Raw genomic sequence first — 243,793 nt, 5'->3', positions numbered from 1 at the left:
AAAAAACCCAGCGTATGCAAATAGCAGCGGCTACGGCGGCCGCCATTTGCGTTCCCTATTTTTCGCCGTTCTATTACGGTGAAAAAACGGGGAATGCAAATAGCGTAGTGGGCGCTATTTGCGTTCCTTTTTTTCCGCCGTAATAGCTTATGTAAATATTTACGTAGGCTAGAATGGCCCAAAATAGGGAACGCAAATGGCGGCTGCCGTAGCCGCCGCCATTTGCATACGCTGTTTTTTTTGGTTGCTGGGATAGGCTACGTAAATACTTACGTAGCCTATCACGGCAGCCTGGCTGAATGCAAATGGCGGCCGCTATGGCAGCCGCCATTTGCGTCCGCAGCAGCCTGTCTGCGGCTGGAAATCCGGGGTGGGATTTGGCTGGGCAGGATTCTAGGGGGGAGGACCAGATCGCCTCCCCCCCGTCGAGGATTCCAGGGGGAGGGACGGAGTGCCTCCCCCCCACCGCGAAAAATTCCGTGAAAAGGTGAGTTTCGTACATCCCTAGTTATGAGCCAATGTGATGTGGCTGCAAAAAAGCAAATGCTATTTTGGGTTGCATTAATAGAAGTATAACTTCCAAATCACATGAAGTACTAGTTCCCCTCTACTCAGCACTGGTTAGGCCTCATCTGGAGTACTGTCTCCAGTTCTGGGCACCACACTTTAAGATGGATGCAGACAAACTGGAGAGGGCTCAGAGGAGGGCAACAAAAATGATCAGGGGACTGGAAACAAAGTCCTATGAGGAGAGACTGAAAGACAGATCAGAGTAGCTAAGATATCCTCCCATGTTTAGCCTTGAGAAGAGAAGGGAGATATGATAGCGCTGTTCAAGTACTTGAAAGGCTGTCACTGAGAGGAAGGCCAGGAACTCTTCTTGATCATCCCGGAATGCAGGACACAGAATAATGGGCGCAAGTTACAGGAAGCCAGATTCCAGCTAAACATCAGGAAAAGCTTCCTGACTGTTAGAGCAATACGACAATGGAACCAATTACCTAAGGAGGTGGTGGGCTCTCCCACACTGGAGGCCTTCAAGACGAGGCTGGACAGCCATCTGTCAGGGATGCTCTGACTTGGATTCCTGCATTGAGCAGGGGGCTGGACTTGATGGCCTTATAGGCCCCTTCCAACCCTACTATTCTCTGATTCTAAGGTAATCATTACTGTCTGTCTTTTTCTCTCTTTTTTGCATGTCAGTTCCCACCCGACAGGACAGTTCACCTCTCTTCCCCACTTCACGATTATATACATCACTTCATGCGTCCGATGAAATGGGCAGCGTCCACGAAAGCTTATGCCAGAACAAACGCGTTAGTCTTGAAGGTACCGCAAGGCTCTTCGCTGGATCTGCTGCAACAGACGAAACGCCGCTCCCCCGCTGGAAACTGATAGAGTGCTTGTAGCGCCAGGCGAGGCCACCGCGGGACGTGCGTGTGATGCCTGCGTGACTCCTGCTGCCGCTCCTCGCGCCAGCCAGGGAGAGCGCAGCGTCTTGCATGCTAGTTAACCCCGCTCGGTTCCCGAAGATCAGAGTAGCTAAGATATCGCCCCGTTTAACCTGCGCGTTTAGAAGCGCATCTTAAAAGAGCTGACCCCGCCCTCTCTCATCGCAGCCTCGCGACCGCCTTCCCCAGGTCTTCCCCCGCCCCTCCGTATGCATCCTTACGTCCGCTCCCTCCTGGCGGGGATCTCTTATGTAGGGTGGCGGTTGCCCGGCGGACCGCTTTCGCTGCAACACCAAGGCTTTTCGCTCTCTGGGGCGCTGCAGCGCTTTCGGCTGCTGCGGGGCGCAGGTGGGTGATCCCGGCTTGTGCCTGGGCCTAAGCGCGCTCGCCTTTTTTGCCTCCCCGCTGCAAGTACTGAGATACGAGTGAGGCACTTCAGGGTTCTCCATGCAGAGACTTACCCCTCACGTTGCAAGAACCTTGCAGGGAAAAGCGGCTTCTAATTCGGGCATTGTTCATATGCCTGCTGGCTTCCTTCCCCAGTGTCTCTCGTAATTCAGTTCTTCCTCTTTCTTGTCTTCCTCCTTGTATTAATCATAACGCAGTGCGTAATTATTAAGGCTGCAATCCTATAACACTTACCTGAGCGTAAGCCTCACTGAAATCAATAGGGGTTACCTCTGAGTAGACATATATAGGATTGCGCTGTTAGCCAGTAAACTGTTCCTAGTGGGGAAAGGGAAGTAATGGGACTCTGTGACCCAGAAGGGAGTGTGGGTTCAGTGTGGTTCCATTTAGCTTCTTTGCGCATCATGGCATTCTACGTGGAAGTCGATTATGTAGCAAGTTTGTGCTAATCCTGTATATAAACCATCAGGTTGGCAGGGAATGGTATTCTGTATATGCTCGTAGGAATCTTTCTGGGAATTAGCCATGGCTGCAATGAAGCTCTGATTTGGGGGCTTTAGTCTTTCCCTTATGCTCCTTCTCATTCTGTAATCTTGGTTTGGGCCCCCCCCCCCATTACATTTTCATGAATGAAATCTCAAAAGTAAAGGAGGTTATGGAGTTCAGGATCTGTAAGGTTCTGAGATACAGGTTGTGATCCTAAATGTACTTGCTTTGGGGTGACACCTATTGAATTCAGTGTGACTTACTGTCAATCATGCTTAGGACTGAAAGTGTATTAATTATATCACGGTCTCATAGATTTTTCTTGGTCTAGATGTGCATGTTTACTTGGAAGTCTCATTGACACAGTAGAAGAACTTAATTGGAAGTAAGTATGGTTAGGATTGCATCATACTTTCCCCCTGCTTCCTCAGCATCTCTTAACTCCCCCCCCCCTTCTATTAGTTTAAAGGTAATTAAAGTTGATGGTACAAAAATTGGTTTCCTTCAAGCATATCCTGAGGCCGTTACACAAATCTCTCTCCCTAAAGCTTAAGTGTGAAGATTTGACAGTGAAATGTCAGCATGAAGTGTGCACAGAATTCTAATTGCTGGTGGGCAAGAAATTCCCATTTGAATTTTATTACCAAACTGACTGCCAGTTTAATTCATACAGCATTGATTATTTCTAAATGTGCTATACTATGAATGCTTGTTTGCTCTTCTTAACCCATCACAACTTGGAAAGCAGCTATGTTTGTAAATATCTTGGGTGGGGAGGTAGAGGGGCAGCTGTTTTAGGCAAAAAATATTCAAAAGCAGATAATTATCTATCTATCTCTTTCACACACAGAGATTTATATCTGCTTCCTATTGGGATAAGGTTGTTTACCATTCACTGCAGCTGTTGAATGAGCTGTCTACATACAGAGATTTAACTCTTTTAAGAAATGTGATTTTTCTGAATTGGTACATGGCCTCACCCTACAGCTGTCTATTCACAACTGTTTTCTAACTTCAAGTGGACAGGGTGTTCTTTGGTCTCAGTCTAAGGCATTTTTGCAGAGTATGTATGTTCTTACTAGAATATTATTTTCAAAAGTTTTGAGCTGTCATGTTGGCAATCATGTGAAGAGATATCCAAAACACTAAAGCATGGGGGTGGGGAGCAAATAAACAAAGCCTTTTTTTCCTTTCAGTTTTCACATTTCATGACTTACAAGATCATGACCCAGAGATGCTAGAGTATATGCCCTAAGTTCAGAAATTAGCATGTGATGTGGCATGGAGATGGTGGCTATGGTTTAAAAAAGTCACTTACTAAAAAAGGTTGCTGAATTTGCTCAGCTCTACATTATAGGACTATGTTGATTCATAACAAACTGTGGGGTCTCTTTCTGGGGCTATCTGCATCTAACGGTGGCAGATATTGGGTTAATTAACCCAGAATTTGCTGCAGCCCTTGCTGGGAACTGTCTGTGGCCATTTTGAATATTCAGCCACATTGGACTAATTAGGGGTTGCTACATGATGCCCAAACATGGACACTATAGGTGAACCATAGGTTAAACAGTTCACAGTTAACCTACAATTGGTAGTTAGGAAGAGAACCCATGGTTTGCTATTGGGTTGTGACCTCTGACCTGGTTTGCACGTAACAACAATCCAGAGTGCAGGTTGAGTATGAGTTGTTGTTGAATTTTGGAGTAATGTGACTCATGAGCTGTAGTTACATGTGAGTCCTGCACTATGGTTTAACTGTGTTGTTAACCACAAACATCCCAGAGTTCACAACCCAACAACAAACCATGGGTTCTCTTACTGGGTTCTTCGTGGTTAAGAACCCATAGTTAAACCATAATGCAGGCTTCATACACAATGACAGCCCACGATTCAACAACAACCCCTACTCAACACATCTGGGTTGCCATTATGTGTGAACCATGTCTCTGGTTAATAACCCATTGTTAAACCATAGTGCAGGGTTTGCAGATAACGGCAACCCACAATTCAACAACAATGCATGATTTAACAACAACCCATATTCAACCCATATTCTGGGTTGTCATTATGTGCAAACTAGGCCATAGAATGTGCATGCATAGGTAAGACTTGGCTGTGGTCCTTTGCATTATGACCTATTTTTGATGTATGTTGGTGAACAGGCTTAGACTGTTCCTGTTCTTTGGTAAAATTAAGGTAAATACTGTTTTAAAACATTGATTATCACTATTGTCAAAACCATCATCCTAAATAATTACTTATCATGTAACCTGCTCTCTTTCATTTTGAATACTCAGTGGATGTTTAATATAAACTGGAGACCCTTTGAAGAGAAGTGCTTTGATAAAGGTTTGATAAGTCTGTATTTTGTATACATTTCAAATCCACTTAGGAAACGAAAAGCCCTTGAATATATATGAAGTACAAAAGTTATTAAAATTTATAAACATAATCATGTATTTGTTATTGAGTGCCATCAGCATGCATGGCGCTTTATGAAGGACAAAAGGCACAGGCTACCTGAAGAACTACTTTACCAGTTGTGGGGGGGAACTGTTCCTAAACATTGGTGGTGCAGGGTGGGGGTGGAGGGTAGAAAACAATTTATGTTTTCCCTAGTTTCTCATAATGTACTTTTCTATCTGTTTCTCCTGATGGACATTGGTGGGCTCTAGTATCTCTGAATAGACTATCTTGCAAGATCATTGGCTTATTCTTTTTCTCAAAAGGGGCATCTGTTTCAACTTTGGAAATGGACATAAAAGTGTCATATGTATTTAGTGTGTGAAGACAAAGAAAAAAACTGCTTAAATCTGAGTGTTTCTGAGAAGTCTCAAGGGCTGTTATGTCACTGCAAGCTAGTTGGCATCTGGTGGTCTGTGATGGCTTGGCATTTGCAGTGTGAACCCTTTGTTCAAGTGCTTCATTCCATCCTTTTCTTTGTCCTCTTCTTCTATAGTCTATGGAGGTGGACAATGAGGTTTACATGGCAGTACTGATGGTGTCCATGTTTTGCTGGGCTGGTGTAATGAATAAGGTTGTTAGGTTGCAACTTGGTGGATCTTCACTGTACCTCTAAATCCTCTGATGTGTCAAGACATGAGGTGGCTATGACTTCTCCTGCCATTCTTGCCCTTGTTATTTAATCTGCCCCTTCTCTTTTGCTTCCTGTAATGAGCAGGAGCCCAGGTGTGTCATGCAGCAAGGTAGAAGGAGTGGATGACATGACCAAGGGAGCAATGTGTGCGGGAGAAGCAGGGCTGCCTTCGTGATATATCCTAGTGGGGCTGCCAACTTTAGAACCACCTTTTAAGAGCAGCTTGATGTGTAGGCAATGGACCCTAACAGACTTCCTCTGCACATTCAATGAATGTGCATGGAGAGGGTTTCATTGCAGTGGCAGATTCCACCCAGAGCTGTGCACATGCATCAGAATGTCTGTAGAATGGGAAAAGAGTGATTAAGAACTCTGCTTATCCAACTTGCCCTTGCAGTGCTGAACATCCCCTCTCCCCCCGCCCCCCGTGCACACACTCATTATATGCATGTGGCACAGACCTGCCACCCCAGCGCCTGTCCAACAGCAACCGCAGCCCTATGGCTAGCCTCCATCTTTCCAAGGTGATCTACATATGTACTTTCTGCCTTGACAGAGATCCCCATTCAGTGTTGTAGTGGAGCCAGGGCTTGCAGGGGACATCTTGATGAGCAGGGATGCTGTGGTCATTTGGCAGCCCCCCGCCCCTTATGATTCCCTGTTCCTTCTGAGCTTAGCTGAAATCCTCACAGTAGCTAGGGGGAAATGGATTTTTCCAGCAACAGTATATAATTCCCTGTTGTAATGCAGGGTGGCTTGGTTTTGAGTGAGCAATTAAGGCCCATTAGCTTTACCAAAGACCTGCTCCTGGTGGAGATGAAAACTGCTAGAACTGGTTTGTTGATATGGATCAAGACAGTTGCTTACATTTTTGGACTCTCCTTGAGTGGATGTGGCTGTAGGGACTGTTGTGATAAGTGCCTGCACTTCAAAATTGCCACTACACTGCTGCTGCCCCCCTCCTTTTGATATGAGAAGTCTGCCACCAGTAGGTAGAGCAATCTCCTTTTTAAGTAACACCTTTCTAGCCACATCTCGAGCCCCAAAAGGTGGGCAGAGGGTCTTCCTGCCTACGTACATCTTATCTGATTGGTGTACACATGCTGGGCACTCACCCCTAACCCCCCTGGCAAACCACAATAAAAATGGATTAAGATCCCCCTATTCCAGGGATGGGCAACTGGTGGCCCTCCAGATGTTTTGGCCTACAACCCCCCATCAGCCCTCACCTTATTCCTTGTAACATCTTTTGACCATCCATGGATGCCGTGCGATAAAATTGACCCAAGTGTACCCTCTGCGTTGTGAGTATTTTTCTCTGATAATTTAGCATAGGTTAGCAAGCTTTTTAATGTCTGGTTTATTTGCCTGCATGCAGTTCATGATCACCTATGGTAATCAGGCTGGTGCTTAAATACAAGCCTGGTCTAAGTTGTGGACTAGAGAAACTGTGTGTGGGTGGGTTGTTAATGGAGGTGGTGAGCCCACACAAGGGAAGACTGCACAACCCCCCATGCAAAATGGAACTTCTCTCCTCCCTCCTTTCCCTGCTCAGGTACTATTCCCTGTGTTTTAAATATTGTACTAAGCTAAGATGAATTGGGAAACTTTTGTGAGCAAGCAGGATCCCAGCAAAGAGTTAAGAGAGACGTCTGATTTGGGCCATGGGCGTAATATTTCCTATCTGTACTTGAGGTCTTAAGGTCAATATGCCTGTCCATTAGGCCTTTCATGATGACATCTCCAGAACATGCATAATCTGGAGCTATCAAGCTTAAGTTCTGTTAGGAATATGCCACCTTCTTGTGAATCTAAATCTTGTTTTGTAATTGGCTTCTGTGGCTGGCTGATCTTACTGGTGTGACTGCATAGTAGGGGCAATGCAATGTTTTACTATTTGCCATAAGCTCATCTGTAGTTTAAAATGTGCATCCGCTGCTGGCCTGGTTTAGAGAGAAGCTGATTTTGCCTTGTAGGTTAACAGTAGTAGCATATTCCTACAACGGTGCTTTGAGCAGATATTCTTTCCAGGCAAGTGGGCTACACTGCCAGTTGCATTCTGTGGACTTCAGTTCCTACACTTCTGCCTTCCATCGCACTCTGTAGCATGCAGCAGTTGGCTGCATATAAGGTAAAAGTGAAAACACATTTAGGGCGCAATCCTATCCAGATAGGCGGCCGCCTCCGAACTCAGAAGCGACCGCCTATCCAAAGCAGGGCAGGAGAAGCACGGAGGGGATCATTCCCCCTGTGCTTCTCCTGCCCTTCCCTGCAATGTGGAAGTGGGGGGAGGTCGGGTCAGTTCCTGGAAAACAAGGTATCCTATGTCCGTCTAGCGGCCATAGGATTGCTCCCTTATTCTTTAAAAATACTCTTTGAAAACTTGTCAGAAGTCTTAGCTGGAATAACCTCTTGGAAATTGTCTAAAAGCTTTCAATTTTGCTGACTTGGGACCAGGATTAAAAGGTGGGATATAAATCTCTGTTATGATTTTAGCTTCTGCTTTGGATTGTATTGAATTTTAGATGAGATATTTTGTGTGTATCTGTTTTTAAACCTGTTGTCTGTCACCCAGCTCCATCTTTTCCAATGAACTCAAAAGTTATTTTTAGCTAGGCTTACAGTTCTGGAAGGAAGGTGGTTAGTGTTGTTGCTGAAGAATAGATTATTTTTTCAGCTGAATTGCTTGGGGTTGTGGGGGAGGTTGGAAGGGATGCTGCCGCTCTGCTGCCTCTCAAGCAATCTCTATTCTCGCCGCAAAGGAAGCTAGGATACCTGCCTGGCTGGGCGGGGTAGACTACAGGAGGAGGAGGGTTGTGTGTACGTACGTGTGTGTGTGTGTGTGTGTGTGTGAGAGAGAGAGAGAGAGAGAGAGAGGGAGAGAGATTGGTGTAGCTTGTTTGCCTGATTGTCTGATGGGAGCACAGTAGGTTGTTTGCATAACTACCTACCCAGTGTAGCTTGCTACCCATCATGGGTTACCGTGACATGTGAACAGCTCCAACGTATAAATAAATGTTAGCAGGTAAAAAGTACATTTGTATTCATTTGAAAGAGCCTGCATGTATTGGTGCTGTTGACATATTGGTGCTGTTAGCAGCCCTAATAGAGATAGTTTTAGAGAGAGATTGTTAATTTGGCTTCAGCCTTTATTTAACGGGAGCTACCACCACCATATAAACAAAATCTGAGGCTGCAATACTATGCCCTCTTAGCTGAAAGTAAGCCTCATTGAACTCTGTGGAACTTACTTCAGCGTAAACATGAATATTCTGTTTCTAACAGATCTTAAAATTAGACCATGGTGTGTGTGTGTAAATGTGTACTATATGTAAATGTATACAATTGGCTATCTTTAGCCAGTTGAAAAGCACCAACCTTCCTCAACCTGATGCCTTCCAGATGTGTAGGACTACAGCTTCCATCAGCCAGAAGGGTATGATGGAAGTTTTAGTTCAACACATCTAGAGGGCACCAAGTTGTGGAAGGCTTGTCTGCATGGAGCATAAAAAAGACAAAACAAATGAATTCAATGTAAATTGGAAAACACTTGATTTGCCATCCAAAAAATTGAACTCTTCAATAGAGACAATGTTTGGGGAAAAAATGAAATAAGATGAAGTTAGGGTAGAAGAAAGGAGAAACAAAGAGCACAGATGTAATTCTGGTAATGCATACTGCCTTCCCTCCTTTTTTCTCATTTAGTTTAGGTGAAGCGTTCAGAGGTAAAATGGAATGATAAAAATTGCCTTTGCCCATTCTACTTTTTATTTGTCTAAAAGCTGAGGCATTTTCTTTTAGTTATTACCATAGGGAATTGAGAGCCAGTGTTTTGCTAGGTTCTAATGTAATCTCTGTTAATAACAATAAAAAAGTTGATAGCTTCAAGTAATATATCTTGCAGTGATGTATTAACTTTGCCAGGTATTAACTTAGGATGCTTCATATCTGTGAAACAGAGTGACATTCACCCAGTTCTCAAGAGAAGGCAAGCGTGCATGCTGGTTCCTGCAGGTTCACCCACTCTGATAAACAAGCAAGGACATTTTGTCCCTGGGTTGTTTTATTGTGACGTGTGAACCAGAACTCTGGGTTGTTGGGGGACGAACAACCCGGAGTTTGAACCCCTGGTTAAGTCAGCAGTCCGGGATTTTATGAGGTATTGTCCAAAGCATATGGAGGGCACCAGGTTGTCTAGCACTACTTTAAAGATACGTGTGTAATGGGGATCTTCCCCTGGCAACTTTCTTCCATCTACCTGCCTGGGTTTGTATGGCTTTGTTCCCTATAGAATCCAAGAATCCTGACAGATGCACACGAAATGGGGCAGAAGGTGTAGAACTTGTGGCCCTCCAGATGTTGCTGGACTCCAACTCCATCATTCCTGACCATTGGCCATATTGGCCGGGGCTGATGGGAATTAGAGTACAGCAACTTCTAGAGGACCTCAGGCTGCCTGGCCGGGATAGATGAATCATTCCTTAAACTGGGGAAATAACTAGGAGGAATGTGAGTATTTAAATAATTTTTGCACAGCTCTTAAAATGTATTCATCTGTTTTTATTGTTCATTTATTTATACAATCCCTACCCCACCCTTTAATAGAAAAGCCCTGCTCCTCTCACAACAGTGTTCAGTCAGTAGAAGCGATTTAAAACAGTAAACAACAAATCAAATTCCCAGACAACAATAGGTTCATAGAATTGGGAGGGATCTCAAAGGTCATCTAGCTTAACCCGCTGCTGATCCAGGAACTCCATTACTACAGCATCACTGATGGGTGGCCATCCAGTCATTGCTTTAAAACCTCTAATTGATTGAGAGTCCATGACCTTCTGAGGCAGTCTGCTTCACTGTTGAACAGCTCGTGCCATCAAGAAGTTTAGTTGAAATCCCCTTTCTTGTAATTTTAAACCCATTGGTTCAGGTGCTAGTCCCTGGAGCAGCAGAAAACGAATTTACTCCATCATCTAAGTGACCGCAAAATTCAAGAGGAACCATTCATAAGTTTTAGAGGCAGGGCTTATTGGGTAACAGTGGCAGTGCAGTTTTGTTTTTTTCAAAGGGGATAAAAAGGTGCTGCTGCTATCCAGTAAGCCCTGAACTTATGAAAAATTCTCTGTGCAAAGAAAACCGCCAAAATGCTCCTCCCATCCAAATTCACTGCCTATGATTGGGGTGACAAATGGGGGGAGAGCATTTTTGCTCAACCTTGCGAGCAGAGAAATCCAATACCTTTATTAGGATTGACTTAGAAGAACACAAAGAGACTTCCACGTTAATAAAAAAATACTCCCTCAGGCTGAAGTAAAATAATTTTTTTAAGGGGGGGGGAGCAGAAAACCCTGTTGCTGAGCAAGATGAGAAAGCCCTGGCCTGCAAATTAATGATCTTAAAATGGAATGTGGGGTGTGTGCAGCTGAATTAGGTTATTAGGCTGTGCTGGGTGCAAAAATGTCTTTAGGTTGCAGCAAAGGCAACCTAAATGTTGATGACTTACTTCTCCTATCATCCCTCCATATTGGGCAGGTTGGCTGGGGCTCATGGGAATTGGAGTGCAACAACATTTGGAGGGCCACTGGTTCTCAGCTCTGGGCTACCAGGGCAGAGGCAAGGTTGGTCCCCCTCTGCATGGTTTGCATGCAATTACCACTCAGAGTATGTGTTGTCATTCAATCATGGGTTGTTGTTATTTGTGAACCTTGCACTATGGTTTAACTATGGGTTGTTAACCATGAACAACCCACGAAGAGAACCCATGATTTGTTGTTGGATTGTGAACTCTGGGTTGTTCATGGTTAACAGTCCACAGTTAAACCATAATAAGGGTTTGAATGTAGCAACAACCTGCGATTTAACAACAACCCATGAGTCATTTTATGCAAACCAGGTCACAATCAGCAGCAGTTATTTCTTCCTATGTCCAGCACTAATTGGACAAAATTGGTCCCGTGTGTGGTGCAGGGCAAAAGTAAAGCACAATGTGGTAGTCCTTATACTAGAAAATCTATAGATTATTTTTAGGTGATCTACTAATTATAAAGTTGATAGAAGCCGCTTGGGTCGTGATATCTAGTATTAGACTTGGACCTAGGATCTTTCCTAAATGCGCTGAGTTTTTTTTTGAACAAATTGCAGTCTTTCAATCTCACCTTCATCCCTTCTTTGCAAAATGGGAAGCTTAATGGCCCTAGTTCACAGGGTTGTTGGGAGGATAAACAGGATGATCTTTGTAAAGAACATTGTGCATTGGGGACTGGGGAGGCAGGCCTTGGGGATGGGTTACTAACTGGGTATTATACTTACGTTTTGCAAGACCTAGGTCAACATTTTCAAGTGCTGACTTAGAACTTCAAAATATGTTTGGTTGGCTTAGTATGAAACAAAATTAACCTGTCAAGGAGTGTGTGTGTATAAGCATGCGCGTGCTAATTAGCTATTTATGTTACCCAACCTGTAAAATCAAATGTCAGCCATTCTGTAAATTGAATGCTTCATTCTCAACCAAATGTTAATATATTTTAAATTAAAATAAAATGAGAGCTCATAAAAACTCCCTTTGGTAGGAAAGAGCACGAATTTCAAAATCATGCTTGCACACAGAAATTGCATTTTTCAGATCAAGCAATTAGAAATATTGTAATCTCTCATTTCCTTTAGTGCTTGAGTCAAATCATGGTGTACAATGACTAGTGTGATAGAAAAGAGTAAAAAAAAGTAATGTTGTGATAAGACCTTGTCTTGCGCGACTTGCTCACCACGACTCTGGTTGTAATGTCCAATTTGTTGCCTTTTCACTTCCTGTGGTAAAATTACCATATTGATTCTGTTTAAAAGCCTGGTAATATTTGTGTGTGTGTGCGCGCGCGCATGCTTTGAGGTAAACAGACCTTTCACCCTTTTGTCTCACAATCGAGCTATGAGGAGTTGAGGGAATTCTGTCTTGGATCTTGAATTCCATGAATAGGTTCCATAAATGGAACGGATGCTCTTGGATTTGGCTGTCCCTGCAGGGCCCCCCCGCCATCTGCTGCAGGGTTGCGGATCTTGTAGGACCTTCTGGATCAATGTGGGAGGTGGCAGAGAGCACTTCAGGGGGCATTGATACAAATGCCTCCTTCACTTCTGTTCACAGAAAAAAAACCCAGGTGACAGGTGTCACTCCTGCTATGATGCTTGAGCACAATGTACTTTTGCTCTTACTCCTTGGGACCAGGATACTGGTCCAGATAGCATAGGCCCCGCTGTTGTTGTTGTTATTACTACTATTTGCATTTACATCTCATCTTTCCTCCGAGGGGCTCTGGGTGACATAGATGGTCCTCCATAGTTTTCCCCGCAACAACCCTGCAAGGTAAGTTAGGCTGAGAGAGAGACAGAGAGAGTAACTGGCCCAGGGTCACCCAGTGAGCTTCATTGCTGAGTGGGGATTTCAACATGGGTCTCCCCAGTCATAGTCTCAATACTATAAGACTGCATCACACTGGCTGTCTACTTGGCAGAAGTCCTCTGTGAGCAGGACATGAGGCTCCCCACACTTACTTTTTCTTTATTCTTAATTCATTTTTGTATGAAATTTCAACAACAACAACAAAAACAGAAAGAGAGAAAAAAGAGAGAGAATTACATACAGTCAGGGCCAGAAATATTGGAACAAGGATAACTGTTTTGGCAGTTGGCCTCCGTACACCACCACATTGAAGTTGAAAGCAAACACACCCAGATGGGAGTGAAGTCAGGACTTTCAGCTGTAATTCAAGGGCTTTGACAAAAGTGGGGCACTAACCATTCAGGAAGGACAGCCAGTGGCATACACACACACCCATCGTTGGTGGCTCATAAGTAATGGAACAAACCAACATCATTGCAAACTTAAGGACTGCCTTTAATACCTGGATGAAAATCCTTTGCAGCCAATGACTGTCTGAAGTCTGGAACCCATGGACATGACCAAATGCTGAGTTTCCTCCCTCGAGATGCTTTGCCAGGCCTTTACTGCAGCTGCCTTCAGCTGCTGCTTGTTTGTGGGTCTTTAGGAAGCATTACTAACAGCAAAGCTAGCGGAGATGACAGTATTCCAGTTGAGCTATTTAGAATCCTAAAAGATTATGATGTTAAAGTGCTGCACTCAATATGCCAACAAATTTGGAACATTCAACAGTGGCCACAAGACTGGAAAAGGTCAGTATACATTCCAGTTCCAAAGAAGGGCAATGCCAAAGAGTGTTCAAACTACTGTACAATTGCACTCATTTCACATGCCAGCAAGGTGATGCTCAAAATCCTACAAGCTAGGCTTCAGCAGTATGTGAACCGAGAACTACCGGAAGTACAAGCTGGGTTTCGAAGAGGCAGAGGAACTAGAGATCAAATCGCCAACATTTGCTGGATCATGGGGAAAGCGAGAGAATTCCAGAAAAACGTGTATTTCTGCTTCATTGACTACACTAAAGCCTTTGATTGTGTGGATCACAACAAACTGTGGCAAATTCTTAAAGTGATGGGAGTACCAGACCACCTTACCTGGCTCCTGAGAAACCTGTACGAGGGTCAAGAAGCAACAGTAAGAACCAGACATGGAACAACCGATTGGTTCAGAATTGGGAAAGGAGTATGACAAGGCTGCACATTGTCACCCTGCTTATTTAATTTATATGCAGAGTACATCATGAGAAACACCGGGTTGGATGAATCACAGGTTGGAATTAAGATTGCCGGGAGAATTATCAACAATCTCAGATACGCAGACGATACCACCCTAATGGCAGAAAGCGAAGAGGATCTAAAGAGCCTCTTGTTGAGGGTGAAAGTGGAGAGTGTAAAAGCTGGTTTGAAACTCAACATTCAAAAAACGAAGATCATGGCATCTGGCCCCATCACTTCCTGGCATCTAGAAGAGGAAGAAATGGAAGCAGTGACAGATTTTATTTTCTTGGGCTCCAAGATCAACGCGGATGGTGACTGTAGCCATGAAATTAAAAGACGCTTGCTCCTTGGGAGGAAAGCTATGGCACACCTAGACAGCATAGTAAGAAGCAGAGACATTACCTTGCCGACAAAGGTCCATATAATCAAAGCTATGGTTTTCCCAGTAGCAACGTATGGTGAGAGCTGGACTATAAGGAAGGCTGAGCACCGAAGAATCGATGCTTTGGAACTGTGGTGCTGGAGAAGACTCTTACGAGTCCCCTGGACTGCAAGGAGGTCAAATCAGTCAATCTTAAAGGAAATCAACCCTGAGTGCTCATTGGAAGGACAGATACTGAAGATGAAGCGCAAATATTTTGGCCACCTAATGCGAAGAGAAAACTCCCTGGAAAAGACCCTGATGCTGGGAAAGATTGAAGGCAAAAGGAGAAGTGGACGGCAGAGGATGAGATGGCTAGATAGCATCACCGATGCAATGAATATGAAAGTGAGCACACTCCAGAAGAGAGCGGAGAACAGGAAGGCCTGGCGTGCTATGGTCCATGGGGTCACGAAGAGTCGGACATGACTTAACGACTGAACAACAACAAGAGCATTTAAAAACATGCTTTTAGGTAAACATATAATCCCCAAATCACAACAGTGGCCTCTTATTCTCTTCTGCCAAAATCCAAGTTTGCTCCAGCTGCTTGCTCATGCAAACATGTTTATTCCCGACCCTCTACCTCTTACACAGCAGGGTCCATGTCTCTTCCCTAATCAGCTCCAGTTCTTAGCTAGTACATCTCTCATATTTGTCTATTCATCTGAGTCAGTGGCTCTTTTGTGACTATTAAGTTGAATCAGGTACTTGATGATCTGGGTGGAGTAGAGAACTTTGGTCTTAAGGTAGGTTTCAAAAAGAAAACACCAGAGACATAGGCCTGGATTGAGTTTTGCTGTTTGTTCCTTTCCAGAAATGACCATTTTATTATGGAAGATTTTTCATCGGATTACTAATGGCAGGTTGTTGCTGCTGCAAAGAACTATGTCTCTCTATAACCATAACCATGGATTTCAGGAGGATGAAATAAAGAAAATGCTTCAGCAGTTTACTGGTGGATCTGTCGACCTTTCTAAAGATGATGGCATTGGGACACTTACATTGAACAACCCAAGGTTTATGAATGCATTTACAGGTATTAGCAATGTTAATGTATTTACTTCCTCTCAAGTATACCCAAAGACAAAATGACACCATAACATGCCCCATTAGCGGTGAGAACATTTAGCTTTTAATCGCAGAGGTGCTAAATGGGTCTTGTTCGTCACAGGGCCTCTGTAATAACACAAGCTACTTTGGACCCTGGAAAAGCCACTTGTCAAAACTGTTGGGGGAGTCACATTCATATTAATTAAATAATTCATTCGATTTTTAATCTGCCCAATAATAAATGTTCTCTGGGTGGATTACAAACATTTAAAATAATACAATACAATACAAAACAAAACAACAAACAGGAGAGGAATAGATAAATATAGAGATATATAAGAACAGCTATAGAATTTAAAAATGAAGCCTATATAATGCCTGGGAGAAAAGAAAGGTCTTTGCCTGGTGCTGAAAAAGATAACAGTATAAGTACCAGGTGATCCTCCTTGGGGAGGGCAGTCCATAAATGTATGTCCCAATTCCTTGATCTTTGTTGTTTACATCTGTCTTCATATTCTAAGGTCCAACAGCTTGAATCCAGACATAGCCATATATAGACTAGACTAACTTGCGTACCATTGATTCTAATGGTTCTATTCTAAGTAGGGATGTACGAAAGTCACTTACCTTTTTGAAGGGTGACATTCGTGATGGTGGGGAGGCGCTCCGTCCCTCCCCCAGCAATTCTCTCCAGCTGGCTCTGCTCCGCGGACATTCCGCAAGCCGCCGGCCGGTGGCTGACTGCAGCCAGACATCTGGCCGCTGGGCAGCCTGTGGGGACGCAAATGCCGGTGGCTGTAGCCGCCGCCATTTGCATCCCTTTTTTTTGCCATGATAGGCTACATAAATATTTACGTAGGCTGTTACGGAAAAAAAAAAGGGAACGCAAATGGCGTAGTGGCCACCATTTGCCTTCCCCTTTTTTTTTGCCGTAATAGCCTACGTAAATATTTACGTAGGCTAAAACAGCCAAAAAAAAAAAGGGAATGCAAATGGCAGCCACTGTAGCCCCACCATTTGATTTCCCTTAGTTAAGCCGTGATAGGCTATGTAAATACTTAAGTAGCCTATCACGGCTTCCGCAGGGATGCAAATGGCGTCCCTGCGTTAGCCGTGATATACTAAGTATTTACATAGCCTATCACGGCTACATGGAAGAAGCGAATGGTGGCCGCAAATGCGGCCGCCATTTGCAAGTCAGCACGGACGCCAGCAGGTAGGTGCTCCGTTCCGGGCCCATTTCTCGGGGTAGGGGGGCTTGGTTCCGCCACGGATTTTGGGGGGGCCAAATGCCAGTGCACCGAGATCCGTGGCAGGATTCTCTGACATCCCTAATTCTAAGTATGACTAAGTTAGGAGTCAGCCCATTATATATTTCTTGGTTAATTTAAATTCATAACCTGGTCTTTCCCTAAGTCTCCAGGTGTGCAGCAATATTTATAAGGTTTCCAGTATATAAATGCGGCTAGACTAACCTAGTAATTATCCCATGATTGCCATTGAATGCCAGGCTAAATAAAAAAATGGCTTGCGTTGCTTCTCAAAGGTGCTTTAATTCTCAGACCTGCAGAGGAAGGGCATAACAGTTAGCACGAACACCTCTCTGTACCAGATGTACCAGTCTCCCAATGGGCCATCATTGGCAGGAGTTGAGTCACTGGGAGAAATAAAACCTCACACAAGCGGGACTTCCTCCTCCTCCCCGCAGCTTCACACATCCACCCAAATCTGGTCCAGAGCAAATTTTGAGGTGGGAGGAAGAATTGCCCCCTAGCCGTTTTGTTGATGGAAGCAGGTTGTTGTTGCGGTTAATTGGATGCGGCCCATTGTGTTTTGCATGACACTATTGTTTGGCTAGAATACTTAAATTATTTAAATCACAAGGAAAACAATATCCATGATCCAAAAACATAATCCTGTATTACTAGAATAGTCAAGCTGTAAAGCTTGAATTATGATTGTTGCATCAAAATCTATGGGGAAAGTGACTCAACATATTTTTTAAACTAGGGAGTATTGGTGGAAACCACATCTAGTACTAAATAGGACAAAGTGATATGTACAGCAGCTAACATCCAACATATTTAGAGTTTGTAGAGAAGCTATGAATGTCTTGCTACTATTTTGCTTTTTCCTCTCTCTCCATGGAACCATTCCAGACACATCACTGCAGGATTGCTGAGCACTCTTCTCCCACCACCATCATCTTACCAAGGAGGAACAGATGGGGCTAAGTCAGCCTAATAGGAACTCCATTGCTCGCATGAACAGCGTTTGAATTGGGTATTTTAAAGTAGCATTTGTGTGTTTCATACTCTCCAGAGCCCCTGTCTTTCATAGACACCACCTAAAAAGAGTTGCTTGCTATGGGAAGCAAGTACAGTCTGCATTGCTTGATGTGGGGGTGTCACTAACAGTTATGTTGGCCTAAAACTCTCTGACCTTTCCCAGGCCGTTGATATAAATCAGCTATCCCCAACATGGTGTCCTCCAGATATTTTGGACTTCAACTCCCATCAACCCCAGCCTGCATGGCCAGTGGTTAGGAATGCTGGGAGTTTTAGTCCAAAACATTTGGAGGGCACCAGGTTGGGGAAGGCTGATAAACCTTCTATTGCAACTTTGCTGCATGCGAGTCATAAGCTGGATTTTTAAAAAAGATATCAATAGAGTAGCCTCTTCTATGCTCTTTTCTTTATTATTAGGCAATATGCTGAAGATATTCCCCAGCACTTTTTTCTTTTAATGGCAGGAACGATGATGATAGAACTACAAGAAAAGGTTTTTGAACTGGAAAACTGGAAGGATGGGAAAGGGCTTATCGTCCATGGCGCAGAAAATACATTTTGCTCAGGATCCGATCTGAATGCAGTCAGGGCATTGTCCAGTCCACAGGCAAGTGATGGCAGAATTTGATTTTCCATGCATGCTTTAAAGTTCTGAAGCATTTATACCTCTAAGAAAGATGATCCTAAAACCACAGTGTTGCAAAAAATAATAGTAGTAATAATAATATATAGAAATTATTCTGTTTTATGTCTGGGTGCTGAGCGTGCTGTCAACATTCCAGAAACGAATGACAAATTACAAGCGTGGTGGTGCGCTTGATTTATTACCCAGATCTCTGAGTTGCAATTTCTTCCATCAGCTTATTCCATTTCGGTTCTTAAAAACTTAAAAAAAAAAAATCTCTCAGGCTGTTTGGAAGACTAAGACGGTTTGCAGATAGGACGATAAGCATGATTACTTTCCCAAGCTGTAAAGAGGGTCGTTTTCCTTCATATGCAGTTCAGTTAATGGGAAAGAAATCAAAGTGGCGTGATGCTCCTGTTGCAAAGAGGCTGTTTAGACTGCAAGCCTGTACCTGCATACCTTGAAGTAAGCCCCATTGAACTGAATGGAACTCAGCTTCTGAGTAGACATGTATGAGATTGGACTTTTAGTTTATTTCTAAAGCTGCACTTGGAAGTAAGTTTCACAGTGGGATAGGTTTCTGAGTAAATCTACTAGGATCAGGCAGAAATTACCAGTACTGAGCTGGCTGGTGCCCTTGGCCCCAGTAGGTATTTGTTAGTTTTCTTTGACAAATAGAAATGGTTTTCAAACCAGTGCTGAAACATACTTTCACTTTTCTGGGGAGTAGTAAATTTGGACTGAGGGTGAAAGAGATGGCTGGTTTTTTCACTATTATATCCGGTTCAGGACCTTGCTCTCGTAATTGACTTCAGTATGTTTCTGTCCCTACTTTTGCAAGTCCAGTTTGCAAAATATGAGAAATAAAATAAATGTACTGCTTGGCTTGAGTCATAAACTTGTGCAATTATTGTCATCTAAATGTGATCCAATAACAGAATTTGGTTCTGAATGTGTTGATGCCTCAAATGTCCACACATTGTATTTTCCCCACAATACAGAGTGGGGAAGTCTTGACATTTAACGTGATTAGGTCAAAGCCCTTCCTCAGCAGCAGATTCGTTCTGGCATTTTGAAATAATTTCTTTTTGGTCTTAGTATTGTTGAATTCCATTTTCCAAAAACATACATCAAACTTCCAAAATCATTTTGGTAGGCATGTAAAAATTATGGGCCTAATCCAGCCAACGTAAGCACTTCTACAACCCATTGATTACAGTGGGAGAGTTAACTATGTGCGTAACTCTTTCCCTTTTGAAATAATTTGGACTTCAAAGTCCATAGCTTTGGCTGAATTGTTCCCTAGGTTTTGAACTACAGTGATGGGTGGTTCTTCCTCTTCGCGTCTTGGTATCTGAATGTTAGGAGAGCGGTTTCTAAATAGTAGCTCAGAAACCCCAGTGGCCAGATTTGCACGATTGGGGAAGGAAAATAAGCTTATTGCAGCTTATTTTCTTGCCGTGAACCCTGCGTCGTTACCGTAATTACCCTTGCTGGGCAGAGTTTGTTGCGTCGTCCAAACCCAGCGAGGGTGTGCGGTGGGTGGGTTTACAAACCACCCCATAACCTATGGCTTGTTCTAGGGTTGGAGTGGTTTGCAGGAAAATAATCTACAATGGCTTATTTTCCTTCCCCAATTGTGCAAACCCAGTCCATGTGTCTCAAAGTCCTTGAGAGCGAGTCTTCAGGTTCTCTCTTGCCTTAGTTTTTTTCTGTTATGAAAGAGGGTAATTGATAAAATTAATTCATTTTATTTTGTCTCTTCTGTGGTGCTCCTCCCAGTTTGTTTTGAGAATAATGTAACATATTGAAAGATCTGGAACAGGTTCTCTTGTGAGGGAATAGTGTTGTCCTGCAGACTCTGAAGAAATATGAAAATGCCACTGGTATTTTCTGTTGGTTGGATCTTATGTGTGTTCATTGTAGAAGGAACACACAGATTAAGGACTATTTCCTAACTGAAAATGCCAAAGAAGTTTTGTTTTTTATTGAAGCATAATTCTGCATAATGCATGCTGGAGCATCATAAATATGACATCCATCATGTTGGCATATTGGAATCTCAGCAAGCTGTTTTGAAGCTGACTCCAAAGAACCCACGATTAAACTTTGCTTAAAAGGGAGAAGAGGAGATTATGGCAGTTATGTTGCAGTAGGATGAAAACAAGTGTGAAAAGGTCAGTCATCTGATGAATTGGCTACTTGGTATGGCCTCTTGGGAAACTATTCCAAAGTCAAAAGTAATTTTAGCAGTACTAAGACAGAATGGACAGCAAGAACTGGAGGAATATCACTCCATTGACTTGAACAGAGGTTGGGGAAAGGGTGCCTTGCCCCACAAATGGCTGGAAGAGTAGAGGAAGCCCATCTACCACAAAGGACCCTGTTGCCCCAAGGGTCCTCGATGGGGGGTAGGCTTCTTTCCCCCTCAAGTCATTTTTTGGCAGGGGATATTTTTCCTCACCATGTCAATGCCTTCCTTAACCTCCTCTGCCCTTCCCAGCCCTTGCCTGGGATTCCCTAACTCCCAGATGCATTCCCCAAGTCAGCAGATTGGGAGATGAAGGGGCAATGGTGGTGAGTGTGGAGGGAAAGGGGCCTGGCAGGCACACTCAGGGGGGTCTTGGCAGGCTCCATTGTGCCTGCAGGCGCTGTGCTGCTGACCTTTCGTGTACTGAATGCTCTTCTCAGAAAGATGAACTTAGCAGCACAAACTATAGTTCGAAACTGATAGTTTTGATATCCTGTCAGAGAATCACTGCTTCATTTGTCACAACTTTGCTCTGTCACCAAGAAGTATGGCCTCATGTGTATCTCTTAAAGTAAACCTTCTCCTGGTAGGCAACCTGGTGTCCTCCAGATGTTTGGGACTACACTTCCTATAATCCCCAACCATTGGCCATGCAGACTGTGGCTTATGGGAGTTGTAGTCCACTACTTCTGGAGAGCATGAGATTGCCTACTCTGTCCCAGGAGATCAGTGTGTGTGTTATAGGGGACCACTTATCTGGGAGGCTCCATTTTACACAGAATCATGTGCAAATCTCATAATTCACTGAAGTTTACTGAAAAGCTTCATCTCTCTTTTTAAGAGAAAACTAAAAAAAAACCCCAAACCAAAATAAAACCACAAAGACCTATATTTCAGTAATAGCCAACTTTGTATGGAGGGAAAGGCTATTGATGGCTACTAGTAGCAATGGCCACGTGTGACCTCCAGTTTCAGAGGCAGTATGCATCTGTATACAGGTGGCTGGGGAGCAACTATAGGAAGGGACTAGTGCTCATACCTTGCTTGTGGGCTTCACAAGAGGCACCTGGTTGGCCATGAGGAAAGAGGATACAGGGCTAGATACACCTTTTGTCTGATCAAGCAGAGCTTTTGCTTTGCTTAATTTATGGGGCTCATTTCACTGAAGTCAGTAACCTTCAGTTTTGTCCAAGCCTATTCAGTTTATGCCATCCTTGGCATTTAATTCATATGGTATTAATAATGGTCCACACTCCACAGTCAATGGTTCTGGTGGTCAGTCAGGAGTGGACATCAGGTGACAGGATCACTGTGTAGAAACAGATGTTCTAGGATCATTAATGTGGTTATGTATCCAAAATAGCAACATAAGAAGAGCCCTGCTGGATCAGACCAAGGGTCCATCTAGTCCAGCATTCTCTTCACACAGTGGCCAAACAGCTGTCAACCAGGAACCCACAAGCAAGGCATGAGTACAGTGGCACCTTCCCACCCATGTTCCCTAGCAACAGCACATAGGCTCACTGCCTCTGGTACAGGAGGTAGCACATTGCCATCGGGACTAGTAGCCACTGATAGCCTTTTCCTCCAAGAATTTGTCCAACCCCCTTTTAAAGCCATCCAAATTGGTGGCCATCGCTACATTCTGTGGTAGCAAATTCCATAGTTTAACTGTGTGAAGTACTTTTATCTGTTTTGAATCTCCTACCAATCAGCTTCATAGTTGCTGGGTTCTAGTATTTTGAGAGGAGAAAAATGTCTCCCTAACCACATTCTCCACACCATGCATAATTTTGTAGACCTCTGTTATGTCTCCCCTTACCCTCCTTTTTTCCAAGCTAAACAATCCCAGCTGTTGGAACCTTCTCTCATAGGGTAGATGCTCTAGCCACTTGATCATTTTAGCTGCCCTTTTCTGCACTTTTTCCATCCCTACAATATCTTTTTTTAGGTGTGGTGACCAGAACTGTACATAGTATTCCAAGTGTGGCTGCACCATAGATTTGTATAGGAGCAGTATGATATTGGCAGTTTTATTCTCAATTCCTTTTCTAATTATGCCTAACATGGAGTTTGCCTTTTTTACAGCGGCTGTTCACTGGGTTGACATCTCCATTGAGCTGTCCACCACATCTCCAAGATCTCTTTCCTGGTCAGTCACTGCTAGCTCAGATCCCATCAGGCTGTACTTGAAATTGGGATTTTTTTGCCCCAGTGTGCATCATTTTACACTTGCTTACATTGAACCGCATTTGCCATTTAGATGCCCATTGTCCCAGTTTGGAGAGATCCATTTGGAGCTTTTCACAATCCCTTTTTGTTTTAACTGCCCTAAATAATTTGGTGTCATCCGCAAACTTGGCCACTTCATTGCTTACTTGATTGGTCCTAATACAAATCCCTCTGGGACCCCGCTATTTACTTCATTGGGAGAATTTACCATTTATTCCTACTCTCTGTTCTTCAACTAGTTACTGATCCATAAGAGGACCTGTCCTCTTATTTCATTACTGCTAAGTTTGCTCATTGGTAAGGGACTTTGGTCAAGGTCAAAAGCCTTTTGGAAGTCCAAATAAAGTGTCTAACGGATCACCCTGTCTACCTGTTTACTGACACTCTCAAACAACTCTAAAAGGTTAGAGTAATTTACCGGATCCCCTCTGGACCCTGTTTTGAAAATTGGTGTTACATTGGCCATCTCCCTGTCCTCTGGTGTAGAGGCTAATCTTAGGGACATGTTGCATATTTTAGTTAGATGATCATCAATTTCATATTTGAGTTCTTTGAGAACGCTAGGATGGATACCTTCTGGGCCTGGTGATTTGTTTGCTTTCAGGTTCTCAGTAAGGTTGAGAACTTCATCTTTTGTCACCTCTATTTACCTGAATTCCTCAGACTTCCTTCCTGAAACCATCAGTTCAGGTACAGGTATCTGTCCTATATCTTCTGCAGTGAAGACGGATGAAAAGAATTCATTCAGCTTCTCTGCAATCTACTTGTCCTCCTTCAGTACTCCTTTAACTCCATTGTCATCCAGTGGTCCAACTGCCTCCCTAGCTGGTTTTCTGCTTCTGATATATTTAAATAATTCTTTACTGTTGGCCTTGATGTTGTTAGCGATATGCTCTTCAAAATGCTTTTTTTGCATCTCTTATTGTCTGCTTGCATCGCCTTTGTGCAAGCTTGTGCTCCTTTTTGTTTTCCTCACTTGGGCAAGACTTCCATTTTCCAAAGGAAGCTCTTTTTTCTCTAATATCTTCCTTAACCCTGCTTGTTAACCATGCCAGTGACGTCTTGGACTTGGTGCTACCTTTCCTAATTGTGGTATACATTTTAGCTGGGCTTCTATTATTGTGGTTTTGAGTAATCTCCAAGCATTCTGAAGGGATTTAATCCTCTTGACTCCCCCTTTTAACTTCATTTTCACCAGTTCCCCATTTTAGAGAAGTTTCCTCATTTGAAGTGAAATGTGACTGTGTTGGATTTCCTAAGCATTTTTCCATTTAAATATAGATCAAATCTGATAGCACTGTGATCACTGTTTCCTATTATTATCATCATCATCATCTTTACTATACCTCCCCATAGCGGAAGCTGGGTAGTTTACAAAAGTTAAAACATTAAAATACAATAACTTTAAAGCATACGGACAGTATATACAAACAACATATAACTAAAAACAACTTTGAACTAAAACAGTTTTTTAAAAATTCAACAATAAAACAACACAGCTTAAAAACAGTATACAACAGTCAGCAAAAGGAACAAGAGTTCTAAAGAGGGAAGGCCTGCCGGAATAATAGTCTTTAATCCCTGCTTAAAAGCCTTCAAAGAGGTCAACAGGTGCATTTCAACCGGCAGGTCAATGCACAACTGAAGGGTGGCAAAGGAAAGGTCCTCTTCCGTGTGGCTGCCAATCTCACATTTGGCAGCCACAGCAGATAGCCCTCAGAGGGCCGTATGTGGTGGACTGGGACGTAGGGGAGAAGGCACCCCCGAAGGGACCTTGGTCCTAGACCATATAAGGCTTTAAAGGTAAGACCCAACACTTTATATTTAGTCTGAAACAAATTGGCAGCCAGTATAAAGATTTTAAAACTGGTGTAATATGGTCTCCATGGGATGTCCCAGAGACCAACCTGGCTGCCATATTTTGTACCAGTTGAAGTTTCTGAAGTAAATATACAGGCAGCCCCAAGTACAGTGCATTACAGAATCAAGCCTAGAGGTTACCAGCGCTTGTACCACCATTACCAGGTCCACATGTTCCAGGAATGGGCATAGCTGGCATATCAGCTGAAGTTGATAACAGGCACTTCTCATTGTTGCCTCCATCTGGGGTGCCAGCAGCAGGGTTGGGTCAAGAAGCACCCCCAAACTATGAATTTGCTCCTTCAGGGGGAGTGCAACCCCATCCAGAACTGACTGATATACCTCAATATCTGAATTAGGACCCTTCACGATGAGCACCTCTGTCTTGCCTGGATTCAACTTCAGCTTGTTCTCTCTCATCCAGCCCATTACTGACTTCAGGCAGCCATTTAGAGGAGTCATACCTCCCTTAGATAAAGATGTTAAGGAGAAATAGATTTGGGTGTCATCAGCATACTGATAGCACTCAGTCCCAAACCGCCCTGATTATCTTTCCCAGTGGTTTCATGTAAATATTGAACAGAATCAGGGATAGAATGGAGCCCTGAGGGACTGCACATAGTAGTTTCTTTTTCGAGGGACAACTATCCCAGAGCGACACCATCTGGAACAGTCCTGAGAGAAAGGAGCAGAACCACTGCACAGCAGTGCCCCCAACTCCCTCAGGCAATCTGGAAGGATACCATGATCGATGGTATTGAATGCCACTGAGATATCCAAAAGCATCAACAGGGATGCATTCTCCCTATCGTTTTCCAGGTAAAGATCCTCCACGGAGGTGACCATGGCAGTCTCAACTCCATATCCTGCTCTGAAGCCAGGTTGAAACTGGTTCAACATTTAGATCTCATACTAGGTCCTGGGTGACACCATTAAGATTAAGTCCAAGGTCGCCTCCCCTCTGGTCAGTTCCATCACCAACCGTTCTGAGGCAGAATTGTTTGGGGCACCAAGAAATTTGACCTGTTTTTTGTGGCTGGAACATGCATTTATCCAATCAATGTGGGGGTAATTGAAGTTGCCCATTATTACAACATTTCCTTGTTCGGAGGCCTCCCTGATTTTGTTTTCCATCTCCAGGTCACTCTGAGCATTCTGGTCTGGTGGACGATAGCACGTTCCTAGCACTAAATTAGTTTTGGAGCCTGGTATTGTCACACACAGTGCTTCTGTGGAAGAACCTACACCTTTTAGGTGTTCTAGTCTGCTCTCGACACTATGCCCTCTTCAACGTACAGGGCAACACCTCCCCCAATATGCCCTTCTCTGTCCTTTAGATAGAGTTTATATCCAGAGATGACTGTATCCCACTGGTTCTCTCTGCTCCACCAGGTTTCTGTAATGCCCACTATATCCAGGTTGTTCTTTAAAATCAAGCACTCCAGTTCTCCAGTTTTGGCCCATAGGCTTCTAGCATTTGCATAAAAACGCGTATACACAGTATCTTTTCCCAGATGCCTCTGGCGTGTGCATCTTTTGCTATGGGACATTGGCCCCTTTGATTGGCTATTATGTTCTACCCTGTGCTCCTGGCCTATTTCCTCCCCTTCTACATTTGGGCAATCAAAAACATTTTCATCTTCATCTCTTTGGGATGATTTAACCCGAACCGGATGCTTCCCAGCTCCTATCAGCTTTCCCCAGAATTTAGTTTTAAAGCTGCTCTGCCACCCTTTTTATGTTTAGTGCCAGCAGTCTGGTTCCATTTTGGTTCAAGTGCAACCCATCCCTCTTGTACAGGCCCAGTTTGTCCCAAAACATTCCCCAGTACCTAACAAATCTGAACCCCTCCTCCCTGCATCACTGTCTCATCCATGCATTGAGACTCCTCAGCTTTGCCTGTCTAGCTGGCCTTGCATGTAGAACAGGTAGCATTTCAGAGAAAGCCACCTTGGTGGTCCTGGATTTCAACCTCCTACCTAGCAACCTAAATTTGGCTTCCAGGACCTCATGATTACATTTCCCCACATCGTTGGTACCAACATGGACTACGACCACTGACTCCACCCCAGCACTATCTACTAGGCTATTTAGATGGTGCATGATATCTGCAACCTTCGCACCAGGCAGGCAATTCACCATGTAGTCTATACGGCCATCACAAAGCCAGCTGTCTATGTGTCTAATGATCGAATCTCCCACTACCACAAGCCCCCCTCCCCCCAGAGGCACATCCTTGGTGCAAGAGGATATTTGTTTGTCTTCCAAGGAATGGGTCCCTTCTAAGGGGTCATTTCCCTCTTCCTCAGAATGATGCCCTCCTTCCCCAAGACCCGCATTCTCCATGACAACAGAGGAGCTGTCACCCTGGGAGTGAGACACAGCTAATAGGTCCCTGAAGGTCTCATCCAACAACTTCTCTGCTTCTCTTAGCTTCTCCAGGTCAGCATCCTTGGCCTCAAGGGAACACACTTCTTTCCTGAGAGCCAGGAGCTCATTAAACCGAGCACATACCCACAACTTCGGTCCAGCAGGTAGATAGTCATACATGGGGTGCTTAATGCAATACACTGGATAGCCCCTGCCCCTCTGCTGGCTTTCTACCTTCATAATTGTTTTTTTATTTGGGTGTGTTTTCCCTGGAAAACTTAGGTGTTTACTATGAGAAGTTGGGGAAATCATAGTTATTTATTTACAGTTAATTACTGTGAGTATGGAATACGGAGGAAAGCATCAACTGCCCTGGCTTCTTTGCCCTGTTGCTAAACTCACACAGTTGCTTAACTCGTTTGTTTGCTGACACTTTGTCACTGGGGCTGAGATGCTTCATCACTGGGGCTCCTCACACTCGGAGAGCTGGCTCCCTCACAAGCATGCCTCTTTATATAGTTAGGCCCAACTGCTGCTGCAGTGAATCTGATGGGAGGGCTTCTTTTGAATAGCAAGGGAGGCTATGTGAAAATTCCTGATCAGCACTGGTTTCCAGTGGCTGGGAATGTAGGTCAGTTGGCCCCCCAGGGAATGGTGATTCCTATTTAGGAAGGAGGACTATTAACAATAGTGAATGGGAGACCTATTGAGGGGAGATCCTCTATTTAATTGGTCACTGGAGGGGACAGCAGACAAAGGGTAAGTGATTTGAGAAGGCTGTGGCTTGCAAGGTCTGGATCCTTTTTCTGCGTACTTTTTGAAACTTAAATGATATGCTGAACCTTTAAACTTGCTTTATTTAGTGAATTGCTCTTTAAGGCCTAAACTGAGCCCAATCTGAAACTAGCCCGCACTTTTTCCTGCTTTAAGCAGACTCTTCCACTGCTTTATGTCCACTATGAATAGTCCTTGGTTTTTATTGTCGCCTCAGTAAATACATGCATCTTTTGTAATCATTGGCAGTTCAAACCTCTATTCTGGCTTCCTTTGGGCACTCTTTAAAGTTTAAAAAAAATAAATACTGAAAACATTACCGTATGTCAACATGCTTTTGTTCTCCAATTCTCTGAAAACCACTTTATTTCCAGAGCAACAAATTTTTATTTTTTCCTATTTTATTTATATGTGGAATTTGTATCCTGTCTTTCATGATGAACTGTCCCAAGGTGGCGTACAAGAGTAAAAAAATTAATTAAAACAAGCAATAATACAATGACAAAAAAACCAGTTAAAATCACAGAGAAATCCTCAATCATTCTGTCTCCCTCTGGGCAGAAGAGAGGGGCAAAAGTATTATTAAAACAAATAAATATAAAGAAAAACACCAGTGTAGCAGATTGGACACCCCCCCCCCCCGCTGCCCATGTCAGGATCTCAAATATTTGCAAAATGTTGTATAGGACAGATGTTAGGAATTGGCAACAAGGTGCTTTGGGGCCAAATCTTGTCTCTGTTGACGGAAAGAAAGGTGTGGTGGCAAATTTGGCAGTGCAGTGGTGGGGGCAAGGATGTGACCCCTGGTGGGTTCTGGGGGAGCAGTGCAGACCCAAACCCTCCAAAGTTGCCCACCATGGTGTATTGCAGCCTTGGTATCTGAATTTTTTTCTGATATCAAAAGCAGAAGTTAGTCAATGGATAAGATCCAGCATAAGTCCTACTTAGAGTAGATGCATTGAAATGAATGAGACTTAAGTTAGCCATAACTGTCTAAATCCCACTCATTTCAATCAGTCTACTCTAAGTAGAACTTACGTTGGATTTTATCCAATGAATCTACTGGCTGGGTTCTGCCTCAATGCCCTCCGTCTGTCTGTCTGTCTGTCTGTCTGTCTGCTTTATTTTACAGAGACGTTTTTCAGGAAACTCCCGTTTATATACATGAACTTGACAAGCAAATTACTAATAGATTGACACTTTTCCATATGCTTGTAGACCTTGATATTATTTTTTAACCACTATATGCATTGTGGTGTATTTTTCACATGTAGTTTAAGAGCACATAATCTAGGCAAATTGGTGTACAGGGAATGTACCCCGTGCAAGTTCAATTGAAATCCAGAGGACCTGAGCTATAAACATTCCATCTGGATTATTTCCTTTGCCATTAACATACTTCAGGTTAATTTAATCTGTTTTTCTTCTTCTTTCTAGGATGGGATGAACATGTGTATGTTCATGCAAAACACCTTAACCAGACTCATGAGGTAGTGTGTCTTGTTTCTGTGTTTTGTGTGTCTCTCTTTTAAAATGTATAAGGCTAAAACAGAAGTTCCAGCAAAATGTTCAAATGGCACATGACTTGTAAATATGGAAAGTTTGGGAAAATGAACACTTGTTTTTTCTGAACAGACCAGATATGTAATAACTCTTTGAGTTACAGATTTTAGCAAAACGGCAAAAATCCTTGGTGGGAATAAAATCCCAGAAACTAAAAAGTGTTGAAGACTTTTGGAGATGTGCGAACCCTCTTCTTCTTCCCAGTCACCCTGTCCTCCTGCTATAGAGGTCAGTCATCTGGCAAGCAGTCTCTACAACCTACTTACAGTCAGGGTCAGAAATATTGGAGCAAGGATAACTGTTTTGGCAGTTGGCCTCTGTACACCACCACATCGAAGCTGAAAGGAAACACACCCAGATGGGAGCGACGTCAGGACTTTCAGCTGTAATTCAAGGGGTGTGACAAAAGTGGGGCACTAACCATTCAGGAAGGACAGCCAGTGGCATACCCCCCCCATCGTTGGTGGCTCATAAGTAATGGAACGAATGGCTGACAAGCAGCTGTATGGCCAGGGGTGGCCTGTTTCCTGGGTACCCCATGACCAAGCAAGCAGATAAAAGGCCTGGAGCTGGTTCTGTTACATTTGCATTTGGTAGCTGTTCACTGGAACCCCCAACATGAGGTCCAAAGAGGTGTCCATGCAAGTGAAGGAGGCCATCATTAGGCAGAGGAAACAAAATAAACCCATCAGAGAGATAGCAAAAACAGTGGGAGTGGCCAATACAACAGTTTGGAACAACCTGAAAAAGAAGGAAATAACTGGTAAGCTCAGCAACAGCAAAAGGCCTGGAAGACCACAGAAGACAACTAAAGTGGATGACCGCAGAATTCTGCTCATGGTGAAGAGGAACCCTTTCACAACGTCTAGTCAGGTCAAGAACGCTCTTGAGGAGGTAGGCATGTCATTGTCAATATCTACAGTCAAGGGACGGCTTTATGAATGTAAATACAGAGGCTTCACAACAAGGTGCAAACCACTGGTAACGCTCAAGAACAGAAAGGCCAGATTAGCCTTTGCCAGCAAACACCTAAAAAAGCCTGCCCAGTTCTGGAATAAGATTTTTGGATTGATGAGACCAAGATTAACTTGTACCCGAATGATGAGAAGAGAAAAGTATGGAGAAGGAAAGGAACAGCTCATGATCCAAAGCATACCACATCATCTGTCAAACATGGTGGAGGCAGTGTTATGGCATGGGCATGTATGGCTGCCAATGGAACCGGGTCACTGGTGTTTATTGACGACCTGTCTGCTGATAAAAGCAGCAGGATGAATTCTGAAGTGTATAGGGCTATACTTTCTGCTCAGATTCAGCCGAATGCTGCCAAACTGATAGGACGCCACTTCATATTGCAGATGGATCATGGCCCAAAACATATAGCAAAAGCTACCGAAGAGTTTCTGAAGGCAAAGAAGTGGGATGTTCTTCAATGGCGAAGTCAGTCACCTGATCTCCACCCAATAGAGCATGCTTTTCACTTACTGAAGACAACACTGAAGGCAGAAAGACCCACAAACAAGCAGCAGCTGAAGGCAGCTGCAGTCAAGGCCTGGCAAAGCATCTCGAGGGAGGAAACTCAGCATTTGGTCACATCCATGGGTTCCAGACTTCAAGCAGTCATTGACTGCAAAGGGTTTTCATCCAGGTATTAAAGGCGATCCTTAAGTTTGCAGTGATGTTGGTTTGTTCCATTACTTATGAGCCACCAACGATGGGTGTGTGTGTATGCCACTGGCTGTCCTTCCTGAATGGTTAGTGCCCCACTTTTGTCAAAGCCCTTGAATTACAGCTGAAAGTCTTGACTTCGCTCCCATCTGGGTGTGTTTCCTTTCAACTTCAGTGTGGTGGTGTACAGAGGTCAATTGCCAAAACAGTTATCCTCGCTCCAATATTTCTGGCCCTGACTGTAGGTACCCGGAAGAAACATGTGCAGAAGAGGAGAATGTTAATTTAATCCACCATCTGTTCCTCCTCGCACCCGCCTCGCCATCCTACAAATTCCTTTCTCTTCAGTATCAGTTAGTATCTCCTCATTTATTAGGAATCATATTTTTCTTACACCTAATACTGTGGATTATTTCTGACCTTCACTTCTGTGAGGATTTTTTTGTAAAATATCTGACCTGAGGATATGGAGTTGAGAGAAATTTCTGTATGCTTCTGGCATTTAATCCTGTTCCCTATTATTTCAAGACATTTCTCTAGCATACTGTAGATTTATTGCTCTCATGGACTCGGTCAGAGGTGTGGAGTAATCGCTGTTCAAGGTCACACAAGAATAATGAGACTGAGCATGATAGGCTGTGAGGTGAACTGGAAAAAAGGACTTAGAAAATGAATTTTGCAGCAACCCCCGTGAGGACTACATAATCTCTGTATTATTAATTTTGGAGGAGTTTTTTTTTAAGTTCTCCACAAAACTTCCTGTGGTTTTTAGCAAGACACATTTAAAGGAACAACTAAAAATCTACTATACCCTTCATATTTTCCCCCAATTTGGGCCCCAGTGGATTCAGAATGGCTGGAAGAGATGTACGATGTAAACTGAAATAATTTGCGGGAGCATCACGGACAAGATGTGCAATAGACCATGCAAAGTGTGTATAAATGCTTTTTTACCTCCAAATTTTGCTTTTAAAAAATAAGCTCCTATGGTAAATAGTTTTCTAAAAGCAGCATTTGCACATGAATAAATACCGTTGTATCACATTCCTCATGATCAAAATGTAAACCATTAATAATTCTGTCTGTGACTGAACCATCCTAAACACTTGGGCAGTCGCATCATGCTCCTGGGCTAACTCCAGTGGTTGGTGTAAGTGGAAGAATTGTGAGAACAATGAGAAAATATTATCTAATCCTTCAGTTGAGACTAGAGATACCTGATGAAAGTTGACTTTGAATAGTATGTTATGATTTTGAAAGTGAGAATGTGAAAGTGAGAAATTCAAACAATTTTCTTTTAGAAAATATTTACGAAAATGTGAACTAAAATGTAAAGAGTTATAAACATTGCAAGGATAGTATTTCCCTGCATAATTTTCCTCACTAAAGGCATTGATACCCACCTTGTTAAATAAAATGAACATGTCCAGTTGTCTTCATAGAATCCTGGAAGGCACCTCAAAAGGTAGCTCATTTAATCCAACCCTCTGCCAATGCAGAACATTGACCACTGCAGCATCCCTAATAGGTGGTCTTCAAAACTTCAAAATCTCTAATGAAGGAAAGTCTACAACCTGGTCCACTGCTGAACAGCTCATACTGTGAGAAGGTCTTCCTAATGTTTAGTAAAAACAACAGCAGCCTTGCAATTTGAATCTGTTGATTTGGGTTTTGTTCTCTGGAATAACAAACAACATCTGTGCTCCATCTGTGTGACAAATCTTGAAATATTTGAAGATGTTTATCATATTGCCCTTTAATCATCTCTTTTCCAGCTAAACATACCCAAGTCCCTCAACGTTTCCTTAAAGGAATCTCCCAGCTCAGTCTTTGTTACTCTCCTATCAACACAGTCCAGTTTGTTGATATCCTTACACTATGGTGCCCAAAACTGTACACAGTACTGAACAAAGCAGAAGAGAATGGTACTATTACCTCTTGTGATCTGGACACTATACTTCTTTGGATGCAGGCTAGAATTGCATCAGCTTTTTAGTTGCTGTATCACACTGCTGACTCATGGTCTACTAAAAGTAACCCCTAGAGTTGTTTCACACACACTGCTGTCAAGCCAGGTGTCATCCATCCTGTATTTTTGCATCTGAATTTGCCTACCTAAATGCAGGACTTCACATGTATCTTTGTGGATTTTTTTTTTATAGTTTTGGCCCTGTTCTCCATCCTATGAAGATTATTTTGCATCCTGTTTGTCTCCTAAACTGTTAGCTACTCCTCTGAGTTTGATATCACTGAAAGATGTAGTGAGTTTGACACCGGAAGAACTGGCAAAGAGTCAGCTGTTGAAGTGACACAGTGTCCTATATGCTGTTTGAATGCATAGAGACATGTTTGGCCTAACTGGTAGCTTTATAGTTAATTAGGAAGGCCTCTCACACAGGCCAGTAATTTACAGCTTTACCTTGAAGCTTTTTGGCCAGCTGTATGATCTCATTTCTGTGACAAGAGATAAGGCATCTTTTCCAGGATAGTCCCACAAGCTATTTCCATATGTTGTGGATCACTTTCTATTGAACCCTCTGGGGCCCAGATTGGGCCAAAAGGATGAATGTTACAGCCCTGGACTCTTCACACTGGCTGGGTACAAAATTCAGTATTAGGGCTGTTCCTTTTAAAAACAAAACCCAAACCTACAGGAGATTTTGTGAACTTTTAACCCAGTTTAGGGCTGGGGGAGTGGGTTATTGCCTACCACAGAATGCAGGAACTATGCATTCCCCTGGGGGTTGCCCTGAAATGACACAGTAATGACTTTTGCCTCATGGCCTATCAAAGTGGAGATGCTCTCTGAATTCAGAGTGGGTGGGGAAGGTAGGGGAGTTCTCGGTGCTAGTAGTAGTGAGTCTTTAGCATTTTCTCAATCCCCCTCTTCAAAGGTATGTTTCACATTCTGCATCATGCACATAGTTGTGCACTTTCCACAGCCAACTCAGTGTGAGGTGATGTAAAACAAAAAAGATATATGCCTGCCTTTGTGTTACATAAGACTGAAAAACATTTCAAACTCCTTGATGTCAGCATCAAATTTCTAGCTGACTTTTTTTCTTTGAAATTTCTTCACAATGTATGTGCTCTTAATAGTGTGCTTGTTTACTTTCCCAAAGCTGTTATTTGAGTAGTCCAACTTCTCATTAACACTTTAACTGTCCTTGCACGTGTAGTTTTTGAAATGTTTCTTTCTGGCTTTTCCCTTTGTGTAGGTTACCCCTAATTACAGTTGCATTAGTTCAAGGGAAAGCTCTGGGAGGAGGAGCAGAACTGACCACTGCATGTGACTTCAGGTAAGATTAAAAGCGTCACTGAACAGATGTGGGCCCTGTTCAGACTTTATTTGCAGCCAAGGATTGTACCAGAAGAAGCGTGACTTGAATATTGTCCTATCCACTTCTTCCTTTCTCTTCTCACCTTTCTTTTGTGCTATGGTATATTGTATTTTTTTGTTTCAATGACGTTTTAATTTGTGCTGTTTGCATTCAGCTAAAATTTCAACCTTGCCTTGGGTGCATGTTGCTAGATAGACAATTTTTTAAAATAAATAAAAGTGGGGAAAAAACCCTGTGAAACCCTGTGTCTGTTTGAATCTTGCACGGCTCTGATCCTGCTATGCAATTTATGCCCTTCAGATATTTTCTCCCTATGTTGTAAAAAGGTTGAATAAGAAGAACTCTAACTTCCACAAGAAGAGTATTTACGATCTTTTCTCTTAGTTATAAATCTGATACAGACCAGCAGTGAAACACACACACACCTTTGTATTTGAGCAAGTCATTGTGGGGAAAGTCCTGAGGATAACATGCTTGCCTCTAAGCAAAACAAAACAAAAAATCAATGCATCTGGCATAACAGCCTAGCTTTGCCACAAGCATCCCTCAGGTACACAGGCTGTAATCTTCCATAGGTCCTGTCTACCAGGAATAAATAGGAAATCTCTCCCTGTTTACTTCTAGCTACTTGGGTTGTTGAAAATGCTGTGGCTCATCTCCCCAGGTGCTACTTGCCCACATATTGGACTTTTATTTATTATTACTCAAAGGGAGATTAGAGTGAGAGACCGCTGAGTTAGAATTAAACCTGCTTATGAATTCTATTACTAGGGGCTTGAATTGGGATAAGGGATTTTTATCACACTACTTGTGTTAACTGGTTTACCTTCTGCCAGGATGTTTGTGTTATCCACAACAACTGCACTATGAATAACCACTGTTAATAATGTGATTATCAGTGTTTGCATTTAATTTCCTTCTGACCCTGCTGTTTACAATTCTTCCCCCTACCCTTCCCCCAGTATGTGTACTGTCAATAAACCTGAAACTCTCTATAATACTCCATGCATGTGGTGAAGTGGGCTATAATCCACAAAAGCTTATGCCAGAATACCTTCATTAGTCTTTGATGTGCAACAAGACTCTTCGTTGTTTTAGCCAAAATAAAAACATCTTACAATGCTTCCTAAAGGTATTCAGATTTCCTAGAGTTTCACAAATATGGGGTAGCCACTAAGAATATCTCTTGACATGCCTTTCTATCTGCTGTTGGCACCTGGAAAATTATTAAAACATGGCTGTAAGGGCCATGATGGAATGTCATCTACAAGCAGAGCGGTAGGGTGGAATGTCTGACTGAGTTGAAAGGCAAGATGCCTGGGCCAGTCAAAGTATTTCCAATGGATTCTCACATTATCATCTGCAACCGTAGTGGATTTATAGATTGACAGCAGTCTAAAGTCTACATATGTTGTATTGCTCCATATGTATGTATTTTATCCCCTTTTAGTATCATCATGTATTAATTAAGTATCTGTTGATTCTGCTGGTATTCATGTCAATTGCATATTTCATTGTATTTTTAATTGCTGATGTTAGGCTGACAATACAGTATACATGTGGGTGTTTACAATAGTGATTTCTATCATGTTATTTATTTATTACATTTACATCCCCCCTTCCAGTGTGGAACTCAAGGGGGCTACACGTGGTTCCCAGGTGGTCTCCCCTCCAAGCACTGACCAGACCCAGACCTGCTTAGCTTCAGCACGGTGGCTGCCTCATGTGCCTTCAGACCATGCCTTGAAACTATGCAATACAGGATACAAATTTATAATGATCTGTTTCTTTGCTTATTGTTTGGATCACTTCCCCCTACCCCACCCCTCTTGTGTGTGCTGCATTTGGCTCATGACCCAATGACCGGAGCTTAGAACACAAGACTTGGATGTCAGTTCCTTGTATTAGAATCTATGTAATTAGGTAGCTGACGTAATATAATTTTGGCAGCAAGTCCTAACTGGGATATTTGGCACTGAACAAGATGAAGTCAGAATAGCCTGGTGAAGAAGCAATTTTTCAGCTTCCTAAAAAAACATTTAAAATAGGTTTGCTTTAGCCACACAGTTTGGATATTACTGTATAATTACAAGCATGGAACACTGTATAATTACAAGCTTGCCTGAGGTGAGAAGCTTTAGTTTGATATGCCAAGTTTAATTATTCTCCTAGCTGAAGATCTAGCTTAAGTTTCACTCACTTAAAAACTCCACCCAGTGCTACTAGCTGTAATGTAGAAATGGAAGGAATAGGGCTGTAGCATAGGCCTGACTGTTAGATTCCTGAAGTATTTAGTTTTTAAATTTTTATTTATTTATTTGTTTCTGTACCTCCCAATAGCTGAAGCTCTTGGCACAGAACTGACACAGTTGCCTCTTTTAGAGAGCAATCCTATGGCCACTAGACAGTGTCTAGAGGGCCATAGGATTTCTTGTTTTCTGGGAACTGAGGTCAGAGCCAGTGCTCTCTCCCCTGTCCCCCACCTCCTTGTAGGGGCTGTGGTTCTTGCTGGTCTCCGTGCTTGGAAATGGAGTGCAGACTGGGTGAATAGGGGGCATTCCTGGGGGCAGGGAGGAGGGGGGCAGACTGTGGAAGCTATTTACACGGCTTCCTATGTGCCATGCGACCTCTCCCCCCCCCCCCGCTTGCTCTGATGTGCCCCAGTGTGGTGTAGTGGCTAGAGTGCTGAACTGGGAGTCAGGAGATCTGGGTTCTAGTCCCCACTTGGCCTTGGAAGCTCACTGGGTGACTTTGGGCCAGTCACAAACTCTCAACCCAACCAACCTCACAGGGTTGTTGTGAGGATAAAATGGAGGAGGAGGATTATGTACGCTGCCTTGAGTTCCTTGGAGGAAAAAAGGCAGGATATAAATGTAATAAATAAAAATAAAATGAAACCAGATGCCTCTGGGAAGTCCATGGGTAGGACATGAGCGCAATAGTCACCTCCTGCTCATGTTCCTCTGGTGTTCAGAGTCATACTGCATCTAATACTGGAGGAAATATGGAGCCTAGCAGCCACTGATAGCTTTATCTTCCACACTCATTTTGGCTCCATCCCACCATTTCCTGGTAATATAAGAATAAAGAAAACATGGAGCAAGCGGTCTCAGATGACACCAAGGCTGGATGTGGGTCAGTGTTAGCATGATTCTGTCACAGAATTGTAGAGGTGGAGCTAGTGGTGCAACAAGGTAATTTTAGTTCCTGGACTTAATGGTTTGTAGAAGTCCCCTTTAGACAGCCATGTCTATTACTTCCAGTTGTGAAGCACACAATTAGCATTTCTTTACTCCCCGCCACCACTGCCAATCCATCCTTCACAACTGCTTCTACATTCCTGATATGTTAGAATAAAATAACAAAAATGCTTACCAACCCTGATAAAAGTAAGAAATACCCCCATCAGCTGCTTTCTTAGTGGCCATTTGGGTGCACCCAGAGCTGCAGGGCCCTGGACTTTGCTCTCATTTTTTTGATCAAGTAACCTCCCTTGTGGACTGTGGGAATGCTGTAGACATAATATACTTCGACTTCAGCAAAGTTTTCGACAGAGTGCCCCATGATCTCCTGATGAGCAAACTAGCTCAAAGTGGGCTATATGAAACAACGATCCGGTGGATCCACAGTTGGCTACAGAATCAGACTTAAAGAATGCTTATCAATGGGATCTTCTCAAACTGGGGAGAGGTAATGAGCGGGGTACCGCAGGGCTCAGTCCTGGGCCCAGTGCTCTTCAACATTTGTATTAATGACTTGGAGGAGGAGGTGCAGGGAATGCTGATCAAATTTGCAGATGACACAAAATTGTGTGGGATAGGTAATACTTTGGAAGACAGAAACAAAATTCAAAGTGATCTTGACAGACTGGAGCGCTGGGCAGAAAGCAACAGAATGAAATTTACTAGGGATAAATGCTAAGTTCTGCACCTAGGAAAAAGAAACCAAATGCACTGTTACAAGATGGGGGATGCTTGGCCCAACAATTCTACTAGTGAGCAGGATCTTGGAATTGTTGTAGATCACAGGCTGAATATGAGCCAACAATGTGATGTGGCTGCAAAAAAGGCAAATGCTCTTTTGGGCTGCATTAATAGAAGCATAGCTTCCAAATCCCGGGAAGTACTAGTTCCCCTCTACTCAGCACTGGTTAGGCCTCATCTGGAGTACTGTGTCCACTTCTGGGCACCACACTTTAGGAAGGATGCAGACAAACTGGAGAGGGTTCAGAGGAGGGCAACAAAGATGATCAGGGGACTGGAAACAAAGCCCTATGAAGAGAGACTGAAAGAACTGGGCATGTTTAGCCTTGAGAAGAGAAGACTGAGGGGAGACATGCTAGCACTCTTCAAGTACTTGAAAGGTGGTCACAGAGTGGAAGGCCAGGATCTCTTCTCGATCATTCCAGAGTGCTCAAGTTACAGGAAGCCAGATTGCGGCTGAACATCAGGAAAAACTTCCTGACTGTTAGAGCAATACGACAATGGAACCAATTCCCTAGGGAGGTGGTGGGCTCTCCTACACTGGAGGCATTCAAGATGAGGCTGGACAGCCACCTGTCAGGGATGCTCTGACTTGGATTCCTACATTGAGCAGGGGGTTGGACTCGATGGCCTTGTAGGCCCCTTCCAACCCTACTATTCTGTGATTCTGTGAATCCAGCCCCCACTCCTTGATGCAGAGAATGCAGAGCTCCAGCATCCCCAGAAGTGACTGTCCAGCCTCTGCTTGAAGACGTCCAGCAAGAAAGAGTCCACTACCTCTTTAGGTGGTTGGTTCCATTGTCAAATACTTTTATCAAGAAGTCCTAATGCTCAACTAAAATCTACTCTCTTGTGGCTTAAGCCCACTAAATCTAGTCCTGCTCTCTGGAGTTGTAGAGGCCAAATCTTTGCTGCTTTCAATGTGACAACCCTTCCAGTATTTGAAGAGGGCTATCTTGTCCCCACTCCCCTCACTCTTCTCTAGGCTAAACATACTAAGGTCCTTTCACTTTTCAACATAGGACTTGTTTTCTGTATCCCTGATCATCTTTGTTGTCCTCCATTGAACCTGTTCTAATTTGTCTGTACCCTTTTTAAAGCGCAGCACCCAGAAAGGGATACAGTACTCCAGATAAGCTCGGATTAGTGCAGAATAAAGTGGAACTCCCACTTCCTGTGACTTGAAAGTATTGTTCTATAAATGCAGCCTAAAATCGTATTAGCCTTTTTGTTTTGTTTTTTGCTGCTGCTGCATCACGCTGTTGACCTATGCTCAGTTTGTGATCAAGTACACCCCCGAGATCATTTTCTCATGTACTGTTACTAAGCCAGTTATCTCCCTTTCTATGCTTTTGCACTTTTTTTGCCTACATGCAGAACTTTGCATTTTTCTATTGCTTTTCAGTCTGTTAGTTTCAGCCCAGCTTTCCATTCTATCAAAATCATTTTTTGAATTTTATTCCCATCTTCCGAGATGTTAGCTATTCCTTCCAGGTTATTAATCTAATTTAATTAGCATTTCGTCCACTCCTCATCTAAGTTATTGATAAAAATATTGAAGAGTATCAGGCCCAGGACAGAGCCGTGCAGCACCCCACTCAAAACCTCCCTCCAGTTTGATGAAGAACCACTGATGAATGCTCTTTCAGTATGGTTTTCCAACAACCTGTGAATCAGTCATCTACCCTGCATTTAACCAGTTTGCTAATGAAAATGTCATGGGGAACTGTCGGATGCTTTGCTGAAATCAAGATAAATTACATCCGCAGCATCTCCACAATCCACTAAATTAATAACCTCATCAAAAAAGAAGATAGGATTAATCTGGGAGGATTTATTCTTGACATATCCATACTGGCTCCTACTTTTCACTGCATCATTATCAAGATGATTACAGACTGACTGCTTTATAATCTGTTCTAGCATCTTCCCTATTATCGAAGCTAGACTGACTGGTCTGTAGTAGTTTCTTGGAACCTCTTTTTTCCCCTTTTTGAAGATTGGGGCATTTCCTCATCTCTAGTCCTGTGATGCCTCACCCCTTCTCCAGTATTTCTCAAAGATGATAGAGATTCAGCAAGTTCCTTTAGTACCCTAGGATGTAATTCATCTGGTCCTGGAGACTTGAGCTCATTTAAGGTGGACAGATAATTCCTAACAAACACCTTCTCAATCTTGAACTGCAATCCTGACTCCTCACCAGTTGCACTACTTATGTGAGATTGCATACAGTTCCTCTTTTGGGACAAGACAGAGGTAAAATTGGAGTTGAGTAGTTCCGCCTTCTTTTTGTCATCCATTAAGATTTCATGATCCTTACTAAGCAGTGGTCCTATAATTTCTGTCTTCCTCTTGAACATACCTTAAAAAAACCCCTTTTTGTTAGCATCACTCACCAGCCTTAACTCGTCTGGAGCTTTAGCTTTCCTGTCACTGTCCTATAAATCTGTGCTATGTGACTGTACTTGTCCTTGGTTGCCAGTGCTTCCTTCCATTTTTTTTTTATACATGTCCTTTTATTTTCAGCTCCTCACTAAGTTTTTTGTGCAGCCAGATTGGGTTTTTTAGATGCTTTGCTCTTCTCTTTTTCAATGGAATGGTTTGATTGCACCTCTAGTAATTCTTTCCACAAAAACTCCCACCCATCTTGGGCTCCTTTCCCCATTAGTATAGAAAGCCATGGAATCCCACCTAGCATTGCTGAGCTCATTAAAATCAGCTTTCTAAAACCCAAGGTACATATTTGACTGCTGACAGAGAATAAATGTCAGCATTACACAGTCACTCTCCCCACCTAAATTCCCACTGCTTTAATCTCACTGACTAACTTTTCCCTATTGCTTAAGGTTGAGAGCTGATCATTCCTTTCTTCACCTTCAGCAAGGCATGTTAAGAATGTGTTGGAGATTCAACACATTCCTAACATGCATGTGTCATGCAGCATTTCTCCCAACAGCTATCAGGGTAGCTGAAGTCCTTCATTACTATTAATTATTGCTTCCCTGAAACATCTTTGCTCGTGGTCCTGTCTCTCATGCATGGTTCGCCACATTCTTAGCTTACTAGAGCGTTGAGAGGTGGAGCCATGGGGTTGTGACAACCACCCCACTTCATAGTGTCACAACTGGGCCTGATAGAAGAAAGCATGCTTTCATGAGTGAGGTCCTCAGGTCAATCCTTCTTTATGTTCAGAGGATTGGGAAATACATGGACGTGACTTTGGTTTGAGTTCTGCTGCTGGTCAGTAGATCACCCTCCCCTAGATGGACTGTTGTTGTGACTTGGTATAAGGCAACATTTACAGTAGGCTAGAAAAGGCTGGGTGAGTTTTTATGCTGAACAAGCCATCTGTGCCTGTCTGGATGGAGGAGGCAAGGCCTGGAGCTGACAGACATTTTAGGGGAGAGGTCGCGTGCGTGTGCGTGACTTAAACAGCATTCCAAGTTAAAACGGCACTGAGGTTGCCTTTTTTTTCTAAAGCCTAGCATACTACTTGGGCTTGGGGGTTGGTTGGAATGTTGAAATTTGCCCACTCTGTCCTTTGACTGAGAATTGTTGCTGGAAGTACCATCCAGGGGCAGGGTAAATTGGTGCAAGTCCTTCCCCCAGTTTTTCTGATCGTGCTTCAGGCATGCTGTTGTCTGGTTCTAGATGCTAAATATTGTGCCCCTTCCCAACCTGAAATGGTCCCATTTCTGCTTGTTGAACCCACAGCAGAGATCTGCAAGCCTTTGGCACAGCCCCCAGTGCTTTAAGCCTGGGTATGTGCAATCCCACAATAGCGAATGCCCTTTTCTTGCTGCCTGCCGAGTTCCTTTTTTAAATTCTTTGTAACTTATCCTTCCCCTTCCCCATCACATAAAAGGAGATCTGTATTTCCAAATTTGGAGGATTTTAAGAAATCATAATGCTGGAACCTGGCCAAACACAACAAGCAGTGCCTTGGCATGAACAGAAGGAAAGAAGGCACCGTACAGGGGTGTGTGCACATGCTTATCTATATGCCAGTCAGTGTGTATCCATACCAACTGTGGAAGCGCTGCTCTGCATACCAGTGGTTTCTTGTCCTGTTCTAGACAGGCTGTATGCTCACAGGATGCTGAGCAAGGCTGGGAGGCAACCGACAGGAGTGTGAGTTGTCTAGCAGCCAGAGGAAGGCAGCAAGTACAGATTCCAGGTAACTGGGGCTGAGTCAGGGAATGGATGTCCTGGGACATCTTTCATGGGAGTTTGCATTCAACAGAGCACTGAAATAGCAAAGGAGGCACCCCTAAGTACACAATTGCCATCCCTTAGTGGAGAGCCAGGATAAAAGTGTCACGGTGCAGAGCCATGGCAGGAGCCATTTAGACTGATAGTATCACTCAGACAGTTCTAGATGTGCCTTCTCTGGGAGTTCACAGCAGTGCAAAGGCTCTCGGGGGAGTTGAGGTGATTTTGGTTCTTCTCTTGAGGGGCCTGACCTCCCCACGTATTGTAGCCAGAGTCAGACTTTGCATCCTTTTCTTTTGGGGTCTCCTTTGGATTAGACTCCCATCTCACTTGGGGGTCTTCAACATTCCTGAAGCAGCCTCCTGTTCACCCACATATGTACCCCTGCTCCTCCCATCCCACCAGTTTGGTATTACTCTCTGAAGTGTCTGGAATATCTTCTGAGACTTCAGCAGGGTTGAAATGTGTGGGAGCAGGGCCTATCTATCTCCACACAGCTAGTAACTGATGCTGAATTCTGTGTCTGCAAAGCAAAACTGCAGATGTGTAGAATATGCACAGTTCTGCGTGTGTGTGTGTGTGTGTGTGTGTGTGAGAGAGAGAGAGAGAGAGAGAGAGGATTTTGAAACATGTGACTCCAAATGGTTTCATAATACTGTCCCCCTTCTCTCCCAGCAATTCCCTGTTTGCCCACCAACAAAGCTACCTAGCTGTGGTAGACTACTCTTATGTGCTTCTTAAGCTTTCTGAAGAGAGAAGTATAAGCTGCCTATCAAATCATTAGTGTTTCTGAATATTTGAATCACAAGTTTTCATAACATTATAAAGAAGAAAACACACATGTGTTATGTTGTAATGATTATAGTCTTTTTATTTCTTCTTTTAAAACCCAGAGCAGCATTTAGGTAAACAAGATGGGTTTTAATTTGAAATGTCGTTGCCTCATTTCACAATAGCCCTTTCTTACCAGGCAGCATTTGGCCTAAATTTCACACAGCATTCGCATATTCATGAGTTGTTCTTGAGAACTGCAAGCTGACAAAACACTGCTGCAGCTTGGCACAGTGTGTTTGTGTGAGCAAGTGATGTCACGGTACAGGTTAAGAAATGGAGGGATTCCTCTATGCTTGGAGCTTGGTGGGTGCTTGTTTTTAGACTTCCACTGGCCAGTTGATTTGTCTTAACTAAATCTGTGTTGCCCTATAAAAACATGAATGTGCCATTTTAAATATTTGCATTTTAAACGCATTTTTAAAACTGTTAGAGATGCAAGAGTAAAAATTTCAAGATATAGTTCATAAGTCTTCATGGCTAAGCTCTAAAATAGTGGTAGGTTTTTCTTCTTCAAGGTTCAGAGGAGACTAACCTCCAAAATTATATTCTTTAATCAGGCAGTTTAGTCAGTTGTGTGAAAGGGATTTTATTTTTACAAGTACCTGCATTGAGTTGGATCCAGACTACCCATGGGACTCTCCTACTAGAGGAAGGGGGGGGGAGGCAACTTTTGCCAGTTCCCTCTGCAGCCCCATGAAATGTTGCTCTGGAGGATTGGGAAACAGTAAGGAAAGTGGCACTGGGGGCTGCAGGGGGAGTGAGGAATTGGCAAAAATCCACTGGATCTCAGTCCCTTTGTGGAAGAGTGTGTTTGCATCTGACCCATTGGCCATGTTCAGATGATCGGAGGGGAAGAGAAGCCCCTGTGGCTTCTTTTCTCCGCCCCGTGTGTGCTGCATGTGTGAACGCTATTTGCATAATGGTCCACAACATTGCTTGGGTTGCTCTGTCATCCAAACCCAGTGCAGTGCACGGTGGGGGTGGCTTCTTACAAGCCCTACTACAAGCCATGGGTTGTGGGGTGGGTAAGAAGCCATCCCTGCTGCACACCATGCCGGGTTTGGATGATATGGCAACCCCTTGTGACATCACAGGTAATTATGCAAATGGCGGTTGCATGTACAGCACACATGGGGGCAGAAGTCAGAGTGGCGTCTTGTCCCCCCATGATCGACCGAACCTGGTCATCAGGTTTAACTTAATTGCAAGTAGGTAGAGTTCCACCTGCCTCAGTCAATGCAAGGAAAGTTACTGTTTCTCCAACAGCAGCGCTGAGCAATGTGTACTGCAGTATTTTGAATTATTGTCTTAATTGCTGCCATTTTCCTGTCTCTTAGAGGTACCTCTCAAGAGCAGTAATCCAGATAAATTTGTGTGTATCTCAAAACAGATTTACACCAATATCACAGGCACATGATAAATAAGCTATCCTGAAGGCAACTTTAAAACCCATTTTCAGTGCCAAAGATAATTTGTCTGCATGGCTGAATTCTATGTAGTATGCATGATATATTAGTTTGCATCCCCATAATGCTCTTCTGTAGATCTCAGTGGGGAAACCTGGAGGGTGGATTGGACATTAGTTTCAGTTTTTCTACCTCTTCCGCGGACTCAAAAATAAATAAATGCCCTCCTCTTTCAAGTTGTCATAAAATCCTTTCATTTTCTCTTTAATTACGATCTAAGGGAGAGGCTCTTCTAGGAGTTCTGCCTACTTAGCAGATAATAACCTGGTTTGCACGATCACCGTGGCTTAAATAAGCTACGGTGGGTTGCAGTGCTGGGCAGCCATTTTGAATATTCAAGCCTCAACCACAGCTTACTGTATCGTCTGAACCTCTGGTGGGGGAGGGTAGTGCGAGGGTTAAACAACCCTTGCGTAATCCATGGCCTGTTTTAGGGTTACATGAGAGTTGTTTAATCCTCGCACAACCCTCCCCCCGCTGGATTCAGATGACACAACAAGCTGTGGTTGTGACTTGAATATTCAAAATGGCTGCCTGTGCCACAACTGTTTGATCATGTAAACAGGCCTGATCCATGCAACAAAGAGAGCCTTTTCATTGGTAGACCTACAACTGCAGAACTCACTCTTTGATCAAATCAAACCCTAACCCTGTTCGCTTCATCAGACCATGGCAGAATCTCCTAATCTCCATGTTGCCTGCCTTCTGCATGATCCTGAGCTCAAGTCCATTCTTCCTCCCTCCCTCCTTCCTGCCAGCCACACAATTTCCTGTAGATTCCTGCCCACCCCACTTCTCTCCTTTCCCTCAAGCCGTTTCTTTCCTTTTTCCTGACCCATGAGCTGCTGTCTCTCTTTCCTCCATGATGTACACACTATCTGTGGCAAAGTTTAGTTTCCACAAGCAGAATACAAGATAAAATAGATTCAGAAATGTTGGAGAGATATAAACGGTGAAGACCAGTAGCTGCCATCAAACCATTTTCTGGGGCTTGCCTATTCAAGTCATTGGCCCTATTTCAGCAAACTGTAAAGATGTCATTATCTTCCTAGTAACTGTGCTAGTTTTCTCCTGGAGTGTGGCATTGACTTCAGTATTGTGCTTTTTGTTAAGTGCTATAAAGAATGAGAGTATTCACATGACATACAACAAAAGGCAAGATCCTGACTACTGTAGCTTTTAATCATTCCCCGCTACCTTGCTGGATACAGGACAGTATCCCTGTGCATTATTACTGTTGGCCAAATCTCCTTTTTCTCTGCCGCATCCCACTTCCAAATACTGCAAATTGCCAGTTTTTTTCTCCAAAATCCTGTTCCTTTGATCTTGTCTAAATTACAAGTCTGCCTTTGACCTTCTCTTTTCTGATAAAATGCATGAAAAATTAGCTGCCCTTTTAGTTTGCTAATGATTATTATGTGGACCAATTTCAAGCTGACTTGGGCCAAAAAAGCTGTTCTTTTGATGATCAGTGTGTGTGTGTGTGTGTGTGTGTGTGTGTAATATACACCACTTATTTTACTTCACTGTGGTTTTTTTCTATGTACTTACTATACTGTTCTGGATTTTTCACAATACTGTCCAAATATTTCTCCTGCTTATCAAACTCCACCATTTCTAGTTGCACTCTCCTCTATCCACACACATGTTGTTGCTTTTTTAAAAAAATGCCCCTTGGTCACTGAAACATTGTACCCTTTTATTTTGCTACCAAAAGCCTTTGAAACTTCTTTGCTTGATTATAGTAGACAGTGGGTTGGATCCAGATTTAGTCATATTTGGGGTAGACCCATTGAAATCAATGAGATTTAAACATGTCATGGTCTTCATTTCCTTTGGAAATGTGCATTTCTAATTTTTGAAGGGTAGAGAGATTTCCTTCTCCCACTTTTGCCTCTTCCCATTCCGCTCCTCTCAAGCAAGCTAGCCAGGTTGCATCCAACAAAATCTTGTTTATTCTGACTCCTTCTAACCCAGCTGGAATTTGCACCTGTCTGTGTGGGGTCTGTTGTCCTCCCCACTCCTTATTTGGCATTACAGTTCTCTGTCCTCACTTTTCCTCCTGGCATTAACCCCATAGCTATCTGTCCTATCTAAATTTTATGTAATCCTCATATTTTGTTCTGTTACCTTGCTCTTGTCTTGTTGCCAATTCCCTATCTTAAGAGAGCTCAACTTTAGATCTATTGCTTTTCCCACCTGGGCACTCCATGCCTCTATGTAGGCTAAAGACCCAAACGCATCTCCAGTGGCATATTTGTAAATAAGGACATGTGCAACAACCCAGTGTTAAAACAAGGCTCAGACTGTTCCTCTGGCTCTGGAAGGGAAGGTTGGGGCTGGCCAGTTTGGTGATGGCTAGCTATAAGGTGCTTAGAATATCTTGGCCAGCTGGCACCAGAAGCCACTGCTGGCCTTCATCAGTTCCAAAGGTTTGGAGCTGGAGAAGAGAAGAGGGTTTTGTCCCTAATCACATGGAGGTGCAGCATGATGCCAGGGATTAGGGCTGCAGTCTGGTTCACACCTACTTGGGCCTAAACTCCATTTAACCCAATGGGACTTGTTTCTGACCAAAACAGAAGAGTGGTGTGGTGCTGATGACCACAAGTTTTGGTTTGACTATAAAGGCCAGCAAAACCTTTGGATCAGGAGACAGCCACTCCTTCCCTGTTTGTATTCAACTTGAATTTTGTCCTTCCACTTGATGGAGATGAGTAAGAGAGCATACAATCCTGCCATTTTCCCCTAGCTCCATCCCTTAATCTAATCGCAGCCCCATACACTCCGGGAGAAAGCGGAGGACAGGAAGGCCTGGTGTGCTAAGGTCCATGGGGTCACGAAGAGTCGGACATGACTTAATGACTGAACAACAACAACAACCCATAGGGCTTTGTGTATGTTTCCAGATGAGTAGCTGTATTAGTCTGTGACAGCAGAAAGAATGAAGAGTCTTGTCGCACCATAAAGACAAACAAAATTATTATGGTATAAGCTTTTGTAGAGTACAACCCACTTCAGCTGCTACAATCAGAGGCGTGTGTGTGTGTGTGTGTAGTTCTAAACATGAATGTTTGAACATTCTAGAGGTGTTTTTTTTTTAAAAAAAGCGATCCATTTGTTTTGCATTACTTTGGATAAAATCACTTCCCTGATGCTTGGTTAGCCTGCTTAGCCTTAGAAAATGCTTACAGTCTGCAAGTCCTGTCCTGCTGGATGGAACTGTGCTTTGCATAGAAATGAAGCAAAGTACTTAGATAGCATGCCTGCTAAGCTTCAGTATAAATTAACAACAGAATACTTATTTCTTATTGACAGGTTAATGATCCCAGAGAGTGAAATAAGATTTGTCCACAAGCAGATGGGCTTAGTACCAGGCTGGGGGGGAGCTACCAGGCTCATACAAATCCTTGGCAGCAGCTCTGCCCTCAAGTTGCTGAGTGGTGCTGTGAAACTGGACCCAGAGAGCGCCGTTCGTATTGGTCTGGCAGAAGCCATGTTGCCCTCATCAGATGAACGTGAATCTCTAGAAGAAGCACACACATGGCTCAAGCCATACACAAAGGGGCCTGCTGAAGTAATTCAGGCGGTGAAGAAAGTTGTTTCAGCAGGAAGAGAACTGCAGTTAGAAGTTGCCTTGAGGACAGAAAAGGAAATATTTGGAACTGTTTGGGGTGGGCCTGCCAATTTGCAGGCCTTGGCTCAGAGAACAAAACATAAATGAGTAATAATGCATCAAAGAAATGGGTTTTATCTTTCTTCTGAAAATGAACTGCTGCCACCAACTAGGAATTTGTGGGAAAATTCAAACTTTTATCAGTTTAATGTGCATTGACATTCCGGAGCATTTGATTATAAATCCCTATATTCTTATCATAGCTAAAGTGGATATTAAGGGAGTTAAATCAACTTTATCATCATATAGACCTGAGACAACTGTGAGAAGTTGACCTCGCAGATGGGCTTGGTTGATGATGATGTCTCCAACTCCAGACTCTTGGAGATGATGATGAACAAGTTTTGATAACCTAAAGGCAGGAGTTTTGGAGCTGTGTACATGTCCCAGCACCCTAAGGTCAAATAAATCAAATATGAGAAATGTTTTTTCTTGAATTGCATGTAGGTGGTTCTCAGTGAGGTGGTTCTATATATGTACAATCCCAAAGTTCCTGCCTTCAGGTTATTAAACTTCATCAAACTTGTTCTTGATGGTCTCCAAGCGACGATCTTGGAGACATTCAATATCAAGTGAATCCACCAGCAAGAAAGTTCTACCTTCATCCTAGTTATTTATGCATATAATTCTTGTTAAATTTGAAAGGGATGTTCACCATATGCCATGTCTGTGAAAATGTCATCAGTGATGGCATCAAGCCTGTGCATCAAAGGTATAGCCCAAGTTTGATAAGTCTTTACCATAAGGATGCAATTCTATACAAATGGACTTGTGAGTGGGTCCCAGTTACCTCAACTGACCTGACCTGTTCCAGCTAGGCTGTGTGAGGGAACAGCTCCAGTGTGACTTGCAGACTGCCATATACATACAACTTTCACCTGCAATATACAGCTAATAGCTAAAGCATATTTTTATACTCCTGCATGATTGAGCTCTAGTTCTTAAGATATTTAAGATACACTGATGATGACTTTTTGTTATCAAAAGTATTTTGGAAATGAAAGCTGCTAGTTTCCATTTGTCAGAAAAAGGCACCTGCTCAGGCCTGAATTGGGTTCTGTCAAAGATGAATGTGCTGCTTCAACTCAAAAATTGGGAATAAGGAAATCAAGGTGTGATTTTGATACAATATGCATGATGCATTCTAAGCTACAGATGATACTTCTCTTATCAGCCTAAAAGTGCTTCAGGCTAGATGTCAGTCATTGCTTCTGTTAATTCTTTTTGTTTCTTTGTTTACAGTTCTGTCATTTGAGTTTCTTGGTTTTCAGTGATGACCTTGCCAATTTTCTATTATTATAGTATCTTATCTTAGGAAATAAGGGTTTATCATAACCAATAATAACAGTTGTTGGTTTTGCAAACAAGACCATAGGTTTTCTTTCTTTTTGACAATTCTGTGTGTGTCTACTTAAAAGTAAATGTCACCAATTTCAATGGACTTACTCCCATATAAGTGGTTATAGGATTGTATCCTCAGTGCACAAAATGAAAACAATGGCAAAGCAAGAGGAACCTGACATCAAGGAGACATTTGCAGCTGTAGATAAAATGTGCTTTGAAAAACCACATCAAGTTAGGTTGTTTTAGTGGAACTGTTTTGTTCACTTATTAAGAAAACTAGTTCTTCTGTTGAGGATAAGGGTCCACAGATGAGCTCACCATGGACAAGAACATCTTTTAACCTGGTGAATGCAGTGGTGGGGAGAATTCCTGTATGTCTCCTGAGAATGGAAAACAGCATGAACACTCCCCAAATAGCGTGCTAAAACACATAGAAAGCAGCAGTTTTTTGTGTCCCAGCAAAACAGGTATAAGGTCTCACTTTCCTGCTTCTGAGTTCAAGCATGGTGTGACAGACCCTGACCCCTCCCTTGGGGTGGAAGAGGGTGAGATGTCAAGCACAAATTTTGACCTGTTACCAAGGCCAGCCAAGTTTTGTGAACCTCTGGTTGAGGGTAGAAGAGACAATCCAAAATGTCTACAACTAGGTTCTCTGAATTCACTTTATTTATAGACTTAGTCCTGTTGAAAGTGCTGTTAGAGCTGGCATGCAAGTTTGGTCGGTGTTGCTGTAGCCTAGTTGAATCTGTTGAAATACAGGCATATTACCATGTTGTAAGCCCAATATGTTAGAGGCCTGTATATGCATAAAACATTTTGTTAGCTGAAAATGGATGTGGGGGAGAAAGAGGGGTGTTAATAGTGTGTCACAGCTAAGAACATCAAAAAGATATTTTTTTCTTGACTGGGATTATAGCTTTTTATGTTGTTGTATATATTTGGGGTACCTATACTTTTTTTGGGAGCCCTATATGTCTCTGGTCTACAACCCTACGCTATTGTTTATGAAATTATTTCAAGTTTTGTGCATGGGCTAAATTATTTAAATTTGCATAAATTAACTTTTTATAAAAATAGTTATATTATTGCTTGTTTTTCAGTTCCTATGGGGATAAACAGTTTGTTGAGTCTATAAAATAGATCCATGTTGCGAAACAGGCAGATGAACAGGTTTGTAGTAGACTGATATGGATGAAAATATATCTATCCAGGCCCCTTTTGTCCTGGGCAAGTAGAACAGAATTATTTCTACTTTGGTATTTTAGTATAAGCCAAATTAACTGCTACTTCTGAAATGAGTAGGGGTGCACGAAAGCCACTTACCTGGTCTCGCAGCTTGCTTCGCGGTGGGGGGGAGGCGCTTCGCTGCTCCCCACGAAGTTCAGGCTGGGGGGGGGAGGCTTCCCTCCTCGCCCGGCCGAAATTCAGGCCGGGGAGGAGGCGCCTCGCCCGGCCGCGAAATAAAAAGTTTAAAAAAAAATGCCCCCATGATAGGCTACGTGACAATTAACATAGCCTATCACGGCTAGATCTGCAAAGTCAGCCGTGATAGGCTACGTTAATCGTCACGTAGCCTATCACGGGGGCGTTTTTTTTTTACTTTTATTGGAATGGCGGCGGCAGCAGCCGGTCAAAAGACTGGCTGCCGCCTCTGCCCCTGTCGAAGACCTGCCGAACCGCCGCCGGGATCCGCCGCCGGGAGGGACATTCGGGAAAGGTAAGTCCCAACCTGGGGGGGGGGGGGGCGCGGGGTGGAGAATTTCTCCCCGAAACTACTTCGGGGGGCCGAATACGTTGGCACTCGGCCCCCCGAAGTTTCGGGGAGAAATTCTCCCCCATCCCTAGAAATGAGATTCATTTGGGCTCTAGCTTGAGAACTGATAGCTTCGCAAATGCAAAACTTTCCTTAGGTTTGTTAGTACAAAATGATCTTACTAGGAATGCTCAACACTTTACTGGGCATCATTTGGTAAAGTCTGTCACTTACAGATATGCTTAACGGAAGGGATTTTGATTTAGTGCAGTAACCATTCAGGAGAGTTTAATGGAAACTCCTATCAGTAATGCAAATTATCCGCTGCCATGACTTGTGATCATACTGAGCATGGCTTTAGCACGGAAGGCTGTTTCACATAATAATTGTGTCAACACTGTTGCATGAATAGCACGTACCTGACATTCACCTCATGTACAATGGGACCTAGTTCATGTGGTTCAATGAAACACTTGCAAAAGCTTTATGCCATAAAGTGCAGACTCATGCTGGGTTTTGGCAATGAAAGCATTTGTGCTCAGTGTCGGCAACCAAGACTTAAGAGCACATGCAGTGACTGCCATAAAGAATATAGCTGTTCACAGACTATCATTCAATTTTCAGATAATGAACACTAACTGTGTTTAACTACATATTACGTTCAAAGGAGTTATCCATTAAGACATCTGCGTTGAAACCACTGATTGGTCACAGAAGTACCATTTTTATACATTTAACAGTCTTCTGCCAACCTAGCAGTTCGAAAGCAAGAAATTGCAAGTAGATAAATAGATACCGCTTCGGCGGGAAAGGTAACAGCGTTCCGTGCACCTCGGAGTTCAGTCATGCCGGCCACATGACCATGGAAGCGTCTTCGGACAGCGCTGGCTCTTCAGCTTAGAAATGGAGATGAGCACCACACCCTAGAGTCGGACACGACTGGTTGGGGACACCTTTACCTTTTAACAGTCTTAACGCACAAAAAAAGGCCTCTATAAAAGGGCTATCAGTGCAAGGTGTCTATCGCTTTCCTATACAGTCGAGGATGTCTTGCTGGGGAGAGCAATCCTACTGCTCCGTGAGGGAAACCACCAACACACCCTCCCAGGAAGTATAGAATTCCCTTAACTATGGTTATGTTTGCTACAAGATCAACGCAGAGAAAAGGAGGATCACTTAAGTGTTTTTGCAACACCATGCATAAGCATTTTCTGATGTAAGTTATTTAAATACGAGATATAATTGGGAAAAGTATATTCTGACAGATGGTGCTGTGGCAGAAAACCAAGCCACAGGTCGCTATTTTGACAATTTTCTGCTGACTTAGTATCAATCCTGTCAGAATAGACAAGGAAAGAAAAGTGAATGAATGTTAATAGTACCATAGCCAATGCCATCTCCTTGCAAGCAGTAAAACCCTTCTACCCTAATGTGCAAGAGTTTTGTTTTATTTTTCTCATAGACATATGTTTTAACTCTGGTCATCTTGGTCACAGAATATGGTTCTTGCTGATTTTCAGTGCACTTGCTCCTACAATTAACAAAAGGCAGTGTCCATACTTCCTTTGAGAGCTGCCTTCAATATAACATGGGGACAGCCCTATGTGGAAACCGGGTCAGATTGTTGATAAAATGTAGTTTATTAAATTATAAATTTTGTAACAAAAACAAGACAGAACAAGAGACACAAACAAGCTATAGGGACTAGACAGGAGAGCCAATGAAGACACCATGAAGTGTTTACATGTAAAAACTCTGCAACAGAAGTTATTTTACATTTCATTGAGGAAGATGATTCATCTTTGTTTTAGTAAAACATCTGAACTTCAGAAGTCACACCTACTTTATGTTAAAATTAAGCATCCTGCTGAAACCCAAACTCATTCATTTCCAGTTTTAATAGTCCTTCCATACATCAATCCATGCAGATATTAAAGATACTTAATGCAACAAACAATGACAGTTCCAAGTTGTACAGTGAATATACATTGGTCAAAAAAGGGAATAGGGTTTTACTGGGGAAGAGGAATATACTACAAAATAAAATATGAGACATTTACAAAACTGGGTATTGCTAAGTAGCTGTCAAACCATTAACATGTGCCCAGTTTTTTTTAAAACATTGAGTCTTCCAGCCAAGACATGTTGAGAGACTGGTTTTAAAGTTAGATGACCAAGTCTGCCTTCCCCTTTCCCCTCCTCCCACACTGAAACACTTTAAATACACTGCTAGGCTGGAATGCAATGCCAATACAGACAAAATGTACAGGTACAAGACCGAGTTTTAAAAACATGGCTCTAGATTTAAACTTCAGTTATTGTGCACTGTCCATCAGGCCTTCTAGATCTTACACTGGTGCTTCCCACCCCACTCCCTGCCACTGGTCTATCCAAGGCTGGCTGATTTGCATTCAGATGTCTCTGCTGAGCAGAGGATACAGGCAGCTGAAGTTGGGCAGACACATCCTCACTATCGCTGCTAGCATCCGATTCTGTTTCCTCAATGGAGGTGTCAAGGACTGGCACCCTACTAGAAGACGATGATTCATGGTCTTCCTCTCCCTCACCCCTATTGCTCCTTTCAACCATACTGTTTCCATTTATTTGCAAGTTGGCAAAAGAGTTCTCTAGGGTGCTTGCATCAGGTGATGGCGTTGCAGGACTTGTCAGCTGACCATCTAGTGAAGGTAGGGGTCTAACAGAAACAGTTGCTAGAGGCTGCCCAGCAGCAGCTCCTAGAGCTGGTACACTGTCTGCACCATCAGCAGAACTCTCTCGTGCTAGATTGATAGCATTAGAGTCACAGTCCAACCTAAGCCCAGCCACTCCCTTCTTTGGAATATCTATTATGTCCCGTTTTATTTTCCTGCGACGTCCATGCTCATTTCTCCTATACTGAACCATGTTCTCAAGATCTGCCACATACAAGTACCCAGCAATTAACATTTCAGTGCTCTTTTTACCTTTAGAAAAGGCATCTTCCAGCTCCCTACTGGTACGTTCATCATATTGCCACCAACCATTTCTGCCTTCATAGTACCAAGCATATTCCCCATTTCCTCTGCTGGCTGCTTTGAGTTCCTCAGGTGACAGTAAAGTTGGCTTATCAAGAAAGTCCTCTGGGATCTCTTGCCGACAGAGTGCACATCGCTTTCCCAGCCAGGAAGCTCCTTTCACACACAGATAGCAGAAGACATGTTTACAAGGCAGACTCACAGGGTGGACACATGTTTGCAGACAGATAGCACATTCAGGGACCATAAGAGATGGTGCTGCGTTGGAACACGATTCATTTGTCTTCCTGTTCGTGGGAAGCATACTGATTGAGTGATCAATCTCACCGCAACCAGCCATCCTAGAGAGAATTGAAAATATCATATAACTTGGCATGGTGTTCTCTTATTCTGCTTTGCTTAATCACAAGATTTCAACCTCACTGTTTATAATAGCTGAATATTTTAAAGTTACAAAAAATGACATAAACACAACATTCAGAAGGCTTTGATAAACCAACAAAACTGATTATGGCTGCAACATATCAATCAGCGATGAGAACTAGTGTGCTTTTGTGAATGGATGTGGATTGGGAAACATGGATTCAAATTTCTGCTTGGTCATGAAGCTCACTTTTTCATAGGGCTGCTATGAGGATAAAATGAAGCAACCTAATATATGCTGCCCAGAGCTTCTTCAAGGGCAGGATGTAAATATGATAGAATTTAATACCACACTAGAGAAGGTGAAATATACTGGTGCCCAAGGTAGCTCTCTTTCAGAATTCTTTTTCCTCTGACCACCAACAATGGTGCCCTGTAAGCATTAGACACTTTCTTTTGTTTTTTGCAGGTAGGCTTTTGTGTGTGCGCATGCAGATTCTTAACTTTCCCAAGCTCAAGGATTCCAACTCTTTCCACATCCCTACATAGGCTGTTTCAAAATGTTTGCCAGCTTTACAGCACTAGGGTTCAGAGTGCAGGAATAATTTCCTCACATCCTGAATCTTTTTAATTTCCAGGAAAAAAAAATCAATTTCATTCAGTACTGTCTTAAGAGAGTCAACTGAGCAAGCACACAACACCATGTCAAGCTAAATTTGGTATAACTAACCTTAAGGAAAGTTGTTTCATTTAGCACTGGGCTTCTGGAGCTAGAGTGCTCCATCTTCCACTACTGGGATTAAAGAGCTCGGCCAGAATCAGGAACACCATGAGATAACATTTCCTAGATTTTTGTGATTTACAAGGAGAACAAAAGGCCAAATTCCTGTGTCCCAGGAAGGTTACACCATTTTAGGATTCTGTTCTGTAGTACTGAGATCCTTTAGATTTATATACTGTTCAGTGAAAATAGGCAATGGGTGATTGCCATGCAATTCTAGTCTCTCTGGGATGCAACTGATAATCTTGGATCTATTTTCAGGCCTGCCTTTGTCTTCACTCTGATGGATGACTTATGCTGGGAGATGGTCAGGGAGAATAGGAACCTGCTATTTCTTCTGGACCTCTCAGTGGCTTTTGATACTATTGGCAACAGTCTCCTTCTGGGTAGGTTGTCTGAGTTGGGAATTGGGGACATCATGTTTCAGTAGTTGCATTATCTTGAGGCTTGATTCTAGAAGGTTACCCTGGGGACTAGTGCTCCACCCTTTTGAGATTTATGCTACAGGGTCAAGCAGGATTTCATCTTGTCCTGCATGTTTTTTTAACATCTACATAAAACTTCAGTGTGAGGTCATCTGGGGTCTTGGAGGAGAGTATCATCAATATATGCTGATAACATTAATCTCTCACACACATCTGATTCAGGTGAGGTGCTAAAAGTTTTAAACTGGTTCTTGTGAACACTGATGGACTGGATGGGTGCCAATAAACTGAAGCTCAATCGTGACAAGAGTCAAGTACTGTTGGTGTGTGGTTCATATATTAGGCGAGGTGCTGCTCAATTTGTTCTAGATGGGGGATCAGCTACCTTTAAAGAATTTGAAGGTGCTCACAGATCCAGCTTTGTCAATAGAGGGCCGTATGGCAAGGTGTACCTTTCATCAGTTAGGGCTAAGTGCAGCAGCTGCAGCTCCCCCTAGACAAAGGTAGCCTGGCCATAGTTGTCCATACTGTGGTAACCTCCAGGTTAAACTACTACAATGCGCTGTATGTGGGGCTTCCTTTCAAGACTTCTTGGAAACTATGGTTTGTGCTTGCTTCTAAAAACCTACGCAGCTTGGAACCTGGGTGCTTGACGGAATTTCTACTTCTACATTAACCCGCCTGTGAACTGAGAGATGCTTCAGGCACCCACACCGTCTGGGGTGATGTGGATAACAGCCAGAGTAAGGGGCCTCTTTGGCTATGGCATCCTGTAGGTTAAATTCTTTCCCTAGGGAGACAAGCCAAACTCCTAGTTTAATGTCTTTTCAGTGTTATAAGCAAAGAGCTTTTTTTTTTTCCCAAGCTCCTAACAGTTTTGAACATCTGACTTCTATTGCTTTTTATTCTGTAGTTTTATTGATATTTACATTTTATTGAATTTTAATATTTTGTTTTTATTCTATCAACTGCCCTGGTCCTTATATATTAAAGGACAGGATAAAAAATTAAGATAAATAAAAGTTATATCATGCACCTTGTAACTGCTGAGGTGACTATTAAAGTGAACAGGTGCCATGACTTTTTAAGAACCTACTTTATGTCAAAGAAGTAATAAATCCCTCGCATCTTTCCCAAAAAGAATTTGTGGCCATGGTCAATATTGTCCTGGTTCACATGTCACAATGACAATTCCTGGATTGTTTAACCCAGGAATGGCAGTGATGAACCCAGCTCCTGGGTTGCTTTATGACATCCAAAACTGGGTAAAACCACAAAGAGTTAACCCAACAACAAATCATGGGCAATTGCTGGTCTAACTCTGGGTTGTTTAAGCCCTAAACAATCCAGAGTTTCTGGGTTCATTGACTCCCTATTTGCTTTTTGCCCGTGGGAGTTTAATAGAGAGCAATTTCACACATTAAAATATTAGACACATTTAAGTCCAGAGATTCCAAGCCCCACAGTGGACTTCCTGATGCATGCATTTGGCAAACACAAGGAAGGGTGATCAAGTATTAAGTAGTTTTTGAATTCAACTAAGACTTCTGCCAATTTAGATCAGCCTTCTCCAACCTGGTGCCCTCCAAATGTAGTTTTAGACCACAACTCCCAGCATTCCTGACCATTGGCCATGCTGGCAGGGACTGATGGGAGTTGAAGTCCCAAAAACATCTGGAATGCACCAGGTTGGGGAAGACTGATTTAACCCATGTCCAGTGAATTCAGGTCACAAAACTCAGGCAGAAGTTCCTATACTTTTATATATAGAGCCCTATATGACCTAACAAAGCCTTATACGGCTTGGGACCAGGCTACCTGAAAGATCACCTTCTCCCATACAAGCCTGTTCAGGTCTTAAGGTCTTTGCAAGAGGCCCTTCTTTTGAGACCGCCACTTTCAGAGGCACATTTGGTGGTGACACAAAAGAGGGTCTTCTTGGTGGCCGCTCCCAGACTGTGGAACTCCCTGCCAAGGGAGGCTAGGTTCACTCCCTCTCTGCTGTCCTTCCGCTGGCAAGCAAATACCTTTTTAATCAAGCAGGCCTTTGGTGTGTAAAGCGCATCTGTTGGGTTGGATGCTACTTTTATTCCTTTACTGTGTTTTTAATTGTGAATGCATTTGTTTTTGTTGTTTTATAATTAAGTTCTATTTATGATTGTAAGCCGCCTTGCCATTTTTCTTGGTAGAATGGTGGGGTGCCAATCAAAATAAATAAATAAACAAACAAACAAATAAATAAATGCTTGATCTATCTAGGGAAAAAATCAGCAGGTGAACATATATCCATCAAGGCTGCAAAACCTTTATCTGCTTATGGTTCTGGGTGAGTGTCAAGGTGAGATTCTGCATATAGTTCTGTGTAGGGAACAAAGTGTTGTGTGATTACTAAGGTCTCCACTTTCATCAAGCAAAAGTCGGGTGCCCCTCTAGAGATCCCACTAATAAAAATTGGAGTAGAATTTTCAATACATGTATTTATCTTCTAATTACCATAGGGTCAATTTCACTGTAGTCTTTATCCCACGTTTTTGCGCTGCTACTCCAACATTTTGGAGCTGATTTGGAGGGTGGGGGGAGAGAAGGGGCTTTTCCTCCACCTACTTATTCCAAGCTCCTCAACATCCCACCACCAAGAGCCAGCCCCAACCTTTCCGTGTGGTGGTGGAGGGAAAGGCCGGGGTTTATTCTGATGGTGGGCAGCCAAGTTGCTCCAAGTGCCTCAACAATCTACTGGCAAAAACAGCCAGTTCTTTTTCTAGTTAGAGCTGCAAAGGGGGCAAGAGATCACTGTCACTGCACTGAGCCTTCTAAAGCTCAGCATAACTGTGAGGATCCCTGCCCCAGCTCAAGCTAGAGAAAGTCTGGTCATTTTCATCGGAGAGTGATGAAACACTCTCCATGATACAGGTGGAAAGTGGAAATCCAGAGTCCTGAAACACACTTCTGCTGCCATAACCAAGACAAATAATGGAACCCTAGTTTGGGTGCAATAATCCAGTTAACACTGACTTAATTGAGACAAAGAGGGCTTTTCCATTGATAGTTTTCATTTTTCTGGAAGCACTCTAAGAGTCTGAAGCCCTAATATAATGATTATCAAAAGTTAGATTTGCTCTAGATTGCCCCTCGCTTTTGGCTTAGGTACTGTCTGGCACACTGATCCCAAGACTGGGTAAAACTTGTGCCAGTGTAGCCGAAGTATGATCCTCTGCTTGTGAATGCCAATGCAGATTCTCATGAAAGTGCTAATTTTGGATGTTGTGTTCCTGTGCTGGCCTTGATTGTGCCAATGAGACATCCAAAGCAATACAATTAAGCTTCTGTTGCACAGTTATACAGAAAGTGGTGGTGGTGGTAGACACGCACTACTGGAGAGAGGTTGTATCACTGCTAGTATTTTTACCTGTGTCTCAGCCAGTTGTTCACACAATCAAGTTTAAGTTACATCAGAACTTTAAATTCACAGTACTTCATCACATACAGTGATGTGGATTTTCCAAATTTTCTGGAAATGTTTCCAATGCAAATAAGGTTAATTTGCATAGGGTCATTTGCATAGGAAGAATTTCAGTTTTTATCAGAAAATTTCCAATGCAAAGTAGGTTAATGCACTTAAGATGAATATTATATCTCAAATTGTTTGTGTTACACGTAGGATTCCTTTACTTATATCTGACAAATATTTCCAAAAGCTTAATGCATTTTGCAAATTTTGGGGAGGTTCCAAGAATATCTCTGAAAAGGATGCAATTCCCAATTAAAAAAGGTGGGTTTGGTTTTCCAGATCTTGCTATATATCATCGGGCTTAGCTGCTGACCTGTACTAAATTTTGGTGTTTTCCACTTAGATGTGATTCTCCACCTTGGTCAGTTTTGAAATCTTCCTATCTGGAGCCTCTCTCCAAATGGATGGCATTAGGTTCTTGGCATGTTAGAGTGGACAGGGCTCCTCTCACAATTTTGGCAGTCAGAGACATGTGGTGTATAATTTCACGCCAATTACAGTTTAATCAATTTTCCCATGCCAAATTGACTCTATGGGGGAAATCCCGATATAAAAATTGGAAAGAAAACATTACTGTGGCAGACCTGGATGGATAAGATTATTTTTACCTTGGATTAATTATTGGATGCTGATGAGTTTTTGCCAATTGTAGCTTTATGAGTTAAATTTGATTTGCTAAATGCCAATACTTGCAACTGCAACATTTGTTAGAACCTAGATTAGGTCTTTTCCTCCCTTTTTTAGAATGTTGTAATAACTGAAACTAAGATCTTTAAAGCATGTAACTATATTAGTGATTTTTAAAAGATTTCTGTTGCCCTTTTGTAAAATTTATTTTGTTGAAACTCACAATAAAAATTTGATTTAAAAAATTTACATAGGAAACGTTTCAGTTTGCATTAGAAAATGTTCTGATGCCCTAGAGCAGGGATGGGAAACTTGTGGCCCCTTCAGATGTTTTGGCCTACAACTCCCACCATTGGCTATGATAGCTGTAGGCCAAAACATCTGGAGGGCCACAAGTTGCCCATCGTTGCCTTAGAGTGATGTAGGCGGACAATCCTATGGGGACAGGCAGCTGCCTATCCAATGCAGGGCAGGAGAAGCACGGAGGGGATCATTCCCGCTGCGTTTTGCCTGCCCTGCATTTGCAGCTAGACAGCCAATTTCCACTGTCTAGCCATGGGAAGGCGGAGCAGAGGAGGAGGCTGCTGGGCGACACGTAGGATGTGTTGTACTGGCATTTCTGCTTTCCCCGCCTCGGAATGTCCTGTTTTGGCTGCTCTGCACTCCTCTTCTGAGCATGGAGCTTGGGGCTGTTCCACGCTGCCTGTAAGGCAGCGCAGGAGCAGGAGGAAGGTCAGTTCTCCAGAAGCCAACCTTGAAGCGTGGGCTCCGAGGTCGGTTCCCAGAAAACCACATATCCTATGGCTGTCTAGCAGCCATAGGATTGCTCCCTCCATTTAGTATGTTTAATACATTTTTATTTAGTAAAAAAGCTTTAAAAAAATACCCTGTGTTAATTTTTTGCCCCAATAAACCACATGGATTTAGCCTGAAGTATCTGAGGGGGAAAATTAAATCACATTAAATTACATTTAATGTAATTTAAATGTTATATTATGTTGAAATATTTATTGGAATATTTGTAAAAATTTAAAGACAAGAGCACATACTTTCCTTACATTGTCTAAATTTAAGAAAAAAACAAAGGTACTGAAAACTGCCAACACACTAATTAATTTTAACAACCCAAAGAAATGTGCATGAAATGCTGACAACCACTCATTTCATCTATTTCAACTGAGTTCAACTCTCTTTCACGGAGGGAGCAATCCTATGGCCGCTAGTCAGCGTCTAGATGGCCACAGGATATGTGGTTTTCAGGGAACTGACCTTCCCTCCCCTTCCGCGCTGCCTTGCAGGCAGCACAGAACAGCCCCATGCTCCGTGCTTGCAAGAGGAGTGTGGAGTGGCCAAAACAGGGTGTCGGGGGGGGGGGGGGCGTTCCAGGGCGAAGAAGGCGGAAATGCCAGTACGACACATCCTATGTGTCGTTCAGCAGCCTCCTCCCCCACTCCGCCTTCCCACGCTAGACAGCCAAAATTGTCTGTCTAGCTGCAAATGCAGGGCAGGAGAAACGCGGAGGGAACTATCCCCTCCATGCTTCTCCTGCCCTGCACTGGATAGGCAAGTTCGGAAGCGACAGCCTATCTCCATAGGACTGCGCCCTAACTTTGCTGGGGCAACTTCAGTTTCACTGTCAATCCTTATTAGTTCCATTCCACTCTGAGAATATATTTGAAATATTATATATTTCAATAACATCAATGTATTCTCTCACAGAAATAATCACCTGAAAAACATTAATTACAACTTTGAAACTGTCAAGCTTGCCTAATATTGTATTTGCAATTGGTATACATTCATTTTTACTAATGAACTTATGAAAACGAAATTTTCCTGTGGAAAAATAAAGCACTGCAAACATTTCTGTTTTGGAAATTTTTCATGAAAAATTTTCTGCGTCACATTACTGGACACCTACAAGATCTACTTCACATTGATAACCTTACCTTTTCTTCTTATTGCTCTTCTTGGAACATATTGCAAAATTAATAGGTCATCGTTAAATCTATTCAGAACCAAGTGCCCCGTTTTCAACTGATAAGCTTATTCCTCTTGCATGCTGCTTGCTTGTAAGCGTCAGAGTTCCACTGCAAGTTAAGGGGAAAATAAAGTACTATCAAACTTAGTAACTACTTTTCTGTATCACCATTCCGACCAAGTATACATGATAGTTTGTATTTTACAACAATGGCTTACACTAGAACAGATACTATACAAAAAGGAAAATAACCAAATTCAGTTACCAACTATGTCAATACAATTACATAATGACCAGGTGAAATAGTCAATGAGACAGTTCTGAGAGGGAGGAGCCAAATGGGGCCACACTGTTTTGCTTCTTCCTCTGCTGCTGCCATGTGGAACAGCTGCCGATGTAGGTGGTTATGGGAGTGGGGGAGGCAAGCATCAGTTAGTTCCAAAGCCAATGGCCTTCCAATTGGAAGTCTTTAATTAGGAATTCAGTGACAAGATTAAGGGTTGGGATTCCCAACATGGTGCCCATAGGCACCAAACCACTTGCAGACACTTCTTTTGGTGCCCAAGAGGCTCCTTGCCTCTTCTGATTTTAAATTTTTTAAATGATGTTTTTAACTTTTAAAAGTTTGTTTAATTGGGAGGCATGCTGCAAAGTGTAGTGCTGGCTCCAGCACCATCTTTATTTCCAAAAATGCAACCCCTACAACCCACCCAACCATATGAAATGTGTTCCTTCACAATTTTACCAGTTCTGTGCAGTTCTAGTTTCTAAAACACAATACTACATGTCTAGACAACCAAGAAACACTGAAAGGCACTTTTTATTGAATTTGAGGATGCACTTTCAATTACCTACGCAGATGTATTTAAGTGAAATTTTACTGCATATAATAGATTCATCTCATATGCATGCAACAGAGTGAAGTTAAGAAATTGACTGGTCCAGCTGAGAGGTTAATGGTAACATATATAATTGAAAAGTGCTTTGGGCAAAAGTTTAGCTTATCTTCCAATTAAAACTTTTGAGTATTGACCTCCACACTTAAGTTTTGTGTGTGTTATAATTGTTTTACAGGTTTTTTTTTCTTTTAAAGAACTACCACAAGGTGAATAGGTGTCATCTGATTTTTCTTTAACTATTCTTTGAGGGCGGAGATGCACAACTCAAATTACTGAGTGCCACTTTACATGACTCATGAGGACCAGACTGCTATAACAGTGAAAGAAGCTTCTACATTAAAAGTATAACTACACATGTTTTATGTAACCTGTCCTTTAACAATTCCCTTCTTGTTCTCCTTTTCTCTCTCTACTGCATAGTGCACTCTCTCACCTTTCAACCACCAATCTGCACTCCCATCTAGTATCCCCTTTTCTTCTGGACCCTCCTCCTTACCTGCAGCGTCACAGGTCTCTCTGCAATCCCATCCCTGTAACACTCAGCACTTCCTCACCAAGGGCCATATTCCACTAGAGTTCTTTCTGTACTCCTAATCTCTTTGTCCCATCCTTATTCTTCCTTCACTGTCTTATTTTGCTCTATTTCTCTACACTCTACTCTTCCTTGCTGATTTCAGCATAAGAAACACACATAGTTTCACTCTCCCAGAAATTCATTTAGTGAATTGAGTCTCAGGCTGCAATCCTATACACACTTCCTTGGGAATAAGTCCCGCTGAATTCTACAAGGTTTATTTTTGAGGAAAGATTTATAGAATTGCACTATAAACACACAGGTGGGCCATGCAATGTGCCTAGTGATTGTATGAGGCTGGCAAAACTGGCACAACTCCATAACTTTACTCTGAATCCAGGAAGAAGAGAAACCAGGTGTACACAGTGATGTAGCCATTCTCCCATCCACACTTTTGATTGGCTTAGTCAGGCCTTAGATGTTTCCACAAAGAGGTAGGAAAAGGGCTCAAACAATATGTGTAATTCTCCTAGGTGAGTCACAGTCCGCCTATGGGCCTTATGTTGCAAATAAGAGTGATGTAATTCTATCAACTGTCCAGCTCCTCCAGGAAATTTACCTATTGGACAGGACCAAATTTGTTAAGAAATACAGCCACCTTCAAATCTTCAGTGTATGCAACTTTGAAAGTCACAATGTACTCCACCTGCAAGAGTGAACCATTCTCCACTCCACTGGACAGAAGGAAAATGAGGAAGATAAACCCCTAAATGTAAAAGGAGAACTCCAATTTTAAACTTTAAATTTAAAACACATTATGCCTTTAACCAAAATAAATAAGCATGTAATTATCTTCAGGAGACTGATCACAGCATAATTATAAGATTATGGCAAGGAAGCTTTTTTAATGGCTATAGGTTTGCCACAGGTTTTAAAAGAAAATTTAGAAAATGATTTCAGTTAACCTCCACATCTAATCTGCAATACACTGAACACTCAGTACTTATATGTCTCTTAGGGAGCAATCCAATGCCCGCTAGACAGCCATATGATATGCTGTTTCCCGAGAACCGATCTCGGGAAACAGCCTGCGCTCCAAGGTCGGTTCCTGGAAAACTGACCTCCCCACACTTCCATGCTGCCTTGCAGGCAGCGTGGAACAACCCCGTCCTATGCACTCGCAAGAGGAGTGCGGAGCAGCTGGAAAAGGGCGTAGCTGGGTGTGTTCTGGGGCGGGGAGTTTGGATGTGTCGTACAGCAGCCTCCTTCCCCGCTCCATGCTCCTGCAGCTAGACAACTACAATCAGCTGTCTAGCAGAAAAAGCAGGGCAGGAGATGCACGGAGGGAACAATCTCCTCTGTGCTTCTCCTGCCCTGCTTTGGATAGGCAGTCACCTCTGAGTTCAGAGGCGGCCGCCTATCTAGATAGGGCTGTGCCCTTAGCTAGCACTACACTTTCATCTACCTTCATATAAAAATGTTGACTGCTTTATTCTGTGCACTCTCACTTACTACCGCTTCACTCATGAAACACTGGTTCAAACAGAAAAGTCTTATAGCACCTCTGAACGTCCTTAGGCTTGGGGACCATCAGGACAAATTTGAGAGGCAGAGATTCACCACTGCCCAAAATTCACCACTGCCGATGTGCTAACTTGTACTGGCAATATGCTGAAGCGCACACTCTAGCTTAAGATCAGTGCAGGACACAGGAAAAAAGGTGGTGTAAGATATGCAATTCCCAGGTCACTAGGCAATGAATATACTCAGAAGAAGTGTGATGTCTACCAATTAAAGTAGGAAAGAGGCACAAACGAGCAACAGAATAGTCAGGATGGAACAAATAAACCCAGATAGCTGGTGAAGGCTACAGATAACCGGGGATAAGATGCTATACAAATGCAGCTAGAACTGCTTGACAATTCAGTAAAAATTGAGAGTGGGATTCTTGATGGTAAGTGATCACACAAATTGTTCCTGCAAAGGCAATTCTTTACATTTTCCTTCCCCAGTGAACATACAGAAAGGCCAAGTCTCACTGTGGCTCATTTGAAGTTCTGGAAAAACCCTTTTCAAAATAAACTTTGACGCAAGTAATACTGTCAGACCTAAGATCAACGGATTGTAGCGAAGGAAGACCACTGGAAACAGGCTGGAGGGAAGAAAAAGACAATATCCTGTCTAGGAAACACCATCACAGATAGGCTTGGAACAACCCTATTAATTTACTATTTGGCCACAACCATTTATAGAAGAATTGCTACTTAGAAGGATGGCCCTGCCACTTCTACTGAATATAGAATGCTGTATCCATGGGAGCACAACTACTTGTACCCCAAGTAGCTGTAGTCAACAATATCCATCAGACTATAGTGCTTGGCTCTCTTTTCATTGCCACTTTCTAATGTCATTGGCCATTAAATTTCCCGAAGTGCAGCAGTGTACTCAGACAAAGGTGATACGTTTTCCTCTGAGAGAACCATATGTTGCAATCTAAGCCATAAGGTTCCTGCATTTGGGAGGCATTTTTTTAAAAAAACATCAACATTTGCTAAATGAATGTTTTTTTTCCGTATCTAATAGGCTATAGTATAAATGAACTATCTTTTATAACAATATTTGTGTGAATCTTTTTACAAATATTGGAAAACAGACTTGAGACAGGAAACTGATTTGCTCATATTTTAAACTGATATTCCATGATGCCTTTCTGTATGCAGTAGCTACAGCTCTAAAGCTGAATGTAGTTGCCTACCTCATCCTAAATTTAAGAGATTAAGGGTACAATCCTATGCATGTTTAGACGGAGAAAAGGCCTACAACTCCCAGGATGCCCCAGCCAGCATAGGATTGTGCCCTTAGTGAAAAATATTTTGCACTATTTTTTTAGACTGTTGACTAACTGGATGGAATATCTAGAACTGAAAGGACAAGTAGCCATTAATAAAACTATGCTATGGCTTTTCTCAGGAAACAGAATACATTTCAACATTCACAGTCAAACCCATTTAATACTTAGTAAGCACAAAAATGATCTGCTCACTCATTTCAGCTGAAACTGAAATGATTTCAGTCCTAGAATTTTCAGTTCTAAATATGCACAGAGACAGCAACATCTTAAGTTGAGATCTATACCAGGGGAAAAAGGCTGCTTCTATTTCAGCTATCTTTATGCCACTACTTATAGAAAGCTATATATTATGTTTTGTTCTGATCGTATGTTTGTTCTTCAGTGCTGCCATGCCTATATACTTTGCTTCATAGAAACAGATCAAATAAGAACACATATTAGATATATATCAAATATGAACACAACTTAATGAAAACATTGATGGTCATCTTCTGGTGACAAAATGTGAAACTTGCAAGAACACTCTCAAAAACGCACCTAACGTGCACACTGCAGAATAATTGTGTTTCTGACATAGGTTACCCAATTTCCTATTCTTGAAATGTAAGTTCTATCTACCAACTATTCCCATTATTTTTTTATTACATTTCTATACCGCCCAATAGCCAAAGCTCTCTGGGCAGTTTACAAAGATTAAAAATACAGTATACAGAGATTAAAATTCATTAACATAAAAAACACATGAACAGACCATATACACAAAAGAACGTATCTAAAACAACTTCAAACAAGCAATCTCAAAGAAAACAACCGTAATCATAACACATTCCAGGATCAATTAAAACTTATCATATGCTGCCAAATGCTTGGGAGAAGAGAAAGGTCTTAGCCTGGTGCCAAAAAGATAACAATGTTGGTGCCAGGCAGGCCTTGTTGAGATCATTTCATAATTTGGGGGCCACCGCCCTCTCCCTTGTTGCCGTATTCTGAGCTTTCCTTGGGGTAGGCAGCTGGAGGAGGGTCTTAGATGTTAAGCGTAGTGTATGGGTAGTCTCATGTCAGGAGAGGCGCTCCAACAAGTATTGTAGTCCCAAGCCGTATAAGGCTTTATAGGTTAAAAACCAGCACCTTGAATCAGGGTCGGAAACGTACAGGCAGCCAGTGCAAGCGGGCCAGAGTCGGTCTTATATGTTCAGACCTTCTGGTCCCCCTTATCAATCTAGCCACTGCATTTTGCAAAAGCTGCAGCTTCTGAACCATTTTCAAAGGCAGCCCCACATAGAGTGCATTGTTGTTCAGTCGTTCAGTCGTGTCCGACTCTTCGTGACCCCATGGACCATAGCACGCCAGGCCTTCCTGTCCTGCGCTCTCTCCCGGAGCGTGCTCAAGTTCATATTCATTGCATCCGTGACGCTATCTAGCCATCTCATCCTCTGCCGTCCCCTTCTCCTTTTGCCTTCAGTCTTTCCCAGCATCAGGGTCTTTTCCAGGGAGTTTTCTCTTCACATTAGGTGGCCAAAATATTTGAGCTTCAGCTTCAGTATCTGTCCTTCCAATGAGCACTCAGGGTTGATTTCCTTTAGGATGGACTGATTTGACCTCCTTGCAGTCCAGGGGACTCGTAAGAGTCTTCTCCAGCACCACAGTTCGAAAGCATCAATTCTTCGGCGCTCAGCCTTCCTTATAGTCCAGCTCTCACAGCCATACATTACTACTGGGAAAACCATAGCTTTGATTAGACGGACCTTTGTCGGCAAGGTGATGTCTCTGCTTCTCACTATGCTGTCTAGGTTTGCCATAGCTTTCCTCCCAAGGAGCAAGCGTCTTTTAATTTCATGGCTACAGTCACCGTCTGCAGTGATCTTGGAGCCCAAGAAAGTAAAATCTGTCACTGCTTCCATTTCTTCCCCTTCTATATGCCAGGAAGTGATAGGGCCAGATGCCATGATCTTAGTTTTTTTAATGTTGAGTTTCAAACCAGCTTTTGCACTCTCCTCTTTCACCCTCAACAAGAGGCTCTTGAGATCCTCTTCGCTTTCTGCCATTAGGGTGGTATCGTCTGCATATCGGAGGTTGTTGATAATTCTCCCGGCAATCTTAATTCCGACCTCTGATTCATCCAACCCGGCATTTCTCATGATGTACTCTGCATATAAGTTAAATAAGCAGGGTGACAATATGCAGCCTTGTCGTACTCCTTTCCCAATTTTGAACCAATCGGTTGTTCCATGTCTGGTTCTTACTGTTGCTTCTTGACCCTCGTACAGGTTTCTCAGCAGACAGGTAAGGTGGTCTGGTACTCCCATCACTTTAAGAATTTGCCACAGTTTGTTGTGATCCACACAATCAAAGGCTTTAGCGTAGTCAATGAAGCAGAAATAGACATTTTTCTGGAATAGAGTGCATTGCAGTAATCTAATTTAGAGATTACCAGAGCATAGACAACTGAAGCCAGGTTATCCCTGTCCAGATAGGGGCGTACCTGGGCCACCAACTGAAGCTGGTAGAAGGCACTCCGTGCCGCTGAGGCCACCTGAGCCTCAAGTGACAAAGAGGGCTCAAGGACAACCCCCAAGCTACAAACCTTCTCCTTCAGGGGAAGCGCAACCCCATCCAGAACAGGTTGAGCACCCTCCATCCGGTCAAAAGAACCACCTGCCAACAGCATCTCAGTCTTGTCTGGATTGAGTTTCAGTTTATTAGTCTTTTAGATTTAGCACAGAAGCAATCTTGTGTACATTTATCAAAAACTAGACCACAAACTAATTTTCATCTCCCATATATAAACAAAACACAGTGAGGAAAACCCAAGGCTCAAAGAACAGCTAGAAGAACAGAGGTACTATCATTAAAAACACTTAGTTGCAACCTTTCAAAATTCTGAATCATCTAGTACTTCTGTGTACTTTACTTTCTATCCCTGTATCTCAGTACAGGATAAATTTAGGTAAAGATGAAACTTTGAAAATATAACCAGGAATACACAAAACAGTTGGATAAAATCAAAATCATAGGTACTCATCTTACCTATATTTTGAGGGATAAGGGCAGCCTTCCTCAACCTGGTGTCCTCCAGATGTGTTGTAGTCCAAAACATCTCGAGGTCACCAGGTTGGGGAAGGCTGAATTAGGGAATAATAAAAAACAAACTGGGCACCCCTAACCCGAACTTCAGCAAATGATCAGAAACATTTTTAGCCATATTTTTACCATTACTATTGGAACCAATAATCCCCCCTTTCAATCCAGTGATAGTGTACTGAGCTGCCATTAGCAGGTTTCTTGTACTGCTAAGCTAAGATGAAGGGGAGATGGCCTACATTTAGTGATAGGGCAACATGGAGCTGCGTTTCATGTAGACCAAATGTCAGCAGTGGGCATTCAGGCAACTTGATGTACCTGCAGTTCCCTGGATCAGGATGCCTACATCTAATCATTGCTCACATTGGCTACAATGAACTACATCCAATGGCTTTCTGGCCACAGGATAGCTGCCTTGTCATGCTGTGTTTAATACTAACACTCGTCAACCACCTTTACCGACCCACATTGTCAATGAGTCTACATCTCCTGTTACAACCATAAATATTTGAGAAGTTATGGCCTGATTTGTTCAGTAAACTGCTGTATCATTTCACATTTCTGCCTCCAAAACCTTTCCTCCAAATGCTGAGTGAACTGAAGAACAATAAGAACATGGGTTCTCCACATTACACATATTTTGAACTATCTGAAGCAACTCCTCCAGATTCTAGCTTTACTTGACTTCAGGGCATCTGGTAAAGAAAAAATGCAGTTGTGACAAAGCTGGCTGGGAGTTGTAGTCCAACATACCTAGAGTGTGCCAGGTCGGGGAAGGCTGATATATATAATAAAGTGTTCTGTCAACTATATGTCAGTTTTATCCAAAGCTTACTGCTTAAGCCTCATGTATTTTTCTAGATGCAGTTCTACCAAATTACTTAGCAGAATTACCAAAAGGCCCCATGACCAAAGATTTAAGAAGCCTAGCCTCTCAGTTTCTCTTAATCTGAGATATTTACAAAAAAATTAAATTAAGAGCATCCAAATTACATGCCAGTAGTTATTTAAAATGTGTATGCTGCTTTTCAGCCACACTGGTTCTCAAAGCAATTCACAACAATTTGTGGATGATAATGCCCTCACGATGACAGATTTGGCATACCAGGTGCCATCAAATGGTTTCATGTGGCTCTTTGTTCTGTTCCCCACAAAGGTGGTGCAAGTGGCAAAGGAAGATCCAAGACCTTTCCTATCCATTTTTTTCCACATATTCTCCACTGTACAGTTACCATATGAAGGGAGCAGCACAAGTGAAACCAACCAGAACATTTTAAAATTCTGGTTAAATTATGAACAGTAACCAGCCCAAGAAAGAGTCATCTCACTTTTTAATTATATGCAGCTATTAAAACGCTAAAGACAAGACAGTTTCTCTCCCAGTTCCGCCTCCTCCCCAATCTCTAACGACTGGAGGGAAGAGAGCTGCGATTATTCTACGTTTCCTCTGGATTAGGAAAATAAAGAAGAGAAAACGCATCAGAGAGAAAGAGAGAGAGAAAACAAACAAACAAACGAACAGGAGGAAAAGCAACTGAGAGAGACATCGTGACAACAAGGATGGTCACAAGGGAGAACATCCCCGCTGCCCACCAGTAGCCCCCCCCCCCGCGAGGGCGCGTGTTAGGTGGGAGGATGGGTGGGCTGGAGGAAGAGGAGCAGCAGCAGGACCAGAAGGAAGAATGTGGCAGCTAATGGCCATTTCCAACAAGTGACCGCACAAGCCTGGGCGAGGGGAGGGGGCGCGGCGGGCCAGAGGCCGGACCCACTGCACGGCCCGAAGAGCTCGCTCGGGGCGACGGCGGACGACGACGACGCGGGGCCTTTGTTCGGTTCTCCGCTGCCCGGAAGGAGAAAGGCGAAGCGGGGGGAGGGGTGGGCAGGGGAGGGGGTGTCGGCTTTCTGCGAGGGAGAGCGCGAAGGAGGCCTCGGCCGCCGCCGGAGTCCCTCGCTGGGTGCCGAGCGAGGAGGAGGAAGACCCCATCCCCAAATGGCAGGCTTCGGGACGGAGAGCGTTGGCGGCGCCACTCCGCTCGCTCAGTCCGCGCACTCACCTCCCTCGCGGGGCCCGCCTCGCCGCTGCCTAATTCCTCTGCAAGCGGCTACCGCCGAACAACAACCGTCTCGGCCCGTCCCCGCCGCCGCCGCTCTCTCCCGCCGCCGCCGTCGCCTCCTCCGCTGGGCGATTACGCCGCGCCACCCTCCCCCCTCCCGCCGCGTGAGGCCGCGAGCGAGGGCGCTCGAGCTCCGGCGACGTCAGCACGCAAGGAGGGCGGGGCGACGCGCTGGAGCCGGAGTGGGGGGGGTCGCGGTCGAAGCGCCCCCAGAACGGAAGGAGAGCGGCGGCCCACGGAAGTGCCCCGTGGTGCCGCTCCGCGCGCGTCCCTGGGCCGGGCGCTGCTTCGTTTTGCCCCGGGTAAGCGCACGAGGCGGTCGTCGTCGTGACGACGTCCCGCCAGCGGGGGAAGCACGAACGTCTTCCAAGCCGCACCGAGTTGAATGCGGCCGGCTCCCAAGGGAGCGCGCTCAGATCGCAGCTTTGTTTTACAAGTTAATGAACTAGGCTTCTTAGCGTAATCGTGGGCAAGTCCAATGCTTCGTGGTGTTGCCTCCCAGAAATATTCTTAAGAGTGCCGTCTTGAACGGGGGGGTGTGACTTTGTTTTTTAAAAAAAACCCTCAAAAACCTTCCGGTGCACAATAACAAAACAGACCGCAGGCGTAACCGTATACTGTCTTGGAAATACATATATACACAGCCGCGCACACGCAAGGCTTAAGGAAGTTAGGTTTCAAAGGCCGTGTTTCCCTGCAGCCTGGTTCATTTTCATAGTTAAGCAAAGGGAGGAATACATGTTTTAAAAATTACCACACAATGGCAAAAATTGTAACATTTTCATAACTACGCAGTTCAGTACACATTAGCGAGTTTGATCCAGAGTTCAGATAAAACACGGCAGCTATTCAGGGGTAGGGCTGTCACTCCAATAGCTAACTCAGATGGAGAGTGCCGACAGAATGGAGCCAAAAGGGCGCCGCCAAGAAACAAGAGGGAGGTATCGGCATGCTTTGGGGAACCCCAAGATTTACAGAAGTACAGAAAAGTTTTCTTTAAAAGACCTAAGGGTGAAAATATCCCCACAAAGGGCCCAGTGAAGACTGAGGATTCTCAGTGCCCATGAATGTTGAGTGTTAGAACAGAAAAATGGAAAACTGTCCAGGGGGAATGGAATGGCTTGCTTAAGCCCCTGATAGCTTATGAGGAAGGCATGACAGGCTTGCTAGAATCCTGAACATCTGCTAGGAGGTGAGGGTAGACCACAACGTTTTGTTCCATATTCCCCTTGCCAGATGTTCCGGAGAAGCAACAGGAGACTGCTCTTGTGAACCACTCAGAGCGCTTCGATTATTGGGCAGTATAGGAATGTAATAAAAACTTAAAGAAAACATCTCCATCTTGCTCAGTTTGTGAGCTTTCCAGAGTCATCTGGTTGGCCACTATTGGGAACACAATGCTGAACCCGTGGTCTGATCCTGCATAAGCTGTTCTAGCATTCTAATATTAGTACATGACTGTACAATAGATGGGTTCAGTCCTGGAATACAGTGAACAGGTTATTGGATAAGCTAGCATCCATCTTTTCAGGCCGACCTCTCTACCCATATTTCCCCTTGTGCCTCACAGCTGCCATAGTTACACGTAGAATTAACTTTTGCACAACTTTTGATTCAGTGCCAAAGCTGGTTGCGCCAAGGAAAAAGACCTGAATGTGGTCCTGTCCCGGTCATTCAGCCCTTAGTGCAAGATACGATTGTACTTTTAAGAGAACGAGCATTTAAAAGCTAGCATAATTACAAACGTAATTCCTTTACTAAGCTTACTTCTCTTTGGCCTAAAGGCAATAGAAGCATTGTCTTTTAAGTGGTCTTCATTAATAAATGCAAAGTCAAAAGCTCCATAATATTTCTAAAAGGAACTCTCAGAAGACAACAGCATAAAAATCAATGCTTTAAGTCTTCTCATGCAAAGCAGTTATAAGTATGGTTATGCAGTACTTACATAACCAAAAGTGTAATGAGCAAATTTGACCAGTTTGCTATGGTGTACAGGAAATAGTAGCATTGATTAAAAAAAAAAGAGTACTGTGATATCAGTTATTTAGATTGACGGAATTCTGTATGCCACTGCAACAACGCCAACGAAAAGGTTTTGACAATGCTGTTTATAGCCTTCTCAGAACTAAACATATTCCTGGGGAAAACCCTCTAAGTGAACCGAGCTGTATGTTAATACAATCCATAGCCTGTTTTTGTGTTCACAGTGATTTTTTTTTTTTACAAGCTCCACGATAATGGAAATGGCTGCTGGCTAGTATGACCTGGATCTCTGTGAACACAAGGAGATTTCTCCATTTGATCCCATTCACAGGAAAGGTCAAATGGGGGTGGGGGTGGTAAGAAAGTGAAATGGGGGCAGGGGAAATAAGCAGCAATAGGCATCTTGGGTTGCAGTGAACCCATGGGCTGTTGTAGGGTTATGGGTGATTTGTTACCCATTGCATGTTGTGTCATGCCCCATGGCATGACATGGCAAGCCATGCTGACGAGGGTAATTATGGAAATCCCCCCGGCATACAACTGGCACAAACGTGGGGGTGTGGGGATAAGCCACTGTGGCTTATTTCCCCCCTCCCATGATTGTGTGAACCAGAGTATCACTGAGGTGGCTCTGAGACTGAAGCAAGGTGAGTGCTCCAGCAGAGAGAAAACTGTTTTGTCTGTAGCCACATCTAAATGTTTTACTCAGAGCTTGCTTAATCAGGATCCTTTTTCAGCACTAAGGTCATAGGATGGTTGTTATTTATGGAATTTCTTAGCCATCTTTCTCTTAAAATAGACCCAAGGTGACTTACGACAAAATTATTAAAACATACAAAATATAAAATAGCTAAAACCAATTTCCATTAAAAATATCAAAACATATTAAAACAAATAAAACATTAGTATGGTCCATAACCAAAACAACTGATACATAAAAAGCCCATCATATGCCTGGGAGTAGAGGAAAGTCTTGACCTGACACCAAAAAGTTGACAGTGTTGGTGCCAGGTAGGCCTCACTGGGGAGAGCCTTCCACAGTCATGGGGCCACCACTGAAAAGGCCCTCTCTGTTGTTCCCATTGTCCGCACTTCTCTTGGAGGAGGCACTCAGATGTTGATTGCAATGTATGGGTAGGTTCATACCAAGAAAGGCACTAAGTATTACAAGACAGGATTGTCCTTTTGGACTAGTTACTCATTTATTTGGTGTAAGCTTAAGGCCTTCTTAAATGAACAATGCAAAGAAATCGAAGAAAACAATAGAATGGGAAAGACTAGAGATCTCTTCAAGAAAACTGGAGATCTCAAGGGAACGTTTTGTGCAAAGATGGGCATGATAAAGGACAAAGAAGGCAGGGACCTAACAGAAGCAGATGAGATTAAGAAGAGTTGGAAAGAATACACAGAAGAACTATACAGGAAAGATATTAATGTCCCTGATAGCCATGATAGTGCGGTCACTGAACTTGAGCAGGACATCCTAGAGAGTGAAGTCAAGCGGGCCTTAGGAAGCATTACTAACAACAAAGCTAGCGGAGATGACAGCTATTTAAGATCCTAAAAGATGATGCTGTTAAAGTGCTGCACTCAATATGCCAACAAATTTGGAACACTCAACAATGGCGATAAGACTGGAAAAGGTCAGTTTACATTCCAATTCCAAAGAAGGGCAATGCCAAAGAGTGTTCAAACTACTGTACCATTGCGCTCATTTCACATGCCAGCAAGGTTATGCTCAAAACCCTACAAGCTAGGCTTCAGCAGTATGTGAACCGAGAACTACCGGAAGTACAAGCTGGGTTTCGAAGAGGCAGAGGAACTGCCTCTCCTCTATCAAATCCTTTGATCGCGATTTGGCGATCAAATCGCCAACATTTGCTGGATTATGGAGAAAGCAAGAGAATTCCAGAAAACCATGTATTTCTGCTTCATTGACTATGCTAAAGCCTTTGATTGTGTGGATCACAACAAACTGTGGCAAATTCTTAAAGAGATGGGAGTACCAGACCACCTTACCTGTCTCCTGAGAAACCTATGAGGGTCAAGAAGCAACAGTAAGAACCGGACATGGAACAACTGATTGGTTCAAAATTGGGAAAGGGGTACGACAAGGCTGTATATTGTCGCCCTGCTTATTTAATTTATATGCAGAGTACATCATGAGAAACGCCGGGTTGGATGAATCACAGGTCGGAATTAAGATTGCCGGGAGAATTATCAACAACCTCAGATACGCAGATGATACCACCCTAATGGCAGAAAGTGAAGAGGATCTAAAGAGCCTCTTGTTGAGGGTGAAAGTGGAGAGTGCAAAAGCTGGTTTGAAACTCGACATTAAAAAAACTAAGATCATGGCATCTGGCCCCATCACTTCCTGGCATATAGAAGGGGAAGAAATGGAAGCAGTGACAGATTTTATTTTCTTGGGCTCCAAGATCACCGCAGACGGTGACTGTAGCCATGAAATTCAAAGACGCTTGCTCCTTGGGAGGAAAGCTATGGCAAACCTAGACAGCATAGTAAGAAGCAGAGACATCACCTTGCTGACATAGGTTCGTATAATCAAAGCTATGGTTTTCCCAGTAGCAACGTATGGCTGTGAGAGCTGGACTATAAGGAAGGCTGAGTGCCGAAGAATCGATACTTTTGAACTGTGGTGCTGGAGAAGACTCTTACGAGTCCCCTGGACTGCAAGGAGGTCAAATCAGTCCATCCTAAAGGAAATCAACCCTCAGTGCTCATTGGAAGGACAGATACTGAAGCTGAAGCTCAAATATTTTGGCCACCTAATGTGAAGAGAAAACTCCCTGGAAAAGACCCTGATGCTGGGAAAGATTGAAGGCAAAAGGAGAAGGGGACGGCAGAGGATGAGATGGCTAGATAGCATCACCGATGCAATGAATATGGACTTGAGCACACTCCGGGAGAGAGTGGAGGACAGGAAGGCCTGGTGTGCTATGGTCCATGGGGTCACGAAGAGTCGGACACGACTGAACGACTGAACAACAATTATTTTTGTCTCGTATATGCTAGCTTCCTTCACAGCTGCATACGAAAATCACTCATTTGTATTTGTCTCTCTCAAGTGTCTTTTGCAGTTCAGATAGCAAATATTCTCAGGTATTAATGTCATCTACATATTTACTCAGCTTGGGATTCATCATCCTGGGGTGTACAACCAAATTATTAATGAGCATACTATATTGGAAAATAAAGACACACAAGAATGATCACTGAAGGACACCCTGGGTTTTGATGTCACTTGTCTAAATTTAGATTTATGTTGTGGCTCATGTTGTGGCTGATAGTCTGCTGACAAATCAGTCAATTTACTGTAGTGTTTCTATGGGTACAGATTTTTTGCTCCTGCAGTTAGTGGGACTGTTCACAGGATATTATTTGAACCGATGCACCTCTTCACAGGATATTATTTGAACCAATGGGTAAACTCCCCTTAATATAAATGCACTTGCAGGTCTAACTTGGACAATTGCTAAGTTCCATGGCCTGTTTTGCTCATAAACTTGGTCCCCTCAGAACCTCTCCATTTGTACTGAAGAGGAATTTTCCCATAACAAAAGGAGGTAATATAGCAAAACATAGAATGTTCTATTCATGTAACCAACAGATGGTATAAAATCTTCCAATAAGATTCAACTGTCACCATCTTGAGGATATTCTTATATTGGATCCGACCAAGGGTAATTTCTAGTCCAGCCCTCTACCTTCAACAGTGGCCAGCTAGATGCCACTTGGGAGTTCATAAGCAAAGCATGGAGCATTACCCGCTGTTGCTTATCCAGACTGTTTGGTAATCAGAACTATATAGCCTCATGCCTTAACTTGGCCGAGGGGGGTGACACCAAAGACCTTCTGTCCAGCACTAGTCCTGCTTGGAAATCTGCATGGCATGTGGCTAAGGTTTCTAATCATGGACTTTCAAATAGGCCTGAATATTTCCTCCCAAAGGCCTCAATTGGCTTCCATCAAGCACTCACCTCTGCTGCCACTCCTGTATTGTCTTGTTTCTCAACCGCTCTACCACCTCTGTCTCCTGTCTTATATTGAATTGTTTGACCTGATTTGACTTCTTCCAGGGTGCTTCAAGGGGGGGGGGGACTCCTAGTGCTAACACTCAAAAGACAATGTGCAGCTATTCCATCTCTCCCCGCCCCCTCTCGCCTTAACAGATTTTTTTCTGGTAAGAAAAAAGACAGAAGAAGCAGTTGAAAAACACAGGAGGGCTGCAAATGGAAGATGATGTCATCTGGTCCTCCCATAAGTTCCATGAATGAGGCAGTGTGATTGCATTGTGAAAGCCTGATCTGGAAACAACCCAGTCACCACGTCTCCTTGCTCTTTCCCTTCTCTGAAGAGTTTTCCCTCTGCAGTGCTGTGACTTTCTCTCTCTCTTCCTCTCTGTGTCCTTTCTCTGCACTTAAGTCACACCTCATTTCCTCTTCTTTGTCTGTGCCCCTGCTGTCCACAGCAGTGGTGTAGTGGCACTAGGGCTCATAGGGATGCAGTGCTAGTACTCCTTTATTAGCATGGATGCTGATGTCTTCTGCCACCCCCACCCCCCGAATTCCATGTTTCATAGATCATAGAATTATAGGGTTGGAAGGGGCCTACAAGACCACTGAGTCCAACCCCCTGCTCAATGCAGGAAGCCTAATTCCCAGGCAGTCTCCCATCCAAGTACTAACCAGGGCTGACCCTGCTTAGCTTCCAAGATCAGGCACATCCAGCCCTTTGCTCGTCCTCTGAGCTTAGCTGCAGTCTTCACAGTAGCTGGGAGGAAATGAATTTTTCCAGCAACAATGACCTGGTTTGCATGTAACCGTGGCAAATCATGGGTTAATGAATCCATTATTTGCCACAGTGCATGCCAGGTGCATGCTGCTGTCTCTTTAAATGGCCTCAGATTGGCCCGATCAGAGGTTGCTCCATGACATCCAAACCTAGACCCTATGGGTTAATTGTGGGTTAATCAACCCAAACTTAACCTACAATTAGTAATTAGGTTAACTTTGGGTTGTTTAACCCATGCCTAACCCATAGTATCTGGGTTTGGACGTCATGGAGCAATCTCCAATAGGCCTGATTGGAGGTTCATTATTTAAAATGGTGGCAGCATGCATACAACACATGTGGCATACACGGCAGCAAATTGTGGGTTAGTTAACCCATGATTTGCCACCATTACGTCTGAATAGGCCCAATATATTGTTCATTGTTGCATTGTATGGGGTGGCTTGGTCTTGAATGGGCGATTACAATCCATTATCATAAAAGACCTGCTCCTAGCAAATGATATGGATCAACACTGCTGCCTGAATTTTTGAACTCACCTTTGGGGTGTGGCTATGGGGACAGTCATGATACGCGCCTGCACTTCAAAATTTAGTACACCACTGGTCCCTGGCCTTTTAATGTGATCACTCCCTTGTGGTTCCACTTCTCATCTCCAGCCAGCCAGCTGTTCCATATCATGCTGCAGATCATTGGGCTGCATATGAGCTCCCAGCGCCCACATGGATTTGATGTCATTAGCAAGCATGAATTTGTCTAATCAATTTTTTAAAGCCATGTACATAACTGGAAGGTAAGATTCATTTTAAAGACTCAAATAAACAAGCAACTATATTAAGCTGTTAAAAACATATTTGTATTCTTCAAAGAAAGCTATGACTGAATATTTCTTTAAAACGAACTTGAACGGAAACCTCAGTTATATATATATAAAAAATCTTGGAAGTCCTGGCTGGAAATATCAGAGTGCTATTTCAGAGTACTCTGAAGTGCTAGTTAACACTTTGTGTCTCTCTGGTGACCTGAAACATGGTGTGTTGTGCAGGAGGGGCAATCAAAGCATGTTAGCAAGGAGCAAAGCAGCTGAGTATGCATCTGAGCTCCCCCCCCCCCCACAAATCACCATTTGGAGCTATTATTTTATAAAGCCAGAATCCAAGGCAATTTAGGATACTCCACTTGTTGAATATTCCAGTGGCTCTTATTTTTTAAAAGTAATAGTGCGGCATGTAACCATGACAATGATGTTTTGCCAGCTAGAAGGGTTATAATTAAAAATGGAAAACATCTGTGGCTGCTCCTGAGATTGCTTTCAGGGAGGACTCAAGCCCTCTGTCTCTGTGTTATACTGACTTCAGTGGGACTAATTAGGGTGCATCCATGCATATGCAATAGGTGGCACAATGGGACTCCAAACTTCAATTAGTCCCCCCACCCTGCACATACTATAGCAAATTAATGTATCATAAATAATGCACACTTGGCATGGACAGGAATGGACTGGTGTCAATTAGCAATATCTTTTCTGGGGTGCAGCCATTTTGTCTTGTATCCCTAGCCTATTCGTATGCGAAGCCAGGGTAATGATGCAGGATTCTGGTTATGGCACTAAAGTATTGTTCCAAGGGCATAAAGTCACAGTAGACTCATCTCCACACTCATGCATCCATGAGACACATGTCAAGGGGACAGTGAACACAGGATGCTGTCTGGAAGCCTGCCATGTTTAGGATTTACCTTTGTTTACTTGACACCGCAGGCTGCTTTTGGTTCCTGTGGCTTTTGCAGCTGAGATAAATGAATAAAGCAACAATCTTCAAGCCACACCAGGAATGGACCAGAATCACAAAGAGCCTATGATAGCATTTTCTGACATAATGTGGTTTCATCCCTTTGGTAAACAATAATGTGGGAAGACTGAGGACCAGCTGACATGGTTATTTCTGAGGCAGGAAGGTCCTCACAATGTGATTTTACCATCTCATTTTCATGTGGATCCATTATCTGATGATGTGGAAAGCTACAAATTTCCTGCTTGAAGTCTTTTATGTGGGGGCTGGCTCACACAAATGACTCCCCATGTGTAAAGCGTGTGACAAAATAACTATATATGTGTTAACATGCAAATCAGCCTTGTGATTGAATCAACCTTGTGATTGAATCAACTTGGATGCACTTTGTATGTGGATGTACTTTCTTCATGCTAATGTTTCTCATCATATAGCAATGCTGCTTGCTTCCATATTCACTCCCCCCGTTTTCCTTTGATACCTTTTGTCTCTCTGAATCCTCCTTTTCCTTCCCTGTCTTGGTTGTCTCCATCATTGTCAGAATTTAGATTTCAAGCTTCTTGGGATCAGGAACATTCCTTTTTTGCTTATATTCTGTAAACTTCCACATACATTGATGCTGCCAGTAGGGATATTAGAGAAATCTGCAATGGAACCATATGAGTTCAGATTTTTATGAATCTGACCAGTGGATTCCACAGTGGACTGGCTTTCCCCCTGTCGGGCAGATTCCACAGACTTGCAAACCATTTTTCTAACCTTTGGAAATCTTGCATAAATTTCATTGTAGAAAAATAAGCAATTTTTAAAAAAAAAACCCAGCCAAAAATGTGCTGGTCTCCCATAGGCTAAAGCATGAAAATGCTCATTTTGGGGGGGATTTGCACATTATTGCATGTGCGAATTTGCACAAATTCAGAAACTAAAAAAAAAATCCAATTCTATTGATGGGCGGACAATGGAACGAAAGGTGCCCGACAATCCACAAAGCACGGATGGAACATTTTTTACATAATCCATACATCCCTAGCTGTCAAATAACTAATATAATGCCTGACCCTAACTTTTAATCACAGGATGATAGTTTAGAATGACCTTAGCTATAAAACATCCCATGGAAGGTGTAACTTATAGGGGGTATCTTCAGACTCTATTAGAACCTGATTGCCCTGGAGAGCGGAGAATTTCAGATGGAGTCATTTGATTCTAAAATGCTCTCATGGAGAATTTGCAGTTGATAGATTAGGTCTGTATATCTCCAGATTAACCTGGGATTGTTTCTGTGTGCTTGGCCTCTGTACTGATACTTGGGTATGCATCTGGTAGTATAAATAATTACTTCCTCTTGCTCCCAGTCATCTGTATAGTACTTTGGAAGTGGAGCAGAACTGTTAATATAGGGAGACAGATACCAATCCACTTTTACTGATCTTTCCACAGTTGAAATCCATGAACATCCAAGCTCTTACGTTGTGCAGCTCATACAAGGAGACCACTGAAGTGGGTTAACATACGTAATGTTTCAGAATTATAAACAGTTGCCACTCAATATAAACTGCGTAATCCTATAAAATCCAATAAAAAGTGAAATTTTCCAGCTTAAAATTGAGCTTTTAATATATGTTTCTAATAAAATAAATTCTCTTTTTATGTCAGTTTTAAAATCACAAGCATTCCAGATGGTGCTGCTCTGAGGTGCAGAATGATGAACTCTTTGGTAACAACAACTCCAATGATAACAGGATTTTTTCTACACACCTGAGGCATGCATTAATCAGCAGTGTTCTGCCTTCTGTTATATCTTACTACTTAATTAACAAGTTCAGCCATGGGCAATGACAATGTGATAGTCGACGTAGCTTGCAAAGGAATGTTTTTGCACTTTATTTCAAAAATTGTTAATGTTAATCATTATAGTTTCACACCAAGGCAACCGCTTCTTCACCTAGCTACCATTCCAAATGTGGGCAGTATAATCACATGCTGAAAATGACGTTCTATGATGGTTCATTCAAGCTTGCCATTTTAGGGAGAGAGCGCAAGATAACACCAAGTGCTTGTCATCACTGTGAGTTCACGAAATGTCAGTGCTAAGTTAATATGGCAAGCAGTGGATGTAGGTGCCAAAGACTTGGTGATTGTAGAAGCCACATTGACCTGTATAGAAGACAGGCAAATGTTTCACTAAAACCGAGTAAGAAAGAAACATGTGGATATGAACAACAGCTTATCTGTTATGGTTGCCAGCAACATAGCCACTGCAGCAAGGTAGTTTGCAGTCAATGGAAATGATCTCTAGGCTAGAAGCAGGTGGTAGTTTTTTTGGAGAGCTGAAGGTGGCTGGATAAAGAAACTGCTATTGACCATTATTCAACAACCCTCACAATCTGTTTGACCAGAGGTGATAGACAAAATGCAACAACAACACAGTAAACCTTTGCTCTATTATATTGCCTTCAGCTTGGTATGCTTAGAAACTATTGTCTGCCTCTTGCTTTAGCAAAAGGTTGGATTTAGCTTGCGATGAAAACTGAAACAAAGGCTGCCTTTCACAATGTGAAATAGAATTAAGGTGTGATGGCTGTTCAGTATTCTGTGGAGCTAAAGCTGAAATTGATTTTCCCAGTTTGGGGTGGCCTTACTCTGGGGATTTTTCCACCCGTAGCTCACTTTGTCATCATTGGTCCTGGTGGAATTACAGCAAGTGAGAGAAACAGAATGAGTTCTACCACAGCGCTCGTTTTTGTGAGTCATGTAGATTGAGTTGTACAAATGATTTTCCCTAACCCTGCAACTTGATTTACTAGATTGGATGAATGAAGCATTGGCCTATTGGAGTCTGAACTAGGGTTGCCAACATATGAAGTGTCCCCGTAGCTATGCTTTTAAAAACATCTTGATCTACAGAAATTCACAGGTAATAAATTTATCTCTGTGCTGTGAGAAGCTTTGCCTGCTATCTGCTGCAGATCAAGACCTTGTTGAAGGAACAGCTGTAGGGCTGGTTTAAATATTGCTTGTAAAGCTGTATCACCCCATCTCCAGTAGCTGGTTAGTCCCCTTTCTATCATGAATGAAGATGCCTGTCACTCCAAAATTCTCTCTGGAAGTACCCTTTAGTTTCATTTGGTTTCATGGACTCCATTCACAAGTGTGTGTGTGTGTGTGTGTGTGTGTGTATGGTGGCTTTAGTTTACAAAGCTGAAGGTGACAGTGTTTAATTCAAAGAGAGAAAAAATCAGCAGTGCAAATGACACTATATTTCTGTGGTCTATCTTCTCTGTTCTTTATTCACTCAGTGTTTGTTTTCTACAAATACGATTTGTCAGTCAACTGGAAGATTTGAAATGTAGATTTAAGTTACACAGAGTTACAAAAGGTATAGAACAGCACACACTGTATATTTATGGTTTAGACCAGAAAATATTGTGCTGTCCTGCAGATAAGACCGCTGCATAGCTAAGCGCCATTGCTTGTCCTTCAGAATAAGAGCCTCCAATGTGTTTACTGTTATTTCTACTTCCTTTCCCCCCTTTTGCTTTCAGAGCCCTGGAGCTATTCCGTCTGGAGTTTCTCACATGAATCTGGGACAAAACCCAGGGAACCACCAGGTACTTCTGATAGACCGTGGGGTATCAGACCTCAGATTCCCACCACGTCTTAAGAGATTTCCACTTTCTCTTGATTCATATGTAACATATATACTTTTTGCACATAGGAATACTGCATCTTTACTTAGATATCTCTTGCTTCATAAACAATAGATTGAAAAATATTTTACAAAGGAAAAAGAGAGTGAGTTCCAGATGTTGTTCAATATATTGCTATACCTTATACCATATTGATAATTATATACAAAACCTTTAAATTGCCTCTTAGAGATGCATGGAAGCATATAATATAACAGTTTGAAAGTATCCCATTTAAAGTTTTTTTTTAAAAAAATCTTGGCTCATGTCAGTTTCTTGAATAAACTATGACTGCATGAACAATATAATAGCAATTATTTGGAATGTTGTTTAAGATTTAAGTATAACTGGTAATATTGTCCATTTGTGGCATAATTGGGGAGCTCTGGCCCCAGGAATCTGGTGGAGATAGCAGCAGCAAAAGTCTTAAACATTGGTGTTAGGTGATTAGTGTGCAGTGCTGATGGATACTGGTTTCTGCTGTTTATCCTGTGCTCTTCTTTTCTTCGGTTGCGTTTTACTTTTGTTTTCTCGTTCTTGGTTTTGCCTTCTGGATTCTCGGCCTCTGTGTTCCTGACTGGTTTCCTTGCTTTCTTCTCTTTTGGGCTTTTTTCTTCTTTCCTTCCTTGGTCCTGCAATAAACAGCTATAATACATTACCAGGTGTATTACCATTTCCTTAGGAGTTGTTGTTGCTATGTTCTCCCTTTAACCACCAGGTGTCCTTAAATTTTGCATTCCTAAATCAAGAAAAAGAAACCCCTCTGACAAGAGCTTCTTCCAAGGGGAAGATGCAACAAGATGCATTAAGGCTGAAAATAGCAACTGGAAGGACACAGAACTTCAGTCCTTTGTCCCAGTCATGACAAGTTACTCAAATAGGCAAATTATACTCATTTCATTTTTTAAAAGTCTCAAAAAGACATTGCCTTCCCTCCCTCCATTTTACCATACCCAGAACAACCTTTATGATAATCGTTCATATAAAAATGAATGTCTGTGATTGTTCCAGTTGCTTGCCTTATGATTTTTGCTATGGTCAACAGCCATCAATAAAAATAAAGGACGCATATTAAATGGCATTATCATAGCATATATACATAGTTGGCTTTGTTGCATATATTTTAACCGCTGGCAATACCCCACGCTTTGTTAGCAAAATCTTTTCTATACGGACCTTGTATATCTTCTGATAAGAGAATGATAAACACAATTCAGCTAATGACAATCTGAATTTAAAGTTGTGGGCATGTTTGGAGCTTGAGTCACCTACATCTACAAATTGTGAGGAAAGAAGAATGTGTTAATGAAACAAAGTTGACTTTAGAAGTTGAAAGAATTTTGTACAATGCAGTTGTTAAAGTGGATAATGCAGCTGGAGAAAATGTGATCACTACAATACAGACTTCTCCGCTGAGATATGAAACGAATCATGGGAAATGCACAACTGCTCTGTTTCTGAATCTCTGTCTTACAGATTGCATTGCTTTAGGTGACCTAGCAATACAAATCCACTAAGGGGCACCATTGAGCTTTCCAAACCCATCTTTTGCAATGCACTCAGATAAATCAGGGTTCTTCACAAGAGAATGGTAAAATATCATCGTCTTCTGGAGATGTGTAGGGTTGAAATGAGGAGGGCAGTGAAGAGCAGCTTTGTTGGTCATGACCTACACTTATTCTGCATACAGCCATTCTATATACATTTCCCTCCTTTTGCAGTGCTGTTACTCTGCGGGCCAATCTGGTTTACCACACTGAAAGGTTACAAGGAGGGACCCATACAAGGCTATCACTTATACAATCAGTTGTAGCATTCAGTTACAGAAATGCCAGTACAAAACAATTTACTGTGTCATGTTGCTTAAACCAACAGAAAGAAACAAAAATGAGAATACACAAATGTAGTATCAAAATCTGTGAACCAGGGATGCAGGGGGGCAGTGGGAGAGATGTGATGGATAAAATTACTGATCCAATGTTTTAGGTTTTCACAGATAGGAGAATGTTGTGCAACAGTTGTTCAGCTGTTACTATTAACAATCTAAAGCATATGCTAAGGAAAGCATTGCATTTATAAATAAGGTCTATTATCTCACCTGCTAATCTGCACATACTGAATTTCTTATCAGAATACAAAGGAAAGATATAATAAAGCAAGGGATATGAGATTTAAAGACTTATAAGCTTCCTCCCCCACCCCCAGCTAAGCTTCCTCCCTAACCTTCCCGTCTCATTGAATGACTGGTCTGCAGTTTAATCATGACATGGAATAAAGGGCCGTGTGGGGAATGCTTAGGTGGGCTACATACAGCTTACAGCCCCCTCATCAAACCCATTCAATATGGCACCAAAAAGGAAGAAAATATATGTTATTCCATTAACAATCCATGATGGAGAAAACACACTGGAAGAGCCAACTTCTCAAAAACCACTGATGTAATTCTTGTTTACTCCTGGGTCAGCTTCAAGCCACCTATAGTCCATTAATGCAATGTTACATAAATTCTCAACTTCTTTCTCATTTCCAAGAAGCATGACCAATTTTTTGGAGAAGGGCCAACTTTCAAATACACTCAGACTGAACTCTACAAATGTCTGCCAAAAACACAATTTTAAGGACCCCTGTCCCAAGGCTCGTATCGAGCGCAAAAGAGATTGCATTTTCATTTGCCAACCTTTTTGCTTTTCACTGAATAGCACTATCCTCCGATATTTCAGGTACACAATCGCCTGTGCCACTTCTGAAGGAGCAGGGCAATGCCAGACTCTCTACCTCTAAGAAACTTTGCCTTGGTGAGATGGGGTATAGGTTGGGTGAAAATGATCTACCCAAACAGTCCCACTCAGGGCTGGTGTCAAGGGTAGCCATAGTTGGGCTCTTGCCAGGGGCCCACACCCCAGCAGGGGCCCACTGACAAGAGCCTCCTGGAGTCGCTCCTCCTCTTCACCATGGCAACCTGTTTGTTCACCTGCCTCCCACGCTGGCCCAGACAACAGTGGTGGAGAGAAGGAGGAACAGTAGATGCCACTGCCTGCTTGCTCACTGGCTCTCTGCCTGTTAAGCAAGCAAGTGGTAGCAATGATGAGAAAGAGGATGAGGAGCAATAGCAGCTGGTGACAATGGTGGTGAGAAGGGAAACCCCACTGAGGGAGAGGGCCCATTAAAGTGCCTTCTCCAAGGGCCCTCAAAAACCTGAAGCCAGCAGTGATCCCACCGGCAGAGGGAGCAGAATATAGAGCTCTATAGATCCTGGCATTAGAACATACAGCTTCCATGTTATTAAGTATATTTTACAGTTATTAATTACATGCTCCCTTTGTTCACAATAACCCTGTGAGGTAGGTTAGGCTGAGAGGTAGGTTAGGCCCAAGGTCACCCAGTGAGTTTCACAGCCATGTAAGGAGTTGAACGCATGATTCCCTGATCCTAGTTGAACCACTACACCACACTTCCCCTCTCCTGGGCTGGAGCACACAGCCATACCATTTTTAAAAATGGTGTGAGCAGCAACAGTCTATGCTTTCACTCCGTCCTACAGCAAGGCATCCCTACAGCAACATTATTCACACACAATCACAATTTATAAAGTATGGACTGGAAATCATGCTATTATCTCTATGAGGAATAATAACACTAAGGGAAAATGCTGTTGGGATGTGTATTAAATGATAACTAAATTATTTTAAAGGCCTTTAAATGTTTATGAAATTTGTTCCTTAAACTAACGTTTTTTGGGGGCTGGGAGATGTAATTGGAGACTTGACTTATATGTCAAGAATTCCATCCCAAAGAGATTTCGGGCTATTAGTAGAAATACCTGTATTGGAAAAGCTTATTCTTGGCCTTCAAGAATATAATCCTTCCCATTAGATTCCCTTGAGGTCATGGACGTTGCTCTTTTTAGATACATTAGTTCAGATGGTGGAGGCATTTGAGCAAACCAGAAATACAAATGTGATGCTGTATTATGTCAGAACTGCATGTTTAGTCTGCCTTTCGAGAAATAATCAGGAAAAGTTATACATGATAAGAGACAGATGCTTCTACCCCAGCAGATATCTGAACTCTTTCTAGTACAGTATTACAACAATGGGAAAGCAACCACAGGAATTATTTGATTTCATGTTAAAAGGATTTGCAATCCAACCACTTTGAAATGAACAATGTTAACATTTCTTTTTAAATATTATCTCACTTAAAATTCTCTCACTTAAAAATAATTTCAGGAAGGCAACATGTAATACACAAATCTGAGATGGTATGTAATGTAATAAAGGTTTTTCTTATGCCAGTGGTAATTTATTTCCTTTGTTCCCAAAAATCATAGGGCTACAACAGACAAGAAGATAAAAGTCCAGTACCCCTGCCCCCAAATAGAGTCAATTCATGTAGCATTCATCCTGTCTTCCCTCCCTCTCTGCAACTTAACCCATAATGCAGAGCACAGTATATCAGCAGAAGAGAACAGAAACAGACAACCTGCAATGTACCAAACCACATGCAACAGAGCAGTGGAGGACAGAAATGTATATTTTTTCTAACTGAGGGAAAATGCTTCATTTATTTATTTATTTCATTTCTATACCGCCCAATAGCCGAAGCTCTCTGGGCGGTTCACAAAAATTAAAACCAAACAACACACAATACCCAATACTTCATGATACCCAGTACAGAAACAAAAGCAGAGTAGAAACAAAATGCACCCTGTTAGGTCAGCTAAGGATGGCCATTGTGACCTACTTTACAGAAGACAGTCCTCTATTTGAAGGGCTGCCCAGCCCAAGTCTGGTTTAAAGACGGAGAACCATAACAAGAAAGAGCAGGAGCCTTGAAGTTGCCCATCAACAGTTAAAACCTACACAGAAGGCTTAGCAGGCACACAGATCACCTGGTCCAGATCTACACCTCATGTCATATCGATATGATCCCATAATGGTGACACTATATCCCTCTTGCGGATTTATACCTCGTAGCACACACAATGACATCTGTTGCAGTATTTTGGATAAAACGGAATAAAAAGCAGGAAATAATGCCAGAAAAGCGGTAGACAGAACGCATCATGTGCCCCAACAGTTATCAGGGCACTTCAATACCAATCAAAAGCGCTAGTGTAGATATAGCCCTGGTCATTGTCTTCCCTACTATGGCGAGTTGTATTAAATTTTCTATTTAAATTATAGTAATAATTTATTAATTTGTATCTATACATATACAAAATTAATGCAAATATGTGTCCTCTTTTGTCCGGGGGTGAGGGGTGATGGATTAGTGGCCACTCTAGGTCAGGTCCAAATGTTACTAGCCCACATGAGCACCACCAAAAACCTCAACCATGTGGAAGGTATTACATGTGGAAAGCACAACTTCTGAAAGCTTCTTACTTTCTTACCGTATGTTTCTCTGGCCAGAAGCATTTATTTATTTTATTTATTTCAAGATTTATATACTGCATTCACTGCCAACAGAGCGGCACTCGAAGCTGAATACAAGAAGAATAAGACAACAATAAAACACAATAATGAAAAAAATTAAAACACAATTTAAAAGTCAAACTATAAAAAATAAAAAGTATCAAAGCAAGTCATTTTTATTAAAACTCCACATGCAGCACCCTACAGAAGCGCACACTTCCTTGGGGTCTATTGGTTCTGACTTGCAGATACGACATGTGTTTGAGCATCCCTGCTGTGGAGAAGAGTGTATTGTCAGTAGTGTTTCAACTGGCCTGAATCTCCACACATTATTTTCTGGGATGTAGAAGTCTTCAGGTCTTATTCTGTGAGATGCTTGCTGCGACTGACCCCAGAAATACTAGCAGAGAGATCATTCACTTAGCACGTTAATAGGATCTGTTTTAGCGCTTGATATGATAGGGTGTGTTTATGTTATGATTCAATTGATGCCTTCAAAAAATAGTAGACCCCCAAATGCTGGCATGGAGTAATTTGAAAGAGGCAAGAGATGCCAAACTGGATGTGAAGCAGCCTAATAAGCATACATGTCAGGGACACTTATGTTTTCAGTTGCAGGCATTGAGGAAATGGAAGGGCAGCCTGGTACGATTGTTAAGACTAGATGTGATATAAGCGGCATAGCTTTGCTCTGGTTATCAGTATGTTTTGCTGCCACTTCTTATCCTAGCTTCAATATTAATATAAATATGTCACAAATATTGTTTTAAAATATGCCTTATTTTAAAGCAGAAATGTTTTTTCCCCCCTGCCAAATTGCTGTCAAAATTTGGATGTGATTTCAGTGGTGGGGTGTGTGGCCCTGGTGAGTTCCAGGGGTTGAAACTGGCCAGCAGACCCTCGAAAGGTGCCCACCTCTTCTGTAAAGAAAACTTGTGGTCACTATGGGCCTCTGTTCCATTGCGTTCTATATGATGTGAAGTGGCCCTTAATAATTTCTGCTTCATGGATTTTACCACTATCTGTTGTTTTACAATATGCTCCACGCATACAGTTCTGTTGCTCTACATTTGCTTTTTTGCTTCTCCTCAAAATTGCAGATGTTGTTAAACATGAGCAAAACCATGCACAGCCATCTTCCTTCCATATTGATTTCATTCTGCATTATGCCAGCAGCAGTCTTTCAGTAATAAAAATCATGCACCAGTGAATTAGGTCTGTTTGCTCTAATGAAAGTCTGACTAAATAAAACCTTCATGTGAATCTTCCAAATGTAGGTTCTATCCTGTTCGACTTTTGTAAGAACGTAATAAGTGTTGTTGTTTTAAATCCCCAAAAGCATGAGCAGTGAATTTACGGTTGTTTGTATTACCGTAACTTTTACATTAGCTGAAATTTGCAGACAGCTTTTTTTATAAAACAACCAGAATGTGAAGGATTAATGATCTGATTCATCCATGTAATGATGGAGGCAATCTCTTAATTTTATTTGATAGGTACCAGTGTATGAGGTTTTAACAAGTGCTGTGCCAAAACTTTCTTCCACATTTTTTTACCATTCTCATTCCATTTGACAGAAAAGAAATTGCTTTTGAAAAAATGTTCAAAGGAGAAGAAAATTTCAGAGAAATTCTCATAGGTTGGGTTTGGAGTTCTTGTACTTCCCTTACTTATGTCCCAACTTCCCACACTTCAGTTAAAATCGAGGGGAAGACATCATGAGATAACTCCTCCCATGGGGCTTTTCCAGATCAAGAAGTGCAGGGAGCCAGGGAGGCTACAGAGCAATGGAGGGATGTATAAAAGAAAAAGCACAGAGCACCCTCAGCCACCTCAAAACGATAAGGTAAGCTCACAAACACCACCAAAAGAAATTCTAAACTGCCCTGACAACAAGGCAGAAAAATGAAAGCCTCTTTCATGGGGGGAAGAAAACGTTCGGGAAATTGGAAGACAGATTTTGGCATTGCACTAGCTCCACCTTTTCTCTGGAGCAGTACACAACACTGTCCCCTTTGCACCCGCTACCGGGCTTTCAGGAAAGTGACAGTAGTATAAGAATTTGCTTGTGACACAAGATGTATCCGCAATCACCCCTCAGAAATTTAACATTTGTGAAACCCTGGGGAAGGTGCGGAACCCTGAAGAATGACAACTAGAGCTGAGCCCAATTTTCTCAGGAGACATTTTCTCAGAGAAAGGTTCTGAGATTTTTCTTTCTGTAAGAAATAGAAGGCCAGTTCACAGAATTTTCTGCAACATTTCTTCATATTTTTTTGGTGGTAGCTGCCCCCCCCACACACACAGAATGCTCCAGAATGAAGCTTGGTTTGTGGCATTGTGGAGGATAGAAAATGGTGGCCAGGCTATCAACAGTTGCTGCTGTGGCCACTTGCAGTGGAAGTACAGAAAACAAGAACCCTGAGGAAAAAAGAAGTGGTGCTACAACCACTGCTAATGATGAGGCCCACCTCTGAGAAACAGCTGGAGAATTCTCCTCCCCCTGGAGAAATTCAGTGAAATGGTCCCCACCCCCAATTTCTCTGCCCACAAATAAGGAGGAGAATTTCAAAAGGGCATTTCTGTACAGCTAAAATTTTACCAATATGTTTTCCAGCTTATCTAGTCTTAAAGCCTCAACATGTCTTAGGGAGCAATCCTATGGCCACTAGATGCTGTCTAGAGGGCCATAGGATATGCTCTTTTCCGGGAACCGACCTTGGAGCCTGTGCTCCGAGGTTGGTTCCCGGAAATCTGACCTCGTCCCTCGTCCACACTGCCTCTGAGAAGACGAGTGTGGAGCTCAGAAGACAAGCGCAGAGTGACTGAAAAGGGGCATTCTGGAGGGTGTTCTGAGGTGGGGAGAGCAGAGCTGCGTGCACGACACATCCAATGTGTCGTATGGCAGCTTCCTTTCCTGGTCAGCTATCCCCTCCCCGCTGCTAGACAGCTGAAAACAGCTGTCTAGTGAAAAAAAGCAAGGCAGGAGAGACGCAGAGGGAATGACTCCCCCCCCCCCCGGTGCCTCTCCTGCCTTGCTTAGGATAGGCGGTCACCTCTGAGTTCAGTGGCAGCTGCCTATCTAGTTAGGATTGCACCCTTAATGACTAATATTTTCATTTCATATTTTAATAGTGCATTTGGTTCTGAATCACTCTATCCACAGAACTCATTATGGGCTGGAATGTTCATCTCTTGGTGACTGGAGATTCAGGACACACAAAAGGAAGTACTTCACGTGGCACACAGATAATCCATTACTACAAGATGTGATGATGGCCAACAACCTGGATGCTTTAAAAAGGAGATTAGACATATTCATAGATAAGGCTTTCAATGGCTACCAGTCATGATGGCTATCTCTCTAGGATCAGATGCAGCACTGCCTCTGAATACCAGCTGTTGGAGAACTATAGAAAGAGAAGAATATTACCTTTATGGTCTACTTGTGGACTTCTTATAAACATCTGCTTTTCAAATAATCTATTAATACTTTTTAGTGAGAAGATGGCTGCCTTCAGGGCATTGCCTTCAGTCTTGCATTCTCTCTCTCCCTCCCTCCCTGAATCCTGTGATCTACAGATATGTTTTAAATCAGCTTTCCCTGATCTGGTCCCTTCCAGATGTTTTGGACTACAGCTCTTAGCATTCCTGACCATTGGCCATGCTTGCTGGAACCGATGGGAGTTGGTCTAAACTATTTGGAGGGCACCAGGTTGGTGAAGGCTGTTTTAAATTTGATTTGGCCGTCGTAGTGTAGTTGTTAGAGTAGAGAGTCGGACTAGGAGTTGGGTGGTAACCCAGGTTCAAATCTTCACTTAGCCATAAAGCTCTTTGAGTGATCTTGGGCCACTCATTATCTCTTACCTTAACCTACCTCATAGGGTTGTTATGATAAAAGGGGAGGGGACAGAACTATATACCCCATCTTGAGCTTCTTGAAGGAAGGCAGAATATAAATGTAATACCTGTAATCTATCCATCCATCCATGCATCCGGCATTGGACTGAAAAGACAAGAGGCCTGAATTCCACTAGCATATTATCTGCCAGTCCCATGGAATGTCACTGTGGGCATCTCTACACCAGCCTAAAATCCTGCATGTAAAACAGGGCTTTCTGCTTCGGTTTTAAATGTAGGATCACAACAACTCCCTTTTTCACCTGCTTCCTTTCCCCCCTCCTTCTCCCCATTTCTGAGTCTTCCATTATCTTTCATTGATCTCACTCCTCTTCTTGCAGTGTTTCCTCTGTTCATGGGAGGGAACTCAAGCAGAACACAATGGGCTAATTTTATAGCTCATTATCTGCGATCTATTTAAAAAATGAACAAAGGGCACTTAGTGCAGGAGACGCCCTAGAGGGACATGGTGTCATGTAAAGAGCCCGCAAACTTCTGTGAAGGAGCAATCTCAATCACAGGATAAAAGCTCCATGTGAAGAAAGCCTGTATGTGTACCACACCTGTGAAACAGGTGTAAAAACTGAAAGTAAAATACTACCATTATTACAGCTGCTTCTGCAGAAGTTTAAATCCTTTAGCTAACAACACTGTATCAAGGCTTCAATAAATAGATAGATGGTGCCATATGATGAAAGCATAATAAAAGCAGGTGGAGCACCTTTTCTGAATTGTATTGCATTGTACATATTTTGGTGTTCCAGCGCTTGGATCCCCCATTGGCAAATCCCCCCAGTCTCCAATCATTTGCCCAGCTAATGAAGTCAATTCCTTGACTTTAAACTAAATCTTTCTGGTTTTGCAATGCACATTTCTGCTTAGGCAATAAACATCCGACATCTGCCATTCATTAATATTAATTATAAATGGTTACTAGCTCAGAGGATCCAAGTCCAGCAGCTGAGATTTTTCTGCAGTCTGACCTTGTTAGAGTTTGTATAGAAAGGGTTCTGTTAAGAAGGAGCCTTATACTCCAAGCCAACAATAAGTGGAGTTTTCAGAACACAGCATGAATTCAGTGTAATCAGTAAGAGAGCTAGAAAGGAAGGGGAGGTGGGAAGAGAATTAAGCCTGGCAGGAGGTTTATTTAAATGTTTAGCATTCTTAGCCTTTTGTACTGGCTTAAAACCAAGAACAGCACTGCTCATAATGATAGCATGCCATCCATTACGTGGTATACCATCAATAAAAGCTGTGTGAATTAAAGATTGTTCATCTTATGTTTCAAGAATGTAGTAGTGTTTCAAGTTGGAAGCCTGCTTTTGTTTTAAATTGAATCCTTAAATGATGAAAAGTGGTGGAGACAATTACAAAGCTAACTAGCTGATGTAATTGTAAGCTGAAGACCAAAGCACAGGCAATATAGGTGTAAATCTTTCTATTGGGGCTACTGTTTTCCATAGACATAAGCTTAGGAGGATTACAATTATGGATATATTGATGTATTTTTTTCCTTTTCTAAGTGAGAGAGGTTCTTTGGTTGATAATTTAATATGCTAAGAAGGAAAATGGAATCATATAATATGAATGGATGACAGAACATCACTATGTTGTATCATTATAACAATAATTATGATTAAAATATTTTCCCCAGGTTTCTGTAACTTTGAGATAGTTGCTAGTTGTGGGGTTGTGATTTATGCAGCCTGATCCTATGCATGTTAATTTCCATGGAAGGTGAAGGCACACGTAACATTTTTAGAGCGGCGCACCCACTCTGGAAAGTATCCTTATCACAGCTTTCCCTAGCCTGGTGCCTTCCTGGTGTTTTAGACTACATCTCCCAGAATTCAAACAGCTCCTTGATGTATGACTATGATCCCTCAAATCAGTTTCAGGTCTAAATTTGTCCTGAGACAAATATTTATTCTATGCAACTGTTAGTTGTTGCAGGGACACACACACACACTCCAGTTAGTGTGTCTGTTGTGGAGAAATGGTAGGTTCTCACCATTTCAGGAGAAATATTTTGCTGCTAGAAATATGTGAATTCCTCCATAGTTTTGTGTCCCATTACATCTCATGGAATGTGGCTATGGGCCATCTCAAGCACATGTAAACTAGCGCCCGTTGCATCAGTGTTTACGCACATCTTCGCTTTTCACACTCACCCTCTGCTCTGCAAAATCTTTAATTATGTTTTCAAAATAATTTAATTTTGAAATATATTTCTGTGCTTCTGTAGAAGTTGAATCCTTCCCCCCAGCCCCATTTATAACTGTCCAGGAGAGGAGAGCCCACCAAAAAGAGAACTATTTTTTAAAAAAAGAAACAGAGAAACGTTACCTCTATATAAAATGAGGGTTTATTTCTACATTAATTCAGTATTAGAAAACGCACAAAGCAAAAGCTAAACAACAATTTATTTTAATCCTAGTTGGCTTTTAAAAAGTCATGCTTTAGCTGAAAATAGTGCCACAATTGCCTGATAAATATGGTTTGTATTAGGGAAGAGTCTAGACTAGATGATGATTTAATAGTCCATTTTGGACCAGATGTCGATACATTTCTGAAACTGTAATCATTTCTCTATGCCTACCCTGACTTGGACACTTTCTAAACCACTTCCTAATAAGTGGAACTGACTGTGCCTTGCAGGCCTTCTCTTTATAAAAACATTGGTAAAGGTGATGCTTTGAATAGTTTGCCTGAGGAGAGGCAATGCCAGTGATTCAGTACCACTTTGAGATCAGCACATAAAAACGCTGGCTAATACAATAGTAAGTAAATACTACTGAGCTCTGTGGTTAACAGTGTCATAACTGTGTTGCTATACATGGAAGTAGTCCATGGAAAAATAATTAAACGCTACTAAATTTTGCCATCATTATATTTTAAAACGTCTACTCCTCTGTGGCGGACATTTCCAAAATGTTATGCATACTTTGGCCATGTTTATTAGAACAATTATAATTATTTGTTCTCCTCCTCCTCCTCATTGCCCTTCTTTCCCCTCCTTTCACTATATTTCTACCATTCAAGGACTGGAGTGCTAGATCCAAAAAGAGTATGTGCCAGCAGGATCCCCACCTAGTTTGTCTAATTCCCTTCCTCTCCACTATGTGTCAGTATTCTCTAGGACGGTGAGTAGGTTAGAGAACAGGGAAAGTAGGTTGCTTGTTTCTGTTGCTGTAGCAGGATAACCTGCTTGCTAAGGGTACAGTCTTGGGAAAGGTGCCAGGTAAATAGAGTTGGGATGCATGAAGAGTTTGGCAGAGAAAACTGGTTGTTGGTGTAAATGTGATATGTGAATGTATGGTTTGTTTTGCCTCACTTAACTAAAATCCACACAGTGTGGTCTATATGACACTAAAGGAGCAATCCTATGGCTGCTAGTCAGAGAGCTTCCTTTATTGGGAGGTATGGAAATGAAATAAATGAATAAAATAAACAAAATATCTTGTTATCCGGGAACCGACCTTGAAACTCTGAGGTTGGCTCCCGGAGAACTGACCTTCCCTCCCTTCTGTGCTGCCTGCTATTCAGATGGCTGTCTCTCGGAAGTTTGCGGGCTCTTTAGATGATGCCGTTACCCTCCAGGGTGTCCCTTATTCATTTCCTCCAGCCTATTTCATGTTTTCCCCAAATGCAAAAGATGTGATATTTTTTTCCAGCCCACGGAACAGGAGCACCATGACCTCCCTGTGAAATTCTCCAATAGTGGAAGAAACCACTGTGTCTGCCTGCTGCGGGAGTTTGTTTTCAGTTGTTGGAGGCGTAGTCAGGATGAGATTTGATAAGGGCGAGGGCAAGAATTGCCTGTCAATTGTGTCTCCTGCCTCCACATTTCTCGGTTGGAGGGAGAAGAGGGTAAAATGCCTTCCTGCAACAAAGGGAGACACATCTGATCCCCCACCCCACCAAGCTCAGAAGAAACGTCCTCTGTTGTTTCAGAGCACTCTATTAAGTTCAGTGGGGCTTACTCCCAAGTAAGCATGCCAAGGGTTGCAGACTTACAGCACAATCTTACATGTCTATTCAGAAGTAAGTCAGAGGTTTCCTGGGGGCTGTGAGAAAACAGTACAGCAGAAGTTAAGCTACGAAAACAAGACTCCCCCCCCCTTTGCACACATGCCAGGGCGGGAGGAAGGCACTCCCTCAGTTCAAACCATGTGGCTGCCGTGTAAAGAAGCCCTTCCTAATCCCGCAAAGAAACCGAAAGCAGGAAGCTCTGAAAGGATGTGTGGGTTTTGCGGGGGTTTTGCTTACTGGAGAAACACCCATCGGTAGACACAAAAGAGGGACAGTGTTGACAAGCAAAGCCATGGTCTCAAGGAATTGAACAACAAGCTGTTTGGGATGCTGCTTTACCCTCAGTAGCTTATCCTATGGTCTCACACTTTGACACTGCTGCATGGTTGCTGCCCCCAAAACTGAAGATTAGCCAGTACTGGGTCCAGGTTCTCAAGAGCCTTTCCTTAGGCAAAATGTCCTTGTCGCCCTTTGGTGCATCCCACTTGCATAGTGCTCCACAGCTTCTCCTCTTCCTCAACATTGCTATTGCTTAATTGTTTACTCAGAGACATGGGCATCTTCAGGGGAGCAAGGGGTCAATAACCCCCTTGGATGAGCCACAACCCCCAGATTCCCCACTTTCATTTTAGAGAACAAGTCTCTAGCTGTTGTAGAACCCAAGGCAAAATGTGTAGCCAGTAATCTGTCCATTCATATTTTAAGGAATTAGCCTGTTCCTGCCTTTCACTATTTTTAGCTAATGAATGAATGCAATGGTAGACACACTCAAGAGTCTGGAGAACTTCCTGGTCCATTTTCAAGCCATTTCTTCCCTATTGGGAAGTGATCATTGCCCCATATTCAGAAATCTAAGGTTTTTTGCTTAGCTGTGATTGGGCAGTAGTGTGTTTACCCCCAAAGAAAAGGTAGCAGCATATACAGGGGTTTGTGGTCTTCTAACTCAGGTCTTATTACAATTTTTTCTGAGTTTGTAAACATTTTAAAATTTTATCTGCCAATACATGCAATCCATCTTTACTATACCTATATTGCAGGAAGCAGGGTTGTGGCTGAGAGATGTAAGGTACACCAGCCCTGCAAAGTATCTCAGTGTTGTTATACCCACTTTGCTAGGGTGTCTGTCTCCTTCATGGATTACTGCCTTGTTGTGTGGCAAAGGGGCTTGCGTAACTCAGTGAAGCCATAAACTATGCCGTGCAGGGCCACCCAAGATGGACAGGTCATGGCGGAGAGTTCTGACAAAATGTGGTCCACTGGAGAAGGAAATGGCAACCCACTCCAGTATTCTTGCCAAGAAAACCCCATGGAACGTATCACAAGGCTAAAAGATATGATGCTGGAAGATGAGCCCCTCAGGTCGGAAGGTGTCCAATATACTACTGGGGAAGAGCAGAGGGAATTTCCAAGTAGCGCCAGAAAGAGTGAAGCGGCTGGGCCAAAGCCGAAAGGACACTCAGCTGTGGATGTGTCTGGTGGTGAAAAGAAAATCTGATGCTGTAAAGAACAATATTGTTTAGGAACCTGGAATGTAAGATCAGTGAATCAAGGTAAGCTGGAGGTGGTCAAACATGAGATGGCAAGATTGAACATGGACATCTTGGGAATCAGCGAACTAAAATGGACAAGCATGGGTGAATTTAATTCAGGTGACCATCATATGTACTACTGTGGGCAAGAATCCCTTAGAAGAAATGGAGTAGCACTCATAGTCAATAAAAGGGTGGGAAAAGCAGTACTAGGGTACAATCTCAAAAATGATAAAATGATCTCAGTACGAATTCAAGGCAAACCATTCAACATCACAGTAATTCAAGTCTATGCCCCAACCACTGAGGCCGAAGAAGCTGAGGTTGATCGGTTCTATGAAGACCTACAACACCTTCTAGAACTAACACCAAACAAAGATGTCCTTTTCATCATAGGGGATTGGAATGCTAAAGTAGGAAGTCAATAACTGTGATAACAGGCAAGCGTGACCTTGGTGTACAAAATGAAGCAGGACAAAGGCTAATAGAGTTTTGCCAAGAGAACACGCTGATCATAGCAAACACTCTTTTCCAACAGCACAAGAGACGACTCTACACATGGACATCACCAGATGGTCAATATCGAAATCAGATTGATTATGTCCTTCGCAGCCAAAGATGGAGAAGCTCTATATAGTCAGTAAAAACAAGACCTGGAGCTGACTGTGGCTCAGATCATGAGCTTCTTATTGCAAAATTTCGGCTTAAATTGAAGAATGTAGGGAAAACCACTAAACCATTCAGGTATGACCTAAATCATATTCCTTATGAATATACAGTGGAGGTGAGGAATAGATTTAAGGGATTAGACCTGATAGACAGAGTGCCTGAGGAACTATGGACAGAGGGCTGTAACATTGTTCAGGAGGCAGCAACTCAATCCATCCCAAAGAAAAAGAAATGCAAGAAAGCCAAGTGGCGGTCTGATGAGGCTTTACAAGTAGCTGAGGAAAGAAGGGAAGCGAAAAGCAAGGGAGAAAGGGGAAGATATATCCAACTGAATGCAGAGTTCCAGAGAATAGCAAGGAGAGACAAGAAGGCCTTCTTAAATGAACAATGCAAAGAAATCGAGGAAAACAACAGAATGGGAAAGACTAGAGATCTTTTCAAGAAAATCGGAGATCTCAAGGGAACGTTTTGTGCAAAGACGGGCATGATAAAGGACAAAGAAGGCAGGGACCTAACAGAAGCAGATGAGATTAAGAAGAGGTGGAAAGAATACACAAAAGAACTATACAGGAAAGATATTAATATCCCTGATAGCCATGATAGTGCAGTCACTGAACTTGAGCTGGACATCCTCGAGAGTGAAGTCAAGTGGGCCTTAGGAAGCATTCCTAACAACAAAGCTAGCGGAGATGACAGTATTCCAGCTGAGCTATTTAAAATCCTAAAAGATGATGCTGTTAAAGTGCTGCACTCAATATGCCAACAAATTTGGAACACTCAACAGCGGCCACAAGATTGGAAAAGGTCAGTTTACATTCCAATGCCAAAGAGTGCTCAAACTACCGTACAATTGTGCTCATTTCACATGCTAGCAAGGTGATGCTCAAAATCCTACAAGCTAGGCTTCAGCAGTATGTGAACCAAGAACTACCAGAAGTACAAGCTGGGGTTTGAAGAGGCAGAGGAACTAGAGATCAAATCGCCAACATTCGCTGGATCATGGAGAAAGCAAGAGAATTCCAGAAAAATGTCTATTTCTGCTTCATTGACTACGCTAAAGCCTTTGATTGTGTGGATCACAACAAACTGTGGCAAATTCTGAAAGAGATGGGAGTATCAGACCACCTTACCTGTCTGCTGAGAAACCTGTACGAGGGTCAAGAAGCAACAGTAAGAACCGGACATGGAACAACCGATTGGTTCCAAATTGGGAAAGGAGTACAACAAGGCTGCATATTGTCGCCCTGCTTATTTAACTTATATGCAGAGTACATCATGAGAAACGCCGGGTTGGATGAATCACAGGTTGGAATTAAAATTGCCAGGAGAATTATCAACAACCTCAGATACGCAGACGATACCACCCTAATGGCAGAAAGCGAAGAGGATCTAAAGAGCCTCTTGTTGAGGTTGAAAGTGGAGAGTGCAAAAGCTGGTTTGAAACTCGACATTAAAAAAACTAAGATCATGGCATCTGGCCCCATCACTTCCTGGCACATAGAAGGGGAAGAAGTAGAAGCAGTGACAGATTTTATTTTCTTGGGCTCCAAGATCACCGCAGACGGTGACTGTCACCATGAAATCAAAAGACACTTGCTCCTTGGGAGGAAAGTTATGGCAAACCTAGACAGCATAGTAAGAAGCAGAGACACCTTGCCGACAAAGGTCCGTCTAATCAAAGCTATGGTTTTCCCAGTAGTAATGTATGGCTGTGAGAGCTGGACTATAAGGAAGGCTGAGCGCCGAATAATTGATTCTTTCGAACTGTGGTGCTGGAGAAGACTCTTACGAGTCCCCTGGAGGTCAAATCAGTCCATCTGACCTGGAGGTCAAATCAGTCCATCCTAAAGGAAATCAACCCTCAGTGCTCATTGGAAGGACAGATACTGAAGCTGAAGCTCAAATATTTTGGCCACCTAATGCGAAGAGAAGACTCCTTGGAAAAGACCCTGATGTTGGAGAAATTGAAGGCAAAAGGAGAAAGGGATGGCAGAGGATGAGATGGCTAGATAGCATCACCGATGCAATGAATATGAACTTGAGCACACTCCGGGAGAGGGCGGAGGACAGGAAGGCCTGGCGTGCTATGGTCCATGGGGTCACGAAGAGTCGGATACGACTTAACGACTGAACAACAACAACAAGGGTGTCTGTGTGTTAGAATGGTATATGACAACCCTGCAGTGTATTCCAGTTGTTATCCAGGGCCGATGTACATTGCACCCGTCATCGGTGAATTCGGTGTCCTGTCGGGTTAAATGCTCTCGCATTAAAACAATTATCCACACTCACCCATTTTCCCCGTTGCGGTGCTTCATCGAATGTGCGAGCTCGGTTCACACTCAAGCTCTGTGCTGTTTTCCTGCTCTTAAAGATGGAGGTTCTCATTGGAGGATCAGAAACTCTTCCTGTTTCTGCTGATTCCACACCCACCATGCTAACAGCTCTCGACGGCCCCATGTCATCTTCTGGCTACTGATCACATAGCTTCCTCAGCACTCAATGTTTCCTCAGCAACAAGCAAAGGGTTGGATGATTTGAAGCTTCAAATTTTTGAATCTTCAAAGATCATGCCTGAATTAGAAAAAAAAAATCATGGAGAAGCCACGATTCTTCAAAGATAACGCCTTAATTTAAAAAAAAAAAAAGCCGAAAGGGGTAAAACTTAGTCTCATTTGAAGGGACAGAACAACCCCCTGCTCAATGCAGGAAGCCTGATTCCCAGGTGGTTGCCCATCCCACTACTGACCGGGGCTGACCCTGATTAGCTTCAGAGATCAGACAAGCGCACGCACATCCAGCCCTTTGCTTGTTGCTGAGGAAACATTGAGTGCTGAGGAAGCTACGCAGTCAGTAGCTGGAAGACGACATGGGGCCGTTGAGAGCTGTGATCAGACAGGAGAGAAATACAAACACTGCTGTATATGGACAGGCCGGGGAAGGGACTACGACCAGATACGGTAGCAAAGGTGGAAAATCAGAGCACATTAAGGGGAAATACCGGGATATCAGGGTATTGAAAGCGGAAGCATGGAAGCGGGAAATTCCAGTTCCAATTTGAGGTGGGTACTGCATAGTGTGAAAGACAGGCAGTGAAACCTCATTGGAAGCGAAAAACCCATAAATGAAGATCAGCCCCCAGACCCAGTCTCCTGGTGTGTTGGGGCTTTTTAGGAAAATGTGGAGTGGGGGGCATTGCAAAATTGATTGTAGAAGCAGTGCAAATTATTAAGGGATACATGGGATTGAGATATATTTATGAGCACATATAGCTTTAAGAGAAGCTGCAAGTTTTAATTTTTCTTCCCTCCTGCAGGCTTTGGTGAGGCATCTCCCTTCCTTTCTCTTAGTGCAGGCTTTAGAGCTGAAAGCATTGTCCCATGTGGCTCCTTAGAAGTTAGTGTTTTCTCACTGTGACAACCACAACCTTCCTGCCCTCTTCTAGAAACATCTCTGAACAAATAAAGAGACATCTATAGACACCAAAAATCTGCATTACTCTACATCTCAGGCTTGACCACTCCCTTTAGGCCTCAGCCTTATTTTAAATAGGTATATGCAGGAATCACCTGGAGGACACATGACCAGGTCATCCCCTCCACTTACTGGTCAGTTTGAATTTCCCTCTCTTTCTTTGTCTGAGTGGCTGGCAAAGAGTCAAGACAAGACTAAGCCACACTGCAGAGTCCCAGGTGGTCCTTGTCATCCACTACTCACTAGCTGGTTTGGTGAGCTAAGTAAGTTAGTTAGCTAATTCTATGTTTCATTTTATTTTAACAGCATCTGACAATTTCTGAACTTCTCTCTGCTTGGTTTTTTAAAATAAATTTACTGGATTGGATGCTGGAGATGATTTAGTTCTTTTTGCCTAGTCTGAAGGGTGACTTACCCCAGCGTGCCTAGACCACTTATCATACACGCTAACCTGGTTTTAAGGAGCAGAAAGCAAATTCTGGAAATGGGGCCTATTTTTCACCATAAATAGAACCCCAAAGCCTGGATTTCCATGTGTCCAGGCTATAAGAGTATTATTAATCACATGAGTGGTGGCAGTCTATATCTGAAAGATACAACAAAGGGTGTCTTGCAGCCTGTCTTATCTCGCAGGGTTGGAGGTGCAGACTTCTGTTGGTCACACACATGTTGTGCTAAGAACCCTGTTGTGAAGGTACCTGAGTCTTTTGTGTGTTGCCTGGAGAGTAGAACCCAGGGGAGGTAGACTACAAGCTGAATGGGTAAACTCATCCCCTGAGCCCATGAATTTATTAACCATGCCCAAGGGTGATTATAGGAGTGAAAGGAGCCAGGGAAAGAATTTAGGGTTCTTTCGTAGTAATTCAGAAACAATTAAAAAAAATACTTATGATATTTGTAAGCCCTGTATATAATCTAATAGTGCAAATTAAATCACCCCCACATTGCTCCTAAGTAAATGTTATTATAACAAATAAAGCAGACACATGATAGGACACTACTTTCTGCCTCATTTAAGTTTGACACCTTGGATTGTGAATTTCTAGAATATCCTAAACCAGTCTTTTATTACTAAAATATTTATTTATAAAATCTAATCCATTCATCAGCTTCTGAGGTGAAAAAACGTATATAGTGAGAATCCTGAAATAGGGAGGCCAGTCACACATAAGGGTACCAATGCTCCACCTATGAAACCTTTGTTGGTTTTCTTGTATTATCTTTTCTTGTTTTTTCTCTGCACTAGCAGCTGCCCATTGGCAGTGGATTACACATGTGGAGTTCCTTGGTTTGCTAGGCTCAATTTTCACATTATTGGCGTGGCACCAAGATCCCAAACCATGTGAGAATCTATTTGTGGGAAGCATTTTCCTTGTGGGTTGGGACTGATTTTAGGCCACATCAATGGAACCACCTGAAAATGAGCAGTACCACAAACAGGGTTAAAATTGTACTGATCCACATGACAGCTACTTCACACAAACAGCTTCCCATATGGCTTGAAAATGATGCCATTCAGGCAATATGAGAACTGGGCCTATCTCCCAAGCGTATGCGTTTCAGAATAACAGTAATGCAGAAAAAAGTAACATGCTCACTAATTAGAGTCTGATGTGATAGTTATGCAAATTGGTAATTAAAATACCTAAATTAACTGCAGTACTCCAGCTCATTACATTTTCCCTATGTGACCCTCAGTGCTTAACAAGCTGCCCATCCTTGATGAAGGGCTTTATTTAGGATGTGGAAATCAGAGCTTTGAACAACAAAAGTCACTGAATGGGTTAACTTGCATTGTTTAGCAGTTTGGGGAAAGACTGTAAGGTATGATCAGTTCTTCATGTAAAAGAATAAAGTAACTGTTTTCTCCTGTAGTAGAGCACCAGAGTGTTCAACATACGTTTTAAAGATTCAAAATGATTTAGAATCTCATTAATAAAGTTGTTTACTTGTGTTATGTCCCTGACATATTTAGGGAAAATTTCAGAAGAGATAAAGGCTGCCAAGTGACCCTTCAGTTACATCTTAGTTTGTCTGAAGAGTGAAGAAGCAGAGAGAACAACTGGAGGAGGAAGAGGTAAGCAATGCACCAAAAAGTGCTGATACAATGACTAGCCAAACCTTGGGCATTTGTCTTTTGCTCATATACAGATGTGAAGTTAATGCAGAATGTGAAATGGAAGCTGGTGCAGAAACACTACGGAAGGAGATCTTTTAGCTCTGCCTTCTGCTTGGCCTCCGGCATTCACCATCAGCAGACTGGTACCTCACCCCAGTAAAAAATGACTGGATCACTCTACATTTGGGTATCAGCGACTCAAGTTTAAAGTAACTTCACCCAATTTACGGGTGCTGTGTTGCAAATTTGTCAGGCACTTTTCATTTGGTACACAATCTAAGCTGGGGAAGGGGCCATTGCTCAGTGGTAGAGTACATGTTTTGCACAGAAAAAAGTCCTGGGTTCAATTCCTGGTAACCCCAATTAAGACATCTCATCAGGCACTGGCAGCTGTTGAGGTAGTTTGCCATTCAACACTGCCAGAAGCCAGTGGCCATGTTCACGTGAACATGGTGGGGGAAATAAGCCATGGTGGCTTATTTCCCAAGCTGCACATGCTGGGGCGATTAGCATAATTACCCCTGGCAGTGCGACTTCCCGTGTTGTGCCAACCTGGCTAGGGTGGCTTGTTGCCATGGTTAACAAGCCAACCCAGAACCCTACAACAGCCCATGGGTTCTGGGTGGCTTGTTAACCATGGGAATAACCCACCCTGGCTGGGTTCACATGACATGGGAAGCTGCGCTGCCAAGGGTAATTATGTGAATCCCCTGGTACACAACTGGCATGCGCGGCGTGGGTAACAAGCCACCATGGCTTATTAATCATCCTGTGATCATGCAAATACAGGGTCACTGTGTGGTAATTGAGAGAAAGTCCTACCTATACCTTGAAGCACTGGGAGGTGGTGGTGGAGGCAGAAGCAGCCTGCATCTGCACTGGGGCGTCCATCAAAGTCAGCAACCATGTATGGTAACAGAAAGGGCTATAAATCAATAATAATAAAAGTCATGGAGAGGGATTACCCATGCAATAGCTACTGGCAGTTTCACCAGTCACCTTGCTAGCTGCTGCTGCTAGTGGGACTAAGAAAGGCACTGACCTGGTTCGCAAGTAATAGCAAGCCACCATGGGTAAATTTCTCAGCAGGGCTTACTGTTTTGCATTTTAAAAATTCAAGCTGTAGCAGGGGCGCACTGCAGCTTGTTGTTACATGTGAACCTGGTCAGGGTGGGTTGTTGGTGTGCTTAACATGCTACTCAGAACCCATGGCCTGTTTCAGGGTTGTGGGTGGCTTGTTAACCATCCCCCAAACCCACCCTCGCCAGGTTCGCACATAATGACAAGCTGTGGCGTACCCCCGCCATGGCTTGAATTTTCAAAATGGCAGCCAGTGCCACGACGAGAAGCTCCATGGGGAAATTCACCCACAGTGGCTTCTCATTATGTGCAAACTGGCTCACTGTCTACAAGATTAGATGGATCAGTCCTCAGACTCAGTTGGCACCAATTCAAGTTTCCCTCTTGATGCAAATAGCAGTGTGTGTGTGGGGGGGATTTTTGTTGAGATCATGTCAGGAGGAAGGGTGTTAAACTCTCCAGTCCTCTACAGTCCTGCTTCTGTTTGGGCCTCTCTATGGCTGCTATTTACTTTTTTATTAACATACCCTTTAATCACATTCACACAATTAATGACACATCTATTTTGACCTTAAGGCAGTTTTTTTTTATGTTTCATGGTATCCTGGAAGATCTATAGATGGATGAGGAGGATTGCCTCTCATTCTTCCCCTCTTTTGGTTCTGTTGAACTCATCATCGCAACCACCTAGCTGAAGCCAATCTGCTACAACAATAGGGTTATATTGGTAACCTGCAACTAATTTCTTAACTCTCAACAACACTCCAGATGAATCAGAAATGTGCTTTGCTATCTTTGTAAAAAAAAAACACCCACAAACCCTGCACGGAAAAGAATAAAAAATAAAAGAGGATTTGCTGGCAGAAAAAAACCATTAAAAATGAACAGCCAAACTCTTCAGAAGATTTTCGTAATTATAGTAGTAGCTTGGAGTCACACAATCCAAGTTATGATGACCCAGCAGCGTATGAAAAATGTCAACACTGAGATATAGTAATTAGCTTCATGTTAATTTTGAAGCCTTAGCAGCCTGGGGAATAACCACAAAGAAAGGGCATTAACCGTAGCCACACTAGTGTCATTCACATACTGTTACTAGAGAATCATGCTGGCGTGATATGTCTCAGCTGCAAGCAACTTAGAGCTTGCCCCAAGTTCCCCAAGGCAATATGTTTTTGATGTGGGGTGGAGAAAAGAAAGACAGGAAGTGAAATACTTCACCTTCCACTGTGCATATGGTTTATATTTGAAGGTTAGAAGCAGACTTATCCTCCATTACAAGTCAGCAATCTTTCTACAGGTCAGTGAGGATGGAAAGTAGCTTTGCAGCCCTGAGCTGTATTAACCCCTTTGCTGTCATAGGCTCTTCCTGCTGCATTATATACCTCCTCAGTTGCTGAAGTATCCAGTGCAATGTGTCCTCCCATCCACTTCCCCTTCTCCAATTTTGGGAATACTGAGCAAAGTATTGACTGAGGTTATTGCTAATATAAAATGTGTAATATATTAGCTAAGGCTATCATAATTCAAATATTAAAATCCTTATTGTCTAATGTTTTAAAAAATACTTTAAATTCCAGGAAATGAGTCTTGTTGAAAAGATTTTGCACCACCCCTTTTATGTTTGACATCTTGGACAGCAGCAGTGGGTCATATCCAGTTTTGTCCTGGGCTTATGCTGGTTTTGGTTACATCCTCTGAATCTATTCTAACAGAGAAGACTGTCACTTATAGAGAGATGACAGCTGCGCTAGGTATAGTTTTGCATGAGGATTATCAACAAAAACTAGGATTTTCAGATGTGGAAGCATATTTGAAGTACAGCAACCCAGGATGCCTATGCTGTTGTTTCATCATACAGCATTCAGCTGGCAAGGGCAGGGCAGAGAAAGAAGCAGGGGGCATAGCTGCTTGGGGCCTGGCATTGCACAGACGAAGTGTGTGTGTGTGTACATGGATATATGGAACTGGAGGCAGTTGGAGCCCTGCTTCTTACTATGAGGAGCACAAGAAAGGCTGTGAATATCCAAAGATAAGATAAATACGTACACTCTGTCACATGCTCCATAGCTTGAGGACTGACGCTGAAAATAGATTCCAGGCTGAGCTCACATTCTCTGGAACTGAGCAGGTCCTGGAAGGGCTTCTGGGATATCTTTCACCCATTCTTTCTAGAAATTTCTATAGTGCCCTTCAGTAGAAGTTCCCAGAGAAGCTTATATAAAAGGAAAAATTAAAAAAAAATCAAGAACACAAAACACAAAGACTAAAAAGGCTTAAGCAAGACCTAAAGACCTGGGAAAATAAGGCCTTTGCCTAGCACCGAAAGGTCAACAAGGTAGGCACCAGGCAGACCTCTTTGGGGAGAGCATTTGGTAATTGACAAGACCTTTTCCCAGGTTGTCATTGGCCTTGCCTTGGACAGTGAAGGCAGCTGCCAAAGGCCCTCAGCATGGCCTATGACCATCACCTACCAACATCTACCTGAGACATTTGACACTAAGACTGTGGGCAGGATCAATATATATCCAAGGTAGAATGTGGCACATGTCTCATCTCTTTCATATGCAGCCTGATCCTATGCAAACATTTTTTCAGAAGTAGATCTAACTGCGAACAAGGGGGCTTACTCCCCAGGACATGTGCATCAGATTGCAGGCTTTCTGCAGTCCTGTCCACATGGACCCTATTATGCTGTTTCTGTTGGTTTTCTCTGGTGCAATTTTACTGAATGTTAATGAAATATATGCTCATAAACAAAGAGAAATGTACAGAGATGAAGTACAGAGATGAAGTACACAACAATGCCTCCTGCGGAAACGATCATTAAGTAGCCTATTTTTCTTTGCAACCCATTGCATTTCACTGATGTCTGCATCTGTGTGATGTGTGAGTGAGTGTAAATAAGAGGAATTCAATCACTTAATAGTTTAAGCCGGCTGGTATTGTGTTACATTGTCTTCTACTAAAACCACAGCTATCCTAGCACTGACAAATGGCTTTGGGAATTTTATTTCAACAGTGTTCTGGGAAATCTACTGAAAGTCCAACAGGACATCCGACTGGACTCTGTATACACAAGAATCAACTGCATATTTATCAAATCCGGTCTACAAATATGTTGGATGCACTACATGGACATGTTTACTAATTAGGGATGGATGAACTGATTTGAACAAATAAATAAAACTATTAGATGTGGCCAGAATTTTAGACTCCTGCTCTTCAAAAACCAAAAGAAATCGTTAGATAGATTCAAATGCGTAATATAAACCTAAAGGAGCAATCCTAACCTCCTCAGATGGCTGTCTAGGGGTGGGTTGTGGGAGGTGGATGAGGCAGAAGTGGCCCTTTGCCAGTTGAAAGAAACTTTGCCAGTGGGGTGGGATGTCCACTGCAGAGGCCCCTAGAACATCTGTGGAAAGTTCTGTGGTCACAGCAATTCTGCTGATGGTAGGGGCTGGTTCAGGAAGGCCCAGGGGAATGTTGGGTGCAGCCATAGATTCACTAGATCCAAAGTCCTCTTGCTTCCCTGACATGACCCCAAATTGGGCCCCTATCTATGTCAGTCTGGGGCTGCAGTAGATATTTTCCCTCTCATTGTAACCAAGGGGAGGGGACCAACAGAACTGCTAGGAGGAAAAGAGGGAAAAGCTGTCCCACACCTCTTGTCCTGGCTGACACAAGTTGGCAGGGCTTTGGAAGTGGTGGGTCATCTACCACAAAACTCTCCATCCTACCCCTTTTAGGATTGCTCCACCTGGCATTAAAGAAAAATCTACCTTGCTTCATCACAATGCTCAGATCAATGGTTCTCACTGTGTCCCTTGGGTTCCTTTGAAACATATTTGCAGTTCTTCAGTGAGAAAGTCAGGAATGGTAGACAAGCTTCCCTGAAAGAAGACAGCTTGCTCACCACTACCGTACTTTGACCACAGTCGCGTGACAGCATTTTGTATGTTCTTGGCTGCATTCCCAGATTCAATTCCCATGAGGTAAGGGTGAGACCTGGCTGACCAGTGCAATGCATGCACCCTAAAATATGATCTAGAACCATGTGCAATGTATAAAGAACTCTTGTCAGACAAGTTTATGTGGAAAGGATTCCCAAAGGTAGAAAGACTGAAAAGCTTTGACTTAAAATAAAGCCTCTTCTGATTAGAAATGGTCTAACTGACCTGTGGTGTTCTCATTCCAGAGATAATCCATATATATATGCACATGTAATTTGAGGCAGCTAGGCACTGACTTCTAGATCCAGCTACAGCTAACCTTTCACAGCCAGTGGAAATCGACAAAAGTGATCCACTCTCTGATTTGTCTTAGTTGCCTTTTTTGTCCATACGCAGAAACATTCTGTGCCTCAGAAGCCAATGTGCTGGACTTGCTCAAGAAGTACCTGGGTTCATATTCTTGCCCAAACCTGGGAGGCCTCGTGCAAGGGACTGCCTGTTATCCGAATCTACTTTTTAGGGATGTTGTACTGCCTGTAAGGATATACATGTGATAAATATATAATAAAGTTCTTCATCAGTCCTTCCCTATCATGCATAATGGGATCCAGTGTAGGTTTGTGCATGTGAACCAGGCATTCTACAGTGTCTCTTCCATGCATGCAAGCTAACTGCTGGAGAGCACTGACTGCTTTCAGACTACTCCTGGAACTATCCTGAACTGCTGGATTCTATAGTAGGAACAGCCAAGTGAAAAAAATCATTGCAGGAAATTATACTTTACAGTTTTATTGTGTTCTCTTATATATCTCCAATAATAACTAACCAAATGGTATGGATTGTAATTGGATGTGCAGGCACATCCCATAAGATAACTTCCTTGTTCATATCATAATCTGTGTGAACACTTAACATTCATTTCCTGCAAATATTCAGTGCAAACAACTTTGAAAATTGCATTCTAGCCAGTAAAAACCAAGACTATTTGCAGAAGGTAACCGCAAAAGGGACATGAAAATTGCTAAAGTGCATTTATTTAAAAAAAAGAAAAAGAAAAAATGGGTGGAAAGTTTGTGGAGTCTTTAAATAGCAAATGATGCTGCTTTCCCAGCATATCCTGCACACCTCTGGAAATCACATCAATATGTTGAGCTGTTGAGAGCCGTTTAACATTGTGCATATCAAACTAATTTGCCACATAAAAGTCACTTAGTGGGACTTTCATTAAAATCAAAGAAGATCTAGCAAAAAGAAATCAATTACAACAACTATTGTGGTTTAGCAGAAAAGAGACTGGAAGAATAGGAAGGCACATAAACTTTTACAGGGTGTGGTCTACAAATTAGCTCACTGCCCAGCAGAGCATTCTGCTGATGACCCCCTCCCTTTATAACCGGGCATACCAGGGATCCCAATACCACATGGCCCAGCATCCATAAAAACAACTTGCAACACTAGTGGAAATGGTTGCAATGACTCCTGGCAGGAGTTGCAAGCCCCAGGCCCTATTCCTGTCTGCATGCTTTTGCAATTACTCTGATGAGTCTCAAACATCATTCATTGTATCATAGCTGTTGGGCCATGCTGTGTCTCCCCACCTCCCCAGCTATGCTTGGAGTTTTCTGGGACTTAGCGCACTGCTAATGCTGGAGAGACTGGAGTGAGCACAGTTCAACCAGGATGTGGATCAAAACCACAGAAAGGTCAGAAGAATGAGACTTATGACATGAGCCTTTTAGTAGCCCTTATGCAGGACCAGAGTAACTGGATACAGAGGTCATCCACATTGCTCTTGTGGGATGCTTAGTTCTCTTTTTGCTGTCCTTCCACCATCATGAAAAGACTTTAGCCCTACTCAGGCATTCTCCTCGGTACAGTAAATGTGTGAGGAGAGGGAATGCACTAATCCCACTGCCTTCTCATGCATTTCCTTCACCTTCTACTCACGGAGGGTGACTTTCTTTAGAGGAGAGCCTCCTGTATCTGTGGAGGCACTCCATATGATTCAGAATGCTGCAAAATAAGTGTTCAAAATCTTGAACACTAATCTTGTGGAGAGTCTCCATGGATACAGGAGGCTCTCCTCTTCAGAAAATTGCCCATGAGTAGAGGGAGCTGGAAACACATAAGGAGGGGTCAGGGTTAGGGCAATTCCCTCTCCTCATGCATTTACTGCACTGAGATGTGGAACACCTGAATAGGGCTTTTGTTATTTAGACAGGCCTTTGGCCTGCAGAGCTGATTTGTCTTTTTAATTTCTGGCTCATCTTAAATGTTTTAATGTGGCCTCTTTTGGTGTTTTTGATTGATTATTGTTAGCCACCTTGGATGCTTATGAAGAAAGGTGGGATATAAATGGAAGCAAATGAACAAACAAATAAGTAAATAAGGATTAAGAGTAAAGCAATAGAGAAGGCAAAAATTAAGCAGTAGTGTCAGGAGCGCCCTTGCTGCCTTCTGAAATCCTCAAGTAGCCAGAATCAACATGCAGACGATGGGGCTCTTTTCTAAGGCTTTATTTCCATTCAACCTAATGACTCTTACAGATGCTAATTGCCTGAGCCTAATGAGGGAAACTTAAGAGAGCTGCCTACCAGGGGTTTCTAGCCTTAATGAATCAGTTGGTGTCCGTTTGGAGGGAAAAGGCGGAAGCCTCTGAACTTAAGGGCTAGGAGGCGATGCCCTTTCCCATGGGGCATCGAGGTGCAGCTGTTGACATTGCGCCAAGCGGACTGAGCGCCTCCTCTCGGCACCCTCCATCTCCTGCTTGTCCCTGCACCAGTGCCTAGCATCCCAAAGCTCCAGTTGTCCCTCCGGCAGCGCCTCTGAACAGCGCACGGGTTCCTCTCTCATGGTTTCTATCTCTTCCTCAGAATCAGAACTGTTTTGGGGCTCTATGGGCTCCGATCCAACCCTGAGAAGTAGTAAGATGCTACAGCAAGGTTGTATAACAAGACAAACATGTCCAACTTGTTTCACTATCTACGTTATATTTATTAGGTTGCAATCCTATGCAAGTTTAGACAGAAGAAAGTCCCACAACTCCGAGCATTCCCCAGCCAGCTACTGTAGGACTTTCTTCTGGCTAAACATGCATAGGATTGTACCCTTAGTTATGAAAACATTCTGATTATATCCTTTATATAAGGAGAGCAGAAGCAGCATAAACATTTAGAACAGAGCAGTTTACATCCATTTCTGCTCTTTTGCCCACAGTCAAGAGGAAGGCATGGCAGTACCAAAGATGAACAGATAAGGAATTGCATGTGAATAAACTTACATGATGTGTAGTACATCTCGTTATAGTTTATTGTCATATTTGTGAAATAAAATTAAAAGTCTACTATATTAATATCACATTTCAGAAGAATAAATTTTACCAAGACCATTGTTTTAAAAAGCCAACATATGTTTTAAACCACCCCACATTGGATATTTTCTTAGAAGTACCATTTCACCAAATTACCATACTGCATATCCAGAAGACTTATACAGGCAGTGGTCAGTTGTCAATGGGTCATAGCCAGTGACTCCACATTTTTCAATGCATACAATCCAGGACTGAAAAAGGGAGCAATCCTTGACTGAAGATATGCTGGCTGATAGGCTATAGGCTGTAGGATATGGCGGTAGTCCTGGTATACCAGTAGAACTGGTATATGCCTCTGCTGCTGGAGATATGCCAGTGCAACTGCGCAAATACACTGTGGCAATGCTACACCAGGATATCTGTTCCATCAGTGTAGCAGCCAAACTGGTGGAGGACATGTGGGTGGGACAGGAGAGGGGCAGGACTAGACTTGCACCAGATCATGCACTCCTCCAGACCCTGAACACACTCTTAATGATGGTGAGACTTTATGCTTCCTCAGAGCTGTCATAACTATAATTCCACCCATAGAACTTAATGGAGAGGGGAGGCGAATTACCCCTCACTCACTCCTGTTGCACCCATATTGCTATGACAGATGATAGGACATGATTTAACTCTTTACCCAATTACAGCACACCAACACCTGTATATCAAATGCCAACAGAGAGGCCATCACTTAGATGAAGGGGCATGCAGCATCGGGCTATATCACTGTAGCCTCATATTGTGCACACTTAGAACACACAAGGGAGAACCAACTCTGGCAATGCGAATCATGGAGAAAGGGCACTTCGTACAAAAAGGAGTACTTTGCCCAAAACAGCCTCCAGCTGAACACACACAAGAAAGAACACATTGCTGACACTTGTCTTCCTAGGAGCCTTGTGGGTAACCTACCTCAAGACTCCAGACATGGATGCCCACCATTCATAGGCTGGCGCAATGCTGTTGCAGTGTTGTCATGGAGATGATATGGGGATGTTGTGGAGATGACATGGCAATCCCAAACCCCAACCCACTCCTGTGACTCAAAAGGGAATGAGAGAGCATCAGTAAGCAAGGGAAGGGGAGCAACCATACCACAAAGTATAACTACAACAAATGTATCCCATGTCTCCTCACCATCCTTGCTATGCTGTGGTGACTGGTTGGCAACTCCGTACATTTTTCTTTTTTTTACTTTCAGACTTTGCTCCATCCCTAATGCTGCTCAGTAAAGGCTTTCACTTTGCCACACATGATGTTCCTTTGTTGTTAGGGATGCCTTTTCCACCCCCTGGTTCAGTCTGGCTTCAGCTGGCCTCCAGATGAGATTCTGATGGGTGGGTGGCAGGACAGGGAGCCCTGTTTCTACCAGATCTCAGGCCCAATAGGTTGAAAGCAGGCAAGTCTCTCAGAGTGCACAGCTGGGGTGGGTGCTACTGCCATGATGTATGGGGCTGTCAGTTGGCAAGAGGGAAAGGGAAGGGATGGATGTTGAGGTCTGATGTGATGCTAACCAGCAGCTTGGGGGTGGGGGGGTGTTGGTCACAGGGGTTGCCAGAGGGAGGGGTGGGCCAAAAGAGCTACTTGGCCAATGCAGAAGCCAGGCTATTCACCCATGCAGCTCCTCCCTGACTGGCTCACATAGCACACTTTCTCAGGTGGATTGGAACCTGAGACCACACTGCATGTCAGAGCTGGGCTGTTCCACAGGGCTAGGGCTTCTCCTGCAACCAGTGTAGTCCTGGTGTATATGACTGATTCCTTGACTGGGTCTATCGGAGATGATAAATGATTGCTGCTATGTTTGAGTGGACAGGGAGCTTCTCTGTGCTGTGTGCAGTGCAGGTTCAAGTCTGGGTACTTCTTCTCTTTTGCTTCTGACATGACTGTTGCTGGCCAGGTATGAAGAAGATGAGTGGGAGGCTTCTTGGCATTTGCTATGGCGGGGCTTGAACTCATACCCTACTTCCTCACCCCATGTTCTATAAGCAGTGAGCTATTGGAGACTGCTCCACTGAGTGTGTGGTTGAGACTACCATTATTGAATGTCTCAATCCCTCTTTTTTGCTGCCTGGCAAAAGTATCCTTTTCACTCTCAGTGGGTTGTGAATGTTTGCCTCAAGAAGACCTCTGCTCTGCACTGTTTTTGCAAGCCTCCACCCAAGAGAGCTATCTGGGTGATGTGCTCTATGCATCCTCCTTTTTTTCCCCTTTGTGTTGTGTGACTGAAAAGTGAGCAGTGTATATGGGTGATTGAACCTCTCCTTGCAGGGCTTTTGGGGGACTGACAGCATCTGACTGTGCAGTGAGAACTCAAGCAGTGTGTGTGTGGTGGGGGGGGCGGTGCACTGCTGCTGTGGAATTGCTGAGCATGGGATGGGGCAGGAAGCTGTCTCTGGGGCATGCCCTCATTACTGTAAGTGCACTGGTTCTTTCCATGTCTGTCTGTCAAGGGGATGTTGCCACATCATTGCCACATAATCTCCATGACATCAGCATGTTATCTCTGCGACATGTGCCAGTGTAGCAGTGATATCTCTCTCTCCCTGGCATAATTGGAGTATAGGATTGCTAGGTAAATCATATTCAGCTATTCATAACTTGTAAACAATGCAATTAATGTTAAATTCACAATGTAGCTATTCTCTAGTCCTCCTCCTCCTCCAGACTGCTTAAGAGGTGATTTCACCAAAACTAGTGTCATGTTTGGGCAGTGGCATAAAGAGAATAAACGATTCTTATGGTTTTGGGACACTGCTCAAAATATTTTGTTTAAAGAAGCAAAAGATATGAGTCAAAATTCCAAACATGCCACATGGATTTTTAGGTTCTTTTATCAAAGCAAAACCACCATTAATGTCCAACAGAAGTTCTAACGAAATAAGCCTTTATAAGGAATTGGTATTCATCACTTCAAAAATATTGAATAATAATAATCTTAAGTACCTTTTTCTCTTCCTGGACATCTCTTTTTTTGTACAACACATTTTCTTGTCTCACTTGTATGTGGGCATAGTTTGCCCTTTGTAGAAGGAAGCTGTAGGATTTCTCTGGACCTTGTTTCATTCCCCCTTTTGAAACCACATGATTTCCCTTTCTTTGTGCAAGGGCTCCACTGGCTCCATTCATTAACTTTGCAATGCACTGTAACAAAGACATGACACAAATAAGTCTGGCCAAATAATTGTATATACATGCAGAAACTACATGGTATATTCTTTCCACATATTGCACATCATATATTTGCAGGAGGAAGGGAAAATCCATTCTACCAGTGGTTTCTAGTCTGCTGGCAGATGGCCAGCATCAGATGGCCATCTGCCAACTTTTTAATTTTCTTCTGTTCCTATGCCTTTAACAGCATTTGATATGTAGACATTAGCAGGGAATAATGTTGATTTTTATGCTGTGAAAAGCATCAACTGCTGATACAGATGAAGTTGCTGTTAATGGCACAAGAGTGGTTCATTCATTTCTGGTCAGCTGGCAACCATGACATGGCATCACTCTGAGCTTTCAGTGCTGTAAGTTAGAGGAGACCATGACCACTTTGGGATATACTCACCTGCCAAACAATTATATCATGTATTTCAAATATAAATAGGATATAGCAACATAAGCCCTACTACTTGCAATAGTTTCCTTTTGGGAAAATTTTAGTGTAGTGCATGGAGTTGATTAGAGGGAATTTCAGATGTCCTGTATTCTTTCAGACATATTAACATCAGCTTGCAGAGGTGTCATTCTGTTAACTTAGTGAGAGACCCACCTGCTTGCAATGGAAAGCCAAAGCCACTGAATCCACTTGCTAAGCAGGTAATCTAACAAGCACAACTTCTAACAAGTACGGTTTAGTTTAAAGGAATGCTATTTTCTTGGAAGGAGCATTTGCTGAATTGAACCCTAGGCATTTACTTCATTCAGCCATTGATGAGTTGGTCTAGTAAACATTGTTCTTGCAGAATGAGGCCATTTCACAGTTTCAGTTTGTGACCCTTCACTTCTGACAACACTCTTGTAATGCCTTAAAGATAATGCAATCCATGTGACAAATCCTTCAGACATGAAAACACACATGTTGAATATATATCTCCATCTAATTCCATGTCACTGAGAGAATCCTATGTAATACAGCTAAGCAATGGGTCCATAGCTAAGAAACTATATGCCCAGGATGATAACAGCATGTGTGAAATAACCCATAGTGTTGGCATGATCAGCTATACTCATACCTTTTGATGGAAGCTTGAGAAGAATTCTTTGAGCAAACAATTCATTTTACAGCTCTCAGTGTGGTTGTTCTGCCTCATACAATCGTGAAAACAGAAACAGCCAGGAAGTTTTTTCCCCAAAATATCTTAAACATAAAGAGAAAGAAAACACTTTTCTGAAGTGTGCACATTTAATTTTGTGCATGGCCTCCCTTTGCTAGCTTTAAATTGCATGCCTTAACAGGTATGGCCAACCAATATGGCCAAAAGGAATTCTCACAGAAGAGGTTTACTGGGTATATCACTTACGATAGATAATTTACTTACCGATATCGCTGCACTCCATAGTGTTGTTGTTGGCTTCCAGCCAATCAGGGCAGTTTTCAAGGCACTTTCCAATGCGTAAGTAAAACCCATTTTTACACTTTGTGCAGAAATTTTTATTGAAGCAGGCTTCACAGTCAGCTTTACATTCTGAAGCACAAGAAATAAGCAATTACTTCCTGTCATATTCTTCCACATTACATATATAATCTACTCAAATCAGTGTGAGATCATATGTAAGACAGGGTTATATACATTAGAGATCAGTAGCTGAAGATGTCAGGGCCAAATCTGGCTTTCTGAGGACTACAATCTAATTACCAACTCAGATACAAGAAAGCTGTGTAGAAGGAGTGACAACTGTGGCACTGGACTGCTGACAGCTCACTTTGGAGATTAAAGATGGGGTCTAACTTACTGCAATCTATCTGCTCCAAAGTATGGCTCTCCTATAAAGGTTAGATGCATACAGACATAATTGTTTGAGTAGCTGAACTTTAGAAACCCACTCACCCTACTGTATCCCAATGTACAATTTTCTATCCAGGTTCAAGCACTGGATGGAAACCAGTTCTGTCACTTTGTAACAGAAGCTGGATGTGCATAGCACTGATTGGCCAGTACTTGTAACTTTGCAAAACCTACCTCCTGCCCATACCCATAGTGGTTTTTTATCTCTTTTAAAATTAATTTTCCTTTAAGATGATGATGATGATGATGCAGTAAACAAACCCTGAAAAGAATAAAGGGTCATGATATGCTTTATAAAAATAGAGCAGATAGCCTACCAACAGATTGGGAAGGAACAAGCAGACAACAGAACAGATAGATTAGTATTTCTGTCAAATGTGTTGTGAAAGTGGTGGGAAGGCTGGGCTCATTGCACGGGAGAAAGAGATGCAGTGAATCTTGTTTAAGGGTACATCTGCACACCTTTCATTGCTGACCCCATACATCGGGTGCTATTCTTGTACCTTAAGTCATGACTAACTTAAGTCTCATTAATTTCAATGGATCTACACTAAGTAGGACTTATGCTGGATTATACCCATTATTAGCAAGAACATAAACAGCAATAATTATAAGTGGTTTCTGCCTGGGTAATTAGCTCTGTCTAAAATGGGGCTTAGGACCAGTTGATGATATAACCCTTGAGGCATAGCTATTGATGTAATCATGGATTCCCTAGGAGGAACTCTACATTCACAGCTGTGTTTTAAACATATATGGAACTTACTATAAAGTGAGCCTGAAATGAACACCAGTAACTTCTATGAATGTCTGAACAATCCCCAATAATTTAATGGCTCTTGTGTGATTTCAAAAGTCCAAGGGTTTTCAGATATCAAATACCAAGGCATTAACAAAGGCTAGTTGCAACTTTCTCCTCAACTTACTTATACACTCATTTCTTTCTGGGGATCGTTGTCCAAAATAGCCACTGGGACAGGATGAAAGACACAGCCCTATCTGTTTCATGCCATTCCTCTCCAGAAAAAAAAAGAGTCGAGGTTTACATGACATGCATCCATTGTATTCGGAACATGTTGCACATCCTCCTTGGCAAGCTTGGCTCATATTGCGATGCACTAAGAAGAAAAGTCACCAAAAAAGGGAGGGATTAGCTAAATCACTAATGATATCTCTCCAGTCCTTAAATCTTGTACTGAAACCTCATTAATTTTTCTGCAGCTTGAAACCCAACATTTCACAGTGAGTTTGTTTCTTTACTGTTATTTATAATAACTATTTTATTGCAAAACAGCTTTACAGTCCTTACATGTGTGCATCCTGATCCTATGCTTGTTCACTTGGAAGAACACCACACTCTAGAAATGGGGCTTACTCTCAAATAAATGCACATAGGATTGAAGCCTCAGTTCATGCAGCACAATTCTGTGCATGTTTACACATGAGTAATGGCGCTTCTAGATGAGGCTTTTATCGTGCCATCGCTTTGCCTCATTCATGGAACTTTATGCAGGGTCCAGATGTCGTCATGTTCTACTCATTTTCCCATCACTTCTTCAGTCTTTTTTCTTAGTGCAGAAAATCTGTTAAGCAGAAAAAGATGAAATACCTGCACAATGCCTTCTAATTGGTAGCACCAGCCGGTGCCCTCCATCTGGAAGCACCCAATGTCCCACTAAGGTAAACAGAGCTTCTGCTCAAATAAGTGCATTATAGGAATGCAGTCTTAATCTTTATCTACTACTCCAGTCATTTTTAAACTGTGTTGCAGGGAACCTTGGGTTACTCAAAACCATCCTAGTGAAAAGATCGATAATGGCAAATTAACATTCCTTAAATACAGTGACCCAGTTTACATGTCTCAACAACCCACGGTTTGTTAAATCATGGGTTGCGAATGAAGCAGGAGCGAGTGAGTGTACTAGCTCTCGCTGCCTGATTACTCCCTCTACACCTGGGTGGAGCTAAACAACCCAGCACCACTACCAATCTTCTTCTACAGTATGTCAATATAGCAGAGCATTGGGTATATTGTAGGCTGCAGTTTTAATTCCCAAAGGGTAATAGCATGGTCTGACCAGTGCCTTGTGTATGTGTCCTAAAAAATGCTGGAGTTCTGTGGCAGACATGCAGAGGGGTTCCTTGGTATAAGAGGCACTTTGGAAAGCAAAGACAGGCATGGTATAGAAAAAGTAGTTATATTTGCATTGGGAACTGAGAAATCAAGGCAACATTATATAAATATTCATATAGTAGATTGTTTTTCTAAGAATATTCAATTTCAATTAAATTGTTTTGAATATAGATTTGTAATTTGTTGTGTTTTGTCATTTTATTCTATGTACCTACCTGGTTTTTGCATTCTTGCAAAAGTAAGTAAACAATAAACAAACAAACTTTGAATTAGAATGGGGAAAGGAGTTCCTCAAGGTAGTCTGAAACCTGCACTACTCTATCCTAATCTTGCCTGGGATTAGTATTTTCACGTATCTTGCAATCAGTTCTAAATACTTGCTCAACCCACATAGGAAGAATATCACAAGCCATAAAAACACAGAGAAGTCAATAAAGATAATCTTTGTCTCCTCTGTACTTGCCATGTGTCGTCCTTTACAGAGGATCATCCTCTGTTTGAAGGCATCCTTCATTTCAAGGACTGTCCTGTCCAATTCCAGTTTAAATGATAAGAACTATTGCCCATCAACAGTTTAGCACCTGGACAGCAGGCTGAGTAGGCAGGCACACAGGTCACCTAGTTACAGTCTTCCCCGCTATGGTGAGATGTACTGTATTTCTCTTTAAATTATAATTATTTCTAATTTTGTATGTACACATAAATTAGCATATTTTGTAGGCCTTGTAAAATATTATTACAAAATATTAGCATATTTTGATGGCCTTGTAGGCCCCTTCCAACCCTACTATTCTATGATATGCAAATTTATGCAAATCACTCCCGTCTTTTGTCCTCTTATTTGGTGATTCATAAATGGCAACTCTACTGTGCACACAATCATGACCACTGAGAGCTAAAAATAAAAATGTTTGTAAACTTTTTTGTTTTTTTCTTTGTCCTTCTGAGTTCTAGTAGCAGGGCAAAAATGTGCATAGACTCTGAGGACCATATCAGTGAAGATGAACTTACAGACTTTCATGATTAAAAATTTCTCCAAGAGCTTAAAAGAAATGAGCAAAACTGAATTCTATCACTGAAGATGTTTTACTGACCAATCACCAAAACGGATGTTCTAGGAGGGGCACCACATCATTGCAACCCTCCTCTGCTTCAGACCACATGTGATTATTCCTCAGAAGCACCTATATCTTCAATTATTATGAATTTTTTTTAAAGAAGCACAACAAATACTTTTGATATGTGCTGGTTTTTATTCTGTAATTTAAATCCTGCAATTTAGTCCTGAATGCATCTAAGGGCAGGCTTTTGAACTTTGATGTGAATATTGCCCTCTCCTCTCCTGAAACCTCATGCCCATGCTAGGACTAGAAACTTGTAGCTAGGTCAAGAAATACACCTTTTGATAACAGATTTACAATGTCATTCTATACAAGTCTACTCAGAAATAAGCCCCACTGAATTTAATGGGACTTCCTTCCAGTTATGCAAGTATAGGATTGCAGCTTTAGTGCAATATAAAGGCTGTGTGAGGCAGCATGTTCATAACTGTGGGAAAGGATTTTCACCACTTCAGTTTCAGAAATTAATGTCTGTATCAGCCCTAATTCACTCAAACAAATCATTTCAAATTTGTGCCATTGACCATAGCAAAAAGGAAGAGTCGAAACGTCATTCACACAGTTCTGTGCAAGCATGTTTCATCACTTTGAATCAAGTCTTTAAGGTTGACTTGATTAGGACTTTCAACATATCTACACACCACAGGCTTAGTCCATTTAATAGGCATACTCTCTTCCCAGGGAATACTGGAAATTGCTTTAGGGTTTGTGTGTGTCTAAGAATTTTAGTACCAAACTACAATTTCCACAGCTCTTTGGAGCACCCATTACAGTTAAACTGGTATAAAATCAATATAAGTTTATGATGTGGATATCCCTTGACAAGACAGAGGAGCAATGGAGTTAAGGCGGTCTAGGTCCTGCCTGGATAATGAGCAGTATGGTCTTTCTTATTGCCCTCTTTTTAATCATCATGACCCTTGTCCTAGGAAGGTGGTCACATTATTCAAACTACAAATTAAATAAGGTAAAGATTGAAATGTCCTGCTTGCTCTTAGGGGTTTATTTTTTTTTCTTCTTTAAACGAAACAAGAATCAAAGCAACCAGTGTCAGTTCCAGACTTTGGGACCTCCAAATGGGAACATTATTATGTACTGTATATATAAATTGGTTTAATAAACCTATTAGTTACCAAAACCAGCACGGAGCCTGAATTAATAGTCAATTTTCAACCGACAACACAAGAAGCAAATTCCCTTAATTTTGGTCACCGTTGAGATCTCCTGAGTCCATAAATCACTCACGCTAAGGTGGCATCTGCATGGAACAATTCTGAGAGGTTAGATACTGAAAAAGATGTCCTCTTTCAGTATGTAAAAACACAGTCGTATGAATTGGTCCTAATTGATCTGTTAGGGTACAATCCTATGCATGTAAAGACAGAAACAAGTCCTACAAGTCTCAGCATTCCCCAGCCAGCATGGATGGCTGGGGTATGCTGGGAGTTGTAGGACTTTTTTTTCTGTCTAAACATGCGTTGGATCAGACCCTTAGGCAGTGAACAATGGATAAATTGTTTATTCTTCTAACTAATAATTACCAACCAGAAATCAATGAACCTGGTATATTGTAAGCGGACTTCTTTTACCCTGCAAGCGAAATCCTATCAGGGTTAGTCTGAACGACATTTCAGGGGCTACTTGCAGCCCAGAGCCCATGATTACAAAGAGATTCAGGATCCCTTCTATGTAATCATTGAATCTAAAGTTTTTTGTAAGTAGAACAATCAATGTCGTAAGTCTCTAGTGACCTTCTAAAGAAATGGAATCCTGGGTAAGCTCTGGAACCTCTGAAACTTCTCACCACTTGGAAGCGGGGTGCACACACATAGCAATACTAATATGGTATGTCCTAAATTACGAGTCCCAAGGTAGACCAGTCTTACCATTATACTGTCTTGCAACTGGCAGTGTCTTATTTCCCATTAGTGTTATTGTCATGTTCATGGATTAACTGGTTTCTTATTTCTCCATTATAAATCAGAGGAAGAATCCATTGAGTATATTGCTGGCTCCAGAAAGAAAACCCTCCAAATCCTGAGGGAGTATTTTCTAATATCTGCATGGTGATATACCACACTTTCCCCTTGACATCTGAACACAAGAAATTTAAACCACAGCTCAACAAAGAGAAGTCTAAAAAAAACCACACGACAGAAAGATGTGCATCATGAACACACAGGAATTCAGTCACAGTACTCAGATAATACAAATAAAGTAATATTGAGCTTCATAATTAATTTTGAGAAAAATAAAATAAAATATTGCATTTGTTGAGAAATTGTTCCAAGGCTAAGAGAAAACCACCAGGGAATGATGCAGAATTTATTCAGTCTGTTCATTTCTTTAGCACAACAGAAATAACCTCTAGATCAGCCACACAAACCACAACTGGTTTGCTCTTCATCCAGTTTTTTTATATATATATATATAAATAAGCTGAAAAGAATTCTTTTCATAGAGAGTGAGAGGAAGATTTTTTCCTTCCCCATGCACTCCACCTAGTTCCTCCAAAATTTATAGGAGGTCCATTTGGGCAAGGACACAAACAAAACCCACAGGATAAAGGTATTTTAACTAAGTCAATGTACCTTGAGGTTGTTTTGAATGGGAAAATCTCAAGACATAGCAATACTCCTCACCAACGACAATAATAGATACTTCTAGCAAGGCATCACAATTATCACTGGCAGAGGCAAGTTATTTTCCCCCTCAGTCCAATCTGACTTTGTCCAAGTCAGAGGACAAGAGGTCTATAAAACTGAATCCTTCTGATAATTGAGAAGTACAGACTGTATTATTATTTTTCATCCAGAAAAAGAGAACTTACATCTGGAGTCTCCAGTGTGTTGCCCATGGGTTCCAATATGCTTGTAGATACCTCTCAACATGCACCAGGCTCCCTGCCCTTCCTGCTTTTTATTTTATTTCTTAAGATTTTTAAAAAATATGTTATTATTTAACTGGGAGGCTGGCATACCGCAGAGCAAAGGGGTGCCCTCCAGTGCCATCTTAATTTGGGTTGAAAAGAGTGGTTTTATGTTTTGGAGTTCCCACACCCATCTTGTACTTAGGTTCTTTAGCAAGTCACTTTTCTTTTAGTCTCCCTAGCTTGCTTTCCAGAAAATGAGTGTTTTGTGACCAGTCACGCCCACTGTGGCAACCATTTTATAAACAGCCAAGTCCTCGTGGCAGCCATTTTGTGAAAATGCCCATGACATGTTCTCAAAATCCCAAATATGCTCACCAGCCCAAAAAGGTTAGGGACCCCTAGCTTACACTAATAAAAGCACCTATGGAATCAACAATGAAGTCATAAATACTAAGATTTCTCTGCCACTAAAAAGGTTAGTTCAGACAATCTTGCCAGTTATACCGGGGGCAGAATATTGATTTTGCAGTTTTTCCCTATGTACACTGGATTTTTTGTACACACATAGATGCTACTCAGACATGATATCCATGTGTGTACATCTGATAGGCCCAGAGGTGAGACAGTGCTGCCAACGGGTGGGGTGAGAGGCTGCGATTGTATTCTCCACCACATATTGCTGGTAAGATAACTGAAACTGGCTACACCCAAATATCCAGTTTTCAGGGGCGTTGATATTATTTAGTTCCAGCTTCTTCTGCTGGTGCCTCCTTTACAATGTGAACATTCAAGATGGCCTTGTGAGGATCCCTAATTGTCCTGATTTATAAAGCAAATCACCTACCTTTTGTTGCCATACAAGAGACCTAGTTTAATTAACATCTGATTCCTGCACAAATTGTCCAGGATTTAAATGTATGCCCAAGAGCTTGTACACACACTATGACATTTTTGACATATTATTTTCCCTGAGCTAACAGCCATATCATAAACTACTTTTGAGATTCCAGTTTCATAAACAGTTTTCCATGTGGAATGAGGAGTTGTTGCTCATGGAACAGAAGTCTAAATCCCCATAAGATGTGAAACTAGCTGGTCCAGCCGTTCTTTGGATATTGGCCAGATGAATGTCTATGATGCAGAGCAGGGGTGAGCAGAAGGTAGCTCTCCAGATGTTTTGTACTTCAACTCTCCAGACCCTCTGCCAGTATGGCCAATGGTAAGGAATGCTGGGAGTTGGTTCCAAACATCTGGATTTCTACGTTCTGTCCACACCTGATATAGAGTCCTCTTTTTAGAGGAAAATGTATTTTGGACCCACATGAACACATCCCATCACTCACTCATTTAGGCATGGCACTGCCACTGTTTGAGCCTGGTTTATTCTCACCAACCATATTTTTAAAAAAATTACACTTCCCCAAGTTAGTACTTTATGGGGAACTGTGGTTAGCTTAAAGACCAGAAGTGGATGCTTCAGATCTTCTCTTCTGGTGCATGAAAAGGGAAGGGAAGTACCTGAGCCCGATGCTCATGATAGCTCATTCATGTTGTGCCAAACCACAGTTTCCTGTTAGATCTGAACTGGGTCTTTGTATCACACATTAGAGTATGGGTTTGAGTAGGGCTCCACATGCATAATCTGGACGCAATGCAAAGGAAAATCACATTTTGATAGAACTACTCTACAGATAGGCCTAAATCTATTGTTGTTATTTATAATAATCCCTTGCGATCAGGAGTTACAGCTGCCACTGATATTTTGTACAATACCAAAGAATTCAGTTCGAGGAAAGTACTGAGAAGCCACTGAGTGTGCACTAATGTAACCAAAAGCTGAGTTTAACTATTTGGCTAGTAACTTAATGAGTTCCATTGTTAAATGTTGGATATTTGATCATCAGCATCCACACTGTACAGGGATCACTGAGTTCATACCACCATCATTACACAACTACAGTAGCAACTTTCCCTTAGCTTTTGTCACGCAGGTGGCTTTTTTTTAAAATAGAAACCACAGAAGGAACAGCAGTCCTCCTTCCTGTCCCAGAGCATATAAACTACAAAAAGCCTGTAATCCTATCTTAGAAGTTATACTGTGGCCTGCCATATTAAGTAGCAAGACTTAAGTAGCAAGACTATTAAGCAGCAAGTCTTAATAAGACTTAACTTAGCTGCAGGCCCACCAAACTGAACACAGCCTACCAGCCATATGCTATGGCCTTTCAGGTGTCTGTTGACATGCCTATTTGTTTTTGAAGTAGCAGACAAGTACACCAAACAAGGACCTTTAGTGAACTGCTGCGATCCACCATATATGGCTATGTTTGGCTTCGTGGGTCCAAGTAGAAGCCTGGCTTATTGGCTTGTTCAATATACTTTGGCAGTAATTTCAACATATTTTCCCAGTCTTATGAAAATAAATATGTACTCTATATTAAAACAGCATAACAGTATGCATGTTTACTCAGTTGTAAGTCCTACTGAATTATTCCCATGAAAGTCTGTATAGGAATGCAGTCTGAAAAACAAAATTCTGCACCATGGAACCCCAAATTCTGTGACCTGTATAAATTATGCAAAGTAAGCTATGTTGCATAGTTTCCCAGAACTAAGCATGATTTATTTGCTTTTGCTAGCAATAAGAAAAGAGCAGAAGCTGAATGGGGCACCAAAGCCGCACCCTGGCCCTGACAAGTGGAAATGTAGTGATTGTCGTAATTTAGAGACATTTCCTTACAAGAAACATTGGGATGGGAATTTGGAGACGATCCCTGGAGAGTGGGGTGAGAGGGTGGAGCCTGGACTGGCTGGGATAGCTCCAGTAAAGAACTGTTTGTTGTTACAACTCTGTTTAATAAAAACCACCATGTTATCTTCTTAAGATATGGACCCAAACTTATTACATGGTGTCAGAAGTGGAGGCCACAAGGCTTCTGAAGCTGTGTAGCTTTCTTCGGCCTTGGACCAGCTGAGTGCTGTGGGCAAGAAGGGCCCTACACAAAGGCCTGTGGCCTGGCCTCGATTTAGCAGCGGAACCACCAGCTTCTACAGCACAAAGGTAACTATGGAACTGTTACAACCCCCATCCAGCCTGCAAATGTCTGGGAATGTTGCAGAAAACTGGAGAAAATTGAAGCAAAGATTTGAACTCTATTTGGCAGCCATGAAAGTAAAATCATCAATACTGCTTCATGTGGTGGGGGAGGAAGCATTAGAGATTGACAATAACTTCCAGTTTGTGGAAGAGGAAAACATGAATTTCAGTGCAGTAATGTTAAAATTTGAGGATTACTATATACCCAGAAAGAATGAGACCTTTGAAAGGCATATTTTTTTTTACATGCATGCAGAAAATGGATGAGAGCATAGAGCAATATCCTACGGAGTTCAAAACTCTTAGCAAGACCTGTGCCTTTGGGACCCTAACAGACTCTCTGATCAGAGATAGGATTCTTTGTGGTATTAGGGAGAATGCAATATGAGAAAGGCTGTTGCATAGATCTCACACTAGAAAAAACTCTCAAGATATGTAGGGCAGCAGAGGTAGTGAGGGCCCAAGCAAAACAACTCAGGCCAGCTGAAGAGACTATCCATGCATTAAGCAAGCAACAACAAGGTCAGCAAAAGCTAAATGAGAGAGTGCAGCAGCCACCTTAACAAAGCTCCTGGGAAAGGAAACAGAGCGTTGAGCGAAGCTTGCAGAAACTGTGGCAGGCAGCATGGGCAAAAATGGTATGTTGCGTTTGGGAAGGTCTGTTATAACTGTGGCAAGCACAACCACTTCGTAAAATAATGCAGGTCAAAAGTACTCAGATCATAAGTACATGCCGTTGATCAGGAGAAGCAGTTTTTTGTGGATGTCGTGGCATCAGAGAGAGAGAATGGGAAGGACTGGAATCTGCCTGTGGAAGTACAAGGAACAATGGTGTCCTATAAGCTAGACACAGGTGCTCAGGTTAATGTGTTGCCTGAAGAAGATTATGAAAGACTCCAAGTAAGGCCAAAAATACATCCCACAGGTATTCAACTAACTGGGTATTCTGGAGTAAAGATGCCAGTAAAGGGGCGCTGTATTGCCAGCGTCAGATACAAAGACACTGTGCATAACTTGGCATTTATTATAGTTCCTAAACAGGTGACTCCAATTTTAGGTTTGGCAGCATGTGATAAGCTGAACCTGGTTAAACGGGTACTGGCCATACAAACCAATGGGGGAAAAGAGTATGAGACCCTGCATTTGCATTATCAAGATATATTTGAAGGACTTGGCTGTTTACCAGGTGAACATACCATCCAAATAAATAAATCATTTTCCCCAGTTATCCATCCATGCAGAAGAGTGCCTTTTGCACTCCGTGACAAACTCAGAGAGGAGCTCTTGGGGATGGAGGCTTTAAAGGTCATAGAGAAGATTGAGGAACCCACAGAATGGGTGAGCTCTCTAGTCATTGTAGAGAAACCTTATGGCACATTATGGGTATGTCTTGAACCCAGAAGCCTCAACAAGGCTATCAAGAGAGAGCATTTCAAACTTCCCACTAGGGAGGAAATCATGGCACAATTTGCGAATGCCTGTTTTTTCAGTAAACGTGGTGCGTCCTCCGGCTTTTGGCAGTTAAAACTCACAGAGGAGAGCTCCAAACTCTGCATATTTAATACCCCCTTTGGCAGATATCGTTTTCTGTGGCTCCCATTTGGTGTGGCTTCAGCATCTGACATGTACCATAGAACTATACACATGATAGATGAGCACATTGATGGAGTGGACACCTCAATGGATGATATCATTGTGTGGGGTTCTACCAAAGCTGAACGTGATCTGAGGCTTCGTCAGGTCTTAGATGCAACAAGAGCAGCAAATCTGAAATTAAATAAAGAAAAATGTGTATTTGGGTCACTGAGCTGATATTTTTGGAAGATGTGATCTCTACTGAGGGGTAAAACCTGACAAGAGAAATGTTGAGGCCATTGAATTATGCCACGGCCCCAGTCCGAAAAAGATGTACAATGATTCCTAGGGATGGTTAATTACCTTGGGAAATTTATACCAAGTTTGTCATCTAAAGCAACACCCCTCCAGGCACTTCTTGAAAACAAACATGAGTGGTTCTGGGATGCACCACAGGAGGAAGCATGGACAATCTTGAAACAGGAACTTATCAAAGCCCCTGTGTTAAAATTCTATGACCCTGGCAAGCCACTCAAGATTTCTTCTGATGCCTCACAGTCAGAGCTGGGTGCAGTGATTATGCAGGACCGTGGTGGTTGTTGGCAACCAATGGCATATGCATCCAAGGCATTGACAGAGGCAGAAACCAGGTATGCCAGATCGAAAAAGAGCTGTTGGGCATCCTGTTTGCTTGCCAGAGATTTCACCAGTTTATCTATGGACAGAAACTGCAAGTAGAAACTGACCATAAACCTCTGATAGCATTGTTTGAGAAGCCATTAAATGACTGCACTTTGAGAATCCAAAGGATGATGCTCAAACTACAAAAATGACTTGACTGTGTTTTACACACTAGGAAAATTGATGTCCACAGCAGATGCACTGTCCAGGGCCATACAACCTTCATTACACCCAAAGCATATTTCTGACACAGAAGTGCAGGCATACGTAGATCTGATAGTACAGTCACTTCCCATATCTGATAGAAAATTCCAGCAAATCAAAGTGGAAACAGAACGATGAAGCCATGGGCCTCCTAAAAAAAGTATCCTTGAAGGGTGGCCACAGGACTGCTGCAGCTGTGATCCAAGCCTATGGGAGTACTGGAACTGCAGGCATGACCTCTCAGTAATAGATGGGGTGATATTCGAAGGCAGCAAGGTAGTGATTCCAAGGATCCTCCAGCACAAAATGCTCAGAAAGATCCACGAAGGTCATCTAGGAATTGAAAAATGTAGGAAGAGGGCATGGGAGGTCATGTGTTGGCCACGGATCAACCAGGATATTACTAACACAGTAGCAAGCTGTTTCAGTTGTTTAAAGTTCCAGCCATCCCAGCAGGCAGAGCCTCTGCATCTATACCCTGTCCCACTGAGGGCATACACAAAGGTAGACACTGACCTCTTCAGTTGGAATTCACGAACATACTTGATTGTTACTGATTATTACTCTCTGCATCCAGAGATCTGCAGTCTGAATGGTACAAGCAGTGTGTCAGTGACAGCCAGCCTGAAGGCAGTGTTTGCAAGGCACGGAATTCCATGTGAACTATTTAGTGACAATGCGTCTCAGTTTTCCAGTTCAGAGTTTAAGTAGTTTGCAAAGGACTGGAACTTCTATCACAGTACATCCAGTTCCCATTACCCCCAATCCAATGGTCTTGTGGAAAGGTCCATCCAAATTGTTAAAAACCTGATGAAAAGGCAGCTGACAGCGGAGGGGATTTATATAAAGCACTATTGGCTTACCGCAGTACACCACTGGACAATGGCTGGTCCCCTGCACAGTTACTGATGAGAAGACGAATACGCTCTACACTACCCATAACTGGAAATTACTGACAAGGCATGACCATGTAGATGTACAAAGAAAGAAAGAAGTTCTGAAGCAACTGCAAAAACATCATTTTGACAAAAGAACAAAAGAGCTCCCTGGTCTGCAACCAGGTGACAAAGTGTGCATGAGAAGTTACAGCTCCAATATCTGGGATCAAAGGGGCACTGTCCAGCAGCTAGTGCATCCACGATCATATTTGGTTCAGACAGATCAGGGAGAGACTTTTTGGTGTAATAGTTGGGATGTCCAGGCACTCCCCCAAATTATATAGTTGCTCCAGCAGGTGAGAACAGAGCAGACCGTACATCAGCAGCACTTGCATGGTTGCAGGAGCAAGATGAAAAAGGGGTTGTTCCTCAGCATGACATTATGGAAGACAAAGTGAAGGAAAGTGAGATGCCCCGGCGGTCAGGAAGGGTGGTGAAAGCTCCACAGAGACTTATAGAAACTGTCAGGGTGGACACTGAGCCCATAGAATCCCAGAGTAGTTCTGATTCGGAGGAAGAGCAGTCGCTCCTGGGAGAGGAGCGTGCCCCTTTTTCCCAGGGCCCGCAGCTGACAGAGTTTCCTCCCACCCACATTCCTAGATTAGAAAGCAGTCCAGGGAGTGACCCAGCACCGATAGCAGACTGGTTGGATGCGCGGCGCAGACGCAGAGAGCGGCGCCAAATGGAGAGCGCGGAAAGGAGGCGTAGCGCCCGGTTGGTGCTCAAAGAACGGTTGCGCCCAGAGGATCCAAGGGAAAGGGGGAGGGATTCTCCCTTGTCCTTATATTCAGGGGTCTGCCAGTAATTGCCTTTCAAACGGGGACCATCTGTTCCAACTTAGGGCATAGGGATGCTGCTGCTCAGATCTAGTTGCTACCTGTAGAGTTGTAAGTTGTAAAAGAAGAATAAAGCTTTGAAAAGAATCCCTTTGTCTGCATCTGGACTTGGCTACTGGATTAGACTCAAGGGAAAAGGGGAGGGATTCTCCTTAGTCCTTATATTCAGGGGTCTGCCAGTAATTGCCTTTCAAACGGGGACCATCTGTTCCAACTTAGGGCATAGGGATGCTGCTGCTCAGATCTAGTTGCTACCTGTAGAGTTGTAAGTTGTAAAAGAAGAATAAAGCTTTGAAAAGAATCCCTTTGTCTGTTTCTGGACTTGGCTACTGGATTAGACTGAGAGAGCCCTCCAAGGAGCCCTTGACAGCTTGGTCCCCGTTGCTCTTTTTTTTTCTCTCCTCCTTTTCTCCTACTGCCTTATGGAGGGTGCCGGGAACCCAACGGTGCAAGCTCTGGCACAAGAGAACCAGGTGCTCCATGATCAGATGGCTCAACTGACGGCTGCCGTGCAGAATCTACAGGCAACGTTTCAACCCCCCCCCCTCCGATTCCCCCACGCCGCAAGTGCCCGGTGGCGTTGCCAGAGAAGTTTTCTGGTGAGAGGGGACTTTTTCAGATTTTCAGGGCCCAGTCAGAGCTGTACATGCGTCTTAGACCTGAGGATTTCCAGACGGAACAGGTTCATGTGGGTTTTGTTATTAACCTGCTGTCGGGCATGGCCGCTAAATGGGCTTCGGGACTTCTTCTCACTAATGACCCCCTGCTCGGGGACTGTCAAGGTTTCATGACAGCCATGGCACGTTTTTTCAGTGACCCCCTGCGCACGCAGACGGCTTCTCGGGAGATTCGCCGCCTCCGGCAGGGCAAGGACTCAGTTTCCAGCTACGCGACAACCTTTCGCTTGCTGTTGCAGGATTTACAATGGAATGATGCCGCGCTACTGGCTCAGTTTTTGGATGGTTTGAACGACGAGATCTTAGATAAGTTGGCACGCACGCCCTGCCCGCCTACTTTGGAGGAGCTCATCCAGACCTGCCTTCAGATAGATAGTCGGCTGGAGGGGCGCTGCCAGACCCGGCGGGGCGCCGGGAACCGGGATTTCCCTCCTCCCATTCCCCCACGTTTCCTGCCTCCTTCCCCACCCCCCGCTCCGGTGCTGGGGGTGGAGGAGACCCCGATGCAGCTGGGGGCTACCCGAGCCTCACTGCCGCCAGAGGAGCTTCAGCGCCGGCGAGTTGAGCGCCGATGTTTTTGATGTGGAAGTCTGGGGCATTTCGCCAAGACCTGCCCAGTTAAATCCACGTCTCTGCTTCCTCCTCCTCCTCTCCTTCCCCCTCCTCCTCCTCCTCGTCCCCAGGCTTGACTAGACTGCCCCGCAAGCTTGTTGGGGGCCTCCAGTGTGGGGGTCAGCTCCCCACCGGCTGGGTGCCTTCCCCAACCCCCCCCCACCCTCCCATCTGCGGTTGCATGTTCACCTCTCCCCACAGTGGGGTGGGGTGGAGGCACTAGCTTTAGTGGACTTGGGGACTACAACCAGTTTCATGGATGAGACCTTCGCCCTCTTACACGGGATTCCTACCCTGCCCCTTCCTGCCCCCTTTGCAGTGCAGACCATTGATGGGCGTCCTCTCTCTTCGGGCGAGGTGACCCGTATTACAGTTCCAATCACTCTATGCACCCAGTCCCACGTTGAGCAGATTCAATTTCACTTAGCCAAGGTTCCCTTATACCCAATTGTGCTGGGTTTTTCCTGGCTCTCTAAGCACAACCCTCAGATTTCTTGGGGGTTTCGGCAAATGGAGTTTGCATCTCCCTACTGCCGGGAGCATTGCCTCAAGGAGGAGGCGCCAGTCCTTGCCCAGGCTTTCACCCTTTCCCCCCTCCTTCTCTGCTTCTGGCAGTCCTTCAGCTATCGTCATCCTCCCAGAGAAGTATGCAGCTTTTTGGCATGTGTTTGACAAGAAGGAGACCGACCGGCTTCCCCCCCAAGGCCTGGCGGCAGCTGTGGTCCCTCACTCTTGGGAAGAGCTCCTTCACTCTGCACAGGCTCAGGATGATTTAGTTCACACAAAGGTGCAGGAATTGGGGCTAGCCTCTCCCCCCCCAACCCCTTTTCTTTGCAAAATGGCCTGCTTTACCTTTCCGGCCGGGTCTATGTGCCTTCTAGACCCCTCCGCGAGAGGGTCCTCCATCAGTGCCACAACTCCCCCACAGTGGGGCATTTTGGCGTCGCCAAGACCCTGCATGGAGTAGGGTTGGCGGAGAATTTCTCCCCGAAACTTCGGGGGGCTGAGCGCCAACATGTTCAGCCCCCCGAACAAGTTTCGGGGAGAAATCCTCCGCACCCCCCCGCCCCCCCCACACCCCCTCGGGACGGGACTTACCTTCGCCGAATGTCCCTCCCAGCGGCGGGTCCAGCCGGCGGTTCGGCGGGTGTTCGAGTGGGGCGGGAGCGGCAGCCGGTCTTTCGACCGGCTGCCGCCGCCGCCATTGCAATAAAAGAAAAAAAGAAAAAACGCCCCCTGATAGGCTGCGTGACGATTCACGTAGCCTATCACGGCTAGATTTGCAAAGTCAGCCGTGATAGGCTACGTCAATCGTCACGTAGCCTATCACGGGTGACTTAAAAAAAAAAAAGTGTGTACGGATAATGGCGGCCCCCATAGGGAGCCGCCATTCCCGTTCCTTATTTGGTCACTGTAGTCTACGTAAAAGTTTACGTAGACTATGGCGAAAATAAGAGCAACGCTATTTGCGTTGCCCTTATTTTCGCCGTAGTCTACGTAAACATTTACGTAGACTACAGCGACTAAATAAGGAACGCGAATGGCGGCTCCCTATGGGGGCCGCCATTAGCGTACGCGCTTTTTTTTGTTTTTTAAGTCACCCGTGATAGGCTACGTGACGATTGACGTAGCCTATCATGGCTGACTTTGCAGATCTAGCCGTGATAGGCTACGTGAATCGTCATGTAGCCTATCGGGGGGTGTTTGTTTTTTTTTTAAACTTTCGCGTTCGCGGCCGGGTGAGGTGGGAAGCCTCCTCCCCGACCTGAATTTCGGCCGGGCTGAGGCGGGAAGCCTCCCCCCTGGCCGGAACTTAGCGGGGGGACCAGCGAAGCACCTCCCCCCCATCGCGAACGTCCTTCGAGGACAGGTAAGGGACTTTCATCCACCCCTAGCATGGAGTGACGAGGGATTTTTGGTGGCCTCGTGTGTGTCAGGATGTCAAGTCCTATGTCGCCTCCTGCCCAACCTGCCAGTGAGCGAAGGCCCCCTCAGGCAAGCCCACAGGCTTGCTTCACCCCCTGCCTACCCCCTCAGGACCTTGGAAGCTGCTCTGCCTTGACTTCATCACTGACTTGCCTCGCTCACACGGTAAGACCACTATTCTGGTGGTGGTGGATTTGTTTTCTAAGATGGCCCATTTCATCCCCTGCTTGGGGTTGCCCACAGCCAGGGAGACGGCGGAGCTGTTCGTGACGCATGTTTTCCGCCTCCACGGATGGCCCGAGGGCCTCATTTCCGATAGGGGGGCCAAATTCACTGCCCATTTCTGGAGGGAGCTACTGGCGTTGCTCCATGTGATGCTCCGTCTTTCCTCTGCCCACCATCCACAGACGGACGGTCAGACCGAGCGCACCAATGCTACTCTGGAACAATATCTGCGCTGTTATGTCAATTACCAGCAAGATGACTGGGTTTCCTTGCTGCCTCTCACAGAATTTGCTTATAACAATGCCTGCCATGCTTCCACCCACCAAACTCCATTTTTTGCCAATTTTGGTTACCACCCCAAGGCCTTCCCGTCCACCCTAGCTCCCTCTTTGGTGCCAGCGGCCCAGGACTTTTTAGAGGAGTTGCGAGCGGTACACCACCTCTTACGGGACTCCCTCGAGCAAGCCAAGACAGCCTACAAGGCCTCGGCAGACGGGCGGCGCCAGCCGGGTCCGTCTCTGCAACCGGGGGACTGGGTTTGGTTGTCCACCCAATACCTCCCCTCTCACTCGCCCGCAAGGAAGCTCGCGCCTCGCCGCACGGGGCCTTTCCAGGTTACGGCCCAGATTAACCCCGTTGCTTTTCGCCTGGCTCTCCCCCCCTCCATGAAGATCCATCCCGTTTTTCACCGGTCCTTGCTGTCCCCCCTGGTTTCTGGCAACCCTCATCGCTCAGTCGGCTCCCCCCCACCGCCAGTGCTGGTGGAGAGGGAGGAGGAGTTTGAGGTCGCGGAGATTCTGGACTCCCGCCTTTCTCGTGGCCGCTTGCAATATCTGGTTGACTGGAAGGTGTACAGGCCTGATGAGCGATCCTGGGAACCCGCAGAAAATGTGCATGCTCCGTTGCTGCTGCGGCGCTTCCACCAGCTGTACCCCCACAAGCCCGGGGCCCCAGGGGAGGAGCAGGATGGGGGGCCTCATGGGAGCAGGGATGATGTCAGGGTGGACACTGAGCCCATAGAGTCCCAGAGTAGTTCTGATTCGGAGGAAGAGCAGTCGCTCCTGGGAGAGGAGCGCGCCCCTTTTTCCCAGGGCCCGCAGCTGACAGAGATTCCTCCCACCAACATTCCTAGATTAGAAAGCAGTCCAGGGAGTGACCCAGCACCGATAGCAGACTGGTTGGATGTGCGGCGCAGGCGCAGACACAGAGAGCGGTGCCAAATGGAGAGCGCGGAAAGGAGGCGTAGCGCCCGGTTGGCGCTCAAAGAACGATTGCGCCCAGAGGATCCAAGGGAAAAGGGGAGGGATTCTCCCTAGTCCTTATATTCAGGGGTCTGCCAGTAATTGCCTTTCAAACGGGGACCATCTGTTCCAACTTAGGGCATAGGGATGCTGCTGCTCAGATCTAGTTGCTACCTGTAGAGTTGTAAGTTGTAAAAGAAGAATAAAGCTTTGAAAACAATCCCTTTGTCTGTGTCTGGACTTGGCTACTGGATTAGACTGAGAGAGCCCTCCAAGGAGCCCTTGACAGAAACTTGCTGAGCAGCCTGGTATAGAGCAGACAAGTGAGTGATAAAGACTCACTCTAGAGTGATGTGGTCGTAGCCTCTCCTCTACAGAATTTAGTTCAGTTGACTTTTGGTGTTTGTTACTGTTGGTTGAGAAAAAAAGAGATGTAGTGATTGTAGTAATTTAGAGACATTTCCTTACAAGAAACATTGGGATGGGAATTTGGAGACAGTCCCTGGAGAGTGGGGTGAGAGGGTGGAGCCTGGACTGGCTGGGAGAGCTCCAGTAAAGAGCTGCTTGTTGTTACAACTGGTGGTTTAATAAAAACCACCATGTTATCGTCTTAAGATATGGAACCAAACTTACTACACCTGACAAGTGGAAATGTTGATCAGGAATTCTTCTTGCTTGATTTTACCAGGCATAACAAGTCTACTTTATATAGCTCAACAGCGTCCCCTAGAGCATCTGGTGAGTTGGCACCATGCCAGGATGCCTGAATAGGCTAGAACTCACTTTTTGTTCTCCAATACCCGCCCAGAACTTAAGCTTATTCACACAATGGTTTGCCCAGTTAGAACTTTCAAAATTCAGGTGTAGGGTTCCTATGAAGGTGGTTCAGCCTCTAAGTGATTTTCGGATTTGCTGGCTGCACCACTCAGATTTGGAGAGTACCATAGGATTGAACAAAGGAATGGTCAGTCTCTACTAAGGGGGCAGCTTTTACTGAACTCAGATTCCCATAAAAGTGAAAGGTTTGCTCACTTTGTGTTGTCTTCCTATTAACATCTAATTGGAGGACAAGATGCACTCTCTCATACCATCCTCTCTGCAATGAACTCTGCATATACTATCAAACCCAAGACTCTACTCATGTAGGTAACATGTAACAATGATGTTATTGATTTTATTTGGAATCCTGTGTTTGTGACTGTTGCCTTCCCTTCCCCCCCCCCGCCACCCCAACCCCCTGTTTTAAATTTGGAAATGTGTCTGCATTGTTTTAAAAGGGAATTTCTGCCCTGTGTGAAGGACTGCACAGTTGCAAACTACCCCTTGTGTCCTTAGGATTTTCAAAGGTTTTCGTTAGGATCTGTATGTCTGGGGTTTGGGCAAGAAAATCCAAAATGCCTTTTTATTTTTTCCTAGAGGTGGGTTGAAGGGAGGAGTCCTTGGCAATAGGGCTCAGAAAATCCTCTTGCAGCTGGAGAGACCAGAGTGAGTTAGGAGGTTCATCTCAGGCCCTCTCAGAGGTCGAGAGAGGCCCGGGCCACTTCTATTTTTTGATGCTCCCGCCCGGTATATTAAAAAAAATGAAGAAAAGCCAAAACAGGGTTACAAAAATTGTGGTATATTTTAAATGTTTACATTTAACAAATTAATGCTTTTAACACAAAATACAATGCAGTAATTTATAATAAATGTTCCTTTTTATTTAACAAGTACTTTTCTAGCTTTTTCTGTGCAAAGTCACTAATTATTCTGGAAAAATTAGTTTTATTGCCATGTCACAGTTTATATTATGCAAAGCAAAGCCATTCAAACAATCTTATCCCATAGTTGAATGGTATGAATTCTTGACCTGCTTCAGCACATTGAAAGACCATTCACCTGAGGCTACTGATGCAGGTAGACTGAGAGAAATCCTCAATGCAATGGTGACATTAGGAAACACACCAGCAAGTCCAAGTTGGAGTATTTCTTGAAGCAATTCCTTTGGCTTACAATCCAGTTCAAAATTCACGGAATGTATTCACTTGAGGAAAATGACCTTGCCACACATTTCTGTTGATGTTTCTTTGGTGTACTTCCTTTGGAATTGTTTGCTGATGTATGTAGATCTTCACTACTCAGTCTATTAAATTGCCAGAGAAACCCAAACTGGTTACAAACTACATTAAGAGATTCAAACCACCTTCTACGACCCAATATAATGGAGTCAACAATAACAAAGAAGACATTGATTCTATAACGTTGTTCAACATCACGAACCTTGCAATTGCAGGTAAACTCAGATGAAATGCCAATACCCTGACTGAGCTACTAATTTGGCCTCACTTAAGATTGCATCCCATTGTTCACAAACTTGCTGAATGTCAGCAGTGAGACTTTCCATGTTACCCCTCTCAACATCAACGATAGCGTTATGTGCTTCAAAATTAGTCTGGTGGATCACAGTAAGTAACTTAACCCACAAAGATGACATTAGAACAAATTCAAGTTTGGACATGTATTTCTGGATAGAATTAAGTTCATTTTGAGCCTGTGCAGTAAGGTTGAGAGATCTGAGTTCACTTAAGGCCTTTCTTACTTGATCCAAATGATGTACAACTGGTTGTACACCATCAATCTGTACAGACCACCTAGTTTTGGACATCCCATGCAGTGAAATGGAAGATGTTCCTTCAGTATATCCCACCTTTGTGGACTGCTATTGTATAAGTTGTACATTTGCGGTATAGTTCCAAAGTAAGGGATTGATTCTTTGCACAATGCAGCAGTCAACACCTACAAGATTTAATGTGTGGTTTCCACAGCTGGAGAAAATGAACTTTGAATTATGCTCAAGGAGAACTGATTGTATGCTGCTATACTTGCCAGTCATGTTAGATCCATTATCGTAGGCTTGACCAATGCAGAGCTGAAAATCTAACCGATACGCCTTCAAATTTGTTAAAACTTGAGCAGCTGTTTCCCTTCCAGTTTTTTTAGTGAAATTATCAACACACACAAACCTTTCTACGATTGAAAATGGTGAATAATAGCTATGTGTCACTCATAATCTATAGACTTAATTCATTTTAAATGTTCCACCACAGATGGCAGTGTCCTACAATATTTACAAGATACAGGATTTATAAAAAATATTAATTCATAGTGCGCTACAGACAGTGTAGCCCAGTAATGGGACACACGTTTAAAGCTATATGATGAACACTCCTTTCAGTCCTGTAAGTTTATATCTGTCTGTACAGTATGTATAACCTCATCTGGAGATAACATCAAGTCTAAATTTGAGGCCCTCAATTAATGTGACGCCTGGACACCCCTGTGATAGGCCATGGTCCATCCTGATTGGTGGCAGCCTATCTGTAATTCTTTTTTTGGGAAGCCTTGTAAAGAAAGGGGTCCCACCAGTAGGGACAGTCAACCCACCCCCAGCCATAACAAATTGACTGGCAGTGTGTTAGGATATGTTTTGAAGTGTTTTGAGAAATTTCAAGTAAGAAAACCATGTAAAGCAATACCAAAAAGTGGTTTTTAAACTGGAAATGCCAGTGCACTCACAGGAAGTTATGTTTGTTTCTTTCTGTAGGCTTTAGTCAGGGCTAGATGCAAAGATGCAAGTGGGGGATGGCTCTATCATGGTCCAACTTCCAGAATTAGAACAGGAACAGAACCCTACTCAGGATTCCAGTTGTGACAGTGACAATGAAGGGCTAGAGAGGCAAGAGAGGAAAAAGTGGGAGGGGGCGGGGAGAGGGAGAGAGAGAGAAGAAAGCATATGGAAAGGATGCTTGGATGATCGAGATCCTGGCCTTTCTCTCTGTGACAACCTTTCACGTACTTAAAGAGTGCTATCATATCTCCCCTCAGTCTTCTCAAGGCTAAACATGCCCAGTTCTTTCAGTCTCTCTTCATAGGGCTTTGTTTCCAGTCCCCTGATCATCTTAGTTGCCCTCCTCTGAACACTCTCCAGCTTGTCTGCATCTTTCTTAAATTGCAGTGCCCAGAACTGGACACAGTACTCCAGATGAGGCCTAACCAGTGCTGAGTAGAGGGGAACTAGTACTTCCCGGGATTTGGAAGCTATGCTTATATGAATGTAGCCCAAAAGAGCATTTGCCTTTTTTGCAGCCATATCACATTGTTGCCTCATATTCACCTTGTGATCTACAACAATTAGCTTCAAAGAATAACCATTATGATCTTTAAAGAAGCTGGGTCAGAACCTGCTTTGGATTAACAGCTGAACAGAGCTGGAGAAACATCAGGATTCTAAAAATGTCCCTCTGAGACTTTCTGTCAGTTGGGAGCAGGGTAGTTTGGAACAGCTTTTGATGCAACAGTGGGAAGTCAAAGAAGTGTTATTTTCCAGTGCTGATGGCTGGCAACTTTATCAGCTTATAGGAGTGGAACAATTAGTCTTATCCCACCTTCCGGATCCGTATGAGAAAGCAGCCAAGCAGAGCCCACAAACCATTGCCAAGACTGCAGATCAAGTGATGCTTTGCAGGAAGCCCTGCAGGGGCTGTAGCTCAGTGGTAGAGCATAGGCTTTGCATGCTAAAGGTTCTAGGTTCAATTCTTGGCTTTTCCAGGTAGTGCTAGGAGAGAATCCTGCCTGAAACCCTGGAGAACTGCAGCCAGTCACTGTTGGCAATGCTATGCTCGATTGGCCAATTACTTAATGTAAGGCAGCTTACTATGTTTGAAAGGCCAAGAAAGGAAACTTTTAGGAAGAGACGAGAGTCTCAAAAAGCAATGAAAACCACCAGAACCTTTTGAAGGACCATCCTGCAACTTGGATTCCAAACCTCAACAGCCCAGCACCACAGTCCCTGCCAATAGATCAGGGCCATGGATGGGTGAGATTACTGGTTTTCATTGTGGAGAGAAGGGACATTATAAAACTGACCGTCCTAAATGACAGAATCATGCTGTCTCTCAATCCCAGCCTTCCAGGGTGTATGTAATAGAAAAAGTTGCTCCCAAGATTCCAAACCCTCTTACTGCGCTGGTCAACCCCACTATGGTTCCAGCTCCCCAAGGTCTGAACTTCCAGCCACAGCCAACCTGGGAGGGAGTTTGTTTATCTGATCCTGAGCTATTCCAGCCAGCCATTAGGAAGAAATTATTGTCAAAGGGGAGATACAAAAGGGATAGAGAAACACAAGTTCAAATATAACTAGTGTACATGAGGACATTATTGCTCCAGCCATATGAGTGCTGGAGTAACATGGCCTACTAAGCCCTTTGAGAGTGCACCTAGCCTATCAGAAATAGGAAGGGACTTGGAAAGTAGCCATCCACAAGGAGCTACAAATGCTATCCCACATTGGGAATGATCTGGCGCAGCATGTGGCTTCAACTGCAAGCATCAATGCTGTCAAAGATGGCCAGATCCACTGCTTTGAGGCTGTTCCAACCACAGCAACGGCCAAGAACCCTGTTATTCAATCACATCTCGCTGTAGACTAGTAGCTTGCACCACTCCCTAATTGCAGTGTCACCAGCACAGAGATTCCAGCCAGAGATCCTGTGGAACTCCCTGCTTCAGAGGCCCAAGCAGGGTTGATTTGAAGCTATGATGGGTCATGGGATTAGCCATCTGTAGTGGGCCCCCTACTTTGTCCCCAGTACCGAACTCACACACAACATTTGTGCCTACACACACAGAGTCAGCAATGTACAATAATAATGCAAAAACATTTTTTACTACATACTTTAGTGGAAAGCATCTTCCATGCTTTCCTGGAAGCAAAATACTATAATCTCTTCCATGACAGAGAACTCAAATACGAATTCAAGCTTCTACTTTTACAGCATACTGTACACAGAGAAAACATGAATACACATCGAAGTGCGCGCTCTCTCTCCCCCCCCCCATACCCACCCACCCTTTCTCAAGAAAGAGACATAGACCTGGTTCACATGTCACTGTGAATTAACTCACAATTTGGGGAGATGCACAGAGTGTCTAAGCTGTTTCCGGTTTTCATAAACAAATTATGAATGCTCTGTTTGTAGGTTGTTAGTGTGATGTGTGAACCTGGACTCTCTGGGTTGTTTATGGGTTAAACAATTCAGCGTTAACTTACGATTTGTTGTTGGGTTAACTTTGAGTTGTTTAACCCAGAGTGTCCAGGTTCAGATGTCAGGCTAATGACCTATGAACGAGGCACTTGCAAGATGTTTGTTGCATGTCACAGCAGATTTGCTGCTGTGACATGCAAACTGGCCCATAGACCATGCAAACTGCCTTAGACTCAACAGCTAAACACAACATATGCAGTCAGGAGACCAGCAAATATCCCATTTCTTATTGGATGATCTGGACCAGTCACTACCTCTCAGCCTAACTTAAAAAAAAAGGGGGGGGGTTCAAAATGAACCAGGAGGCCCCTTCTGCAGACAGATTGTCACTCTATACTTGTATCTTTGGTTGAATGTTGATCATAGCTGAGACTTCACTCATTGGCTAAACATTGAAAAATGGTGGCAGCAGGCTCATTTATCACAAAACAATTGGACAAAACATTTTGCCTCGTATCTCAGGTTCTACAATGGCTAGAGACTTGCTGGGAATTTGGGTTAGCTAGTGACCCCTGTCAGATTGTGGGCTGGGGGTACAGCTTCTTAGCCCTGTGGTTAATCCAGCTATGGGTCCAAGGACCAGAACTGTCCTGAGGCAAGGATTCCGCTAAGTGGATCTGTAACACCAGGCACCATCCAAACATTTTAAATCTTTTTTTCCCCCATAAGTACCAGAAACTTGCTTAAAAATACTAAACTCCTGAGATTCTTAGGAAGCTGAGTTGTGTACCTAATACCACATTTTGTTTGCTTCCATGGAATTTCAGCAGACATATAAACATAATCATATATCCATATTTATAAAAGCTGTGCATGTTCAGTACTTAAGAGAAATACAGGAATTTTAATTTTCCCTCATGTGTAAGAAGAACTGCTTTTTGCCAGTAGATTTTTAAGGCTGCTGCCGAGGGCAGTCATTTATAAGGAGAAGCCCTTTTGGTACACGTGCTTCTGATGCTTAGTGGGATTGCAGGGTGAAGGAATCTCAGTGGGAAATGTCACTTGATAAGCAGAAACCTGATAATGCCGTCCCCCACCCCAATGCACATTGAGAGTGTGGAGGGGAAGACTGAGTTCAGGACCCAAACAGGGTTGACAGGATGTGTGAAGGAACACTATTAGTATTGTCATAGACTGTGATGGACACATAAAAAAGAATAGCCGCACCAGAAGATGAAGTTCTAGGAGCTGATACGAAAATGCCAAGTCCATACGGTATGTCAACTAGCATGGCTGGAACAACTGCACAATGCCTTCTGATTGCTAGCACTGGGGAGCCTCCATCTGGAAGCATCCTTTGAGAGGGTTGTGGGAAGCCTATTCCTTGATGTTTTAAACAACTGGGAATCAGAAACCTTTGTTGCTCCACTGCAGATCACCCAGATATCTCCCAGTGGATCCCAATCCATCTTCTGCCCAGCTCTAGTGTGCACACTTTGCATGCAGAAAGCTGCTGAATGGGTCGGGGTCGGGGGGGCGTTGAGTGACTGACAAGTCCACCTTCTAACCATAGGGCATGTTTTACCAGGGGCCCTCCAATCACTCTGCTTCGGGGGCGGGGGCAAGGATGGGACTGTGAGATGGACATTCTTCCAATGCTATCAAGCTTCACTGTGAAAAAAGCTTTAAACTGGTTTTCAGACATCATAACTCCCTAGCCCCTACACCTATTCTTCTGAAACTTTGTAGGGGCTTTTTTTAGAGGCAAATGTGGAGCAAGCAAACTTACTTTAGAATAAATCCAGACCAAAATTTACATATATTCAAACACTTAAAGAAAACAAAAGAACATAGGAACGCAGACGTTCAAGTAAAAGGGTGGGGGGTCCTGAGCACTTTAGTTGGATACTACTGAATGTTTAAAAATGGACTTACTGTTACTCAGGGTGCCTTGTAATTAGAATTGACTTCTTGGTACGATAAAAGCATGAATCCTATTTCAAAGCCTACCAAAATAATTGAATATTGGGGCTAAAGCACCCAGATTGTCGGGCTCTCTGTTGTAGCAAATTCCATACAGAGCCTTCTACATTGAAGAAACCATAGCTTCTACTACTATCTATAAATAGAATGTACAGCCTTGCTCTATTATATTATAGCTAAATAACTTGTTCATTTTATAAGAAAAGTAGAGGAAAGTAAATGTGTGCATGTCTGGAAGAAAGCAAGGCAGAGAGAAATCTCACTGCTGAAAAGTGTTCTGCCAAGATAAACCTTGGCATGTTTTATAAATTAATTCTGCTCCACGTGTTTATTTTTCTTTTGGAAATTCTAAAAGGAGACCGTCCAAATCATCTTATTGGCAGCAGAATATTTTTAAAGGGGTGAAAAAAGAAAACAGAGAGTTAGAGCTCTGTTCCTGGAAGGTGGTTGCTATTTTTTCAGTGAAAGTATTCTTCCCTTCTGACCTGGCATATTAGATAAGATTTATACTTTTGACCTGACATTAGGTAGTTAAGATTTATTCATATATATTAATGTTATGGTGCTTGCAAGCTATTTATTTACAGCATGGGGAATATATTTATGACAGAAGAAAAAGAGATTGTACTTTACAAAACAGTAAAAATATGTTAGGGAGAGTCCCATGGTTTGGTGAAAATAGCAGATGCCCCTGCAGCTGCTTCCCTCCGGCTCTTGGGGTATTTCCTTTGTTGTTTCAGCATTAATATTAGACAATTTGAAGTCATTTCAATGGAAATTAAATGTTCTAGCGTATCCAAATATTTACTGAATTGAACGATTAAATAGACCACTTTTTAGGTTCTACCAGCAATTGGTCACTAACACGGGGAACAATCCAGTCAAAATGAAGCTCACTCATTTCATTGGTAGGGTTACTTCTCTCGTATTAAAATCAAAGGGACTTAAATGAGCTTAATTTTGGTTGTACTGTACCCAACCAGTCTAGCGCTGGTTTCACTTACGCTGCCATTTTAAAGTAAGGGTAACTTTACTTAGGGCTGATTTACACATTTGATGTCTCACAATTCAGTTGCTCAACACTGAATAATTTACACCTGAATGCATGAGCTACCACCTCCACTGTAAAGCATTGTGTTTCCTAGTTTTGTAATGTGCCTTCACACATGCAAGTCATCACTTAACATTGGCTTCATCACGTGATGAACATTCATCTTTAAATGTACTTTTAACATGCTAAATCATGGTTTGCAAGACTTAACTGTGCTTTGTTTCAATGTTGAAAAATAGACAAACCATGGTTTGAAGCAGGTTCACAAACTATAGTTAGTCATTACCTTCAAACTGACAAATTATGGCTACATTATTTGTTGTTTTACCTCCACAGGTTGCTGTGCAATAGAAATTGATGTTCAGAGTGGTGGCAAATAAAGGTTAAGTACCATTGGGTGGCCACATGTCCTACTTTACAGAGGGCTGACAGCCCTATTTGAAGGGCTGTCAGAGGACAGTCCTTTGTTTAGAAAGTGTCCTTTTTGAAGGGCTGTCCAGTTCAAGTCCAGTTTAAATACAAAGAAGTCTAAGAAGGGAGAGCAGGGGCCTTGAAATTCCCCATCAACAGTTGATAGCACCTGGATAGCAGACTGAGCAGGCAGGCACACAGGTGACCTGGTCTCAATCTTCTCCACTATGGAGAGATTATATTTTTATTTAAATTATAGTAATTATTTCCAAATCTGCAGCTATATATATAAAAATAATCATATGCAATTTTAATGAAAATCTCTTTTCTTTTTTTTGATGTTGCATTTCCTCTTTTTGCTAATGTGCTAGTAGCTTTTGCTGGAGGTTCATGAAATAAATGCTCAGCCTAATTCTAGGTATCCCACAACCTTGGTTTCTCTGCCCATCTCCCCTGCACTTGCACTTTACACTGTGTATCACAGCTTTTTAAGCAGTTTTCATTGTAGAATACAAGGTTACCAAAGCAGTTGGTGCCAAACTAGATGAGAAGGCAGGAGATCTTAGATTGAATCTTCATCTGTGGTGTTCCTCCCCCCAACCCACACACACACACACACACACACAATAAAAGCAGCTAGAGGGGTGCAAACTGGATTAGGGCTTTAGTGGTGGGAGTGATGTGTACCCCACCTTTCTATAAATTATCCAAGGAATCCACCTTTCCCTCAAAGGTTTTGGCACAACGCCCGAGGTATCATTCCCTACTGCAAGGGTGAGCAACTTCGGGAGGTCTAGGAGTCATTTTTGCCTCCTGGACATCCCGCACCCCATGGGCCATAGAACTATGGCCCATGGGGTGCAGGAGGTCCAGGATGACCCCAAAAACATTTTAAAATAAATTTGGTGTCCAGAACATAACGGAGCACCAAGAAGGTCAGATGCAGCTTGCTTGCAAGCTTAATTTGACCCTTTCACAACTCTGGACTAGAAGGCTTACCTTTTTGGCACTCTGTAGTACTCCGGACATCATTTTTTCTGTTCATTTTTAAAAACATTTTTTGGGGGTGCAGGGGACAGTTGGGGTGATGGGGGCCACACTGGGGAACCACATGTTGCCCACCCCTGCTCTGTTGTAACTTAGCCTGTACATAAGCTTAAGCACATCTAACTGAAATGACCACAATTATATTTCCATACCCTCTCCTCCAATATTTCTTTAAAAATAAAACTCCAGCTCTTTACTTCTTATATAAATAACAGTGCAATCCTAGACACGTTTACTCAGAAGTAAGTCTCACTGGTTCAATTGGGGCTTATTCTGAAATATGTTTGTATAGGATTACATCACACTTGTCTGAGAGTATGCCCCATCAAAAATAATGATGACCTGCTTTGCATGACATGGCAGGTTATTGTGGGTTAATTAATTAACCCATGATTAGCTGCAGGGCATGTAAAGCCACCATTTTGAATATAATTGGGCTGATTGGGGTGGTGCCATGTTGTCTAAACACTGTCATCGTAGGTTATTCGAAGATTAAACAACTCTTGCTTAACCCACGATTTGCAGTAGGGGTTAAGCCCCATTGAACATAATGACCCAGTTTGCATGACGTGGTGGGTCATCATGGGTGAATTAACCCACGATGAGCTGCGGTGCATGCGGCAGCCATTTTTATTGCACAACGCCCAATTGCACCAATCGCAGTTTGCATCATGCCATCTGAATTTAGTCATCCTGGGTTATTGGAGGGTTAAACAACCTTCACTTAACCTGTACTGCCAATCGTGGTTTAAGCAAGGGTTCTTTTGTGAACCGTCCAGAGAGCTTCAGCTATGGGGCGGTATAGCAATATAATAAATGAAATGAAATGATGACTGGATTTGGATGACACAGTTAAATAACCATGATGAGCTGGCCATGTTGTGCAGCCCAGATAAAGATGCATAAAATTGCACTGTAAGTTTTCAATCCTGTACACACTTACCTGGGAGTAAGCTCCCTTGAGCTCAGTGGGGCTTACTTCTGAGAAGTCATGTATGGGATTGGGCTGTATTAATCAGCCCACTGAAGCCAACTGAACCATTTGTAAGTAGTTTTAGGATTAGGGTAGCCACTTACTCATCCCCCAAAAAGAGAGGAAATGCATTCCTCCAGACACAGAAGGTACAGATTTGCATAAAATTTGTATATGCTGATTTATACATATAAATGCCAATTCAGAAAAATTTCTAGAAATACTATACATTTCACCGTAGTGGGGATGACTGTGACCAGGTTACCTATGGGCCTGCTCAGTCTATTGTCCAGGTCTATTGTCCAGGTGCTAACTGCTGATGGAGAGCTTCAAGGTTCCTGCTCTTCCTTCTTATGGCTCTTTATCTTTAAACCAACTTGGAATGGACAATCATTTGAACAGAGGACTTTCCTCTGGCAGCCCTTGAAATAGAGGAATGTCCTCTGTAATGCAGGACACATGGCCACACTATGAGTATGTTGGGGTTTTAATGCCTTTAATTAGGAATAGGAGAAACGTTCATCCAGAGTTATGACAATGTCAAAAAGGAGATGTAATAAAGTACTTGCAGATGCTAGTACTTGTAGCTTTGGTAAACAAGCACTGGAGTAATGTTTACTGTTGTTAAGACTGTCTGTGGGAGATCTGTTGCAGAAAACCTGGATGGTTTCCTTCTGTCTGACCCATAGAGCTGATAGGAATCAAATACCATGTTCTTAAAGTTCCCTTCAATAAATTCTGTTGGATCATTGAATGTGCTGATAACAAACATAAATTTTTAAAAATACATTAAAGTGCCATGTTTTTGCAGTTTAGATTTGTGCATGGGGATCCAGGGATGCAATGCAGGTGTTCCTACATCAGTTAGTTATTACTACATTTGTGATTTACATTTGGATTCAGTTCAAACTTCAAATACACTCCAAAGTAAAATAGAACCTGATGTTGCCAGGTAACCCTAGATAGGTAAATATATCTGAACCTGCCTAAACTACACATTGTTGACATAGTTTCTATTCTCGGTAAAGTGAAGACCTCCCACTACAAGATGGCTTTTTGACAGTCACAGTGCAGAGGAATCAGTGCATCTTGATGAATGGAAAGTAGGGATGGATGGACGGACCCATCTCTGTTCAGGGTGGGGGAAGCTCGACGAACTGTCTCCCCAGCTCGCCCAGCCCAGCCCCACTCAGTGAGCCTCCCTGCTTGCCCCGCCTGCCAAGCCGCGTGAACCGCCCCTCCTCTCTGAGCCAAGGACTCTGGCAGTCAACAGTGAAGCCCTTGTGCACATAAAGCACAAGGGCTTCACTGCCAAGTCCTCGTCATGGCCAACACCCAGGTCTCTCACCCTGGCATCTTCAAGAGGAGGCTAGGTCGAGAACTCTGGGATGCCACAGCACTCCCAGCCATTCACCGAGCTCCAGCTGGCAGCTGGGTCCATCAGTGCCCTGGGGCTCAGCAAGCAGGATCTGGGAGGCCGGATGGGGGGGGGGAGTCCATTGGACTCCATCCCCTTTTCGGATTCTCACGCCAGCCCTAGGGGAAAGGCACATCTGTTTGCATGAGACAGCCTCTCCGATTTATCCCAACTTCTCCATCCCACTGCAGCTCCCCATGCCTCATCATATGCCATTCAAAAGGTCTCTTGATCTCAGGAGTGCCTTTTGGGGCTCAGGGGGATGGAGGAGAAGCCAGGAATGTCTTGTTGTGCAATTGGAGCTCTATTCTATTACTGTATATGCTTATTCTAGGAGTTCTGCTACCCAGTTATCAGTGTTAGGTGAAGAGCAGTATTTCCAAGTCCGTAAAACCAGTTACTTAGGAATTAAGGCAGCACATTGAATGCAAAGTACATACGTCTTATTTAGGTCCTGTTGGTCCAGAATGGAACAAAACACCAAGTAAATGAATAAGAATTCACAGGATCTGCCTAGTGTGAGGTTGATTCTTTGTTTTACACCAGACATTATCTTATAGTTCCAATACATGTGTATAATAAAAGTGGTCTCTAAGTTTCCATGTGTCCAGAAATAGAGCTACCAGGATAGTTTAGTTTGATCAGCACAGAAGGGGACCAGCTACTTTTCAGTAATACTTTTCATTGCACTTGTCTAAGTCTGAGATTAAGTATGAAGTCAACTAGGCACCTAAAGCACTGGGAGTAGAGTGTGGTCTGATTTACGCTTATGAGATTCAAATCAGGTTTGATGTGAGATCCAAATCAGGTGTCCCCACTCTTCCTTTTTTACACATATTTGGGTACCACACTCTAACATGCGTGCAGTTAGAGTGCAGCATAGCATAAACATAAGTAAACTAGTGACACGCAAATGGGCAACATAATCCTGATGGAGGTGTTGCCACAACCACTAGGAGTGGCACTGAATACAATGAAGGAGAAAGACACCTAAGGCTGCATCCCTATACATGCTTACCTGGAAGTAACTCAGTTGGGTTTACATCTGAATAGACTTGTATAGGATTGCACAGTAAGGCAGTTTTACATCCAGGTTAGGTTGGGAACTAACATGATTCCTGAATAAAAACAAATTTCCTTGGTGGGTCCCTTGCAGATTTGGAGACATTAAATTAAATCCTCACACTTGCATTATCCTGTCTTTCTGTCCTGACTAAGAATCATATGTATGTTATGAGTTCATTCAAGCATAACACATGTTTCCCATGTGTGCTCCTTCCTCCCCTTTCTCTGCATACAAAGAGAAAAGATTAGAAGGTTTTGGTGTTGGTTTATGGCAGACCGTACTTTGATATTTCATCCAATCCTGGAAAACTGCACTTCATGTAAATCAGTTTGCCTACAACCCACGATGCCAAACCATTGTTTGGTTCTAATTTGGGATCCTGGTTTATGGTAAAACTACCAGCACTGGAAGCTTCTGATCTCTTCCCCTGCTATGTGAATAAAGGAGGATGGGGAAGAAAGCGATGTGAGCTTGAGGCTTGAGGTTGCTCATGCTTATAACAGCAAAATTATCATTTGCTGTTGTATCTCAATATGGATGATTCAATAGATTTCAGTAATACATGCTTAAGACAACAGAATATGACCACCAAATTTGTTTTGATTCATAAAATTGTAATGAAAACATGTCTATGCATGTTTAACTAAAGGCCTATTTTTGATGGCAGAAGGTTTTTTTTATGTAAGTTTAGAAATGACTTCCTATCTTTTTGACATAGTGGATGTTAATGATAATGGCTACTTATTTCAACTGTTAAAGGACTAGGCCTCCAAATGCTTTGAATATATTTTTGATAGTAAAAAAACAAAAACATCCTTACTTGCTAGCAAGTCATTTACTCTGACAAAACAATAGCGTAATCATGAAGAAAAAACATAAACTGAGCCCACAACGTTTACTTTGAAAGAAAATCCACAACAGTCAGTTTAATCCTAGTCACGAGCAAAGTCTTCTAGTTGAGGGGTGTAACCTAATTGTACCTTAGAATCCTATTGCACAAGTATTGTATCTTTGCAATCAATAAAGTTACTTATTTTGACACATTTAAAAAACCACTAGCTATCAACACTGTTATACTTGTCAAGGGCAGGCACATCTTTCTCAACGTTCTGTTTGTTCATTTCAACTTGTCCTCCACGGAACTCTGGGAAGAAATTTTCAGACATTAGCCAGGCTCAGACCTGCTAGCAATGTAACTGAATCATGTGCCACCATTCTTTGGGGTAGGTCTGCCTTTTCTCTACACAACTCATATATATGCATGTGCATATATTTAAGTTCCCAACATTCTTCTCTTTGTCACGTTCTAGCAGCTTCACAATAGAGTGTGATAGAGAAAAATTGGCTTTCAAATGGAGAGTTCTCCCTTTACTTAAAGCCAGTTCTTGGGTTGTCAGGAGAGTCACCTAGCTTGAGGGACACTCTTTCCTCTCTCTCCAGGGTGAATACAGCTGGGAAAAGAACACAAATTGTCCAGCCACCTGATTCAGTGTGCTTCCTTCTCAGGATGTTCACATGTGTACAGTGGGAGGAGAAGACAGGGATGAGAATATTTCGTTATCTGAAGAATTTCTAACTCACTTTTCAACTTACAAGTTTATAAAGTGGCAAACAAATGTTTAAAAACATTTGAGGAGAGGGATGAGAGATGGAGAAAAGAAAAAGGATGGGCAGAAGCAGGTGGGTGGGAGGGGTATTCATTTTTCACCTTCCTCTCCAAAACAGCCCTCTATCCCACTCAATTTTTATGGGCAATTACACACACAAATGCACACACTTGTGCATGAGCACAAGAAATTAACAATAATTCATTCAAGTGAAATAGCCTCCTCTGATATACAATATTATTTAACCCTTGTGATGCTTTGGAAGAACTATATAGGGATGTAAATACACACCCACTTAAGATGATTTGTACTAAATCTGTTCAATACCAGAAGGATAAACAATTATGTGGCTTGCGACATCACTCTCAAGGCAGGTGGAAACTAGGCTGAAGACAAAATGGACAATAGGGGCTAACTAGATGCACACTGTACAAACATCTCACACACAGACAAGTACTCCCACCCCAGAAAGTACAAGTGCACCCCAATTCCACTCGATAGTTGCAAAATGTTTTGCAATTTGGGCTTGGGGGATGTTGAATCTCCCTTGAGCCCCTTTATCTACACATGCAATAATACTCGTTTTAAAAAAGGATGAGGGACAGTTGACTGATGCTTTTAACATTCTGCTAAATTTTATCTGCATAGTAAGAGTTCATCAAACTATTTGCTTAACTTATACAGTTTTCCCACATACAGAATCTCTGGCAAAGCCGTTAAAGTCTACACAGAAGTAAACTCCACTGCATTTAGTTAGACTTCCTCCCAGGTAAGTGTGTAGAGTAAGCCCCATTGAACTCAGTGGAACTTACATTTGAATAGACACGTACAGGATAGTGTTCTAAATTTATTTTGATAAATGATGCTCATTTTTTAAAATATGTGACAATTTGAGTGCTGTCTTGTATTATCCTTGCAAAGGTTATATAAACAAATAATGTGTTAATTTTAAGAATTCTTATCTGAATAAAATACAAAATACTTAACAGCTGATTTCTTTAAATTGTGTTTCATTTTTCGATATATAATCTGAATCAACAAACTGAAGCTTAACTTCAGTGTATGTCTTTATCTGCATAAAATGTATTGTATAAAAGATTATTGACAATGCAGCCAGCCTACTGATTTTCATCCGGCTTAGCCCCAAACTGATTTACATATACCAGTTTTCCTTGAATGATCCTGGTATATCCTCTTCCCACATTTTAAAAAAATAATTAAAAATCACTTTCTCTGAAAGGACAAAATTGCCCTTTAAAGTCAAACATATACATATGAATACCTGTAGAGCTGACTACAAAGGGAAATTTTGCCCTTTAAGAGAAAGAGAATTTTTTTTTCTCATTTTCATTGCAGTGAATTAATTGACTATTAGTAATGAATAACTGCTTGATTATAAGCACAAATGATTGTTATTGCTCTGGAAAGTGAAATAAAGAGAGCTCTTTACTAAAATACCATTTTTGGTTTGCACAAAGAATGCTAAGCCCCCATGAATACAGGAGGCAACTCTGCTTAGATCTTTTTCTGTACTGGCTGCCCACAAGAAGAGGATTTTGTGACCACATAGCCCATTTTTATTGGCCTGTGACTGAAGTTGTTTCCCTGTCATTCTACTGGCTGTGGCTTGACTGTCTTGGTCTTTTCACTTACAAGTCAAACTCTCACAGTCCGGAACTGAAAGGCGTTTCAAAAGCAGTTTGTGGTATGGCCTGAGTATCTGCTGTTCAAAGAGGTAAAATGAGAAACTAGGAAAAGATCCATAACATTTCACAGGTGAGGTAGGAGTGTCTGGGAATGAGTGGACAGCTGCAGCCCCCTACATTTCATCCTCACTTCTTGGACCTTCTCCATTCCCTGCCCCTCCCTCCAAATTCAAATTGCCTCACTCCATTGGCCATTCCCAAGCAAATTCCTGGATTAAATTTGGGAGTGTGGGAAACAGAGAGCTGGTATAGAGATGTAATAAATTTTAAAAACCAGAACATCCCCTTTCAACTTTCCCCTTTTGGGGAAGCACATGACTTCATTCTCCTCCACCAACAATTCCCAACATTCTGACTCTCATGGTGCAGATGCTATGTGGGTAGTGTAGAAGGGACACACGAACCCGCGCTCTTGTATTTGCATAACTGACACAATGAAGGCGGGTGGGGATGTTTGGAAAATACCAGCAGCATGATGAGTAATGAGCAATACATTATTGCAGCCCCAAGGCTAGTTTTATATGGCCGCCACCATTTATTTAGATGCATAAAGAATGCAGATGAAGCAATCCCTCTTAGCTACCTTCTAAAATTGCACCCGTGGCTGGCTCTGAATATTTCTTTCCCCCTGGTTTGAAGTCATGTAAGCGGTATCTGCCTTTGAAGTAAATCTTTTGCCTGCTTTACATTGCCTGATTAGTTTGTGAGAAAGATAAGAAACGATTCTCTACCGTGCTGTTTAAACATCTGCTCTTCTGATCTCATCATCGTCATCTGATCTTTCCTCTCCCGCCCGCCCCCCCCCCCAATCCCTCACTGCATTGTCTCCAAATACAAGTTTAGGGACCGAGATTGTTCCTGCCTTTGAAGTCAAGGGCAAAGCTGCGGGATAGGGCGACCCAAGGTGGGGCTTTTAACGTAACGCTCGCTGAAAGAGCTCCGCGGCCACCACGTGCCTGGATCCCTCGAGCGAGTCCCCTCCAAGACACGCACGCACCTGCCGAGAAGTCCGTGTTACTACAGCGGACGCCAGGGGTCGCGCCTCTCACAGTTTTGGAGCTCCACGCCACCAGCGGGGGACATTCGGGGGAAGTGGAAGAAGGGAGAGATCATCCGACTCTGGAAAAAGGCAAACTACCTTGACATGAGCAGATCACGCCCAGATCACACCACCACCTAAAAGGAGTTGTCCATTAGAACAAAAGGAGAAATCAAAAGATAGGGGTTTATATTAATTAGTTTCTGCCTCATATGCCATGAAGATAATTCTGGTCGGTGGTTTGCTTATTTGAATGCCTTCCAAGGGGAGTCAACGAGTACAAAATGCAGAAGTACACGTTATCAGACACGCCCGCGCGCTCTCGGCTGCCTCGTATACGGATGCGCCATCCCTCGACAGCTCTTGATCACTTGGTGACGGGCGGCTGCAGCCCCTATCCCGCTTACCCGGAAGTAAGCCCCGTTGAACTTAGCGAGACTTGCTCCGGGGTAGGTTGAAAAGCATCGCGTCGGTGGCAAGGGGAAAGTCCTGCCTTGGTGTTTGATTTCTGATGGCCCATGATCCTCGCTCGACAGTACAGTCGTCGAGGGATGAACACGCTTGTCTGAGACAGCCTCCTCGCCCGCAACGCACGGGAGGGAAGTGCTGAAATCAGACCTACGGCAGAGCATTTAAGTCTTCCTCCTGGGCCGGTGAGTCCATTTACTGGAGGCCAAGGGACAACTTGTGTAGACGGAGCAAACGCCGAAAAGCCTTCCTTGGATTCGTGCTTAGCCCCTATACGATGCTTTTTGTCTCTTGTCTCAGGGAGAGAGAGCGGGGAGGGGAGGGGAGGGGAGGAGGTACAAGGTATTCAATGGTATCATCCGCCTTCTAGTGCCCTCTCTCCAAACTCGGCTTGAAAAGTTGGAAACCTAATCAAGGACCTAGTCCCGCTAGGCAGACTAAAGGAACGACGGGACGTTCTGAGGAAAACCAACCGCTCTGTCGCCCAGGGCAATAAATCGGCGACGTGTCAGTGTTTAATTAGCCCTTTCTGCTCCCCTCGCTAACCGGACTGCAGAATGCCCGGAAATCCCTTGCAAAATGCGATTTTTTCAGGGCACCACCACGGTGGGTGAATCAGACGGACCTTGTTTTCCAAAGACCAAGCGCACAAAGGGAGCTTTCAAGCGACACGCGTGCCAAGGTGCGGAAAGGGAACGCTGGGCAAAACTTAGGAAATCTCCCGGTGTACCGTTTAAAGAAGTTATTTAATGGAAAACAGACTACCGTGTGTTCTGACATTTCCCTCTTCCTATCAGAGCAGAGCTGTCAAGCCGCCCTTTTTACTAAGTACAAAGTGCCAAAGGAAGCCCAGAAGGCAGAGACAGAAGTACCCGAGAAGATGAAGGGCTCGGAAGGGTTTTGGGGAGATATGATGGGGGCGCGCGGAGGAGAAGACAGAGAAGGACGACGACCTTTTGGGGGGGACTGTCAGTTTCGACTTGGGAGATAGATGGCGGGGGGAATTAAACCTCAAAACTCAATAGTGTAGAGTCGCACTCTGTCCCTCGAGACTTTGAAGGACGGGAGAGGAGACCAGACTTTCACTCGCTCTTCTGGGCTTACCTCATTCTTTTCTCTTCCTCTTTTTTCACTTGAATCTACATTCTGCTCTCATTACTGGGGAAAGTCAGTTAAATCCTAAGCGTTATCAAGCTGGGTGGAATTGCCTCGTTCACTCCAAACCACATCAGTTTCTCTAGGCTATCTGGCCACGCCAGCTACTGGAATCCAAGGTTCAAACAGTGTAAGTCTGGCCCTGCTTGGCCCTCTACTCCAGGACCCACGTGATCCTGAGCTCCTCCGAGCACCAGCAGGCTCGAAGTGTGAAGTCAACAGCGAAACAATCCAGCCAAAGTTAAGTCGGGTTGATTTCAGCGCGACTCCTATCCAGTGCTTCAAACGACTGTCTCCTATCGAAATAAGTGGCATAGTCCCAAACACGTTTCCTTAAGGAGTAAGTTGCACTCAGTTGATTACTGGTGAGTAAAAATATGGAGGATTGCACTCTTAACTTTGGCCGATTCCTACTCGCTATGATAACATTGTCGGCATTGTTTGACCTACAACGTTCCCTTGGAGGTTTCTGTTTTTCTGTTTCGCCGTTACTGTCACTTCCAGTTCAGACTGACCACTGGTGTGTTTTTTCCCCTTAGAAAGATGGAAAGGTTGGATGATCGCCCACTGCCCTGAATTTCACGGTTCTTGAAAAGGGCTGGGTGTCCCGGGCTTCTTTCAGGGCATTTATTTCTATCTTCTAATATTGCAGCCCAAGGGAAACCCCAGTATGTCCCATTCCTTTTTCTGTTCCCTTTTCACTGGGCGCAAGGTAGAACCATTCCACCAATCCAATATCGCTTTGCCATCATTTCAATAGGAGTCAGACCTCACTCAGACCGCTAGGCAAAGATCAACAGGCACTTGCTGCAATCCAGCTGTGCCTGAAGCACGCAGCCCTGCGGTGTGCGAGAGAAAGGGACCAACTACTACATCATCGGGTTTGGGGCACTGAGATGCTTCCTGGATCATGGGCTGCAGGGAAGCATCGGCGGGAAAATACATAAGGACATTAACTTCAGTTTAATCTTTCCTTAACCTAATTTAGCTTGACTCAGTGATGCATTTCTAAGCCTTTGATGAGCGATGAAGGATTCTGAGAAAAGCTTCCCACCAAGGGGGTAAACTCTGATCTTTTCTGATCCCTTCTGTAGGCTTTAATATACGTATTTTTAGAAGATACGCAGCGCGATCCTATGCATGTTCTGCACCCCTTTATAAACTTCTGGGAAAGGAAGCCCCACAGTGACACTTGCTTCTAGGCAAAATGCTTAGGATCGCGCTGCGCAGAGAAGAAACAGCATTTCATGAAGGTCTACTCCATGGATTTACTTCAGAGCAAATAAATGTGCATAAGACCGGGCTGCCTGAGACCCATTGTGTCCAGAGCCATCCCCCCCTTCTGTGTGGCTATTCCTCTGCTGAGCTACTATGGTGTCCAAGCACACGGAGAGAAGAACCAACAGAGCAGTCCAAACCTTGCTTCAGATAGATCCAGTAGACAGAAAAACGCACACTTACTTTTTCCCTGTCGCCGGACTCTGGAAGGGTGCTGCTGGCTGCCCACGTATTCCATCAAGTTCAAAGTGATAAAAAACCAAGAAACCAGTCGCAATTGCATAGTAACCCTGTAAAAGTTCGCGTCTCTTGTCCTTTTGGGGAGGAGGAGGAGGAGAAGCGGGGAGGGGGAAAAGAAGGGGAGGGGGAGCAGCAGAAATACCTGCCTCTGAGAAATGGCTCCCGGTCTTCTCCTTTTAAAAAACAAAGCAAAACAAGGACGGCGGTGGCGGCGAGGAATTATTGCACTTTCAAATGGCCCCAGCGGTTGCCTCCTGGCAGTCTCGTCGGAAGGATGGCGAGGAACGGCAGGAGCCCTGCAGCGGGAGCGAAAGGCCCGGGCGATGTCAGGGCAGGTAGCATGTTGCAAGGCGGGGGCAGCGGGGAGGTGCGGGCGAAGCGCGCAGCGATGAAGGCGAGGGGGGCTCGACTGGGGCGCACGCTGCTCTCAGGCTATCGGTCGGCGGCCCCGTCCAATAACTCCATGGGCAGGTGTGCGCCGCCCTCTCTGTGGCGCCCGAGCCCCGCTGAAGGGCTCCCGGAGAGGAGCCCGCAGGACAGGAGCGGGGCAGCGAGGGAAGGAGCCTGGCCGGCGGGCGAGCGAGCCGGCCAGCCAGCGGAAGCGGCGCCGCCGCCCCCTTGACTTCGCCTCAGGACGGGGCGCGCCCTCGGACTAGGCGCGGGGCGGCCTCGCACGTCGCGGAGCCCGGCAGCATCTCTGGCAGGAAAGGCGTGAGGGGAGGAACGCCGCCAGCCCCAGCCGCGCGAGGAGGCGCGAGCCTCAGCTCCCTCAGCCCGAGCGCCCTGGACACCCTCAGAGCCAGCGAGGGAGGCGGCCCCGTTCGAAAAGCGGCCCCGTCCCAGTGGCACGGAATTCGAGCGGCGGCAAGAGCGGCAGCGGCCCCTCAGCTCTTAAACTCCGGCTGACCGACGCTCAACTGTGAGGGGATTCGGGCAACCGACTTGAGGAGTCTCTCTCGGCAGTACTGCTGCTGCACGCAGAGAGAGCGCGAGCGCTTCCCCCTTTCTCCTCCCTCTCCGGCTGTCCAGTGGTATTTTTTTAAGCGCGCATGAAGTGTGGAAAGCGAACTCCAATAGGACGCGCGGGCGCCTGGGCGAGCAACTTCCAATCGCCGGCCGGCAGGCGGGCGGCCCTGGTGCGCTAGAGAGGGAGGGACGCCATGCGAGTGCGCGCGCGCGCGGGCCCAGAAGCCTTGCTCCTTGCCCGGCCGGGCCCGTTGCGTCGCTCGTCCCTCGGGCAGCAGAGCGGCTCCTGACGGACGACTCGTCTTCGCTTCCGAAGGAAGGCGGAGAGAGAGGGACTCTGCAGTGGTGGCTCCGCTCAGCTCAAGAAGCCACGCTTGCTTCTCTGTCAGCCGCATACAGGCACATTATCACCATACCTTTACGAGGGCCAACTAACGGGGAGAAAGCAGTGAGCTACCTTTCAAGTTTCACATAAGTCTTTGTCGGGCACAATATTAAGGGGGTGGGGGAGCAGAAAATGCTGTATGCTGAGTCAGGCCTATCTAGCTCTGAATTACCTGCACTGGCTGCCAGGAGCTCTCCAGAGTTTCAGAAGAGTCTATCCCAGCCCTATTTGGAGATGCCAGAGATTGAACCTGGCACAGTACATGCCCTACCACGGATCTACACAACTAACCAACCATAGTGGGGATATGGCCTGGTAGAAGCTAGGGCTGGTTCACATGATCGCAGAGTGGTTAATAAGCCGCAGTGGCTTGTTAACCATCGAGCATGTACTGGCCGGATTTGCACAGGTCTCCAGCATGACTTGTTGTGATGTCTGAACCCAGTGAGGATGGGTGGATGGGGGTGGTTAACAAACCACCCAGCAACCTTAAAATGGGCCATAGTCTCTGTTTTATTTAGATCCTTAAGACTCACAGCTTAAGAATCTAACTCAGGCATTTCTCAGACTAAATACCCACCCAATGAAGTGAAAAAACAGGTCAACAGGGTCAGTCTGGTACCCAGGGATAATCTACTACAGGACAGATGCCGAAGAGAAACAACAGAGCACCACGGGTTGTCAGCTGTAGCTCTCAGCTGAGACCACTCAAATGTACCATCAGTGACCTACAACCTATCCTGGACAACACAGGCCTTGGGTGGTAGGCTTGTATTTACTTACAGACACCCACCAAACCTAAAAAGGACAGCAGCAACAACAGACCTCACAACAGAGATAGGAACCAGATGCTATGGCAGTCACAAAGATGCCAACTCAGTCCCTGTGTCTACTCTGGCAACACGATTACAGGACCTAATAATGCCATCCATCAATAACAGGGGTTCATACACCTGCTCATCTTCCAATGCGATACATGCCATCATTTGCCAGCAATGCCCTACTGCATTCTACATAGGACATACAGGACAAACTCTATGCAAAAGGATAATAGGCACAAATATGACACCAGGAATAGCAATGTTTAGAAACCAAGAGGTAGGGCCACTTCAGCCACTTCAATTAATGTAAGGTGGCAATTCTTCAACAAAGGAATTTCAAAGACAGATATTGAAGTGAAATAGCTGAAGTACCATTCACCAAGAGAGTCAACTCTATTTCCTGTGGTTTGAATAAGATAAAGGGTGTTTTTTAAACAATCATACATATGTTAATCAGTTCACCATTGCGATGTGTTATCACCTGAAAACATTTTGTGAATGGCAACCCTTTAGTTAACCATCACTATGTCTGTAGTACTTTTTGCATTTCAATTTCCTTTGATAACACCGTTTACATCTCTCTCACTCCCCCACCCCCAGCATATATATATAAATCTGCCAATTTGAGGTTAACACCTCTGATTGGCATCTGATAAAATGGACAGTGTTCAGGGAAGCCTATGCCAGAATAAATTAGCCTTTAAGGTGCCACAAATCTCTTTTGCTGTTTTTGCTGAACAGACTAACATGGCTGGCTACCACTATGGAAAATCTTAATATAATAATCCTATTACAGATGGGGCTTCTGCCATGTCTTGCCCCAGCTTTCTGTTCTCTTTTTGTCTTTTTTCATCATCATGCTTGAGAAAGAGATCTGTGAAACTCAAAAAGTAGCTCACTGCTGTGTGATTGAGGTGGTTCTAATAAAGGTATTATGACACTGTTTCTGCTTGGACTGTCTGCATTTTTAAATTCACACATAGGAATCCTCACTCTCTCTAACCACTATAGCTTAAGCAATTTACTCTGTAGTGATTCTGCTGAAGGCATGTGGGTAGTTTTGGAGCAAATGATGTGCAGCTTGTGGACACAATCTAGCAAAGCAGTCCTGACATGCAGCCTGATTCTATGTTTATTTGGAACTAAGACCCACCAAGAATAGCGGACCTACTTCCAAGTACCCTAAAGCCTTTTGAAAGCAATAGAGCAGGTTGCAACTAACTCAAGTCCAGTTTATTACAATGGAATTTAGACACAAATAACTTCTGCTATGCAGCAGTCAACCTTGTCCAGAAATAAGGATGAGCTCCAGCCTACTTACATGATGAGGGTATTTCATCTAATTAATTTCATTTTCAGGAATATTGCTGAATATTTTGTTATTGTTTCAATTTCATATTCATAGGATGTTTTATCCTTCTTCCCACAAAATTTCAAGAGATTGCATTACATTGCCTGATACATGCATTCATTTTTTTTCTAGTTACAAAACAATCGCAAGTCCTTGTGAATCAGAGACAGTGCCAGAAGTCTGGGAGAGACAGTTTCCGCCCATTAAAAACTCATGCTATCACTGAGATTTAGTCTAGTAAACGCAACAGAGTCGAAACAGCTATCAGAAGTAAGACGTCATTTATAAATGATTACTATTAGCATTTTGTCCGTCTAAAGGCTACCCAGATGTATATTCACCCTAATCCCAAATACATTTATTTAGAAGTTGCACTGATCTTAACCCATTTTTTTAAATTTAGCAAACTGTGTAACCCTTTACATGTCTACTTAGAAGTAAGCCCCTTTATGTTCAATGGGATAGGACTGAAGACACTTACCTTGGAGTCCCATTGAACTCAATAGGGTTTACTTCTGGGTAGACACGTATAGGGTTGCACTGTGATTCAATTGCTTTTTACACAGGGGTGTTTATGTAAGAACAATGTGGTGGTGGTGATGATGATGATCGTAGTGACTGACTATTTTATTTTACATATTATCAACATACATCTACTTTTAAAAAGAAAGAAAGAAAAACACAAATAACCACCCTTTCTAGATTACCCAGAAACCATAAATTTAAAAGCCATTTAAAAAGTTGTCTTTGGAATCTTGTTTTCTTCTGTATTGTTAAATATCTGTATCAGAAAATATGGGGCATTTAAAGGTTTGTGGGAGGCTTCCTTTGAAAAAGATTCCAGGAAAAATCTTTCTAACCCAGGATACTTGAGCCGGATGGGATGAGACTGCTGCACAAACATAAAATAAAAGGCAATTCAGCCTTCAAACTTCAGTAATAAAACTGTATACAGAAGGGGTCTGCCCTATCTGGAGTGGTGTTGGTGGGCAATACAGTTTTCTCCCCTTGAAATGTTAGTTTAAACCATAGGAATGGTGTTAAACAAGCACAGGAAGAAACGAGAGGAATATACATGCAAACCAACTCATAACAAACTTGGGCAGCTCAGCTGGAGAAGTGTTAACATTAAAAGTATGTAAAGAGTGTGGTGGTGGTGGTGGTGGGGAGATCTTGAGGAAACATAAGGAAAACATTACATAAACAGAATACATTCTCTCTAATGAAAAGGTATTCCAGACTAACCTTCACCAGAGTACTTCACAATACAGACACATTGCACATATTCAAAACATTAGTGTTAATGCACAACTCCCAGTTATTGTACAGATCACATAAAAGGCTTCTCAGCATCCTTCTGAGCTATTTTCTGTAGTCACAAAACTGCCTAAGGCAGAGTCAAAAATAATGGTTTTAATCCAGAGATAGAACCAATTTATTTGTTTCACTGGCTTCCTCTAGAATCTTGAGAATCCTGTCTCCTTTCTGTCACAGTATTAGCCTGGGAGGAAAATGCAGTAATAAAAACATTCCAAAATCAAAATGTAAAGCAAGAGCCTGAACTTATTGTTTTAAAATATTAATAATTTCCCAGTTCGTTTGGAGAAATTTGGGAGTCTGCATGTTGATGTCAATATTAACGCCAATGTTTCAGAAGAAATGCAGCAGTGAATTGGTGCCCATCTCAGCATCCATCTGATTAACTCAGATGTGTAGAATAATGTTGGTTTTCTGTCTTGTGCCGTTTTAGCCGTAGGGGCTCAACAAATTGTTCTTTTTGCCCTTTGTTTCTAAATATTAGAAGGTCAAAGAAAAAGAAAAAGGGGTTGTTACGTGACAGAGGTAGCCATGAGTGAACAGTGGGTTGTTGTTGTTTTTTAAGGGATTTAATATGTTGTTTATAGAAGAGTCAAAAAGAAAACTTGGGTCTTGAGACTGATTGACTGAGGCAAAAGGTTTTACACTTGGAAAGTCATATGGGAAATTCTGAACAAAATTAGTTTTCCCATACTCAAGTAGATCATAGAATAGTCATAGAATAGTAGGGCTGGAAGGGGCCTACAAGGCCATCGAGTCCAACCCCCTTAAGGCCAGATCTTAAGGCCAGACCCACGTTATTCTTTACTGTACTTACGTGATTGTAAAGTGAGAAGTGTAATATTATTGAAGCCAGGCTCTGACATGTGAAGCATTGATTTCTACAATAATCTGGCATGGAATGGGATTTGATTCTTATGTCAGCCATTATGATAAGATAAGAGTTCACATTGGCATCAGATATAGAAGTAAAAATCCAACGTGCATATCTTGGTGGCACAGAGTTCTACAGCTACATTTGGTGTCCGCAAGAACTGGAGATGGGGAGACTGCAGACACTGAGATGAAGCATTTAAAGATTTTCAGCACCAGCATCTTTGCTGACATATGCACTGTGCTCCAATGAGAGCTAAATGTATATATCTTTACCACTGAAACCAGTAATCAGAGATACATCCTGGAGCTGGAGGGTTTTCACGTGGCCATGGAGTGTGACTGTTTTAAAGGAGAAATGACTGGGAGAAAGAGACTTGCATTGCTTCAGAAAAGTAAAAGATTCTCAGGTAGCTGACCAATTCACACATTACATAGTGACAAATGTGTGTTTGATGCCAAATGCACATGATGTGGGAAGCCACAGCCAATTGTGACCCTTAGCTTGTTTACATATACAGTGCATGTAGTTGAAAACACATATTTGTCATGAACATCTGTTCACTGTGACCCAGTTTAAAGTTAGGCATGCTCAAGCCTGTTGATTCAGTAGTCCTTACCTTAAGTATGTTTGTGCATTGGATTGTGGTCATAATGTTTTAGAAATGCCTGTAAAAGGTTTTACCAGTACACAGTGAAACATATTTGGCAAGATCCAGCAAACGTTAGGCACTTTTAAGACCCACTAATCATAATGGAAAATAATCGTATATTTCACTATCCAGTTGAAATCAATGGGACTTAAATACACTTCATTGGGCTGGCTTGTATACTAAATGAGAAGTGGCCATTCGATTCTAAGTACATCATTAAAATGAACAGCTTTTCTGATCTAAGAACTTTGGGGGTTGGACCCGATGGCCTTGTAGGCCCCTTCCAACCCTACTATTCTATGATCCTATGATTCTTAGTTCTAAGAACTTAGCATTATTTTCCAAATAAAACTAAAAGTATTCGGTAGAACATATTTCTATTCTCTTCCTCTACCACCAAAACTGACTTTCTTATTTCATTATTTGCTACTATGATAAAATATTAATGCTGTCACCATAAGATTTTCAAAAGCAGCAATAACTTGGAACAAATGAACTACTATCTGTACTAAATAAGAATTTGACATGCACCCGAATTCATTTTAATAACACAGTTGTCCACATTTTCCAATAAAAGAAAGACATCATAATAAACAATCTTAGCATTTGATAAACTTTACCAACAAGAGTTGAATTTATTATCCTAATCTTCATTTAGATAACTGATTTGGTGTTTCCATGAAGTATTCCATGATGACAAAAATAAAAATAATTGGATTATTCATAGAATCATAGAATAGTAGGGTTGGAAGGGGCCTATAAGACCATCAAGTCCAACATGAGGTCCAAAGAGGTGTCCATGCGCATGAAGGATGCCATCATTAGGCGGAGGAAACAAAATAAACAAAATATCTCCTCAGAGAGATAGCAAAAACAGTGGGAGTGGCCAATACAACAGTTTGGAACATCCTGAAAAAGAAGGAATTAACTGGCAAGCTCAGCAACAGTGAAAGGTCTGGAAGACCACGGAAGACAGCTAAAGTGGATGACCGCAGAATTCTGCTCATGGTGAAGAGGAACCCTTTCACAACATCTAGCCAGGTCAAGAATGCTCTTGCGGAGGCAGGCATGTCATTGTCAACATCTACAGTCAAGAGATGGCTTTATGTATGTAAATACAGAGGCCTCACAACAAGCTGCAAACCACTGGTAATGCTCAAGAACTGAAAGGCCAGATTAGCCTTTGCCAGCAAACACCTAAAAAAGCCTGCCCGGTTCTGGAAGAAGATTCTTTGGACTGATGAAACCAAGATTAACTTGTACCAGAATGATGGGAAGAGAAAAGTATGAAGAAGGAAAGGAACAGCTCATGATCCAAAGCATACCACGTTATCTGTCAAACATGGTGGAGGCAGTGTTATGGCATGGGCACGTATGGTTGCCAATGGAACCGGGTCACTGGTGTTTATTGATGACCGCAGAAGTGACTGCTGATAATAAATTGACTGCTGATCAAAGCAGCAGGATGAATTCTGAAGTGTATAGGGCTATACTTTCTGCTCAGATTTAGCCGAATGCTGCCAAACTGATAGAACGCCACTTCATATTGCAGATGGATCATGACCCAAAACATACAGCAAAAGCTACCCCAGAGTTTCTCAAGGCAAAGAAGTGGGATGTTCTTCAATGGTCAATCACCTGATCTCAACTCAATAGAGCATGCTTTTCACTTACTGAAGACAAGACTAAAGGCAGAAAGACCCACAAACAAGCAGCAGCTGAAGGCAGCTGCAGTAAAGGCCTGGCAAAGCATCTCGAAAGGGAGGAAACTCAGCATTTGGTCATGTCCATGGTTTCCAGACTTCAAGCAGTCATTGACTGCAAAGGGTTTTCATCCAGGTATTAAAGGCGATCCTTAAGTTTGCAGTGATGTTGGTTTGTTCCATTACTTATGAGCCACCAATGATGGGGTGTGTGTGCATGCCACTGGCTGTCCTTCTTGAATGGTTAGTGCCCCACTTTTGTCATACCCTTTGAATTACAGCTGAAAGTCCTGACTTCGTTTCCATCTGGGTATGTTTCCTTTCACCTTCAATGTGGTGGTGTACAGAGGCCAACTGCCAAAACAGTTATCCTTGTTCCAAATACATTCTTAAACTTTTAACCAAACAAGACACAGACAATGGCCTCATTTTGGTGTTACTCAGAGGAAAGGGCATACGGATACAGTGGGGTATGGAGCCACATATTTACCCCTTCCTGAGATCACATGACTTCTCCCAACCCCTTGATTGCTGAGAGTGAGCTTCTACACTAGGGAACTTTTTCGGTCTATGGAGGGTCTCCACCCAGTTTAGGGCCCTTATCTTCCAGGGTTTTGAATCATGTGGGGCACCTGTGCAGATACAAAAGGCTATCTTTGCAGAAGTTCACCCTCATCCTGTGAAGGGCCAGGAGAAGTCCCACAACCTCAGCTAAACATGAAGCCGCGCTGTATCCATGTTTCCTCTTCTCATAATGTGTGACGAGGGCTAGAGAAAACTTGGACTTCACTGGTAAAAGTGCCATTTGATTCAATATAGCTGGACATCAGGATTTCCCCATGAGATGACAGCACAAAGATGAGAATGGGGAGGAGGAGTAGATTTTCAAAATAAATTCAAAGCACTTGAGAATTGGTGGGGGGCTAGTGGTGGGAAAGGTGACAAAACATAAATTCTAACAATTGGGGCAATGTTAATGCAACTCCAGTATTCTGAAAGTTCAGAAATATCTTGAGAACATAAGAAAAGCCCTGAGGGATAAGACCAAAGTTCCATCTTGTTCAGCATTCTAACAGTTGCCAGCCAGATGCATTTGGGAAGCTCACAGGCAGGGCATGAAGACAACAGCTCTCTCCTGCTGTTTGCCCCCAGCATCTGGTGTTCAGAGGGATACTATCTCTGAACAGGTTTCATGTAGCTATTATGGCTAATAGCTGTCTTTGAACTCTGAGATACCTTAGGTATAATGACTTAAATCTAAATCTAACAGTGCTTTTCCATAGTCCTTATCCTGTTGCATTCCCACATGTTTTTGAACATAGATCTTTTGTTGGTGACATCCAGCTTTTGAAATTAATCTCCAGTAATGTTGGAATGAGTCTCAATAGATGTTAATTTAACATTACAAACAGAGGATTATGGTATGATATCGTCATCTGAATAAGTGAACAGAAATGGGCTATGTAACTTCCAGTGGATGCACATGATGAGGTTTTGTCTGGTGTTCTTTCTAGATAAAACTGCCTTTTACTTGCCTTAAAGGATCTTGTGGACATTAGTAAACAGTTTATATTTTAGATCTTTAGCAAAATAATAATTTAATATTAATACATGCACAGTATGAAATTAGATGGATAGGTAGATGGGATACTGGCCTTTCCCATCACTTACTAGGCACAAGGGATATTTTATAAATGTTTTATATGGTCCCTGAGGTCTGTAATTCAGAATACACAAGCTTCAGTTCTATACACACTTACTAGGGCAGGAGGAGGCAACCTTTCTGGGCCTGTGGGCACATCTGGCAATTTGAGAAACTACCACAAAATGGCTGCCATGGGAGACATGGCTAGTCACTAATAACAAGTAAGCTGCTCAAAAGGCAGAGGGTCTGAGCCCCAACACACTAAACAAACAACTCCTTTGAACATACACTTTAATGCCAACAGAAACCTGAAGTCAACCTCTTTTTCTCCTCTATCTGTCAGCCAACTCATTCCCCCTCTTTTTCATTCTCACAGGAGTCCCTTTTTCTCCCACAACCCACCTTCTTTTTCTTAGGCTGGGTTCGGATAATCAGCAGGGCAAACCACATTGTATGGGTTGTTTCCCCCGCATGTGCCTGCCATTTGCATAATTACTCATGCCACATCACAAGTTGCCGTCTTGTCTGAACCTGGCACACGGCATGGTGGGGGTGGCTTCTAACCCACCCAACAACCCATGGCTTGTATTAGGGGCTGCACGCTGGGTTCGGATGACCTGGCAACCTGCGACGTGGCACAGGTAATTAACCAAATGCCAGTTGCATGGGAAACAACCCATAGTGTGTGGTTTCCTCCTGCAATCATGCAAACCTGTCCTTAGTGGCTGGGTGCACTGTAGAGGAAAGCATTGGCCTGGCCTGCAGCTGCCTGCCATCCTCATTTCCTAAGAATGGCTATGAACCCCATGTGTGGCCCGGAGGCATTCATGGGAAAAGAAGATGAGAGCAGCTGGAGGCCCTCACTTTGCTGGTGCCTGTGGGTACCATGTTCCCTACCCCTATACTAGGGAATAAATCCCATTGAAATCAGTGGAACTTGCTTCTAAGTAAACACTAATAGGCTTTCAAAACAGTCACTTCTGAAGAGTCAACACTAACACAATCTCCAAGAAAACCACACATACCAAGAGTGCAACTTTCCATCTGAAGATTACTTCAACTTCATTGGGTTCTCTGGAGTATGTTGTACATCCTTGGAATATTCATGCCATTGAAAATATAGATGTTTGAAACTGGAATTAAAAATAGTATTTGCTATATTCTAAAACTGAAATAGACGCCAGATACATAGAAAATGCTCTCACCTAAATGACTCCCCTCACCCTCAAGTAACTATAGCTCTATGAGCAACCTTGGATCTACTGTGCTGGAGGGCCGGTATTTAGTCCCTATTGTCTCATATCCTTTCTATCATCTTTTCTGTAACACGAGACCAGATAAGATGGTTGTGCAATTCTCTGCCCATAAAGGGAACAAGGTGTTGGGAAAGTTTTATGACAATGTTTTTCCAAGGGTAAGAATGAAGACACAGAATGTCATTTCATTTATGAGGCCCAAAGTGCTAATTTGGACTACCTCTATTAGGGACACAGAAACATGACACCACCACCCCCGAACATAATCTTGTAAGTGGGAAAAATCAACAGTTTCCAAATGGGATCCAACACAGAATTTTAATCTTAATATGTGGCTAAGGAACACAACTGCATGGAAATTAGGTTAGTGTAAACCAGGCTGTCATTGGTGTGTTATTCCAGTGACCGAGGTTCAGGCTGCTAGAAAAAGTGCATGGTCACAGAAGTAGCTGTTGGCTTGTTACCATATAGCTCATAACAACATTTCTCCAAATAGCAGTATACTAGGACGGTGGATGTGAAAAAAACAAAAACCTGTTAAAATAGGTAGATAAGGAAAACCACACCAACCAAGAATAGATTTGGCAAGTACACTGCCATGGACTTAAATTTTTGGACCATTAGGGGAAAAAATAGTTATATAGAAAGGGGATATCAGCCCTGGAAACAACATAAAAGTATGGGTGTCTGAAGGGTTTTTTTTGGGGGGGGCTAAGCTGTACAGCCCTTTGTGGTTGTAATTTGCACAGATAGTGTGCACCACTACAACACACCTGTGCACTTTCCTTGTATATGTTGCTTAGCATCACATTCCATGACATTTAGAAGCCTACTCAGAGTAGTATAAGACTACTAAGGCAGTAGAGTGTTATATTCAAGACGCATCATGAACTCTAACAAAACTTTATTTGGAGTGAAGGATAATGTGTGTGTATATGTAACAAGAGAGAAATGAACCAGATGCACAAACACCGTACAGCTGTCTTAAGAATATCATATCATATGTTTTATGGCATCACTGCCCTTATCATAACACTGACTCGTCCTAGAATGATTTCCTTCATCTTGGAAACATTGGTGAATACTCTTTAGAGCAGTCTTCCCCACCTGGTGCCCTCCACATGTTTTAGACTACAAATCCCAGCATTTCTGACCATTGGCTATGTTGGCTGGGGCTGAAAGGAGATGGTCCAAAACATCTGAGAGGCACCAGGTTGGGGAAGGAAGCTCTAGAGAATATCAGTCAAGTCTGCGGGGAGTGCAGTCATGGGAGGAGAAATGGGTATGCTTGACCAGGCTTTAGGGTTCTAGAGGAGACTGGACTACTCACTTAACCTTTGACTGTCATCACCCACTTTTTACACCAGCTAACAATACAACTTTTGCATGGCTTGAATTCTGAACTACAGCAGTGTTCTTTTGGAACTGCATATTTTCTCAGTGGGTAGATCTGGTGTCCAGACAATGTCTTTCTACCCACAGCGGAAACCCCCAATTATTTCCATGACTCCCTTCACCCCTGTAATGGCCCTTAGGGCCAAAGGCCATTACAGAGTTGAAGTGCATGGTTAATATTTGGGGGGAGGGGAGGCAGGGGTGACCTGCTCGCTTTGCAGCCCCTTGCTAGGCTCTGCTCTATGCAATGCACAATAGATACAGGTACCTTTACAAGGGGTTTCTTTATTTCTACAATACATGAGAAAACACTGTGGAGCTGCATGACACACCGTCTTAGCTCCAAGGCCCACATGAAGAGAGAGATGGGGAGAGATTCCAGTTGGGCCTCCTGCAAGATCTAAAAATGGCAGGTTCCCTTAAAGTATATACAACCTGTTCTAACCCTAAATAAATTGCACTGCTGCTACAATTAGTTTCACAGCCCCATCTGCATTTCCATAAAACACCAACAGTGGATTACTCTGCTGAGTTGTCATACACTACTCTAACACATGCCCCTCTGCAAAATGGACATAACAACACTGGGCTACTTTGCAGGACTTGTGTAACCCACACTTTCTCAGGCACAGCCCTGCCTCCTGCAATATGGGTATAATAATGATGAACTTTATCTGCACACATTGTCAAGTTAATTTTAAAAATGGTTATAAACTCAGAATATTAAGAAGACCTGAGTTAGAAAGATCATGAACTCCTGACTTTGCTGCTACCTTTTGTTTTTTGTGTGGACATACTACTATCCAAACTCAGCTACAGGAAACTCCTGATGATTTTTTTTTATGAAGCAGAAGATGCAATTGTTTCCTAACAGGGAAGACCACAAAAAGGCTTGACACACCCAGAAGGGTTAACACACCCAGACGGTGGGTGTGTTAACCATTGCTGTGACTTCATTCATTGCTTAAAACACTAAAAGGTGGGAGCAGGCTAGTTTCATACTAAATAACTAGGTAGAATAGTGGCTGCATGTTTTGTCTCTCCCTTTCCCTTATGTTCTCTTTCAGTGCTTTCCCAGCCTTTGTGGATGAAGGCATTGGGTTTTAAGGTGCATTCACATACCAACATCAACAGCCTGATCCTATGCGTGTTTACAGGGGCTGGGCTGGGCTGGGCTGGGCTGGACTGGGGGTGGTTAAGCCACAAAAGCCAATGTATATAAGGAGTACATCTTCCCTTGTGATTCTGGGACTATCAGGGATAGTCCTTACAAGCCACACCCTACTCCCACTTTCTAGATGGGTGCTGTTCCTATGTTCTCCCCCAGCCTCAACTCATCTCAAGGGTGGGCTGGAAAGCAACTCACTGGTTCACTTTAAAATAAAGTGAACTCAGCAAGGGTGAGTTCCACCCTGCTGGCTGGACCAGGATAGGAAATCAGTGATTTGCAGTCATAGTCTGAGATGCTTTACAAGGCAGGTGCTCTCACAGGCTACCAAATCTTTATCAATCAACCCTAATATAAAGGAAGCACAATACAAAGCTCTGAGTAGGTGGTACAGAACTCCTGCAAGGCTTCACCTAATACATCCAAATTATAGTCAATATTGTTGGAAGGGGTGCGGTTATATTGGCTCATACTTTCATCTTTGGTGGGAATGTTCTACGTGCGGGATTTTGGAACATGGTTGCTGATTACTGTCAGGAACTTCTTCATGTTAGACCATTGGTTGTTCCTAAAGCAATGCTGTTTCATCTTTTTGAACCCAACGATCCTGGATTCCTGCATAAAGACTTTCTTAGGCAATTGTATACAGCTACAAAGTTATGTATAGCTTGTAACAGGAAGTCTCCAAAGCAACCCACTAAAGAGCAGTGGCTTAATAAAATTTGGGAAACTATGAGTATGTGTAAACTTACTCAGCAAGTGCAGTGAGCAAGGAATCCTAACATGAACAATGATATTATGACCCCATGGTTTCCATTCATTTCCTATGCTGAGGCTTTTCAAAATTTTGATAAAGTTCCAACAAAATACAGTTGCCTATATTTTTTTCTGATGATTATGCACAAATACACAAAGTGGCATACACCAGCACCTGCTCCTTTCAAATGTTGTAGAACTTGCATTTTTATTTTCATTAGAAATTGAGCTCCTACTTAGATTTGTAATTAGTGACTTCATTTGTTTCTTTAGTGATTGTGATGTATTTTTATGCTCCTCCTCATCCTCCTAGCCTTTATTTTGTTAACTATGTTTCAAAATAAAACAAAATGTTATGACAAAAAAAGAAAAGAAAGCCAGCCTCACTGCCCAGGTCCACCTTCTACCATTTGCATTGCAACCACTTTCAACTGAGTTTGATGGAATCCAATGCCCACACCCTCAGGTTTAATTTCTTGACCTCCCCTGGCCAGGCCTTGCCCATCCGTGTTACAGAGAACCAGAGCGTAGAGATAGATGGGGCTGGCGTGTGCAGCACGAAGCGCTGTTGCTGCTCTCAGAATGGAGCTACTTTGGTGTAGAGGAGGAGCCTAGTTGTACTGCTGCCTCCTACTACCTCTTTGCCTTATGTGGAGGTACTCCTGTGGTGCTGGTTAAACTTGAGGGCATCCCCTCCTCTCCTGTGTTTAATTGTCCTGTCCTGAGCCTGGCCTGTGCGGCTGGAAACTGAAAGTAGAGACAGATGGGGCAGGTGCAGTGCAGCACCCACTGCTGCTGTGCTGCAGTGGAATCCGGGGGGGGGAGTTTGAATCGGGGGGGGGCACAGTTGCATCCCCTTAACCCTATGAGTGGATGCCCATGTGTACAAGTTATCCTACACAGAAAGCTTCAGTGTTGATATGCCTGTTCACTTCAGGCAGAAAATGGTGACGAAAAGTGAGGGTGTTGTTTGAGGTGTGGAGTGGTGTTCAAGGGAAAGATTGAGGTTGTTGTTATATTATTTTCACATACATGAAAACAGAACGTGTTGATTACTAGTCCCTATAAATTAGTCTCTCTACTTGGCCATACTTCTTTTAGTGGCCACAGTCACTACCAGTTGAGTCAATCTCCTCTAGCATTTATTCATGTGCGACTGCGCGTGCGTGCGTGCGTACGTATGTGTGTGTGTGTGAGTGTGTGTGTATGTATGTGTGTGCATATATGTGTGTGTGTGTGTATGTGTGTGTGTGTGTGTGTATATATATATATATATATATATATTTCCACAAAAGGAATAAGAATGGAGGACTTCACTTTCATGTACTCCCTAAAGAAGAGGTACAGAATCTATTTCATCCTAACAGCCAAACTCAATTTTGGAGACGCTCTCGGGGGTCACATTCCAATGGTGGGCAAGGCCAAAGGCAAAAGGGGGTGAGACCAAAAACACCAGCCAGTCACTAAGCCTTAGGAGAGGCATTTCAACCTTTTAGAATTGGGGGAAAACTGCACAATCACTAGAGTTTTTGCTGACTAGGCATGCATAGGCTTGGGCCCCAAGTCTACATACAGAGATGGCATATGCATGCTTTGGAGACTCTGTATGGCCCGCTATACAGCTCCATTTTAGTTGAGTTTTATTTTCTTTCTATTTTTAAATCCTTTGGAGGATGTGCGCTGCCTCCCCCTCTCCCCCAGTTTCCACCCATTTGTGTACCAGAGTGTGCATCCAAGTCATGCTTTGTTTTATCTTGAAGGACGACTGGCAACACGACTATCCCCCAGAGCAAGATTATCTCAAGTGCTATGTACCCATCACCAGGGCTATTTGTTTAATGTTTATGTATCTTCCTCCCTCATGAGTGGCTGTGCACCCATTTGCCAGGCAGGGAGAGCATATGGTATTGCACTGAAAAGGGAGACTTCCACAAAGAGTAAAATGCATTTGGGGCCTGCATTGACTGATATGGGTGCAAAAGCCCTGGGTAGAATTGTATTTATATTTACAAGGATTAAAATGCCTGTTGTGTTTCATGGAAGCAAATAGGACATACCGCAGATAATCGTCCTTTTTAACATTCCAACACAGGATTGTGAATGTGGTTCACAATTCTGGTGCCTCTCTTAACAAAGGCACCAGAATTGCAAAACAGTTTGACTTTGCTTCAGTGGGTAATTAATGAGGTGCTAAGAGTGGCTAAGCAAAGCATCCCAGTTAGAAAACTGCAGGACTCAAGATGAGAAGAAACCCCTCCCCCATCATGTCAAACAACTGTGTCATTTAAATAAACAGAAAAGACAAGTAATTGCAGACCAGGGTGGGTGTGGAAGGTCTGTTGGCATTAGCAGGCAACACACAACTCCTAAACTAGCCAGTATAATAGCATTCACATTACTTAGCACATTTTGTCAGATCCTTCCTGTGGCAAATGCAGAAACCAAAGACTTCCCTAACATTTGAATGGAGTCAGAACTCTATAAATATGTAATATGAAAAAAACCACCCTGATAAACATCTTGCAACATTCAGTATAAAAGTGGTGAACAACTTCTGTGGTCTCAAGGAACACTCTATTCTCCAAACAATGGTCCAGTCCAGGGGCTATGAATGGTCAACTTCATAAGAATGGGTTATATCCAATGTTTCACTGGTGGAAGGGAATTTACAGAGGGTGACTTCCCCTGGCAGCTCTCAGAACTCCCTGAAAAGTCTCTGCTGCGGGTCATGGGACCCACCTGAATGGGGTGGGCTGTGGCACATAGGGCTGAGGAAGCAGGGGGCATCCCTGAAAAATGTGGTGTAGGGTGCTGAGGTTGGACATGTTCTGTGAGTGGGAGCTCCACCCATGGAAGGAGCTTCTGCTCAATTTCTGGGGATCTCCCAACCCCTCAGTAGCCTACACTGCAGTCCACCCATTCAAGAAGTTTCCTGACCCATTCAGGAAGGTTCTGACCTCCGGAGAGGCTTCAGGGCCTCTGAAGGCTGGAGGAGGATAGGGCAGGGAAGTCTCCCTCCATGAACTCCCTTCTGCCAGCATCATGGTGGATACAACCCAATGTTTGCACGATATAGCAGTAAGGACTCATAAATACACATTGCATACAAAGTCCAAAAGAGAGATGTAACATGTAGTATGAGCATCTCTATTTCTTTCAACTTGAAAATGTTTTTTTGGTATTGGAGTCATAAAAATGGCTTTGGGGCTTTTCAATCCTTGGGGTGCCAGTTGGTCATCTTTGATGTAAAAACAATAACAGTATTTAACATTTATTTAGCATGTTAGAGTGCACAGGCATAAATGATGTGTGTGTGGGGGGGGGGGACACAGGCTCAACTGACCCCCCTCAACTATCAGGTTGCCAGTGCCAGGCAGAATTGGCAGAGTCACCATGTGATGGACCCATTCGCCTCTTCTATCTCCTCTCAGTTATAAGACTAGCTGCAGCAGCACAGGACTAGATGGTTACAGGGCATTAGTGGAGTCAGCATTAATAATCAACCTGGTACACATGTAATGACCACCCAGAATATGGGCTGAGTATGGGTTGAGTGTGGGTTGTTGTAGAATCATGAGTTGCCATTATGTGTGAACCCTGCACTATGATTTAATTATGGATTGTTAATCACAAACAATCCAGGAAGACAACCCATGGGTTTGTTGTTGGTTTTGTGAACTTTGGTTTTGTTCATGGTAAACAAACCATAATTAAACCATAGTACAGGGTTTGCACATAACAACAGCCCACAACAGCCCATGATTCAATGACACCTCATACTCAACCCATACGTAACCTGTACTCTGGGTTGTGAACCAGGTTATCAGTTCATTTAGAATTCTCCCTGTTGCAAAGGGAGTGTGGCCAGAAAAAAAGTGTAAATGCCACATGACAGATATTGCCTACCAAATTCAGGGGATACCTGATCTGATTGGTCAGGGAGAACCCTTGAGGGGAAGCCTGCCAAACTTTGAGTGTCTCTACTTCCATTTTCTAAGCTATAGTCATTAAGAGACATCAACAGGAGCACCCATATCTATTCCTTCCTTAGGATCCTGAACTTTGCTCTTGTTCTAACTCTTCCCTTAGGCAGGAAGACCCTATAGGAGTGATCCCCAGAGAAACCTCATTGTTCAAACTCTGCCAGATGGCAATCTCCATATTCAGTCTCTGCCCAGGCTCAGGCTGGATCTACACTTACTGCCTTTTTTCGCTTCCAATGAGGTTTCACCGCCCGCCTTTCACACTATGCAGTAGCCGCCTCGAATTGGAACCGGAATTTCTCACTTCCATGCTCCCGCTTTCAGTACCCTAATATCCCAGTATTTCCCCTTAATGTGCTCTGATTTTCCACCTTCGCTACCATATCCAGTCGTAGTCCCCTCCCCCGCCTGTCCATATGCGGCGGTGCTTGTATTTCCCTCCTGTCCAATCACAGCTCTCGACGGCCCCATGTCTTCTTCTGGCTACCGATCGCATAGCTTCCTCAGCACTCAGCAGCCCCTGTTTCCTCAGCAACAAGCAAAGGGCTGGATGTGTGCGCGCTTGTCTGATCTAGGGATGTACGAAAGTCACTTACCTTTTTGCAGATTGTGTTTGCGGTGGGGGGGGAGGCGCTCCGTCCCTCCCCCTGGAATCCTCGATGGGGGGGGAGGCGATCCTGTCCTTCCCCCCGGAATCCTGCCCAGCTGGCTCTGCTCCGCGGCGACTCCATGGAGGAGCCGGTCAGGGCTGTCCGCAGCTGGAGTTCCGGCCACGGACTGGCTTGTGTGGACGCAAATGGCGGCCGCTGTAGCAGCTGCCATTTGCGTCCACCCAGGCAGCCATGATAGGCTACGTAAGTCTTTACGTAAGTCTTTACGTAGCCTATCACAGCAAGCCAAGCCAAGCAAAACAAAAACAAAAACGGTGTATGCAAATGGCAGCGGCTATGGTGGCTGCCATTTGCATTCCCTATTTTTCGCCGTTTTAGCCTACGTAAATATTTACGTAGGCTATTATGGCAAAAAAAAGGGGAACGCAAATAGCGTAGTGGGCGCTATTTGCGTTCCTTTTTTTTCTTTGCCATAATAGCTTACATAAATATTTATGTAGGCTAAAACGGCAAAAAATAGGGAACGCAAATGGCGGCCACTGTAGCCACCGCCATTTGCGTATGCCGTTAGTTTTGGGGGGGGGCTTGGCTTGCCATGATAGGCTACGTAAAGACTTATGTAGCCTATCATGGCAAAGACCAGGATGCAAATGGCGGCCGTGGCAGCTGGTTGAAAGACCAGCCGCCGCCGCCGGAGCTGCCGCCACCCGGAACATCCACCCCAGGTAAGCCTCGTCCCGGGGGGAATCCAGGGGGGGGGCGGGGGCATTCGGCCTCACTGAAATCCGTGGCGGAAATCTCCACCATCCCTAGTCTGATCTCGGAAGCTAAGCAGGGTCGGTCCCGGTCAGTGCTTGGATTGGAGACTGCCTGGGAATCAGGCTTCCTGCATTGAGCAGGGGGTTGTTGTATCCCCTCAAATGAGACTAAGTTTTACCCCCTCCTATCCCCCGCTCTGGATGTTTTTTTAAAAAAAATTCAGGCGTTATCCTCGCAGAATCGGGGCTTCTCCACAATGTTTTTTTTCCTAATTCAGGCATGATCTTCCAAGCTTTGAAGTTGTGAAGCTTCGAAGATCATGCCTGAATTAGAAAAAAAAAACATTGCGGAGGAGCCCCAATTCTGCGAGGATAACGCCTGAATTTTTTAAAAAAACATCCAGAGCGGGGGATAGGAGGGGGTAAAACTTAGTCTCATTTGAGGGGATACAACAACCCCCTGCTCAGTGCAGGAAGCCTGATTCCCAGGCGGTCGCCCATTCAACTACTGACCGCGGCTGACCCTGCTTAGCATCCGAGATCAGAAAAGCGCGCGCAGGAAAACAGCACAGCGCTCGTGTGAACTGAGCTTGCGCATTCAATGAAGCACTGCGACGGGGAAAATGGGTGAGTGTGAATAATCACGTTTTAGTGCAAGAGTGTTTAACCCGACGGGACACCGAATTCATTGCGATGGCAGGCACAATGTAGATCAGCCTTGTCTCTGCCAGCATGTCAGTCTGACCAGAGGAGGACACCACATGTTAAGCTTGACCCCAATCCCAGTTAGCTTTGCTTATCCTTCCCACCCTTTTCCCTGGTGATCCTCTCCCTTCTCCAGGCTTGTCACTTCGAACCCTCAGTATAGCCATGGCAGAGGAATTTGCTAAATGTTACCCTTACCAAACCTAAGCTCCAACCTGCTCAGGCCAGTCAAAGCTTCATGAAGCAGAAGGCATCCAAATCCAAGCAACTCTGTTCTTTCATCTGTTTACTGTGTGTGCATAGACGTGGTGTTAGCTTCTTAGTCTTTCTATCCTTCAGACTTCGTAGGCTTCTCTTACTGATTCGTTCTGTGTCTGCTTCTGCATTAACTATTAACTTGGCCAAACAGTTTAAAAAGCCCATTTTTAAAAAAGTCTATATTCCTCTTAGAATGGTCAAAGCACTTCACATTCACTTTCTTGTAATCTTTACCTCACAGTCAGGTAAACTGGTATTATTATCCTCAAATTGGAGATGGAGATATTTATTCTGAGAGAATCAGGCTTGCATTAGGCTAAATCCATGACAGAGATGAGAACTGAGCTGGGGACTTCCTGATTTGTACCCCAGTCTTTTATCCACTACATTTTTATAGTAGCTGCATAATAAAGAAGAGTAACTAGTTTGAGGGATCACTCACGTTGCTAACAAGCTACATGAATCAAAAACAAAAGCCACAATTAAGGGATATCTTACCTCATAAAACAACTACACTCTATGCTTTTGTTCATAAATTATTGGTTTCTATTTTGTGGAATTTAGTTTAAATATCTTTCCATGATTCACTCGAAGATCACTTCCCATTTAAAATGTTGCTCCCAGCTCAAGCGTTAAGTTAAAGTTGCTAACTGTTTGTGGCACGCTGCGTTTCTTCTTTTGCTTCACATCTATAATTCATAATGAAAAATAGCCCATTCCCAAATAGCCCATGAAAACAGTTAATAAATGATCAGGTGAAAAACATTTTAAAATAAAAACTTTTGGTTGCTTGGCAATGTGTTGATTCAGCTGGCTTGTTAGTGCAGGGCGTTGTAATCATGGTAATCAGTAGGAGATGAGGGATGTGATTTGGTATATTGGTTAGTCGCGTCACAAAACCACTGAAACCTGAATATTCAGCCAGTCTTCATGTGGCTTTCATCTCTATAGTTCCTGGGAGACATTGTGGGGTTGGGGAGGGGGATTGTGTGTGTGCGTGGGTTGGGAGGATTTCTCTGAGATGGGAGGTAATATTGGGGCTAACTCCACTGAACAGCTCTGAGATTTTCAGTGACAGACCTCCTGCCAATGTGTTGATTCAGCAGGTGAATAAACATGCTCAGGTTTGCCTGTCAGGGTGGTTTCTGAGTGCAGGGAGTGGGATAGCAGTTCAGATTCTGAAGGAGAACTATCAGACATGGGGGAGGTGTTTCCCCAGGCTAGTCCAGATAGGAGTAGGCCTGCTTCTCAGGTTACAAACGTATAGATGGCTGAGCTTGAGGGTCCCTCCTCACCACCACCCCATGAGAGGAAGCCAACAGGAGATTGACCTAATAGATGCCAGGCACAGAGCAAAGAGAGAGAAGGCAGGGGCGGAACTTAGACAGTCTACCCGATTGGCCTTGCATGAGAAGCTGCGCTTAGAGGCCTCACAAGGAGAGAGGGACCTCCCCCCCTTAAGTTAGGCTAGCAAGACCGCCTCCCTCTTCTAATGGCGGGCAACTCTCATAAATTCCATTTGGATCCCCTGAAGGCATTCCTTGTAGATGGAGGTTTCTCTGAGAATTTGCATCTGTATGATCCTGTGAAGTAATGGATCAAAAGCTGTAGACTGAAGCCTCTTGTCTGTGTATGTTTGGGCCCTGAAGTGAAGTGGGGGCTAAGGGAATCTTGACAGCAGTTCCCTCACATCAGCAACTAAAAAAGGACATTTTATGACCACGGTGACTTGGGTACAGTTGCTGCATTGGTCCCAAAGAATAAGAAACTCTTTTCACATTACTTTTGCCTACTTAGAGAAGTCGAGCACAATCCCAATGATCTTCCTTTCTGTAATGTGGGAATAGTCAGATGCCTACCTCAGTCATGCATTCATTCCATCAGGGAATGCAGTCATTAGGCATTCAGTGAATCAGCTAACAGGACATTTGCCAAACATGTTCCCAGTGGATATGCCTGATTATCCCCAAGTTAGGGCATCTCTACACCAGCCTAAAATCCTGCATTTAAAATGGGGCTTTCTGCTTCCATTTTAAATGCAGGATCACAACTGACTCCCTTTACATGTGCTTCCTTTTTCCCTGCCCCTTTCCCCCTTCCCCACCCTTATCTGAGTCTTCCATTATCTGTCATTGATCTCGTGCCTCTTCTTGCTGCTTTAATTCTTTTGACAGAGGAAACTGAAGAGGAACAGAATGGGGGTAATTCGATAGCTCATTATCTGGGATCTATTTAAAAATGGAACAAAGGGCATTTAGTGCAGGAGGGTCACAGCGTCATGTAAAGAGCCCACAAACTTCCGTGAAGGAGCAATCTCAATTGCAGGATAAAAGCCCGGACTGAAGGAGCCCATAAGCACTGATATCTTCCAGTCACTTAACCACTTATGTTTGAAAAAGCCACATTACTTTTCTGTATATGACAAGTGATGGTGATATAATGATGGAATCAGTTGGGGTGCTTCCAAACTAGGCTTTTAATATGCAATGGCCCTGCCTCATTCATGGCATTTTATGGGGGGTCCAGATGGTGGAATCATCCACTTGTAACCTTCCCATGTTTTCCCACCACTTCTTCTTTCTTTTTTATTACCATGGAAAATCCATTAAGGAAGAAAAGATGGAATAGCTGCACAATGCCTTCTAGTTGTTAAAAGCCCACTCTCTGGAAGCACAGATAGTTTGTGCGGGACATCAGTTATGCACCTGGCTATTGATAATGCCCTCTAGGTGCACATAACTGATTTCAATGGACTTAAGTGAGCCTAACTGTGTGCTGGATTGTGGCCTTTATCTTTTAATGGACAAATGTGATTGTGCTTATCAATGTCCTTTAAAAAAAATACATTTACAGATTTTACTTCCATCATTTCTTGCAGATAACTGTTGTAATTATAATTTACTGTTACCATATCATTTATTCAGAAGCTGAAGTAAAAAAAAAAATGTTTAGAAAAATCAAAACCGAGGCATTTTTGTGGGATTGCTGCTAGAATGTTTCTGTACTGAAAATGAAAGCTCTGTTATGAGGCTTTTCCCTTAAAAATACTCTAGAGGGAGTCAAATCTAAGAAAGTTTATTTATGTTTCATGCATTTCAACTCTTGCGCCTTTCTAAAATCATTCTATGTGTTTCCTGTTTATCTATTACAAACCTGGCTATTAATAAGTAGCTTTTGTTTGTACATATTTGTACATGTTCAGATTGGACAAGTACAATGGCACTCCAAAAGGCATTATTTCAAGTTGCATGTCTTTGTCATAGGATTAAATAGTTGGGGAGGGGGGGGATCTATGGATTGGCTTTAAGTTTTAACTAAATAGAACTCTTATCAATAAAAGCTAAGAGTAAAGCACTTTTCTAAAGCAAATAAATGGAGGGAGGTATTGTTTTCAAGTTGGGTAATTCCCTTGGATACTCTGTATAATTTTAGGATGTTTTGAAAATAAATGTTTAGATCTTGTCGGTGTTTGGAAAGACCCTTTTTCAGTTTGTAAAAATAAAGTATCAGTCAGTCCCCCTTTGGTTCCCAAACTAGTTGATGTAGCTTGCAAGATTTCAATGATCTATCAAATATTTTCCTATCTTAAATATTTGCAGTAATTATTAGGTGAACGTAAAAAAATAGGAAGAGCCGAAGTCCACACAGTGCAGCATTCTCTATACAAGACTAACGAAGCAGGTACCTCTAGGAAAAGAAATTATGATTATTGTAAAGTCTTCAACACCTGATATGGTGCTGCCTCTGAACATGGAGCTTCATCGCTAATAGCTAATAACAGACAAACTCTTTTTGAAGTTGTATGGTTTTTATTTTTTATTTTTTAATATTATAAAAGCTAGAGGTTATCGCTGCCTCTTGTGGTGAGGAATTCTGTACATTTATTAAGAATTGTGTGAATTGTACCCTTGTGTCTATTCTAAGCATACTGCAAATTAATCTAACTGGGTGACCACCTCCCACCATCTAACATTATAAAATGGGAAGGAAATATTCCTTCTATCCACTTGTTCATAAACACTGTTCATAATTTTATAAATCTGTAAAATGAAACCAGCTTGACATTTTCTCAGCCATTGCCTTCTAGGTATGTTCTATTATTAGCTAATTTTGAGAAAGGAACAGCAAACATTGGGCAGTATCCAACACTGCCCCCATGCTAGCAAGAACTACTGCTAGTGCAATGGGAACCTAGCAGTTCCCAGACAAGTGGAAACACTTATTTTTGGAAGGCCACAGATTGGTGGAGCTCACAGAATGGAACACCAGTGACCAGACTCATTCAGGAAATGAGAGTTTCTGCTCATTTCCGGGGTTACTTTTAGAATCGCTAACTCCCCGTTGCGCAAGTCCCATGAGCAAGTGGAGGTGGAGCGGCAGTACTGGATACCACTCTATGGCCACAATAAAGGCAAACTTAAGCACTTTTAAGCCCTATGAGTTCAGTGGAAGAGTTACATCCATGGTAATATCTCCTCCATTGAAATCAATCCGACCCAAAAGCTGCCTACCTTTGGCTGAATGATCATGGGATCTTCCTGTCATAGGCTCATGGGATGAAATAACTACTTTATTGCTGGTGTTATTTTATATAGCTACATATTTTAAAGTGATTGTGTTGGTGTTTTAATTAGTATTGGGTATTGTAAGCCACTTTGTGAGGTTATACTGATACCATAAAGGGTGAGGCATTACGGGTGCAATCTTATGCATGTTTAGACAGAAATAAGTCCTGCAACTCCCAGTGTTCTCCAGCCAGCTGGATGCTGGGAGTTGTAGGACTTATTGCAATTTAAATATAAATGGAATTTCACAGTACATCTATTAATCAAACAAATTAATAATGTTGTGTAGTGGACTTTCTTTCTCACATTGTGTCAAGTCATATAGATGCCTCAGACAGGTCTCACACAGGATGTGACAACTAGAAGAAAAAGGAGCAAGGACTTGTAAGCCCAGAGAAATGACTGTGGTATAATCAATAATGTATGTTAGCATGTGAAACAACTAACAGTGTCTGAGCAGTTATTCATGAACAACTTTGTGAGAACATTTGGGTTGCATCACCCAGAGTTGTGTTCAGAGGAGTTCCACTGGTGCTGGAGGAAGGGGTACAATGGTACTTTCCCCAATTTCCCTCTTCCCCTCACACTGGAGAAAGTTATGGATGTGCTTTTAATCGATGGGATTAAAAACTTAGCTTTGGCTGGATTGTTCCCTATGGACCTTGCCAAACTGTCACTTGTATGGTTAATAAGACGACTCCCAAGAAGGGCATCCCATCAGCTGGCAGCAGTACTGTAAGAATCAGGTCAGTGTGTACTCTCAGCTTAAAAACACAAAAACAAAACGTGTTGTTTTTCTTTTCTTTTTGACAATGACAAGAGAATAACAACCAGTTATGAGGCTTGGCCGTATAATGTTTTAATGATGCTCAGTTGTTAAACTTGCTAAAATGGCTAGTGGCATGGTTTTTATTTTTTTAAAGGCTTCTGACAAATTATGTTGTAACTACTGTTAAAAAAAGGGGTAAGTTCCATTATTAATTCAAATTAATTCCCTTTCTAGACACAATATACCAGCTTTTCCCAACTTGGTGCCCTCCAGATGTTTTGGACAAGAACTCTCAGCATTTCTGACCATTGTCCGTGCTAGTTGGAGCTGATGAGAGTTGAAGTCCAAATCATCTGGAGGGCCCCAGATTGGGGAAGGCTGCAATATGCCATAGTTTAAATGAAGATTAGGAACTTCTGAGTCTCTAACACCATATTTATGAATGTCAAGAGCTTTGAAAATGTCCATATATAAATATCTACAGCTTCTTGTAATACAGCTTTACAAATAGCCCATCAGTATCAACAAGGCAATTCTTTCAAGTTTGTAATGCAAATCTTTGCTGATCGTTTGTAACCTCAAATAGTCTTTGTATTCCTTTCACTTTGCTCCCTTTTCATACCACCCAATGAAGAATTTTTTGAAACCAGAAAGTTTTATATTCCTCCACCAATCTTAAATTGGCCCAGTAAAGAAGACAGAATTTCATATCTTTAAAAAAATCATATTGGAGATGGAGTCAAATTGCTGGCTGCTAATAGTTGTTAAAGCTGAATACATTTAAAGCAAAAATCAGGCTTCCTTTTTAACGCTTTACTGTGTCAGTACAGGTCTCCCCATTTCTTTCAATGGAGATGTTGTACTTTTTTTCATGCACACAGCTTCCCCTCCACTGAAAGGAATGAGAAAGTGGGTGGAGAAGTTCTGTAAGCACATTTATGTCCCATAGGCATGCTGGACAAAGGCATGCATAATGAATTGTCTAAAACTACCAAGTGTCCAAGAACATGTTTGAAGTCTAGAGTCTACTAAAGTATTAGAGTCAGTTAAATGTAATTGCTGTATTTCCTCCATTACTGGAAAGAAGCATGAGACATTGTATGATTTTCCTATGCTGGCCAGTGGCTTCTCCTCAGCTGTGATGAAAATTCCCATACTCACACAGTGCTGTATCCACAGAATATTTCCAACATCTTCCCTCTGCTAAAAGCTGCTGCTTTCCCCCTGCTGGGGGGTGTCTTCATGGGTGATTTCCTGTGAGCTGGCTGTGTTTGGAGGTCATTCGGGGCATATCTGGGCTGCCATCCTGCAGCCACCCCAGAGCTTTTTGCAGAAAACCCATATTTCCTGAGACTACTTAAAGTACAATTTGTTTCCTTAAGTCAGTTTTGTTTCCTTACTTCCTTAAGTCAGTTTTGTTTCCTTACTTCCTTAAGTAAGTTGGGGCTGTGTGCCCCAACCCCTGCATTTACTTTGGGCATGCTAGCTTTGCCCAGGAGTGTGCCTTTCACTGTGACCCAGGTCAAGGGATGTTTCCTGTCCCTGTCTATCCCAGCACAAATATATGTGCATCTACTCAGAAGTAATTCCCATTGTGGTCAGTGAGGCTTGTTCCTGAAATGCACACTCCCGAAGTTACTGAGATTCCCATGAATCAAAATAACTCATTTAGGAGCCTTAAAGTTATGTCAGAGCTGTGTGTGTTTGATGTCTGCTTTCTTGCTTTTTGGAAGCAATTAATTTGCAGCTTCACTCCTTTGCAGCCTCTGGAGCTTCAGGGGAGGGAGAAGTCTGCAGTTGTGTTTCTCTAATGTTTACTTAGCTGTAAGGAAGGACAGGGCAGGGGGAAGGCTCTTGCATTGGTTGATCAGCCCCTGCCAGTCTGGTGATGTTCACTCCAAACCACCCATCCCACCTGGAAGTATATACTGTGACGCAACTTAGAATGGTAGGGTGCACTCGTTCATGGAACCCTACATGGACCAAAGCTGATTCCCTGAAAAATCCAGATAATCCTACATTCACTTCTTCTCTTGTTGCCATGGAGATCCCCCGTCACTCTCAGGTAGGTTGTGGAATGACAGTGGACACTGAATATGTATAGGGGAGGAAGGGATGAAATACGGTGCTGTTCTGCACTAGTAATGGGAAGGGGGACCAATGAAACTGGAGAACAGATGAAACTGGATCACCGGCAGAAGTCAGGCCTATCCTTGGTTTAGACTGAAGACACTTGACGTTGCTTTTCTTAGTGGAATATGAGATAAATCAATTTAGTAGAGTGAAAGTGAGGGTAGGTTGAATGAATAGTTACACTGACACCAAGCAAAATTATCTGAATCTTTTTTGTGTTGCATAACTGTATATGCAGTTGTGTTGCATTGGATATGATCTTCACAAATGGCCTTACCTCCAGGAAATGTAATGAACTGAGACTGCGCCCACTGGATTCAAAGGGATTCAGCATTATGTAATTTTGTATGGGTGGGATTGCTGACTATGACATATAGAGTTACTTGAAGGCAGACCAAAATGACAACAGTCCTGAAGTAAATACAAAAGGGGAGGGGATGCAGAAGATTGCTGAAGGCATTCATTGAGTGAAGCTTGGTTTAAAAAATATTAAAAATGTCTAGCTTGTGTGTAAGAAGAACCCTGCTGGGGCTAGCATAGCAGGTTAATGTTATAACCTCTCACCTCAGAAAACTAGTTAAAATCTTACATAAGGGTAATAAAGGGAAATTGAGTTTGATGGTGTCAAATTAGTCCCTAGTGAACTTTTCTCCACATCACAAAACTTACCACATGTGTGGCCAAATTCATGTAGAAGAAGTTCTAGGGTGGGTTTAGAAGGAGTGTTGTAGGCTAAGGATCAAGTGCATTGATAATGGTGCCTTTAAGGAAGGACAACAGTGCTTTCGCAACCAGTATCGTATTTGTACTCTCTTGAATAAAATGACAAGCTAATCTTGGGAACAGATAGAAATATAACAAAAATGTAAGGCCAGTATTAGGTGTTCCTCTCTCTCTTCTCTCTCTCTCTCTCTCTCTCTCTCTCAGAGTTAATGGTCTGATCAACATTTGCACGTTGGAAATGAAAGGAAGGCTGCTCTGATCATATTGAAGCTAACTCTAGATTTGGAATGGAAAAATCAGGATTTTTTTTTCTACAGTTGTATAATAAAATACACATTCTTTAGGTTTAATGTACTGAGACTCATGCTGTTGTTAATAAGAGGTTTGCTTGCTTACCAAGAGTGGTTCAAAAACCTTTTGCACATCATCATCATCATCATCATCATCTAAACGACCCAGTCTGTTGCTGTTACATAAGAGTTTGGGCCAAGATACAAAGATCTTCAACCTCTGAAGAACAATGCAGGTCAGCTTTTATAAGGAGACATTTCTTACTGCCTTTGAAGTGGCCTCACCCATTCTTTGTGCTATGGAGAGCAGGCAATTTGTCAGACCACCAACTTTCAGATTTATGGGCGCTTTTCATATCCTGTGGAAATTATTAATATTTCAGCTGAGACCTATGTAAACAAAGTATGTTGCTTGCTAGTCAGAAACGGGAACTTTAAGAGCAAGCTCATAAAGATGAGCTGAAATAATAGGTAGTGGTTTGTTTATCTTGACTACAGGAACTGTAGACCAGTGTGTCAGGAGGAGCTGCAAAGCAAGCGGCTCTCTGACTCAACCCACCTGGCTGGAAGTATGCATAGCTGGGCCAGAAGGGCTTCCATGCTATTGGTGCCTGTGCCACAGCGATCTGACTTTTTCTAACTTCCCCAGTGGCAAACAATAAAAGGGAGCCTCAGGAAAGAGAGAAGGACATGGAGGCAAGGAATTTGCAGGAAGAGAGGAAGGACTAACTGTTCTCTCCCATGTGTAAGTACCAGCTATTCCTCCCAGGCTCTTTGAACCCAGCAACTTGATATCCACAGGCTGCTCAGTGGTAAAGTGAGTTCCTGTCCTCTTATCACAACATCTGGAGGGTTGTAGAGGCTCTGGGTGGCCTAACCAGTTAATTCAAAAGTGTCAGGACTAGCTTTGGGTCTCTTTCTTTCTCCCCCTCTTATGCGAAAAAGAAAGAAGGTATTGCCCAAACTTCTGATAGCTGAGGTGTATATTACTGAATTTAAACTGGAGGTACACTTTACTCTCATTCCCCCCAAAGTTTACTTTTAGAATGTTTATGTGTGAATAATTGTACGAGTGAATAGATCAGCCATCTGTGTACACATGTACACAGACTACATGCATTGAATGTAATGTGTGAACACCCCTTGTGTTTCACTATTTTAGGTATGCCCCCTGGTTAAGGAAGCAAGCCCAGGACAGTGGCTCAAACAGAGATATAATGGGCAACCTTAAGGGCAGATCATTCTGCTGTTGTTTCTGCATTGTGAGAGAGTGAATGATCTGAGCCCCCTTCAGAAGATACTCCTCCACACATTAAAGAACATGTGGTGGGAGAAGCAAGGTCACACATGTTGGCTCCCCTCACAACATCCCTCTCCCAGCTGGTTCCTCTCCTGACTTTTACATAATGACCTGGTTCACATGATCACCACAACCCACCATGGCTTATTTAACCCATGATGAGCCGCAGCGCCCACAGGCACTAAGTTGCCTATTCAGGCCCTAGCCATGGCTTGTTGTGTCATCTGAACTCAGTCACAGGGGCTGTTTGACTTAAACAACCATCCACTAACCATGGTCTGTTGTAGGGTTATTGGAGGGTTGTTTAATCCTCAAACAGCCCCTGCCACCTTGGTTCAGATGATACAACAAACTATGGCACTCCCTTCCCCCAGGTTGAATATTAAAAATGGCCACCCGCACATGCCTCAACCTACCATGGCTTAAATAAACCAAGGTGGGCTGCAGTGATCACATGAACCAGAACCAGGCTGGTGTATCAGTGTGAGGCAACATTGTCCTTGCTAAGGCATCTTATTTGTGATGAAACAAAGTTCTTATTCTATTCTAGTTACCACATACGACTGTTGCATAGCTGTAATATTCCACTCTTGTTAAGACAGGCATCGGTTTTTAACCATGAGTTCTTAGCAAGGATTTCCTGTCTCACATCCAGGAGAATTTGAACCCAGAAGCCAATATCTACTTCAGCCTTTCCCCACCTAATGTTCTCCAGATGTATTGGACTGCAAGTCCCAGCATCCCTGACTATTAGCCATGCTGACTGGGGATAATGGAAGTTGGGGTCCAACACATCTAGAGGGCACTGGGTTGAGGAAGGCTGCCCTACTTCATGTTAAAAATACATATAGAGGAGTGTATCTTTTTGACTCTGAGGCCAGCACAGTATTTCTTCAACATAAAGCCAGCTATCAGAGTCATTTCAGAGGAAATGAGGTTACTTTTAGGGAACAGCTAGACATGACTTGGGAGATCCATAATCATGGATTGCTCATGATTTTTAAAAGAACTAGAGGCTGTGGGGATTGTATTGAGGTTATGATGCTGAGGAAAGGGTTTGGGTTTGTTTATTTATCTATGTATTAAGCCCTTCCCCTGGTACCTAATTAAGCCTGATGAGGAGAAAAGTGTTTAAAGGAGGGGGGGTGGAAAAGTGGAAGGGGAAAGTAGAATTCAGTAACCAATCTTGCTCTGTGCTTTTCTCGTTAAAATCACTCCCTCCACCATCCGACTCTGCTTAATAGAAGTTTGGCAGCAACCATTGTTTGAAGAGAGAATTTCTCCCCGAAACTTCGGGGGGCCGAGCGCCAACGTGTTCGGCCCCCCGAACAAGTTTCGGGGAGAAATTCTCCACACCCCCCCGCACCCCCCCCGGGACGGGACTTACCTTTGCCGAATGCCCCTCCCGGTGGCGGGTCCGGCCGGCGGTTTGGCGGGTGTTCGTCCTGGGCGGGGGCGGCAGCCGATCTTTTGACCGGCCGCCGCTGCCATTGCAATAAAAGAAAAAAAACGCCCCCGTGATAGACTACGTGACGATTAACGTAGCCTATCACGGCTAGATTTGCAAAGTCAGCCGTGATAGGCTACGTCAATCGTCACGTAGCCTATCACGGGTGACTTTAAAAAAAAAAAAAAGCGCGTACGGATAATGGCAGCCCCCATAGGGAGCCGCCATTCCCGTTCCTTATTTGGTTGCTGTAGTCTACATAAAGATTTACGTAGACTACGGCGAAAATGAGGGCAACGCTATTTGCGTTGCCCTTATTTTCGCCGTAGTCTACGTAAAGATTTTCGTAGACTACAGCAACCAAATAAGGAACGTGAATGGCGGCTCCCTATGGGGGCTGCCATTAGCGTACGTGCTTTTTTTTTTTTTTTAAAGTCACCCGTGATAGGCTACGTGACGATTTACGTAGCCTATCACAGCTGACTTTGCAGATCTAGCCATGATAGGCTACGTTAATCGTCACGTAGCCTATCACGGGGGTGTGTTGTTGTTTTTTTTAAACTTTCGAGTTCGCGGCCGGGTGAGGCAGGAAGCCTCCTCCCCGGCCTGAATTTCGGCCGGGCGAGGCGGGAAGCCTCCCCCCCGGCCTGAATTTCAGCCGGGTGAGGCGGGAAGCCTCCCCCCCGGCCTGAACTTCGCGGGGGGAGCAGCGAAGCGCCTTCCCCCCACCGCGAACAAGCTTCGAGGACAGCTAAGTCACTTTCGTCCACCCCTAGAAGAGACACAGGTTTGCCTAAGGATGCTGGACAATTTCATTTGGTCTGCATTTTTAAGCAAACCAACCTATTTTGCAATTCTCGGACTAACGTGCAATTTGGAACACAGTAATCCTTCAGATTCTGCACTTCTCCAGATTTTGCGATGTAGTTCAAAAATTATGTATAAAAATGTGTATCACAGGGGAACATGGTGTACAAAACTGTATAGATCAGGGGAAAATACATGTAAAAGTGTTTATATTAGGGAAATATGTATAGAAAATATGCATGTTAGTGAAAGATGCTTATGAAAATAAATGCAAATTCTAATGCATTTTTAAAAATGTGTAGAATGATGTGAAAAAAAAGGATGAAATGGACTTATGATTGAATACATGCTAAATTGATGCAGACTGGAAATAGATTGATTCATACATCCTGTAAGTTTTCCGCCATCACCTGCAGTTTTGCCCCCAACCTAAGGACATTTCTGCACGAGGCATTTATCATGCTCTCATGATTGGTCACTCACTCGTCATCCTCCAGGGCACCTCCTGCTCTTTGCAACCTTTATTGCATTGTTTTTCATGATGACGAAAGTCTGGCATTTTCCCTCCCCTCACAATGAGCTGCAGTAAATAAATGGTGTACTGATGACATGGCACTTTATCATAAATAATACTACAATGCCATCTAGTGGCTTTATAATGAAGCATATAGAACTTGCTGAGAAAGAAATAAAAGGGGAAAAACCACATGGAAAGGAGCTGATCATAATCCTGCAAGGAATGTGGAAGCAGAAGCCCCAGTAAAGTTCCAGGATTATAGTCTGGTGTAGAAATGCTCCTTGTCTAAAGTGCTGCCCTGAGGACTTTAGATGAAGGGCAGGATACAAGGGTTGCTAATGTAAATTTATCAAAGTATTAATTCAATTTTAGTTAATAGAATGAGGAAAGACATTTTCACTTTTTCTTAAAATGCTGACCAGTATTCGATGAACTTAGACATTTTATGCAGGCAGCCAGTGCAAAATCTACAAACAAAAATAATATTATAAGCAGAAGTCTGTGAAAGGTTTATATGCCACACACTGTATTTTAAGACACTTTACAGGAAATGAAGACAAATAACTATTTAACTGAAGCATAGAAAAATGTGAACCATAAGGTGTCCAAAAACACTAATTAGAAAATTTAAATGCCATCAGGAATGACCCACAAAGAGAACAATTTGTTGCTTAAGAATATATGGCACTGAGTGACTTCAGGAAATACTTAAAGAGCACATACATATTTCTTCAAGATTTTTAACTTCCCAGGGGAGGAGGAGAAATAAAAACATGTCAGAAAGTAATTTGAAATGGCAGATACTGCACTTTTCTCTTTCTTCAGTGGAAACCTGATACATGATATTAGCACAGACCATTTTCTCATTGTTGTGTTCAGAAATTGCACCACCAGCCAGTTGACTATGAAGTAAAGTTGCAATGCTTGAGGCTTCGTTTTTGCTCCCATTCAGCTATAATTGATTCAATGATTTAAAAAATCTGCTGGTTTAAGTCCAGAGTTAAGTCTAACTCATGTTGGCTCAAGGTCCACAAAGCCAGGAAACTGGAAATTTAGGCTGATGCCTTAACAGACGTGCCTCACGATCAGTAATGATGCTGTGCAACGTCACAAATTCTGCTTGCTTACAACTTACCCTCCACACACTCATACTTTTCCTGGGTCTTTCAGGCCCAAATCCAGATGGGGAGGATGGAGTTCCTGGGACCAGCAAAGATGCCTCACATTGTCTTGGTCATGTATTGCTTTATAAAGCATCTGAACCTTACTCTATTGCTAGAGGAATCCTCATGTAAATTGAACCGTGCCTGTTTGTTGCTTGTAAGCAAACACAATTGGTGACGTTGCACAACATCATTCTGACCATGGGGTGCGTCTGTTAAGGCGTCAGCCTGAGCTTCCAGTTTCCTGGCTTTGTGGAGCTTGAGCCAACATGAGATAGCCTTCACTATGGTCATAACTGTTTTTTAATTCATTGAATTTCCCTGGTTTTTAAACAGGAAATGGCGGGGGGGCGCAGAATCTTCACGACAACGGAATGAGAAATGCATTGCAGGATTACCCAGATTTTTATGGAATTGGCTTTGGTCCGTCAGGGACACGTGAAGCAAGAAAAGCCAAGAGTACTATACCTTTGCAATCCAGCTTTCAGGGGTGACACAGCGCTTGAAAGGAACATGCTTCTGGGTGAGGTGGGGGAGTAGAACTGAATGTCATCAGACTAATTCGCAACCAGCAGACTAATTCACAATTCTGAAGGCTCTGTCCTGCTACTACATTATCTCCCCCTCCTTCCCCCAGTGTGAACATTTTTGCCTTGAGAAGCCAAAATCCCCAATTCTGGAGTACAGCATCTGAAGGCTTCATGAGAACAGCCCAGCTCCCCGATTTTGCCCCAGCACTCTGCCATGGAATTATTGTTTCCATCCCTCCTTTCTATCCCCTTTTCTCCTTCTCCCTGCTCGCAATGAGATGAGAAGCTCCCATGATCTCCAACAATCGCTACTGCGACTTTACATAACAAGAGAGAAACTACAGAACATCACAGCATCTTCAGGGAGAAGTGAACGAGTGCTTTAGGGAGAGTTACTAAAGTTAGCCTTTAACCCTTTAAATGCTTTAATGCTTTAGCGATTTACTGTGGCTCCATATTCATTGAGATCTGTTAAAGATTCACTGCAGGGGAGCGAGATTTACTTCTTACTTCCAAGAAAATATGCACAGAAGGAGGGGGGGGATATAGGAAAAACTAATTTGCTTGGGGAAACAAGAGGGAATGGGGCATCCCACCCCCTTAACCACACCACTGCCAGGTCACAGAAGCATGCGGGAGGGACATGGCACACTGTGGCAAAACTGCCAGGGAGCTGCTTTCAGTAAAAAAAAAAAAGTCAGAGTAAAAGGAGTTTCAGAAAATGCAGCTTTTCAAGAGGGAAGCGGCTAGTTGGCAGTGGATTGGTGACGACATCATCTGTCGCGAAGGACCTCAGACTGCTGTAACTTCACACCAAATTGCCCCTGGTGTTACACCTGGTGATTTTTGTTCTGAAAAAAATCTAAAACTAAAAAACAAACACTAACAAGTCATTAACTGAGTAGATGTATACAAATGAATAGCGATGTCCCTGTATGTTCAGAATAGATTAGTTCTGAGTAAGCCTGCACAGCAGTTCAGCATAGCTTTTTTCCTTTTCCTCCCTCTCTTTGTCAGTGATCTGTCAATCAGTGAGAGTAATTCTCTCAGCCTTCAAAATTATCTCTTATCTTAGTTGACAGTTTTCTGCTAACCCCCCCCCCCCCTGTCAGAATGTGGACAGGAATTCACCTAATTTAACCCTGGACACATGCATTTATTTACTCAGCAAATGGAAGAAAAATGTAACACTGATTAATTGTCTGGTCCTTTAAGGCCAGAAAGCTGGAATACTGTGTCACCCATTTTTCATCATTAGCATTTCATGCTTCAATATTCTTATTCTTTTTATTCTTATCATTTTAGATATGAATAAAAGATGGGTCTACCAGTAAGAAAAGCCTTCTCTCCCTTCGCACCCTATCCCTCAACCAATCACAGCCGTCTGTGTACACAGTGCTTTAAATATGCCGCAATTGTGGCACTATCTCCAAGTAAAGTAGTGGTGTAGTACAGTGTTGGACTGGGATTCAGGAAACCTGGGTTCTAGTCCCCACTCAGCCAAGAAGCTCTCTGGGTGACTTTGGGCCAGTCATGGACACTCAGCCTAACCTGCCTCACAGGGTTGTTGTGAGGATAAAATGGAGAGAAAGGAAGATCATGTACGCTGCCTTGGCTCCTTGGAGAAAGGTGGCATATAAAGTAACACATAAATAAATAACAAACAAGCAAATAAAGTAAAACTGTAAGATCAAATAAGCACCACTTGCTGTTTGGTAGCTATATTTCCCCAAGAAGCAATAGGACTAGGAGGGGCACTGAGGCCACTTGGCGGCGGTGGTGGTGGTAGATGAAAAATGACTCCTAGCCCACTTCAAGTGGTATTTCTTTTAGTTATGGGCCAACAGAGCTGCCAAACCCAAAGAGACCAGTTGCCCGAGACAGCAGCGCTAAACATTCCAAGGTCCTTACGGGACCATTTGTTCACTTTAGCTAATTGGTGCCCTGGGAGTTATTGCCTTGGAGCTGTTCAAGTGACTGTTAACTATTGAAACAAAGGAAGTTAGGTGGAAAGGCTGTTTCTTGCCAGAGAAGGAAGAACACATTTGAAAGTCTATACAAGAGATTTTAAAAATGAAATAAAATAAATTACAACATGGAGCCAATATGTGGTTAGGGGAAGAATAATCTTTTCCCTCTGTAAAAATATACATGAAACTTGGAATAGGCCTTACACTCTTTCGAACCGTCAACAGAGTAATAGTGATGACAACTGTGGATCATTTTAGCTCTGCTAATATAAAACACATTATTTTTTTCCTGAAAGATATGAAATAATGGACTTTGAGCTGTGCATCTAAAAGCTAGCTCCCAATATTCTATCATATAATGTGTGGAGGGGTCTCCAGGCATAGAAAGGCAGTGACACCCCCGGTGTCACATGGCTCGTCAGCCTCAACATCTATGCATTGTGTGCGGATATCTGCATAGGAGAAGCCTACACAGAGAGAACTCTACATGTATAGGCTGAACATGTGCACCTCTGTGTAGGTGTTCATGTGCAAAACGTGGACAAGGGCTGGGGGGCTGGGCCAGGGAGCTGTGTCACCTCAGCAGTGGTGACAGGAATGCCCTTTGAAGGCAGCTTCAGCCTACCCTAGTGTTGGGGGTAGGGGACTTTAACCTTTCCTCTCTCCAATGGGCCCAATCCAATGGATCGCTATTTTGCAATACAAAATTGCAGGTGTGGAAGCCCCAAGCCAGATTGGACCCATAGTTTTTTTTTGGGGGGGAGGGCTTAAAACTCCCTACCTCCATGTTATGGTCTTAAACTGGATTGGGGCCTTTGCACCTACTCTAGAGTAAACATGAAAAAGTAAGGTCTCTTTTGGCCCTCAGAGTCTGATGTATCATATTTCTTCACAAAAAGCTACTGTGTATCACCTAGTCTTAGGGTTGAACAGAAACTGTAGAATGATGCTGGGTAACTACAAGAAATCGAACAGATCAGGGGTGTGGTGTGGGAGGAGACGGAGTTTGGAGGAATCCTGTGCTTGCTTAAAGGTCAGCCTAGACCTAGGGCCAATCTACATTTCGCCTGCCATTGCAACGAATTCGGTGTCCTGTCGGGTTAAATGCTCTCACATTAAAACGTGATTATCCACACTCAGCCATTTTCCCGGCAGTGGCACGGGACAGGCTTGTCATTTTCCACATGTTTTCCTGGCCTTGGGGAAAATGACCAGCTTGTCCCTTTCCGCCGCCACTGTAGCAGGTGGGTGTGAAGGGAAGAAGGAGGCACCTATCCTCTTCTCCCCCCGCACCTGCTGGAGGCCAGGGCGAGTGGCTGGGGGGTGTCTGCCAATGCTCTTTTCCCCATGCCAGCCCTTGACAGCCAGTGCGAGGAAGAACGGCAGTGGCGGCAGCACCCAGAGCTCACGTTGGGGCAGGGGCTGCTGGCGTCTTTGAAGCTTCGAAGCTTCATGTCAGCTTCGAAGATGTGAAGCTTCGAATCTTCATGCCTGAATTAGGAAAAAAAACCCACGGAGAAGTCACGATTCTTTGAAGATAATGCCTTAATTTTTTTTAAAAAAGCTGAAGTGAGGGATAGAATGGGGGAAAACTTATTTGAAGGGGGTAAAACTTAGTCTCATTTGAAGGGATAGAACAACCCCATGCTCAATGCAGGAAGCCTGATTCCCAGGAGGTTGCCCATCCCACTACTGACCGGGGCCAACCCTGCTTAGCTTCCAAGATCAAACAAGCACGCGCACATCCAGCCCTTTGCTTGTTGCTGAGGAAACATTGAGTGCTGAGGAAGCTATGCAATCAGTAGGTGGAAGATGACATGGGGCTGTCAAGAGCTGTGATTGGACAGGAGGGAAAATACAAACACCACCGTATATGGACAGGCAGGGGAGGGGACTACGACCAGATACAGTAGTGAAGGCAGAAAATCAGAGCACATTAATGGGAAATACCAGGATATCAGAGTATTGAAAGTGGGAGCACGGAAGTGGGAAATTCTGGTTCCAATTCGAGGCGGCTACTGCGTAGTGTGAAAGGCAGGTGGTGAAACCTCATTGGAAGCGAAAAACCCCGTAAGTGTAGATCGGCCCCTGATTATCATGTAACTTTCTTTTTATACTCCAATGTCTGTGTGAGGCTTGCATGCTCTCCACTATTTATACAGGTGCATGAAAAAAAGGCTTAATTGCATTAATTTCTTACAACAAGCCTTTATGGATACCACATCAGTGAAAAGCAACTGCTTCTGCATTATTTAACAGAATAATTTCTTTGTGTCCCACTGTGCTTCTAAGAAACATGGTATGTATTTGGCAGTAAAATACATGGAACATGGCGGTAAAATAAATTGGACCATTGAATCCCCTATTGAAGTGTGTGTGTGTGTGTGTGTGTGTGTGAGTGAAATGTCATGCAGTTAAAGCAGAGTCACATATGTTCAGAATGGCAATGTGTTGTATAATGAAGATGATGCTAAAACATCTCTCAAATGTGAAGGGTCTGGTTTGATCTGAAAACACCAATGCTTTTTATGCCAAGCAGAAGCAGCATGTAAAAGAATGGATCAGAAAGCACATGTTAATTTATGAGAGCATTAATGCTACAGATGTGGTCTACATACTAACAACAAACCCAGCCTAAAGGAAACAGATTGGGAACATTCAAATCTCATCTATACAGAAACACCACAGTACAGCTTGCTTCAGCAGTAAACGTTGAAATTGTTACAATAAAGTTGCTGTCCCCCCAAAAAATAAAGCAATAAAATAAAAATAAAGCAACAATAAAGTTGCTGTCCCCCCAAAAAACTGATTAAATTTGTTTCTTATGAAGTCTAATATTCATATATTGCTATATAATACACCATGTTCATATGAGATATCTAAAATCACCTTGTTATGTATCAGACAGGATCTAGGATTGAATTTATAATGTATCTATTGTTTCACCAGACACCTGAAAAATTGCACTATGAAAGTAATATTTTTAGAGGTTAAAATAAACAAGTTTTCAGTATCCTTACTTAAAAAAAAAAATGCTACCATTTCATACTGAAATAGGTTCCAGTCCAGTGGTTCTGTGCATATGTAGAAATGCTGATAAACACAGAAGCATACAGGTATCTCCATATGTTTCAGTGGAGGATGCTATTCCTTGCATAGTGCATTTGGGACTATCAGTCCTGCTTAATTCCGAGTAGACATGCAGAGGCTTGTCCTGGTTCCTTCTGCGTAGGCTTAAAATCTATAAGAATTGCATCCTGGCTCCAACAACTCTGCCTTTTGCCACACCCACTTTGTCTTTTACCACATTCACTTTGCGACCCCTGAGACCTTTTCCATCTTGGAATTCAGTCCTTGGACTGAAAATGGTTCTCCACCCCTGATGGACACAAAAGGATATATGCAGAGACCTGCCCCTCCACTGAAGTGAGAGGGGAAACCTATACCTATGGGAACTAATGACCCGGTTCACATGTAACACACAATTAACCCACAATTTGTTGCCACTCATTCTGACAATGCTTCCACTGGCTTGCCAGGTCAGGAATCAGAATACAGTTGAAACAGCCTCTGTTCTCCCAGTCTTGGGCTCCATTTTTGGGCTCAGCTGGCCTTCGCCTCAACAGTTTGGCACCAAGCGTGCCACTCTGTAGCACTCTCTTGCCTGTTCTCTTTCCCACTTTTCAGCCTCTTGCTTGCTCTTAACATCTTCCTTGTCAATAGGGCCGGCTCTACTGTTAGGCGGAGTGAGGTGACTGCCTCAGGCAGCAGATTTTGGGTGTCATGAAAGGGCAGCTAGTGAGTACTTTGTTTTTATTGCCATGGACAGGGAGAGATATTTATGAGATATTCTGCCTCATGTGCCAAAATAACTTGGCTGGCTTTGGGAACTATATACCTTGACTTGGGTGGGTGTGGGCACCCTTTCCTGTTCTGCCATGGGCAGCAAAATATCTTGGCCTGGCCTTGCTTATCAAACATCCGTCCCTCTCAACTCCACCTTTTCCTTCCTATGCTATATCCATTCCACACCACACCATCCTTTCTGGCTCACTCTCAGTATTTATTTATTTATTACATTTCTAACCCACCCAATAACTAATGTTCTCAGGGCAGATTACAAACAGTTAAAAAACTAAAATCCGACAGAACAGTTAAAATATAAATTACAATACAAATATTTAAAAGAACAGAATACAATATAATGCAAAACAATAAACAGCACAGGAATCTATAAAACATCTATAATAACCTAGAACTAGGTCTCTAAAATGCCTAGGAGAAAAGAAAGGTCTTTGCCTGGTGCCGAAAAGATAACAATGTAGGTGCCAGGCAAGCCTCTTCAGGGAGTTTATTCCATAAGTGGGGTGCCACCACTAAGAAGGCCCTCTCTCTTGTTTCCTTTGTCAGGGGTACCAAAGGAGTGCCTCTGAGGATGACCTAAGGGTCCAAGCAGGTGAAAAGGGTTTTAACCCTTTCCTGACATTTTCACTGGCTCTTCACCCTGCCCACCACAGCTCCCTTCTCCTGGTTCAGGTTCCCTTTCTACATCTTTCTCTGCTCCAGGACCACACATCTGGCAGGCTCTCTCAGTTGCTCACAAGGTTTCTTTGCTTGTGAATGTGATATGTAACCCTGTAAACCATTAAAATGGAGTTGGAGATTCAGTGTTTTATTTTAATTTTTTTTAAAGAAACAACTTCACCATCATAAATAAATAATAGCAGGAAAAAAAGGTTTTCTCAGGGAGCCAAAAATAGAGTGCAGCTTGGTTTTTAAAAAAATTCAAATCAAGGGAAAGCTGCAACAAACGAAGAAGTGTATGTCATCTAATAAGACCTGCCAATAGAGTTGTGATGAATTAGAAAACAATGTGATGAACTGGTTTTTATATGGATCTTTGACTTTCTCTCATGCATTCCTACCGCTCATCCATCTTCCATCCATCCATAATTCCAACTCTCTAAGCAGCTTCAAATAGCTGACATCTTTTTCTAAAATAAAAAAATAAACAAACAGTGGAAAGCAATATTTCATTTCTTACCCACATTTACCTCCCAAAAATATCATTGGTTGACAGGAAAGATAAATGATAGTTCTGCTCCAGTGGCAGGTTTTAAAGGTTCAGTATTTAGCAGAACATTATAGTAAGACTGACAGCGAGTCAGTGAGTAAGCTTTATGCCACCAAGAGGGGGGTGGGGAAAAGAGAGAACTCTATAGTTTTAGTTGGGTGTACAACATTTACTAGTAACCCTGGAATGTCTCCAGGGAGGAGAATTAAGAATCATGGCATTTATTATACATAAACATCTACTTCAGATAATTTATAGTGATTTCACAAATGCTAAATTATAGTCCAATTCTTCCAAGGAGAGCCAAAAGTTCAACTCACAGTGTAGTATTTGACTCAGAGTAGGAAGCAGGTCTCAAGAATCCCCTTGTCTTGAAAGACAACATATTGAGAAAACAAGAGGCAGTTCTCATTTTATTTCAGCCAGTTTCCTCTACTGCTTTTTAAAATATCAGGACCACGATCCACAGTTCCACGAGGACTGAGTGTACCCAAAGAAGAACAAAGACTTCCTATCCACTTGAATGATAAGGGAAAGTACATGGTTTTCGGGAGCATAAGGTGGTCATATGCTTGTCCTAGTGATGAATGGGGGGAAATGTTTGTGGTGGGAGAGTGTTATTAAGATGATAAAAGCACAGCTGCCACAACATCAAGTGATCTTACACTTGATAAAGCAGTTCAAATATGTCATGCAAAGGGGTGCCCATTGTAGATGGGAACGTTTATCATAGGTTCCAAATCCATATAAGGTCATACCTTTATCAGGCCAGCTCAAAGATCACAAAAAACGTGCAGGCAGATCTCCCTCAAAAGCAGGTTGTTACAAAAACCAGGTTGGCGGAGGTGGCATGTGTATGTGTGAGGGCTGACTAGATATTATAGTCAAGATGTCTGCATGGTCAGAGTCTTACGATGATAATGGCAGAGGAGGGATTGCAGACATTCAACCTGGGCTCTGTCAGGTGCTGTGATGGTTTCAGGATTCAGGGCTCCTAGGAGTACTGCATAGAAGAAAGTCTCAGACAACAGTAGATCCTCCATTATGGAAAATACAAAATCAAGCTGTTAACTCAAAGCTGTCTCCATATAGGGTGAACCAGGCAGATTCCTTGGTTGGTGGTGGGGGAAAAAAGTAGCAGTCAGCTGGGCAGTCTTTATATTAACAAAGCTGGAGATAAATTTAGATGCTGTGCTAGGTAAAAGAGGGTCAAGCCAAATTGGGTAGTTTTACTAATTATCTTGCTCAGTGCCAGTTGGTCCAAAAAGGCTGGTTACAATCCAGTACCATTCAATACCATCAACTCAACCTTGATTGAAGGAGTAAGGGAGAGGCATCAAATAGTGATCTGGTTTGCACGATCAAACAACCCATGGTTTGCCTGAGTGACTGAGCATGTTGGTTCCTGCCCACTTCCTCTTTTAATTAACAACCCAAGAATGCCCTGTTCCTGGGTTGTTTCGTGATATGTGAACCAAGACACTCTGGATTGTTTAGGGGTTAAACAACCCAGAACTAACCCATGCTTTATTGTTGGGTTAACTCTGGGTTGTTTAACTCTTAAACAACCTAGAGTTTCCAGGTTTGGATGTCGCTAAATGCCCCTTTTCCTAGGTTGCTAATTAAAAGTGGAAGTGGCAAGCGGGCAGGAGCCAGTGTAGCCCCTATAGACTAGATGGTTTACTCCCTTTGGTGGAGTCCCCTCTCAGAGGGAGGGTTAAGAGAAGAAAAAAAGTCAGTTTGTTCTGCTGAGAAGCTGAATGCTAGAGAATTAATTTATGATTATGGGCTCTTGTCACCTTGTATAAGGTAAACTGAACTGATATTTGTGTACAGTAGACTTGCAAGGGGATGAAGAATCATTTTTGTATCTTTGATATTTGTTATAATTATATTATTATTGCAGGACTAATACCTTGAATTACAATGTATAAACTACAAATTGTGGATTGTCCTGTGGATTAAAGCAAAGGAATCTACAAAAGGGACTACTGAAGTATCCAGCATCTTATGACACCAAAGGCACTTTGGGACTTGCCCACTGCAAAGTCACAAGCAAGAACTCCATATTTTTGTTTGGACTCAGGGAGACTAATTGTTGCATTTATTTGTTTTGGGAAATTGTTGCATGTTTTGTATAATTTAATTCTTACTAAAGACATATTTGTTCAGTTATATCTTTGCAAGGTTTATTCTAATTAAGCCCCATGGGACCCACACAAGTAGAGGTTATACCAGCATGCTCATTCCCTCCTGCATGCCCCAATTCCTGGAGCCCAGGAACTGGCTGTGATGTGCAAACTGGTTCAGTGTTTCCAGGCACCACCTCTTCCACCGGCTGCCATTCCATATGATTCCACTATGAATAGGAGGAAACGAATATATTGCGGGCAGCCACCTCAGGGACAAACAAGACTGAGATGTGCTGTTGGAAGGTATCTGTGGTATACTGATATACTGTGCGATGCTTTGTTATGCAAGTTCTGTGTCGGATATTAATATGCATAGGTAGTTTTTCAAATATTAAATGATACAGAGGTCTGGTTATGAGTTTGTCCTGGGCCCACTAAAATGTTCCTTGGAACCCACTCATGAAAAATACAATTTTTTTTAAAAAAAATCAAAAATGCTTCTGCTGACTTGATAGGAAAATAATTCAGCATCACCTGTACCAGATCAAATGATTATTCATGCTTACCATGAACTCAGTTAAACTCAAGTCAAACTTTTGGGTATTTATACGGTGACTTCTTTTCAAAGGCATTTTTGCTTCCAAATATAAGCTGTGGTAATTTTCCACGTAATTCTCAGACAGTGTTGTGCTTTTGTCCTCATTACTACATACTTTGCAATTTTGACAAAGACCTTCAGGAAGAACTTTAAATTTTAGCTATTGTACCCAATACGGCATATTGCTGGGTTATGTTTTTAATATGCACAGATTAGTTGCAACTAATCTTTAATTACATTTATTTAAACTCTAAAGGTTTAATATTTTTTAAGGAATGGGAAACAGGAAGTGATGAAGTGCTCTCTCTGTACTAGTACTTTTAAGCCTTCTTTCTCAATCAGTTGTATCAGCAGAAAAGTATGCCTTGTTTGTGCGTTTAAATTTAATATTTAAAAATTAGAGAAAGAAATCTTACGAAGTCCTTATGCTGTTCTGCTGGGTAGGCAACAACTTTAAAATTGCAAGGCAGTCAATGAAGACAAATTAAAACAATAAATAGCTCAGAAATGATTTTGTCACTCACTAACAATATTTAAAGCAATTTGTATTAGTGAAAGTATGAGGTAACACCAAGGTTTTGTTTTGTTTTTAATGCTGACAGAAAATAATGAACTAGACTTCCATTTCCAACTTTGAATGGTAGCATTCAGCTGCAGCATTTTTTTGATTATGTACTGAAATGGAGCTGTGTCCCCCCCAATGGAAACATTTTTTTTTAAAATTAGAAATTTAGAAAATACAAAATGCAAAAAGGAAACAAATAACAAAAACATACATTCAGTTGTTATGTATATCAAGTGTCCAGTTTTTCAAATAAGTCTCAAACCACAGCTGAGTGTATATTTTCTTGAGGCATAGTCCTGTTCCAGTTATGGATGAATGGAGTACATTGTGTCAACAGAGTATCATTTGAATTAGTCTTTTCTTCTCCCAAAATGTTTAAATTAGGTCAGCTTGTACATCAGCATAGTATTCCAATCCTTACATTTCCATATTTGGCAAATGGTATTTCCCCCCCAGTATTTGTTTAGCAGAATCGTACCTCTGATCAACCAATTAGTCACTAGACGTCTATGTTGTAATCTAACTTAAGGTTTCACATACTTGAATAAAATAGATATGGGCATAGTGGAATCTCTTTATCACATCCCCATAGTACCACCAAATATAGTTAATAGTCCCATTCGACCATTTACATTTTCAATTCATATAACCTTTCTTCCAGAAAAACACACAATACAACTTATATGCTGCCACAAAGACTTTAATTTTGTTGCCACTTTTGTTTCTTTGCCAATGGGGATGACAGATAGGACCCCGCCCCCCTTACTGTACCATTTCAGGCCATGGGTTCTGATTATGTTGGGTTGGGTTGCAGGGTGCTGCTATGGATCAGATCTAGTGGCTGGGTTCAGAAGCAAGGCAAAAAGATCAGCACCACAGAAAGCTCCAAGTGGTGCTGGAAGCTCCAAGAACAGTCAGAGCAAGACTGAAGCTTAAAATGGAAGGTACAGGCCTGTAGGATGATTGGTTCCTCCTCTACCTTTACTGAGGTGTTGACTCTTAATGGGGCCTGGTCTGTTTTAGCAGCCTCAGGCTGTGGTGATTTGGGAGTGGTTGTGGCATGCTAATGTCTTCATGGCTTGAGTCTTCAGAGTCTGAGGACAGTAATGGAGCCTCTTCTGGATACAGGGTTTCTCTGGAGAACTGGGTCCTGGGGAGACAGAAGTCTCACAATGCCTTTCCATGGCCAAATCTTCTCTTGATGACTCTGGAGCCTCTTCTGAGGATGAAGGTTCCGAATCCTCTGAGGATGATAGTTCGGGGTGCTGATCCATGACACTTACTTACACACACACATACACACACACACACTAGTTATCACTTCAGCTAGCCTCAGGATGGAGCTCTGACTGGGAGGAGGGCCACAGGGACTCCCCTGCTACTAAGGCTCAGTGTGTGCAATGTTTCCAGTTTATAGCCACTTCTCACCCTCAATGGGCCGTGAACCCTTATCCTTGTGTGTTCTCTATATAGGCCTCTTCCCAAGGAAGCCATTTGGATGTTTCATTACATTGCCCATTCTTCCTTCCCTTTGTATTGTACAGTCAAAAGAGTAAGATTTATCAGTATGTATGTGAAAGTGGTATGAGGGAATTTCTTTATATAGGGATAAGAACAGCCGTTCTTAATCAGGCCAAGGGTCCATTTAATCCAGCATTCTGTTCACACAGTAGCTAACCAGCTGCCTGTGGCAAGCCCACAAGTAGGACATGGGTGCAATAGCACCCTCCTGGTCATGTTCCATAGGAACTGGTGCATATAGGCATACTGCCTCTGATGCTGGAGGTAACATATAGCCATCAGGACTAGTAGCCATTGATAGCCTTCTCCACCATGAAGAACTCTGAAGACCCACAGTTGCTGTGTTCTTGCTTCTTCTGCCACAGTGACTCATGCAGTGAAGGACCTCGTGATATCCTTTGTACCTGGAAGCTAGTACTTCATGTGCGGTGGTAGGGTAGGACGACATCATTGTGGTATTTTCCTGTTGCTGTTCATAAGATTGGCTCCCTCCATGCCTGGCTACTGAAGGGGATATAATTGGCACACTGCTTTATGATTCATCTGAATTGGCTGTGTTGCAATGGATGCTGAGGAAATGGTTGGTGGGACTGTTCCATTCTATGTTTTTTGTAGCACTTGTGTTTTCTCCTCAACTTTTGTGCTGGAAGCGTATGAGGATCCCAATGATATTACGCCAATGTTACACTGGCATAAGTGTGCCAACAACATGGCAGGCCCATAGGAAGCACTCAATCGCCATCCTATTTTAATTTAAAGCCAGATTCTATCTTGTCTGTTTCCATTAAACATTTATATACCTTGGATAAAAGACCCCTTTGTTCAACACAAAACCTCATCAAAGTTTCAAAAGGTGTCAGCCTTCTGAATATATCAGCAACAGCCTCTTGCATAGATATAAGCGTAAATGTGCAGGCATTGGGGGTGAGGAAACTGCACATAGCGCTGGCCCTACCATTAGGCCAAGCGAGGCAGTCACATGAGGTGGCAGAGACTTCCTCAGTAGTGTAGAGGGACCAGCTGCGGCAGCCCTCTGGCCATTCCACATCATTGGAGGGCAGAGCTGCATGTTCCAGGCAGGCTGCTCTGCAACCTCTAAGCTTGGCTGCTGCCCTCTGAAGAAAGGGAGGATGCTGTCCCATCACCTGTGTTGAACGTAAATTCAGCTGCCAGCCCAGTCAGCTTCTGTAGGTTGAAGGGAGAGGGCACCATCTTTGCCTCAGGCAGCACAATGTCTTGGGCTGGTGCTGGCTGCCCATCAGGTACCTTTGGTGTAAATGTTACCCAAAACGTTACTTTGGATCTCCAATCCATAAATCCAGAAAGTCATTCCTAATAGGGCTGTGCAATGCTTCAGCCTGAAGCCCAAGTTCTGAGCTGAAGTGGGGCACTTTGCTTCATGCAGCTTCTGAGGTGAGGTATGCGGTAAAAGTCCAAAACTGGACTTGGAGGTCCGTGCCCAGCTGCCCTCCAATTAAGCTCTGGACACACAGGTAAGATCCAACTCGAGTTTATTCGTGTACAGTGAAGGCAGCTCTGTCAACCCAGAGGCAGCTCAGATCAACACTCACCAGTTACATTAATAATCATAGTGTGCCTAAATAAGTGACATCAGCCAAGCCTAGCACGCATGTCTGGTCATTAGCAACTAAACTTTTACCGAACCACCCCGCCCCAGCTTCCTCCAACTTTCCCAGGATTTATGACCTAATTATTTTGGAAGCACGATGATTCATAGGTGTGGGGTGAGCTGCTGTGCCAATAACTTATCTCTACTGTCCTAGCAGTTTCTCCTTCAATATGGAAGAAACAGAGAAAACAGTTTTAGGCCTTTGAGGAATCTGCCTCATAGGCATGAAGAAGCCGAGACAACATGGCTTTGCCTTAGTTATTTTCCACAGGTGGAGGGGCATGAAGTAGAGTGGCATGAAGTGGGTTGGGTCACTCCGAAGCACTTTGGCGGTGCTTCAGGGCAATCCGGAAGCCCAGCCCACCTGTGCTACCACCACCACCCTTACCCAGCCCTCAGATCCTTATCTAGGCCCTCGGGTCACATGCCAGCAGCCTCCTTCCTGTCCCAGGGAGTAGCCATTTTTAAAATGGCAACCCACTCTATTTCTGGAAATAGATCCTGCACAAATAGGCCCAGGATCTGGCAGCAGCAGTGGCGACTCCCTAGAACAGGAAGATGGCTGCCAGGTGCACATCCTGCAGGCCCAGGTAAGGAGCTGGGGGCTTGTGCAAGGGGGGGGGGGGAGCGGGATTTGGCCATTGAAATCCCAGTTCAGCTCCAGAGGCCGAAGCAGGTTGGGGGTCCCCCAAAGTAGCCCGACGTGAAGCGGGGCCACCTCAGAACCCTTGAAGCAGCCTCCAGGGCAAATCAGAGGTCCCTACACAGCCCTAATTCTAAGCTAAACATCAAAACTTCTTTGCTTGCTGAGTCTTTGAAAGCCTTGAGGTAAATAAGAGGGATCCTGGTGATATATCTGGAAAGAGATGCCATCTATAGTTGCCCCATATTTACTGTTGCTGTAAGAGCTTCAGCAATAGGGCAACTCACAAATTGAATAAATAATAATGCTACATATGTCTGTAGCATAGCTGCGTATCCAACATTGATGCCACTGCCATAGGCTATAGTGTTCTATTGCTCTCACTGTCTCCTCCCTTCTCCTGTTGGGGAACAAAGCAGTCTGGAGCTGGTTTCCTGAGATAGGCAGTTTCTCTCCCAAGGATGGAGGAGTAAGAGGCGGCGGCAGCGGTGGCATCTGTGGTGAACTGCCAGTGAGTATAAGAACCTGTCATACTGGGTCAGAACACTGATCCATCTAGTCCAGTAGTGTTTACTCTGACAAGCACTGACTTTCCAGAGTTTCATACCTCCTTATGCTCAGAAAACTAATACACCTCTCTCCTTGCTACTGCTACCACTGGCTCCTCTTCTTAGTTAGTGCACAACACAGGAGTTAGGACTGAGCAATCAAGAGCCACTAAAACAGCAGGCCGAAGGGAACAGTGATGCTGCTAGAATGTTTGGTCATTTGTGTGGAGCTGGTCTACTGGTTAACTCCAAGAGAAACATTTCTTAGCCCTTCAGCATAAATCTGTTTTCACTACATAAATATTCCATTGCTGGTTGTGGTAGTCTTTGGGCCAAGCTACACACATGATGTTGGGAGATCTTCTCACAGCTTTTCCACAGCTTTTTAATAACTGAATGCAGCTGACATTAATTTAAGCTCCCCCTCCCATGTTTCTACAGTCAAAACTCCACCCTCCCCAGCTGCTCTTAACCCTGCTGAAGAAAACAGTGAGATATCATCTGGTGATAGCAGAAAAATGGGGTATGGAAAATGTAAGCTCCCCTTCTCCATGCTGCTGCTGTGATCCAATGTGGCCACTTTTGAGTATTTGAAGGGACATTGAGTATTTAAGAGATGTTGTCATGCCGGGGCATTGCTAGGCCTGGGCCTATGAGACCCAGTTCTGGATCTGTTTCTCAGGGCCCCACATATATTTCACAGAGCCCTTAGTGTCTGTTGGTGTCAAAGGAAAGCTTTTCTCCCTTGGCTTAATTGCCATGCACGGGCAATTTTCAAGGGGAATTGCAGGGGGTGAGGAAAGGGTTAACTTTCCCCTTCCCATATGCTGCAAGCCCTCGCCCCAGAGAAATTAATTGGCTGGCTTTGTTTGCCTCCTGTGAAATTCAAATACATCCTTTGAATTATTTCTAAATTTCCATATTTAGATATAAATTAGCATATGCAGATTTGTGTCCTATGGACCTGGTGACTCTTTTAAGTGTCCAGCAACACTCCCATAGTCATGTATAGTTTGGCACCCAGAGACAACCCCTGCACCCTCCAAAGTTTTGGAGTGAGCACTGGAAATATTCTTCACCTCAATAAATAACAGCAGAGACAAGAAATTAAAATGACAAAATATCCGTAATCATAGACTTCAGCAGGGGAAATACTATTGCCCAGAAGCACAGCAGATGCGTGAATCAGCACTGTACAAGTCTGCTTGGCTCTGTGCCACAGGATGGGCTTACCCTGCCATCCCAGCCTGTTTCCTGTTGTGGAATCCTCCCAGCTCCATCCCAGTACAGGTATCCCAAGATCAGGGGGAAACAAGGAAATGAAAGGGCTGTGGGAATAGGTTACCATATTTCTATTCCCCAAAACCAGACAGAAGGTTGGGTTTCTGTCAGTTCTTTAGCATGAAATGTGTATTTTAGCCCTCAAAGGCTAAAGAAAAATTAAGAAAATTAAGGTGGCTCTTTAAGGTTACCGTATATGATGATACCACACACACACAAAAGTTACTAAACTGTTACCGGGTATCGCATGTGTACACATGTACATGAGGAACCCAGAAATAAAAGGAACTTTTGCAGGAACATGGTGCAGGCTGGTAGATCTTACCTATTTGTTTCATTTGATGTTACTATATCCAGTGCAGTGATGTAAATAACCACTTCACAGACAACAGAAATAGATGGATCCCCACAGAAATACAGTATCATGTGTCAAGTGTGTCTTTTCTGTAACATTTGAAGGAGAGATGTGTTCACAAGTGTTTGCATACACATGGGGTCCTTCAGACACAACATATGCAGTTAGCACACTGCAACCATACCCACAGAAGGACAGAAAAAGTATAGAGAACCACTGTTGTATAGCAGGTAGAGTTGACTCAACCAGGAAAATCTGAATTCAGATCTCCAAGCAAGGTGGCCACGTGTCCTATTTTACAGAGGATAGTCCACAATTTTAAGCTTTGCCTGAGGACAGTCTTCTATTTAAAAGCCTCTTCTGTTTGAATGACTGTCCAGTCCAAGTCCAGTTTAAAGGTCAAGAAACATAAGAAGGGAGAGCAGGGGTCTTGAAGTTACCCATCAACTGTTAGCAACAGGATAGCAGACTGAGCAGGCACACAGGTCACAGACTTCCCCACTTTAGATTCATAGGGTTGGAAGGGGCCTATAAGACCACTGAGTCCAACCCCCTGCTCAATGCAGGAATCCAAGTCAAAGCATCCCTGACAAGTGGCTGTCCAGCTTCATCTTGAACGCCTCCAGTGTGGGAGAGCCCACCCGCTCCTTAGGTAATTGGTTCCATTGTCATATTCTCTAACAGTCAGGAAGTTTTTCCTGATGTTCAGCAAGAATCTGGCTTCTTGTAACTTGAGCCCATTATTCCGTGTCCTGCACTCTGGGATGATTGAGAAGAGATCCTGGCCTTCCTCTCTGTGACAGCCTTTCAAGTACTTGAAGAGTGCTAGCATATCTCCCCTCAGTTTCCTTTTCTCAAGGCTGAACATGCCCAGTTCTTTCAGTCTCTCCTCATAGGGATTTGTTTCCAGTCCCCTGATCATCTTCGCTGCCGTCCTCTGAACCCTCTCCAGTTTGTCTGCATCCTTCTTAAAGTGTGGTGCCCAGAACTGGACACAGTGCTCAAGATGAGGCCTAACCAGTGCTGAGTAGAGGGGAACTAGTACTTCCTGGGGTGAAATGTACTATATTTCTATTGAAATTATATATGTCTAAATTGGCTTCTCTATATATAAATGAACATATGCAAATTGGTGTCCCACTTTGTCATCTTTTTTTTGGGGGGGAGGATGCATAAATGATGTATGCACTACCATGTAGCCATGAAGCTCACTGGATGCAGCAGTGTCTCACACCATAGTTTACCTCATAGGTAACTTGCTGCCATGTTAAAACAGGATAACCCGATGTGCAGCATGCCAAGTGACAAATTAACCAAAAGGGAACCGTGGCTTCAACAGAGCCAATCTGTTTATTCCATTTACAGCTCTGCAAACCGAACAGCACATTGCAAGAGCAGGAATAGCTGAAATACTTACATCATGTCAAATGCAACAAACACTTGCAGCCAAGGGTGTGCAACTCACATGAGCTCTCTCTCTTTTCCATCGGAAAGGACTGCTGCAAGGAAGCATTTCAATAAACAGAGGCACATGGACTGTTTGGCAAGTTGCCGCCTAAACACAGCCACTGCCCAAGAACAACACAGTGAATGGCGATACATCTGCCCTCCAGAATTGGGCTGTGCTTTAAAACAGCACTGCTGCCTTTTTATATAAAGTTCAACACCAGGTTAATAAAAAAATAAATAAAAAGATAATAATAATAGTAGCAGTAGTAGTAGTAGTGGTGGTGGTGGTAGTAGTAATACTTTTACATATCAATTTGAACTAACCAGCCAATTCTACGTTAAAGCAAATTGGTCAGTTACATTAGAAAACATAGTTTTGGGGGATGGAGGACTTAGTGCATCTTAACAACAACGACAAGTTTCCCTGGAATAAATGGGTATTTTCCTAATGTTACAAGTAGAAATCTTCAGCACCATAGCTTAATCTTCCTGGGTTCATAATCTATAGTATCCAGGTTCATTATGCTCCTTCCCAGGTTCATCATGGGTGGGAATTCCTTATTTATTTACTGGAAAAACATAGGTACTCATGTCTAAGTTGTCTGGAAAGGATATGGTTTGTATTTCACTAGTTATCACCTTCTTAGAGAGACTCCAAATGATGGTTTTATTATGCAATAAATGCTCAATAAATGTGCAGCTGTTGCTCAGTTGTTTCAGAGGGGTCCAGATGTCTTCTAGATAGATCTGCTATCATAGAGACTAGGGATAGATGAATCTGTACATTGCAGTTTCTCATTTTTCCAGTGTTCAATTTGTTCTGTGCTGTTTCCACAGAAGTTTGTGTCCCTGTTAAAAAAAGAAAGAAAAAAGAGGTCTTCACAAACATTTATATGCATTTTTCATGCATTTTGTACTTTAATTATTTTTTGAAGCACTGCATTACAAAATTCTGAGATGTGTAAATACTAAAAGGTGTTCCACTTTGTGTATTGATTCGGGAAGTGCAAATTTATCAAAATGCAAACCAAACAACTGTCTCCCCCCATTCTTAACAAGGACATCTTATGTTCCTAGTATTCAAGTAAAAATATTATGATGCTGTGAAAATGTAGTCCCCTCCCCTGGTTGCATCAAATATGGCAATTGCAGTAGTTAGTGCAATGTAATATATGGCTGTGCAAGTGATATGAGCACCTATTGGATAATGCAATATAGTCCTTGTGTGTTGTGAAGGAGTCTGGGGAAAGTTCTGGGGGATAAAGGGTTGGACAAGGGTACTGCCAGTCCTATAGGCCTCACTCTTGCTCTGTGTGAACTGGGAGTATGCTCTAGAACACTTCCCAGAATCCTTTGCAACACACTCCTCTGTAGCTGTGCATTTTAAAGAATGATAGGTGAAGTTGGGTAATCTTGTGAATCAGAGAAAATTGTCTGCCCTTACCGTTGAAGAACTCCTGATAATCTTCCCTGGAAATCTTGGTGTCCCAGAACACAGCTTGTAAAGTACTTATCTAGTGTTCTCTCTCTCTCTCTCTCTCTCTCTGTCTCTCTCTCTCATGTGCTCCCATAACTTCTGCCTTAAAGGGTATCCTTTGTGTGAGCGTCTTCCCATTGTTACATGTCCGATCAAGTTCTGCTCGACAACACCCAAGGACAAACAGATTAGCTTTCAGCTTGTTTTTATAATTAGCCACTGCTTCAGTAGTAAAGCTACCAGAAAGTTTTGGATTCACAGATGAGGTGTGCAGCAATATATCCCTTTGGAGCAGCACCTGTTGGGCTCATTCGAACTAAGGGTATCATTAACAAAGAGGCATGTGGCAACGTGCGGGACAGAGCAGGGAGTCAAGAGGGTTGAAATGGCTTGTCCACAATGTCCTGTGGAAGGAATACACTAGGTGTCTAAGTGCTAAGGCTGGTGACATGCCCACATCACTTACACCCCAGTGCCCCTCCCAAATGTTCACAGTCAAAGATAATAACTTACAAGAGTTTTGTAATAAACTGCAAGCATCTATCGCTGGCTATGTAAAAAGGGAAGACATTGGTAAAGTTTTAATTAAAATTACGGGCTTGGGACAATAATATTGAACATGCTTTCCCTCACACAATTTGATCAAGAGTAAAAGTGAGCGATTAGCTTTCTCTGGGAGATGCAAGCAATTGTAAGAGATGGTAAGGCACATTTCTCCCTAGTAATCTCAACTCAGTATTACTGTTTCATTAGATGTAGGGGTGTGGCCATATCCTAGCCACACCTCTAGATAGTCATCTTCTGTATTCCCCCTCCCCCTCAAAACAGGAAATTTAACACCAACTATAGTCTAGTCAAGTATTTGCTAAGAAAGCTCTCTACCAGCCTGAAATGATTAAAATTATTTGCTTCAGCTGTGAGGCGTAGTGTATTAGGCAAACAGAGCTCTTTTCCTTGTATTATCTCCATGTATTTCCCCTCCTTCTGTGCATGTGGTTCAAAAACATATTTGGTTATTGGGACAACAATGATAAAAAGGAGACGTATCAAGGTAATGAGAACAGCTCCCTTTCAAAAGTGACGCATCTGCAGCCAGTCAAGGTGGCTGCTGAAAACACTCACTTTGAGAGACAAAATAGAATGGAACTGGTAGGGAGGGATAGAGACATGGATGACGGATATTGCTTTTGGCATAAAAGTTCAGGAAGTTATCTTGGCTTAGTATAGGCCTTTCCAGACACTGGTTTTCCTGCTGTGGAGGGGAGAGTTTTGCAAACTGTCTCACTGATGCTACCCGAGCAAGAGTTTTCTTTGTGGTGGCAGGAGTCTGTTTTCCCACCACCCAAAGCACTAAATGCAACAGTTGGAAAACAGAGAGCTTTAGTAATCATTGCACATGTTTTGCTACAGGGAATGTTAGCTATGGCGGTTGTGGCTGGAGAGACAGGTGCCTATTAGATAAAGTCTGACATCATTGCAAAGGTTGCCACAGCCTTTGCAATGTCTCCCCTTTGCCTACTCATGTCATTTTTTGAATGCCCTTCTGTTAAAAAACAAATGTCCAGTCCAGCACCCCTACATATGTTTCCAGCAATACAAAAAAATGGATACCACGCATGCAATGCTATCTGTAGTACTAGTGCTGCCCCCTTCTATTAAGTGGGAAAGGGGCAATTCCTTGTTATAGTAAAGCACTGCCAAATGAAACCGATATGCCCACATGACACCCCCGGGAAAGGGCACAAGCTAAACCATGGAGCAAAGGGCAAATAAGCCAGGGACAAAATCACACCAACAGCATGTAAGAGCAATGCAGAGTAGCACCTGATCACACCAGTTAGTTTGATATCTAAAACTTCTCTCTGATGTGAGGAATCTTAGTTTCCCCACCATAACAGGGAAATATTTCCTGGATCTGACCTCTCCCTGGTAGTAAATCTGTTTTGTCATCAACGGTATTAGACAATGAACCTTAAGCATTGAAATCTCAATTAACTTTTGATCATCACCCAAACATTCTATGAACTGCTGCTTTTAATCTTATACTGGAAATGGGCCAAATGGCATCATGGAAGTGGTACAATATGTGCAGCCATTTATGGCCTGGTGCCCACATTGTACAGATATAAAAATATGCTAATTGCCTTGGCTAAACACTTCCAGCAAAATAGAATTTTAATGTGGCTCTCAAGGCAGAATTAGTTACACTGGACATGTTAAGAGTTTTCTGGGTCCTGTATGTTGGTATCCTGAGTAAAGGTGAATGATGCTAATACAGTGGATTTTTGCAGGATGTATAAACTGTTTTCTAATAGACTCATCATTTGATTATGATATGGCAACACAAATGTATACTTGGCACTTTATATCCCCTCTATTACATTATTCTTTAAATTTATTGTACTTTATAAAAATGTGCTTGTTTGCACATAGGGAATTGTGGCTCCATTCAGATCTGTGGTTTGTACATCTTGGAAGTCTTATTTTGAGAGCAAGTCTAGTCATTCCAAATTGATTACACAAACACTATAGATATTTAATTTCTCTTGTGTTTATAATTTGTGGTGTAGTTGATTGGGCCCTTCGATTTTGTGGTTGACCCAGCAGTTTATAATTCAGCAGGTCATAAACTTTTAGAAGCATACATGTCCCATAAACAGAACGTTGGCGTTATTGTTGTAGGTCCAATTAAATCTTTCCAAAGTTGCTTTTACTCAAAATGTCTCAGAAACATACTTCATCTGGAATCAGCTGTTTTCCAGTTTTGCTTTTATAGGAAGTATTTATCTTGTAGCTTTGCCATTATTTTTAAAGCAGAACATTAATAGTTGTAGGGAATTTCAAAATGAAGGGAATTAAAATTATAAAAACCTCCCAAGAAAAGAGAAACTCATACCAAGTTATTTGAAACACACACACACAAAATATATAACCTAAGCAAATACGCACAAGAAACTGGAGCTGAAAAGGTAATGAAACATTGGCAGAAGTTCTGCACTGCAAGTCTTCCCTTTGGCAAACTGAAAATCCGAAAGTGATGGAAATATAGACCAGAAATCCTTCTAAGAGCCTGTCCACATTCTTTTCCCTTGTTGATCTGATGCACTGAGTTAATGTATCAAATTCCCTCCTCATGGCAGCAATGTAGCAGAGGGTGGTTCTGACACCCCAGTTGTCTTAATGGGATACAGTGCCATAATGGTACATTTTTATTCTGGATCCTGTTTCTGCACTTCCAGTTTTGCCTTAAAATATAAAATCAGCTCATGGACAGCTCCCGTGCAGGCATACCCTTAGTGCATTTCCCCACACAACACTATAAGCATCTTTCAGCCACTTATACACTACATGTGCACATGTGAATGCAGTTACTGAAGGGCAGAGAGTTCTATTTAAAAAACTGAATATACACATTCTAATAATTAATATAATTTCTCTGGCAGAAGGTGAATGAAACTGTGATGAAACAAAGTGAGTATCCCATCTATGTTCCTTTTTTAAACTTTTGAGGTGTGGGTCTACAGAACTCCCTACAGCAATTTTCAATGAAGCTCTCGAACAGACCCCACAGATAGGGAATGCAGTCTCAACTATAAAATCTTTAAATGCTGCCACTAGAATAAACCCTCTCTGTACCTTATAGAAACTCAGTACCTTGGTTCCTATGACACAGGCATGGCTGCATGGGAATGGCAGCACCACTACAGACAAGCTATAAGATGAACAAAATTTACAAAATGGAGTAAAGTGTTACTCTTCAAATAACAGATTGTGATTGCTTAAATGTTCTTAGTTCAAATATGCTTGGTTGCTATTCCTAATAAGCAAGGGACTCTTCCCCACATAAATAAGTTCGCAACAGCTTTCTCCAGATTTCCCTAAACTTCACCCCAGCCAGTTCCCCACAACTTGGAACAGATGCTGACTACAGCATCCTTCCTCTGCTTCCAGCTCTTCCTGCTGCTTCTGGCTTTTAAGAGGACTCCAATGTTTTAAGGACTACTAGCTGAAGTTCCTTCTAGACAGACCTCTGCCTGAAGCCTTCTGGTGTTGGACTCTGCTGCATACTTGAACAGCCTAACAGCATTGCTTCCTGCTCTCCTCAGGCACCAGCTCCAGAGGTCTTCTTCCAGCAGGGGCCCCTCAGACAGGAAGGTTTACTCCATTCTTCGTGCTGCTCTTTCAACCCTCTTCCAGCTGCCAACTACCAACTGACCTTTAAAAACAAACACTGGACCAGAACCTCTGATCAATCATGTTCTTTATGGACCTTCTGACTACCAATAGGTTTTGTTGACTTCTTGACTGATCCAAGTTATTATAGTTTACTATCCCCCTGGTACCTACATAAACAAAGGGAGCTTCTCCTCAAGTAATTCTCAAACTGTCAGCTTGAAGTCTTCCTTTGTAACCATAGGCTGCTACAACTTGTTTGTGCCTAATATTAGTAAGAAAGCTGGGCTTCTGGCCTACTTGGTTACCCTATAAACTCATTCAGAGGTTACGCATAAAATACAAACACCACAAAGCATAAACATCTAAAAATACAGCTTTTTCACAGAAACAGACATGGAATATTTGCTATACTACTCAGCGTCAATTTCTGTTTATCACCAAAATTACCATGGCAGCAGAATCAGATGCAGTTGCTATCTGGAAAATTGTAGGTATGAACCTGGCCTTGTATTGCATTAGTTTTTGTAAAACCTGGTAGTACCTCGGTTGTGTTTGTATAGTAGTTCAAAAGGATGTGTTGATATTGTCTCTCCTCAGTGAATGCTCTTTCTGTGTCACAATTAACTTGATCTTACCCTCCATTTTCTCAAGTTTTAAAGGTGAGCTTCAACGTTCAAGAGAAAATGTAATATACTTGATTAACAGGATGCAAAGTAAAGACTTTGGGTTTACAATTGTAACAAACCATAAAGCAAACTTTAAAAGCACAAGATGTTTAAAACAGAAATAAAACTAAAATAGTTTTAAAAATGCTGATCCTTTGGTATGTCATGATGAGCCTTCCTTAGGAGCAATCTGAAACATACATACTTGCAAGTAAATCTCAATGAAATCAGTGGAGCTTACATTTGAGTAAGTCTGGTTAAATATGTTAGATAAATGGGTTCAGCCATCTTGCATATATCAGACAACTCAGAAACAGTTGACAGTGCTGATTATCACTCCAGCCACAGTGGTATGAAGAACAAATACACTGGTAGGGTGGCCACTTATGCATCACCAAAAGAGAGAACAAAGAGGATGCCGATTTGCATAAAATTTGCAAATCATTGTTTTTTTACATATAGATGCAAATTTTGAAATACTTACTGTAACTTAAGTAGACAGGGCCGGCCTTCCCATGAGGTGGGATGAAGTGCCTGCCTCAGGAGGCAGAGCGGGAGAAGCGGCAAATTGCTCTGCTGCCCCTCGCCAACAGGCCTTGCTGCCACCTCTGGAAAGCCCCACCAGCCACTCTCCTGCTGTGACCAATGACGCAGCAAGAGAGTGGCTGTGTGGGGCTCTCTGGAGCAGCCTCCCACTCTCTGTTTCACTCTGAGGGAATCCTCAGAGTGAAACAGAAGACTGGCAGCTTCTCTCAGCCACCTCCCCTTTGGCTCGTGCTGAGTATCCAAAATGCCTGACTCTGAGGGGGCCCTTTCTGAGAGCCAGGCCTTGTGGGAAGGGATGTCCTAGGAGATCACCTGTACAGTGCCCATTCAGAGGCAGGCTTCCTCCCCCTGATGCAGCTCTCCAGAGAGTCTGCCTGCCCTCTGACAGTGAGGAGAAAGGGGTGCAGTGTGGTGGTTGGTAGGGGGTATGATGCAGTGGGGTAAGGGGGCAGCATGTGGCAGCATGTGTGTTCTACAGGCTGAGGCAGTGGGAGAGCTTGCACCAGTGCTATAAGTAGAAATGTAATACATCTCACCACAATGGGGAAGACCATGACCTGTGCCGCCTCAGTCTGCTGGTCAGGTGCTCAGTGCTGATGGGTAACTTCAGCACTCCTCCTCTGCCTTCTTGGACTGGATCACCATTCAAGTTGGGTCACTGCAGCCCAGCAACCTCAGGGAGTTAGAATTCCATGAAAGTAAGTAGCTGAGCTGGTCCCCAAAATGTTCCATGAATGCAAACTGGGGTAGGTTGAATCTGTACATAGCAGTTATATCATTATCATGCCGTTATCATAACTATTGGTACACATGATACCAATGGGCACCAACAGTCATGATAACGGTATAACTGCTATGTGTAGATTCAGCCATAGAGACTGAATACAGGCATTAATATTGCATTCAACAGGTACTAAAAGGGTGGGTGGGGGGCTGAGGGAGCACAGAAAGAGCTCTTGAGCTTGAATCTCTGCACAGGTTAGTTCTATTTTTTAAAAAATACATTATTGGTACTGAATCACACGCACACCAATCTGAATGCAATTGGGTGTCAAAGCCAGTCCATGCTGAGCACATGGTGTTTGGCATTCAAACCAGCTCAAACTGTTGCTGCCATTTGAGCTGGTTGCATGGCTAAAATAAAAGACATCCTGGGCTGACTTAAAACTATGTCTGATAACAGGATAAAAGAGACATGAGGAAAAAAGCCCTGCATTTTGAGCATCTATTGGAGTTGTATTAATAGATTGATCATCCCTGAGGTTTTCACCATATTACACTACATAAAAATGGCTGTGTGAGTATATAACATTGCACTTACTATTTCAGGGAGAGGGATCCCTTCATGCTAATGTGGAATATCATCCTTACTATTTTATTTCTATTCTCCAAACTTTGTCTCTCACACAACCATTTTGGCCTTCATATTCCACACAGGTCATCCTACAGGGTCTGGCTGGTAGCAGCTTCTAGTACTCTGACCAAATGGCTATAACTGTCATGAAAGCTACACCTGCTGAAATTCCCTCTTCTAACACAGCTATTAAAACTGCAGGAGCCCGGACTGTTTTTTCCATCTGGCCACCCCTATGCATGCAACATTCCTGTAGCTTACCCAAATCATTCCATTCCCCCACCCCCTCAGCAGATGCCCTGACATAACTTCCACATGACATCCCAAGTTTCAAAAAACCAAACCAAAACACCAGTTTGGGGAATTAGTACAAAAGGCATTTAAAGCAAAACTGCACAGAGGGTTAAAAAAAAAAGACCCTCCAAAATTCCCTTTAAAAATCTGCTCTGGTGCCAAATCCCTAAATTGCCTTTTAAACTCAGATGACTTTGAGAAGCAATTTGAGGGTTCTTTGGCAGCAGGTCCCAAGAAGAAAACTATTGGAAAAATATAGTGTACAAATGGATGTTATGAATCCCCCTCCGGACTGAGGCCTGTCTATTTCCAGTACCAGATGAATAAATATATGAAAATCATGAAAGACATTTTTTTGCTCTAAGCACTGAATATTTGGAGGTAGAGAAGATCATTAATATTCCTTCATGCCTTTGGGGCCTTGATTAATGTCTTTCTACACTCACCATGACTTTCTCTCTCCTCCCCCACCCCCTTGAAAACATACTTGGCATTTAGGAGTTTTAAAGCAATTTCCTCCTTTGCCCTCACCTGGGATCTCTGCTGTCCCAAAACCTCCTCCTGACCTCAGTATTGTGTTTTCATTTAAAACAGGGGTATGTCTATAAATGTCAGCCATACAGAGCAATTAGAAGTTTGAAAAGCACTGTAACATAAACCAGCATTATGGTGAAATGGATACCACCTTAAAGCTGCCTGCAATTCACTTGCTGTTGGAAAGATAATATCCTGCCATTCTCCCATGGTGGCCTTGAATGGAACACGTTTGACTGAGACTTGACCCATAATTCAGATAAGCCTCCGAATGGTTGGAAACAAAAGAGAACCACAGCCAGAGAGAAGCCCAGCAAATTGGGCTGGTCGCTTGCCAGCCCTGGGCAGAAATGTGACCCTGGATTAGGCCTTAATAGCTAGCTGTCTGTGGTGCTATCCATGAAATCAAACGCAATATCATTTCGCTGCATTTGTTGGGCAGGAGCATGCAGTTTGGTTTTGTATGACATTCCCAAATTATTTGGGGTGGTGAAAGACGGGGTATGAATAGCTTCAAAAACCAACTTTCCACAACAGTACACATTGTCACGATAACAGTTTTCTAAAGGTTTATTGATAAAATCACCTTTGCAGGAGGGGAGGTGCATCTCATTTGAAGAACCACCTCCTCCTGTATGAACCTGCCCATCAATTGTGGTCAGCGCCACTGCCAAGGGAGGTGCAATTCAGGACAGGACCTTTTTGGTAGCAGCACCCTGATTGTGAACTACTTCCCAAAGGAAGGAAGTTCACAACCTCTGTTGTCTTTTAGGCAAGTGGTTAAGCTGTTATTATTCCACCAGACTTGTAGTATATTTTAATTTTGTTAATTATGATTTTGTTTTAATTGTTTTACTCTGACTTTTGATGCCCTTTGGTCCATGGAGCTTTTACTATTGTAAACTGCCTTAGTCGCCCTTATTAACGCCAAAAGGTGGTATAAAATGTCTTTTCAAACAAACAAACAAACAAACAAAACAAACCATCCCTATTTCAAATTGATGATCTTGTGTCATAGCTATGATGCTTTTGTTCATTATTCATTATATCTGCATTGTTCTGGTTCTGTCTTCTGTTGCTTTTCTGTTAGCACCAAACTGTTATTTGAACACATTAACTCCTTCCTCCTTGGTATGAGACAATACTGGAGACGTATGGTATCTTTGTAATATTTACAAATCTGAACAGTAGAAATTCTAAGCAAACATGTTTTGAGTTGGGAGCCATGAGCCAGGAACCTCAGACAGAGGTGTTTGGGAAACACTTCACATTTCCTTGTACCCACAAATTCATCAGTTTGCCCTAGGCATATTACTATCTCAGTATCATCTCCACCCTTCCTCATAAAGGTATAATAATACTTACTTGTCTTACATTCTTGGCATATGTTTTCCTGATATAATGTATGTGAACATTTAATATAGTCTTGAAGTAACAACAGTGTGCCTTGACAGCTGGAGAGACCCTCTGCAAGTGGGAGGAGGCAGAGAACTAGTCTATAATCTGCAGTGAAAATAGGGCAGAGAGATCTATGGGGTGGTTGAAGTTGAAGTCTAATGCAGGATTAACAATTGTCTTGTTTGTTTAATATTTGCTGTTTTTTGCCTGCAACATGCTGTGCTTGTAGATTTGAAAATATCACAAAGATACCATAGGTCAGTGTGGTGTAGTGGTTAAAGCATTGGACTGGGACTTCAGAAATCTGGGTCCTTGTCCCCACTCTGTCATGAAGCTTACTGGGTGACTTTGGGCCAGTACTGACTCTCAGCCTAACCTACCTCACAGGGTTGTTGTTGTGAGGATAATAAAATGGAGAGGAGGAGGAGGATCATGCAATGTCTTATACCAAGGAAACTAAACCTTGTAGCCCTGTCTTCAGACTTCTTACCACTTGTGGAAGTGGGGAATGCTTAACTGTTGCATCACCACCACCACCGACTTAGATGTGGAACCATCTTACCCAATGATTTGTAGTTCAGTATTTTAGCTAATAAGCAGAGCTGGAAAGTGGCCCCACATAAAGTTTTGTTTCTGTTTTTATGTTGATCCCTCCTTCTCTGCCTAAAGGAATAGAAAGTTGCTAGGTGGGCATGCGACTTCTAAGCAGGTCTGGAAAAGCCTTGTCATAGAGCACAGTAGGCTGCTCTTCCATAGGACTTTTCTGATTCTGGTGTACTGTTCAACCATACAAGTAGCTAACATTATATGGGTGTTCTTGAGGCTTTTTGGCCATTTCCAAATGTATTGCACACTTTAGGTTAATCTAACCACAGTTGCTTCATAAGCAGATTTCTTTGGTGGCCTGAAGGATCCAAAGCCCACTGGAAGTCAATAAAAGATTCCTATTGTCTTCAAAAGGGACCTACATCAGACCTTATATGTCTGAGAATTAATGAGCTGGCAAAGGGCTACTATTTTGCTTTGACACTACAGTACCTTGGCTGTAATTGCACACTACAAGGATCAGAGAGAAGCAAAACAGGGAAGGAAAATCCTGCTCCAAAGAAAGCTCTTCCTATCTGGATCTTAAATGATTAATATAAATGTGTGTGAAAGTGTTTGCAATTTGTACATTGTATTTCGATTGCAGCACTGGAGTTTCAAGAATACCTTCACGCAACATAGTAAAGAATGAGGAGAAACCAGGAAAAAGGGAGTTATTGGATCCATAAATCCTGTTCCTTGATTGCTGGAATCATCATCCAAAGTTACTGTTTTTATTGCTTTCAGGCTGCCTCAAGTCTTAGTTCCCGTAGTTTTAGAAAATAAGCATTGCTAAAGCTTAATCATGCAGCAGAATGAAGTCACTGAAATAGTAGAATGGATGGTACTACTTCAGAATATAGGTTGGAGATACTACTTTTATAGCCCCCCCTTTTTAAAAAACAACTCCAAATGAGCTCAAAACCAACGTGTTGGGGGGGGAAAGGATCTGGCCCAACCAGTGCAGGTTGCACCGATATTCTATTGGCAGACAATTTTCAAGGTAGTGGAGCATTCAAGAGGGTGATCTCCCAGCCACAGGCTAAATAGCAGAGTCCAGTCTGTCATTTTAGACTAGGCCTCAGCAAGGAGGAAGGAAGGAAGGATGGACGGATGGGCAATATTATACAGCAAATATGGGCAACCTGTGGCCCATGGGCCGCTCTCTGTGCAGTCTGCGGAGCCCCTGGGGAGTCCCACCCACTTTTCCCACCCACTTTGCCAGACTAATCTGACCTCATTTTTTGATCAGGTAACCTCCCTTGTGGACTGTGGGAATGCTGTGGACATAATATACCTCAATTTTAGCAAAGCTTTCGACAAAGTGCCCCATGATATCCTGATTAGCAAACTAGCTTAAACTGGGCTAGATGAAACAACGATCAGGTAGATCCACAGTTGGCTACAGAATCGGACTCAAAGAGTGCTTATCAATGAGATTTTCTCAAACTGGGGAGAGGTAACGAGCGGGGTACCGCAGGGCTCAGTCCTGGGCCCAGTGCTCTTCAACATTTTAATTAATGACTTGGATGAGGAGGTGCAGTGAATGCTGATCGAATTTGCAGATGACACAAAATTGGGTAGGATAGCTAATACCCTGGAAGACAGTAGCAAAATTCAAAGTGATCTTGATAGGCTGAAGTGCTGGGCAGAAAACAACAGAATGAAATTTAATAGGGAAATACACCAATTTCCACACCTAGGAAAAAGAAACCAAATGCGCAGTTACAAGATGTAGGATACTTGGCTCAACAATACTACAAGTGAGAAGGCTCTTGGAATTGTTGTAGATCACAAGCCAATGATGTGATGTGGCTGCAAAAAAAGCAAATGCTATTTTGGGTTGCATTAATAGAAGTATAGCTTCCAAATCCCATGAAGTACTAGTTCCCCTCTACTCAGCACTGGTTAGGCCTCATCTTGAGTACTGTGTCCAGTTTTGGGTACCACACTTTAAGATGGATGCAGACAAACTGGAAAGCGTTCAGACGATGGCAACGAAGATGATCAGAGGACTGGAAACAAAGCCCTATAAAGGGAGACTGAAAGAACTGAGCATGTTCAGCCTTGAGAAGAGAAGACTGAGGGGAGATATGATAGCGCTCTTCAAGTACTTGAAAGGTTGTCACAGAGAGGAAGGCCAGGATCTCTGTTTCTGGTTCTGTTTTGAGAGTGCAGGACACAGAATAATGGGCTCAAGTTACAGGAAGCCAGATTCTGGCTGAACATCGGGGAAAAATTCCTGACTGTTAGAGCAATATGACAATACAACCAATTACTTAGGGAGGTAGTGGACTCTCCCACACTGGAGGTATTCAAGATGAAGCTGGACAGCCATCTGTCAGGGATGCTTTGACTTGGATTCCTGCATTGAGCAGGGGTTTGGACTCGATGGTCTTATAGGCCCTTTCCAATCCTACTATTCTACGATTCTGTGATTCCCAATGCCCAGCTGATCAGCCATCAGCTGGAGAGCAGGGAAACCGATGGCTGCTTCCCAGCTGCTAATAGGAAGGGAAGGTTGGTATAAATCTTCCCTTCCTTCTACACTGAGATCTGGGTGGCTGGGGGAAGAGTATGTGTACATGTATGCATGTGTATGTGTGCCTGCATGTGCAGCCCTCAGGACTAAAAATATTGCCCACCCATGTTATACAGTGAGATCTGCCTCCCTGTGGATAGAGTAAAGAACCTAGAGATGATATACAAACAGGTTACACTTCTCATGTGGCCAGCAGCTCAATTCTGCTCACTTGGAATGCTGAAGGCTCTGTCCAGAGGGGTGTTTCCATGCTTGATTTGCTGTGAGCTGGTTCTGTTTTGAGATCATTTGGGGCACATGACGTCATGGCTATCCTGCAACCACCCTGGAGCTCCTTGTGGAAAAACTGGATTTCCTGAGACTACTTTAAGTCCAATTCTTTTCCTTAAGTTGCTTCTCTGCAATATAGTTGTTGTGTACCCCAACCCCTGCATTTACTTTGGGCATGCTGGCCCTGCTCAGGAGTGTGCCTTTCATCCTGACCCCAGTAAAGGGGTGTTTCCTGTCCCTGTGTTTCCCAGCACAAACCAATTAGTGTCTATGCAGAAGTAACTCCCATTGTGGTCAGTGAGGCTTGTCCCCTGAATGTGCACTTCAGAATTTACAGAAATCCCCTTCAATTGAAATAGCACATTTTAAAGCACTAATTCCCTAAAAACTGTAAAGCACTACCTCGAAGCTGTGATTCTCTGTTGTTTGGTTTATTGCCGTTCAGAAGTAACTAATTCACACCTTTGAGCCCGTGCTGCATTGGGTTAGAAAGGGGGCTGGTTTCCCATCCCGGTGTTTCCCACCCCTGTCTTTCCCAGCACAAACATATATGTGTCTACTCAGAAGTAACTCCTGTTGTGGTCAGTGAGGCTTCTTCCCAGAAGTACTCCCAAAGTTACTGAGATTCCCATGCATCGAAATAACACATTTAGGAGCCAAGGGATGCACCTGTGTTTCTTCAATGTTTGCTTTGGAGTAATTAATGTGAAGCATGGAAGCTTCAGCTTTGTCAGGTGTAAGGAAGGATGGGGGAAACCTCTTGCATTGGATGGGGGGAGGGAACCTCTTGCATTGGTTGATCAGTCCCTGCCAGTCTGATGACGTTCACTCCAATCTCCCAACCCACCTGGAAGTATGTTCCTGTGAAGGGAATTAGAATGGTGTGGTACACTCATTCGTGGAGCCCTGCATGGCCCAAAGCCACCTCCGTGAAAAATCTGGGTAAGCCACCATTGGCTTCTCCTTCCATTGTTGTGGAGACACCCTGCAGAAGCTGAACATGCTGGCAAGGATGTCTGGAAAGACATGAAGAATTTACTTGCCTCTTTCCATCCCTGGGCTCTTCAGAAGGATGGAAGCATTACCAGACTCACTCAACTCTTTGCTAGAAGGAAGGAGCTGTTAGCTGGCTAGTGGCTAGCATTTTCTTACCACGGTTATGTTGTGCAACAAATCAACCCTAGCAACTTGCAAGGAGGAACGGCAGATAACATTACAGTGAAAGGGAAAAGCGACTAAAGCCCAGGCAGCCAACAGCTCCTTCCCATTAGCAAAGAGTTGTTTTTGGCATGGATGTGTCTGATAACTGCTCATTCCTTCCCAAGAGTACGGGAACAGGGATGGGTGAGCAAGTGCTCCAAGCCATTCTTTTCCTGTAGGGAGATCTTCTGGAGGGAGCCTTCTGTATTCCAATCAAGCATTGCTGAGCCTAGCTGTTTGACACACGAACATACCAACATGGAGGCTCATAGGCCTTGGAAGATCATGGCCATATTTGATTAGAGTTTCCAGCAAAACTGGCATTTTCTTCTTAATATATAACTGGATATTAAAAGCAGGGTCAGCATAGGGGTTGCATAGGGGTTGGGCACATGCTGAGAGCCCATAAACCAACAGGGTCCCACTGACGAGAACCCCTTGGGCTTGTTCCTCCTCTTAAACATTGCAACCTGTTGTTCTCCTGCCTCTCACTCTGGGCCAGACCACAGAGGTGGTGAAAAGGAGGAGGAGCAGTAGATGACACTGCCAACTTGCTCACTGGTTCTCTGCCTGTCAAGCAAATGTAGCAATGATGATAAGACAGAGGATGAAGAGCAATAGCAGCTGGTGACAATGGCAGTGAGAAGGTCGACTCACTGGGGAAGTGGGCCCATTCAGGGTGTCTTGCCCAAGGACCCTCATAAACATGGAGATCACACTGCTAAAACGAGCCCTGTGGATCAAAGAAAATCTGTCTTGTCTAGCATCCTGTTTCCAAAAGTGGACAACCAAATGGTTCAGGGGGAAGCACGCTCCTGGAGGTATTGTTTAGCTGCTTGTGTAATATAGACAGATCCACCTTCCATTCATTCATCTAATTCCCTCTTAAAGTCATCCTAGCCAGTGACCCTCACTATGTCTTGTGGTAGTATTTTCCATACATTAATGATGTGTTGTGTGAAAAAGGGCTTCCTTTATTTGTCTTCCATTTGCTGTTGACCTGTCCAGGGGGCAAGAGAAAGTGACTCGAACAGGCGGTAGGAAGGGAAGCCTCAAGCGATAGAAGGTGACGCCATCAAGGAGGCCCTGAAGCCCCCTCCCTCAGTGAGGAGTATATTGCCTCATCCTACTCAGGTGATTCCCCTCCCCCTTTCAAGCAAGACTACCAGAAATAGATAAGGGAGGCTGCGCCCTAGAAAGACCCGCCGATCGACTGCTCCTCACCAGAATCTGCTTGAAGAGGTTGCTCTCCTTGAACAGTAACAGCGTGGACAGCATTGTGGGCTGGCTTGCAGGTGGCCTCTTTGCCACAATGGCTGGAGGAGGAGAAGGAGGCGGCAGTATCACCAGACTTCCTTTTCTAACAAACTATATCTGTAGATGTGCTGAAGGAAGTTGAAGATCTCTGTGCTGCCTTCAGCAAGAACTGACCAAATATAAGAATATTCAAACTGAGATGAAACCTCCATTTGCTGTCCATCAAGTTCACTGGGTGACCCTGAGATCATCTGGTACTGTGAGCAAATTGAGCTCCATCCACCTTCTCCACACCATGCATAATTTTACAAATCTCTATGTTGCCCCTCCGTAGTTATCTTTTTCCTGGACTGAAAAGCCCTTCCCCATAGAGAAGGTACTCCAGACTTCTGGTCATTTTGGATTTCCTTTTCTGCATTTCCAGCTCTACGATGAAACACCCAGAAGTAGTCTATAGGTGCAAATAAAAGCATTGGAATACTAGCAGTTTGATTTTCAGTCCGTTTCCTAATTGCCCGTAGCATGGAATTTGCCTTTTTCGCTAGTACCTCTGTATGCTGAGTTGATGTTTCCATGAGTTATCATGGCCCCAGGATTTTTTTCCCGATTAAAGATCACCATTTCACGAACCCATCCATGTTTATTATTATAAGTGAGAGCAAGTGTGCTGTGGTGGTGAAGGATGTGATGTAGAAATCAAAGCTGGTGCATAACTCAGCTAGTACCTCAAGGAGCCACACCTCAAGGCACCAGCTGACTTCCATGTGTGCATTTGTGTGTGTGTGTGGGTGGGTCGGGGCTGTGGGTGTATGTGAGTGTGTGTGTGTCAGTGTATGTCTGTGAGTGAGTGTGTGAGAAAGAGTGTGCATGAGGAGCAAGCACATTGGGGGGGGGCATGCCAGCAGTGGGGGTGGCCCTGCCTGCTTTGGGCTGTGGCTGTGCCCACTGCTGGCATTCAGCCCCCAACACACTTGCCTGGAGCTAATTCAGCCCTTGGACTGAAATAGGTTCAACACCCTTGCGTTAGGCAAGCCACATGAGCATCTACTTGAGTATTGTCTATTGTACACTGTCTGACAACGGCCCTCCAGGATTTTAAGCAAGAGTTTTTCCCACTCCAACCTGGACATGCCAGGTGTTGAATCAGGAACTTCTCCATATCAAGTATGTTCTCTACCATCAACACACACACACACACACACACACACACTATATGAGGATCATAATACTGGCCTAACTTATTTCTGAGGTAATGTAAATGAAATGCTTTCAACATACAACAAGGTATATAAATACTATCAGTGATATTAAAATTGCCATGCCTTTGCTAACTGCTCATCCAGTAATAAAGTACTTCTGTAAGGTGCTTTATTTCTATGCCAGCAGTATAACAGAACATGTATTCAAACTTCTATAAATTATGCAGGCCTTTTCTCTTTTCTCGGTCATGCTCCAAAAACATCATCCAGCAGCCTAATCCTTGCTACATGAGACTGTATACCACTGCAATGAATGAAGAATCATGCCAACCCCCAAAATATGTGTAAAGCAAGCAAGCCACAAGTGGATAGATCCCAACACCAGCACTTTCTAAGCCAAAACCAGAATAAAATGCTTGAGTGACAAAGAACCACCTGATTTATTTATTTTTTGGCGATGACAAATGTCACAAGCCATCTTGTGCTATATGAGATGGAGCACATGCCAAGCGTAGGCCAAGGACACACTCAAGTTACCCTGTCATTTTTATCCGTCGGGGAGGCCTTGCAAAGAGTTATACAGGCACCACATGTGCTCCAATGATACAGCTTCAATGAACTCAGTGAACCTCAAGAAAAAAATACATCAGCTGAGGATGTGGCCTACCTTAGCCACAAATGCTTACAAGTGCACTATTTATCACAATAAAAAAGGTTAGAAAGAAAATGTGATGAGATGAGACAGGAGTCGGACCCCCAAATGATGGACTGAAGCAACTTTGTGGGTGGGCCTTGCCTCGTGGGTTTCGCTCTTGCCAGAAGTATGGGGGAGAAAGGCAGCACAAAGACATTATGTCATGAAATTGGACTGATTTGTGTCTGCCCATCTAATTTTTGAATAATATTAGGGATTGTCCAGATGACATTTGTTCAGTCATGGAAAGTGCAGCATGGAAATATAATAGACAACTTGGGAGTACCTGCTGCTTATAGTGTCATGATTGACCAGTGCATCCTCACAAGCACTTTCACAAGTGAACTCAGAACTGGTTTAACACATTCTCATTGTGCTAAATACTGTACTGGGAGGGAGGGAAGGAAGGAAGGAAGGAGAGAGGGATGTCCCATTCTCAGGAGGACATAAAATAAAAATATCTAGCCCTCCCTCACCTTTTAAAAAATTGACTTTTGTTTTTGGCCAGTGTGAAAGGAAGGAACCTAAGGGCGTCTCCTCATCTTGGGTTGGATCTCTGATCTGAAAAGAAGGGCTGCACTTGTGGGAGATCCCTCAATCCAATTTTTGGGAATCCCTCCTACACCCCACACCACAGCTCACCACATTCAGCAGGTTCTCTAACTCTCTGTGTAGTATTTTCAGGGGGCCGGAGGGGCTGCTGTGGGAAGGAGGGTGGGGAAGTCCACTTCTATCAGTGCAGTTGATCCAGTGTAAATCTGGATCCAACCCCTTTCGTTTGTGATGTGGGTGCTGCTGGTACACCATGGCTCCTTCCTACACCATGGAATGTAGCTAATATTAGAAGCCCTCTGTCACAAGGAAAGACTGATACTACACTATCAGTCTATGCTCAGGTGCCCTTTAAGCATTCTCCTGGCCATGTGAGAGCTGCTCACTCACTTATTGTTTTAAAGGGCACTTTGCTATTCTAATAGGGAAAGAACAAACACAAGCAAAAACAGGCAACAGGACCTTCATTTATGGCAAAGGATGTTGAGGATCTGATCATGTCAATTATTGAGGATGCCTAGCAACCATCTGTGATCTTGTTGCTAGAGTATCAATTTGGAATTCTTGTCCTCGGGTTCTTGCTTTTTGTTCAAAACCTTTGTGATTGAGTGACTGACAAGTCCCCTGTTTAATCCTAGGGTACATCTCACCAAGGCCACTGTTCTTTGGGCAAGAGCACGGATGGGATGGTGATATGGCTGTGCTTCCTATGTCACCAGATTTCACTATGAAAAAAGGCTTAAACTGGTTTTCAGTCATCATAACTCCCTAGCCCCTGCACATATCCTTCTGATACTTAGCAGGTGTCCTGCCTGGGGAAACCTCTGTGCTGTGTGACAATTTCATACAAATTGCCTCCCCTCCCCATGCAAAAAGGAGGGGATGGAAGGGGAAGCAAATCACAAAATATTTGAACCACATGAACCACTGCACCCATCCTTCAAAAACTTTGCCAATTTCTTACTTAGGGGCACCTCTAAATGATCTGTCATTTTCAGGACAATAGACCACAAGGAACATAAGAGGATAAGTGGGTCCTTTGTTGGAGACCCTCAAAATGTCACGGCTGGTCTTGCACAAGACCCCCTGTGCATATTCATCTGAAACTTGACAGGCTCAATCCCCTCAGAAGGGGCAACTATCCTTGCAAATTCCATCCAATTCTGCCAAGAAAGAAAAACATTATTGGCAGTTCCTTTTAAAAAAAATAAAAACAAAAATATAAAACATGTAGCACAAAAAATCCCTGCACCTATTTTTCTGACATTTGGTAGCCATAATCCCTAAGGGGTTACTATGCCTGCAAATATCATCCAATTCTGACAAAGGGGGGGGGATTATAGCAGGAAAAAATATTATTTTGATTTCCCGTTATAGTCAATGGGAAGCATGAAACCTTGGATTTACGAACCTCAACTCGGATTTGGTACTGAGTAGAAGCAGACAGCCTCTGAGTCAGTCTGAGCTGAATCAGGTCATTTTCTGAAGTGCAGAATCAGGGTCCAAGTCAAAGCTGGGAGTTAGTGCACACCTCTAGTTGTTTCACCTCCATCACCAGTAGCTACCTGCCTTGCTGTAGTTCAGTTCAGTGTTATTGTTTATAATACAGGCTCATCATGATATAAGAGAGAAAAATATCCAATGTATTACAAAAGTCAAAGTGAACAAATTAAATGTGGGTCAGAGACAATGATGAATAAATCCGCAACTAACGAATTTAACCTAAAGATAAAATTCCATAGTACTGGTTTCCAATTTTTGTAAAAGTGGCTGTTCATTAAGCCAAGGAGAAAATATGTGAGGCTAAAAAGTTTTTTAAAACTACAGTCAAACTTCTCCTTTGCACCCTTTCATATAATCTGCCATAAAATCTTGCACAGACCTTTGCTAGTGCCGTTAAGATAGCACCAACTCTTAAAATCTTCAGCAGTGACTGCTATGCAGGCTCAGGGAGTTCAGGTTTGACTTGTACCCAGAGCCGGCATCAAGGCTGGGTATGGTTGGGCACCTGCCAAGGGCCCACACCCCAAGAGGGGCCCACTGATAAGAAACTGCTGGAGTTGCTCCTCCTTTTCACCATTGCAACCTGCTTTTTCACCTGCCTCTTGCTCAGCCCAGACAACAGTGGTGGTGAGCAGCAGGAACAGTAGATGTTACTACCTACTTGCTCACTGGCTCTCTACCTGTCAAGCAAGTAAGTGATGAGAAAGGAAGAGAGGCAACAGCAGCTGGTTACCATGGCAATGAAAAGGTAGACTAACTGAGGGAGGGGCCCCATTGAGGGTGTCTTGCCCAAGGGCCCTCAAAAACCTGGAGCCGGCCCTGTAACTTCACTGAAGGCAGTTTCAGCCAGATCTCCATGTGTTCCAGAAAAGGGAGTGAAGAAAACTTTCAGAGTCAGAGCAGTTATATTTTAAATCTTTTTCTTTTTCTGTATGACGGTTCCAAACTAGCTGAGCCTGCATCAGTGTGGTTCAGTTTCACTGACTGTTGGCTTTGCATTCCTAAATTGGAAAGGTTATATTAACCAACATGCATATAAAGTTAGTCTGGAGTAAGGTTTTTTTGTTGTTGTTTTAAGGTTGAGGAGGTGATTTACATGCTGGGCAGAATCTATGCTCCCAGAACACAGATTGCTTGCACTTAAGTATGCAAGGTAAAATGAATAAGAGTTGGGGAAAAGGGGGCTGGGAACCTTGGGGAAATTCCTTGCACACCACTCTGGCACTTTATTGGAAAGCTCAATTTATTGCCAAGGTACTAAATCTTCATTATACATGATGGCCTTATTCCCCCCCCCCCCGCAGTCCTGTCCTTCAGATTTTTATTAGTACCTTTTAAAATTCGGAAATCTTCCTTGGCCATTCTCAAACACTCAGCTCACTGAGGACCTTTCCAGATGATGAATAGAAGCACGTTTTAGCCATTGCGCAATATTCCCAAATGCAACTTTTCAGTGACAAAGGAAGCATGGTAGTTTTCTGCGTGTCAATGATGGGAGAGGGGTGGGAGAGCTGTATGGTTGTTTGTCCTCTGATATTTTAAAAAATACACCTGGATATGTACTCCATATAGCAGGGGTCCAGAACTACTTTCAGCCCTAGGGCTGAATTCTCTTTTGGGGCCTGTATTCCAGTGGCGGCTTAGTCCAGAGGAAAAAGGGGCAAGGCCAAGACCAAAAAATACCAGCATATTTTAGCTTAAAGCTCTTACTGCCGGCAACTAAGCCTTTGGAGAGGCATTTCAACCCTTAAGAATGGGCAAAAAACTGCCCCAAAGCTGGGAGACCATCCAATGATTGGTGGCTGGGGAAAAGAGGGCAGGGTCAAGGAAGAGGGCGTGGCCTTCTGGGGAACCCAGAGAGCTGGATTTGGCCCCCGGGCTGGAGGTTCTGCACCTCTTCCATATACAAAGTATACAGTGAGAGGCCATACAGCAATACAATAATAATTGAAATCATGGCCTCCAACTTCCAAAGGATTTGAATGAATTGCTTTAGAAACGAAATATGAAAATTAGGGCCAGATCTACACATTGTGTCATATTATCATTATGATCCCATCATGGTACCATTATATCCCTCTTTTGCATTTCTACCTCATAGGAGACACAATGACATTTGCTGTGGTATATTGGATAATGTGGAATAAAAAGCAGGAAATAACACTACAAAAGCGGTATATCAAATTGTAATGTGCCGCAACAGTTATCAGTGTACTTCAGTACTGCTATAAAGTAGTAGTGTAGATCTAGCCTAAGTGAAAATCATGCAGATATTGCTGCATACCTTTTTTTCAGTTTGCTACTTTAAAAAAAAGAAAGCAAGATATGGGCTATCACGCAGGAATTGTACAGAGCAGATTTCAAACCCCTGTAGATTAATAGTGCCCCATCTAGTTTGAACCTTAGCTTCTCCCTTTGACTCTCTTTCTCTTGAAGCATTTCTACACTAAGGTAAAATCCTGCAACTTTACTGGAGCTTTCTGCTTCCATCTTAAATGCAGGATCACAATGGCCTCCCTTTACGTGTGCTTCCCTCCCCACCCCACTTTCCTCTCTTATCTGAGTGTTGTATATGTGTCATTATACAGCCACTAGATGTCGCTGTGGTCTTGCTTCTCTTATTGTGAGATTTCTTCTTTTCATGAGGGAACTCAACATGCTGTAATTTGATAGCTCATTATCTCCAGTCTTTTAAAAAACGGGATAATGGTCATTTAGTGTGGGAGATGCCCTGAAGATTGACAATGTCATGTAAAGGACCCACAAACCTCTGTGAGTGGCCAATCTCAATTGCAGGATAAAAGACCCATGTGGAGAAGCCCTTGCAATCTTACCAGATAGTTGCATTGACTGTATCCTCAAAGAACAGGTGAATACACCAACATCTGGCATACTTTTCTCATTCTTTTATTGAGGACTGATGTCATAACCGGACATATACTGCTTATTTTGGTCCTGCTGGGCAAATACAACTGACTATACCACTTAATAGCACTACTTTAATACTATTTAATTATATTACTTATACTAACTTGGCAAATAGTACTTATTTTGGTCTTGCTTCACTCATACCACTGAAGTATCACAGGTCAGAGGAGCACATAAACAACTTTAATGGACCTTGAGTCTATGAGTAAAGTGTTCACTTAGTAGTATGGATGGCTTGCATGTGTTGACATACTTTATTAAACAGAGTCACCCAAAAGAGAGATTCTGCTTGCTGTTCTTAGGGTAACATTCCATTGTAATCTTGGGTGACAGATGGTCCATCTTTCTACCAATCTCATTCTTCATGCCCTTATTTCTGCATTTCCCCTCATATGGTATTTTTGTTATACTCAACATTTAGGGGTGGGGGTGGGAGGAAGGAACAGATGGCAATAAACTTGGAAGTGAGAACTTCTCTTTATCTTCTTGACGTTCCATGCAAATATAAATTAATCTTAATAGTGAATGTTTCTTTTTTGGTGGGGGGAGTGGAATCTTCCATCACCATAAAATGGCAGATAAAGACATATTTAAATGCACTCTAGAACTATCAGAAACTATCAGAAATGTGGGAGGGGAAAGGAAGGTGAATCAACAATTCACCTTCTAGAAACACCTGGACATTAAAAAAATATTCTGGTACTTTTTAAAAGTGAGGTAGATAAAAAGACAGACAAATATCTGCCTTCAGTTCACCACACAGAGAAGCCTACCATGACAACATCATGCAAATAGCTGAGGTTTCTGAGTACAGACAGCCAACCACTAATGGAACAGTTCTCAAAATATAGCAAAGTGTTATCCCATTTCTTTACCAATGGCTTCTTTAATTGGATCTCACTTCTTCATAGAATGCTTTGGATCTGAGCCCAAGCCATTTCGGGGGGGGGGGAGAATTCTAACTTACAGCCTCTCCCAAGGTTAGTGAATGATGTTCTGAAGGTACCCATGTTTATCCCACTCTGGACTTTGGTCTTTGGAACAGCTGCACCAGTTGTATATTTCAGGTCTTTCCTTTTTCTCTCCCTGTACTCATGATAACTGGTGCCAGGTAGCGACTAAGGCCGTAACCCTGTGCATACTTATGTGTGAGTAAGTGTTATGGCATATATTTGGTCTGAGTAAATATGCATAGGACTGGCAGTTAAGAGGGTGACTGGGTTCAAGTGTGACCTGAGCCATGAACTCATTAGATATGCATTTGGCAAGCCACGGCCTTTCAGCTTCAGACTCCCCGCTGGCCATTTAAAATGGTACTGACCTACCTCACAAGCTGTTGTAAGGATCACTGAGTTAATATGTGTGACATGCTTTAAATACTCTCTAGTGGTGTAGGCTAATGCTAAGTATTCTTGCTAGAGTAGAACTGGCAGTGCATATGGTTGGACTACAGCAGGGACAGGGAATGCATGGTCCTCCAGATGTTGTTGGACTGTAACTCCCATCATTCCTTGCCATTGGCTGTGCTGGCTGGGGCTGATGGGAGCTATAGTCCAACAACATCTGAAGGGCCACATGTTTCTCACCCCTGGAATTAATATACAGTTGGCATTGTCTCCATTGTTTCTCATGTGATAATAGGGATGATGTTCTTGTGTACCCATAAGGATTTTGTCTCCTTGGCAGGGTTTTGCCCTAATGGCAGCTAAAAATAAAATAAATAATACCTCTGGCATAAGAACAGAAGGAGAGCCATGCTGGATCAGACCAAGATTCATCTAGCCCAGACCAGCATTCTGTTCACACAGTGGCCAATCAGCTGCCCCTGGGAAACCCACAAGCAGGACATGAGTGCAAGAGCACCCTCCCGCCATGTTCCCTAGAAACTGGTGTACATAGGATTGCAGCCTGAGAGTGCATCCTTCCCCCAAACGTACAGAAATGTGAGCAGGTGACCTGTGTGCTTGCCTGCTCAATCTGCTGTCCAGGCGCTAACTGCTGATGGGCAACTTCAAGGCCCAGCTCTCCCTTCTTATGTTTATTTTTTGAACCTAACTTGGACTGGGCAGTCTTTCACACTGAGAGCTCTCCTTGTAAAGTAAAGTAGGTCACATGGCCACCCTACATTGCACATTGCTGAAGGGGTTTCTGCCTGCTGTAAAAACCATCGCCCCAGAATCCCCCCACCTTCCGATACCAGATATTATTAATAAGAAGAGCAGAAATAACAGTCAGAAATGGAATGCATATTTTTATTAACAGACTATCTTGGCAATAGTATGCTTTATTTAGACCTATGTTTCCAAACCTCTGATACCTGAGGCACACCCTTTAAAAAAATTAAAAATGGATGCATGCTTAACTTTTCCACTCCAAAAGGATTACATTTAGAATGTGTAAGAGTAAGGATTATCCACCCACAGATGAGCTCAATCCCACTGTTCTCCATTAGTTGCTGATCTGGATGTACCTCTTGACAGGAAGACAGCAAATCCAGAGGAGAAATGCATGCAGAGGTGCAACAGAAAGTCTCTGCTGAGGATGTGTCATTCTGCTGAGTTTCGGCATTGTGTGTGATAGGCTCATGCAAGCAGTACAAGTACAAATGCACTGGAGAATCAACTACCAACAGAGGAGATTCAGTGGAAGGAGATACATCCAGATTCACAGAGAGGCGGAGCAGCAGTTTCTTTTGTGGGTGGGTGCTTTGGCGCACGCAGGAGCGTTAACTGATCTGTCTGTCTGTTTATAAAATACACTAGCCAATCACTCATGGCACCACAGAAAGAGAAAACTTGGCCCTCAAATCAAATGCTATTTTTTTCTAGATATGCGATACATAAAATAAGGCAATTTCACAAAAGAATAATAACGTTTAACATCTGCATGGTGCCTTCAAGTGTTCCAGGTGCTTCACATGCATTCTCTAATTGCAGTCCTTACAACAACCCTGTAAGATAAGCCAGTGTTATTACCCCCTATTGCACATGGGGAAACTGAGGCTGAGAGGGAGTGGCTTGCCAAAGGCCACCCAGTGAGCTCACAGCACAGTTGGGATTCACACCAAGGTAGGCTGACCATATTTCCTTGAGACAAAAACGGGATATTGGGATGACAAAAACGGGACGGGGTTATGTAATATTCTGCTGTAATAAAAAAATAACTAACAGCCTGTTGAACAGAAATATGAGTCTGAAAAGTCCGAATCAAACTGAATGTAGGGCAGAAAGAATCTCTATGGGAGGAATGATGGTAGAAATAACAGCAAGACTCACCCTTCTGGCTCCCACACGCTGAATGGGGCTTAGCGACTGCCTCTTGAATTCCCCGCCACTGCAGACAAGCAAGGGGGCAGAGTCTGATCGTTGCTAGCCCAAGAAGCCTGGCTGGATAAAGTCAATGGAACTCCCTCTTTCGTCACACTAGTAGTTTTACTGCACTCATTGATTAGCATAGAGCCTTATGAGAAACGCGTTCAATTTTTTACAAAAAATTTAAAATGGGACAAAATTGACATTTATATTAAAACAACAGGACGGTCGGGAAATATGAAAAAAAACCCTGGTACTGTCCCATTTAAAACGGTACGTATGGTAGGGATGTCAGAGAATTCTGTGACAGATCTCAGTGAGGCCGAATGCACTGGCATCGCGGAACGGCCTGCCACCCCCCCGCCCCCCGCGGATCTCCCCCGGGACGAGACTTACCTGGGGCAGATGTTCTGGACGGCGGCGACTCCAGCGGTGGCTTCGGCAGCGGCGGCGGCTGGTCTTCCGAACGGCTGCCACCGCCGCCATTTGCAGTTTGTGTCTCCCCCCCCCCCATAGATGTGATAGGCTACGTAAAGACTTACGTAGCCTATCACGTCTGGGTTTAAAAAAAAAAATGGCTACAGCCACCGCCATTTGCGTTCCTTATTTTTCGCCATCTTAGTCTACATCAGTATTTATTATTATTATTTTATTATTATTGCATTTATCCCGCCTTTATTCCTCTTGCAAGGAACCCATTTACGTAGACTAAGACGAAGAAAAGAAAGTGGAACGCAAATAGCGCCCACTATGCTATTTGCATTCCCCTTTCTTTTCTTTGTCTTAATCTACGTAAATATTGACGTAGACTAAGACAGCGAAAAATAAGGAACGCAAATGGCGGTGGCTGTAGCCGCCATTTGTGTATATGTGGAGGTTTTTTGTTACCCAGAGCCCTCTGTGGCCAGAAATCCAGCTGTGGACGGCCCTGGCCTGGACCTGGCCGGCTGTTCTGCGGAGCTGCTGCGGAGCACAGCCGGCCGTCGAGGATTCTGGCAGGGAGGATCGGTTCGCCTCCCCCCTCATCGAGGATTCTGGGGGGAGGGATGGAATGCCTCCCCCCCCACCATGAACAGAATCCGCGAAAAGGTAAGTCACTTTCGTACATCCCTAATGTATGGTCAGCCTACACCAAGGACTTCCTGATATATTGCTCAGTCTCTTAACCACTGCACTACACCAGACTTCTGTACTATTGCCCCCTTACTTACTCCCTTACGTGCCTGGTTCACAGTTTGGAAATTACTGGGCTAGCCAATTCTATACCAGCTTTTGAAGCAGGCATGTTATGATGCTGACTGTAACCATTTCCTTTTCTTCAAACTTAAGAATGTTCAAAAGTAGGATTATTCTCACAATGGGTCTGGCTGGACTTATGGAATAGCTGCAACACAACCACACTTGGGCACATTTGCTGCTTGAATGGGCTATTATGACAAGTGATGGCAGAAGGGAAGCCAGTGCACCCTTGGGCACAAGTGACTTAAAAAAAAAAGCATACCCCAAGTCTCCCCGGAAGGCACAATGGAGACAGCAGGGATCTACTAAGGAGAGGTGCCAGAAAATAGGAATGGTCCCTGGTAAGTAGCAGCAGTGAGAACATAGGCGGATGCAACCTATGTGCGGCTCCCTGTCCTGGAACACAAGGATTTCATTGAGGCCCAACATTAGCACCCTTTACAGCTTGTTGTTGTTGTTCAGTCGTTCAGTCATGTCCGACTCTTCGTGACCCCATGGACCATAGCACGCCAGGCCTTCCTGTCCTGCGCTCTCTCCCGGAGCATGCTCAAGTCCATATTCATTGCATTGGTGATGCTATCTAGCCATCTCATCCTCTGCCGTCCCCTTCTCCTTTTGCCTTCGATCTTTCCCAGCATCAGGGTCTTTTCCAGTGAGTTTTCTCTTCGCATTAAGTGGCCAAAATATTTGAGCTTCAGTTTCAGTAGCTGTCCTTCCAATGAGCAGTCAGGGTTGATTTCCTTGAGGATTGACTGATTTGACCTCCTTGCAGTCCAGGGGACTCGTAAGAGTCTTCTCCAGCACCACAGTTCGAAAGCATCAATTCTTCAGCACTCAGCCGTCCTTATAGTCCAGCTCTCACAGCCATACATACATTTTTACAGCTAGCCGCTGTGTAAGCTGGATAGCCTTTGTTCAGAGTTGCCATGCAGAAGTTAAGAGCCTATTCTGAGCACATTAAGAGAGCACTTTGGTGGGGTCTATGCCAGCACGTGCCTCCAAAGGCTCCCATTACAGTTTTACCTTACGCCTTTGTCTCCTTTTTTTGTGCTGGATGTGTCTCTCATTTTATTTTTACGATCTGTTTGATGCAGTCAACTCCTTCGTAGAATGCTGTGACAAATAGTAGAGCATCCAAATAGACTGTCAGCACACGAACAGCCTTGCCACCTGCTGCTGTTGCATAACCGAAGCAATGAGTTGTCACTCTGGATTTTTTTTTTCTCACCTCATTTTGTCTTGGAGAGCTGGCAGAAAGAGCTATGTAGATGACATGCATTGGATAAATGTCATCAGAGGTGGAACTCCTCCTGCAAACAAAGGCTGCTGCCTTTTTAAAAAGTGAGTTTCAGCTTAGGATTGTTAGGACACTGAATGTTGAGCTGTGGGTCAGATGACTCTCAGGGCTTGGTAGCAAATCTTTCTCCATCTGAAAATAAAATAGGCATGTTTATGTCTCTCAAGAGAGGGCCCGGAGGGGAGGGGAGGGGAGGGGAGAGATGTGGATCTTCTGGGTAGAATCCAACTAAAGTCCTACTAAAGTAGACCCATTGAAATGAATGGGACTTAAATTAGTCATGACTATCTTAAGTTCCATTCTTTTAATGGGTCTACTTTAAGTAGGCCTTTAGTTGGATTCTAGCCTCTGGATCCACAAGCCTTTCTGTTGCCCATCCCTACCCACAACACAGTCAGCTAGATGAGCCAAGAGATCCATCTAGCTGAAAAAGTTTTGAAAGGTGGAATTTGAGACCTTTTCAGCTCCACCGTCCTACCTGTCTAAAGAGCAGCAGTCCTGTTGGATTGTGCTGTAAGTTATACTGATTTTGCTTTTTTATTATTATTTGGAATTCTGTGTGTATGATTGTTGCCTTTCCTTGCTCTTCTTATTTTCCCCCCTTTCCCAAATAAACTTATTTATATGTCTGGACATTTGGCTATATTATTTTAAAAGGGAATTTCTCACCAAAACATTCCCTGAATGCAAGACCACATGGCTGCAAAGCTACCCTGCCCCTTGTTTTTTAGGGTTTTTCACATGGCTTTTTGTTCCCATCCCCGCCACGGGGGATAAAAAAAGGGAGAAAAGTATCCATTGGTGTCAGTACAGGTGTGTATTTTTTTAACCCCCCTGCAAGAGTGGGGTGGGGGGAGAGTATTTTGGGAAGCAACTGGTGTGCATGGGGAGGAGGTTTAATTCTCCCCTTCCAGTGTGCAGTTGTCCCTATCTGAATTGGGTCCGCATGCACTTACTTTAGAGTTAAAAAGGGGAAAAAAGGTGAGCCTCAGCTATTTGCTACACAATTAATGCAATGTGTATTTGGACCTTAGCTACATTAAGGAAAGGAGGGGAAAGAATATGTTGTGTCCCCACAGTACATTGTTGTACAAGTCAAACTAGAATTCAGCCATTTCTCCAACATTTTAGCTGATGGCCAGAAACCATCAAATAATTCAGCTGACAATAACAATATTGGAGTCAATTGGAAAATGACAAGAGCAGCTGTCTTTGCACTGATGTGACTTTAATAACTGTTCCAAAATGAATGCTGGTTAATTGCTTCAAGGCCAACTGGTCCACGTGGAGTCAACGGAAAGTGGCAGGAAGGATGTCAAAGCATGTGGAGATGAAGTATAGCGATTTATTACATACCAAATGCACATCCCGCCAGACCTATTAAAAACTTCTAATGTTTTTTTTTTTTAAACCCCCACTAAATGTTACTATTGGAAATAAATGCAGGATTAAAAAATGGCATGAATTCAAATATCACGTTGATTTGATTTGTAGCAGAGATGGGCCATATAGCATCCATTTCCTTCCATATCACCATAGTTGCGAAGGCAAAGTAGTAGGCTGCGTGTAAGGCAGTGTATGTTCTTATTAGTAACATGCCCACCAGATCCTGAGACTTTGGACTGGTTCTGTCCATATGTCCCACATGTGTATAGATGTACAAAAGTCACTTACCTTTTCGACGGGGTGATTCATGGTGGGAGGGAGGTGCTCCGCACCTCCCCTCGAAATCCTAATCCGGCCGGCTCCACTCCGCGGAAATTCCGTGGAGCCGCTGGCCAGGGCCACCCACAGCCGGACATCCGGCCGCTGGGCAGCCTTCCGGAAAAAAAAACAACAGCGTATGCAAATGGCAGCGGCTGTGGCGGCCGCCATTTGTGTTCCCTTTTTTTCGCTGTTTCAGCCTACGTAAATATTTACATAAGCTATTACAGCGAAAAAAAGGGGAACGCAAATAGCGTAGTGGGCACTATTTGCGTTCCTTTCCCCCCCATTTTAGCCTACATAAATATTTACGTAAGCTATTACGGCGGGGAAAATAAGGAACGCAGATAGCGCCCACTATACTATTTGCGTTCCCCTTTTTTTCGCCGTAATAGCTTACGTAAATATTTACGTAGGCTAAAACAGCAAAAAAAAAAAAAAGGAACGCAAATGGCGGCCGCCATAGCCGCCGCCATTTGCGTACGCTGGTTTTTTTTTTAGCTTGCCGTGATAGGCTATATAAATACTTATGTAGCCTATCACGGCCTCCACAGGGATGCAAATGGCATCCCTGCGTTAGCCATGATAGGCTACGTAAGTATTTACGTAGCCTATCACAGCTATGATGAGGAAGCGAATGGTGGCCGCAGCGCGGCCGCCATTTGCAAGTCAGCGTGGATGGCAGCAGGTAAGTGCTCCGTTTCGCGTGCCTTTCGTGGGGGGGGTGCTTCGTTCCGCCATGGATTTCGGGGGGCATTCGGCCTCACCGAGATCCGTGGCAGAATTCTCAGACATCCCTACACATGTGGCAGGATGCAGGAGCGAATCTCAAGCTCATGTGCCCTTCCTCAACATAGGCAGACCCTTCATTGTGAACCAGGGTTTACATACAAAATCATCTGTGTGAATCAGTCCCATTCAAGAAATCCATCCAATATGCATTTTGAGGACCCCATCCCCCATTTGGTCCTCTAATAGAAGAAAAAAAATGAATTCTCACATACACCTGAGCAGTTGTTAGTTGGGGGAAGGAGGGGCTGTTTTACATTTAGTCCTAGCATCCGTTTTCTCCTGTGTAATAGTGGGTCAACCACAGTATAACTCCACTCACCTGCCACAGTTCAGGTCTTGCACTGGGGAGACACCAAGACTACGTCCCCACCAGGCAGCAATGCTAGATGAGTAGGTAATTTGCCAGATGTGGATTTTATTTTTTCCAGTCATGCTCCTAATGCAGCAAATCCATACACGGATTAGTGTAGTGCAACTGGGGATGCAATCCAAAGTCCCACATAAGAGACAGTCATCTTTTCTGATTTAGCACACACCCCATGCACCCACCCACCAAACCACATCTTTTAAAAATGCTAGTTTGGGAGGTGGTAGATGAATAAGAAATGGCACTTTCACTCCTTTCCGGAGCCCATCTTCCTATATGTATGGTAGCCAGGTGTCCTACTTTACAGAGGACAGTTCTCTATTTCAGAGGACTGGCAGAAAACATTTTGTATTTGAAGGCACCTTCTATTTGATGGGCTGTCCAGTCCAAGTCAAAGAGCCATTAGGAGGGGCAGCCAGGGGCCTTGAAGTTGCCATCAACAGTTAGCACCTGGAGAGCAGACTGAGCAGGCACACAGGTCACCTAGGGCCCATCTACATAGGAGATATTAGGGATGTACGAAAGTGACTTACCTTTCTGTGGATTATGTTGATGGTGGGGGGGAGGCGTTCCGTCCCTCCCCCCCAGAATCCTCCATGGCCAGCTGTGCTCCGTGGCAGCTCCGCGGAGCAGCTGGCAAGGCCCAGCCAGGTCAGAGCTGTCCGCAGCCGGATTTCCGGCTGCAGAGGGCTCTGGGGGGGGGGGAACCACGTACGCAAATGGCGGTGGCTATGGCCACCGCCATTTGCGTTCCTTCTTTTTGTCCGTCTTAATCTACATAAATATTTACGTAGATTATGACAGCGAAAATAAAGGGGAATGCAAATAGCGTAGCGGGCGCTATTTGCGTCCCTTTTTGATTCATGCTATTTGCGTTCCCCTTTATTTTCGCTGTCATAGTCTATGTAAATATTTACGTAG

At 43.2% G+C, this 243,793-nt stretch overlaps 3 protein-coding genes and 1 long non-coding RNA gene across 11 annotated transcripts; 2 read left to right on the top strand and 2 right to left on the bottom strand.

Annotated features, from left to right (window-relative positions):
• Positions 1-1,200: 1,200 nt before the first annotated feature.
• On the top strand, positions 1,201-51,543 carry ECHDC1 (ethylmalonyl-CoA decarboxylase 1). Of its 4 annotated transcripts, none has more exons than XM_084827479.1 (7): positions 1,696-1,799; positions 2,677-2,730; positions 15,327-15,548; positions 18,315-18,457; positions 29,400-29,452; positions 34,412-34,492; positions 48,345-51,543. In XM_084827479.1, exons 3-7 carry the CDS (start codon positions 15,329-15,331, stop codon positions 48,748-48,750), a joined length of 903 nt encoding a protein of 300 aa, XP_084683605.1. In that variant the 5' UTR covers positions 1,696-1,799; positions 2,677-2,730; positions 15,327-15,328; the 3' UTR covers positions 48,751-51,543. The 4 variants fall into 4 exon arrangements, with proteins under 4 accessions (XP_084683608.1, XP_084683605.1, XP_084683607.1 ...); XM_084827481.1 differs by having other exon boundaries at positions 1,720-1,799; positions 2,661-2,730; XM_084827480.1 differs by lacking the exon at positions 2,677-2,730 and having other exon boundaries at positions 1,737-1,799.
• A 1,689-nt stretch (positions 51,544-53,232) lies between these two features.
• Positions 53,233-72,048, bottom strand: RNF146 (ring finger protein 146). Its single transcript, XM_084827474.1, has 3 exons — positions 71,898-72,048; positions 62,467-62,607; positions 53,233-55,154 (listed from the first exon to the last, which is right to left on the bottom strand). Exon 3 carries the CDS (start codon positions 55,151-55,153, stop codon positions 54,104-54,106), a length of 1,050 nt encoding a protein of 349 aa, XP_084683600.1. The 5' UTR covers position 55,154; positions 62,467-62,607; positions 71,898-72,048; the 3' UTR covers positions 53,233-54,103.
• Positions 72,049-72,119: 71 nt separating this feature from the next.
• Positions 72,120-111,005, top strand: LOC146359509 (uncharacterized). Of its 3 annotated transcripts, XR_014786686.1 has the most exons (6): positions 72,120-72,259; positions 83,353-83,462; positions 84,091-84,156; positions 91,402-91,497; positions 105,231-105,332; positions 109,477-111,004. It is a non-coding gene; the product is annotated as an uncharacterized LOC146359509 (long non-coding RNA). The 3 variants fall into 3 exon arrangements; XR_014786688.1 differs by lacking the exon at positions 91,402-91,497; XR_014786687.1 differs by lacking the exons at positions 83,353-83,462; positions 91,402-91,497 and having other exon boundaries at positions 109,477-111,005.
• Positions 83,810-159,402, bottom strand: RSPO3 (R-spondin 3). Of its 3 annotated transcripts, none has more exons than XM_084827475.1 (5): positions 158,318-159,402; positions 119,698-119,889; positions 118,304-118,450; positions 116,712-116,909; positions 83,810-84,866 (listed from the first exon to the last, which is right to left on the bottom strand). In XM_084827475.1, the coding sequence occupies exons 1-5, from the start codon at positions 158,415-158,417 to the stop codon at positions 84,682-84,684; spliced, it is 822 nt and encodes a 273-aa protein (XP_084683601.1). In that variant the 5' UTR covers positions 158,418-159,402; the 3' UTR covers positions 83,810-84,681. The 3 variants fall into 3 exon arrangements, with proteins under 3 accessions (XP_084683601.1, XP_084683602.1, XP_084683603.1); XM_084827476.1 differs by having other exon boundaries at positions 158,521-159,387; XM_084827477.1 differs by lacking the exon at positions 158,318-159,402 and adding an exon at positions 156,806-156,942.
• Positions 159,403-243,793: the final 84,391 nt, after the last annotated feature.

This window comes from Heloderma suspectum, chromosome 1 (genome assembly GCF_057233095.1).
Source record: "Heloderma suspectum isolate Gila_16-S chromosome 1, 16-S_ref, whole genome shotgun sequence".
Classification (NCBI taxonomy): Eukaryota; Metazoa; Chordata; class Lepidosauria; order Squamata; family Helodermatidae; genus Heloderma; species Heloderma suspectum.
This window is presented reverse-complemented; position numbering and strand designations above follow the sequence as displayed.

What these genes read in the sequence shown, in the direction of transcription:
- RSPO3 (XM_084827475.1), bottom strand. Translation starts at nt 158,417, where the DNA reads ATGCAATTGCGACTGGTTTCTTGGTTTTTTATCACTTTGAACTTGATG. An exon ending in AGTCCGGCGACAGGGAAAAA is followed by an intron (nt 119,890 to 158,317) that starts GTAAGTGTGCGT and finishes TTTTCTTCTTAG; the next exon opens with TGCATCGCAATATGAGCCAA. An exon ending in ATGTCCAGGAAGAGAAAAAG is followed by an intron (nt 84,867 to 116,711) that starts GTACTTAAGATT and finishes TGTTTATTGCAG; the next exon opens with GACCAAGGAAGGAAAGAAGA.
- RNF146 (XM_084827474.1), bottom strand. Translation starts at nt 55,153, where the DNA reads ATGGCTGGTTGCGGTGAGATTGATCACTCAATCAGTATGCTTCCCACG.
- ECHDC1 (XM_084827479.1), top strand. Translation starts at nt 15,329, where the DNA reads ATGACCATTTTATTATGGAAGATTTTTCATCGGATTACTAATGGCAGG. An exon ending in GGGCATTGTCCAGTCCACAG is followed by an intron (nt 18,458 to 29,399) that starts GCAAGTGATGGC and finishes TCTTCTTTCTAG; the next exon opens with GATGGGATGAACATGTGTAT. An exon ending in ACCACTGCATGTGACTTCAG is followed by an intron (nt 34,493 to 48,344) that starts GTAAGATTAAAA and finishes TCTTATTGACAG; the next exon opens with GTTAATGATCCCAGAGAGTG.